The sequence below is a fragment of the Manis pentadactyla genome, chromosome 4 (assembly GCF_030020395.1).
Source record: "Manis pentadactyla isolate mManPen7 chromosome 4, mManPen7.hap1, whole genome shotgun sequence".
Taxonomy (NCBI): Eukaryota; Metazoa; Chordata; class Mammalia; order Pholidota; family Manidae; genus Manis; species Manis pentadactyla.
The window spans coordinates 49755533-50043890 of NC_080022.1; the positions used below are offsets into that span (position 1 = coordinate 49755533).

The following is a 288358-nucleotide window of genomic DNA, read 5'->3' on the forward strand; positions in this document are numbered from 1 at the left end:
GGAACCAGTCCTTTTTGATCTTCTTTTCTTTATACACACTCACTGCCCTATGGAACCTGTCCAGTCTCATGGTTTTAAATGCCATCTATATTTTGACACGTCAAGTTTTATCTCCAGCCCAGACCTCTCTCCTGAAGTCCAGACTCCAATTGCTTGCTCAGCATCTCCCCTTGGATGTCCAGTAGACATCTAAAAATTACTGTTTCCAAAACTCAACTGTTATTCCAATGAAACTTGCTCCATCCACAGCTTTTCTCATCTCATCTTCTAGCAACTTCTTCCAGTCTCTAAGGCAAAACCCTTATAGTCATTCTTGATACCCCTTCTTCTCTTATGCAACACCCAATCTGCCAAGAAATCCTTTTAGATCTGTTTTCAAAATCCGTCTGCAATCCGGATGGTGCTTGTTACTGCTGCCATCCCAGTCCAAAGCACGGAAATCTTTCCCCTGAAGTCTCACAACCATTTCCTAATAGGTCTTCCTATTTGCTTCCCTGCAGTATGTTCTCAATATAAGTGTTAAAGTGGTTCTTTCCAAACTTCAGTCAGATCATTTCATTCCATTGTTCAGAACACTCCAAGAGCTATGTCAGTCAGAGTAAAACTGAAAGTCTTAGAATGCCTCCTCAGTGCACTGTGACCCAGTCCTCCATTAATTCTCCATCCTGCCTACCATTCCCCCATCCCTGATTGCTCCTTGCTATTACTCCTTGCCAGACTCATCCTACCTCAGAGTCTTTACTCTATTCTTTCTGCCTGGAATTCTTTTCACTCCAATACCCACATGATTCAGTTCCTCACCTCTCTTAAGACTTTATGCAAATCTCACCTTCTCACTCAGGACCCCTTTAATCACTTTAATTAATACAATAGTTTTTCCACCCACTCCATGAAACTTGCGTGTCTGTTACAGTTTTGCTTTGATTTTTTTTCCATTTTAATCTTGAACTTCTAAGAAACTACCTAATTTACTTATTGATTTATTTAGGTGTTCATTATCTATTTCTCTTTGCTAGAATAATATCTTCATGAAGACACAGTTCTCTATTTTCTCACTGATGTACTCCAAACATTTACAAGAGTGCCTGGACTGCAATCAGTGGTTAGTAAGTATTTGTTAAACTAGTGCAGTTTAGAACTTTCCTCACTTGCACCATGTGCCCGTATCCTAGGTTTAACGCAATGAGAGCTCTGCATTCTCCCACCAGGACAGAGAAACTCCTGATATTGAAGAAATCCAGGACCTCAGAACAAAGGACTTCTGGACCAGGTGCCAGCCGAGAACATCAGAAAAGCCCTTCACCTTTCGGCCAGGAAGTATCAGTTCTCTTTCTACAACTCCAGGTTGTCACTGGAAGGTAATATAATGGCCAGTTAGCCTTTCCTTAGTTTGAGGGTTAGGTAAACCTACTCTTGCAAGTAATTGATACTCTTTTCCACTAACTGGAATAAAGTTAAGAACCCAACCAGATTAACAGTATAACCATGGAATGATTTGTAGATTGATGTCAACCTTTTTCCATTTAGCTTCATGCCCATGAAAACTGCTTAGCACAGCCACACTAGGTGGCCCCCCCAAAAATCCATCATAGTCACCTACTGTTTCCCTAAGGAATTCCTGAAAACTTACCTTCTATCTCTATGAACTTAATGTATGACTTTCACTGGTTCTTCTCCCCATATTGGTTATATTCGTAGTGCTTCTTTTTCAGATGCCCTTTGAGCATTGACCTTTTCCTCTTTGGGATAAAACTTCCTCTTTTATTTTCTTGGATAGCCTCAAATATTACCAAGAGGTATCACACCATCACTTAATCATACTGGTTGTCTGAAATCCTGCCTTGTCAGATTTGTTCCATATCCTACCCTTGCTGAATAAGAATAGGAATTTGACAGCCTAGAAGGAACATTCCCCTGGTTTCTGCTATCTTCTTTATCTGGCTCAATCCTGTTCCATATAGTCCCTCAGTGACTTGAATAATTATATGATAGCTTATTTGCAAAATCTGCAGGTGACAAACATCTGGTAGAAATAGCTAGTATTTTCAATGATAGATTCAAGAGCTCAAAATAACTCAGACAAGTTAATGAGTAGGCCAAAATGAATGAAGTGGCAATTCATACATTAGGCCAATATCCAACACATAGTAGGTACTCAATAAATATTTGTGGGATTAGTAAATGAATAAGTTGATCAATACAGACTCTTACTGAAGTTGTAAAAATCAATTCCACACATCCCAGAGATGAGCTAGAAGAAGAACAGCTTGTATGAAAATAGATTTATAAATTTGACAAATGCCATAAGGGTCAGTTTTGTGAGAAAACGAGGCCACTACTGGTGAGAGCACACCTAGAACTATTGTGTTGTTTTGTTGATGTTGACAAATTTGAATGATACCTGAAAAAAATAATTGTGATACTGAAAGGCTACATAGTGATTTTCTCATTCATTATGTAATCTTGGTGCCTACTCTATGAAAAGCCTTAGCCTAGTAATTAAGGACACAGGACATTTACATATGGAATTGCTGAAAAAACTGAATGTATTACTTATTATTTTGCCATTATTAGCTAATATTAATAGAGTGTTACAGCATTATTTTAATAATATATGAATAATAGAACATAACATTAATAGTATATTATTATCATAAATACAATAATATTATGATATAGCAATATAATCTTATATGACATATTGTTAAATGGAAGTATTTCACTTGACTCCATGTTATTGATTAATAGAAATAGCATTACATGCATAATAAACCTTTTTTTTTATAAACCAATCTTTCACAGACTAAAGTTCCAATCATTTATGCCAAAATGTAATTTCCAAAAGAGGAAGTACCCATTACCTCCATATGTGATATACAACTAAATGAAAACTTCAAAATATTTAAAAAATAATCTAAAACAGAATCCTTAGAAAATTTTGCAATTTTCCCCAATCATTCTAATTCTCTTGCTCATACCTTATTTGGTGTAAGTGTTTGGCATACATGTCTACTGAGTTTTTCTAAAGCATTCAGCATACTTTCATTATAACAAAAACTGTTCTTCCCTAATAATAGTTTATTACATTACATAGTATATACCCAAATTATATATCTATAGGAAGAACTCTAATTGGTATAAATGACTTGCCAACTAACACAAGTTATTATCTACAACCTTACAATTCACTGATTGGAGCAGAAATATGAGAGCACTAGAGTAGTGCTTACTGGGCACAAACCTGCTATAGACATTGAACTGCTGTAGGCATAGAATGCTTTACAGAGAGGAGGAGGAGCAGCATTTAATCTTACAAGTTGGTTAATCTAACCAATTGATTAAGTGAAAGCTGGTTAAGATCACTCAAATGAACACAAAAAAATTCATGTAGGTTCCAGAATTTTCTCTCTAGAAAATGCATCCAAACATTCCAGTCTCCTCCTTAGTCCTTTAATGGTCCCAATATTAAGCCAATTCCATGAACAGAATGATATTTGAGAGATGAAATTTAACTTATACCAGAATGATTCCCTTCAGTTTACTTTTTTATTGAATTCTGAATGGTTTATGTGAAAAAAAAAGTTAATTATTGAAATAATCATTTCCTGCCCCAAGGAGCATTGAGATTTGCCTCTGTCAGTGACTAGGGCACTGGCAAAGAAAAGTCACCTCAGGCCATTTATGGGGACTGAGTCTATTTCAGGCGCTGTCCCATCTTGAGTGGAGGCCTTTGAGTCCCTAGCTCAAAGCACCAGTGATTTCCCGGAGCTTCCTGTCCATGGTGAGCTCGGACCTCACACCCCGACCTCTCAGCTGCCTCAGCCTGAGCGGCAGATGTTCCTGGATGACAGGAGCTCACCTCTCTGGGTTTCCTTCTCCCAAGTCTGACCCTGTGATTCTTCACTGCATTGATGGCATTCCTATTTCATCAAGCAGATGTTGTTTAATATTTTATCCAGGAGAGTGTTGATTTGCAATGCTTATTCTTGTGTTATTGAAGTCATCCCACCCTTTATTCTTTGTAAAGAAGAATGAGGCCCCAGACTTGCAGCCAAAAGACCAAAGTACTATATTTGTTTCTATCACTTTCTAGATGTGTTAACTTGGGCAACTTTTTCATAGGCTCAGTTTCCTATAAATAAAAATAATTTTATCTCCCTGTGTTAATGAGTTTATGTCCAATCGACTGAGATGTTGCATAAAAAAGCATTGTAAGCTGCAAAGTACTAATTAATATATTAATATATCAATATTTGCTGTCAGGAGTGTGTGTGTGCCTCTGTGTGTGTGCTTTTGTCAACTGTTACCTAAGAATGGGAAATGGAAATTGGTTATTGTACAGTGTGCAAAATAATTTATTCTTTATTAATGTCAATTTTTTCATTCACACATTTCTTTGATTAGTATTTATTGCAAGCCTACTTTGTCCTGGGTCTGGTGCTTACCCCTGTTGATTCAGCAGTGACACAAAACAATGCTGGAGTCAATAAACTTCTAAAGGGCCTTCTGAAGGAAACTTAACTTGCAAGAACTCTTCAATGATCAGGATCCCTCCATCACATAGTCACACAGTCTCCTACCATTCTCAGCCCCCTGTTATAATTTAACTTCAAGGTACTCAGTATAACTTCAATTCATATCTTATATTATTTGTTAAATGTCTGCCTCTCCCAGTAGACTGCAGTGCTATGAGAACTACTACCATGTCCACATCACAGCCTATAAATTGTTATTAAAGATATGAAAGGAATGAATGAATGATTAGGGGATCTGATAGGGAATGGTAGGAGATAAAACTGGAAGGTAAATGGATCCCAGTTTGTGAGAGGCCTTGAAGGCCCTGCTAAGTTATTAGGCTTTGAGCTTCAAACAGTGAGGAATCACAGGAAACTGAGATCATAACATATAGAAAGGCAAGATGTAGGCGCTCAGCCCTGAATAGAAGAACAGCACATAACTCTATTTGGTTAGAAGACAGCATGATATTTCCTCAGGTCACTGACTCAGAGAAAGGCAAATAGAAGCACCTAGATTCTTCTTCCGGCACAGTTGGCTCCTTGATCTGGAGGGCTGCTTTGCATACACCTGACTTTATAAAACGCTCTTTAAGGGAAGCACAATAGCACTAATTGGGATGAAATCTCTGGGGAGAGTTCCATTTCATAAGCCAAAACTAAAAGGCAGGAGCACTGTAGCAAAGAAACGTGTTGATTGCGACTCTCTTGAGATTGTCAAGGACATTCCAGGATCATCAGTACAAATATGAATGTTGATTGTCGCAGTCTTATTGTGACATTAAATGGGGCCATAGAGAGAGAACCCACGGGAAGAGCTGGAGCATGTGAATAGAAGTCAATGACTCCCCTGCTTGGCTGACTCTCCCATTGCAGGATCTCAGAGGGTGGCGAGGTATTTGCTCATTCATCCAGTAAATGTTTCTGGAACACCTACAAGGTATCAAGATACTGCCTAAGCTATGCTCTAGGGATACCAGGTTGAAGATGTGGCCAGCATGGCCTAGAAGTTTGTGTTCTAGCTGGGGAGAATGACAAGTACCCGGCATTTAAATGAAGTGTAGTAAGCGCTCTGCTACTAATAAGAAAAGAATGTGAGTCCAGAATAGTGAACTCTAATGAGGCAGCAGGTTTAGGAAAGGTTCTGGGAGAAAGAAAATCTCAACACAGACATTAAGCATTAAGTCCAAATTAGCCTTGCCAGAGAAAACTGCATTGGTCACAATTTCTAGATGCAAAATCTGATGCTACAAAACTACAAAACAGAAACAAAAACTGTAGTAAACTGTAGTTTACTGTTATTGCTATTTTATTACTATTAGCAACAATACCAGTAATAATACCTAGCGTTTGTGAGCATGTCCTATGTGCCAGGCATTGTTTCAATCATATTTCATGTATGTTTAATTCTTCCAAGCACTCTCTGAAGTGGGCACTATTGTTATCATTATACAGATGAAGAAACTGATGTAGATAAAAGTTATATAGCTTGTATAAGACTCTACAACTAGTATTCAAAGTAGAGAGGATTTGGACTCAGGCTGTCTGGCCTTGAAGTTCTGTCATTGTTGCCTGTGTCAAAAAATAAGAGGTAATACCTGTGCCTTTCCTCCTGTCACAAGCTCCTGTGCCAATACTGATTGGCAGAGCCTCAATCCTATGCCTCTGTCTGAGGCACAAGGGGTTTGTAATGTAGTATATAATATTTCATCCCCTATGCAGTAGAACAGTCTGTCCCACATCGTATCTCAAAGTGGAGGATTCCCTGCTCTTACAAAGAGTCCTAACAGTAGAAAACAAAGAAAGTGATAAATATCAATACCAGAGTGAAAAATATTCAGACACAAGAAGGCATTTGCAAATGCATAGAAGAAATAGCATAGATGTCTGAAGGAACCATAGGTAGTTTCTATGAACAGCATTTAGAATATAAGTCTGGGTGAGTATGAGAGGAGGATGCAGATGCCACAGGCTCAGATCATGAATAGCCTCACACATCACTAAGATGGCACTGGATTTTATCTCTAGGTCAATGAAGGAAGGAATTTTAAGCAGAGAAGAAATGTAATCATATTTGCAATTAGAAATATTCCACTGGATGCAGAGTATGAAGGCAAGAAGAATACCACCATCATCCAAAGCATGACCATATTATAAAATGCATTGTGTCAAAAGAGGGACCTACTGAAGAGTGAAAGGAAGTGGCCCTATTTGTACCAGGAAACAGACATTTATGTTCTCCACACTTCAAATAATGAGGGGAGCGAAAGAAAAAGATTGAAAGAAGAAAAATGAATTATTTGCTGAATAATGACCTAGACCCTTCAACCAATGACCTAGACCCTTCAAATAAATTATCTCACTCACTATTCATAAGGGAGTGATTTTAGTTGTCTCTATTTATTTGTATAGGAAACAGGTTCATTGAGATGAAATCAGGTGTCCAGGATCTCAGTAGTAGGAAATCAAAACACTTAGGTTGCAATCCAGTCCTGTCAGACCCCAAAGCATCACCTCTATCCAATTCTCTTGCCCCCTTTCCTACCCCACATCCAAAAGAGTATTGGTGTTCTCCTATAAACTAGCATGGTGATTAAAATATGACTTTGGAGGCAGACAAGTCTATGTTTGAAGACTGGCTATATCCCTAACTATACAAGTGAGTTGAAATAGTTCCTTTTACCTGTCCAAGAATTAGTTTCTTCTTATTAAAATTCAAAAATTTTATTAAATAAAACACTGTACAAAGATCTTAGCAGCATGCTTGGTATACAAGTGTTCAAGAGATGGTAGGTGTTATTTTACTAATACTTGATATATGAATTGGAGCAAATTTAAAACATCAGTGACTGAAACAAGAAGGTGTTCCCTTAACTGAAAAGAAAAGTTGAGGCCAAGGTTATTTTAGTTTGGCTTGTTACTGGGAATTAAAGCAAAGCCAAATCATATAGTAGAAAGATCTTTTGGCCCAGTATGGCATGGGAGTGTCAGCCTGGGGGAAGCCAAAGAGGAGAATTAGATGGAAATTCATAAACACCACTTTATCCACAGAGCACTAAGCCAAGAGATCATGTCTAGAGGGTTAAGCTAATTTTTGGAGCTTTTCAAGAAATAGCTGAAAATATAATTCAAGAAAAAGAAAGAGGCTTTGGTGGTAAGAGGACAAGAGAAATGGGTACAAAAACTGGAATTTTTTTAGCCCAGGAGAGAAAGATATGAGAACCTACTCACCATTTATATTCTGTATGGGAAATGAAGTTCTAGACTTCCAAGAGCTGGTTTGTAGAGTTTATTATTTCAAAATAAATTCTTTTCTTAAGTAGATTCTGCCTGTTCTATTTTCCTATTTGTTGTGGGTCTACTCCTTTGTTCACTGATCATTTTCTGAGGAACTTCTATATGCCAGGTAGTAAGCTTGGCATTCTGGAGCAAAAAAGATGAATCAGAAACAGAGCTTGCTTGCCTTCATGCAACATGGCAGTCCAGTGATAGAAATGAAGTCTGCCCAGAACTATATGAAATTTAAAGCAAAATGTGCTAAGTGCCATAAAGGAAGAACAGGTAAATCAAAGAGAAATTTAAAAGGGAAAAGAGATTGAACAGGGAAGACTTACAATTGGCATTTAAGGTGGGACATCATGGGTAGGTGGTTAAAGATGAGTTGACTCCACAACCAAAAACACGGACTATATGTGGACCACAGTAACTCTTGGGATGGCTGTTCAAATAAAGGCCTTTATCTTTCTTTAATTAACATAAAAGAAGCAACCCCCTTTCCTGCCCTGCACCCAGGAGTGGCTGTTACTATTGTTAAAGGCAGTTTTGCAGTGACTGTTTGACGCCCTTTCCTTCTCTGTGAAATGTTTAATAGAAGACAGACAAGATCATTAGCAAACCACACACCATCGACAATGGCTTTCAAATGTTGTTATTCTATTCCAAATGCCACTTCCAGCTCCTGGTCAGCGCCGAGGGAAATTGATGGAGCCCTTCAAGCAAATGATCCAGAGTTTTCTCTGAGGTCTCTATCTGAGATCTGCCCAGTTGAGGTTGCCAATATAAGCACTTTCCTCTAAAATTCTTCAAATTCAGAAACTGGTTTAATAGCAGTGGGTCCTTATTGATGGTAAAAAAAATACTACCACTTTAAATTACTTTTTGCTTTCAAATTCATTATCTTTTTTTAAGTTGCAGAGCAATCCTAAAGGTTAGGAAGACAGGAACTATTATTATAATCATTGTAATGGATGAAGAAAATTGAAATCCAGAAAGCTTAGTAACTTGCCAGGAATCACAGTTAATATGGACATAAATAGGACATAACTTTCAGTTTTCAAAACCCCAGTCCTGTATTCCTCCGCACCACATCACCACATCACCAAGCCTTTCTGGCAAACAGATGGGACTATAATCTGAGGTATTTGCCCGATTACCTGCATCAATTGTTCACTGTATTAATGACAAACAACAAATAAGAAAGTCTGAGGTTTAGAAAAAAATTGAAAACCAGTGCTATTCTCAGTGTTTCTCCTTCCCTCTCTTCCCTGAGCAAGATGATTCCAGAATTAGAGGCTTTGATGGGAACTCTCCTGGCCATGCATTATTAGCTACCCATCCTTTAATTGTATTTGACCTTCTGGGCTTTATGAGAGATGCTACACCATTCATCAGATGTAAGTTGATGAGTAGGCTCTTTCAAATGACCAGAAATAAACACATACTAAATGCAATATTAGTACATTTTTTTGTTTATTTGGATCTTTCGTTTGTTTAAGAATATGCAGAGAACTTGGTTTTAATTGCTGCAGATCCCAGCCTCAGGTAGATAGAGCATTGCTCAAGATCTGGGAGACCATTCCCTTGACTAGCCTTTGTGGCTGCATCAGCAGTAAATGTCCACTATCTCTCTCTGATATCTGTCATTACCATGTCTCCTGTCACTCATTCTCCTGCAGCTACCTACAAATTCCCAGCTAGTCCTCTTCCTTGTTTACTCACAGTTTGGTACTCATGTCTCCCATCACCTCAAATTTCTAGTAACTCCCTTCTTCATTCACTATGCTTTCTGCCCTCCCTACTAATCACTGTCTCTCTATGTACCCTACTCAAGTTTGCTGAGCTCAAATATAATTGGTTCGTTGGTGATTAACATGCCTGTGGCCTGATCTGTTATGCTAGGCTGTCATCTGTCCTTGAGCCAGGCACCCATCCCTGGCTCTGTCAGCTACAAGCAATCTGCTAGAATCACATGGATCACTGTCCCATAAGAAGTAATGTTTCATAAACTCCTTTCCAATAAAATTAAAAGGAGGGTGGAGAATATCTGCATTATGAATACTATATTGAGGAAAATGGGTCAGGAGAGCGAAATACTGGAGAAATCCTAACACCTTGTAAACAATATCCACCTTCAAGGTGATTGGGCCTGATCCACTGTAGAACTGCCAAAGGAGCCATAAAAGACCATGACATAACAGAGAAATGAGAATAACAAGACAAAGCTAACAGTTTCATCAGAGGAGAGAAAAATGATACATTACCTATTCTTTGTATGAGTGGCATCGGTAAGTGAGAAGGACACAGGCTTTGGAAATAAATGCACATGGTTTATACTCCTGTCTGCACAGTTTCCTATTTGAGCAGCCTTAGGTAAGCTTTAATTAATTTATTTACCTTGGCATTGAGAATATAATACTTAATTTGTATGTCAGTTGGGAGGATAAATGAAATAGTATATGGCAAGTGTCTGGCATATAGTAAACACTCAGGAAATGGGATTTAATAGTCTACTTGTACCCCTCAACAGGGAGTGAAAGACTTCATTATTTACGCTCCTATCTCATACTTGGTAAGTACTTGATAAGGATGGAAATTCTTTTGATATTTATATTTGCTTGTGTAAGTAAATGGTTAATCATTTCGAATAATTTGCACAGTGAGTTTTTCAAGTGGGTGTATGTGTGAACACAGTGGAGTCTCTGAAGCTCCTTGGGGACAATAAAAATGTATGGAGAAAAATAATTCCTAAAGTACTTTTTATCTACTTTTTTTAAGAAAACTGTATTATATTTTCAATCCAAAAGTAATGTTTACACATTATGCAAATATGTTGAAAAAATGGAAGTGTAAAGAGTGAAGAAAGCAAATTACTCAAGAGTTCCTCTCACAAAAGAAAATATTGTTAGTGAGACAGATATTTCTTTATAGTTCTTCTACCCTCTGAGCATGCTTTAATATTTTGTTTTACATAACTACTATCTTACTAAATATACACTTCCTTATGCTGATTATTTGCCTTTAAAATAATGCCATATTTTCTGTGTCATGTAAGTTTTTCACATTGAATCATATTTAATATCTGTATAGTTCCCCTGTAAGTGGATGTGTGTTAATTTGATTCCATCTCTCTTTATAGACAACGGGCAGTTAGGATCTTTTCTTTTTTATTGTTTTATTTTTTTTTGGCTATAATAACTAATGCTATAATAAAAAAATAATAATTGCATATACCTTTTTCTACATCTTCAATTATTTCATGAGGCTAAATTATAGAATCAATATGTCTTCTTGGGGATTGAAAGCGTGCATTCCACCGTATCTGTGATAGCATTACATACTTTGATTTTTTGCTCATTTCAAACCTCATAAGTCTCCTTGTAAGGGTCCTGGGGTTCTGTGTAGCTTCAGTGATTCTTCTGCTTCTCTGAACATTCTACCCATTGCCATTTCTATCCAAAGAGGTCAAACAGAAAGAAAAAAATCTGCTCCTGCTTCTACATGGCAGCTCATGAGATATCTAAGGACAGTCATCATGTCCTGAGACTTCTTCTTAGCAATAAGAGTAAATGCCTCAAACTGTGACTATTTTTCAGGAAAATACAAGTTTATAACAAATGACCCTAAACTTTTTGAAGTAAAGTCTTTAATTCAAGCACTGGGATTCCTAGGGAAAAAAAAAATTCTATGTCCAGTGCTTTTCACTGCTGCCTATCTCATAGGTTCTCTGTGGAATAAATAACACTCTATTTCCTAGAGGAACACAGAACCCAAACTAAAGACTCTAAACAATAATAACAATAACAGTAGCAACCAAGATGATGATAATAGCTAACATTTGACTGCTTACTATGTGCATTGCTCTAAACCCTCAAATAATGTTACGACATTTATATACAAACTATACATAAATGGAGTTAAATCCATTTGTTTCAAAAGTGATTAAAGAGGGAAAGAAAAAAAGAAGAAGGAAATTCATATTCCTTAATCCCAGTTAGGTTGCTCTATGTATTTATTGCCTATATTGTCTATTGCTGCTGTAACAAATTACCACAAACTGAGTACTTAGAACAACATAAATTTATTACCTTACAGTTCTGGACGACATACTCCAGTATGGGTCTCAGTGGGCTAAAATCAAGGTGTGAACATGGCTGTATTCCATTCTGGAAGCTCTAGGGGAGAATCTGTGGCATTGTCTTTTTCATTTTATGGGGGCCACCTGTATTCCTTAGCTCTTGGCCTACTTTCTCTGTCTTCAAAGTCAGCAACCGCAGGTGTAGTCCTTCTCACTTTGCAGCTCTCTGACATTTCCTCCATTGTCCCATCTCTCTCTTTCTCTCTTATCACAGCTGGAAAATATTCTCCACTTTTAAGGACCTGTGATTAGATCAGGGCAAGTGGCTAACCTATGGAAATCTGCCCATCTTAAGGTTTGTAAAGCTCATCACATCTGAAAAGTCCCTTTTACCATGTAAATTTCCTAGAATTAGGAGATGAACATCTTCAGGGTTCCAGTGCCTGTGTATGAAAAGCAAATATGCAATTTCACTTATACTTCCCAGGAAACCCCCAGGCAAATGTATTTGTTATCTATTGTTACTTAACAAATTACCCTAAAATTAAGTGATTTCAAAGACTATCTTAGGGTCATGGGTCTGGCTGAGGTATAGCTGTGTCTTTTCTCTTTTTTTTTTTTTTTTTTTTTTATTTTTTTTTTTATTGAAGGGTAGTTGACACACAGTATTACATTACATTAGTTTCAGGTGTACAACACAGTGATTCAACATTTATATACATGATAATTCTAAGTACCAGCTATCACCATACCAAGTTGTTACAATATTTTGACTATATTCCTTATGCTATACATTACATCCCGGTTGCTTATTTATTTTACAATTGGAAGTGTGTACTTTTTCTTGGTTGTTGTTGTTAGGGCATCTCTCATTTTTATTGATCAAATGGTTGTTAACAACAATAAAATTCTGTATAGGGGAGTCAATGCTCAATGCACAATCATTAATCCACCCCAAGCCTAATTTTCGTCAGTCTCCAATCTTCTGAAGCATAACGAACAAGTTCTTACATGGAGAACAAATTCTTACATAGTGAATAAGTTACATGGTGAACAGTACAAGGGCAGTCATCACAGAAACTTTTGGTTTTGCTCATGCATTATGAACTATAAACAGTCAGTTCAAATATGAATACACATTTGATTTTTATACTTGATTTATATGTGGATACCACATTTCTCTCTTTATTATTTTTAATAAGATGCTGAAGTGGTAGGTAGATACAACATAAAGGTAGAAAACATAGTTTAGTGTTGTAGGAGAGCAAATGTATATGATCAGGTGTGTGCCTGTAGACTATGTGTTAATCCAAGCTAGACAAGGGCAATAAAACATCCACATATGCAGAAGATTTCTCTCAGAACAGGGGGGGTGAGGTTCTAAGCCTCACCTCTGTTGATCCCCAATTTCTCACCTGATGACCCCCCAGCGACTGTGCCTGTCTTAGGTTGTTCCTCCCTTGAGGAATCTTACCCGTCTCTGGCTAACCAGTCATCTTCCGGGGCCACACAGGGAAATGTTAAGTTGGTAAGTGAGAGAGAAGCCTTATTGTTTGAAATGGTTAGCTTTTTATTTCTTTGCATATTTATGCCCTGTGGCTTCTATGCCCAGCATTTGTCTTGAGGTATCTTTACCACTTGGAGGAGTTATGATACTCGGTAAATTTGATATGAGGCACGAATTCTATTTAAGAATTCGTTGTAATTAGGAAGGAAGAAGAAAAGCTATAGAAGTAGCAGGCGGGAGAAAACATGGGAAGATTGATTATTTCTTTGACATATCTTCTTGTAGAGTAACTTCAGCATGTATATATTTTAAGCTACTACTTAAATTGCGCACACACATTAACATAATAGGAGTATAGTTACATAACCAAAGCATACCTGTAATTACCAGCCATCTCCAGTGAAACCAAGAAAACCAGTTAGGCACCCTAGGCATTTGTGAAAACTTATCAATGATATGATGGTTATTATCTAACTGAATTTGAATAGTTTGAGAAAAATCAGACAAATTAAAACAACCCATTCCTGGGCACTGTTCACATCCCATATGTTCTTTTAACAGTAAATAGTCTGTAGTTGTAAGATTTTGGAGCGCTACAATTTGCACTTCTCCTAATTCTTGGTTGAGTTCCAACAGTATAGATCCAGTCAAATTTGTTGTTTTACTGTATGCACAGGCCAGCTTAGATATCTCCTTCATTCCCATGGCAAGTCCAGGAGCTGGTGGGATGAGTGCATCTACAGCTGTAGCAGTGCGTGGATCTTTGTTGGGGTTTTTTGATGATCATCTTCTGGCATGAGTCTTCCCGAGAGTGCTGATGTTGGAAGTTCTCTTTCATATCGTTTCTTAGTTCATTTTCGGGGTAGCCAAATTAGGCTTTGATCCTCTGTATAAACACAAACAGACCCTTTGCCTACACTTTTATATGTCCTTTATATTATTGTGTAGAACTCATTAGAGGTCACCACATAGGAACTGCATTTTTTTTTTTTTAATCATTAATCTACACTTACATGACGAATACTTACGAATACTTTGTTTACTAGGCTCTCCCCTATACCAGGTCCCCCCTATATACTCCTTTACAGTCACTGTCCATCAGCGTAGCAACCTGTTGTAGAATCACTACTTGTCTTCTCTGTGTTGTACAGCCCTCCCCTTTCTCCCACCCCGCTATGGATGCTAATCTTAATACCCCCCTACTTCTCCCCCCCTTATCCCTCCCTACCCACCCATCCTCCCCAGTCCCTTTCCCTTTGGTACCTGTTAGTCCATTCTTGAGTTCTGTGATTCTGCTGCTGTTTTGTTCCTTCAGTTTTTCCTTTGTTCTTATATTCCACAGATGAGTGAAATCATTTGGTATTTCTCTTTCTCTGCTTGGCTTGTTTCACTGAGCAAAATACCCTCCAGCTCCATCCATGTTGCTGCAAATGGTTGGATTTGCCCTTTTCTTATGGCTGAGTAGTATTCCATTGTGTATATGTACCACATCTTCTTTATCCATTCATCTATCGATGGACATTTAGGTTGCTTCCAATTCTTGGCTATTGTAAATAGTGCTGCGATAAACATAGGGGTGCACTGATCTTTCTCATACTTGATTGCTGCATTCTTAGGGTAAATTCCTAGGAGTGCAATTCCTGGGTCAAATGGTAAGTCTGTTTTGAGCATTTTGATGTACCTCCATACTGCTTTCCACAATGGTTGAACAAGTTTACATTCCCACCAGCAGTGTAGGAGGGTTCCCCTTTCTCCACAGCCTCGCCAACATTTGTTGTTGTTTGTCTTTTGGATGGCAGCCATCCTTACTGGTGTGAGGTGATACCTCATTGTAGTTTTAATTTGCATTTCTCTGATAATTAGCGATGTGGAGCATCTTTTCATGTGTCTGTTGGCCATCTGTATTTCTTTTTTGGAGAACCGTCTGTTCAGTTCCTTTGCCCATTTTTTAATTGGGTTATTTGTTTTTTGTTTGTTGAGGCGTGTGAGCTCTTTATATATTCTGGACGTCAAGCCTTTATCGGATGTGTCATTTTCAAAGATATTCTCCCATACTGTAGGGTTTCTTTTTGTTCTATTGATGGTGTCTTTTGCTGTACAGAAGCTTTTCAGCTTAATATAGTCCCACTTGTTCATTTTTGCTGTTGTTTTCCTTGCCCGGGGAGATATGTTCAAGAAGAGGTCACTCATGTTTATGTCTAAGAGGTTTGTGCCTATGTTTTCTTCCAAGAGTTTAATGGTTTCATGACTTACATTCAGGTCTTTGATCCATTTTGAGTTTACTTTTGTATATGGGGTTAGACGATGGTCCAGTTTCATTCTCCTACATGTAGCTGTCCAGTTTTGCCAGCACCATCTGTTGAAGAGACTGTCATTTCGCCATTGTATGTCCATGGCTCCTTTATCAAATATTAATTGACCATATATGTCTGAGTTAATGTCTGGATTCTCTAGTCTGTTCCATTGGTCTGTGGCTCTGTTCTTGTGCCAGTACCAAATTGTCTTGATTACTATGGCTTTATAATAGAGCTTGAAGTTGGGGAGTGAGATCCCCCCTACTTTATTCTTCTTTCTCAGGATTGCTTTGGCTATTCGGGGTCTTTGGTGGTTCCATATGAATTTTTGAATTATTTGATCCAGTTCATTGAAGAATGTTGCTGGTAGTCTCATAGGGATTGCATCAAATCTGTATATTGCTTTGGGCAGGATGGCCATTTTGACGATATTAATTCTTCCTAGCCATGAGCATGGGATGCGTTTCCATCTGTTAGTGTCCCCTTTAATTTCTTTTAAGAGTGACTTGTAGTTTTCAGAATATAAGTCTTTCACTTCTTTGGTTAGGTTTATTCCTAGGTATTTTATTTTTTTTGATGCAATTGTGAATGGAGTTGTTTTCCTGATTTCTCTTTCTGTTGGTTCATTGTTGGTATATAGGAAAGCCACAGATTTCTGTGTGTTGATTTTGTATCCTGCAACTTTGCTGTATTCCGATATCAGTTCTAGTAGTTCTGGGGTGGAGTCTTTAGGGTTTTTTATGTACAGTATCATGTCATCTGCAAATAGTGACAGTTTGACTTCTTCTTTGCCAATCTGGATTCCTTGTATTTTTTTGTTTTGTCTGATTGCCGTGGCTAGGACCTCTAGTACAATGTTAAATAACAGTGGGGAGAGTGGGCATCCCTGTCTAGTTCCCGATCTCAGCGGAAATGCTTTCAGCTTCTCGCTATTCAATATAATGTTGGCTGTGGGTTTTTCATAGATGGCCTTTATTATGTTGAGGTACTTGCCCTCTATTCCCATTTTGCTGAGAGTTTTTATCATGAATGGATGTTGAACTTTGTCAAATGCTTTTTCAGCATCTATGGAGATGATCATGTGGTTTCTGTCTTTCTTTTTGTTGATGTGGTGGATGATGTTGATGGACTTTCGAATGTTGTACCATCCTTGCATCCCTGGGATGAATCCCACTTGGTCATGGTGTACGATGGTTTTGATGTATTTTTGAATTCGGTTTGCTAAAATTTTGTTGAGTATTTTTGCGTCTACGTTCATCAGGGATATTGGTCTATAGTTTTCTTTTTTGGTGGTGTCTTTGCCTGGTTTTGGTATTAGGGTGATGTTAGCTTCATAGAATGAGTTTGGGAGTATCCCCTCCTCTTCTATTTCTTGGAAAACTTTAAGGAGAATGGGTATTATGTCTTCCCTGTATGTCTGATAAAATTCCGAGGTAAATCCATCTGGCCCGGGGGTTTTGTTCTTTGGTAGTTTTTTGATTACCGCTTCAATTTCGTTGCTGGTAATTGGTCTGTTTAGATTTTCTGTTTCTTTTTGGGTCAGTCTTGGAAGGTTGTATTTTTCTAGGAAGTTGTCCATTTCTCCTAGGTTTCCCAGCTTGTTAGCATATAGGTTTTCATAGTAGTCTCTAATAATTCTTTGTATTTCTGCGGGATCTGTTGTGATTTTTCCTTTCTCATTTCTGATACTGTTGATTTGTGTTGACTCTCTTTTCCTCTTAATAAGTCTGGCTAGAGGCTTATCTATTTTGTTTATTTTCTCGAAGAACCAGCTCTTGGTTTCATTGATTTTTGCTATTGTTTTATTCTTCTCAATTTTATTTATTTCTTCTCTGATCTTTATTATGTCCCTCCTTCTGCTGACCTTAGGCCTCATTTGTTCTTCTTTTTCCAATTTTGATAGTTGTGACATTAGACCGTTCATTTGGGATTGCTCTTCCTTTTTTAAATATGCTTGGAGTGCTATATACTTTCCTCTTAAGACTGCTTTTGCTGCGTCCCACAGAAGTTGGGGCTTAGTGTTGTTGTTGTCATTTGTTTCCATATATTGCTGGATCTCCATTTTGATTTGGTCATTGATCCATTGATTATTTAGGAGCGTGTTGTTTAGCCTCCATGTGTTTGTGAGCCTTTTTGCTTTCTTTGAACAGTTTATTTCTAGTTTAATGCCTTTGTGGTCTGAAAAGTTGGTTGGTAGGATTTCAATCTTTTGGAATTTACTGAGGCTCTTTTTGTGTCCTAGTATGTGGTCTATTCTGGAGAATGTTCCATGTGCACTTGAGAAGAACGTGTATCCTGTTGCTTTTGGATGTAGAGTTCTGTAGATGTCTATTAGGTCCATCTGTTCTAGTGTGTTGTTCAGTGCCTCTGTGTCCTTACTTATTTTCTGTCTGGTGGATCTGTCCTTTGGAGTGAGTGGTGTGTTGAAGTCTCCTAGAATGAATGCATTGCATTCTATTTCCTCCTTTAGTTCTGTTAATATTTGTTTCAGGTATGTTGGTGCTCCTGTATTGGGTGCATATATATTTATAATGGTTATATCCTCTTGATGGACTGAGCCCTTTATCATTATGTAATGTCCTTCTTTGTCTTTTTTTACTTTCTTTATTTTGAAGTCTGTTTTGTCTGATACCAGAATTGCAACACCTGCTTTCTTCTCTCTGTTGTTTGCTTGAAATATCTTTTTCCATCCCTTGACTTTAAGTCTGTGCGCGTCTTTGGGTTTGAGGTGAGTCTCTTGTAAGCAGCATATGGATGGATCTTGCTTTTTTATCCATTCTATTACTCTGTGTCTTTTGATTGGTGCATTCAGTCCATTTACATTTAGGGTGATTATTGAAAGGTATGAATTTATTGCCATTGCAGGCTTTAAGTTTGTGGTTACCAAAGGTTTAGGGTTAGCTTCTTTACTGTTTTACTGTCTAACTTAACTCGCTTGTTGAGCTATTATAAACACAATCTGATGATTCTTTATTTCTCTCCCTTCTTATTCCTCCTCCTCCCTTCTTCATATGTTGGGTGTTTTGTTGTGTGCTCTTTTTAGGAGTGCTCCCATCTAGAGCAGTCCCTGTAGGATGCCCTGTAGAGGTGGTTTGTGGGAGGCAAATTCCCTCAACTTTTGCTTGTCTGGGAATTGTTTAATCCCTCCTTCATATTTAAATGATATTCGTGCTGGATACAGTAGTCTTGGTTCGAGGCCCTTCTGTTTCATTGCATTAAGTATATCATGCCATTCTCTTCTGGCCTGTAGGGTTTCTGTTGAGAAGTCTGATGATAGCCTGATGGGTTTTCCTTTGTAGGTAACCTTTTTTTCTCTCTGGCTGCTTGTAATACTTTGTCCTTGTCTTTGATCTTTGCCATTTTAATTATTATGTGTCTTGGTGTTGCCCTCCTTGGATCCCTTGTCATGGGAGTTCTGTGTACCTCTGTGGTCTGAGAGGCCATTTCTTCCCCTAGTTTGGGGAAATTTTCAGCAATTATTTCTTCAAAGACATTTTCTATCCCCTTTTCTCTCTCTACTTCTTCTGGAATGCCTATGATTCTTAAATTATTTCTTTTATATTGATCACTCAGCTCTCTTAAAATTCTTTCATTCCTGGAGATCCTTTTATCTCTCTCTGCATCAGCTTCTCTGCGTTCCTGTTCTCTGTTTTCTAGTCCATTAATGGTCTCTTGCATCTCGTCCATTCTGTTTTGAAGTCCTTCCAGAGCTTGTTTTATTTCTGAATTCTCCTTCCTTAGTTCTTGCATATTTCTCTGCAAGTCCATCAGCATGGTTATGACTTTTGTTTTGAATTCTTTTTCAGGTAGACTGGCTAAATCTATCTCCCCAGATTCCTTCTCAGGGGAAGATGTAGCAGATGCCGAAGCTGTCTGGGTTAGTCTTGTCTGAATCATATTTTTTTGCCTTTTCATGTTGACAGGTGCTATTGACTGTCAGCTGGGAGGGCCAAAATTTTCACTTACTACTGGCCTTTCTTTACTGGGGCAACTGCGACCCCTAGTGGCTTGTGTTGGGTAATTGCGTGTAGAGTGGGTCTTTGTGTCTTGCCTGGCCGGAAGGGAGAAATTTCCCTTTCTGTGGGCGGAATTTGTCTCAGGCTGCTTCTCTGCTTTCGCAGCGCCCGGTGGGGTGATGGATGGGGGGGCTGCTTGACTGTTTGCCTCCGTGAGGGGTCTCAGAGCTGTTGCCCAGGGGGTTAGTGCACCCGGTTTTCCCTGTAATTTCCAGCTGCTGTACTGTGACCTGGGTTGTTTCCGTCAAGCTGTTAAGTCCCTGTCCCTTTAAGACTTTCAAAAAAGCCCCCGCTTTTCTTTGTCACAGGGGCATCAGCTTCAGCACCCGCTCTGAGGTCTACCCCCTGTTCTCCCAGTATCCAGGGCCCCCTGGGCATATACTGTGTCTGCGCTCTGGCCCGGATGGCTGGGGCTGGGTGTTCGGCAGTCCTGGGCTCCGTCTCCCTCCCGCTCTGCCTATTGTTCTCCCGCCGGGAGCTGGGGGGAGGGGCGCTCGCGTCCCGCAGGGCCGGGGCTTGTATCTTACCCCTTTCACCAGTCGCTGGGTTCTCGCTGGTGTAGCTGCAGTCTGGCCACTGTCCTGCGTCTTCTGGTCTCTCTTTTAGGGCTAGTTGTGTTTGTTGTATTTTCAAAAGTATATATGTTTTTGGGAGGAGATTCCCACTGTCCTACTCATGCCGCCATGTTGGCTCCGCCTCCTGTGTCTTTTCTTTCAGCATGTCTCACAAGGCTGTAATCAAGTCTTAGGCTGCAGTCTCATCTGAAGGTTCAGCTGGGGATGGATCTGTTGTCAAGCTCACAACATGTTTATCAGCAGGAATGAGTACCTCATAGACTTTTGTGACCTGTTCCACCTACCTGTTAGCCAGGTCCTGTCCATGAGGCTTTCTCCACAAGCAGATTTCTTCTTCAGAGTGAGTAAACAGGGAGAGTGAGAGAAAGCGTCAGCAATATGGAAGTCATAGTCCTTTATAACCTAATCTTAGGAGTGACAGCCCATCAATTTTGCCACATTCTGTAAATTAAAGACAAATCACTAAATCATGAGATCTAGCCCACATACAAAGAGAGAAGATTACATAGATCAAAGACTTGAATGCAAGTCATGAAACCATAAAACTCTTAGAAGAAAACATAGGCAAAACTCTCTTGAATATAAACATAAGCAACTTTTTTCTGAACATATCTCCTTGGGCAAGGGAAACAAAAACAAAAATAAACAAGTGAAACTATATCAAACTAAAAAGCTTCTGTACAGCAAAGGACACCATCAATAGAACAAAAAGGCATCCTACAATATGAGAGAATATATTCATAAATGACATATCTGATAAGGGGTTAACATCCAAAATATATAAAAAGCTCACATGCCTCAACACTCAAAAAAGCAAATAACCCAATGAAAGAATGGTCAAAGGATCTAAACAGACACTTCTCCAAGGAAGAAATTCAGATGGCCAGCAGTTAGTATGGCCAACATCGAAAAGACAAGCAACAACAAATGCTGGAGAGGATGTGGAGAAAGGGGAACCCTCCTACACTGCTAGTGGGAATGTAAATTAGTTCAACCATTGTGGAATTCAATATGGAGGTTCCTCAAAAAACTAAAAATAGAAATAACATTTAACCCAGGAATTCCACTCCTAAGAATTTACCCTAAGAGAACAGGATCCCAGATTCAAAAAGACTTATGCACCCTTATGTTTATTGCAGCACTATTTACAATAGCCAAGACATGGAAGCAACCTAAGTGTCCATCAGTAGATGAATGGATAAAGAAGATGTGGTACATATACACAATGGAATATTATTCAGCCAAAAGAAGAAAACATCCTACCATTTGCAACAACATGGATGGAACTAGAGGATATTATGCTCAGTGAAATAAGCCAGGCAGAGAAAGACAAGTACCAAATGATTTCGTTCATCTGTGGAGCATAAGAACAAAGAAAAACTGAAGAACAAAACAGCAGCAGACTCACAGAATCCAAGAATGGACTAGCTGTTACCAAAGGGAAAGGGGTTAGGGAGGGTGGGTGGGAAGGGAGGGATAAGAGGGTTAAGGGGTATTATGATTAGCACTCATAATATAGGTGGGGCACAGGGAAGGCAGTGTAGCACAGAGAAGACAAGTAGTGACTCTATAGCATCTTATTATGCTGATGGGCAGTGACTGTAATGGGGTATGTGGTGGGGACTTGATAATAGGGGGGACTCTAGTAACCACAATGTTGCTCATGTGAAACCTGAGCATAAGACTGGTATATTAATGATACCCTAATAAAAATAAAAATAAAAACAAATAGAACAATTAAAAATAAATATATATATGTACATATATATATATATACACACACATATATATGTAACATTAAAAAAAGAAAAGAGGAGATTACACAAGGGGGTGACTAACATGAAGAAGGGATCATTGGCAGCCATTTTAGAAGCAACCTAGCACAGTGTTTCGATCAGTTAGCTATTGCTGTGTAAGTCTGGGGAGAGGAAATCCTGGGGCAAAATACATCTAAAAACCTGAATCAGTCAAAGGTAGAAATAAAGTTTAAAATCCATTTATTACTTAAAAACTGCAGTCCAGGGCCCTCTCTCTTTCCTGCTCCTGCAGAAGCAAAACTGGCCCTTTCCCTCACCTCTCAGGTACAGATACGCCCTCTTTGCCCAGGTAATTACCCATTGATATGGAGGTGACCTTCTCTCCACCCCTGAGGAATGATGCAAATGCCCTAAAGCCATACTTCTGTCCACCCTTGAGTGCCTGTTGATATGCAGATATACTAAAGTCAGGCGAGATAGTCTGGAAATATTACAATTTTACCCACATGCTGCACAAGTCACCATAAAACTCAGTGGCTTAAAGTAAAAATATTCCTTCTAACTAACATATCTGTGGATCAACTGGGGCACAACTTAACATCTCTGATTCAAGCTGCAGTTTCCACTGGGCCTTATTCTTTCCTGTGGACTGGGTGTAAGTTGCTTCACTGGAACCAAAGATGAAGAGGCTGAAAAATCTTCAGAAAGTCCTTCTCTGGGGAATAGCAGAAGTGAAAGAGGAAAGAGAGCCATGTGATAACTCTTAAGATTATCACACTGCAAGTCCCCCTCCATATCCTATTGGCCAAAGTAAATCTTATAACTAAACTCAAAGCAAAAGAACAGGAAAATATATATCCCACTAGATTTTCCTTTTGTGGGTGCAACTGCAGTCATAAGGTAAAGGTCAAGGATACAGGAATAGTTGAAGAATTAGGACTAATATTCTGCCTCCCATAGCATTGTTACCCATATTTTACAGATATAGAAATTATGGTGCAGAGAAGCTAGCTGAAATGCCCAAGGTCACAGAACTCAAGCTCTAATTTGTCTGACTTCAAAATTCATTTTCCATTGTTTTATACCACAAGACCTCAAGATGTATTCTCTGAATCGTTTCTTTCCAAATAAAGGAGTTTACAAATTGGCATCTAAAAATTCCTTTTGCAAACAGTCATCAGAAATTCCATTTTGCATTTCTGCCTCCTGTTTCACTTTATTAGCCTAAATTTGTAACATGGGCAGGAGCATGGAGACAAAATTGGCTCTGAAAATGAGAAAATGGATTTTCTTGTTATGCCTCTGCATTACAAATGGTCCCAGTCCATGGCAATCATGACTGTACCTGGAACAGTGCACAGGCCCCATGAATAATCCATGTTCCTTACACATGCTCCTCCCTGCAGGGCTGACTCAGCGACTGCTCTCCTACTTTCTGCAAAGCAACAGCGGCATATAGGTCAGGTGAAGTGTGAGGATGCAGCAACACCCGGAACGTCTGGCTGGATCTGGGAGGCAGACAAGGGACTTAAAAATCTAATTAGAGTTTAAACAGACTGCAACACTTCTCTTAGAACAATCCATTCCCTTAAAGATTCAATCTAGACTCCTTTATGTGGTCCATAGGAGCTTTTATGATTTCACCACTGCCTATCAGACCAGACCCTTGTACTCCCATTGTCTGACCTTCAACTTAACCCCTTTTCCCACCCCCCAACCCTCCACACCAGCTATACCTAACTTCGTACTTTCCCCAAAGCAAACGTATTATCTGCAATCCTTTGCATTATTGGTCCCTTTTCCTAAAAAATTTTTACTCCCCTTTGTCCCTTATCTGAATTTAATTCCTCATTTGAGGACTAGCTCAGGGGTCACTTTTTGCAGAAAACCTTTCCTAACCTCACTCTCACTCTAGTGTCCTGCTCACTTGGGGTTAGATTATCTTTGAAACATTTTGCTCTTATAGTCTTTATCAATCTAAATTAGAATCACCTCTTTATTTGTTTTCAATCCCACAAACATTGAGCCCTTTAAAACTAACAGTCTTGGTTCTGAATTCACATTGTTCTTGGCACGGTGCCAAGCAGTCATTAAATGTTTGCAGAAGAAAAGATTGGAAAAGAAAGGAAAAGGGAAAATAGGAAAGGAAGGATGGAAAGAGGAAAGGAAGTAGGGAGGAAGAGAGAGAGGGAAGAGGGAAGGAAAAGGTAAAAAACTAAGATTGTGTAAGGGAAGATATTTCTTAAATTGCATATGGCAGCATAACTATAAGGAGCTGTATTCATTTTCACCAGGAAAATGCTGACACAGGGCTTACTGTTCTCAGGACAAGCCTGTGTTTCCTTAAAGCCTTTTACTCAGGCAGCTCAGACCCACTGAAGTCCTTTGTAAATTGAAGCAAGATAAGTTTTTAAAGAGTGGAACCTCTTAGCAAGTTCCTCAGTGTGCTCCAGTGTGATCAATAACCAATCCAGGTGACAAATTAATGTTAAATACAGTTTGAAGAAAGGCAAGAAAAAATGTAGTAGGAGAGAGCTAGAGAAAAGTCTCTGCAGAATTGTGTTCTCACAGAATGTGTAAGGACCCTGCTGGGATTCTGTGAGTAAGAGTCACAGGGGCTAAGATGGATTGTGGGTTGGCGTGGAGATGATCGGTAATCTGACAGGTGGGAGGACCCTCTGGAAATGGAGTTCTCTTTTCTGCTGTAGAAATTGGATTCCCAAATCAATCTGAATAAGAGTTTCCAGGTAATAGTTGCAAATGCCAGTTGCTGCTGTTTTCGCTTCAACGCCACAACTGACTATGATTGCTTGATGGTTTTGAAGCTGCCTTTACGCTCTAATAATTGCCTTTCCAAATTGCAGCTGAGGCATTACCATACCTGATAAGGCTCTTAATTGAAGTCTTAGTATAACTACTTGGAAAACACATCCTTGGAAAGAATAGTTTGAATAGAAGATAGATCAAATATATTCTGCAATTATTCTTCTCAGTCACTATGATAAATGCTTCTCCCTACCTTCCTGCCTTCCAAAAAAGTCAACAACTTTATGGTAGTAAGGCTTCAAAGAGTTGCTAAATCTCTAAAACCTTTGCTTTTCTTAAAAAAAATTTTTTTATTTTTTGCTGTGATATCACTTAGCATATAGCTGAAGAGAGTTGCAGTTGTTATGAACTAGGGTTGCCAAGTTCCTGACCCTTGCCCTGACTTTGAAACAGTATTTATATTTGAGTTGAAACAGCAGTGAACTTAAACCAGCTTACTAGCTGAAATCCTTTGAGCCTCAGGATTTTTCTTTCGTAAAAGAGGAGAAATAACTTCCTTTTACTGAACTGTTGTGAGAATCTAGTAAAATTTGGTGAATAAAAAGCAAAGCAAAAGCTAAGCTCTTCTGTAAAGTTGGGGAACTATGGATCAGAATTATAATTGTGGATTGGAATTAGTTGAATGGAGCCAGAAAACAGAGTGTATTAGTTTCTCCTGGCTGCCATAACAAAATACCATAGATTGTGTGGTTTATATAACAAAAATTTATTTTCTCACAGTTCTAAAGACTGGAAGTCCCAGAGTAAGTCCAGCAGGGTTTGAGTTCTGATGGAAGTTCTCTCCCTGTCATCTTTGTTCTCACATGGCCTTTCCTCCGAGTGCAGAAAGAGCGTTCTCTGGTGTCATCCGTCCTCTTCTTATAAGGACACCAGTCCTATCAGTTTAGGGCCCCATGCTTAGGACTTGATTTAACCTTTATCATCTCATCACAGACCTTCTCTCCAAATACAATTGCATTGAAGGTTAAGGCTTCAACATTCGGATTTGGGGGGCATGAGCCTTCAGCACATAACACACAGGTTACCAATAGACTCCTCTTCAAAAGTACCTTCTTTTACCATTTACAGAAATCAGACATGGTTTTGGGTTCCACTTATCATGTTTTACACTGGTTAAACATCAACCTCAAAGACATCTCACTGCAGAACTAATACCTGTCTCTTCCCTGTATCTTCTACAACTCTCCTCTCCACTAACACTTAGCTAATGGTTGCTTGTCTGTTTCTTTTAGGGGTGGAGGTTCCTCTAGGTCAGAAGCCATATGTTATTTTCCATTTTACATAGCCAAATTATTGAAGATTCTCAATATGATGTGGTGAGAACATGACTATTTCTAACTTTTTTTCCATTTACACCTTCAACTTCATTCTGATAAATCACCCTTTCCAGTTTCTTTACAACATCTTGGGAGATTTTCATTTCTAATCATTTTTCGTGACAATGTACAGTCTAAATCTTTATAATTTCAAAACTGATTTGGAACTCACCTCTTCTTTTCTCAACTAAACCTTGCATTGTGATCCTTACATACCAGAGTAGGAGGTCAGAGATGAAGCTGGGTAGCCTGGGCTGTGTAATCCATGCAGGGAATTGGCATAGCTCCATGTAGAATATGGAATGCTTAACAACAGGGAGCAAGATTCATACAGTCACTGTAAGACCCACTCTGCCTATGGTTGTCCAGGACACAGTATGCACAACCACTAAAGGGAGCCCTGAATACATACTCATCTCTTCCCTCTTCCAGGTTTAATTATTCTTGGGTTTGATAAGAACACAGAGAAAAATAGAGGAAGTAGGTGTCATCATATATAACTCATCACATTTGATAATAAATGTAAAGGGATCCCATCTATGATCTTACACTGATTTTGTCTGGTGCATCTTTCCACAAATAATAATAATAACAAGTATAATAAATAATAACTATAATTACAATGATGAAATGCTTCTTGAGTACTCACTACCAGACTTCACAAATTCTAAAATATGTTCCTTCATATTCCAATATTTTCTGAACTGCAGTGCAGTTTATAATCAATAATGTATCACAGTTTAATTGTAAGCATTTTTTTTCCAAGTGGTACATAAAAGAATGGTGAATGCAACAGCCGATGGCCTCTGAGAACTGAGGAAATGCAGAATGTGAAAGACACAGTTCTAAGCACTTTCCATGTACTAACTCATCTAATACTTGTAGTACCTATGAGATTAACTATGACTATAATCCCACTTTACTGGTGAAGAAACTGCGATAACAAGGCTAAGCAAGCTGCCCACACTCACAACTAATAGGTGGAGAACAGAGTGAACTTTATGTAGATGGGTACATTGTGGGCTCTTTTGGAGTGGCATTTGACTTCTTCCTCACCTCTTACACCTCTGAAGAACACCTCAGAAAGGGACAGCCATGTCTCCTTCAGCCACAGCAGTAGAACATTCCCCAGCTGTCCTCTCTAGGTGGATGTCTCCCTCCATGCTTGGTAGTCTCCTGGACACCTCCACCCTCTTGCCATCGCTCTCCTTTTGGGGCTCTTTGACATGGAGCCACGTGAGCTGCTACGATCTTCCTTTTCACTGTCCTTATGACTGGACAGCCATTGTTCTATTCCGTCTTTCCTTGGTTTCATAGTTCCCTTTGCTTCAACAAACACCCTATGTCCAGGAAATCCTGTAAAGAATAAAATAGCATTCTCTGTACCAAGTAAACCTCTCACTTCTCAGGTTCACTCATCAAACACCCTCAAAAACTTTCCACCAGTTTCCACAGATAACATCTAAATAAGGCTAAAGTTTTTTCAGCTTAATAAGTTCACTCATCCAGGGAGCACATTCCCCACATCTCGTAGCGTCTGCAAAATAGTTCCTTAGATTTCCTTCTCATTCTCACCTCCACTCCTAGCTTTCAGATGAATGGCTTCACCACTGGGAGGCACTCACCCTTCTCTGTATCTGCTGCCCCGGTACTCTGAACACAGCTCTGTTCTAAATTCACAGTTGTTTCTTTACCTGGCACCCCAAACCATGAGCTCTGGAAGGCAGGACCTGTGCATTATTCTTTAGGTTCCCAGTTTGTAGAACAGTGCCCACTACATGAAAACCACTTAGTAAGAGTTTTGTTGTTATTGCTGCTATTTTTAGTGAATAAATACCCCACACTGGATGCTGAATCCAACCAGCTACATAACCTTAAGGGATTCTCACATCTCGGAACCTCAGTTTTTCCCTCTGTAAAGAAGAGATAATAATAACAGCTGCTTCCCTGAGTGCACCATCATAATATCACTAATACAAACACAATGGATGCATTTTGTTCCTTTTCTTTACTGGCCCTTTTCAAATCAGCACTATTGATAACTACATCTTAAAACTCTCTGCTCTCTTCTTTTTTCTTTTTATATTTCCTATCTTATTTCATTTCATCACAGGTACAGAGTCACCCAAGCCAGAAACCTGAATGTGATCTTTGAGTCTACCCTCTCCCTTATCCACCACTTCCAATCAATTACTTCTCAATCAATTACCGACCTATCATACAATTAGACTTTTAAATATTTCCTTTATTTTCCCATTGACTCTAGCCTACTATAGGCCACCATCACCCCTTGGGTTATTACATCATCATATCAGCAAATAACTCGTCTCTCTACTTCTCGCTCTCACCTACTCCAATCCATTCTCTATGCCAGTGTCATAAATCTGACCATGTCATTCTGTCCCTGGAAATGCTTCATGGCTCCCTGCCCTTTATTAATGGCTGACATTCACTGAACACTTGCTACCTGACTAACAAACAACTGTGAGGTAGGTATTGTTATTATTCTCATTATGCAAATGAAGGATAACAACTCAGTAGGCTATCAGTATTTCAATTGATTTCAAGGTTCTTAATAGAAGTATATATCTCTATATGATATTGCCCCTACTTGACTTGAAAGTCTTGCCTTAAGTCTCATGTTTCAATAGTACCAAACTGCTTTCCTGCACATTCCATGCTCCAACTTGACTAAGAGTCTTTATTCATGCTGTTTGCATGACTGAAATTTACTTTCCAGGCAAGCCCTCTTCTCTTTTCCTAGCCTCTTCTGACCCCCAAGGGGATGAATTCTTCCTGCTCAGTTTCTGACATTCCCATTAAGTATATTTGTCATTGTATTTACTATGATAGATGACAGAGAGAGAGAGAGCTATATTGATATATATGTGAATTTGTATACCCCTTTTTCTCCCAACATAGAGATAATAATGACTATAAAACAGTACTAATAATATTGTACTGTTAATAATAATGTATCACTCAGGGAATGATGACACAACCTAAAAGTGTGCATGTGTTAATTCCTAATGAGGTTAACTTAAACCAATGATATCAAGGAAATCAGAGCAAGCCAAGAAAATAAAATATCTCTCTTTCTCATTTCTTCTGGAATATTCTGAGGCCTGGGATCTTTGTATAATCTGACTGGAAATGTTTCATGAGGCCAAGTGTACCAACTACTGAGAGATCTGGGACACATATTTGTGCCATTTACAAAGCAATGAATGGTGAATAACACATCACCTTGCCTTGCTTGCCTACTCCCAGAACATGGAATATGCATTGAGTCAAAAAACAATACATGACATTGTATCTACAACAGCTAGAGTACATAGGTCAAGTATGAAGAAGTGAAAGTAGGTATGGCTCCTCACATCCAGGGACCCACTTACAGAATTTTGCTTCCCATCCCAAATGTGTTCTTGGAGATGGGAAACACACCCACCAAGGAACTCAATAATGGAAAGTCACAAACACTGAGACTCTGACCCAGCTACTTTAGCCATATCCTCCCAGTGGCCGAATAAGCAAAGAAGGCAGTTACTACATGATGAGGGCAGCAGGGAAGAAAGACCATATACAGAACTTGAGAAATACACTGAAGGGTCTTTAAATATTTCCATGCCAAGTAATAATCATTGATGGGTAATGACAGCAGCCATAACCCAACAAGATCCCTTAAAGGTTAAGATCCCTTAACTGCCTAAGGGTTAAGGGATCATTCCTATCAGGGATGAAGGCCTGTTTATCCCACTAGGCAACTAATGGGACTAGCTGCGGCTGAACGATGAGGAAAATCTAGACTGATAGAGGATGGATCTGCATTTCTCAAGAACAATCCCTAGTGAGCACCTACCATGTACCAGAATTCTTCACATCTTTTAGCTCATTTAGTGCTCCAAATTGATACAGGATCATTACTATACATTTATAGATAATAAAAACTGAAACCGAGAGAGAGAATGGAATCTCAGAATGGACCTAACTTGTGTTAGAAAACAATGCGGAGTAAATTATTTAACGTATCTGAAACTTTTAAATGATGGTAATTAGCAGAAATGCCTTTCTTAAAGGATTATTGCCAGGGTGAAAAGCAAATTATGTTATAGATGCTATTTTCCATATATTGATGAGGAAATTCAGATTCAAAATATAACTTTTAATAGCGCTATGTAGCATCTGTCAATGTACTACAAATTGTATGGCACAACTGTTGAGTCAGTCTCTGAATCAACTGCCTGCACAATTTATACTACACCTTACTGTGGATATTTGGGCAAAGGCAAAGAAGAGTTTTCAGGTGTCCTAATTCCGGTCTGCTGTGTTCTCACAACACAATTTCAATGGCAGCTGGTAGGAATCAGTAATGAAAAGTATGTTTTCAAAGGCTTGCGTAACCTGTCGCTTTTCAAAGGAGGCCAGAGCGGATGAGAGCATCAGTGTGTTAATGTGAACACAAAGTTTTCCATATTAATAAGAAGCCCTGGCACTTGATAACCCTCCAAGGACTTTTATTTCTGTTGATGGATAGTATGTAAGGTTAATTATACATACTAGATAAAAGAGTAATGGTGTGTGTGCAAATGATGCTGACATGCCTTCATTCAAATCAAAAAGCATTTGTGTTGTTAAGAGTAAGGTCAAAGGAAGAACCCATAAGAGCAGTGAACAACAACACAATAACAACAACAAAAATTATTCACTTAGTAGGTGCAGGTCTCAGGCTAAGAACATAATGTAGAATTTTGTGTAAGAAGTGTAAGGGCAACCTTACACACATGCCCAGACTCTTGTACTTCTAAGCACCCTTACCTTCCCTAAGAATATTATGAATGGTTGAACATTTTTTGGACGAACATGCTCATTAAGCATGAAATGTAGAATGTGATATATACATAGTTGGGTCTTATGATGCCTCATCAAAGGACAGTGTTGAGAGGGGACTGGAATTCAAGAAATCCTGTAGGTTTCACTCGGTTTCACTGGCTCACATAGGTGCACAACTAGAATTCTAAAAAGTGAAGCAACATGAACAAACCCACAGAGATTAGATTTCCCAAAGGGGGTTCAGTCCCATTAGTCTAAGCATGGGAAATATGCTTGGAACTGTTGTTTTCGGTAAAATTGCAAGAGGACCTGGAATGCTTTGTGGGCATTTGTGAATATTTAGTAGGCTATGAGGATTAACTAAGATTCTTGACCAAATTGTATGATGTGAAATATACTTTAGAAACATTAATCTTGCCACAGTGTGTAGGGAGGATTGGAGTGAAATATGCAAATAAATAGGACAATCAGTTAAGAGATAAAAGTAGTATAGACTGTACTATAGTCCAGTACTATAATACAGTATAGATTCATTTATTCTATTCTCAGTTTTCACATAATGTTATGGAAACCTGGGTTTGCCTGATAAAAGACCTCCAAATAAAAAAGTAGGTAGCCTTCCCACTCTCAGAAGATCTCATGATAAAAGGAAAGGATAAAGAATTCTGGGTAACAACATTGTTGCATGACAGAAATTGCTGGATGTCATCCAATAAACATTTGCCCCCATCCTTTCATTGTAAAAGAATGAACCCTGAAATTATTTGAGATATTTAGCAATGAATCTAGCTTAAAGACTGAATTTTCTAGACTTCTTGCAGCTAAGTGTGGTTAATTTTAAAAGACCTGGATAATGAGAAGAAAGTACAAAGCAGAAAAGCTGCTAAAGGAAGCTAAGTTTCTAAAATATATTTCACATTATGCTATTTTATTTGTCAAGAATCTTAATTAATCCTCATAGCCTACTGAACTTCCACAAATGCCCATAGCCCTTTTTTCCTGCCTTGCTTCCTCTTTGCCACCAGCCTGGAATGCAGATGTGATATTGTTCCAACAGCCATCTTGGACAGTGAGGTAACCTTAAGAATGAAAGCAATGTGCTAACAGTAGTGAAGTAAAAAATAGGCTGAATGTTTTATATAAGAGACAACATCACCCTTGTTTAAGGTACCATTGTTTTGAATTTCCTGTTATGTACAACTGAATCTAATCTTAACTGATACTGCAACTTTGCAAAATAAACCTTGGGATCCTGGAATTTACATTCTACTCCCTTAAGATATTTACTAGGGGACAGTCCATGTTAGAGAATCCTAGACATAATATCTAGCCTAACCTCCCACCTCTTATGGGACTGCAGCTATGAAATCTACTCTGAACAACCTCCCTCAAGACATTGTTTTCAATTCTGTTTCCTAAAAATCTCAACAACATACCCCTTCCTTCCCATTCCTACCACCATTGCCTTAATTTGGTTCCTTATCTTTTCTGTGCTGAATTATTGCCACAACTTCCTAACTTGTTTCCCTGTCTAGTTTTGCCAACCCCTCACTCCACCCTGTTGCCTACTGTCTTAATCAGCTCCAGCTTCTATAACAAAATTCCATAGACCAGGTGGCTTAAAAACCAACAAACATTTATTTCTCACAATTCTAGAATCTGGAAAGTCCAACATCAAGGCCAGTAGACTCAGTGTCTGCTAAGACTGCTTCATATAATGAACCACTTCCATTCATAGATAGCACCTTTTTGCTGTCTCCTCACATGATGGAAGGGGAAAAGGATCTCTTCGTGCCTTTTAGACAAGGGCACTAATCCCATTTATAAAGGGTCCACCCTCATAGCCTAAGCACCTCCCAAAGGGCCCACCTCCTATTACCTTGGGGGTTAGAATTTCAACACATGAATTTGGGGAACACATACATTTTATCTATGGCACCTACCCATTTTTCCCACTGCCAACAAGGTGTCCTGTCTAAACCCAAGTCCAATCACATTTCTTTACTTGAAATCTTTTGAAGGCTCCAGATTGCCTGTCAGAGAATTTTTCTTCTTCAACCTTATCTCTCCCTAATCTATTCCACATACTCCATTTTCCATCTGCATCTCTCCTTAAGGTCCTGAATGTGTCACACCACTGCATACCTCTTTGTCTTTCCATAGGAACATTCTTCCATTCCCACCTACCTTACTTGCTCCTGTCCATATTTAAAGACTGTAGTGGGTATCTATGGCAACAGTTATCAAACATTTTGGTCTCAGAGTCAAAATCTACCCTGAAATATTATTGAGGACTGCAAAACCACTGGCTTATGTTAGTTATATCTATTAATATTTACCATTTAGAAGTTTTGGGAATAATTTTTAATATCAACATATTAATTCATTTACAAATAAGAATGAATGCTAACACATACATAATATTTTATGAAAAATGACTGTATTTTCAAAAAATGAATGAGAAGTATAGTATTGTTTTACATTTCCACAAAGTCCTCCAGAGTCTGGCTTAATGGAAGACTTTCCTGGCTTAAAAGATTTTTCATATCTGTGTCTGCATTCAATCTATTTTGATAAGTTGTGTTGGCTAAAGTATATTAAGAAAATCTGGAGAATTTAGAGGATATTATTCTCTGAATTTATGTAAAAACTCAGTAAGTAGAAACTGCTTTAAGGTTAGCTGAAGTGGAGAAGCTGAAACCATACTAATGAGCTTTTCATACACTTGGTCAATCTTGAAGGGATTTTTTTACGCATGGTCTTTGTAGCATGAAGACACGGGTATTTGAAAAATATTGGCTTAGCCACACTGATTTTCTAAATGTTGATACATAGACTCTACAATAACAAGAAATCAATTTTGTTACTATCACTACAGATGTCACCAGAAAAGTCATTGTTAGGAACTATCAAGTTCACAGTAATGAATACACATTTTCCAAAATTCTGATTTTTATCTAAAGGTTCAGATTTTGTCATTGGCAACAAATAATGTTAGTTGTTTTCTCTGGAGTAATAGACTTACTTTGTTTACAAATTTGCCCAATGCCCAAGTGTGAACATAGATTTTCAGTAAGCTACTCTGCCAAGTAAAAATTATATTCCATGAAAAAAAGCAGCTAGTTCAGCTCGCAACTCAAACAATTATGCAACTACTTTTCCTCAAGGCAGACTTTTTATTTCACTATGCAACACAATAATTTATGGCATAACTAACTTGGCACATAGATATTAAAAGGCATGTAAATGGGTTAATTGTTAATAAAATTATGGTTTTACTCTTTATTGAAGAGCATTCTAAATTAAATTGGCATTTTAAGCTGTGAGTGCAAGTTGCTAAAGAATACAATGACAAGCTTAGAGATTGGTGCCACTGTTTGGTTCCCATTAATTTATCAGCAAGTTTACCTACTATTGCTTTTGTAATATCAGTGCAGATGTCAACATAGTAAAAAAAAATGCAAATAATGTCTTAGGATTATTAAGAAAGTAATTTTGACTCCATGAAGCCCCTTAAAGGTCCTTGAGATCCTCAGGACCACATTTTAAGAACCACCCATCTATGAGATCAGTAGCCTGATTCTACTTCCCCTCTTTTCGGAGCTGCCTCTTTCAATTCCTGATAAAGCTCCTGTGGAAGCTTCCTCTTATTTAGTAACTCTTTCCCATAGCTACATCTGACTGGCCTAGAGTGAACCAATGAATTCCTTCCCCAGAAATTTTAGCATCAAAACTCTGGAATGTTGACAGTTCATTGAAAAAGCTTCTTTCCAATCTCCGAAGCTATAAGATGCAAAACTTTGGAAGTGTCAGTGATAATACTTCCTGCTAAAGACACCAAGAGACAGAGCCAGCCAGTCTACAGCAGCAGTAAAACAAGAGATGAAAGTCGAAGAGACATCTTATTAATGTTCAAATAAACGGATCCACTTTTTCCTTGGATCCTGCCATGTTGCTATCCTTGATTACTATAAAACCACCTGGTGTTTTTATAATAATAGCTGCTCTGAGATTAAATCATTTATATAGGCTTTCTGTCACTTACAATTAAAAGCATCTAGAAAAAACTCGGCTCAAGGGATGCTTCATCTGGGCAGGCTCCCTGACTCCAGCCTCCAGGCGGAATTGACAGCCCCCACCTTGGAACCAACATTACACCTAACGCTCATCTCTCTCACAGCAATCTCATCGCATTGTAATGCTTTCTCATTTGATGTTCCCCCTAATCTCATCGCATTGTAATGCTTTCTCATTTGATGTTCCCCCTAATCTCATCGCATTGTAATGCTTTCTCATTTGATGTTCCCCCTAATGTATTGCAAGTTCCTAGAAAGCAGTGAAAGTATAGGCCTTTTTACATTTTTTTAAACTCAAACGATAGCAAATTAAATGTATGAATTGAAGAGGGTGGGGAGAAAGGATGAAGAAAAAAAAACATTGACATAGATGTAAAAGCTTCTTCTATTCTTTCCTAATTCATTTTATCTTCCTGTGCCTCCATCTACCCACGTAAAAGTACCTGAGACCCTAGGCTCAGGCTGGATTAGGTGAGACATTTGAAATGCCTTCGCTAAGTAAAGTTTTCCTGAGTTAAGAAACCCCATTCTTCCTGACCTAGTTAGAAACACTAATGTTACAGAAACCATATCTTTAGGGACCATTATAAAGTTTATAAAACTTTGTACTTTGTAAATTAGAGGCATCCAAAAAGAACCCATCCATCTTCACCAATTTAATTTCTAAGTTACTCATAAAATTTGAAAATTAAGTCACCCACACCATTAGGTAAAACTCATCCAAATATAAATCTAATAACTCCTTGAAAATTCTTTTAATCTCCATGTCCTTGTCTGTAAAACAGAAAATATCTCATCCTATGGGGTCATATGTGACAGTGTTTGTTGAACAACGTGTTAACTGTGCCTAGCATGAGGTGAACTAAGCTTGCTATTTTACAAGTATTTTCTTCTCTCCTAGAAACAATATGCACTTTAGATGTCCTCTCAGGAAGTTCAGAATGAAATAATATTTATCAATAAGCACACCTAGGCTGAGACAAATCAGAGAATTGGCCTAAATTCTCATAGCTAATAACCATTGCCATCAACACAGCTTCCTAACTCCAAACTCTGCCCTTGCCACACCTGTGGTCTCCTCCATTCAGGCGAAGAATCTAAAGATTTTAGTTCAAATAAAAATAAAAGACAAGTATTTCATTCCATCTTTAGATATCTAAGCAAATGGATTTTGTAAAAAAAAAAAAACCTGGAAAAGAACTGAAAAATAATGGAGACCATTTAAATAATTACAATATGATTTAAAATAATGACAAGTCGGTTGGAAAGAAGAGGATGTGAAGTTCAGTCACTGCCCTGACACCAGCTTGGTGAGCTGGGCCAGTGAGTCAAGCCAAACATCCAGCAATTTCAACATGTGTAAAATGAAAGAATTTTTTTTCTTGTCCTGCAGCGAAAGAAAATAAACTCACTTTCCCAGCACCTACTCATGCACTTTATTAGCATTATCTTATTTAACCCTTATAACAACTCTTCTCCTCTGTCCAGTATTATCATCTCTTACCTTCTGACAAGGAATCTAGGATATACATTATTAATTTAATTTGCCCAAGTCACAGAATTAATACCTATGATTCCCACCAGCACAGATTCGTTCTGCATGCCTTTAATGGTGGTTGTGAAGTAGAATAAGGATAAGAGATGAGAATGAAGGTATCATGCTGTCCAGAATCTGGGTACTATGGGTGAGAGCAACAGAAGGATCCCAGGTCAAATTGGGAAACCCGAGTCTTAAGCTCTTACTAAATGCGATGCTGAGAACTCCACTTCACTTCTCTGAACCTCAGTTTGCTCACCAGTAAAATGAGGCCCACAGAATCACAGGCCTGGATACTTGCCTTACAGAACAGCTATGTGGCCCTAGCAAGATCACAATTGTAAAAATGCATTGTGCTCCATAGAGTGCTATACAAATGCATGTTATTACTATTATTATTACCATTATTATTGTACTGCGTTCTTTGGGCAAAGCATTTATGTTAAACTGACACAGCACATAATTGGAGTGCTCAAGTTAAATAAATGAAGTCAGCTGTCTGACTCCTTTAAGATAAGTGATGTTATTACAACATAATTGTATAACCCCATATAGCTTACAGCAGCAGAAGGATGTGTATTTCACATGCCCTCCTATAATTATATCCCCGTTATAATTTTGCAGTTAGTTGGGATGAGCTCTGGTCACGAAAACATGCCAGTTTTGTATGGGATTGAAGTCTGCCTAATTTTAGCAAATTGAGAGTCACACAAAAGAAAAGAGATAAATACTATGTTGTTATTTTTCATTAGAGAATTGCTATATTAAGAGGCAGAGATCCAGCTGTGTTTGTTTAAATAAAAGTGTGATTTGAATACCTCCTACAGCTAATGTTCCTGCCAATGAATAAAAGATAAAAATGCAGCTCTCCTCTCGTTGGCTGGGAGTCTCTGCCTTCTAGCTGACTTGGAGATTTATTGTTTCACATAAGGACGTTGAAAGCGTGGAGGGCAGACCACACGCAGGGGCCTTTTGTGTATTGTTTCAAGCCGTCCCACTAATAGATTTCTTCCACCAAAGCTCCCAGCGATTCAGCTGTGCTCAAATGCTCCACTTAACTGTGAAAAAAATAATAATAAAATAGTAATTATGCCTAAATGGCAAATGCAGCCCAGCTCGGTGCCACAAGAAAGTAAACAGGAACAAATACGATTCAGAGGAAGAAGCTATATTTGAGTGTCCTTATGATAATGGATTTAGACTCGTTTATTTTGTCCAAACAGAGCCTCTCTCATAACTCCATCTCTCTCCCTAGTACACCTCAAGAACTGGCAATATTCCCCTGAAATTCACTGCCCTGTAAGCTGGCCAACACAGGAGAAGGACAAGAGGTGTTACAATGCAGTGTAATTCCAAAACTTCTAGAACGATGCTCTAGGAGTCTGGCATACCAGGAAATGGACAGGGATAAAACCTCCACCCTCAGATCACAGGCTAATGGTGGATATAAAACACATACATATTCTCATTCTCCTAACCATTAAGCGTGACTTTCTAAAAATGCCCTTATCTGGATAGTACTTGCTTTTGACCACTCAATTCTTGCTCACTTTGTCCTTTAACATATCGGCACAAACATGCAGTAGTGAACTCATCTTTATGATTTAACTCCAAAATCAATTCCCAGAAGTCTCCCCACACACCCATGGAGGCTCATTAAGGGGTGAACACACCTCCCTACTGTGGCACTGATGCCTGTGCTAACCTCTCATGCTGATGCCCAACAGAGATGGCTGGACTGGAGAGACGTGCTTCCTGCATTCCCCATCATCTCCATTCCTGGGTGAGGGGAGTACATCTCCTACCACTCCACACCATCCCCCAGAATCCCAGCCATCATGAACAACTAGGACTGCTAGGAATGCACTTTTCAGATGTGTTGAGCTGCAGAGAATGACAGTTGTATTGAAATAGTCTGCTGACTTAACTGTTTCTCTGCCTTTGAGGAGGAAGTGTGTCTTTTCATCTTTATATCCTCAGGGCCCGTAACAGTGACTAGAACTTTATAGATGTTTAGTAAATGATAAATGGATGGATGAATGAATAAATATAATTTAGGAGAGAAGGTGATGGGTGACATACAAAAAGTGAAAACAAAATGCAATGAGAACCAAAATGAGGGACAGTTCATTTACAGCCAGAAAAAACTGGAGGAGCCTTATGGAGAAGGTGACTCATCTGAGATTTTAAAAAAGCTTGTGCATAGAACTGGGCATTTAGACAGAAAGAACAGCAAATGTGACTATTTAACAAACACACTGGAACCTACATTATCCAAAGAATGTAGTTACTTTAGAAAAAGAAAGTTTGAAAAGCTCCATACTGTTCCAATAATAACAAGTTTCTCAATATTCTAGGAACAGTCCTCAAGATCTGCCTACGTAGGCTCTGAAGAAAATCTATCTCAGATACCTTTGGGTTTTTTTAAAACCCCAATCTGGACTACCTACATTAATTTCCCACCTCACTGTTCCTTCAAAGGTTGAATATATATAATTGGCGTTCACTGTATGTGCTCAATATACTGAGTGATGTCAGTGAACTAACAAACTCAGAATTTCCACCACTGGGGACGATAAAAGTGTCACAGCACTTCATCAGAGTCACCAGTTCATGGTGAAGAAGGATTGTTTCATAGAAGAAAAAAAAAGGCACACCAATCATTGACTGTTTTACCCCATACATATTATACAACCTAGTTAAGCTTCAACTTCCTCTTTTACAAAATGACATTAACAGCAGTTGCTTTTTAAAGCTATTATTACTATCAAATGAGACAAATACTAGGTTAAATCATATGAAATTGCTATTTTGTAGGTGAAAGATCAGCAATTTCATGTGATTCAACCCAAGAGAATAGTGGTTACAATATAGTAAATTCTCAGTTTACATTAGAATAAATCTTTACTGTATGTGTATGACAAATCCTAATTTATCCCTTAGTTATATCATTTAATAGCAGTTAAGGAGCACATCACTTATTGTTCTAGTCACAGTTTCCTCATCTATAAATGGAATTGATGATACCTGCCTTGTAGGTACACTCTGAGAATAAAAGAAATTTACAATATCTGATACAAAAAAGCCCCTCAACAAATAGAAGCCTGTATGATTGCAAAAGACCAAGATCTATAAAAAGGCTACAGTTTTCCATAAAAGAATGATAGAGAAAAGTTTGTTCAAGAGCAGATTACAGCCATAAGCACTCTGCCTCATGCTGGAATATTCTTTATTGAAATCCTATGACCATGCATATAATTCTAAAGAACTGGTGTGTTGGAGCTGACTTAGTTAAGGCCAAGTATAGAACTGAGTGAGCACTTGGCAGAAGCCACGGACCCCTGAAGACTCTGGAATGCCAAGAAGTCTGATTTATACTACCTGAGTCCATTTAAATAACTACATGCCTGAAGTCCAAAAAATGTATTCAAACAGTAATTTTCATGATCAAATTAAAGCATTTTTTTCTAAGGATATGGCATGGGAACCAAAACTCGATGTCAAATACTCAGAGGGATCTGATTAGCAGCAAAAGTTTCTGACCTAGAAGAAGATAAAGAATGTATTCATTCATACCATCAGAAATAATAACAATAATAATAATTATTGTTATTATTATTGTCAAGAATAAAAATAAACTAAGTTATGACAACATGCAAAAAGTTCTGGGCAGACACTGTTTTTATCCTGAGGGTAATGCTAGTTGCCATCCAATAAAGAAATTACTTTGTTAAATTTTGGAATATGTGAGAAACAGTATGTAGGGATTGTAAGAGGATTCTGTTCACACTGTATAACAGGGGAATGTTTTATCCACATTCAGAAGATGTGCTTGGGGACTTCAATCTCTCACACCAAGTTTGGAGGGCACGTCTTAACATGGTGCTGAAAATAATTGCCAGCTCTCAAAAGGTTTCTTCACTTAAAATTTAAATCAGGGATGATGTGAGGTAGCCTTAAAGGAATTTCTTGGATATTGTCCTTTTTAAAAAGGGAATAAAAGAAAAGAAAAATAAAGACACACTAAAGTATACTATGAAGCATTCCAATAGAAAGAGGAAAGAGAGTTCTCTCTCAAACCAGGACCCAAAAGCCAGCTGGGCACGCATATTTGGCACCAGGTGACAAAAAAGAGTGAGGACCTGCACAGTCTTCGAGGCCATCTCTATCTGGGTTTGGGTGCCAGTTCTGCCATTCTAAGACCTTGTACAAATCCTTGAATCTCTCTAAGTTTTGGTTGCTTCATCATTAAGGAGGCTGATAATCTCTACCTCATGGGCCATAGGCACCACAGAACATCAGAAACAATCATTAGGCAAAAATGGAATCCAATGTGTACATTCAGGGGTGCTCAGTCCCTCATGGAAGATTTGAGCTGCAAGAGGACAAACACCAGGGCCCTTCATTAGGTGCTGGGTGCCCAGATCCCCTTCCAATGGAGTTTTATAGTGGGGGCCAAGAGGGACAGGGTGCTACATGAGTAGGCTGAGATTCTGAGGTGCAGAGTTGGCTGGGCCCTGAGGAGACTGAACTCTACCTCAGAATAATGACTGTTTGAAATACCCAGAGCCCTGGCCCAGCCCTGTGGAGGCTGTGGCCATGGATAGTCTAATCAGATCCAGACTGTTGTGTGATTGCTGCAGTACTGTAGGGAAATGATATGTTTTCTCCTATTGGATGTCTGAAACCAATTCAGCATGAGATTTTGGTCATTTGAGAAAAGTTAAGAAACAAATAGGATACAATAATGTTTCCTAAACTGTTCCCAGAACACATATTAGAGATGTTTTTATGGGTTCGGCAAAAAAAAAACGGGGGTGTTCTGTGGTCAGATAAGCCTGGAAAATGCTGCACTGTATCTACATCCATCTTGAATAATAATTCATATTAGTAAATCAAATGCTTTGAGACAGCTATAAAGCAATAAAAGATACATTTCATTTTGCTTAATCCCTGTGTTTGGTTGTTCGTTTTATTTTGTTTTCTTTTTAGAGTGAAATACCTATAAACGTCTCTCAATACACCAGTGTGCTTATAAGTTCAAGTTGGAAATTTCAGAGGCTAAGAAAAACAATAGTGTTGAACAACTGTTTGTACAGTTGTGTTCCAGGGACTTACTAATCCTTCCCTGCATGAAGATAACTCCTGTGAGGCATGCTTTCCTTCTTCATCAGATCTCAAAGGTCTGGAGGACTCAACTCAGTATTCAGGCTGAGAATTGTGGGACTCAAATAGAAATAGAAACTTTGAAACTGGTCATTTTCTTTCTTAGCAATAGGTCCCACTGCTATAGAAAACCATGCAATGTATTTTCACCTATGTGAAATTTTTCAATATGACCTAGACCACAGTTTTTTTCTGCCCACTGCCACACACAAAAAAAATATTTTATAAAACGTCTTGAGGAGGGATCACGGGAAGATGGCGGCATGAGTAGTTCAGTGGAAATCTCCTCCCCAAAACATATATATTTATGAAAATACAATAAATACAACTATTCCTAAAAGAGACACCAGTGGATGCAGTACAACAGCCAGGATATATCTACATCTGTGAGAACTCAACATCACACAAAGGGGGTAAGATACAAGCCACGGCCAGGCGGGACCCGAATGCTCCCCAACCCCAGAAACCGGCGGGAAGAAAGGAGTCGGAACGGGGAGGGAGTGAAAGCCCAGGACTGCTAAACAACCAGCTCTAGAAATCCGCACCCAGAGCGCAGACACAAGGTGCACAGGGTGCTGGATATTAGAGAAAGGGAAAAGCAAAATGTGTAGGCAGGTCCCTGCAACTGGCACCCCTGAGACAAAAGAAAAGTGAGTGCTTTCTGCAAGTTTTAAAGAGACAGGGAACCCACAGCTGGACAAAGTCGTCCCAGCACACTTAGCCAGCAGCTGGGAATTCCGGGGAACTTTAGGCACCCTAAACCCTGGGGTGGCAGCGCAGCTCTGAAGCCTCTCACAGCACTAAGCAGCCTGCCAGTTGTTCCTCCAACTGGCGCAGACCCCAACACACTGGCCCAGTAGTGGGAGAGTGGCAGTGCACGCTGGGGGCAGTGGCACCGGACAGGACCAGGAGCGGCTCGTGTGCGCTGGTGGCGCCAGAGGGGACCAGGAGTGGCTCGTGCGAACAGCGCGGGTGCAGCCCGCGTGCGCTAGCAGCAGTGATGCCAGAGGAGCCCAGGAGAGGTCCACGTGGGAGAGGTCAATGCGCACCTGCCGTGGTGCCAGAGGGAGCAACTGTGCTCCCAGCAGCTGACCAGAATCCCAGCCCAACGCACAGCGGCCTGGGCCAGACCCAAAGGTCGCTGCTGGCACACAGCTGCCCAGCAGGGGTGCCGCTATTGCGGAGGAGCGCACTTGGCGTGCCTGCCACTCCCCGCAGGGCTCCGCACTGCTCTGACAGAGACCCCGCCCACAGCAGCTTAGGGGATTAACCCGTTGGCTGCTCCATGAGTGTGGGTAAATGACACAGGCAGCAGAGAAGGGTAAGGCATCCAGCAAGCAGGAAAGGACTTTCTTCTCCCACCTGACACACCCACAACCTGCCTACAGCCACCACTATCACCATGAAAAGGCAAAAAATTTAGTTCAGTCCAAAATAGTTCAGACAACACCTAAGAGAGGATCTGCAGAGAAAGACCTAACCAGTCTCCCTGAAAAATAATTCAAAATAAAAATCATAAACATGCTGACAGAGCTGCAGAAAAATATATAAGAGCTAAGGGATGACATCCGGAGGGAGATTATAGAAGTGAAACAAACTCTGGAATGATTTATAAGCAGATTGGATAAGATGCAAGAGGCCATGGATGGAATAGAAACCAGAGAACAGGAACGCATAGAAGCTGATGCAGAGAGAGATAAAAGGATCTCCAGGAATGAAACAATATTAAGAGAACTGTGTGACCAATCCAAAAGGGACAATATCCGCATTATAGGGGTACCAGAAGAAGAAGAGAGAGGAAAAGAGATGGAAAGTATCTTGGAAGAAATAATTGCTGAGAACTTCCCCAAACTGGGGGAGGAAATAGTTGCTCAGACTACGGAAGCACACAGAACTCCCGAGAGAAGGGACCCAAAGAGGACAACACCAAGACACATAATAATTAAAATGGCAAAGATCAAGGACAAGGACAAAGTAGTAAAGGCAGCTAGAGAGAGAAAAAAGGTCACCTACAAAGGAAAACCCATTAGGCTATCATCAGACTTCTCAACAGAAACCTTACAGGCCAGAAGAGAATGGCATGATATATTTAATGCAATGAAACAGAAGGGCCTTGAACCAAGGATACTGTATCCAGCACGACTATCATTTAAATATGAAGGAGGGATTAAACAATTTCCAGACAAGAAAAAGTTGATGGAATTTGCCTCCCACAAACCACCTCTACAGGGTATTTTAGAGGGACTTCTCTAGATGGGAGCACTTCTAAAAAGAGCACAGAACAAAACACCCAACATATGAAGAATGGAGGAGGAGGAATAAGAAGGGAGAGAAATAATCATCAGACTGTGTTTATAATAGCTCAATAAGTGAGTTAAGTTAGACAGTAAGATACTAAAGAAGCTAACCTTGAACCTTTGGTAACCACGAATCTAAAGCCTGCAATGGCAATAAGTACATATTTTTCAATAATCACCCTAAATGTAAATGGACTGAATGCACCAATCAAAAGACACAGAGTAACAGAGTGGATAAAAAAGCAAGACCCATCTATATGCTGCTTATAAGAGACTCATCTCAAACCCAAAGACATGCACAGACTAAAAGTCAAGGGATGGAAAAAGATATTTCATGCAAACAACAGAGATAAAAGCAGGTGTTGCAATACTAGTATTAGACAAAATAGATTTCAAAACAAATAAAGTAACAAGAGATAAAGAAGGACACTACATAATGATAAAGGGCTCAGTCCAACAAGAGGTATAACCATTATAAACATATATGCACCCAATACAGGAGCACCGGTATATGTGAAACAAATACTAACAGAATTAAAGGAGGAAATAGAATGCAGTGCATTCATTTTGGGAGACTTTAACACACTGCTCACTCCAATCCACCAGACAGAAAGTAAGTAAGGACACAGAGGCACTGAACAACACACTAGAACAGATGGACCTAATAGACATCTACAGAACTCTACATCCAAAAGCAACAGGATACACGTTCTTCTCAAGTGCACATGGAACATTCTCCAGAATAGACCACATACTAGGCCACAAAAAGAGCCTCAGTAAATTCCAAAAGATTGAAATCCTACCAACCAACTTTTCAGACCACAAAGGTATAAAACTAAAAATAAATTGTACAAAAAAAGCAAAAAGGCTCACAAACACATGGAGGCGTAACAACATGCTCCTAAATAATCAATGGATCAACGACCAAATTAAAATGGAGATCCAGCAATATATGGAAACAAATGACAACAACACAAAGCCCCAATTTCTGTGGGACGCAGCAAAAGCAGTCTGAAGAGGAAAGTATGTAACAATCCCGGCATATTTAAAGAAGGAAGAACAAACCAAAATGAATAGTCTAATGTCACAATTATCGAAATTGGAAAAAGAAGAACAATTGAGGTCTAAGGTCAGCAGATGGAGGGACGTAATAAAGATCAGAGAAGAAACAAATAAAATTGAGAAGAATAAAACAATAGAAGAAATCAATGAAACCAAGAGCTGGTTCTTTGAGAAAATAAACAAAATAGATAAGCCTCTAGCCAGACTTACTAAGAGAAAAAGAGAGTCAACACACATCAACAGAATCAGAAACGAGAAAGGAAAAATTATGATGGACCCCCACAGAAATACAAAGAATAATTAGAGAATACTATGAAAACCTATATGCTGACAGGCTGGAAAACCTAGGAGAAATGGACAACTTCCTAGAAAAATACAGCCTTCCAAGGCTGACCCAGAAAGAAACAGAAAATCTAAACAGACCAATTATCAGCAAAGAAATTGAAGCAGTAATCAAAAAACTACCCAAGAACAAAACCCCCGGGCCAGATAGATTTACTTCGGAATTTTATCAGACATACAAAGAAGACATAATACCCATTCTCCTTAAAGTTTTCCAAAAAATAGAAGAGGAGGGAATACTCCCAAACTCATTCTATGAAGACAACATCACCGTAAAACCAAAACCAGGCAAAGACACCACCAAAAAAGAAAACTACAGACCAATATCCCTGATGAACGTAGATGCAAAAATACTCAACAAAATATTAGCAAACCGAATTCAAAAATACATCAAAAGGATCATACACCATGACCAAGTGGGATTCATTCCAGGGATGCAAGGATGGTACAACATTCAAAAATCCATCAACGTCATCCACCACATCAACAAAAAGAAGGACAAAAAGCCACATGATCATCTCCATAGATGCTGAAAAAGCATTGGACAAAATTCAACATCCATTCATGATAAAAACTCTCAACAAAATGGGCATAGAGGGCAAGTACCTCAACATAATAAAGGCCATATATGATAAACCCACAGCTAACATCATACTGAACAGCGAGAAGCTGAAAGCTTTTCCTCTGAGATCGGAATCAAGACAGGGATGTCCACTCTCCCCACTGTTATTCAACATAGTACTGGAGGTCCTAGCCATGGCAATCAGACAAAACAAAGAAATACAAGGAATCCAGATTGGTAAAGAAGAAGTCAAACTGTCGCTATTTGCAGATGACATGATATTGTACATAAAAAATCGTAAAGACTCCACTGCAAAACTACTAGAACTAATATTGGAATTCAGCAAAGTAGCAGGATACAAAATTAACACACAGAAATCTGTGGCTTTCCTATACACAAATAATGAATTAATAGAAAGAGAAATCAGGAAAACAATTCCATTCACAATAGCATCAAAAAGAATAAAATACCTAGGAATAAACCTAACCAAGGAAGTGAAAGACCTATACCCTGCAAACTACAAGACACTCCTAAGAGAAATTAAAGAGGACACTAACAAATGGAAACTCATCTTAAGCTCCTGGCTAGGAAGAATTAATATCGTCAAAATGGCCATCCTGCCCAAAGCAATATACAGATTCGATGCAATCCCTATCAAATTACCAATAGCATTCTTCAACGAACTGGAACAAATAGTTCTAAAATTCATATGGAACCACCAAAGACCCCGAATCGCCAAAACAATCCTTAGAAGGAAGAATAAAGTGGGGGGATCTCGCTTCCCAACTTCACGCTCTACTACAAAGCCACAGTAATCAAGACAATTTGGTACTGGCAAGAACAGAGCCACAGACCAGTGGAACAGAATAGAGACACCAAACATTAACCCAAACATATATGGCCAATTAATATATGATAAAGGAGCGATGGACATACAATGGGGAAATGACAGTCTCTTCAACAGATGGTGCTGGCAAAACTGGAAAGTTACATGTAAGAGAATGAAACTGGATCACTGTCTAACCCTATACACAAAAGTAAATTCGAAATGGATCAAAGACCTGAATGTAAGTCATGAAACCATAAAACTCTTAGAAAAGAACATAGGCAAAAATCTCATGGACATAAACATGAGTGACTTCTTCATGAACATATCTCCCCGGGCAAGGGAAACAAAAGCATTAATGAACAAGTGGGACTATATCAAACTTAAAAGCTTCTGTACAGCAAAGGACACCATCAATAGAACAAAAAGGTATCCTACAGTATGGGAGAATATATTCATAAATGACAGATTGGTAAAGGATTGACATCCAAAATATATAAAGAGCTCACACGCCTCAACAAACAAAAAGCAAATAATCTAATTAAAAATGGGCAGAGGAGCTGAATAGACAGTTCTCTAAAGAAGAAATTCAGATGGCCAACAGACACATGAAAAGATGCTCCACATTGCTTGTCATCAGAGAAATGCAAATTAAAACTACAATGAGGTATCACCTCACACCAGTAAGGATGGCTGCCATCATCAAAAAAACAAACAACAACAAATGTTGGTGAGGTTGTGGAGAAAGGGGAACCCTCCTACACTGCTGGTGGGAATGTAAATTAGTTCAACCATTGTGGAAAGCAGTATGGAGGTTCCTCAGAATGCTCAAAATAGAAATACCATTTGACCCAGGAATTCCACTTCTAGGAATTTTCCCTAAGAATGCAGCACTCCAGTTTGAAAAAGACAGATGCACCCCTATGTTTATCGCTGCACTATTTACAATAGCCAAGATATGGAAGCAACCTAAATGTCCATCAGTAGATGATTGGATAAAGAAGAGGTGGTACATATACACAATGGAATATTACTCAGCCATAAGAAAAAAACAGATCCTACCATTCGTAACAACATGGATGGAGCTAGAAGGTATTATGCTCAGTGAAATAAGCCAGGCGGAGAAAGACAAGTACCAAATGATTTCACTCATCTGTGGAGTATAAGAACAAAGGAAAACTGAAGGAACAATACAGCAGCAGAATCACAGAACCCAAGAATGGACTAACAGTTACCAAAGGGAAAGGGACTGGGGAGGATGGGTGGGAAGGGAGAGATAAGGGCGGGGAAAAAGAAAGGGAGCATTACGATTAGCATGTATAGTGGGTGGGGGGCACAGGGAGGGCTGTGCAACACAGAGAAGACAAGTAGTTATTTTACAGCATCTTACTACACTGATGGACGGTGACTGTGAAGGGGTATGTGGGGAGGGGACTTGGTGAAGGGGGGAGTTTAGTAAACATAATGTCCTTCATGTAATTGTAGGTTAATGAGACCAAAATAAAATTTTTTAAAAAAACTCTTCAGTTATTCAAGATCATCTAAAACCTGACCCATATTTCACATTGATTGAAAAACTGGGATTGATGGCTTGGGTATTTGTAGAAGTAAATATTCTTTGTTTAAGGACTTGGGTACTAAATTTTATCTTAATTTATTTTTGTGTATGTTTACTTTTAAAAATAACAGTCTAATATGCTTTTACTTTTTACTAACCTGCAAAACAAATTCCAATATATTGCACAGGTATTTTCTCTGTTAAACTCAGATATCCAGAGACATCAATTCTGTCTGATTCATTCAAATGCATTTTGCTTTGAATTACCTTTAAATGTCTCTTTCTTGACTGTATTTTTAATAATCAACTTTATTGAGGTATAATTTATATGTAATAAAATATATATCCATTTAAAAGTATACAGCTTAATATGTTTTGATAAATGCAATCACCCAGGTAAGCATAATAACAATGAAGAAATAGAATATTTATTTGCAACCCTCAAGAAAAGCTCCCTTGTTCTTCTTTATGTTCAATCCCAATCAACCCTTTGTCTTAGGCAACCACTGATCTGCTTTCTGTTACTATAGATTAATTTGAATTTTCTAGAATTTTGTATGAATGGAATTATACAGTATATGCACTTTTGTGTCTGGCTTCTGTCATTCAATATAATGTTTCTGAGATTCACTCATGTCATGTATTTAAAAGCATTTCATCCTTTTTAATTGCTGAGTACTGCTCCTTATGTGGCTGTATCACAAAATTATTTATCCAATTCCCCAAGGATGAACATTTAAACTGTTTTCAGCTTAATTACCAATAAAGCTGCTGTGAACACTCCCTTACACAGCTTGTGGAGACATATGTTTTCCTTTTTCATTTCTTTGGGGTAAATAACTAGGAGCAGATTATGTTGTATTATATGCACAATTTTATAAGAAATGACCAAGTTGTTTTCCAAAGTGGTTGTGCCATTTTATGTTCTCCTCAGCAACATGTTAGATATTCAGTTGTTCCAAATCCTTACCAACATTTGATCTTGTAGTCTTTTTAATTGTAGTCATTCTAATGCAGAGGCAGTGGTATTTCATTTTGGTTTTAAATTGCATTTTCCAAATAATTAATGATGTTGAGAATCTTTTCATGTGCTTATTGGCAATTCATATATCTTCTTCGATGAAGTAAATGTTTAAATCAGTTGCCTGTTTTTAATTGGGTTGTCTTCCTTCCTATTATTAAGCTGTAGAAATTTGTTACATATTGTAAATACCAGTCCTTGAACAGATACATATATATTAAATTTGTTTTCCCTATTTGTGGCTTGCTTTTTCATTTTCTCAACAGTCTTCAAAGAACAGTTGTTTTTAATTTTGATGATGTATGATTCATCTCTTTTCATGGTTTTAAATTTGGGGAGTCTTTAGTTAAGAAATCTTTCCCTACCTCAAATTTGCAAATATTTTTCTCCTGTGCTTACCTCTAGATGTTCTAAGTTTTAGCTATTACATGTAGTTCTATGATCTACTTTGAGTCAATTTTTTGTGTGGTATCAATTAAGAGTTTTTTTTCTGTCTGGATTTCTAGTTCCTCCAACACAATTTTCAAAACTGACCATCTTTCCCCACTGATTGCTTTAGAATTTTTGGTGAAGATTATTTGACATATAACATAGGTCTATTTCTTGACCATCTATTCTGTTTCATTGATGTATTTGTCCTATTTAAACCAGTACCACCCTGTCTACATTATTGTAAGTCTTGAAATAAGGAGAGTAAGTCCTCCAGTGTGAATCATTTTCAAAATTGTTGGTCTAACTGCAGAAATCAGACATTTTTCCAAAGAAGACATATAGATGGTCAACAAGTACATGAAAAGATGCTCAACATCACTAATTATCAAGGAAATGCAAATCAAAACCTCAATAAGATACACTTCACACCAATTAAAATGACTATTATCAAAAAGATGAGAAACTGTAAGCGTTGAGTAGGATGTAAGAAAAGGGAACCCTGTGCACTGCTGGTAGAAATATAAATTGGTGCAGCCGTTATGGAAAACAGTTTGGTGTTTCCTCAAAAATTAAACATAGAGCTACTATATGATCCAACAATTCTACTTCTGGGTATTTAAAATGAAAATTCAAAAATATATATACACCTCCATGTTCATTGCAGCATTATTCACAATAGCCAAGACATGGAAGCAACTTAAGTGTCCATCAATAGATGATTGGTTAAAAAAAAAAAAAGTGACCTATATATACAATGGAATATTAGTCAGCCATAAAAAGATGGAAATCTTGCCATTTGCAACAACAAGGATAGAACACGAGGACATCATGCCAAATGAAATGAAATGAAACCCAAACAGAGAAAAATATAGCATGATCTCACTTATATGTGGAATCTAAAAATAAAACAAAAATGAACTCATAGAGAACAGATTGGTGGTAACCAGAGGCTCTTGGGGGTGAGGGATGGACAAAATGGGTAAAGATGGTAGAAAGGTACAAACTTCCAGTTATAAAATAGATGTCATGGGGATAAAGAGTACCCAGCATGGTGACTATAGTTAATAGTACTGTACTGTATACTTGAAAGTTGCTAAGATAGTAAATTTTAAAAATTCTCATCACAAGAAAAGAAATTGTAACTATGTATGGTGATGTATATTAATTAGACTTATTGGTGAACATTTCATAATATATACAGATATCAAATTACTATATTGTACACCTGAAACTAGTATAGCATTATATGTCAATCATGTCTCAATAAAAGGATAAGAAAATAAAAGGAATGGAATTAAAAAAAGAACCTAAAGAGATTAAACACCATAAAAACTTTATGTTTCTAATATGGCAGCTGTTTGATGTATATTTTTCTGATTGATTTATTAATTAATAGTGGTATAAGAGTGTATGAATTGCAGCTTTTATTAACACACCTGAAATGTATCCTTTTCACTTGAAACTGAAAGCTTCTAGGAAAATTCCATTTCCTCAGTTGATATCCAAAGGGAAGATGAAAAATTAGACGTCCACCATTTGGATATAAGGATGTGTTAGAACATAAAAGGTTATAAACAGCAACATGTCAGGAAATGCGGTCAAGGCAAGCCCTCTGAGCATGAACTCCTTGATCTAGAAACAGTGTTCAGTGAAACAGAGTAACTAGAAGATATAGTGAGATGATCTGTTGACTGAAAACATCTTCAGATATCAGACAACGCTGCGTTTAAATCCCAAATATCCTATTTAGAAGATATGGCAATTTGGACAAATTGGTTAATCTCTCTAAACCTCAGTGTGTCTTTATTGGCAACATGGCTATGGTAGGGCCTCCCTTTCAATTTTTTTGTAAGGATTAATAAGATAAATGAAATAATATATGTGAAAGAGTCTGAGAGATAAGAGAAGTTCACTATATGTTTGTTTCAAAAACACGTATACTTACAAGAAAAGAATGTTATCTAACAGGAAACAGTAACAGAAGCCAAAGGCAACACAAGCCAAAGCTGAGAAATCTAAGAGATGCCAAATCAGAAGCTCGGATGCCAAGATTAGGAAGCAGGGGTGAAAGTCAGGTAGCACCGAGCTAGTCTGCCGGAGCAGCATTTGCTAAACATGGGTTAATGAAGACAGTATGTCTGGAGAGGGTGAGGAGTGGAGTCTACAGTGAATTCCAGTCTAGATCGCCTCTAAGGAGCCTTCCAACACTTGTATTTTAGGATTCCATGCTTTTCCTTGGAAAGTTTTCTCTACCAGCTCCCATTTCTGGCTTAGGAGGCAGCAAGGCAGAGCTGTCCTCTCTTGGGTTCTAGCAAACCCTCCTTTGACACCTCAGCACTGTGCCTTTGGGCAAAGTCTTCCAGTGGGCATTTGCCACTCTTTCTAATTACCTGTCACCTAAATTGGTTCCTCATGTTTGGAGTACTTTCTATCTTATCAGCCTCAGTTAGAGCATAGCCTAATTCTCAGCATAGAAACCAAAGACACTGGATGCTTGTTTTTATAGCCTCCTCAGCAGACAGAGATTGAGCATTTGAATCTGCCAATCAGCAGCATCCACCATGGGTTTGAGATTAAAGGTTTGTAATGGGCAGTAAGGCCATGGAGAATCCTCTGGTAGAGGTCACCATTGCAAAATACCATCCCAGCTCTAATGTTGGTCTCCCATCCCTCTAAATCACTACTTCTGTGCTGGTAGCAGCAACATTTTCCTTTATGAACCAGTTTCCTGGAGCTGATTTTGGGTAGTGTTCTTGGTGGGTATCCTCTGAACCCAATTTTCCAATCAACCTGACAATTGTCTTAATAAAATTCTTTTTCCTAAATCAGACAAAGTCTGTTTCTTTGTCTTGCAAATCAGAACTGTTACTAACACGTTGTTGTTTAGCATGTTGCCTCATCTATCAAATGCAAACAATAGCAGTGTCTGCTAATACGAAGCTGTGATGATTCACTAAAGGAGGCATACAAAAAGCTTAAAGGAGTTCCTGAAATACAGATTTTTCTTAGCAAATGTTAGCCATTAGTAGTTAGTATTTTATGCTTTACAGGGAAATGTTGCCAACCCTGTGCTATTGAAAGTTCACAACAACATCCAAGGACGATACTCAATTTACTAATTTGGGAACTAGGTCCATTAACATTAAGCATACAGAATGAACAAAACTAGATGTACTATGAAGATCACTAGGCAAACTACCAGTAAGATGGCTTATGAAACAATTGGAATGGATGAGATCAGTACAAAAAAAGGGTATGAGAAGAGGCTCCAAGGTCTCGTGAACTCTAATTTTAAAGGTCAAGTAGAGATGAGATGTTTGCAAGCAATACTAAAAAGAAAAGAATAAAGGGGTAGGAAGAAAATTAAGATTGGTCAAAAAGCCAAAATAAAATCATATTTCAAGAAACGAGGGGTCAATTATTCTCCTGCTTCAAATTCTGGTCCATCTTTCTGCTGAAAGAGGAGGAAATATGCAGGACTGGAAGTGGGAAGAGGGTGGGAGGAATACAAATGGGATGACTTGGTAAAGGAGGAAAATAGGGCTGTGCTGACACAGGAATGACCAGAGCATCTTATTTAGAAGTTTCTATTAGGGTATCAACATAGAGTGCTGGGGAGGACCTAGCAAAGTCAGGTGGAGCCTGGACCAGGTGTACACAAGCGGTACATTGTCCTGCAATCTCATGGGAAGGCACAGCTACAGGAATCTCCAGGCAGCTTGTTAGGCTTGAAGTCAGAATAAGACTTATTCAGAATCCTGGTTACCAAGCCTTTCATAATATGAGACTGGTTTTTTTATTGTTGTTTTGTTTGATCAAGAACAATATCCAAAATAAAAAATGAGACTTCAAAAGAGATGTTTGATCACTAGCCAAGCAGGCTGAGTTAAGCCAGGGCTTGCATATGGTATGGACCTGGAGAAAAAAAAAAAAAGGAGGAACTGAATATAAAAAAAAAAAATCAAATAGCAAAAAACCAGTTGTAGATTCAGGACCAAGAAACAGTTAAGTTCGGTGAGAGCCAAAGCGGAATGAGCGCTCATGGCTGAGTCTCCCGTTAGACACCCACCGGAAGGAGATCATGGAAACAGAGGCGCAAGGAGAATGAGACGCCCCATGTGCTCACAAAGACTGGGCTCCTGAGGCTGTAGGAGAGCGCCAGGGTCCTCAGCTGAGGAGGCTGAACGAGGGGAGGGAGGCGAAAAAGAAGGAAGTAGGACAAGGGTGAGTGAAATAAGAAAGGAGAGCACGGAGAGTGAGAACTTGAAGAAGATTTGTGGGGGAGAAGGAAGGAAACACGAAGGGGGAGAAAAGAAGTAGGTGGAAGTGAGGGAGGAAATGAGAAAATGAAGGTGAGAAGATCATTTCTGTTAAAGCAGGAAGAAAGGACTGAATTATTGGGAGAGAGAGGGTGCAAGAGAGAATGTGTGAAAAGTAAGTAAAATGTAACTCAGTTATCTGAGATCACCCGTAACACCAGAGGAAGAAAATCACACCAGGTTGTAACTGCCATAGTAGTACTGCATTTATAAACAGGTATCTTTTGGCAGGTGGAGTAAAAAGGCCTCCATAAGACACACGATTCTGGGCTTCAATCCATTCACTGTGTGAATTAATTGACTCTATTTGAACTCTACTGTTTTCAGTCAGAGAATTCACTATGAACATGTTGTACATCTCTCAAATAGCAAATAGCAAATGCACTGCAGCCAGATTCTGAAACGGAGCCAGAAATTGTTCATTAATCAGACAGGGGTTTCTCCAATTAGGAAAAACAACCAAGAGATAAATAAATAAAATAAACAGCTAAACCCTTTGAAACATCTTCCCCATTTCTCCTTCCTTGGGGAAGCAGAGGCCCCACTGGAAACAAGCACTTGTACTCATGAGGGGGAAGGTGTGTATGACACCTGGTTCCAAGGCAATGTTTGTTCCTAAAACCTCCTTTCTAATGTTTTCCAGCTTAATCAAAATCATCATTTCCCAACAGATTCACAAATTCAGTTTTTTTTTCTGTTACAGCATGAGAAGTATTACATTTTAATCTTTTACTTCATATAAAAAGTTTCATTGAGCTGACAGGCCCAGGGAGTGTATGTTTTAGTTAATTCCTGAAGTTATTACATTGTAAAAGGTTAAAGCACATAGTGTTCTAGCCAGGGTTTCTAGGAGCTAGCAAAAGATAATTACTTTCAATCTCTTAAACAAACTAATTAGATTATTAGATAGCCAGATAGTTAGATTGCCAGATAGATAGATAGATAGATAGATAGATAGATAGATAGATAGATAGATGATAGATAATAGATAGATAGATGATAGCTAGCTAGCTAATATATACAGATAGATATAGATTGACAAATAGATATAGAGTGATAGATAATACATAGATAGATAGCTAATATATACAGATATAGATTGATAGATATAGAGTGATAGATAATAGATGATAGATAGATAGATAGATAGATAGATAGATAGATGGATAGATAGATAGATAGATAGATAGATAGATAGATAGATAGATAGATAGATAGATTATAGATAGAAAACAAGGTTCACAGACTCCTATGAGAGGCTGACTAGCATATTGGGCTGTGAAAAAGGGACAGCCAAAGCAAACAATGGGTTTGATCTGGTCTACCTGCCAGGTGATACTGGAGCTATAATCAATCTGTCCCATCAAAGTTCTCTCTGTTTTATTTTCTTAAATTCACGATCTCATTTCTTCATCTCCCTTCCATGACCTATCCTTGTGCTAAGTAACAAAGCACAGAGTGACAGCTGTCAGAAAATAGTAATGCTTAGAAGATACCCTAAGGGTAAGGCTCTATAGTCATGGCAGGAAAGAGTTGCAAACAGGCACTGGTTAAGCCTGCATTGCAATTCCAGATACTCTCCCATCACTAGTCCAAAAGAAGATTATTTGGAAAATCACACACAAGGACTCAGATGTCAGCCTTCTTCTAGATACAGACTGGTAACCAAAGTAAGAGTTCCAAGGAAATATTAGCTCACGGGACAAATTATGGGACAATGATATCAGTAGATAAACTTAGTTGATAAAGCAGTGGCAGGTTTTAAGAAGATTGACTCCCAATTTTGAAAGACATTATATTGTGGGTAAAGTGATGTCAAACAGCATTGCAAGCTACAGAGAAATTGTTCATGACAGTAGAATCAATTGATGAGGCAGACTTCACTTCTTCAGTCTCTTCATTGTTGTCTTCATTGTTGTCACCACCACTTCAACCTTCTGCAATAAGCACTCTGATCAGTCGGCTGCCATCAACATTGGGATGTGAAAAAGCCACAGCCAAAGCAAACAATGGGTTTGGTCTGATCCAGCCGCCAGTGATACTGGAAGTAGCAACAGAATAAATGAAACAAACAGAACAATTTTTTGGAGTATAATTAAATATTTTCAGTGAGAAAGGGAAGCATAATGGAAAACAAATCAGAAATAAACAAGGGTAAAAATAATCCCTTGAATTTATTGGGTAAAAGAAATTTATTGCTGTAATAAAGAACCCAGTGGAGAAGTTGAATAATAGAATATAGAATCAAGAGTGATTTATTTGGCCAAATGATAAAAAAAAAATCATCCCAGAAGATATTAAGAAATTTCAAATAAAAAGAAATAAAAAGTTAAGAGATACAAGAGAGAGATGTAGAGGTGTCAGTATTTAATGGTAGTCAATACAGAGTGAGAGAAATTAAATAAATGAAAAACACTTGAAGAACAATGACTGATAATTTGCCCCCCCAAAAATTCTGCAACACTTCAGAAGAAAAGGAATCATAGAGTTCAACACAGAACAGACATTTAAATGCCTACACATACTTAAAAGAACATCCAAAATACCCAGTTCTCAAAGAGAAAAATAAATTAATTCCAGAGAGTTTAAGGAATTCAAATAAAGTGGGAGAAGAATCAAACTGATATGAAAACTTTCAACACCTACAGGGAGTATAAAAAGAAAATGATGTAATATTTTTATTTTGAAGGAAAATAACTTAAAACAAAGTTTGTATCTATCTGACTTATTGTTCATATATAAGGATTAATATCACCCAACTTCTGAACTGGTGTAAGAAAATACAAACTTAATAAAGGGAATTAATAATAAAGAAGAGGAAGTAGGAAGAATAGGAAAGAGTGAAAGAAAGAAAAAGAGAAAGAAAGAAAGGAAAAAAAAGAAAGAAAATATACCTATTGGGAAATATAAATAATATGGTAGAAATGAACCTTGACATTATTTATAATAAAAATAGCATAAACTAATTCAAAGATATTCTCCAGTTTTTTTAAATCTAGTAATATGCTGAATAAAAGATAGATTTAAACTAAAGAGAAACAAAGTTAAAAATAAACAGATGGAAATTTATCCCAAGAACAAAATGCTTGAGCATCAAATTTAATATGAGACAAAACAGAATTTAAAACAAAAAGAAAAATTGATGTAAAGCAATGTTATAGAGTAGGAATATATGTCAATCATAAACACATCTGCACCTAATAACAGCCTCAGACTATAAAAATCAACTCACATGACACAAGTTGTAAATGTTAATGTCTTTATAACAGAAACTAAAAATATAAGCAAAAATGTAAACACTACAGACTATCTGAACCACATGATTAACACTGAACAAATATAGAAAGAAAGTTCCAGACTGATTAATTGAAGATTATATATTTTTTTCAAGTACGCTTGGAACATTCATAGAATTCAGACAAACTGAAAGCTCAGTAAGAAACAGAGTCAAAATGGTGAAAACTATGTTTTCCAATACTATACTAGCATAAATAAATTACAAAAGGATAACTTTTATATCCCATATATGTAATAATTTAAATACTACTACTAAGTAGTAATCTATGGGTTAAAATTAAGTCAGAAAGAAATTATTAAAATTGTATCTGAAAGACAATAAAAGAACTATACAACAAAATTTATGAGATAAAATTATAGCAGTACACGTATACCCTAGAGACATTATAGGTTTGGTTTCAGACCACTGCAATAAAACAAATATCACAATAAAGTAAATCAAATGAATTTTTTGGTCTCCAAAAAATTGTGCATCTAAAAGTTATATTTATATTATACTGTAGTCTATTAAGTGTGCAATAGAGTCATGTCTAAAAATAATGTAATATAATACCCTAATTTAAAAATGCTTTATTGCCAAAAAATACTAACCATCATCTGAACTTTCAATGAGTCAGTCTTTTTGCTTACCTCAATGTTGATAGCAGCCGACTGATGAGAGTGCTTACTGCAGAAGGTTGAAGTGGTGGTGACAATTTCTTAAGACAACAATGAAGTCATCAATTGACTCTACTTTCATGAACAATTTCTCTCTAGCTTGCAATGCTGTTTGATATCATTTTACCCACAGTAGAACTTCTTTCAGAATTGGGAGTCAGTTCTCTTAAAACCCGCCACTGCTTTATCAACTAAGTTTATGTAATATTCTAAATCTCTTATCATTTCAATCATCTTCACAGTACCTTCACCAGTAGATTTCATCTCAACTGACCACTTTCTTTGCTCATCCATAAGAAGCAACTCTTCATCCATTAAAATTTTACCATGAGATTGCAGGAATTCAAATATAATAACAAAAGTTTGAAATATTGTGAGAATTACCAAAATGTGACACAGATACAATGAATGAGCAAATGCTGTTGGAAAAATGGACCAACAGACTTGATAAATTCAGAGTTGCCAAGAACCTTTAATTTGTAAAAATAACAATATCTGTGATGACAATAAAGTGAAGCGCATTAAAATGAGGTATGCCTTATTTAAAGGAAAATTTTGGCTGTGAATACATTTATTTAAAAATAAGGAAGATTGAAATAAAATGAAATAAGCTATAAAAAGTAAAACCCAATATCAAAACAAAAAACAAAAATAATTTTTTTTAAAAGTGGGCAAAGGACTTGAATAGACATTTCTCTAAAGAAGGCATGCAAACAGTTGACAGGTATATGAAAAGATACTCAACATCAGTGATCATCAGGGAAATGCAAATCAAACTCACCTCACAATGGTTAGGGTGGTCATTATGAAAAGAGAAAGAGATAAAGAGAAAAAATAACAAGTATTGGTAAGGATGTAATAAAAATGAAACTTTTGCACACTGTTGATGGGAATGTAAAATGTTGCAGTTACCGTGAAAAACAGTATGGAATTTTCTCAAAAACTAAAAATGGAACTTCCATATGATCCAGCAATCCCACTTTGCTATTTTTATCCAAAGAATTGAAAACAAGACCTTGAAGAGATATTTGCACTTCCATGTTCATGACAGCACAATTCACAATAGCCAAAAGTTGGAAACAATGTAGATGTCCATCAGGGATGAATGGATAAGAAAAAAATAATATAAATATACAATGAAATATTATTAAACCTTAAAAAATAAGGAAATTCTGTCATATGCTATAACATGGATGAACCTCTTAAACATTTATGTTAAGTGAAAAAAGCCAGTCACAAAAGGACAAGTACTACATGAAACCACTTATATGAGGTATACAGTAGTCAGACTCAAAGAAGCACTAAGTAAAATGGTGGTTGCCAATGGCTGGAGAGGAAGGAAAAAGGGAGTCCCTGCTTCCCAAGGGTATAGACTTTCAGTCATGCAAGATCCAACAGTTCTAAAGATTTTCTCTACAACAATGTGCATATAGTTAACAATACTGTACTGTACACCTAAAAATGTGTTGAGAGTAGACATCAGTTTTTTTTATCACAATACCACTATGCATTTGTCAAAATCCATAGACCTTAACAGCAATGAAAGCAAACTAAATATATTCATTGATTTATAAATATATTCATTTAAAGCACAAACAATATGTACATTTTCAAGGGTTTACAAGCACTTACTTTACACAAGACATCAATTTTATGCTATATACACATTCATCTTTTCACCCATCAAATAATCATGCACAAATGAAGCTGAGACACAGAGAGGTTAAACATTCAGCTTTCCTAAGGTCACACTGACAGGTGAGGAGTTGAACCCAGATTCCAATGCCTGCCTTCTTAAACAGTGTACTCTACTGCTTTTTGTGTGGCAGATGACTTAGAAGGGGCATATACCAAATATATCATTTGTATAGCACTCATGGAGACGGAAGAAATAGTAGAGGTAGGGAAAAAGCATTAAGGGGAAAATGCTAAAATATAGCAAAACAAACAGGGCACCTACAAAGACTGATGATGAGAGAAACCAGACTGAAAAGGAAGACTAACTTAAATCGGTGCGTCTGATGTTTTTTAAAAAAGTGCTGACATTAATCAGAAAATTCTGATTACTCTTCAATCTTAGATAATCAAACATTTTAAATGCATGGTTTTTACTACATCAGCATCTTTGGTAGATGAAATGACTATCCCAACAGATTCACAAGTACCTGCTGAGAAAATCTGAAGGACAACTCCCAGATCCCTTAAGCCTAGAGAACCTACTCATCACTTACTTGGACTCTAGCACCAAACCACATGTCTCTGGTTTATGCTTGAATTTAGGATGGGAACTTCTCCCACTGAAGATCACTGTACTGTCTAGTATCTAGCTGCTACCCTGCACCTAACACACATCTACTTCCCAAACCCTTTTTCTCCCATTCCACTGTGCTCCTCAGTTCTGACATATAAGTCCAATGACATGCATTTGGCCTTGTAAATACTAACCAGTATCTAGCCATCCACCTGTCCATGCATTTAGTCAATAGACACTGAGTCCTTACTATATGCCATGCACTGTGCTAGGCACCAGTGATCTTGGGAAAAGTTGAACACTAATCCCAACAACAAGAAGCTCACAGTTCAAGAATGAAGAACAACATACAAATAAATGAGTGCAATAAAATGAAGCCTAACTCACTGGATTATCACTGGAGTTAAATGAAATAACATACATAAACAACAAGCTTATGAAAAATGCTGTGGCTAGTCTTGAACAGCTGCATCAACTTGCATGGAGCCTCTCCTAAATATGCATCAATTTAATTATGGGCTATTTATTCATTTAGTAATGTCAGGTGCTGTAAAAGTTGTTGGGCAGAATCAGCTAACTGAACACCCAAAAGCTATATTCCTATTTCCAAAGAATTGGAACAGTTTTCATTGAGAAGTGGTTGCATGATCAGGGATCATATCTCTTATCTTCTTTTGCTTCTAGATGAGTCCATGTGGATTTGTTAGAGTAACTGTAGCCACTGTAGCAAAGAGAGTCCAACATATCAGTGATATAACATGATAAAAGTTTATTCTGACTCGCCTGCATAAAATGAAAGTAATCATGGTGAGTAAACTGGGAAGCATTCCAAATAGTCATCAGAAACCAACAAAATGTAAGAAGTACATATGAACCCAAGTGGTGAAGCAGCCTTTCTCTCCCTCTCCTTCCCTTTCTTCCTGGTGGAAGGCCCTGGAGGATAACTGAGCAAAAAGCAGAACTGGCAAGTTTTGATTGCCAAATCACCACATGGAAGAATGACTCTCTATAAACAGGAATGCTGGTTTTTAAAAATGTGATCAAAAAAGCAATCTCCTAAGTTCATCCACTAACATACTGGCATTTGTTGCAACAGTTAGAATTGCGCTAATTAATAAAATGCTATAATTCGTTATAAAAACTCTAAAAATAAAACTCAATAAATGACTTAGCGTCTTGCATGGCATAGAGCTAGAGTTCAATAAATTCTATATTCTTATCTATTTTCAATTTCTTTAATGTCTTTTTTGAGAATGTGTGATTCTCTTGCTAATTAAATGATTCACACACATTTTCTTTCCTCTCTAAGGCCCTCAGGATGTGGCTGTGGCCCTGCTGCTGCTCATACTAATGTGCAAAAGAACAAATGTATCAGGTTCACTTTTAGTGTTAGAAAGAAAAAAAAACTGAGACTTTCTTTACAGCACTTTTTCCCACTTACCTATTCATTTTTCAGGCCTCTCATTCTCCAATCTTTTCTGTGGTATGAAAAGATATCCTTCTTTTGAATCCCAACAATTTAATTTAATCTATGCAACAAAAGTTTCTTTAAATAAATATGAATATTTACCATTACTAAAGGCATGAATTATCGAAACTTTTGAGAACAAATCTACTATGATTTGGAGCCTCCATAAAGGTAAAAAAGGCCAAATGTCACCTGTTTTAATCTTCTAGTGCTGCCATAACAAAACACCACAGACTGGACAGCTTCAACAACATAAATGTATCTTCTCACAGTTCTTGAGGGTGGAAATCCAAGATCAAGGTGCTGGTGGGGTTGGTTTCTCCTGAGGCCTGTCTCCTTGGCTTGCAAATGGCTGCCTTCTCATGGTGTCCTCACACGGCCTTTTCTCTATGCATTCTACTGGTGTCTTTACCTCTTCTCAGGACACCAGTCCTCAATGGATTAGCACTCCACCCTCATGATCTCATTTAACCTTACTTACCTACCTGCAGGCCCTATCTACAAACATAGTTACATTTGGGGTTAGAGCTTCAAAATATCAATAGATGGAGAGACACAATTCAGTCTATAACATCCTTCTCAGAGGTAAAATATTTTCAGTCCCAAGGAATGCCACACAACTTAATGTAAAACCTGTAGCTCTGCTACAAAATTAAAGGTGATTGTTAGAGAGTGATGTCATCAAAATGGTGAAATAGGAGTGTTCCACCATCTTACCCACAATAAGCACTTATTTGACAATCACCCAAGAATAAGAATGACTTTGTAGAGGCCTGGTAGCCTGGCAAGAAATTTTAGCACACTACTTGAGGGGAAAATATGATATTGGACAGGATTAGAGGAACAGTTTCACTGTATCTGTGTCACCCCCTCCCCCAAAGTAGCATTGTTTAGTTCCAAGAGGGACCCCCCTAGGCCCATGATTTCTCCCACAAAGGCAAGTGAATTTGACTTCTCTAGATGTACAGGATGCTACCAAAAACATTCACTTTCTTCTTGCCACTTCCAGAAAACTGAGGTGTGCTGCACAACTGGGGAGCATGGAGTGGCTGGGAGAACAATAGTCAGGCCTCTCAGAGGACATCAAAGGGATATATATCCTACTAACTATATCACAGACTCCATAAAGAAGCCTGCTCATGAACCAGTGGGTCACCTCACACTTGGATTCCCCCAACTAACCCATGGGTAACCCCAATTCTCTGTGTGCTTCACCTATACACATCCTACCCCATCATTGGCTTTTTGTGCATGTCCTTGAGGACAAGAGAGCAAGCCTTTGCAAACAGCTACTGAGAAGGCACAAAAAGTCAGCCAATTCTGCACAAACAAGCATTCAGCACTGCCTGAGGGAAAGAAAACAGGAAACTGTCAGCACCTGACCTGACTCTACAGGATAAAAAGAAGGCATACAATTGAAAGAATTCCCCCAGAAGAGGGAACAAGAAGAATGGAGCAGGTATATTGAAAGGTCTGAGGAAGCCCCAGAATCCCTAATAGGGCTAATGGAAGACATTTCTCTCCTGATACCAGTCAATAAAGACTGGAGGAGGTGACTGCTTCTTCAAATGCAAAGACTAAGGGAAAATGAAAAATCAAGAAAACATGATATATCAAAGCAACATAACTTTCCAGTAACCAACCTCAAAGAAATGGAGGTCTTCAATTTCCTGATTAAGAATTTAAACTGTTATTTAAGGAAGCTCAGTGGGCTCAGGAAACAATGACAATTCAACAAAATCAGGAAAACAATCCATATACAAAATGAGGTTTAGAAGAGAAGTAGAAATCATAAGAAAAGAATAAAACAGAAATTCTGGAGTTGAAGAATACCATGAATGGAATGAAAATAATGCAATAGAGAGCATCAGCATCAGATCAAGTACAACAAAGAATCTATGAGGTAGAAGACAGTTCATTTGAAATTATCCTGTCAGAAGAGAAGAAAAAAGAATGAAAATGAGTGAAGAGAACTTATAGGAACTATAAGATAACTTGAAAAGAAATAATCTGTGCATCTGGGGAGTCTCAGAAGAAAGGGGGAAAAGGGTAACAAAGGAAAGAAATGGGGAAGGATTCAGAAAGTTTATATAACTAATGGATGAAAACTTCACAAATCTAGGAAGAGATTTGACATCCAAATTCATGAAACTCATAGACCCCCAAACAAATTCAACCTAAAGAGATCTTCTTCAATACATATTATAATAAAACTGCCTAAAATCAAAGACAAAACAATAATTTTAAAAGCAGCAAGAGAAAAACAATCCTTATAACAAATGCCACTTAAGGCCAATTTCTCAGCAGAAACATTGCAAGCAATGAGATAGTAGCATGATATATTCAAAGTACTGAAAGAAAAAAAAAACTGCCAAATAAGAGTACTTTACCCAGAAAAGTTGTCCTTCAGACATTAAGGAGAGATGAAGAGTTTTCAAGACAAACAAAAGCTGAGGAAATTTATTAATACTAAACATATGCCTTACATAAAATGATGAAAGAAGTTCTTCAAGCTAAAATGAAAGAATGCTGATTAGTAACATGAAAAGTATATTTCATATATTTATATGAAATATAAAATGCACTAGAAAAGGTAAGTAGTCAAATTCAGAATACTCTTGTACAATAATATTGTAGTGGGTTAATTACTTAACTACAGTATAAAGATTGAGAGAACTGTTAAAAATAACTATAGCTACAATAACTTGTTAATGGATGCACACTATAAAAAGAAGTAAATTGTAACATTAAAACCATAAAATGCAAAGGGAGGAGTAAAAGGATAGTTTTGTATGTGACTGAAGTTAAGTTGTCATCAGCTTAAAACAGACTGCTATAACTATAAGATATTTTATGAAAGCTTCCTGGTAACTACAAAGCAAAAACTTAGAGTAGATACCCAAAAGAAAAAACGGAGAAATCAAAGCATACCACTAAAGAAAATCTTCAATTCACAAAGGAAGACAGCAGGAGAGAAAGAAAGCAATAAGGGACCACTAAACATCCATAAAACAATTAAGAAGATGGCTAGTAACTCCTTACCTGTTAATAATTACTTTAAATCTAAATGGATTAAATTCTCTAATAAAAACACATAGAGTGACTAAATGGATAAAAAAATCAAGATCCAACTATATGTTGCCTACAGAAGGCTCACTTCAGCTTTAAAACACTAATAAACCAAAGTTAAGGGATGTAAAAAGATATTCCAAGAAAATGGAAAAAAAACATAGAGCAGATGTACTTATTTTTATATCACATAAAGAGAGTTTATAAAAAACGAAACTATTAAAAGGGAAAAAGAAGGTCATTATATGATGGTAAAGAGGTCAATTCATCAATATAATACAACAATTGTAAATAATATACATCTAACTATATTAAGTAAATACTAACATATCTTCACTGGTGAATCCTAGCAAACATTTAAATAAGAATTTCTGCCAATCCTTCTCAAGCTCTTCCAAAAAAATTGATGAAAACACTCCAAAACTCATTTTATAAGGCCAACATTATCTTGATATCAAAGCCAGAAGATGAAACTATGAGAAAATAAAACTCCAGACCCATATCCCTGATGAATATGGATGTAAAAATTTTCAACAATTACTAGCAAACAATTCAACAGCATATAAAAAGGATCATATGTTATCACCATATGGGATGTCTCCCAGGATGCAAGGATGGTTCAACATATGCAAATCAATACATGTAATATACCACATTATAGAATGATAGATTAAAAACATATGATTATCTAAATAAATTAAGAAAAGCATTTGACAAAATTAAACCTCCTTTAATCATAAAAAACAAATCTCAATAAATTGTTTATAGAAGGAACATACTTCAACATAATAAAGGCCATATATGACAAGCCCACAGTCAATGTCATACTCAACAGTGAAAGGTTGAAAATTTGTCCTCTAAGATCAAGAAAAAGACAAATGTTCCCACTTTCACCACTTCTATTCAACACAGATCTAGAAGTTGTGGCCAGAGCAATTAAACAGGAAAAAGAAACAAAAGGCATACAAACTGGAAAGGAAGAAGTAAAATAGTATATATTTACAGATGATATGATCTTATATATAGAAAATCCCTTAAATAATACTATGAACCAATAAACTAATTCAGTGAAGTTTCAGGATATGAAATAAATATACAAAATCAGTTGTGTTTCTATACACTACAATGACCTATCTGAGAAAGATATAAAGAAAATTCCCGTTTAGAATTTTACCAAAACAATCAAATACTTAGGAATAATTAAACCAAAGAGGCAAAATGTTGACCCTTCAACAATGTGAGGGTAGGGTCAATCTCCTAAACATTCAAATTTACATGGTAATTTTTGACTCTTCTAAAACTTAACTACTAATAGCCTACTGTTGACTGGAAGACTTACTGATAACATAAATAGTCAATTAACACATATTTTGAATGTTATATTTAATACATATTGTGTTCTTATAATAAAGTAGAGGAAAGAAAATTTTTTTTTTAAATTATTACAAATCTCCAAAAATCTCCAAAAATGTTCATTTTTGTCTAAGGTCTGCTTATAAATGGACCTCTGCAGTTCAAACTCATGTTGTTCAAGGGTCATCTGTACACTGAAAACTATGTGATAAAATTAAATTTTAAAAGACACAAATAAACAGAAAGATTTCCCATGTACACACATCAGAACAACTAATATTGTTAAATTGCCATGCTATCCAAAGCCATTTACATATTCAATGTAATCCCTATCAAATTCCACTGGCAATTTTCACCCAACTAGAACATGTAATCCTACAATTCATATGTAATAACCAAAGACCCCAAAAACCTAAAGTAATCCCAAGAAAAAACAAAATTGGAGGCATCACTCTCTGAATTTGAAACTATAGTACAAATCGATAGCAATCAAAACAGTGTGGTACTAGCATAAAAACAGACACACAGACCAATGGAACAGAATAGAGAGCAACTAACTAGGTCCTTGCATCTATGATCAACTAATATTTTAAAAGGGAACCAATGAGGAAAGGATAGTGTCTTCAATAAATGGGTGCTGGGAAAATTGGATATCCACATGTGAAAGAATGAATTGGACCCTTATTTTCCATCATACACAAACATTAACTCAAAATGGATTAAAGGCTTAAAGGTAAGACCTGAAACTAAAAGTCCTGGAAGACTATATAGGAAAAAAGCTCCCTGACAATGGTCTTGGCAATGAATTCTTTGGATATGACACCAAGAACACAAGCTACAGAAGCAAAGATAAGCAAATGGGACTACATAATACCAAAAACCTTCTGCACAATAAAAGAAACAATCAGCAAAATGGAATGACAACCTACAGAGTGGGGGAAACTATCTGCAAAACATATATCTGAAAAACAGTTAATATACAAAGTATATAAGGATCTCATTCAACTCAATAACAAAATTGATTTTAAAATGGGCAGAGGACCTGAACAGACATTTTTCCAAAGAAGACATACAAATGACCAGCAGGTAAACAGGTAAATGAAAAAATTCTCAACATCAGTAATCATCAGGGATATGCAAGTCAAAATCACAATGAGAAATCACCTCAGCCCTGCTAAAAATGCTTTAATCAAAAAGATAAGTGTTCATGAGGATGTGGAGACACTATAGATTGGAATGTTAATTGGTACAGCCTCTATGGAAAACATTAAAAAATTAAAACTGGGACTGCCATATGATCCAACAATTCCATTTCTGGGTATATATATATATCCAAAGATAATGACATCACTATCTCAAAGAGATACCGCACACCCATGTTCGTTGTAGCGTATTCACAATAGTCAAGGTATGGAAGCAACCTTGGCATCTATCAATGGATAAGTGGATAAAGAAAATGTTGTACATATATACGATGGAATTAAGCCTTAAAAAGGAAAGAAATCCTACATTTTAAACATGGATGGACCTTGAGGGCAAACAAAATAAGACAGAGGAAGACAAATGCTGTATGTTATCACTTACATGTGGAATCCAAAAAAGCCAAACTTAAAGAAACAAAACATAGAATGGTGGCTTCCCAGGACTAGATAGTTGAGAAAATGAGATTTGGTCACAGAGCACAAACTTCCAGTTTTAAGATGAATAAATTGTGGGGTCTAATGTACAGCATGGTGACTGTAATTAACCACACTATATTATACACTTCAAAGTTGCTTAGAAAGTAGATCTTAATTTTTCTCACCACATACACCAAAAAATGGTAAGTATGTGAGGTAATAGATGTGTTAACTAATCTTATTGTGGTAATTATTTAACAAAACATGTGTGTATGAGATAAACGTATTATACATCTTAAATTAATGCAGTGTTATATATCAACTATTTATTAATACAGCTGAGGAAAAACACAAAGGTAATTGTTGAAGAAGTTTGTTCCTTCTCCTCCTGCTGAATTATGAAACATCTGGGATTCTCTTATAAGATTTATTCCTTAATTTATCCAATGGCATAAAACAGAAGATAAGCTAATTTATTGATGACAAAAGCATCATATTAGAGTTTGACTGCATTTGAATGCTGACTCTGGTACCTGTCAGCTGTATGACCTTGGACCAGCTATTCAAAGTTTTAGAACACTGAATAATGTTTTGAAATAGGAAAAAAAAAATGCATTCTATATAGGGTTAGTTGAAGTATTTGGAAAAAATACATTTGCAAATCATATGGTATATTAGTTTCCTACTGATGCTATTATCACAAACTTTATGGTTTAAAACAACATACACTTACTCTGTTATAATTCTGGATGTGAAAATCAGATGAGTATTACAGGGCTAAAACCAAGGTATTGGCAGTATTTCTTCCTGTGAAGGCTACAGGGGGTGATCCATTCTTTGCTTATGCCAGGTTCTAGAGGATATCAACATTCCTTTGCACCTTCTCTCTTTTCTTACTTCCTGTCTCCCTCTTATAAGAATCCTTATAATCACACTGTGCCCACCCATATAATCTAGGATATCTCCCCATTTGGAGGTCCTTAGCTTCAAAATATCTGCAATATTTTGCCATATAAGGTAAGATATTCACAAGTTTCAGGAATTAGGACATGGACATCTATGAGACATTACTTAGCCTACCGTGACTTATTATAAATCTGAGTACACATCTGTTGGTTTTGCCTGCACACTATCTCCTTCACTTTCTAAATGGCAATGTGGTGGGTTGGGTTATGGTTACCAGTTTCTCCTCCTGTGATGATGATAGATTTCTGTATCCATACCCTTTGCCACATGTCTGAAATAGAGGGAGGATATTCTTCTGTCTATTGATGTTTGACTTGGCAGTGTGATTTGCTTTTGTCCATAGAATATTTGGCCAAAAGATATGATGTGAACAGAGGCTTTAAATACTCTGGTGTGGCTTGGCTTTTGTCTTGAGAAGAGGATGCTCTGGGTAATTCCTGGTCCTAGAGGAAAAGACATGTGGAACAGACTTAATACTGAATACTGAAGTAGAGCAGCCCTAGCCAAATTGTTAGTAAAAATAAAACATTTGATGTGGTAAGCCCCTGAGATTTTGATGACATCTTTTATTCAACACTGTTGCATCAACAGCTGATTAATTAAATCCCTTAGATTAGATTCCCTAGAAGCAGACCCTGAATAAAGGACACTGTCAAAAGAATGAAAAAGTAAACCACAGTCTGGGAAAGAACATTTGCAGAAGACATGTATGATAAAGGACCATTATCCAGAATATACAAAGAACCCATAAAAACTCTCAACAGTAAGTAAACAAACAACCTAATGAACAAATAGTCCAAAGATCTTAACACCTTAGCAAAGAACATTAGCAAATGGCAAGTAAGCACCTGTAAAGGTGTTCCCCATAATATGTTATCAGAGAAGGGCAAATTAAAACAATGAGCTATCACTACACACCTAATATTAGAATGTCCAAAATCCAAAACATTGACAACACTATTTAGGAGGACTCATTCATTGCTGGTGAGAATACAAAACGGTATAGCTACTTTGAGAAACAGTTTGGTGGTTTCTACAAAACTCAACATACTCTTGCCATATGATCCAGTAATCACACTCCTTAGTATTTGCGCAAAGGATTTGAAAACTTCCATTCACACCAAAACCAGCACATGGATGTTTATAACAGCTTCATTCATATTTTCCAAAACATGGATTTGGAAAAACATCCTTCAGTAGGTGAATAGATAAATAAACTGTGGCACATCCAGACAATGGGACATTATTCAGTGTTAAAAAGACATGAGCTATCAAGCCATGAAAACACATGGAGGAAACTTAAGTACATATTATTACTATGAAAGAAGCCAATCTGAAAAGGCTACATTTTGGTATAATTTAAATAATATGACTGTCTAGAAAAATCAAAACTGTAGAGCCAATAAAAAGATGAGTGGTTGACAGGAGTTAGTTGGGAGGGAAGGATAAATAGGCAACGCCCAGGGGATTTTTATGGCAGTGAAACATTACTTTATGTAACACTATAATGGTAGATACATGTCATAAATTTGTCCAAACCCACAGAATGTACAACCCGAAGAGGAACCCTAATTAAGCTATGGACTCTAGTTGATAGTGCTGTATCAGTGTAGATTCATCAGCTATAAACAGACGTAGCACTCTGGTGGGGGATGCTGGTAATGGGGAAAGCTGTGCATGTATGGGAGCAGCAAACATATCAGACTATTCTAATGAACAAAATCTTTCTATATCAGAAATTATGATTTCTTAGACTTGCATTTTCCTCACCTGTGTATGCAAGGGTGAGTAATAGCAATATCTCTCCTCCAAACTGGTATAACTCCCAGGTTACCCCAGGTTACCAGAGGGAAAGGGTAAGTGCATTTACTGGCATTATGTACTAAGCAGGATGCTCAGTTTTATACAGATATTATATATATATATTAACTCAATAATCAAAAGCACTTTATGAAGGAATATTAGTGTCCTTGTTTAGCAAATGAGAAAACAAATGAGGCTCAAAAACATTCAATAACTTGTTCAAGATAAATTACCCAAAGGAAAAAGAGTACTACTGCAGGAAGTGCATAGACATTTGGGGGTGAAAGGGACTAAAATCCTGTCAATTAGCAGCTCTGAGTTTGGGCCAGTAACTTAACAGCTTTGTAGGGACTGATTGAAATAACATCTCTAAAGCCTGGCTCATGGTATATACTTATTAAATAGTGGTCCCACATTCTCCTAGACAGAAATGGGACTGTGATTTGACCCCCTTGGGTCTTCAAAATCCATGCTCTTTGCCCTTCCTCTCTGCCGGAGAGAGTTGCCAGGTGCATTTTGTGCAGTGCAGAGCTGGGAAGGGGTTATTATCCACTAAGCAACCTTAAAAATGGAGTATTTAAGTATTGATTTGCTTACATTTAATATGACTTCCTGAAAAACCTCTTGTCTACTAAAGATTCAGTTGAAATTATTAGCCTATAGGCATTTATGGATACCTGACATATACAGCTCTAATAAAAGCAGATTAACCCCTTTCTTTCATATTTTACCCTGCATCAGGTACTGAACACTAAGTCTGATGTGATAGATCTCTTTTGTGGTGTTAATCATAACAACTGTACCAAATGACTTTTTTTTGTACATGTGATAACATCATAATGGAAAACTAAATCAATAGCATATTTCTCTATAATCTAATTATATGCCTTGCATTTCTAAACTAGTTTTAATGAAACACAATAAGTGAAAGTGTGGAAACTAGAAGAGGCTAAAAAAAATTTCTTATCACTTGCAAATAATGCTGCCAGTGACAGGAATAGAAGTAGGAACTATGCCACTTCATGTGAACAATGCCTTCTTATTGCAATTGTACAATAAAGAGACAAAAAAGGGGAAGATTATGCAAACAAATCATCATTTTCAGAAACAAACATCTTTATAGAATAAGCCTAAGCTACAGCAATTCAAAAATGGATAAGGAGCATCAGAGACTGCAAAACTCATCTACACACAAACCTCACCTGTGTATCATAGTTAGGTCACCACTTATAAACACACTAACAACTTTATAAGAATTTAAATAGCTTCTTACCTTACTTAGAAGAATAACTCATGCCCATTATAGAGAATCCAGAAAATATTGAAATATACAAAGAAAAAATACATTAACTCCAAATCCCACATTCAGAGATAACACGGTTAACATTTTGCTCTATTTCCTTTGTCTTTTTCCTATGCATATGTTACATATTTAAAATGATGCAATAATTTGGTAAAATGCACAGTTAGATAGATCAAAATAATAAAGTAGATAACCCACAAACAGATCCTAATATAAAAATATATTAATTTTATAGGTACTATGTTAGTTTCCTAGGGTGTCATAACAAAGCACCCTGGACTAGATGGCCTAAACAGCAGAAATTTGTTGACACAGTTCTGGAGGGTAGGAGTCTGAAGTCAAAGTGATCAAGGTTGGATTCTTCTAAAGCCTCTCTCCTTGGCTTGTGGATGGCCATCTTCTGTCTGTGTCATCACATGACTTTTCCTCTATATGCATACATATCTTTCCGCACTTTCTCTTCTTATAAAGAAAGTAGTCATATTGGTTCAGGGTCCATTCTAAAGACTTCGTTTTAACTTCCTTACCTCTTTTAAGACTTTATCTCCAAATACAGTCACACTCTGAGGTACCAGGATTTAGGACTTCAACATATGAATCTAATCTTGCAGGGACACAATTCAGCCTGTAACAAGTGCTAAGTGGGCCAACACAAATACCCCATAAACCCAATAAGATGACAGTATATGTTCTATGTCCTGTAGCAAATACTGGAGACAAAGATTAGTAAACCAGAGACCCTATCCGGAAGAAGCATAAGTTAATGGGCAAGAAAAGACTATTTAGTAAATGTCATTGGGGAATTATATTAATACCCAGGGAAAAATATGTAAAGGCTCACCTTCTACCATATGCCAAAATAAATCACATACTAAGTAAAATGATAAATGTTAAGAAGAGGAAGAGAAAGAAGGCTTAAGAGAAGGTAAAGGAGGAAGGGGAGAGGGAGGTATGGGAAGAGTGGAAAAGAAAGAAAAAGTAGAAAATGGAAATGAGTTTTATCTATCTTACCTTTGAATGGGGTAGGTATTTTGTTTTTAATCCATTCATTTGTTTAATAAATATTGGGTGACCATCTACCACTTGCCAAGTGTTCAGCTAGACACAGAAATGAACCAGGTTTTTGATATTTATGCACAATGGAAGGAGGTCCCCAGATAGTTTATAATGTAAATACAAGTTCACATTTCGTTATTGGCTACATCTCCCTATACCAATGTCACAAGCTGTATACAGTCAATATGCTCCTGCATAAGTTGTTTTCAAGACATTTTTGTAAATCAGATCTGATTAGTAAGACACAAAGAGAGCCAGCTGTTTAAAGGAGCCCTAGAGGGAACCCTGTGGTAACAAAGAAGCATCCTATGTAAAGGGAGGGGCTCGGCCTCGGTTCCAGCACTGTGTCAATCCCAACTGTCACACCTGTGTCCTGGCTTGCAGGTTATGCCTGAGCGCTCATCTGTGTTCACACTGTCTGTCCTTCTGCCTTGGATTACAAACCCCTGGAGGTTGGCCCACCACATCTGTTCCCTTCACTGTGTTCAATGTCTCAACGAAGCATTTACAAAGAGATCCCAAGAAATGCTTTTAGAGGTTGCAAATGGATGCAGAAATAGATCAAAGCAGGCATACACTGAGGAGATACCCTATGTCCTCCTTCTAAATGGTAGGGTCCTACATCATATGCATGGCACCACATTGCCCAGCTGTGGGATCAGACACCCAGGATCCCTTAGTCCTAGTCAGGGTCCCAGCAACAGAGGGGAGTAATTATTTGAGGATATGACAAAAGAAAGTATGAGGCTGGGGACTCCTTGACACCCCCCAGAAAGCTCTGTCTGAGCTGTATGTGGTTGCTGACCACCCAGTACCTGTGAAGAAGGAAGGCTTCTCTGTAAGCTTCCAGGTAGCGCAGAGAGACAGTGGTATTCTCCCCAGGGGGAGCTCTCTCACGTCAGGAGCACATTGCATGGCAGCTTGCTCCCAGAATCTAGTCATCAACTCAGAAGAAATGAATAAATCCCTACCTTTTATCTTGGATTCAGAGAATTACTTCAGCCAAAAGTTGTTTTTCTAATAAGTAGTTTTATAGTTCTATTGTCAATAAATGAGTAGTTAAATTTCTGGCTGACAATTGCTCAATTCAATCCAAATGTAGTAACCCTGAAATTATTTAAACAAAATATTCATAAATGAAAATATGTCCCCAGAAATATACCAATATGTGAGTTTTCCCTAAGGAAAAAAATATATTTCTCTGGTATGATTAAATCATTTTGATTAGTTGACTAATTTTCAATTTAGTGATATTTCCCATCTTTATTTCTATCTTACTAAAATGATTTTCATGAATAGCCACTGTTTTCCATGCACGTTTTATAATAAGGATTTCATTCATCTTTCTTTTTCCCATATCACACTGAATGATAATAGCTTTTGCTATAGTAAGTTTCCTTTGGGGCCATTATCCCCACAAAGTCTAATTTCTCAACTGAACATAGCATTTCTAAGTTAAATTTTGTATAAGTGATTACATTCACTTATCAATATTTTGGCAATTTTTTGACCATATCTAGTTTTAGCTTTTGATGGTTTTGTTAGATCCAAAAGCTAGTTCCTCAGTTGATTTTTGCATTTTTCAGTTTTACACATTTTTCACCTGTAACACATTGAACTATGTAAAGTTTTAGCCATTGCCAATTTTTTGCTATTTTGATTATTTCTATCAATAATACTGCATGTGAATCAAATGTAAAATAACATTTTTATTCATTTATAAAGGCAAATAGGAAACAGGTCAAAATATTTGTGAATTCACTATAACGTGGTGAAAACTTCCTGCTTCATACAAATAAAAGCATCCTTGGAAAAGGTAGCACCATTTATATTTGGAATATGGAAAAGATGATCCATGTCTCATGCTTTCCTGAGAGATGGAAGTGGAGGTTTTCCCTTTCCCAGCTGCCTGGCAGCCGAGGTCTGGGTACATCACCCAGTCTCCATCTGCCTCTTTCCCCTTCTTAAGGCTTTGACTCTACAGCTGGTGAAATAAAGTGGCTGTAATGGGAGACCTGTTTCAGCAGCACTGCCGTGGCACTCAGATGAATCCTGGAATGATGGTGAGGGCCTTGAATGCCATGATGAGAGGTTTGCACTTTATTCTGTAGGTATTGGGAGACATGGAGAGCTCTATTTGGGGAGTCACATGCTCAGATCTGAGATTTAGAAGGGCGAAAGTTTGGAGACAGACCTCTGCTGGGCTGACTCTGCCCCACATCTTCCCAATCCCAGACTCTGGGTACCAACGCTGCTATGCTGGTACTTTATGACATGACCCTTGCCAGTCTTTGCATCTGCCCAGTGATCTCACTCTGCTCCACTGGGCCCCTCTTTGTTCTCCAAACAGGTCGCTCCATACCTTCCTGCCTATGTATGTTTTCTCCCCATGATCCAAGAAACTCCTGACTCCTATTCTCTACCTGACAGGCTCCTACACACAATTATTTCAATATGAAATAAATATTAATAATGCTAAATATTTATGGATAATAATCTTTACGCCATTCACTATTAATCTCGCCAAATAACAAATCCAGCTCCAGAAAGGTTGACTGACATGTTCAAGATTGCCCAATTAGTGACTAGTGAGTCTGAATTAAACTCAGTTTGCCTTTAGAGCCTAAGTATGTTCTTAACCCACAGCATATTGTCCCACCAGCAAACATTAAAATGTGCCATTTACTTTCACACATACTCTCTTACCTAATCCTCATGGCTGCATAGTGAGGTAGGTATTATTATTTTACTGCAGAGAAAACTGACTTCTGGTGAATTTAACTAATTTCCCCATAGCTGGTTCTTATCTACCTACAAAAACATTATACTTCCTTGTAAGTACGGGGCACATAGATTGTTGTTGACACATCCTGGCTCCTTCTCTTCCAGCTGTTCTTGCTACTTCTGCCAGGCCTGATCCAGACCACACTGGTTACCCAAAGGTGAATGCAGTCTGACCACACCTCCATCCAAAGCCAGCCAGTGCACATTCCTACTGAGAATCCAGCTTGCCTGTTGCACTGGAGGAGTTAGTGATTTGTTGTATTTTTTCACCCAGATCCTCTTTCAAATGAAACTGTCCAGCCTTCAGCCTCTGCTGCCTAGGCGACTGTTGTGTATTGCACCATTATACTCTTTGACTACAGTTGGTGGGCCTAAAGACAGACAGACAGACATTCTTTCTCAGGAGGCTGGAAAAGGAATGCCAAGAGGATGCACTGAGTCAGCGTTTGGAATTGCAGCTCAAAGGTAGAGTCAGGATCAGAACCATCACAGCGAGCCAGGAGCGAGGCAGAGACAAAGCAGACACCGAGAAGCCCAGGTGGTAGCAAAGGGAGAAGGCAGCGGGTACACTCACAGGCAAGAGAGCGTTCCGGGAGAGTCGGAAAGGCCACGAGGCCCGCACCAGGGAACTGAGCACGTCGCGAGAGCCGCCTGGGTTCCCGACTCCTCCGTTTCCAGCCGAGTGTGCCCCTAAAGCACACGTGCTTCCTCGGGTGATGTGGGTGATACTCTGTATCTTACCACCCAAAGAACTGAACTGAAAAAACACAAGTAGCCACTCCATCTTGAGGGCTTCTTATAAAAGAACTCTGGGTCTCCAAACCCAAGAGCAAGATAAGAAAAGTCAAATCATGAGCTGCGAAGGCTTGAGGACTTAAGCTAAGGCCCGCACCCCAGCCGCCAGCCTGCACACGCCTCCGTCCCATGCCCCTCCAGCCCCTCCTCAGGTCCCCCCACCAGCTCTCAAGAGTCCACTTAGGTTGCTTTGAGCTCAGGATGGCTGGACTGTGAGAAATCTGCCTTCTGCCTAGACTCCTCTTATTCATCTGATCAGACCTCCCTAGTCCCTCAAGTTCTGTGGATCAGGAATGATTTTTTTGCTCTTGTTCATTCACTGCTGTTAACATACAACCCAGATTTGACCCCCTCTTATCTCTGGGCTTTTTATCCCTGCTTTCAGAGTGAGCTACTGGAAGGAAACATGTTTTGATTTCTTTTTCCTTCCTGATGATATTTCAAGTCCATTTCATCCAGCAACCACACATACCACCATTACTAATGCGATTTAAAAGGTGAAGGCCTGGGTTCTGGCAGCTTTGCCAAACCTCTACATTTATTTCCAAACAATGTCTTTCAAAGACCCCTGTAGTCATGAAAAGACAAGGATGTGAGTCCATGTGGACCCAGCTCCTCTGATAAAGGGCTCCGTGCACACTTTGAAAGAAGAGGCCTCCTGTGGCTGTGACATTAGCCATGTCCCACATCTCTGTTTCTGGCTCGATGAGGGCTCACTGGAAAACAAGAGCAAAGGGAAATGATGACTTAGGGAAACTGCCTCATTTCTCTCTTGCCGTTTGTCCCTCACTGCTCACTCGGCAATGTACAAACGTCCATGTGTGCACACGCTTCCCTCTGGAATACAACCCGAGCACAGGCCAGGTGGGTCAATGGTACGTTGTCTCCCTTGCCAGCTGGGATCTTCAGCCCGGAGGTCCTGCGGGTTCCCGCTCCAGTTCTGGTGGTTAGTATTTTTAAAGACTGGATGCCTCCCTGGAGAAGGCAATATAGAAATTCCCTTGTGCCTTTTTGGGAGTGAATATCAGAGCTTTCCCTCATTAATAAGAGGAATAAATATTTGGAATAGAGGGTGAGTGATGAGGAAAGGCAGAGAGGAAGAGAGAAAATGAGTTCATTAATACCAAAGGCTGTATTTTCTGATTTTTCTTTACAAACAAATGACTTTCATAATTTGAAGAAAAATAGATAAATATTATTAAAACTGTTCAACCCATTATCTCCATAAGTATATTCATTTTTGTCAGGAAGCTCAAATATCCAAATTTAAGTAGGCTAGTGTACTCTTGGCCTGACATGAGGTTTTATGTCTTAGGCTGGGTTCTCTAGAGAACAGAGCCTGTATGTGGGCAGCCTGTACCCCTTCTGCCCTAACAGTGAGCCAGCCTTGTGAGTCACAGTGAATCCCAGGGCCCCATGGGGTTTCCTGCCTCAGTGATAGGGAAGCTCCAGAATGGGAGCCATTGTGGTGACATGAGGGACTGGAAACAGGCAGAGCACCACGACAGCTCGGCTCTGCCACAAGGGCGGCCACAGGACACAAGATCAAAGCCTCCTTACTTGAATGCATAATACAGTTGTTGTTTGGTGATCTCCCTAGAGGGCCATCAGTAGGATCAAGCAGAAAACTACGGCCAAGGAAATAGGGGGCAGTGCACAAACTGGATGCGGCAGAACTCCCTATAAACATCAAATAACTTTTAAAACTTAAACAGCAGCTTTCTCAACTATTGGTTTTGTGAGGTTTAAATCAATTAGTTAGCATAGGAGAGGCTGTTACAGTAGGAGAAAAGCCCCAAGATCTCAGTTGCTCCAGCATAATAAAACATTACTTTTGCGGGGGAGCTTTTCAGGAACATTATGTTTACTAGACTCCCCCCTTCACCAAGTCCCCCCCACATACCCCATTAGTCACTGTCCATCAGCGTAGTAAGATGCTGTAAAGTCAGTACTTGTCTTCTCTCTGTTGGTTATGTCTCAGCCCAGGGTCAGTTGGAGTCCTTCTCCATCTCGGAGTGACACCATCTGGGGTAGAGGCCTCCAAGGTCACCACAGAAGGGCAGGAAAGAGTTGGAGGCTGGTGCAGGATGATTTTAAGCACCAGCCTTGAAAGCTGCTTCTATCACTCAGCCCACATTTCATTGGCCAGAACGCAGCTCAGGACCCAATCTACCTGCAATGGAGACTGGCAAGTGTCATCTGTCTGTGGGTGAATGCAAAGGCATTTCCATGGTAAGCACATAGTATTATCTCTGCCACTTTAATCTTCCTCGACCTCAGTTTGACCTGTACAATGGAGGTAATGGTTTTCTCTCCCTCTCTCAGTTTATTGTGAGTATTAAATGAGGTGGTATTAGTAAAATCATCAAGTTCAGATAACAGGTGTTCAAACAGTGGTGGTGAAAATGGCGACAAAGGTGGTTGCATTGGTAATAACTCTTGTCCTTATCATAGTAGATACAATTACTAGTGATATATTATTATTAGGATTTAGTGACCATGTTTTGCTCAATCTATGTCAGAATCTTGGATTTGAAGAGTCTTTTTTTCTCTCTTTAGTCCCTTTCAACGTTAACAACTTTCTGAGGTCAGTGTTCTTCAAGCTCAATTTACCTTTAGGAGAAACATCCACTACCCACAATGTCTGGTAATGTGCAGTTTCTTCTTTCCCTCCGGGTTTTATTGCTTTGTACTTTCCACCCTCCTACTCCCTCAGTTGGGAACGATCTATAGCTATCACCTGACCCAGCCCTGGGTAGCTTTGGATATGTGGCCATAAGCTAGAGCCAACCAGTAGCAGAGAAATTAATCAGAGCAGCAGGAGTTGGTCTTTCTCCAAAATGGAGCCAGTTTTCCAAATTACCATGTCATTTATGTAGTCAACACACACTTACTGGGCATCTTCTGTGTGTCAAGCTCCTGCTGAGCTCTGGAGATATAGAGATGAACAGGGCCCAGAGTTTTAAGACAGGATCTCATGAAGCATAGCATAAACAAACAAGTAATAGCCAAGGAAAGTAAATCTCCTTGTAGAGAACAGATTTGGGGGCTTCAAAGAAGGGATCGATCATTGTCAGGTAGATGTCTGAGTTATGGATCAAGGAAGTCTGTCTGAATTTATGTAGGAAAGGGGGCTGGCAGAATATGATGGCCTTGAATCCCAACTAACCATCTTTGAATGCAGGGTTAGGCTCTAACCCTAGAGAACTAAGACCCTCTGTCAGTCAGGTAGGCAGTCCACAGATGGTGAGAGTGAGTCAGGGAGGCAACAGCCCAGGATTCGTGGAGGCAGCCAGGATACCATATTCATCTCAGACTTACCTAAACTTGGGTTGAGAAGTAACATGCTTTACTCTATCTACCTCATTCATTGCAATAAATGGTCCTTTAATGTCCTAATATATTGGGTGGGCTGAGTCGTTAGTTCTTATGCCTGGAAATGGGGGATGCAAGTTAGAACATGGAATATTCTTTTGGTCCCACAAGTCTGGCCTTCTTTACCAGTTCCACCCTTCAGAGACAGAAGGTTCCGGGTGGAGTAGAATGTTTTTCAGTTGCCAGACTGCCTTATCTCTTAACAGTGGTGTCACACTGAACCCAAAACCAAGCATTTCTACAGTCCTCCTGGCCCCGTAACTTATTCCGGAGGCAGCACATTGTCATAGGAAAACACTGGCACCTACTTCAGTTAGGAATTATTTTCCTTCAATGAAAGAAGTTCAGAGGTTGAAGTCCAAGGCTGGTGGCCTTTCTATGTGTTTACTGGTAGATTAGACTCCCGTAATCATTCTTCTCTGCTATTCTAAGCTGCCATTCTAAGTAGAGTATAGCAAATAGTTTAGCATGATGGAATGGTGGATGTAAGCTGCCTGTCACTGCATAATAATTTCATTTCATTTTACTCCTGAAATTTCAGTAGAGACCAATTTTTCCATTCTCCCTAAAAATGCATAGCCTCTGTATGAAAATAAAACAGAAAAAAGTTTATTCCTTAATATAAGGTGATTTTAAAAGATCATTAATGCCTCACAAAATGTATTTTTCAATGGCACCAGAAAGAAGAGAAGGTCATTTGGGAGTGAAAGCCCTGGTGTCATAACATGCTTGGGCTACTATAATAAAATAGCAAAGACTGAGTGGCTTATAAACAATAGAAACTTATTTTTAACAGTTCTGGAGGCTAGAAATTCCAAGATCAAGGTGCTAGTAGATTCAATGTCTGGTGAGGACCTGCTTCTACTTGTGTTCTCACATGGACGAGAGGCAAGGGAGCTCTCTGCTGCGTTTTATAGGGTCATTAATGTCATTTGTAAGGGCTCTACCCTCATAACCTTCTCACCTCCCAAAGGCCCATCTCTTACTATTATCACATCAGGGGTTAGGTTTCAACATGTGAATTTGTGGGAAACATAAACATTCAGTATAAAGTAACTGGAAAAAGTAGGTGTCTTAGAAAAGAGAGGATTTTTACTGGTACAAAGAAGAAAAAGGCCTCTGTTAACTTCAGTCCAAGGGATTTACTGCAAGGATGCAAGGGAATGTTAGATTGCTGGAACACCACCTCATTCCTACCCATGGAATCACTTGTCTTTTAGAGCCTTAAAGATTGGAATAATATGGCAAGCCTCAACATTTATGACATGATCTATATCTAGACATCTGCTTCTCTTTATACATCTCTTAATTCCACACGCACAAAGATGAGTGCTGGGTTAATGTTGTTAACACAACACAACAGTGTTGAGGCAATGCTAGCCACTGTGACAATCTCTAGACTGTATAAAGGCACAAAGACAATAAAAGTCTGCCCCTCAACTATAGGCCAAAACAGATCATCCTGACTGGTGATAGCTTTATTCTTAGCAAGGGCCCAGGGGTCCAGGTTTCTACCATCTTGTGGCTCTACTATCTTCAGGTGTGGCTTCCAAAATCACTGTGATTGTCTTCCACAAGCCAGTGGTAGGAAGAAAGAGCATGGAATATACGCCATGGAAAGTTGTAAGAAAGGGGCAAGTTAGTGGCATTGATTATTTCTTCTCACATTCTATTGGTTGGAACTCCATCAAATAGCAATTTAGCAGCAAATGAGACTAGGAAATGTAGCCTGGCTCATGCCCATGAGGAAGAGGAAAGGGACTTGGTGAGAGTTACTCTGTCTCTACCATTAGTGCCTGCTCTGTTCTAGGTGCTCAGCTATGCACTGGAAAGACAGCCGTCAGCACCAAAGGCATGGCCTCCCCTCAGGTAGGCAAAAGTGCAGAGTGTAATATAGATCTTCACAATTACAAACACATGCACACATATTTAAAAAATACTGTTGCAAATATCATCACATAGAGTACAAGGAGCAAAATTAATAAATATTATGACAGATTACAGGGGGTGAAAAAGTATAGGAATAAGTAGAAATTAAACAAGAGGAACAGCTTTGTGTGTGTGTGTGCGTGTGTGTGTGTGTGTGTGTGTGTGTGTGTGTGTGTGTGTGTGTCTGCGCGTGCACAAGTGATATTTAAGGAAAGCATTCCAGGGTGCGGGAATAATGACAGGAGATGCCATGGGTTCCATTTGCTCACTTAGCAAGTTGTGTGCCCACTATCTGCCATGTGTTCTGCCAGTTTCCATAGAAGTTTCTAAAATGGAGTATGCAAAATCCTGCTGTCTATTGCCACTGCCTTAAAGAACTTATTTTTTTATATTGAAGTATAATTGATATATAATATTATACTGGCTCCAAGTATGCAACATAGTGATCCCTTGGGAACAAGACTTCATAATAATCTCACATATTTAGTCTGATTTCAAGTGTGGAAGAGGGCCTTTATGTCACCGAGTAAGTTTCCCCCTTCCATTGATTAAGCAAACTGTGGAGCCCACTGCCAGGATATTAGTGCCATCCCTTTAACTCAAAGACCCAGATTCACTGTACTGTAGTATAGGCTGAAAATGTTAATATTTGCCATACTTACAGCCGCTTTTTAAGGAAATCACTCCAAAGAGATTATCATGTATGATATTCCTGTGGCAGCCATGGTGCTGTGCTGCTATCCATCCCAGATGACTAGGATCAAGGCCTGAGCATGAATACAGCTTCTAAGCTAAGGGTGAACAAGACTGTCCAATTTTTTACTGTTTATAGTAATGGTAAGTTTAATGATAGTAGTAGTAATATTACATAGTAAGAATCTGGTGTCACACTTACCCAATCAGATTCCCTCTCTTCACATGATAAAATATAGATTTTTATCTCTTTTAGAATAAAATTCAGACACTGTTTAGTGCTTATTTAAAAATAAATAAAAAGTTTATACATAGCAAGAACTCCTGTGTTGTGCTGGATGGGAAAGAACTTTCACCAGAAAGAGAGAGAGAGAGCTGACCTGCTCTGGGCATAAAGCAACAGGAAACTTGGGGTTGCAGTCTACTGGAACATGTCTGTAAGTCTGTAAGCAGGACCTGAACGCCAACCAGCAAGCGAGGCTTCCCCTGTGGGCAGGGAGGCTGGCAGTTTTTGAGACCTCTAGTAAGCCAGTGTCTATCTTAGGCTGGTTCTTGTTCTGTGCTATGATCCCTGTAGTCATCTTTAAATGTTTAGTAAAAGTCTATTATATCTAGCTGCCTTCTGTCACCAATGCTTTGGAGAATGAAGAAGAAACTGTCAATGAATGGGGCAGTGTGGAGCAGCAGCTGGGGCAGCCAGCAGAGGCCAAGTGTGAGCTGGTTGATCAAGAAGCCAAAATGTACAGCAAGAGGCTATGAGAGATCAGAAGGAACTATGTCATGAATTCCCTTAGATATTCAGGGCATCACTGGGCTGCCTACTGTAAACAGAAGAAGGGCTCCAAGCCACTTTATCTGGTCAGTACATTAAAAATGGCCTGCAGAAGCCGAAAGCACATGGAACCACTGGGGTGAGCTGCACAGGCTTCCAGTCCGATCCTGCCAGCATCAAGTGTTCGTGTTTTAGGATGGTTGGGAGATACTGATGGCTTGGTCTGGTGATAACACTTAAGTTCTTTGAGCAACTAACTAATCAGACAGAAATACATTGCTTCTTCTCTCCTTCTCTTCTTCTAGTTTCCAAATGTGAAGCTGTTGGTTGATTGTAGGTTGTTCTTCTCTTTCCATAAGGAAATGAAAAGTTACATCTTGAGACACAGCCATAAAGCTCTTTTATAATTACCATGAAAACTATCAATTTTATAGACAATCCAACTGATAGCATATGGTCCAGTAGTGTTTGGTGGTTTCTTTCTTGTTACTCTTTCTTGTCTTTTGGGTATTTTTTTTCTTTTTGTTCTCTGAAACTAGCACAATTTGGAGTGATATTTTAATTTATTATTATGAAAGGGACAGCAAGTGGTTTTTAATGGTTACGGAATAGTGACTTGCAACCTCGTCCCAGCTGCTGTCATCACCGTGCCGCAAGCAGACTTGCAACGTCTTGTCTCCGGCACACATCGGTGCTCTCGCCTGCTGCCTCCCTCCCTCCCAGTGGACAGGCCACCACCTGCTGCTGGCACAGTGCCCACCCTTCGGGGAACAAATGTTCTCTTGCTGCTGGGTGATAGGACAGGACAGATGCTGGGTTTCAAGGGGACCAGGGAAAGGGGCCCTCAGGCCGGCTGCCCCTACTCGTCTACCCACCTGCCTTCCTTGCATAGCAGGGAGCCCCGGAACCAGGGCAGCAGGAGAAGGGACTCTTTGGTCAGACTGTGGTCTAGATTGTTCTGTCTCCTTTTCCCTTCTGGTCTTCCTGAAGGCCACAGTGGGCACTTATTTATTCAAGGCACAAGCATTTACTGCTTCTCTGTTTCACGCCAGGAAATGTGCTAAATGCTGAGAATATAGACTTGAATACCTTGATCCAAGACCTTCAGAAGGTCATGGTTTAACGAGGTAGTCAAGACACGCCAACCGATAAATTATCATACAACACTGAGAACATAACAACAGAGTTACAAACTGAATGCAGAGAAGCATTAAAGTATCACAAAGGCAGGAAATATGTGGGTGTTAGAGACTGTTAGATCCAGGGAAATCCCAGTTTGCCCATTCCTGCCCATTTGCCTTTGGACAATTCATTTAAGGTCTTTAAGCTCATGATTCAACAGTGAAGGGTTATGTGAGATCATGCAGTGAAGCACCTCAACATGGCACGCAGTAAACACTCAACAAATCTGTTGAGTGGCCATTGTTACCCAGTGCAATTTGTACCCAAATGCCTCTCCCAAAGATGTAGGGTCCAGCCACTGCACCCACACAGGAGCTCTGGAAGCTGAAAAAGGATGGGGGAATGTGGTCAGCAAGTGGACTTCAAAGCTTAGAGCCAAAGAAGACCCGGAACAGCCATGCCCAAGAACAGAACTGGAGTATAATTCCAAGTGACAGTTCCACCTAGACTATCAGGCAGGAGGGGCCAGTCAGAGAACAGAAGAAACTAAACCCAGGAAAACTGGAGGTATCAGGCAAAAACCATTCAGAAAAGAGAACAATGTGCAGAGGTGAATATCTGGACCTCTGGTTTTTTGAAAAGGTGGGAAAAACTTTTCAGAGGAGGTAACATTTGATCTGAGTCTTAAAGGATGAGTAGAAGCTTGACAGGAAGAGAAGCTAGAGAAGTGACGTCCTTGAAGGAGAAACAGCAGAGACAAAGGCATAGTGATGCCCAGGGGGAAAGAACTAGACTATCACAGACCTGGAACTTTGAGTGTGTAGAATAAAGTAGAAGATGAGGCTAGAAACAGGGCAGAAGAGGATTCACGGGGACCTTGAGTGCTGGGCTAGGGACCTCGTCTGCCCATGGTGGAAGCATATCAGAATCTCCCTTTGAGATCTTAGAAAATGCCAATGCTCAGGCCAGGCTGCCAGCGGTTCCAGGTTAACTGATCTTGAGTAAGGCCTGGTCATGGTTTTTTTTTTTAATGTCCCCAGGTGATTCTGATGTGCATCCAGGGCCATGAAACACTGCTAGAGGCAATCAGAAGTCAGTGGAGACCCTCCCTGTGTGCCCAGAATGTTGGGAATCTGTGAAAAGAGATTCATTTAATGTTAACAAACATTATTAACACTGTCTTGGTGCCTGATCTTGTGCTAGGCTTTTAAATAGGAAATGAGTAAGTCAGGGCCCACTTCTCCATGTTGAGCTCTTCAGAGTTAATGAATCTTGTTCACCATCACTGTCTTACCCTGCCTGGGCATAGAAGGGGAATATGGTTGCAGTCCTTTAGGGGAAGCAGTGCACATAATCAACTCAGTCACTGCAGGGCCTACCCTGAGGCCTGGCGCTGGGCCGCAGTGGAGAAAATGAATTGAGCAATCTTTCATAGAACAAAATCAATAGCATCTGAACAGCCAGCCACACCAGGAGTTGGAGCTGGTAGAGGAGGGGAGAGGTGAGGGGGCGGGGAGAGAGGGTCTGTGGGAGAAGCAAGGTCACTGCCCTGGAGAGGAGGGGGAAATGCAGGTACGTGTAGGGAGAAAGGAGGGGAGGGTCAAAGGGAGGGGTTGGTGGTTGAGGAGGTAGTTCCTGAGAGAATTTGGACAAAACGACTGTGTTCCTTTTGTCTTAAGCTCCCTCCACTGCTCAGGACCCTGAGTGTAGAAGTAGGTCGTGTGAGGTGTGAGGGAGAAACTCACACTTAGCAGGTTCCTGTCCCTGTGCTGGGTGTTTTGCATACATTAATATAATGTAATCCTCACTAGTCACTAATTTTACAAATGAGAAAACAGCATCCTAAAAGTCAGTAGGCTACCAAGTTGTGTGATACACCATTTTATTCCCTTATAGGCTTAAAAGAGAAATGTATGGGGCAGTCAATTTGTGGAAGCGAAGGCACTTCAGAAACAATTATTTTCCACCCACAGAGCATATGTACCACTTGTACAAGGTTCAGAGTAGGAAGGGATCTCCCGGATCATCTGGTGTGGATATGAGTAGCCCCAGAATCAGGGACTACATTGGCCCCCATGCCTTCCCATAAGACCTTCCATCTACTTGGAAAAAAACATTCATGTTACATGAGGCAGAGGAAATAGAAAGGGAGAGTCTACCATACAACCACAGAGAAAATTCTCTTAGAACCTTCAGGCACAATATCCTCCCAAGGGAGGCCCACAGGAGGGACTGCAAGGCCTGCAGAGTGGGGAATGAACTCACAGCAAGGCCCTGCAGAGTGAGGAATGAGCTCACTGCATCCCACTGAGGTGAGAAAGTCCTTCTGCTGGGCAGCAGTCCTGCTAGAACTCACCCTGTGCTGTTAACCGCATGATCATGTGCTGTTAAACTCTGGTGTTGGCTTTGGACATATACCCAACTAGACTAGCTCTGGCAAAGAATTATTGGCAGGGTTATCTCACATAGGTGGAAGTGTTCAACCAAACTTCAGGAATGTGTGTTTGTAGTTGTCTCTTGGAGCAACTGGAATCAGGGACGTGAACTATAAGGACTTCTCTCTTCCCTTCCCCACCTACCTGGTTTTACACTGTTGGTTTCCTTGTCTATCACTGCAGACTGCCTTCTGCTACAAAGTGAAGAACATGACCAGCAGCTCCTGAGCCTCATATTGCACAGATTCTACCTCCAGAGAAGTATACAACTCAAAAAGTCCCAGAGGAGGCTTCAATGATGGATTCTATCCAGTTCAGCTTGCAGTCATACCTATTCTTGTACCAGGCAGCCATGTCTACCAGAGCAAGGTTATCTTCAATAATACAGCAATCTCAACTGTATCCTTATGAATGGCAGGGGAGGGATACTACCAGAAGAAGAGCAATTAGGGTCTTACACTGCATCCCACCAATAGAAAGAAGACCCTACAACAACAACGGAGAAAGGGAAAGATGAAAGGAAGATTCTCAACACATATTATTCATATGCAAAAGAACATGCAACCCAGAGAGATGAGTAAGACCCAGCCCTACTCCTCCGCCTGCTCACAATACCAACGTGGCAGATCATCGTGTCCCTTCTTTACCAGGCACACAATGAGAGTACATTCCCAGCCCACCTGTGGTCAGTAATGGTCATGTGATTGCATTAGGACCAATGGAAGGTGGTGTGAGTCATTTTCCAACTTGTTCCATAAAAACATTTATCCATGCAGTCTGCCATGTGCTTTTCCCATTCCAGCTGAATGCAGTGGAGCTGACCTCCAGGTAACCTGGAGGTGTGTGTTTAAGACTAGAACCACAAATGGCTCTTTGAATCACTGCTCAGAACATACCCACCAAACACAAGCATGCAAGTTGGACTTTTAGATTACCAGGAAAAAAAAATTTATATTGTTAAGCATTGAGACCTAGAAGTTTATTTATTATAGCCATCTTCCTTCATTTATATATAGTTAGGAAACTTTGAATTAGCTGGACTTTACTACTTTGGGTCCCATTCTGTGGCAAACTTATTGGACAACTTGGAGAAAATCACTCTACCTCTTTGTCTCCCCATCAGTTACATCTACACTGCAGGGTTTTTCATTAATGAATAGAAGTAATGTGTGTGAACAGTGTGAATACTAAATCCTCTTCAATTTCAGGATGGAATATTACAGACTTGTCTCTATTGCCATGTCTCAAATATGCCAAGATTTAGTCTTAGTGGCTTAGAAAGCTTTCACATTTCTCAGTGAAAGTCTCCTATTTAATAAGGAAGGAAATATAGGTTATAAAAATACAATTTTCCCAAAGAACTCAATAAAGTTACTTTCACTTTGATGTTTTAAATAAGTGGCACTTAAACATTTTTTATTTCCTGAATTAGCTTTAGATGACAAATAGCTTGTTCACCATTGATATTATGAAGCTTCATTTATATCTTGAAGAAATCAAAAGGCTGAATTCGATGTTTCAAACAAGACAGCTTTGCCCTTGGTAACTGGCAGCTCTGAGCCTTGAGGCTGAGCCTCTGCCTCCACGTTAGCATGCCTCCCCATCCTTGTGATTCCCCACTAGGCATGACTAGTCCACCCCTGCCACCATGTAGGCTCACACGAAGCTGTGGGTAAGAGCTCGGTCTCATTTGATCTTCCCTTCATCCTCACAGGAAGGCTTTGCATAAAGACACACACCCTGTTACATCAATGGTTTTCAAACTGTGCTCCTATGAGCTCCCCAGGAGCCTCTCTGTTTTTGAGCTTTGGGGAGAGTTTCTCCACTGCTAATCTATCCAAAAATAGCACTGACTTCATCTTTTCCACACTGAGCTTCTGGATAACCTTTTCTCTGACCAATGAATTTCCAGTAAAATAAAAAGTTGAAAGCCACTAAACCGAAAAACTAAACTTTGGGGTCATAATATGAGGGTAAACAAAGGAGGCAAGAGCTTCATTTTCTAATGCCAAATCTGAGACTAAATTTATGACTTTAGACAAGTCTTTTTCCCTTCAATTTCCTTGTCTCTAAAATGGAAAGTTTCACGTTAGAGTTTGCTCTTCCTATTTCGTTTTAGAAGATCCGTGGGGAGAGGTGGCTCAAGGTGTGTACTCAGCATTGGAGGTGGGGGCAAGGAAGGTGGGTGGGGGGACCAACTATGAAAGGAGAAAAACTCCAGAGAGAGATTCTAAGATTATTAAAAATACTCATTGAGCTACAGCTATGTGCAAGCTCTGTGCAAAGCAATGAGAATGTCACATTGAACCAAACGGATGTGGTGCTTATGGGGCCAGATCTTAACAGTGATGAATATCAGCACAGTGAGCAAGGGAACTGTTGGAGAGAAAGGGGAGGGCACCAGAAAAACAAAAGATACTTTGTGCATTTGGTGTTCCCCCAAATGCCATCATCGTCTTCCTCACAGAGTCCTAAATCCCTCTCTCACCCTTTCAGCCATTCTGAATTGGTGGGGGAGGCTAGAAAGAGCCTAGTCCTTTCTTTAATCTTTTATACACTCACTCATCTGTCATTTGCGTAGTGTACACACTGAGAACCTCCTACATCCAACATACTATGCCGGGTACTGAGGACCCAGAGATTAATTAAATGTGGTCTAACCCTCAGGGTGCTCGTGGGCCCATGGGAGGTGTGAAGCATCACGTGCACTATCTGAGGAGCTGTTATGAGGGGGCACGCAGATCATGGGGGAGGAATCGTGGGTGGTCCTTCACTCCTCAGGCCAGTCCCAGATTCCTTCTTCCCCACTCCGCACCTCTTCTGTGCCTTTTGGATGCACCCCTTCATGCTGATTCAACAAGATCAGGCACCAACATCCGCAGTGAGAAAATAATGAGGGCACCAGAAGGTCAGTGCAAATAGAAGGCAGTTATGTTGCTTCATGATTTAAAGTACTAAATGGTACATTTATTTCCATTAACTGCAATGGGCTGGTGTTCTCATGAGTGATAACAGTGGGATTTTCATGACATCACTTTGATGTATCGAGTTATAGAACTTACTAGGTTTCCTGAGTTTTGAATGTTTCTGAAACATTGAGGAATAAAAGATATTCTGTACTTTATTTCCCTAGCTCTCCCTCACCTGATCATTTTAGTTATAGACAAAGTCCTTATTTTTCAATCATTCAGTTGAGAAATACTCACTGAGCCCTAGTCCATGACAGACACTGCTTTTCACAGACTTATAACTGAAAGAGAAATGACCCCTCATCTCAAAGACCTAACAGCCTCATGGGGACAACAATCAAGATGGTTAAATTCAATATGATTGGTGCTACATGAGCAGTGAGGCCAGTGCACACAGGGAGTGTAAGAGGGGGACACACCACAGCCAGGATGGTCTATAAAGGATTCCCAGAAGAGAAAATCCACCGGAGTCAGGGGTGAAGAATCATAGCTGGGCAAGTAGATGATTGCAAAAGGGTGTCCGGGCAGGGGAGAGTGTGTCTCCTGAAGATACTGGCCCAGTGAAGTGCCCAGAGCAAAGGTGCTCAGACTGCTCAGGAACTCAGCATGCTACGTGTACCTTCCACAGAGGTTCCAAACCAGAGAGATTTTTATTCTCATTTTTGAGATTTTGTTCTCATTTTTGTCTTTTCTTCTACTTTGAGGCACGACTGTGATGTTTAAATAAGAAAACAAAGTAGATGATGTGTTTCCTACAACACCTGACCCCTGTAAATTCTCATAAACTTGGAGGGATGAGAGGATGCATATGGGTGCGTGAGCGTGTGGATCAGAGAGGGTCCCTGACCACCATGTCTTTGCAGGACTGGAGGCTTACTTTATCTAATACAATGAACTGTCTATCCCCAATTTGTTCCCACAGATCCACCCCCAGCCTGCTGTCACCAACTCCCATGCCCTGGGAGCCTGACTTACATGGGCTCCATCAAAGAGCTCTCTCCATGACTTCCGTTTGTGTTGAGCAATAGAGGGAGTCCGTAGGTCGGAGATGGAAGAGTCAGCTCCAGCTTTCCCCTGTGCAGTGCCTCAGGCATCCTGGGCAGAAGGTCACAGCTCCTGCCAAGTGGCCCTCTCCATACCATTTTCTATATCTCTAGATTCTGTTGACTGCTCCCTCCTTTTATCCCTCACACAAGGGTAAAAATAGCAAGCTGTTAAAAGCCCCAGGACACTGCCTTATCCTTGTGGCTCCTACACCTTAGCCACACCTTTATAAATGAATCCTTTGCTCAGTTCTTCTCTGATCACCCAGTTTGCATATGCCATTTACTTCTTTCTGGGACTGACAGACATATATTCTGTAAGTTCAGTAAAGGGACTGCAGGAAATATATGGATATGGGAATTCATTAAAGGTGAGAAGGAAATGAATGTTTTGTTAGGGACACACTGAGACACTGAACCAGCTGAGAGCTGAAAGAGATGGGAAGGCTTTTATCCCCCATTTCTCACTCCCCACAAAGCTGAGCAAATTGAAAGCAGTGTCCAAATTTTATTCATCTTTTATTCTGTGCCACCAACATCTAGCTTAGAAACTGAGATTTAGAATTATCAGTGGAAGGAAAACATGAAGGAGATAGGAAAAACTAAATGATATATCTATATTCAATGCTCTCTCCATGCTCACGCACATATATACACTCATGTCACAATTAGGACCAATTTTTTAGAATTTCAAGAAACCTTCATTTAGTCATTCCAATCTTGATTAAAATAACACACCTCTGGAGGACTACAGGAAAAAATTCTCTTCTTCACATGATAGGATCAGGACCCAAAAGTGCAATACCTGAGATGGTACAGAAACTCTGCCATTGAATGAAGGGCGTTGTTGAGCCCTAACTGATAGGGAAGGCTTTCTTGAACTAATTCAAAACCTGCCTCTCTGCACCTTCATCTCTCTCTGAAAAGAAGCAAACATTCTCCTGACATATATTGCAGACTGTTTCAGGGTCTTGAGAGAACTGCTTCTTATAAACTCCCTATTAGAAGAGTAGTTCATGGCCAGCGAGGTGTGATTTGGAGAGGTCCGGGATCATGTGTCTGAGAGGACCTTCTCTGTGTCCCAGTCCCATCTCTCACCACAGAAGGCATCTCCAGATGGAATCACAGTTATGGGTGGGAGACTTGTGCTCCAGGGGTCCTCTCTGAAGTGGAAATAGCTCATTGTAAGTGTCTTTAAGGGAGTGTCTGTGTCTCCTGCATGTTTTATATTGTGATCAGCGTTAGAAATACAGTGCTAGGAGCCAAGAGAGCTGTCAGATGAGGCAGAATCTCACAGAATGAGGAGGTATCCTAGGAGCCATGAATGAGGAGGGAGCCCAGCACTGGGAGCAGCATGTGTAAAAGCACAGAGGAGGGATAGTCCAGTCCACTCAAATAGAAGTTGACAAGACTGTAGAGGGCCTGTGGAGAGAGCTGGGCTATGGGATGCAGAGAAAGCAAGAAACAGCTTTGCTACCTTCCAGCTATGACCTTGGGGAAGTCACTTACCCTCTCTGTGAAATGAGGAAGTGGGAGGGCTACATCATTTCTAAAGGACTCCCTTTTCCATAAATCAACGATTCTAAAAATGCCTCACATTCTGTAGCTCTTCACAGTTCATAAAGTACATTACCTCATTTCATTCCTCAGCACTGAAGGCAAACTTGGCAGGATTCAGAGTTGACCTTACTCTTTTCTGATGACTTTTCAACTGGAATGTAAAACTCAGGGCATCCCCAAATTCTCCCCTCTGAACCTCCTTGCACACCACATACAACACACACACTCACACTCACACACACACACACACACACACACACACACACACACAGTTTCTCAAGAACAACATAATAATTCTTCTTAAAGGAGCTCTCACATTTAAACCTCAGGAAGCAGTCTGCTGCACCAACCCCAAACCCAATTAAAATGCTGAAGAGTAAGGGTCACTTTCAGTGCCTGGAGAGTAGATAAGTCATATCTGTGCCCTAGAAACCCTTAGTGATTTGGAGATTTAGCTAATACACCTGACCATGGGGTCAGAATCCAGGATATCAAGAGAGGCATTTCTAATGGGAATATATTAGGAGACTGGGGCTAGGGAGCACTTAACTTCCTCTATCTAGAATTTAAAATTGTGTAATTGATCCAAAAGGGCCTTAAATAATTGAGGGAATGCTAGTAATGGGAAATGCTATGCAGTTGGTTTTCATCCAGACTGTAACACTGCCCGGCTGGGTGACCTAGAACAAGTTAGCAATCTTCTTTGAGGTCCACTTTCTCATTTACAAAATTAGGGGTTAGGCTAAAGACCAACAAGATGCCATTCAGCTCATTTCTTCATTCACTCAAGGCATGTTGATTGAGCATCTACCCTGTGTCAGACATTGTGAAAGGTACTGGAATAAAACAAAAAATATTAATTAAAATTAAATGTGAGACAGAGAGAGAAATATTCCATGCCCTCAGGAGCTCACATTTTGATTATGGAGATAGATGTGCAAACAAATAAGTACAAATGAAGAATCATTGTGCCATGATAACCCTCTACACAGGGGAAGCACAAGGAAAGGAATTCTTCCTGGTGGAAGAGTCAGGGAGTCTTCAGTGAGAGGATGCTTAATACTGAATCTGAAGGCGAATGAGGCAGAGAGGGGCTTTCCATGAGCAACGAGCAGAGCAAAGAAGACAGGCCCAGGGAAACAGTTAGTTTGTAATGCACAAGTACATGAAGTGACGAGGAGAGTGTGGCTGCTGGAGATGCGGGCAGGCGCCAGACTACCCAGAGCCAAGGTAGCCTGGGTAAGATAATGAGGAGTCCCTCGAAGTTGTAGACAAGGAGAAGCACGTCCAGCTCTGCATTCAGTAGGCGTCACTCTGCTTGCCACAGGGAGAACAAACGGGAGGGGCACAAGCCTGGAGGCAGGGGCTCGCTGAGAAAGCGGAGATCGCTGCATTATTCCAGAGGATTTAGTCTGAACGACGCAGCCTCTGTGGAGATGGAGAGGAATGTGTGAATTGAAATGGCCTTTCAGCAAATGCTACGTGTGATGTAGTTATTTAACAAATATTTATGTAACATTTACTATATACCAAGCACTGTTTTGAGGACTTAGAAATATTAACATATTTAATCATCACACCAAACCTATTAAGTTAGAACAACTATCATCCTTATATTATGGATAAGGTAAATATGACACAGAGAGGTTAAGTCACGTATCCATGGTCCCACAACTAGTGAATGCATAATTTTCCACTTGAGCCTGTGTTCTTAACTACTAATACTAAAACCACCAATACTATGCGGCCAAGAGTGACTCCCAAGAGTGATCTGGCTTGTTGGCTACTGGATGGTTAGTCATGCCATTTACTTGCTGAGAAGAGGAAGAACAAATGTTGGGAGAAAGGACCAAGTTTGTTCGGGAGCATGTTAATCAAGGTACCTGAAATATGGTGGAAAAGCCCAGCAAGGATCTGGGCAAGTGTGGAGGGCAGACAAGAGAGTTCCAGGCTGGAGGTCTAGATCTGAAAGTCATCTGTGTACAGATGGCAACGGCCACCAAGTGGGTGGCCTGGACTGTCCACCACTGTCACCAGTGTGACACAAATGAAAGGGCAGCGTGGTGTTCTTCCCATTGCAGAAATGGTCCTGATTGCTTGTCAAGAACTGTTCATTGTTTCCTGTGGAATGTTGGTTTTTCTGCTACTTGTGAACTGTCTAAGGGCATGGCTATTTCACCCATTAGCTATATTTCAGTATTCCAAAGCACACAAAAATAATAAGCAATTGAGTTACTGACAGGAAATAGGACTTTGATAGAGAACCTATAATAAGAAATTGAGGCAGATGAAACCTCTAGCAAAACGTGATTTCATAAAGTCCTCCCTAGTAACCCTGTTCTTTAATATTTAAAATCTCCATGTAGTAATGGGTACAAAACATCAGAACTATAAATTGGGCATGCCGGTTCTATATTTACATTTCTCTTATTAAAAATTTAGTGAAAATGAATAATTGAAGAATGACCAGAGCTTAAAGAATGTCACAACTACATGTTAAAGGCTGAACTGGGATCTACTGAATAATGACTTTATCTATTTAAAAATTAAGGTATTTTGTTTTCAGAGGACAAAAAATTCTGATCAAGATTTGTGGAAAGCAAAGGCAACACTCACTAACTACAGGCAAGTTACTTCATTTAAATGCACTTCAATTTACTCTTCAGATATAACAAATAAGTGTATTAAGTTTTTACTGTGTGTTAGGCATTGAGCTAACTAATGCCTTCCATCCATTGTGTCATGAAGATCTCACAACTTCCTGGCAAAGGCAAAATTATTGTCCTCATTTTAAGAATGATGAAACCACAGTTAGAGAGGGGAATTCACTTGCCCAAATTCATTCAGTGAATAAATGACAAAACTGAGGACTCCACCCCCATCCGAGTCCACATTTGCTTTGAGCAGTAATCAAAGTCTCTTAGACTCCAGAGCCCAGCCATTTCCCTGAAGCTCATACTGTATCTCTTGCTCTCCGGAAAGCCTGTCAAGTATTCAACTACCCAGTCCTGTCCACCTTCCCAGAACCATCTTGGTGCCCCCTGCCCCACCAGCTCCAGCCCTCCCAGACTCCTCTGTCTTCCCCAAGCTTGCTGTCCTGTGGGGCCGTGGGCTTCCCAGGTATAAGTCCTGCTTCCCCCACATCACTGTAAGCCTTTGTCAGTCTAGTCTTACCAGCTCCTTGCAATATGGGTCTCATTTGACTTGTTTAATAAATTATTGCCAAATTAACTGAGAAGTGCTTGTTCAGGGATCTCTAAAGGAGCCTACAATAAAAAGCACTCCTCCTGATGCTGAACACATTGAGAAGGAAGCAAAAGAGTAGCAGATGAAATTGGAAAGTTCTTTAGTGCCTATGCTAATAGGCTGGAGGATGTAAGCATGAGAACCAAGTGGCTTTCCCAGCACTGAAAACAGAATCCTGGCCACTGAGGCTCAGTCGCAGCACAGCCAGCCTGGGGAGGCATGCTCCCCTCGCACTCACAGCAGGCCTAAGCAGGACAGAAAGTCATCAGGGAGAGTGGCCCTGCTTCCTCCCAAGAGGAAAGAGAACAGCATGCCCAGCTATTCTCGCCCAGATTTTCATAAAGTCTTGGCACTCCCCTGAATGGAGCAATTCCATAAGAAAGAGAGATTAAGGGTATGGACAGGGCAAGGTGTAGGGAGAAGACTCTCATTATACAGATGAAGATTACTAAAACTAAATAACATTTTGAAGGTCACACATCAACTAAATGATAGAGTCAAGACTCAAATCTAATTTTTCTAACTCTACAGGCTCTTAATGATGATAGCATGTAATTAGCCATTCCTACTTTTGCCTACATGACAAATAATTCCAAGACATAGGACCTTTACTTATAATTCTCACATAGATAGCACTTTGATGCTCTTAAAATATGGCTTCCAGGAGCTGTTAGCCTTTTATTCCTGCCATCTACCAAAGAGATTATCAATGTAAATAGCAAACATATATGCATGCAGAAGAGACGTACAAAGTGAAGTGTGATGTACCTGAAGTCCAAAGGCTCAGGCTTAAAAACCAACTCAGACATGTACTGGACGTTATGACATGTTATTTTGAACAAATTACAAATTGCTTCCCAGATCTATTTTTTAAATGGGGTAATAAAGCATCCCATAGTGTTTTTATGAAGACTGAATTAGATGGTTGGCATAAAGTGGGCGACACAAAGTCTGGCATAGAGTAAATACACAATAAATTGTTACTAAGAGGGTGGCAAATGGTGAGTGAGAATAAAGGGAGGAAGGACATCCAAACTCTATCTTGGTGGTGTTTTATGGGCTGAGGGAAGAGAAGAAGTAAGGACAAGCAAGAAAATATAAATGTAAACTATTTGTACAAGCATTGAGACCATTGTAAAAGTGGGAACCCTGTATTATTGGCTGTCCCTCCAGTGGCTATTCTGAGTATGTATTCAGAGCAGGAATTCCATAAATGCATGTGAGACAAGACCAATCTTGCCATAACGTCATGCCAGAGCTGTGTGGTATTTATCAGACAACTTCTGTGCCCCTGAGACCCTCCTTGACTCTCCATGTGACCTAAATCATGGTACCTTTTTTCACCAGTGACCTCACAGAAGAACATAATCCCCTTTCCCATCACATTGCCTAGTGTAACAATTCTGCTCACAGGGAGCTGCCAAGGGCAGCAGTGGGCAGGATGCTTACATTTTCTGGACTTCAGTTTCCTCAACTCAAACCAGGAGTTTCCAATATCTATTCCTCAAGGACTGTGGTATGAATATAATAATCAGTGCATTTAAGCCACGTCTGGCACATTCACGGTCCTTCCTTACACACTTACTCACTCATTCCTCACGATAACCCTATAAGGTAGAGAATAGGGCCTGTGTAGAGGGACAAGCACTTACTGCTATAGCTGTTTGTCCCCATCCTTCCTACCAGCATAATCTGTTCTGTTATACTTGAGCTCAGCGTAATTCACAACATTTTTTCTGAGTTTGCAAACAACATAGATGTTTAAATACAGTCAACCCTTGAACAACACAGGTTTGAACTATGCAAGTCCACTCCTAAGTGGATTTTAAAAATAAATACATTAGAAAATGTTTTGGAGATTTGTGACAATTTGAAAAAAAACTTCTTTTCTGTAGCTTACTTTATTCCAAAAATATAACATATAATATATATAACATAAAAATATGTGTTAATCAACTATTTATGTCACCCATAAGGCTTCCAGTCATCAGTAGGTTATTAGTAGTTAATTTTTGGAGAAGTCAAAATCTGTAATTGGATTTTTGACTGCTCAGAGAATCAGCACCCTTAACCCCCATGTTGTTCAAGGGTCAACTGTATATATTTCCTAAATCTACTATATGGAACCACTTTATAAGTTTTATGGTGATACTATTTTTATTGCCTTTTTTTTCATTTGTCTCTCTGAGCAATACTGTGTGAAAACAGGGCAGCCACAGTGATCACTATTTTGCCGATGAATAAAACACTGCAGAGAGACTGTGGGTCCTGCTATAACTAGACGGCTAATTGCAAACCTGAGGCCAAACCCAGCTCTCCTGATGCTGAAGCCCAGGCTCGGTCTGTTCTTCCACATGACACTAATGGGAAAGGAGGTGGTAAGCGTGGCAGCACTCTCTAACGGGGCCATAGTGAAGGCCCCGCTCCAACACCACGACATCATTTAACTGACAAAAGCACACTGAGGACAGACAGCCTGAGATGAAATCTTCAGTGCCCTGCAGTGGTGGGAGGGAGCTGCCATTAGTCCCATGTTGTAGCCACAGCCCTTCCTCCTGCTAGAGAGAGCCTTCAACAGACGTTGCAGAGACGAAGGCCTCTACCACCCTGCTAAGCAGAACGTGAGCTCCCCCATCCTCATGTTGCCAGCTGCCCCACCAGGGTCTGCAGGGGAGGGTAAGAAGGAAGCTCTGACATCCCGTTTTAGCAGCTCTTTTGTCCCTTTCATAGATTGGCTCGCCACCTAAGATTTCCATTCAGAAAGTTTCTGCCACTCACAGTAAACAAGTAGTTTGAAAATCATTAATCGTGTCCATACTCTCAACTGATATTCAAATCTTCTTCATAGCATCTACAAGAACTTGTCCAAAGAACTTGACATCCCCACTACAGGAGCCCAGCTACTGCAGGAAGCAGTTCGTGTCTTCTTTGAATTTTAGGAATTTCTTCCTTGTATAAAACAGTGATCAATCCTTCCAAGAAGCTCATTGCCCTTTGGTCCCAAGTTAGGGTGATGTTCAAAATACTATAACATGCAGGGCTAATGCATCTGCATACTGGCTCTGGGCCAAGTCCATCACTGAGGCCATGCAGAATAGGTGTAAGTGCTTATGAACAGGAAGCTCTTTTAATAAGGTGCATGGGGCTGGTGAGAGGTGAGGCAGGGGAGAAAAGCCACCAATTCAAGACACTTCAAGATTGACTGGAATCCCCATGACATTCTCATTCCATGAGCATTCCTGGTTCTGAGCTGCTCTTTAGATTAAAGTTGACACACCAACAAAATATGAAAAAAAAAACATTTTGATCTCACTAATGTTGACATCATAAGCAGAAAGGGACCTTACCTGGTAGTGGTGAAAGAATATGACCATTTATTCATTCATTCAACCATTATCCACCCAACTCTTTTTATTGGCTACCTAATGTATGTAAGACTCTGTGCCAGATGCTAGAGATACAGAAGTGAATTAAATAGACATGTTTGCATCCTCTAAGAAATTTAAAGTCTACAGGAGTACATTTAGAGTATGACAAAATTACTTCTGAATCTTACCATCACAGACCATGGGGAAGTGAGTGAGCCTGAGTCGTTGTTCCCTTGTTTGTAAGATCCTAATGCCTGTCTCATAGGATCACTGCGGCATTTAGAAGCACTAACAAACTTAGAGTCTCTGGTGTTTAATAAATAGTCTTAAGTGTGGTTAGAGCACCCATTATAGTATCTAGCTTATATTAGGGTACCAAAGTACTGGTTTCCTTCTTTTGTATTTTATTAATCTTATTGAAGTTTCATAGCAAAGTCCTAAATCTTAGGTTACAAATGCATGAATGGGGTATGTGTGTGTGTGTGTGTGTGTGTGTGTGTGTGTGTGTGTGTGTGTGTGTGTGTGTGCATCCTTAGAACAACAGCATAGTTCATTATATAGAACAATTCCAATACTTGAAGATTCCTGCATGTCCCTTCCCAATTAATACCTACTACCCTTCTCCAGAGATAACCACTTTCTGACTATTATCACCATCCATTAGTTTTGTTTACTCTCGACCTCAAAATGGAATCATACAGTTTGCAGTATTTTAAGTCAGGCTTCTTCCACTCATCATGTCTAGAGATCCGTCCGTGTAATTGTGTGTAACAGTATTGTTACAATTGTGTGTTGTGTAGTTTTCCATCATATGAGCTTACCACGATATATGTATGTTTTCTACTGCCAATGGACGTTTGAGCTGTTTGGTTTCACTGTAATGAGTAAAGCTGCTGCATGAACACTTTTTTACATGTCTTTTGGTGGACATATATACTCATTTCTCTGGGATGTATAATAACTAAGAGGATCTTAAGATAAACGCGTGTTTATCAGTATATATTGCCAGTCAGTTTTCCAATGCTTTATACCAATTTACATTCCAACCATCAATGTATAAGAGGTCTACATTGTCACCAACACTTTATTAGCCACTATAGCCAATTTGATGGGTGTATACTGATATACTATCATGGTTTTCATTTGCATGTCACTGACAAGTAATGATGTTGGAGGCTTTTCAGATCTTTGTTGGTCATTTGTTTATTCTGCTTTATGAAATAACTGTTCAAGTGTTTGACTCACTTTTTTAGTTATGTTGTTTGTCTTTTTTGGTTTGGTTGACTTGGAGGAATTGTTCATTTATTCTGGATATAAGTTCTTTCTATGGCTATGCATTGCACACATCTAAGTATGTGATTTGCATATTCACTCTCTTAATGGGGTTTTTAATGAACAGAAATCCTTAATTTTAATGAAGTTCAATTTATCAATCTTTTCTATTATGATCCATGCTTTTTCTGGGTTGTTTTAGAAATATTTGACTGACCTTCCTTTGAGTTTTAAGTGAAGGGCTTATACATATATTTTTTAAGGCCTACCCCAATCTAGACTTTAAAAAAAAACTGACAGTAAACATTCTCACTAGCAAAAGAGATAGATGCTGATAAAAACAGTTATTCTATAAGCCCTTTTAACTGACTAGCTCATTCAGTCAACATATAGAAAAGTATGTGAGCACAATAATTAAAAGCAGGAATCTAGGATTTGCAATTTGAATTTAATGTCTAATTCTGATATTCCTAGAAGTTGAGTTCTGATATACACTAAATGGTAAATATCATCACTTAACTAGACCTGGATGATCACAGTGCTCTTTGGTGCACACGTTTTCTCTCTTCCAGGACGAGTGGCCACAGGTCCCTCAGCAGCTTCAAGTACATCCACCACATTGGTTACTCTTCTCCATGTATACTGAACATTTGAAATATCCATAAAATGAGTTGCTCAGAAGTGACGTCAACAGTGCAGATATGTTTGCTCCTTGATCAGTGTAAATTTGGCTCCCATTAAGATTTCTTCCTGTTTTCAGAAATATTACTCTATCAATTTATATTAAACCCAAATTTAATTAAAACTCCTAACCACTCTTTCTTAAACTTTAGTACATGCAAATCACCTGGCTGTTTGCTAGAAATCCAGATTTCTGAGTCTCACTCAGAATCCTAATTCAGTAGGGCAGGACACCTAATTCTAGGGTGGAGCTGAAGAATCTACATCTTTAACAATCTGCACCACCAATAATTCCAGGGTTGGTGATTTTAGGACTGTACTTTGAGAATGCTACTTTAAATCTTTTTCACAGATGCTTTAGATAAAATGTATCTCCTAATGGTGCTCATGTGTGATTTGAGGGTCCAAGTTCATTATTTTGTATTGATTCCTCTTAAGTTCACCAATGAATATTTATAGTATAGAAAAATAAATAAATAAGATCATAGGATTTGGAGATAAGATTTGTGCTCAAAATCTGGCTCTGGAAATATTGGCCTTGACCAGGTGAGTTAAGTCCCCGAGTTTCAATTTCCTCACCTGTAAAACAGGAGAATGAATTCTGCCTATGTTATTGCAACCATTTAGATGACCTCTGTGCTGCGGTGACACAGTGTGGGGCTTCCAGAAGGTGTCCCATATAATTAAGTCCCCTCCACACATTCCTCCATCATTCCAGCATATGGACATCTTTGGGGAAACTGATATTATCACCCAATTAATTAATTCTTTCCAGCCTCCTGTCATTTGAAGATTTTGTCAACATTTTACCTTGTGTCTTCCTCTCAGCCAGTGGTACCCAACCAGATGTGCATTTGAGAATCCTCTGAGAGCATTTTAAAAGTGCCAGATCCCTAGAATACAAATCACCCAGAGGCAAGCCTGAGGAAGAATCAGCTTAAAAAGCTCCCTAGATAATTTTGATATACACCCTGATTAAGAAAGCACTGATCTAAATAACTGATAATAATGTGGTGTACTGTTTCAAAAACCATATAATGTGCAGACCCTTTGACCCATAAATATTCACTCCTTGAAATAGACTCTGAGGAAATAATCATAGATGACTGCAAAGGTCTGTCTACAAAGATATTTAATACAGATTTCTCTATAAGTAGTAAAAAGAAGGAAAAAGGAGGAGAGGAAGAAGAATTGAGGTTGAAGGAGGAGAAGAAAGGAAAGGGAGTGATTGCCCAGCAGCAAGACACTGGTACCCAAAGACTACATGAAAATGTGATATTCCTTACTGCATAATACCATGCAGCTCTAAAATAGACTGCTACAGTATTTTAATGGTTACAAAAATGTAAGGAGTATGATCATATTTTTTGTTCTTTAAAATATAACTGTGAAACACACACAACAAACTTAGCAATAATTTTAACGGGGTGTTAGGATAACACTTATGTTATTCTATATTTTTTTAATGTTCCATAAAAAAGCATATCATTTTTATATCAAGCTCTACAAAATATGCTATTTTTCATTACAGGATTTAAACCAAAACTATGAATACCCTGCTAGAGACTCTCTCCAGGATAATATTCCTCCATTAAATAGAATCATGTGGCTACCACAGTTTAGTTCTGAGGAGAATATTTATTGAGGACAGTATTGTAAAAGGTTGTCTCATCGATGTTATTTCAGATGATCTTCAAAGCGGTTTCATGTGGTGTGTACTATTAGTACTCCCATTTACAGATGGAGAAAATGAGATTTAGCTAGCTCAAATAATTTGCCCAAGGTCAAAGGTAAAGGATGGGAAAAACTGGGTATAAGGTACATGAGATCTCTTTGTATTGTTTCTTAACTACACGTGAACGTACAACTCTCCCAAAATAAAAAGGTTAATTTTTTTTAAACAAATAATTGTCAGGGCAGGGATTCCATGTAACATGTGTGACTCCAGTGCCTGTACTTTCCAGTCACACCAGTAATAAACTGACCGCACTTTGCGGTCATCTCGCATCTCTTTCTCCACCTTGACCACTAAGATCCTCTGAGTGACTTTGTTGGAACTTTGCGAAAGCTCAACTCGTTGTCCTCTGTGGTGTGACTCTGCTTAAACCATTCGTGAAGGCCATTTACCAGGTCTGCTGAAGGCAGCAGAGGGGCAGCCTGCCGGTTTGGGTGCCAAGAAGGACCAGAGTAAAGTAGATAGGAGTCAACGGGCATTTTGCCTGACTAAGGACTCTGGGATTGGACCCTCAATAGATATGCAAATTGAATCCTGTGTAATTTGTGCTTTTCAATAACCTCAGCATGTGTTGGATGTGTACAAAAAGAACCACAAAATAAAATTGCAGACAAAGGGAGGAGTCAGAACATAGAAAGGGAAAGAATCGGTTTATTCCACGAGCCAAACAATGGGTCATAATAAATTCGCCAGCCATTAGCTCTTTGGTTGCTTGGAACAAAGAGACTGAAATGATATGGGGGAAAAAGAATCACAGTTAACTGTTAGGTGGCTGGCCTGCTTCCATTTGGCCAACGAGGCAGATCACAGGATGAGCCAGGGAGCTAGCTGCCTGGGGGCATCTGCCACCTCCATGGGGCAGCCCCCACTGGTTTGCAACCCAGCCGTGGCTCTTCCATATGTTCAGGTGCCACTGGGGCAATTTTTCCTTAGGAAAAACACGTAGAAAAAAGATCCAATTGTGTTTTAATCAGCCATCAGTTAATCCATAGTTACATGCTCCCCAAAGAATTACAAGACAGGGAGTGAAAGGAGAAATGCAGAGATAAAAAGTAAAAAACAGAGAGACGTGCAGAAATTGAAAGAGAAGCAGAGAAAGAGAAACTGACGGAGAAAGATGACGATGATAATCAGATCTACTATCGCCAGGTCCACTGCTCGCACCAGCAGGGCCATCATCATTTCTGAGCGTTAACTCTGGCCTCAAACCTAAGGGCAGCCTGCCCCCAGAACAGAGCCCTGGCAGCCCTCCACACACCTCCCGGGAGCCCTATGAACATCACTGTGAAATGGTTGTCTTGTTTGAGCATGTCTCAATCAGTAAACTACCCACCTTAGGTTTTAGTTATCTTTAATTTGTCCATCTTTCCAGTAGACTCCAAGGCCCTTCACATTAGGGTCCACAGTTCAGCTATGTAGCCAAAATGTCCAGCCTTGTGCCTGACCTTTATAGGTACTCAAATGTTTACAAAGTGAATGAGTAAATTTTGAGTGGATGGATAGATGGATGGATGGATGGATGGATCTCAGGCACTGTAATCCACACACTAGCCCAATGAGTTAGCTGTTATTAATCCCATTTTACAAATGAGGAAAGTAATGCTTAGGAAAACGCAAATCTATCTGACTCTTTACCCTCCGGAATGGCATCACTTAAAGAACTCATACATATCCTGAGAAAGAGAGGGAGACAAAGGGTGGGAGACCTTTGGGGAGCAAATGGATCGGGAAAGAGGAAGAGAATGTGAGGAAGAAGGAGAGAGAGAAGTCAGGGTGGAGAAAAAAATAGGGTCCTGCTTGATGCCCTCATAACAGAGGACAAGGCTTTGGCTTTGTTTGAAAAATGAGTAATAAAGTCTGGGGTGAGCATTAGCCAGAAATGGATGACATCATATTAGCATAGAATCAGGAGTTTAAGAGAACTCCTAAATCCTATTTGGCTCTGACAGCAGGTAGACTGGGGTTCAGGATTTGCAAAGTGCCCAAGGTCATTCCTGTTAGTCCTAATGCAAAGTGAAAGTCAACAGAGATTTGATAAATAAATAGAACTGCTTAGAGATTCTGGTGTCCACGTTAAAAAGAGGAAAGTCGTGAGGCAGTTTTGCTTGCAGGAGGCTGGAACAACTTTGCTCTTAAAAGACATAAGCCCCATGGACCCCAGGTGTCATAATTTTCAGAGTAATATGATTTTTGACAAATTCATTAAGCAATAAGACATGACAGACTGTAAATTGCTCCCCTGTTAATTTATGTCCACTATATTGTTAGGCATCCAGCCAAAGCTTGGTCCTCTCTGAAAGCAAAGATATAAATTGCCGTTATGTAACCACAATCTGGAATGCTTTGTGAGGATCCACAAATGATCAAATCCTAGAATTTTCAGCAGAGAATGAGGATTCAGTCCCTTACTTAGGCATAAATACCACTGAGTGCCAACTTTGGAACAGCCATCTCCCTCAAGGAGAGTTTATCAGAGTGTTGGGAATGCAAAAGGTTTGCTTTCTGTAAAGTGGCAAGCCCTTGAGTCAACCTGTGGAGCACAGAAAAAGGAGTGATCAGCTCCAGAGCAGCAGGGACCAGGGAAGGGTCCAGAGAAAACACATTCCTCAAATGGAAAAACATGGAAGTTGATTGCAGGAAAACCCACAGAGGCATGAAGGTATGTATGGTGTGCTCAAGGAGCTTAAATAATTTGATGCAACTGTAATAGTGTGCATGGAGGAGAATCATAAGCAGATCATATGGCAAGAACATAAGTTTTAGTCAAACTGAGAAGGCTTCAACTAAGGTCTAGGAGTTTATTCAACAGTCTCCTCTACATCTCCATCATCATTACTGAGTTCAGGCTGTTATTGTCACACTTGAAGATTGAAGACTTTCATCAAGAATAACTGTCTGGATGAAACATAAAGTTCCTAAGAGGGATATGAAACCTGATGCTGGTACACTGTTTAAACAACTAAGGCAACAAACAACAATAAAAAGAACAATGGCTAGCATATATTGATCACCATTGTCACAGTAACTTCTGGGGAGCGATTCTGCTCAGGCCAGAGCACTGGATTAAAACAACTTCTCAGGGGGCTACTATTAGTAGAAAGGTCTTCCAAGCCTATTTCCTCAATTGAGAAAACAAGTTCAGATCTCTTCCTTTCTCTCTAGCATCTAGGCAATGACAAGAGGAAGATTTGGGTTCTAGGCAACATAATCTCCATGCTCCTCGTCCTATTCCCTTATTCAGCAGAATACCTCCCACACAACCCTAGACTGAGTCAACAAATTCAACTCCATGGACTTGATTCTTTTTTAGGTTTCTTGTGAGCATATCTCAGGAAAGGAAAATAGAGGGAAAGAAAGATAGTTTCTTCAATAAATGGTATTGAGAAAGCTGGACAACTACAATCAAAAGAATGAAACTGGACCACTTTCTTGTTACACAAATAAACACAAAATGGGTTAAAGACTTAAATGTAAGACTTGAAACCATGGAACTCCTAGAAGAAATATAGCAATAGGGTCTTTGACATCAGTCTTAGAGACATTTTTGTGGAGGGTGTCTCTCCTGAGACAAGAGCAACAAAAACAGAAATAAATGGGACTACATCAGACAAAAGCTTTTGCACCGAGGAGGAACCCATCAACAAAACAAAAAGGCGACCTACTGAATGGGAGGAGATACTCACAAATAAAGTGTCTGATTAAAAGGTTTATATCCAAAATATATAAAGAACTCATACAACTCAACAACAACAACTGATTAAAAAATGGACAAAGGACCCAAACAGGCATTTTTCCAAAGAAGAAATATAGATGGCCAACAGGCACATGAAAAGAAGCTCCACTAATCATCAGGGAAATGCAAATCAAGGCCACTATGAGATACCACCTTATACCTTTCAGAATGGCTATTATCAAAAAAGACAAGAAATAACAAGTTTGGCAAGGATGTAGAGGAAAGGGAGGAGCCCTCCTACATTGTTGGTAGAAATGTAAATTGGTGCAGCCACTGTGGAAAACAGTATGGAGTCCCTTCAAAAAATTAAAAATAGAACTAATTACCATACAATCCAGCAATTCCACAAAAGCACTAATTTGAAGATGTATATAGAGATACAGAAATATATGGGTATATAGATATATCCCTATGTTCATTGCAGTATTATTTACAATAGCCAAGTTATGTAAGCAACCAAAGTGTCTATTGATAGATTAATAGATAAACAAAATATGATATATGTACATATATGTATATATGTATATATATATATATATATATGTACACACACACACACACACACACACACAATGGAGTATATTACTAAAAGGAATGGTATTTGTCTTTGCAATCTTGCCTTTGCAGCAACATGGGTAGATCTAGAGGGTATTATGCTTAGTGAAATAAATCAAAGATAAATACCATATGTTTTCACTTTTATGAAGAATCAAAAAACAAAACAAAAAAGAAAGAATCCTAGATACAGAGAACAAACTGGTGGTTGCCAGAAGGGAGTGGCGTTGGGGGTATGGACAAAATAGGTGAAGGAAATTAAGAGGTACCAAGTTCCAGTTATAAAATAAATAAGTCCCAGGGCTGTAATGTACAGCACAGAAAATATAATCAGTAATATTGTAATAGCTGCATATTGACAGATGGTAACTGGACCTATTAGGGTGAGCATTTTTGTAATGTATAAAAAATATCAAATCACTAGCTTGTACACCTGAAACTAATAGGATAATGTATGTCAATTATAATTCAATAAAAATTAAATTAAATTAAAATAAAGAGGAAGAAAGTGCAGGAACTAGTTTCTAACCTGTGGCAGTGGAATTGAGGGACTTGTCCTCTGAAAAGAATCAGGAGACCTTGGCTTTATTCCACCCTCTCACTAACCAGTGCTGTGGCCTTGAGCAAAGATGCACCACCTTGCTGGGCTGCTATAGGGAATAAAAGGAGATCATGTGTGTGAAAACTGCACAGAGAAGGCCCTCAAAAGGTGTATATGGCTGAATCTGTAGTCAGCTAGCATGGGTCTTGAGAAATAAACAACACTCACAGGGGAAATGTCCAATATGTTGGAGAAAGGCTGCAGACCCAAGGAACAAACCCAATGAAATCATCAGCATGATCTCTTGGCATTGCAGGGTAATTTTTAGTACTTTGTCCAGTCATTTTCAGGTCCCAGAGACCTTTCACTTATCAGTTCCCATTTTATACTGATACTGTTGGTGCAGTTGGCACACCTTATTAGTATTCCTCAACCTGCACACATAAGACAGGTCCCAGGAGGTGGAGGCAAGTTCTGTTTCATGTGAATCTAGCCATGTGTGAAATGCATGGGGTCCCTGGGGATTCCTGACATGATTTAGATGTTCTTTGGCTCCCCACTGCATGAGGGTTTATACAGAAAAGGTATCCTGTCATCTCACTAACTAATGGAAGCAGACGAAGGCACAGCCAAAAGAATGCTGGTCTTGGTCTCAGGAGGCCGGTGTGCAGAAGCTCAGCTCTGTCAACACCTTTGGCAAATTGACTTTTCTGAGCCTCAGTTTGCTTGTCCAAAGTGTAAATAATAGCACTTATTCTTTGAGATTATGACTCCAATGATGTAACTTAAGTGAGCACTTTATAAATTGTGAAGTGCCACCAACACTAGAGTTTTATAATGCTCATCAGTTATGGATGGTGATGGAATATATGAGCTTTGCTGCCAGTTGAATCTTTCAGTCCTCATGTCCCCATTACCCTTTGGCTGCTGTTTATATCATTCAGTGTCAACACAAGAGATATAATTCAGTTCCAGATGATTTAAATGGGAAGATTCTATTGAAGTCTCTACTTAGAAAGGTATGGGTAGAGTTAAGAGAATGAACAAGGGATAGTGAGGTACCAAGAAGCCAGCAATAGCTGGAAGCATTTACTGCCCCATAGCACATTTCCCCTGTGAGTGTTGTTTATTTCTCAAGATCCATGTTAGCTGACCACAGATTCAGCCATAAACACCTTTTGAGGGCCTTCTCTGTGCAGTTTTCACACACATAATCTCCTTTTCCCTATAGCAGCCCAGCAAGGTGGCGCGTCTTTGCTCAAGGCCACAGCATTGGTGAGTGAGAGGGTGGAATAAAACCAAGGTCTCCTGATTCTTTTCAGAGGACAAGTCCCTCAATTCCACTGCCAAGTAAAGGCTTCTCCCAGAGATCAGTGAGGACTGGAGCCCTGAAGGAGGAGACAGTATGCAGAGACATAGTTATTGCCACATATGGGACACAAGAGAGACTTCTCTCTCCTCCTGCCCACTAGTCTTCCTATGGCTGAACCCAATCCAAAGGTAACCAGCAAGGGGTCCCAAATGATGCCAAGTCACAGAATGAAACTCTCTAAGACCCAAGTCTGTAGACATCTGTTATTTCCTATATTCTACTCTTCATGGTGTTGGGTGCGTCATATCTAAGCAGCAGCCTGGCCCATGGTTATGAGCAGGACTCTGAGCCATATGCATCAGTATTCAAATCCTGGTTCTGTCACTTTCTAGGTAAATGCATTTAACCTCTCAGAACCTCAGTTTTCTCATCTATAAAAGAGACCTTATAAGAGTGTCAATTTCATGGATAGTTGAGAGTATTAAATTTAGTAACACTGGCCAAGCACACTCCAAGTTATCCTTTCTGATGTTGCTGTTTTATTTCTGTTGCTCCCCTCTTCCAGACCTCTGCACTGGAAACTCTTTACCATGGAAACCTCACTCTTTCACATCTTTAATCTGCTTTATTATTCTAACATTTTTTCTAACTGAAACCTGTTATCTCCTTGGTAGACTTTTCTAACCTATTTCTTTTTTATTTGACTTTTTTGGCAGCATTTATACTGGTGACCATTTCTTCCTGCTAGAGCAGCTCCTGCAACATTATCTCCTGGTTTTCATCTCCTGGATAGACTGTATCCAAAAGTGAATTTATTTTCTTTTCCACAAACATGCTCCTTTCTTCTTACCTTAATTAATGACACCCCCATCACTCAATTACTCAAACCTAGGGGGTCTCACCCCTTTCCACTCCTTTTATCCAATAAATCATGGAACTCCATACATTAAACCTCTGAAAGATCTCTAGAATCCATCTACCATTCTCCTTCCCTAAGAGCACTGTGTTTGTATGAGTCATCACCATCTCCTGGAGACTTTATTGCAACAACTTCCTAAGTGGTCTTATTGCCTCTTGTCTTTCTTTCTCTAACCACACTTCATACTATTGTCCCAAAGGTTATTCTACAAAAAATACCCTCCTGTCACCACCCTTATTAAAAACCCTTTAGTGATTCTCCATTACCCTCATTAGAAAACCCACTCTCATAATTGCTAACAAGACCCTCTCTGACCTAACTCCCGCCAATGACTGGATTCTCACGTAAAAACACTGCTTTCCCTCACTCAATCCCAGTCATTACAAATGACTTGCTAATTCCCCAGCACTCTTTCTCTCTGTTTGAGATGGTACACGTGCTGCCCAGAATCCTCCACACCCAATTTCACTGGACTAGTTCTCACTTATCCTCTCCATCTCAGTCTGAATGCCATTTTCTCTAGGAACCTTTCCTAACCCTGAAATTCTGATTTGGTTGGCCCTCCTAGGTGTGCCCCCAGAACCTTGAAGTGCTGACTCTACGATGGCGAGGAAAACATTGGTCTTTGTTCATTTTATTTAACCTTCACACCCAGTACCTGCCACTTTTGAACAAGGGAAGATTCAGCCTTGCTCCGTAGTCATCGTCTGACCTCCATTTTCCCATGAGCTCACTGCTGTGGCTCTCGAATTGTCTTCCAACTGAGATAAAATTGGGGAGAATGAAGCCTGTTCTTGATACTGAGCCAGTTAAGATCCAGGCACATCTCTATACCACACCACTTTAGAAGGCACATCAATCCACAAAGAACTGCAGGAACACTGCTTAAGTTCACAAAACACTAGAAAGTTCACCTGTGTGAAATGGAATGACACACACCTTCAAAGAGGGCTGCTAATAAGGCAAATGCAAAGCTGATTTTGACCAGAGATAAGCAGCAATAAACCCGTGCTGTCCTAAACATCCTAGAGCAGTTTCTCATCTTAGGAAAGCCCCTCAGGCTCTTTACTACTGGGTCCCCCTTCTAAGTGCAGAGTTTGCCACTGGTCCAAGTCATAAATGTCCATATTTTTGTCTGTTACACAACTCTACAGCCAAAAAGACCTGTTCTGAATGATTTGGAACATGCATTATAAAAAGATCATTCATTGTCCTTTGGTTTCCTCAGTTTTCACCTATTTCCCCCAGCTAAGCTTCCTTAGCTCATGGAAGTAATTCTACTAAATAAATTCTAGGTATACAATATGAACATAATCTTTTTAACAATGGAAAGCCTTGAGTTTCAGAGGTAAAGCTTAAGAAGCATATTTTCCAAACTAGAAACTATAAAATGGATACAAAACTGGATTACAGATTTCTATTCCACTGAGAACAGGTTATTAGTTTATCCCTAAAGCACACACATCAATTCACAGAGAGACCAACCCCTAATATAATCTGAAGAAAATGTGGCTATCTCGTTACTAATGATAAGTCATTAAAAGAAACCTCATTTTGTACTTCCAAATGCCAGATTCATTCCAATACACTACAGAAATCAGCATCATGATTCCTATACTCACTAAATTAACAACTGAACTGGCTTGTGATTTGTTTAACAATTTCAGATAGTATTAATCAATGATAATATTGGGAATAAGCACTGAAGGAATTAAGGGGGAACAGATCGCAAAACGTTTCCTGGAAAACTTGGGGAAGGTGAAGTAGAGAAAAAAGGAAGGGTGTCCCGAGCAGTAGAATGTCTATTAAGCCAATAGAGGTCTGAGTCAACATAGCATATTCCTGGGAAAGAACAGAAACAGAAGTTGAAGAGCAGTGGGAAATAAAGGTAAGTATATAGAAGTGGTCCACCTGTTGGAAAGAAAAAGGCAATAATAAAATTGACATCTAGCTCAATGCCCTGTTTTGAGAGCAAGCTAACTTTAATTGAATTTAATTTATTTTACTTAGTTTAATTTAATTTTACTCTTTGGAGTAAAAATATGCTGCATGGCTGCAGATAGTCTTCATAATGTTCAATACTGGAAACTAAGTAAAATGATTTTACTTAGCATGTACTGCTGCTTCCTACAGGCGCTCGTTGAAGTAAGTGCTTCTCAGGCAGTACCACACAATAACCCTGTGTGATGGGCTCAGACTTGCTTCCCTTGTTACAGTGAAGAAATTCAGGCCAGAGGGATTAAGACACATCCCCAAGCCACAGAGTAATTAATCATAGGCTCAGTACAGGTCTTTCTGATTCTAGAACCTGAGTCTATAACTTCCATACATTCCACCTCTTGTAACACTTCAAGGATCATGACGTTTGGTGGTTTGAGGGTGGCATCTTGTTTCTTACATGGTAACACTCAGCACCTCTCCCCTTGAGGATTCTTAACTCAGGAAGCTGTGTATACAAAGAAAAGTTGTAGAAAAGAAACCAAGTAAGTGATTGACCAATTCATATTTCTCTAATAAGATGGGGTGAAGTACATGGCTGAGGCTGGTAGGTGTAAGGAGGGCTTCCCACTTCTGACTGTATCTAAAATGGCCACATGTGCAAAACAGAGCTCACCTGATATATTCACCAAGATGCTGAGAGAGAGGACAGACAGCCTAACAGTTTGGACCAGGCCCTGCAAGGGTGTAATGGCTACACGATGGCAGAAAATGCAAAGTAGAGACTGAGCCTTTGGATATATTCGATCAGAACATTTTCTCCCATACTGATTGTGGGTAAAATTGCAGTATTTCCAGAAATTCTCTCTCCTGGCTTTAGTGCATCTCCACACAATAAGTATTTTCAAGGGGTGGAAAGAAGTAGTCCATCTCCATATCAACAAGTAATTATGAGGGTGAGCAAGGGCTTATCTGGACTAGAGAGGTTGGATGGGAGCCTCTTTTTCTGCAGCCGGGTCACAAGAGACTTGGGAGAGCAGAAGTGGGAAAGTGCTTGTAAGAAATAAACGGGTTTCTCCCACTTTATTTCTCCCTTTGACTGATTTTGGTTTCAAAGGTATTTTGCCCTGGGATATTCCCCCTGTGGTTACACTGATGTAGAGAGATCTTGGAAGAAGGGGAGAGATGGTCTGAGATATTATTTTCTCTTCAGGCAAGAGCAAAAACATGGGAGAGGAATAAAAGGATCAGTACCATTATTAGAGTTTAGTTACACCACTTAGACACAACCCTCCCCCCATTCCAGCATTTCCCCTAAGTCCAAATCCAAATTTTAGATGATTAAGAAAGAAGAAAAAAAAATCACACATATCACATGTCTGATTCTTACCACATTATAAATTGTTTTTTTTTAAATACCAATTTTTAAGTATTTCAGTGATTTTAGTCATTGACATCAATTCAACTCTTAGGAAGAAACTATTATTCATATGGAAAAGATAATTTCTTCATAGTCTTTAAGAATGTCCTTTTCAGAGCTGCTGCTGCATACAGTCTATGTGAACGGTAGCCCTTGGGTTATTCAGGGCATGACCTGCACGTTCTCTATAGAAACATTTCTCTGCCTATTCACACCTTACTACCTCAGTCCCCACACAATTACTGAGTCAATGGACCAGACTGATATATTATCCATTGGTTCATTGTTTAAGCTTTTTAACTGAGATATAATTGACATATAACATTGTATAAGTTTAGGGTGTACAATGTATTGATTTGGTACATTTACATATTATAATATGATCACCACCATAGCATTAGCTAACACCTTTATCACATCAAATAATTATTTTCCTTTTTGTGGAGAGAACAACTAAGATCTAGTCTCTTAGCAACATTAAAGTTCATAATACAGTATGGTTGACTATAATCACTATGCTGCACTTAGATCTCCAGAACTTATTTATCTACTATTGCAGTTTGTATACTTAAACATCTCCCCAAACTCCACCCACCTCAGCCCTGGTAACCACCATTCTTATTTTATCAGTTTGGCTTTTTGAGATTCTATATGTATGTGATATCAAAGTACTTGTCTTTCTCTGACTTAACACCTTCAAGTTCCATCCATCCATGTTGTTTATTTTGTAAATAAATATTGAACATATACTATGTGTAAGCCCAGTGCTAGGTTCCAGTGATACATCAGTGAACAAGACACATTTGCTGCCATCATAACCTCCCAGGTTAGTGGGGTAGAGACAACCATACCTTACAATTCAACGTGATAAGTGATTTGACATAGAAAAGCATATCAAGCATTTTGGGGTCCTCTGAATAACAGCACCTGCTTCCTCTGGTTGCTGAGAGGAGCAGATGAATTAATACCTACTTATAGTACCTGGCACAAGTCTTCTAATGCATGAATTCATTCACACCTCACTCACATCAATCGTACGAGACAAATACTTCTATTAAGCACATTTTACAGATGAGAAAGCTAAGGCACAGAGCAGATAAGCAATTGAACACAGATTCTTCACGATAGTACTTGACTCTGAACTCAGTGGTCAGATTCCAAAGCCCACAAGAATCAATCACTGTCCAACCCTACCTGTTCAGGGACAAACTCATAAGGAGCTGGAGGAACAAAGAAAAAGGGATGTAGTCCAGTCTGAGTCTTAGGGAATGGTACACATTTCCCGTCTGGGTCACATAATTTTAGTCTCTATTCATGCTGAAGTGAATACTCAGCTCTGGCCTCCAGCAGGTCCCCCAAAAGCAGAGCTGTGCATCAAACCAGACACAGGAGATTTTGTACAGCCTGTCATATTATTAGCCAGTTGGGCCTTGGGAAACTGACAAAGCAGCAGATGTTAAGAATGTTACATGGAGTATAAATATCATAATGATGTGCAGTTGTCAAAAGCATCTCCTTTCCTAGTTAAAAAGAAGAGCATTTCACATGGGAAATTTCTTATAAATCCAAGGTTTCAGCCAAGGGGAAGAAGAGAGAATAAACATGAGAAGCTCAAGGAAAGGTACACGAATCAGAGGATGAATGTTTAGTCTGTGTCTAATAGACTGCAAAGAACATGTGCAATATGGGAAGATTCTGGGAAGAATTGTGGAGGCCAGGCAAGCTCTCTCTAGAGGCGTGCAGGTTACATGTTTAGGAGGCATCCTCTGGCCCTCTCTGAGCTTGCTTACCCTCTGGTTTCCCAAGTGGGATGGCACATGAAAGTAGCAGGAAGGACCCGCTATCTAGTAAGCACCTACTAAGTGTCAGGTGCTACCCCATGTCCTTTACATTTACCATTTAATCCTCAGAATAACATTACAAGAGAAATATTTTTATCTCCTTGCAATTGAGCAAATGAGTCTCAAAAATATGCCCAGTCACGCTTTTTAAGTTATGTCATCAGAATTTGATTCACACCTGACTGGCACTGAAGCCCTTCCAACCCTTTCTGCTTCCCTAAGAATTTCTAAGACTCTTTCATCAGACATCACACAACCTTTAGGTTGGCAGTCCCAATATTCATGATGGCAGGAACTATCATTTAATCCAAACTACCTTTAAAGTACCTAAAATACAATGGATGGGCAAGAAAAAATATACAGGTCTATATATTCGTTAAAACTTGCATAAAGTATTTTCAGAAGGCCACACAGAAAAACTAGTAACACTGGGTACATCTGAGGAGTCATTCTTTAATAGGCTTTATTTTTTAGAGCAGCTTTGGGTTTATACCAAAATTGAGAGAAGGTACAGATATTTCCCATATACCTCCTGCCCCCAAACATTCACAATCTCCCCCACTGTTAACCCACACCAGAGTGGTGCATACATTAACAACCAGTGAACCCACACTGACACATCACTATGATCCCAAGTCCACAGTTTACATTAGAGTTCAGTCTTCGTGGTGTACATTCTAAGGGGTTCAGCAAATGTATAATATCGTGTATCCACTGTTATAGCATCATACAGAATAATTTCATTGCCCTAAAGATCTTCCATGCTCTGTCTAGTCCCTCCTTCACACCTAACTGGAAATCACAGATTTCTTCACTATCGCCACAGTTTTGCCTTGCCCATAATGTCATATAGTTGGAATCATATAGCATGTAGCCTTCTCAGATTTCCCTTTCCTACTGGGTAGTTGCATTTAAGGTTTCTCCATGTATTTTCATGGCTTGATAGCTCATTTCTTTTACAAATAATATCCCATTGTCTGGATGCACCACAGATTATTTAATAATTTACCTGCTGAAGGACATCTTTGTTCCTTCAAGTTTTGGCAATTATGAATAAAGCTTCTATAAACATCTGGGTGAAGGTTTTTGTATGGGTGTAAGTTTTTAACTGCTTTGGGTGCGTACCAAGGAACATGACTGCTGGATCATATGGGAAGAGTATGTTTATTTTTGTAACAGCCAAACTGTTTTTTAAGGTCAATGCACTGTTGTAAAAGAAATCAAGCCATGAAAATACATGGAGAAATCTTAAACGCATTTCCACCCCCCAGCAATGAATGAATTTCTGTTGTTCCACATCTTCTTTGGGATTTGGTGCTGTCAGTGTTACTGATTTTGGCCATTCTAATAGATGCACAGTCAATAAACATTTTTCAGTAAAAAAATCTTAGAAATCCTAAATTAAAATGAAATAAAGTTCCAAATCACTAAGAAAGTAGAATTATAAAATCTGTTATTTACATTATCATTTATAGGAGACTGGGCTGAAAGGGAGATTCTTCACAATCAAGCTCTAACCTATCACTGTCGAGTTACCATGACACTCCTCTGGGCAAACTGTCCTGTCTGCTCCAGACAGGCAACCCACTTAGTGTGTATGTGTCCTAGGGGTGTGGGGGCGATAGGAATGTCCTTTGGAATCTTAGTCTAAGGTCCCTCTCATTGCTACATTTTATTTTTTTCTAGGTACTGTGTTCCGCTCCCCATATTTGTTATGCCAATATAGCCATATCTCTGTTGTTACTATAATTAATTGCTATGGGGCCTGCTGCCATTATCAGAAGGAAAAACAGTATATCCACATTGAACATGCCCCTACTTATAAGCCTTCCATATATTAAAACATAGTAAAGCTACAATAATTTAGACTGGCATACATATGGGTAGAACAATGCCAAATTATGAAATAAACTCAAATGCATAGAGGAATTTAGTATATCATATGTGACATTCCAGTTTTGAGAAAACTGGCTAAGTGCATAAACAATTAGTGTGATAGGTACAATTTGGAAAAAAAATTGAATCCCTATAACTTACACACAAAGGAAGTCTAAAAGTACTGAAATTTTAATAATTTAAAAGGAAACTATAAAAGACTAGAAGAAAAATATATGATTTATTTTAATAACCTAGGAGTAGGGAAGCCTTTTCAAAGAACAACACAAAACTGTAATTTAAACAAATTGATGAGTTTGACCACAAAACAACAAAATATTTATGGCTGACTAAAAAAATAGAAGACATGAAATATTTGAGAAAAGATATTTGCAACTCATGCCACATCAAGGGGTAATTTTCCTTAGATGTAAAGGGTATACAAAAAGCAATAAGAGAAAATATCATTAATCCCATTGGAAATAGACAAATTATACGTGCATAGTTTTCAGAAGAATGTAAATGGGTCTTTAAGAAATGATGTTCAATCTCACTCTTAATGAGAAAATATACCAAGATGCCACTTCTCTCTTAAAAATTGGCAATGGTGCATAGTCCAAAAACACACTGAGATGGTAAGGAAACACGCCCTCTTCGATGTTGTTGGAATTGTTCATCGCTACAAACATTACAGAAGAACAGATTGGAAGCACCTTTGAAAATAACTAGGTACATCCCTGTCACCCAGCAATTTCACTTCATTCAATGAACAGATACACCTACATATGTGTTTATTTTATGGCAACCTCTGTCTACATCAGGATAGAGTGGCTTCATAAGCCTGGTGCATTCTCACAGTGGAATACCATGTCATAACAAGTGAGGCTGAGAAAATTCTTTATGTCCTTTATGAGATAAAATATTAATTTTTTTATATAAGAGAGTATACAATCTTGAGTGAAACAGAAAGAGAATACCACATACTATGTATTTCCATTCAGATGTCTTCAGAGACCAGGGGAAACTAATAGATGAAGATAAAAGTGAGAATAGCAGTGATCTCAGGGGAAGACACACAAGAGAAATGTTGAAATGCTAGAAATACAGATCTTGATTTGGAATGTGACTACATTGGTGTATATTGGAAGAGAAATGTATCACACCGTACACAACATTTCTGCACTTTTACTGTATGTTTCATCTTATTTTTGAAAAGTATAAGCAAGATATAGAACAGTATGAATAAAAATCTATTTTGCACAAAATCAATAAGAGGAAAAATATACAGGTCTATATATTTGTTTAAACTTGCATAAAGTATTTTCAGGAGCCACACAGAAAAACTAGTAACACTGGGTACATCTGAGGAGTGATTCTGGGTGACAAAGGGCAGAAGTGAAAGGGATCCCTCACTACATACCTTATGTTACTTTTGCATTTTAAGCCATGGGAATGAATATATTACCTTATCACAACACACACTGAATTAAAATTTCAAAAACACACCACCTAGAATCATTCAAGACCCCTGGGGCTTACTCAGCCCTACTTGGAAATGCCAGACTGAGAGAAAACTGGAGGGTCTAAAGCCAGCCCTCTGCTGACATGGCCTCTCATACCACATGGAGTCACTACTGAAGGCTGGGCTTGTGAGATATGACAGACATGAGTCTACCACCAGCTCCCCCTTCCCTCTCTTGAGGCAGAAGTCATCACAATTGCTTAGACCCTTAGGTTGAGTAAGGTCATATGCCTAGATGCCCTATTTTATTCATTCATTTAAAAATACTTACAAATGCCCAGTAGGTGTCCACTAGAACTGTATATTCTAGGCAAAAAGTACATAGTAGCTCATATTTCTAATTGAGGAAGACAGAAAACAAACAGATGAAGGAAAAATAAAACAGAGAGAGACAATGTCAGGTGGTGATTGATACCTGCAAAGAAGGAAAACGAAACAAGGCACAGAGATAAAGTATCAAGGTGGAGGGCAGTGAGGGAGAGTCCGGCCTATTCTAAAGGGGTGGCTTGCAGGAGACCTTCCTAGAGAGGTTGTGTCTGAGATCTGAATGCACTAAGGAGACAAGCAGTGTGACTATCTGGAGATAAGAGAATTCAAGGCCAAGAGAAAAGTAAATGGAAAAGCCCTGCCATCACAGTGTGCCTGTCACGGCTGAGAGACTTCAAGGGCCAGGGTGGCTGGAGCAGAGGGAACCAAATAGAGAATAGTAGAAACAAGGAACAAGAGCTCTGGCAGGGCCAGGGCAAAGCGGCCTGGGAGGCCATGCAAAAACTTAGACTTTTACTCTGAGCAAGGTAGGGAACCAGCAGAGGATTTTGAACAGAGAGAATTGAGAAATTATTTGTATTAATTACTAGTAATGGAGATGTCAGGATGGCTATAAAAGTCTGGGTTTTAGGAAAGAGAGGCTGGATATATAAATCTGGGAGGAATTGAGTTCTCTTTGCTCCAAGTAAGTTACTCTTTGTGGTCATTGTGTTATTTGGAGTCCTTCCTTGCCAGCACACCTTGATCAGGTCCACCCCTGTCTACCTGGTCAGGTGTCCTACCTTCACATTATGCAAAGCAGATGTTTGGGTACCTTCTCTTTTATCTTAGCAGGCAAACTGATCTACCCCCGCCTGAAGATTCCATATGTAAAAGGAACTAAGGAATACAGCTTTCAGGAAGTCACACACATGTGCCCACATTCACTCAAGTCCAGTTATGGTCCTCTCTTAGGACCCTAGATGAGTACTCACCTTAATTTTTACATTTTCTTAATCAGAAGGGACTGCTTATATTAACCTCCTCCGAACTTAAAAGGGCTGCTCTGTCAACCCACACATGGCTGCACAGACAGTGTAATATCACTAAGCATTTTTAGTTATGCCTTACTAAGACTTTCAAGACATTTCTACAACCATTCACTACCTTTTGTAGATTTCTTAAGCACTTTCCCATCTTTGTCTATTCCTTTCCCACTTACATCTGAATTACCCATCTGGTCCTGTTTAAAAATATATGCCATCCAATCTTTAAGACCCTAAAATCAAGGAAAGTCTTCTAGCTTACAAGTTGAATGATCATGATAAATTCACTTCATTTTTGTAAGCATCAGTCTCTGTACTTTGTAATTAATTCCTATGTCTAAAAACAGAGGAATTTACATTTTTGCTTATAGTTTATATTGCTTTCAACTTAAACTGATGATGATGAAGATGATATTTTGGGGTGATGCTCTGCTGAACTAGAGGCTGTCCATGCTCTTTGCAGGGCAAGAAGGAAAAAGTTGGCGAGTGAAGGTGGGAAGTGTGGAAAGAACTCCCAGCATGCAGGGAGAAGAACGAACATGTGTATTATTGTTATTATTATTATTATTAGGCTGAATTGGACATTAATTAATAAACTGTATGACCTTGGGAAAACTTACCTAACCCCTCTGAGATACTGATCACTAATCCATGAAATGTAGACAATAATAGTTCCATTCATGAGATTGCCACAAGGAGTATTTAAATGAGGTGAAGCTAAGCCTTAGCGCTGTGTCTGATATCTCCATAACACAAAGCACTTCATAAACTTAGGTTATAGTATCTTTATCCCATCAGGGAAGAAGGTCAGCCAGAGCAGGGCAGATGGAGGATCCAGAGAGGAACCGAGCACCATACGAGGGCAAATCAGGTATTCAAACACAGAGGCCAAGAGAATTCTCAGTGTTCAGAAATGAAGCAGAAGAAGGAAGGTGTAACCGAGATTCACATTTGAAATAGCAATATTTCATCCAGGTCAAACTAGAACAAGCATGTCTTGAGGTTATTTGTACCAGGGAGATGGTAGAACATACTGGTCAAAAGGTTGGATTTTGTACAAAGACAGGCATGTTTTTAATCCTGACTCTGAAACATAGTGGCTATGAAACCCCTGTTCCTCAAACACCAATTCCTCATCCACAAGGGAAAAGATTAAAGTGGTAGAATTTGGTCTCTGAAGCCCTACCCTAGACCCCAATAACATCATCCTCACTGTAGCATCAGGAGAGGTGTCTTGAGAGGCAGAGTACCATGGAGAGAAGTTCTGAGTCCCCGGAGACAGACCCAGCTTGAATTCTAGCTTAGATATTTATTACGTGACTTTAGATAAGTTTCTGAATCTTTCAGAGCCTGAGTTTCCCCAGCTACTACTTGGAGATAAGAATAATTTCTAATTGAGATAAAGTAAGCAAAACACTACTACAATGACTGGCACATAGTGTATGCTCAAAAAATGGTGATCATTGTTTATGGTTGCTCGTTACCAGGCATGTTGAGGACACAATATGGACAAGACAGACTTTATACTATTCAACATGATACCTTTCAGCTATTTAAAGACAGGGGCAATGTTCCTCCACCCCGTACCCACCCCAGTCTTTTCTCCAGTTTCTCAGCTATTCTCCTCATGACAAGATTTCCCTACACGATTCTCTTCTTCCTGGCTTTTCACTAGATGAAATCTGTTTTATCAATGCCTCTTCAAAATATGACACCCACAGGGAGATGGTATTTAGCCATGATGTGATCAACCTGGGACATCATGGGATAGAATTTGGCTTTGGCTTTAACCCTATAGTTCAGCTGATCAGGCCAACAATTTTACTGTTTTTTGTTTTTTGTTTTTTTATTCCGGCAACAGTCACATGGGAGACTAATGTTGCTGTTGAACTCACTGATACAGCACATAGCCTGGGGAAGCATTCAGTTGTTTTAAGCAAGCTTAAAAGTAAAGAGGCAAAGATCCTGTATGAGGATCCAAACTAGAATCAGGGAGAAGCTGAATCCACTACACTTCCTTATTCTTGAAGCAGTCAGGATCACTCTAACATAGCACCACAAAGAAGATGGGTATTTCATTTTTTGGTTGATGGGACGGAGGGGGCAAGAGGGGCAGAGGCAGTGTGTGCATTAACATGGCCAAAAACAGAAAAACTTAATCAAAAAGAAATAGGCTTGGAGTATATTTTCAAGCAGACTCCTTTATTATTAATTCCAAATATCTTTTTTGAACTCCTAAATCCTCCTAGGGAAATAGCATAGAATGAGAACAGATTTATACCCTCCCACTGGAGCAGAGTCTCACCAATGCTTCCAACTGACCAAAGGGCCAGAAAAAAGCAGCAGCTTCAAGACAGTCAACAGGTAGTTACTTGAACCACAGAATTTAAACCATCTCTTTAAATAAGAAAAAAAAAATAAGATTCCTAAAATATAATTCATAGTCTCTGAACATTCACAAGGACATTTTCTACTCTTTGATTTATGTGCCTAGGCCTGAGTGTCAGAGGCCTGAGAAACCACAGCTGGATTAAAGAGATGAGCTTAGCATGAAAGTCGTGTTTTGTTTTATGAAAGAAGCTCAAGCATCAGGGTTTGAATGGCTCGGCACCTCTTTAATCAAACCAGGGCTGCTCAGTCTGGGGCTTTGTAAGCGAGCTAATTAGTAATGTGCCAGAGACTTACCTGGTTAATCAAATGATTAATCACTCAGTAGACTTCATTCCTCTTGTTTCCTAGCTGTCTTTGGCTCTTCTATTTGGTTTTTTTGTACTTTTTTTTTTGTAAATTAGCATTTTAATAGCTGGCAGTCACCATTCAGGGTAAAAAATGGCATTGTCCCATTTTAACCACTTTCTGTGCAAATAAAATTGAAGACAGAGGAAATTCTTTTCCAGGACTAAGAAATGAACAGTCCTCAACTATGGTTTAACCAAGAAATGTTAAGCCATCTCTGAAGAAATAGGGTGATTGGGTAGAAAAAGATTTGAAGCCCTATAGAGGGTTGAACCTTCCTTCACATGCACAGTCCTGGCTGCGGAAAGGGTTCTGAAAAACCACATGACTGTAAATCAGCTGACTAAATTTCCATGTTTCTTCCTTTATTTATTTAACGTTTAGTTATTTTTTTAATATTTAAAGTCCCTCTTAGACAAATAAGAAGGTTGGCTATTTTGGCAAACTTTAATATGGAGAATAAAAATTCACATTTCATGGATTTGTTCATCAGTTGATTAACTTTAAGTTCACCTTTAAGCCTTCCATGCTTTGGAACAAGGCATATTAAAAAAGAATGAATATACACAAAGAAATAAAAGGCATCCAGATTGGCAAGGAAGAAGTTAAACGGTCCCTGTTTGCAGAAGACATGATATTGTATATAAAAAACCCTAAAGAATCCACTCCAAAACTACTAGATCTAATATCTGAACTCAGCAAAGTTGCAGGATACAAAATTAGTACACAGAAATTTGTGGCATTCCTATACACTAACAATGAACTAGCAGAGAGAGAAATCAGCAAAACAATTCCATTCACAGTTATATCAAAAAGAATAAAATACCTAGAAATAAACCTAACCAAGGAACTGAAAGACCTATACCCTGAAAACTACAAGACACTCTTAAGTGAAATTAAAGAAGATACCAATAAATGGAAACTCATCCCATGCTCATGGATAGGAAGAATTAATATTGTCCAAATGACCATCCTGCCTAAAGCAATCTACAGATTCAGTGCAATTCCTATCAAAATACCAACAGCATTCTTCAATGAACTAGAGAAAATCTTTCTAAAATTCATCTGGAACCACAAAAGACCTCGAATAGCCAAAGCAATTCTGAGAAGGAAGAATAAAGTGGGGGGGACCTCGCTCCCCAACTTCAGGCTCTACTATAAAGCCACAGTAATCAAGACAATTTAGTTCTGGCATAAGAACAGACCCATAGACCAATGGAACATACTAGAGAGCCCTGATATAAACCCAACCATATATGGTCAATTAATATACGATAAAGGAGCCATAGATATACAATGGGGAAATGACAGCCTCTTCAACAGCTGGTGTTGGCAAAACTGGACAGCTACATGCAAGAGAATGAAACTGGATTATTGTTTAACCCCATACACAAAATTAAACTGGAAATGGATTAAAGACTTGAATGTAAGTCATGAAACCATAAAACTCTTAGAAGACAACATAGGCAAACATCTCCTGAATATAAGCATGAGCAACTGCTTCCTGAACACATCTCCTTGAGAAAGGAAAACAAAAGCAAAAATGAACTCATGGGACTAAATCAAACTAAAAAGTTTCTGTACAGCAAAGGACATCATCAACAGAACAAAAAGGCATCCTACAGTATGGGAGAATATATTTGTAAATGACATATCCGACAAGGGATTAACATCCAAAATATATAAAGAACTTACACACCTCAACACCCAAAAGGCAAATAACCCAATTAACAAATGGGAAGAGGATATGAAGAGACAGTTCTCCAAAGAAGAAATTCAGATGGCCAAAAGACACATGAAAAGATGCTCCACATTGCTAATCATTAGGGGAATGCAAATTAAAACCACAATGAGATATCACCTCACACCAGTGAGGATGGCCAGCATCAAAAAGACAGAGAACAACAAATGCTGGCGAGGATGCAGAGAAAGGGGAACCCTCCTACACTGCTGGTAGGAATGTAAGCTAGTTCAACCATTGTGGAAAGCAATATGGAGGTTTCTCAGAAAAACTAAAATAGAAATACCATTTGACCTGGGAACCCCACTCCTTGGAATTTACCCAAAGAATACAACTTCTCAGATTCAAAAAGACATATGCACCCCTTTGTTTATCGCAGCACTTTTTACAATAGCCAAGATATGGAAGTAACCTAAGTGTCCATCAGTAGATGAATGGATAAAGAAGAGGTGGTACATATACACAATGGAATACTATTCAGCCATAAGAAAGAAACAAATCCTACCATTTGCAACAACATGGATGGAGCTGGAGGACATTAGGCTCAGTGAAATAAGCCAGGTGGAGAACGACAAATGCCAAATGATTTCCCTCATTTGTGGAGTATAACAATGAAGCAAAACTGAAGGAACAAAATAGCAGCAGACTCAAAGACTCTAAGAATGAACTAGTGGTTACCAAAGGGGAGGGGTGTGGGAAGGATGATGGGGAGGGAGAAGGGGATTGAGGGGTATTATGTTTAGTACACATGGTATGGGGGATCACGGGGAGAACAGTGTAGCACAGAGAAGGGACATAATGGATCTGCGGCATCTTACTACACTGATAGACAGTGACTGCATTGGGGTATGGGTGGAGACTTGATAATACAGGTAAATGTAGCAACCACATTGTTTTTTCATGTGAAACCTTCATAAGAGTGTATATCAATCATACCTTAATAAATAAATAAATACCTCACTTTCAAAAAAAAGAATGACTATATCCCCTTAACTGAAATTTTGCAGCTCTGATTGTTTTCCAGATCAATGACGTTCTTAATGTTCAGTTATGTAAACTGCTAAAGAGCTCAATTATCTTTTAAAAAGATAATATTATAATGGTTCAATTTCAATTCAATATATTCAAATACTCATCAGTCATAAAACATGTAAATAGCTAGAACTCTAATAAACTCATCAGTTAACAGCAATTCCATCATTATGTCACTATAATCACCCATGGCAACCCACCTTCCCACTCTGTCCTTAGGATCCATCAGCCTGTCATTCATAGCTCTGTGGATCTTCACCATGCCCCAAAGAAAAGCATTCTCTGATGACCTGAATGGCATTTCAGGTGGATGACCACATATAACAATTATAAACTTGTTTACAATAATTCCCTGTGTTTGCACTCCCATATAAATTTTCTTCCACTAACACACACATAAAATTCCTATGCATAGTACAGAAAAGGTAATCAAATAAATGTTTTGCTTTTCTAAAGGTCAGTGTAGGTGAATCCTGAAGGCAGGTGTGAATGAAGCAAAGGGTCAGATAGGCCTCTATCCTGTAAGGCTGGTAATTATTACCCCTTCTAGAAATAGCAATATTTCTATGTGAAAATTTTCAAACTACATGATTTATCACCTCTTCAATGACCACAATGTTTGGCCGTAGTGAACCATGAGCTCTGATGGGCAAGGGTCAAGCAATTTAGGGGTGGTGTATGAGTAATGTGATGGGGCAAGGGTCAAGTGAGAGATAAGGATTGGTAAATATTACTATATGCACTAAAAAGCAAACAGAATTTTTAAGCAAGGTAGTATTCTTATTAATTTAAATCAATAAACATGGGAGGAGTGAGAGCCCAACTGGAGGGATCAGATTTCATTCACTGTGTTTTTTATTAACTATTGTCCCAGAATTGTCACATCTCCCAGAAGTCTATAATAAAGGCAGAGATTAGTTCTTGAGACAAAAGCTTTGATTATTAAGAAGATTCATAAAATGAAGAATTCTTCAACAAATGCCTTTAAGTTAAAGGCTCCTTTGATAATTGGAAAACTGAGTCATCAAAAGAGAATTGAAGATGGAAACATCAAGACTAAGTTTTCACCTTGTTTCCTGGGCAGTTAGCTCATTCAAATAGAGGACATAGGGGAGAAAATACTGCCACTTCCTGAACTGGGCGTACCCTCAGGCTGGAAACAGCCCTAGAAATATTGAGAATTACGTCAAGTTATTAGTTTTCCCTCTTTCAATTTTGCCCATCTCCAATCAGTTGCCTACCGGCCTCCAAATGTATCTTTCTAAGACACAATCTGATCTCAGTGTTCACGATGAATCTGAGCTGCCTTAGACATGTTATGAGGCTGTCCATGATTTTCCCCTGCTGCCCTCCTCAGCCTTGTCCCCATCATTCCTCCACCCACACTTTCTGCTCCTGGATCACATTTACCTCAATAAACAAATATTCTGTAGCATTTTGTTCACATGGGACTAACACTAACCACCTTCAAGACTTCTTCAAGTAATTTCTGGATCAACAGACAGATCCCACTCCTGAGCAAGTCCACTCATGCAAAGTTCTACACCTGGACACGAGGCACCGCCATGCTCAGGACCTAGACCAAGGGTGGCTGTTCTTCTTCTGCTCTGCTAGGCCTCACTTTCAATGATTTCAGTGTGCTAATGCTTCAGTACAATTTTATGGTCAAAGGGAGGAGAATATTTCTACTCTTTTTGTGTAAATCCCCAAGAATGAGCAGAGGGGCTGGGAGAGGGGATTATTAAATTGTATGTTTTACCCCCACGATTGCAGAGATTAAACAAAGTAGTTATTTCTTTTTTTGTATGTGGTGACACTGTGCTCCCAAGACCCAGCCTTCAAAAGAGCCTTTGGCAAGACGGCAAGCTAGGAGGCAAACTCAGACGGCAGACACCGCACTGTACTCAGAGCTCTCTCTCTCTGGTCCCTGAACGTAAAGCTTGTTACTCAATGAAGATCTTCAAGTGGGATTCCTTCTCATCAGAGGGTCAGTGTGTTCTTGGGACTCTCGTATCCCCTCCCTAAAGCCTGATGTCACTCAACCGGTTCTCCAGACATGCTGAGATGTGCCTGTCTGGATCCCACAAGTGGAAACATCATGATTTCTTTCACAGGAGGCTTCTCGATATCCCCAAAATAGAGTTCCATCAGGCATGGGTCTGCAGTTTTCCAGACACATTCAGACACGCCTGGATCTGTGAGCAGGCACCGCCAGTGCTCAAGCTGAGACCCAGCTACACCTTAATTTATGGGTTGGTAGGAGAAAAAAGTATCTGTGGAAAAGAAGGTATTTGAGCCATATTTTAAAGGAAGAGGAGGATTTATGCAAACACTGCAGCAAATGATTCATGAAGAAGCATGACAGAGAAAACAGACCCATTATAGAGGCCAAATATCAAAATAATCTGTTTTAATCAAATTTTGTTCCAGATTTCCAGTGAAGGACATACTGACATTCTATGAGATCATACTGAATCACAGTAACAACTCCATAAATATTGTTGACTGAATGAATGAATGACTAAATTGTTTCGTTTTCTTTAAACCGATTAAATTTGGCTCTGAGTTCCTACTTGGTAGGGGCAAGCAGGATTCAATTTCAGTCACTTTTGAGGGGGGATTTCCTTCCTTTCCTAAAAATAATCAGCAAAGATTATAGGGTATCCACAAAATGAGGGTGACTGCATGGTGTTCACATCCTTACAGTTATATCCATTCTGTAAGAGATACTACTGGACAAGCACTCCTCCACCATCTAGCAGGTGATGGTGCTCCAGGTGGGCTCAGAGATGCTCCGCTCCCCCAGTAGTCCTCCCACTGGACACAGACCCAGCCACAGAGCCAGCGCCTGCTCCAGAAGGCTCCACGTCCCTCTCACAGACATCTCCCCAGATATGGTGCTTTGTACACATAAGTCACGGATCTCGGTCACTCATCCTAAATCCTAACTAACCCTGTCTCCATCAGAGAAAAGGAAATCCAGCCCTCCACTTCTGAATTAACCCTTTCTGTTTCTTGAACCCCAGCACCAACTTCTCTCCATGAGTTTATAAGCCCAAAAAGAGTCATGATTGTCTTTTTTGCAGGTGCTTCAGGGTTTTCAACCCTGATGCATAAAAACTATTAACAATCCCTTAGACAAAGAACCCAAACTCACAACACACAGGTTTGGCTCTTATGCTAAGGGAGGGGAAAATAGCTCTTGTTCTTTCATGTCTGGCTAGTAGCCAGAGCAAAACCCAAAATAATGTTAGGTAGTATTTTACGCCTGCCATCACACTAATTCCTATGATACTGTGGATAATAGTGTCTTAGAAAGAACTCTGAATCCAGAATCAGAAGATGCCACCATTCTGGACTCACTTTAGCTCATCGTGGCTCTATTTTCTCTCGTGTAAAAGTTGTCCCATTGACCCCTCAAAACCATCCTGGAGCTCAGATGAGAAAGGAATTTTATAAACACTGAGGACCAGACAAAAAGTGCTTGCTAGTGTGGACCGTGCCAAGAGTCAGCAGAAACCTGGATGAACTGGGCCTGCTCCCCTGTGACTCTGAAAAGAAGTCCTCAGAGCTGCAGTGACCCATTGGCCTCAGAACAGGTGCCTCTTCTCCTCATGGGTTAGTTCTGTTGTACTCCTGGAGGGAGAATGGGGCCTAGTGGCAACCCACAAGAAATGCCAGGCAGAATTGTGATCCAGGGTCCATTGCAGGTCAGGAAAGCAGATCTATCACCTGTGCAATGTTTGCTGTGGGGCTTGAGACCTGAAAGAGCTCTTTGTTCAGCCACCAGGTGAGTTGCAAGAGGAAGGTGCTTCTCCAGCCACTGCCACCAAACCTGCACAAAGCATTCATTCAGCCCTGTCCTGGCTGTGCCCTCTGGGGCTGCCTCTGACTTATTGGGTTGCCTGTATAGAGATCATTTCCCTGTCTATGCCCCCCACCCCGACTGCTGACCCTGCTACTACACAATGCCACTCAGAGGGCATGGGTAGAATATTACATTCCATAGAGAAAAGGCAATGCTCAGGCTGAAAAGACCAGGCTGCGGTAGAGGACACTCCCCTTCCAGCACAGAGCTCGCTGTGTCCCTGCAGACAATAGGCCTCTGTGCAGCCCCATCTCCTGATGCAAGGACTGCTTACATGTTTTCATCTTTGGAAACTTCAAACTGCTCAGTCTCCAGGAACGGCTGTACAAGGAAGTATCTGCCTAGGAGGGAAGGGGAGAAGAAGAGGTGAGATGTGTTCCTTCAAAATGATCTCCTAGCCAGGTTTATTTATTCCTGTGGGCAGTGCTGATCTTTGCCAATTCATTCCTTCATGCATTCAAACAGTCATATCTATAGGTCATCTACTATGTACTAGGTACCTTGTAAAGCTCTCTTACTAGAGATGCCTAGCTCTAGAGGGAAAAATTAAGTCAGACTGCCCTGCTCTTGAGCAGAAGGTGTCCAAGTGTCTGAAAAAGCATTTCATGAGTTGATATTGTGTTGGGCGTCCTATCTTCTACTCCATGCAGCACTTGATGTCTGATCTTCATTCTCTCCTGCTTCCTGAATCCCTTTTGATATAGCATCATGTGAGAATAAAAGTTAACATGTTGGGTTTCCCAGGCTCCGTCTTACTGGTGGGAATGCAAAATGACATTGCAGAGGACAATTTGACAGAATAAAACAAAACCACATATGTATTTACCCTTCCATCCAGCAATATCACTTCAAGGAATTTACCCACATATATGCCTCTAATAATTTATATTTATTTCAATATTTCAATTTCAATATAAAGGAAGTCATATCCAGGTGTTGATATTTTCAAAAGATGAACTTCAGCTAATGGATAGATGTCACTGGGAGAAGGATTTGGGTTCACTGTAACATGTGAATATTCTTTTCCACAGATTTCTAAAGATGAAGAGAACTTCTTCAGATAACAGCTCTACAGTGATTACGTTTTATTCATACAGAAATTGAGGCTTCAGGTGAAACCATATTTATATAAAAGGCTACTCAATGCAGCATCATTTTGATTTGCAAAAACATTGGAAACTACCTACATGTTCATGCCTAGGAGGCTGGTTGAATAAACCACAGCCTGGCCCACTAGAGCACCAGGCTGCTGTAAAAATGAACGAGGGTCACCAGACACTGACATGGAGTGATTCCCAGGAACTACTGTTAAGTGAAAAAAAAAGAGAATGTAAAACAATGTATAAATATGCTACTTTGTGTAAGATAAAAGGAGAATAAGAAAACATACAAATCTGTGCCTATCTTTACCACCAGAAGAGGCTAAACCAGAAAACAATTAAGTTGGTTTTCTACAAGAGTGAGGAAACAGGGAGCAGGCAAGGTAAGAAGTAACACTCCCTGGGTATAGCTTCTTACACAGTTTTGACTTTTGGGTCCTATAATAGTGATAAAAAATGCTGTGAAGGGTATTACTGGGTCAGTTGACAAAGTTGGAATAAGGATAGTACATTATATCAAAGTATTATACCAGTGTTTACTGAAGTGGATACCACATTGTGATTATGTAAGAGAATACCATTGTTCCTAGCAAACAGACACGGTAATATTTAGGGTAAAGGCTTACTCTCAAGTGTTTCAGAAAAAAATGTGTGTGTGTGTGTCTGATACAGAAAGAGAGAGGAAATGATTAAGCAAATGGAGCAGAATGTTAATAGGAGAATCTGCGTAAAGGGTGCATGGCTCCTCTTTTGTGCTATTCTTATTCTTGTGACTATTCTTTATATTGAAATTGAAATAAATTTTTAAACATTGGGTTGGTTTTCCAGTGATTACATTTTAGAAGAGAAAGGATTACCTGACTGCCTCAGACAAGGCGCTGCAGCAGCGGGCAGCACTCCTGAATGCTGCGGCCCCTTGGCCCACCCATGTGCTCTCCGTCAAGTCATTCTCTTAGGATCCTGACAGCTGAGGATGCATGCCAGGTGTACTCTTCATTGCACCAGGCAGAGGACAAAGGTAAAGGAAGTTAAAGAGTGTCCTTCATCAGGAGAGGAGGGCTTAGAACTTTAGTCATCTTAGGTCATTTGAACTGAGAATAGTTACCACATTATGCACTAGGATTATGCCAAAAACGTTATGCATACTGTCTTATTTAGTCCTCACACCAATGTAGAGAAGGGAACAATAATGCCTTTCAGAAGGAAGCTGAGATATGGGGGTTTAACCTGTGAGGCAGGGCCGTCACTGGAATTCTGATGGTCTTGCCCCAAAAGCCTGTGCTGTTTAACCTATACGATGTAGTACTTACCCTCAAGGGAGAGAAATCAGGCCTACCTAGCAGCTCTTAATCACTCTCCAGGTCTTGGTTCAGATGCTACACTCTCTACAAAGCCTTCACTGAACCTCACGGAGGCACTGATGCTGTTTTTCCCATTCTCCCATCTCACTTGTTATACACCACCCAAAAAACCTGATATCTCGTGGTAATGATATTTTTGCATTTCCGTTTTACCATCTGGACCTTGACTCCTTGGAATAGCAACTATCTTTTCTTCTTTAGCATCCTAGCACCTATCACAGGGCCTGGTCCATGATAGATATTCTTTAAATGCTTTCAGTTTTGTTGAGTACCTATGGAGCCTTTAAAACAGCTCTACAGTACTCACATTTTATTCACACAGAAATTGAGGCTTTAACTTGAGCCCTGAGTCAACACCTGGATACAATTTCCTGCAAAAGCTAGTGTGACCTTAAACCTCACTAGGAGAAGAATCATATGTAGAGAGAGAAAACGGATGATCTAATAATTTACTGCAGCAATCAGGCTGAACCCAGAGACATAACTGACTTCTATATTCACATGGAGGTGGATGCATCAAACTGGATGGAGCCTGAAAGTGGGACAAGAGTAGAGGACGTTCAAAGCCAGTGCTATGCAAGTGAAGACAAAAGGGACTGGGGTTAATGACAACTCATTAATGACAACTCAACTGGGCTGTTGTCAAACACCTCAGTGCACTCAACTTTTGTAGTTGAGCACCAAAAGATGAATTTCAGCTAATGGGTAGATGTCACTGGGAGAAGAATTTGGGTTCACTATAACATGTGAATATTCTTTTCCACAGATTTCTAAAGATGAAGAGAACTTCAGATAACAGTGAATTCTGTCACTAGAAATTAGAATGCAGACAGTGACTGAAGACCATATGTTAGGAATGTTTTAGAGGGCATCTGAGTACTAATAATGAAAAGAGTGAGCTCAATAAGTGTTTTCTGTATGCTCCAGTGTAAGGACATCACAGACCGACAGCAAAATGGGCAAAATGAATGACAAAATAGTAAGTTTTCCACAAAGCTGAATTAATTAGATTCTCTTTATTATAAAACTATTGCTTTTTGGTGTTGAAATTTCCCTTTTTTTAATGAAATGAGGATGATAGAAGATGGCTTTTATAGTGCCTTGACATCGCAAAAAAAAAAAAAGCAGTTTGACAAATCTGTGTTGGTTGCCAAAAAAATGCCTTTTGGAATTATAGTGACCTCTGAAATTCGAAATTCTATCAGCTAATGGGCCAGACAACCTCTGAGGTTCCTTCCACCCCCGAGAGTGAATGGTTCTAACATCTCATAGACTCTGAACCCTGAATGTTACCAACCAGGTCCAGCAAAAATTCACTGGCTTCATTCAGCCTGGTTCAGGTACTAACTAGTGAAGTGACTTAGAGCAAGTCTTTGAACCTTGGGTTTTTTTCATCAATATAGCAAGGATAAAAATAATATCCTCCACTACAGGATCACAGGCTTTGGAGCCCAAAGTCATACCTAGGGTGTTTGGTTCATAACAGAAATAGCCACAGTGCTTTGCATTTCTTTCACCAAGAGTGAAATCTACTTCATCCTTTTCTCTGGATTGGCCTTGTGTTCCTTTGGCCCAAAGGTTATAAAAGAAGCAATATTTTGAGTCTGGATCTCAAGTGTCTGCTCATATTTGCTCTTGGACTTGGACTGCTCCCTGTCTGCTGCATGAACAAGCCCAGGCTGGTCTGCTAGTTGGCAAGGCCTGGTCACTCTCACTGCTTCAGTCAGCAACTGATCAACAGCCAGAGAGGCTGCTGGAGAGGACATTCAAGATGAGTCAGTCCTCCATCTGGCCACAGATGCAAAAGCAAGCCCAGCTGATATCAGCCAAGGCTGACCCAGAGCATCAAAAACATCCTATTGATTCTTAGACTCATAAGAAGTTGGAAAAGTTATTTGAAGCCACCACATTTCAGGGTGGTTTGTTATTCAGCAAAAGTTAACTGATACATTTTTTCTCCAGAATTAATAGTTTCTAGCTAAGTAAACCTGAGCAAGTTATTTACAGAGCTTTAGCTTCAATATTCTCATCTATAAAATAATGAACAATTCCTACTTCATAAGTTTGTTGTGAGACCAAAGTGATATAAGTCAATCAACATCGTATGCCATGTTACATGGCACACAATGCCCAGTACATATTAGATACTCAATCAGTGGTAGTTGGAAGTATCAGAACTAGGAGCTGTATAATAATGATGGTTTACAGAGCACTATACTTTCCACCCTACGCTTCACATGGGTACCAGGCCCAAGAAGCTGCAGAGGTTATTTGCTTGAAATACCATTCATCCTGTGACTGATCAGATATTTTAAGCAAAACTTACTCAGCTAGGGTTCAGTTGATTTTTATTTATATTCCTGACTCACTGTCTGAACTATTTAGTAATACAAGGTGGGTACTAGGGTAAGCCAAAATACAGAATTTTTGCCCACTGTTCAGAAAGTCGATGGTGTAACTATTCCCAGAGTCAAAGAACATTTCATGGCGAGGAGGGTGGGCATGGGCACAGCTAACTCAATTTGAAGGGTCTCTGGGCACCAGGCATTCTCACAAGAGCTTTACATATATTATTCACAACAATTTTGAGTCAAGATTTTTGCCCCCATATACTGGTAAGGAAATTGGGTCCAAAGTTGTTTAGTGGTTCTACCATGATCACATGGCCAGTGAGAGACAGATCCAGCATTGCATCAGGTCAGTTGATTCTTTCTATAAAGACTTGCTATCTGTCTTTAAGATCATCTGAGAAATCTCACAGGGGCCCCTCATCACCCACATCTACTGCCTTTCTCCTCCGCCAGGCCCACACTGTGTCTGGCATCTCCCACTTGTACACTTACAGTAGCCCTTGTCTCGCTGCCTCTAGGCTCACCCTCTGATGACAGCCTGCTTTCTGGCAGAATGACTTCCATGACATGCAAATCTGATCATATCAAATCTCTGCCTTTCAAAATTATACTGTCTTTCCTTCTCCTACCTAAGATTAAACATTTTCTATATGATGTACACAACTCCATCTACCTCATCAGCTGTAGATTCCAACTCTCCTCCTTGCAGGCTATACTAAGCTATTTCTGTTCCCACAGCCCTTCATGCTTTTCCTTGCTGCCACACCTTTGTGCATTCTGTCTTCTCTGCACTAGAGGGCTTGCCTTCCTGACCTGCTCTAACTTGATCTTCAAGTCTCCCTTCAAATGCAAAATCTTTTGTAAAGTCTTCCCTGAGGCCCTTAAACACACTAACCATCTTATCCCATTATCACTCCTCTCACCCAAAGAATTGCTCACACTGTAGTGTAATTGTTGTCCTGTCTTCACCATTAAAATCACAAACCAGTCATCATAGAAAACTTTTTAATTTTGTATTTGTACCATGCTAATAAAAACGGTTATTACAGTGGCCCCTGCCATTTAGTTTAGCAGGCAAATAAAAGACAGAAACCAAGTTAGATGTCACTAATGACTTATCAGACTTTGAACCAGTCAGCATATCTGAGCTGTAGGGGAATATGTCTCTGATAAGCACCTCATTCTTAGATACAATAAAGAATGCTCAAAGCAAGCAGCTATTTCTGAGCTGAGGAAACACTGGGCTAAGAAGGAAGGGAGAGAGATGACAAGCAAAACCTTAATGGAATAAGTAGCAAAATCTGCAGAAAGGCTTAGAAACATAATTTACTTCAATTTTCAGAGGAGCCAAGGACAGAATGCATTTTCCTTGTGAGTAAGAAAGAGGAAATTTGGTGAGAAACAAGATCTTCCCAGAGCAGGTGCTTAAGAAATTAAATCTTACAGAAATGGACCAAGGCCAGAATTATGATCTACATAGTAAAGAAAGAAGAGGGATTTGGCTGGGCCAAAAGGAGAAAGGGATTGGAGACAGGCAAGGTGACAGGGAAACGGCTGTGAGCAAAGGGTTTGTCCTTCCAGACCTCAGGCAGGATTCTAAGAAACACCTAAACCCTGGAGACACAGGCCATTCTCAAGTGACTCTGCAAAGAAACAGCAGCATTCTGTGGTCTGGACCACAGAATTGTTAGGACATAGAGATGAGAATCTTCTCAAACACATTAAAAACTCAAAAACCACACCTATGAGCCTTTTGTGAAAAAGGGACCTGATTACAAAATACAGCAAATCATCCATGCTTCAAAGTAAACAAACTCTTTAATAGCAAAGCTGTGGCAAAAAGGCTGCTGGTGAGCACTGGGTGGATTTGCATATTGAATTAAGTTTAAACAACTGTGAGAATTACAGCTGCAAATTACAATATTAATATTCTGAATTCCAATGATGTACAATCATTTCACTAAGAAAAAAATGGGACGTGTGAGGAGGGGTTGTGGAGACATAGATTATCTCATGTTCTCATATTTCAAAAAAGGCACTATAGATACTGCCCAGTTTGAAACATGTAATTCAAAAGCAATTTATCTCCTCCCCTTAATTTTTTCAGAATGTTTTTCTTAACTTTGAAGGAATCTTTTAAGAATGAATATCTCTTATTAAGAAACACTCAAGTTCAGCAATTCCACCTGTTTTTCTCTTCCATTTGATTCAAGCAAAAATATAGTTTGTAAAGAGTATATGCATATAATGATCCCATTTTTATGAACTTATTTGCTTTATCTCTTTGTTTGCAAAGAGAAGTGTATAAAATAATACTCTCTAAAATGCATAACACTAATACATAGGTGGGTGAAAGAATTGAGGGTGCGATTTTACTTTCTCCCACAAACTTTTCAATATTTTTCAATGTTCATTCTTATTTACAAAAATCATAAAGATTCCATTCTTTTTAAAAAAGATACAAGGTCTTAAAATTAATTTTGGCTTCCATGCTCCCTCTGATTGGTGTGTAGTTGCCTGGACTGCTGGGTTTTGAGCTGTGTCAAGGCTGAACAGAAAACAATACTCTGATTGGTAAATCTGCCATGGTGCCCAAGAAGATGTGATACCACATGGGTTATATATATAACCAGCATTCCTACAGCCCAGTACATAGAAGAGTAACACTTTGTGTATAACAATGAAGTCAAATACAGACAGATGTTTAAAGCAGTCACTCAAAGTTGACTAAGCAATCTTAACACATGCTAGATAGCTTACATGTAGCTAGAAAGTACAATTTGTAGGCAACCATAAAAAGAGGCAAATGATAATTACATTACACTAGTCTCTCTAGTTAATGCATATTTGAAGTTTCCAATAATATAAAATATTTTTAAAAAACAGGAAACTGGAGTAGAATTCATGGAGAAGCCTCTGTCATTCTAAAAATAAGTGGTATTCATCTACCGACACATAAACTATGTGAAAAAATTCATTCTTCTCATTGAGAGATGCTTTTCCAATGAAATTCTAATTTTATGTTTAATAAATATCAACATTTATAATATATGTAGATTATTTTGATCAAAAGAGAACTAAGAATAATTAGAGTGATGATTCAATCCAGAAAAGGAAATATTAAACCAATATCAGGCTCTTGATATTTTTTAAAATTATATTTCAAAGGGGGGAAAAAATTAAGGAGAGTGCTTTTAAATAATGTCATCATGTCTTTGCCCTGCAAATGCTTATGAACTGAGGTGTACCCAGTTGTGTGCTGGCTGTTGGGGTCATAAACATGATTGAAACACAGCTGCCATCTAGGAAGGGAAACATGAGGCAGGGCATCAAAGAAAGACTGTTACTTAGGTGAAAGGAAAACCAGGAGAGGGTGGGCACTCAGAAGCCACAGCAGGAGGGCATTTGAAAAAGTGACTGGTAGTTCTACGGCTGAAAGGAAAAAGTGGCGGGAAAATGGAGAATGCTGTTGGGAGGTCACCGGGTGGTTCAGTAGAGCAGTAAGCAAAAGTCTTTGTTCTCCAGTAATCTGTGGTTGACTTGCAAAGGGCTATGATTATATTAGACTTATGTATGCACATCCCACAGAGTAAGGGACACTTAATAGCAGGGGACGTGTCGGGTAGGGAGGGGGCTTGCTAAACTTGATCTCTAAGCTTGATCAAGAAAATCAAATGTACAAGGCAGATGCTGGAGGGCTCGCCAAAGAATGGGGCCAGAGAAAAGAGCTGGCTCAGTGGACAATACCAGCTGTAAGGACACTCCAATGAATTTGCCTGGACAGAATTTCCTGGTATCCAGGATGAAAAGAGGCTTGAGGGCTGCCTAGCAACACTGTGTTTATGCAACAGTCCTGAAGACTTGGAGGCAATAAGAAAAGAAAAGAAAAACCCATTTCTGAATAGAGGGTGCCAGAGAGTTAGAGCAGCGCCAATGATGGGGAGTCCAGCTTGGAGGCAGGCCTGCCAAGGCCGGGCGGGGCCATGTGATACCCCAGTTCCACAGACTGTGCACTGACATGGGAGACGGGCCTGGTGGGTCCCAGATTTCCCCAGCTTCCCCCACTAATCAGAGCCCTCCTTGGTTCCTCCATTGTTTTCACAGCTGTTCAGCTGCTCCTGTTCAGTGAGGGGACAGACAGGCCAATTCCGAGTTACGGAGCAGAGAATAATATTCAGGCCAAGATAGAATGTATGAAATAGGAGTTTTTTTGGTGGGGTGGGAATGGGGTTGGCAGGGAGATGGAAAGATGCACAACACTTAACTCTTTTACTGGCTGATCAAATGTGAGTGCCCATGACCAAGAGAGAAGAGACAGTACTCAAAATTAAAATTGTTCTGTAGTTCTAAAATATCTGAAGGACTGGGTTTTTCCAACTTAAGATAATATTTGTCCATAAAAATAACTTTGGAAATGGTAGCCATTTGTCCAGGCCAGATCACAAAAGCCTATTTAATTCTCAACTTACTCAGTTATAGTCACCAACCTGGGAGATGAGTAGCTAGATCAAGGGAGCAGAAAGAAGAAAGAAACTTGATAGTCTAAAAGAAAAGTGTAATTTAAAGATCGCTCACTATGAACTCAGTACAAAAGAAAATATGTCAGTAAGTTCACAGCGCTCTCTAAATCTATGAAGTAGGATAGTTACCTCATTTTACACATGAGGAAACTGAGGTTTGAAGCAGTTAGTAACTTGCACAAAGTTATATAACTATCAAGAGATAAGGCCATGATAGTAAAAGAGACCATGTGAATCACAAATCAAGACTCTTAATCACTGTTACATTGTTTCCTTTAACACCCCTGTATTAGTTTCCTACAGCTGCAGTAACAAGTTACCACAAAGTCAGTGGCTTAAAACAACACAAATTACAGTCTGAAGGTCATAAGTCCTAAATCAGTTTAACTGAACCCAAATCAGCTTGTGACAGGTCCGCATTCCTTCTGGAGGGTCTCAGGTCTCCTGACATTCCTTGGCTCATGGCCCTTCCTCAGTCTTCAAAGCCAGCAGGATAGCATCTTCTCTCTACTCTGTTTTTTGTCTTTACATCAGCGTTTTCTGTGACTACTTTTAAACCTCACCCAATAACAGAGGATAATCTGCCCATTTCGAGGTCCTTAATCACATCTGGAAAGTCCTTTTTGCCATGTAAGGTGACTTATTCACGGGTTATAGGAATTAGGATGTGAATATCTTTGGAATCCATTGCATAGCCTGCCACAACACCTAATAATGTATGCATTCTTTAACCAGTGAGCTCGCCATGCAGGGTTACATGTACCTGCTTATGTTCTGCTGCCAACCACGCTGAGAGTTTTGAGAAAAATACTCTGCTCTTCTCATCTTTAAATCTGTAATTCCTAACCGACACAAGTAAGCTCTCATAAGTGTTTGTGTGTTTGACAAATGAATGATGAAATCAATAAAATGAATAGATTTAAATGTGGTGACACTTTGAGTTAATTTATTTAATAACCATGTCATTTGTAACAAAAATAAAAAAAATAGAATTGAACACATGCTGAGCATCAGAAGCCACCAGAAAGTGTACTGAACTATCTGTCCTTATAAGTCATGCTATTTTCAGCCTTCTTCCTTCCCTCATTCTATTCCTCTGCCTGGAATGTCCTTCCTAACTTTCTTTGCCTGGTTACTTCCTACTCATCCTTTCAGACTTAGATCAGGGGTCCCAGAAAGCCTTCTCTGATGCACTCACTCTCTCTCCCTTTCTCTATCACACACACACACACACACACACACACACACACACACACACACACACACATACACTCTGGTGTGCTGGAGGCAGCGGCAATGAGTTTGCTAGAGCTGATTTTGCACATTTCTTCTCAACTCTTCATTTTGTGACTTCATGCTGAGAGCCATGGGAGCAGTACTTACACTACAGAAATTGGCACTCACATCGGGGCTTTTCTTTCTAGAGAGTGATTAATCAACATCTGTACCAGCACACACACACATCCTGCATAAGCTTAGTCATCACTTTCTGACTGGGTACCCATAGCACTCCCTGCTTACTTCTGTTATACTCCTTTCCCATCTTTTTATATCTCTCGGTTATATGCTGATTGCTTTTGTAAGTACCACCACCACATGTCAGTGGAGAGGTGGAGCTGGGGATGGTTTGGGGACCTTCAAGGTGCCAGACAACCGTTTGATAATACCATGGTCCTTCCAATAGTTGAACCTGGGTCAGCAGTTCGGGGACTGATCCTCTCATTCATTTCGGGTCAATACTCAATCCCACACAAGACCATCTTCCGTCCTGTGTCTTCCATTAAGTGGCATCAGGGGCTGCTATGAAAGGAAAGGAGCATGGCCTGCTCATCCCTGACCATATGTGCTCATGCTTTTGTGCTTTTTATTTCTCCTCCCTGCCTCACGGACTAGCTCACATGGCAGCAGTAGGGGTGGTGGGGGTGGAGTAGGGAGCTATCTGCTTCCCAGGAGACTGTGAGGAGCACATTCACGAGTCCCAGGCCTTTCTCTTTCCTCTCCCACCGCTTTTCTCCTCGAGGCCTGAGATAGGCGAGCACTAACTGCACAGACCTGGCCTGATGCAGGGGCCTCCCAAGACACTCAGGGACATCTTCAATCTGACTGCAGCACACAGCTTGGTACCAGCAGAAGTCTCTGACAAACTTGCAGACCACCCACTTCCTTACACTCATCATTCCTAACTGAAGGCCTGAACAAGGATGTGAGGTTTCCCACTGCTGTTTGAGAACCCACAATAACAGGCAGGATGATCTTTGCCTCTTTGCAATATTCTGCACCACTTAGGTCTCCAAACTCCAGGACCCGGGGGATATGTCTTAAATCCAGCAAACGTTCATCTGGAGAATGAGCTATCACTTTTCCTTTCTTGAGAATCTCCAATAATTTAATTAGAGTGGGAAAACGAGAACAACTTCCATTAAGTTCTTTCTCCAAAATAACTTCTCCACACATACACACACACACGGATTTATTTGATCAGACAAGGGGCAGTGGTTAAGGAGCTAGGGGATGTTGTCATATAACTTCTTTGGAATGCCATGCTATGCAAAACCTATGTGGCCAAGGCTGAGCATTGAAGCAGGTGTTTCCCTGACTTTAGAATGTGAGATAACTTTTTGTTGCCAGCTATGAGCTTTCTCCACATTAGTTTCATTCCCTGTTACACTTCTGTGTGTACCAAACACTATGACAAGCATTTTATGGGAATTATGTCTCAAAAATAATTAGACCTATATTACAGATAGGGACACTGAATTTGGTTAAACCATTTGCTCAACATCACACAGCTAATAAGTTCTGAAGTAAATCCAAACACACATTGATTTAATTAAGAATGCTGAGTTCTTTATCACTACCCTCGCTCCCCATCTGAAACCTGCCCCCATCTATGGGCCCACCTTTGCCTTCCCATAAGTACCTCTCAGTTGGCTTATATTAAGTATCTTTTTAGATATATGTTGCTTCCTGGAAGGCAAGCTCATTAGCCCTTTTTATTATAAGGGTTTTTATTGCTTGTCCCTGCCAAGAAGCAGATAAAGGGTCACCAAAATAGCAAACGTGGAAGTTTTAAGTTTTAAGACATTTCACCAAGCTCCTACAGGGCTTACCCTGGTTAATGTAAGAACAGTGGCCACCTCATAGAGATCTTCCCAAGGGAAAGGTCTCTGTTTCTAGGATGCCAGAAATTAGGTGACTCACACCAACCTCCAAGATGGTTCTGGGCCCCCATAGAACAAAGACAGATATCTTTGGCAAACGTTCTGCTGGTCTTAACAATGAAGAGCACTGGAGTTTACTGGATTTTCAACTGGAATCCATGGTCCTACAGCTTCCAATCTATGATCCCGATAACCCCTCTGAAGGTCACACCATTATTAACTCCCCCCCAGCTATCTGCACTGAGGCACATGGGACAGTTCCAGAATCTTTTTCCCCACTCAGGCATCAGACCTGAACCCTAAACACCCATTTCCAGGTTCCTTTAACCAAGCCCCATCCTGACCCATGATGCCTTTGGAGGTAGAATCTCACCCCCTCAGTGACAGGAATCCCCAGACAATCTTACCTCACCAACCAGAGAGAAAAGCAATCCCAAAAGAAGAAAAGCAAGGGCCTGTGACCTTTCTCCCCTCTCATGCATGAGAAACCCCAACCACCCAGAATCTGAGCAAAGTTTCCAAAAAGAAATCAATGGAAAGAAAGATAATCATTACAACCAATTTTTTGTTTTGACCAAATCATCTGCTCCCAACCACCAGTGCCAAGACTGCTTAATGCTTTAGGGACTGTGAGCTCAGGGCCTGGGACCTGCATACATAAAATATATAGAGATGTAGATTTGTCTCCCAAACTGCAAATCAAAATGAATTAATGTTGAATTAGGTACTTACATAAACGTAACATTTTGTGGGCTACAAGACTACAATTCAACTCATACGGTTATTTATAATTATACGAAATAGAGGATGTGGCTGCATTTCAACATGTTTGAAATGATCTTGGGTGGAGCTTCCAAAAGAAAGACTATGTAGAATGATACAGCAATCCTGCCCAGCTCTGTGGCCCGGGGTGTGACCTTGGCCAAGGTGGAGTCAGTTCATTTCCTCTTCAGGAGTATTAAAACAGAAGGGGAGAAGGCCATGCCTTCACCTCAATTAGGAGTTGCAGGGCATCCCATCACTTACCGGATGCTGCTTCTCACTGCTCCCCCTGCAGAGCCTGCCCCATGCTCTCTGCCTTGTGGGCTGATCCTGCTGTCTCCCTCTCCTCTAATCTCCATCTCTGGGACTCCTATCCACTGCAGGAATTCCAGGTGAAGGAGATTGCAAACCTCATGTATTTCAAGTGAGTAACCTCATCTCAGATACCTCCGGAAAGGGGAACACCCAATTCAAGGAGCCAAATCATGGGCAAATACTGAAAGCCCACAAATAATAATAACAACACATGAGGAATATACTGCTCACTATCTGCCACGCACTATTCTAAATACTGACTCTATTATTATGCCTATTTTTCAGGTGAGAAAACTGCATTGCTTCTAGTAAATCTCACCTCCCAGAAAGATTTGAAGAAAAGCCCTTGAAGGCTTACTGTGGCCTTAGAGGACACACCTGTGGATTCCCATTTCCTGGGTTTAAATTCCTGCTCCCCACCTCCCAGCAGTGGTACCACAGACAAAATACTTTCTCTGTGTCTCATTCTCCTCAACTATAAAGTGGGAATATAGTGATATCTAACTGTAAGGCTGCCAGGAACATTAAATGAATCAATACTTTGTGGAAGGGGCTTAGCCCTTTGGCTGATAGATTATAACTATCCACACACTAAGCAAAAACTAAACATGTCAAAGTCAAATGCCCAAAACTGTACTTAGTACTTTACATACAATATCTCATTTAATCCTCCAAACAGAGCTTTGAGGGAAGCAAAAATATTGCAAACAAGTAAGCTTGGATTTAAAGAAGATTGGAAAATCACCTAAGCATATGGCTTGTAAAACATGGGGCTGGAATTGGAGCCCAGGTTTCTTTCAGAAAGAACATAATTGCTCAGCCAGAGCTCCAGCACAATGTTGACACAGAAAGCACTCACTCATCTGGTGTTTGTTGATTGAATAAATGATTCTTAATTACTAGATTAAAACACAGTTTGATGGTATTCCTAAATTTGATTTTTATATTTGATTCCTAAATTGATGATTCAAGAGTTACATTTTAAAATCTTAAGTCTGTGACCAAAGGTTTCATGCTAATTGGTTATCATTTATGACACAAATAAGCAAAGATAAAAAGCTTGCTATGTGCAAAGAACTGAGCTAAGTAAGTGTCTGGGTTTTTTTTCCCATCAAACTTACTGGAGCCAAGGGGTTGGGGAGGGAAGGAAAATAAATGTGCAAGTGATATAACATTATTTCCAGGACTATAATCTATGAAACAGACTGCATTTACAGTATTTGTTTGAAATAATCCTATAGTAAGTTATACCCCAGGGACTAGTCACTGAAACTAACCCGTCAGAAATAACCACGGCCAGGAATGAGACTCCTGATACAATCTGTGTATTTATAGGAGGCTTCACTTCAAAAAGGTAGCTGCAACCCTGGATCCCAAGACCTTTATTTGAACTCTTGGCTGCAGCATAATTGACAGAGAGAATTAAAGGGGATATGAAGACCTGGGACTGAACTTTTTCAATAGTCTCAGCTTAGCTCACATTGCTTACGATATTAGAGGCTGCCATGATGATATTAAATGATGCCGCACTGACAGAGATTAACAGAGTATGCAATTAGATTTAAATGCTGTAATTGGAACATGCTGTTAAGTGCCTACCATCAGTCCTGGGTCTCCCCTTATACCAAGCAAGTCTCTCCTTGGGTTGCTCTGTAAATTTAACACTGTCCTCACCAGCCACAAATCCTCCACCATTTATGCATGGAGACATGATGCATTATGCAGTATGAAGTTGTCATGTATTGTGCCACACACTTCTATGCTACTTTATGGTTTCAAAATGCTTTCAAATCTAATTAAATCTTTCAAGTTTGCAACAGCCCAAGAAGAAAGGAGGACGGATATTGTAGAGATGTGGTCAATGATTGAAACAGGTGAAAAGATCCACCCAGGACCTACTAGGCTGTTCGGTGATGAATCATGAGTCTGAGCTAGATCTTGTGACCCCAAATTCTGTGCACTTTCCCTTATGCCACGTTGCCTCCATGGGTTGTAATTTCACATTGTCTGCTGAACATTCTTCTCTCAGGAGGTGAAGCTCCACAGGTCCACAACAGGACAAGCTACTGTATTTTGATATCTCTTACAGTCATGCCCATATGCCTCCACCAACAATATGACCTTTATTAATCAGTGACAATACCATAAGATGAGGTCAATCCATCACCATATGCTTGTGGAATATCTACTATGTGTCAAGACATTGATAAGCACCATATAAGAAATTTAAAAGAGGATCTTAAAATCTCATTGACTGCTTCTGTGGGATGCAGTTTGCCCACATGGAAAATATAAAAATCTTTTAAAGTTAACATTTGCCAAGATAATGATTATGTGCTAGGCCTATTTGAGATACTCTCTATACACTAATTCTTGGATTCTTAGAAGTTGGTTTTCAAACTGCCCCTGTGGTACCAGAATTTCAGAATGGTACTCTAGAGATCACTGAGAAGTGGAGAGGGTTCGTTGGATGGGTCTCTGGGTTGGCTTTCCAAACTTCACCCCTTTTTCCCCCTAAAAAAATCCCTTAAAAAGTAAGGTCTGTTCATTCACATATTTTGTAGGAGCTGGGTTTCAAAAAAATTTAATGTATTATACACATTTCAAAACTCATACAGTAGAAAAACATATCAAATGGAAATATTTCTCCTATTCAAATCCCCCACATACCCCAGTACACTTTTCTCCAAAAGAAAAAGAACAGAAAAAGTTGTCACTATCATTAGATCATTGTGTGTCCTTTCAGAGATAGTTTTAAGGAGTGTAGTAGCAAATATAAGCATTTATACTTCTTTTGTATTTTCTTTTCATACCACACATGCTGTTCTACATCCTGACATTTTCATTTAAGAATGCAACTTGGGGATTTTTCCATATTGATTCCTAAAGGCCGCATATCAGCTGCATAATTCCATTTAACTAGTCTTCTTTTATGAATACTTTGTTGTTTCTAGTCCTTTGCTGTGACTAATAACATTGCATATGTCATTTTTCATATGAGCAAATACAGCCATAGTATAATTTCCTAGAAGTGGAATTGTAGGTTCAAAGGATAGATGTATTTGTAATTTTGTTTGATATTGTTCAAACTGTACCAGTTTACCTCCCACTGTGAGAGTGTTTCCACACAAACTTGGCAACATGGGGTATTGTCAAAACTGAATTTTTGACAATTTGTTGGGTAAAAATGGTATATGAGCATAATTTTAATTTTCATATCCCTTAGTATGCAAAAAGTTAAGTGACTCTTCCTTTTATAAGTCTTTAGTTTTGGATTTTCCTTTTCTATGATCTGTTTATGCATGTCTTTTGCTCATTTTTCTAGTGGGCCGATGATCTTTTCTCTATTGATTTGTAAGAGCTATTTATAAATTAAAGGGATGACCCCTTTGAGGTAAACTACTGCTATTTTGTCTAGGGTCATTTGTCTTTTGACTCTGCTTATAGCATTTTTTGCATACAGATTTTTTTAATGTGTAAATGAGATTTATCAATCCCTTTCTCTCTGCTTTTGTATTTTGTATAATAATTGAAAATATTTTTTCCCATTCCCAGGTAATAAAATAATTCTTACATATTATCTTCTACTACTTTTATAATTTTATTTTTTACTTTTAAATCTTTGATCCATTTGGAATTTATCTTAAAGTACAGTGTGAATATGAACCCAAGTATTTTCCAAATGGTTACCTAGTTATTACTGTATGGACTGGTCTGTTTCCTCTCCCCTCCACTCCACACACACACACACACACACACACACACACACACACACTGATTCGAGTTGCTAACTTTTTTCCATGTATATTTGAATTTAGACTTTCTGTTCTTTTCAAGCCAATACCTCACTGATTTATTAGTATTCTGATATGCTATAATATTTTCAAGAACAGAGGCTCCATCATTGCTCCTCTTTTTCTGTGTTTTCTGGCTATTCTTTTTTATGGTTTTTTTCCATAAGAGCTTTTTAGAGATCTTTTCCTATTTTTATTAAAATTCAATTTGTAAGTTAATAGGGGAGAAAACTGTGTCTTTATAAGATCGAGTCTCCCTATCCATGAACTTTTGTTTATGCCTTTCTATTTGTTCAGCTTGTCTTTTGTGGAATTTCAGAAGCATGTGTGTGTGTGTGTGTGTGTGTGTGTGTGTTATACATGTAGACAAGTGTGTGACTGCATTTATACATCTATATCATGTATTATATATGCATATATAATTTGTATATACAGAAGATATATGTGATATTATATTATTCAATTACCTTTCATTATCTCTGGGAAGGATCACAGAAATTTCTTCATTCAATCTATTAGTATGAAAAATTGTATTAATATATGCCTGTATATTGATTCATCCTTATAATCCTGAAATAACTCTTCTTCCTCAGAGTGTAGTATTCTTTAATATGCTGCTGGATTCTGCTAGCTAATGTTTTATTTGGAATTTTTGCATCCTGATTACAAGAATATTTTAAAGCATTAAAACGTTGACTAGATCTTTAAGATCCCTTCAAGTTCTAATATCCATTAAGTAAAATCCAAGAAATAGTATAAGAACAATTAAATGTCACACACACAATTTGGTATTGACTATAAGACAAAAAAGGAATTAAAAGAATTCTTTTACCCTCTCTGTGTTTACTACACTGTCCAGCACAAAAATGGTACACAAGAAATGTTTCTTTAAAAAGTAAATACATCAATAAATATCATTGAACATCAGAAGGCATATAACAATGCACTTACAACAATGACTTAAGAGTTCCCAGAGATGAATGTGAGGGGCTGGAAAGAGCACAGAATTTAGGCTCAAGGGTCCTACAATCCCAGCTCTGCAACCCTGCTAGATGAAATATCTTAGACTCAATACTTAGTTTCCCCACCAGTAAAATGGAGAGAATTACATATAGCATGCAGTTTCTGGTGAACATTAAAGGAAATATTCTATGAAATTAGCGAGCATATTGCTTGGTGAGCAGCAGATTTTCCAAAAAAAATAATTGCTCCCTTCCCCACTCTTTCATCTCCCTCTCTTATTAAGAACATACAATGTGGTACAGAGAATAAAGCAAGAAAACCAAGCATACCAGGGAAGAAAAAAGCCTTGTGTAATGTAGGAGCATTGAGTTTAAAATCAGACAGAACTAGGTTCTAACCCCATGTTGGTCACTGTCTAAATGTGTGACCATGGGCATGCTATCGAAATCATTAAGGTTCTTTGTCTATAAAATAGGAACAATAATACTTACCATTTCACATAGTTGATATGAAGACTGAGACAATATGTATGAAGGACCTGTTACAAAGCAGCAGGGAACCCCCCCCTCGTGTCCTTGCTCCCTCCTAAGAATGACACATCTGACAGTTGATGCAGAGATTACCTGCTGGCTGCCAAGAATTCTCTTCACTCAGACTCCCTCCTGCAGGGTGGAAAATTCCAGCTGTCTGATGAGGAGACATGACAACAACAGGAAGCCCTGTCCCACTCTGCTTTCTTCCCTGACTTCCAATCCTAGATCTAGATTCCTTATTATAGTACTTAATTATATATACTGTCATATATGCTTATCCAACTTCCTGGCATGATATGTTCAATGCACTAAAACACCTGGTTCTTGCTGTTCTTTTATCTCTCAAGTCGTATCTCACTGGATTTAACCCAAAGTCAGCAAGCAACTAAATGCTGTAACCCATGTAACTGTAGGGTTGGAAGGTTATAGAAAGGAGTGACACATAGGTCCTCTTGACTACAGTTGACTAACCTGTTTGAAAAACTCCATCAAGTGATTCTACTTACCACTAGAGCCCATCTCACTGAAATACTCCCTCCCACCCCAGGGCCTTTGCATGACTTTCCTTTGTCCTTGGAACACTTCCCCACTCTTCTCCTCATCCTTTTTAATCCTTCTCCTGTGATACTTAAAAATCTCAGATCGCTTGCTTCCTCTTCTAGGAAGCCTCCCCTGACCTCCCAGGCCAGATCAGTATCCCCCCTACAATATATCATTATAATTCCCTGCACTCTTCCTTTACTGCATTTATCACAGTTAGTACTTTTTCTTATTTGTGATCATTTGAAAAATAGACATCTTTCTCACCCACTAGTCTATAAAATCCATATGGCCAGAAGCAAGTCTATTTTTGCACATCATATTATCACTAGCATCTGACCCTCAACCTGGTCCATAGATGGTTTTTAATAGAAGTTTGTTGAATTAATTAGTCAATAGATTAACCACTGCTCAGTGCTTCCCCATAAGGCTGTATTTTCACACTCCTGTATTATTGGATACCCACGTAAGCTCAGTCATGAAGTAAGGTCCAACCCCCTCTCCCCCTTTCCACACTTGACCTTGATGGTAGCCAGCTTGCCAGTAAGCATGTCCCATTCAATTCACTCCTCGGAAGGAGCCTCTCTTTCCCTTTTCTTCCAGGCAAGCATCCCACTGAATCCCACTCTCACCCTCCCCAGGTGTGCACCCCAGACCCCCCACCTCCACACACACACATACGGACAGTTCACTCACAAAGAGCAGGCTTTATATGTGGTTTCTGTATAACGAAAACATTTTCTCCACATTTAAGGGTAACGTGTATCAGACAGCAATAAATCCTAGAGTTCAGTGCAAGGCTTAGGCTAGCCCGCTGTCGGAACCATTCTCCACCCTTCCGCTGCTCCACATCACAGAAGGGCTCACTGCCCTAGCCTGCAACTCCCAGGAGGGGTCCTGATGAGACTAGAGGGCAAAGGAAGGGGGAAGCCAGAGCACCACCCACCTCCTCCCTATGCTCAAGAGCCACATCATTTCCAGAGCTACAGATCCCACTGGAAGGCCAGCTGTGGCCACACTTTCTCTGGTGACATCCACCCCTGGGCTGCAGAAAGCCTCACCTGCCCTGGATCCCAAAACTATGGGCATAGAAGCTTCTTGCTGCTGCTGATCTTTGGGTTGCCTGACCCCCCTTACAGTCCCTGCCCTCATGGCTGGAATTTAGCTGCAAGATCTAGCTTATGATTTCTCTATCCCCTTGTAACCAATTCCCTACATGAAATTCCCTCCAAGTGGTTTTTATTTTCCTAGTTGGACTGGTAAAATTGAAGATCACAACAGAAAGCTACATCAGCTTTTCTGTATATTGCCATTTCATGTTGTGATTATATATATGCGCCTGCCATTCCCATCTTAGGTCAGAGGCACCATGTGTTATGCATTCCCCGCCTTACACACCAACTCCCACAGCACCTTCCATATATTAAAGCTTCCATAAATATTTGTTGAATGAATGAATGAGCTGAACCTTGGGAGCTATAACACCTTCAGTGTTTAAAGCTTCTATGTATATCATGAAGTTGTTATACATTAATTAGGATCAGTTGATAAGCACCTTCCTCAACAACATACAGATCTGCAAGTAATGTAATTAATTCAAAATTACATAAGCAATCAAGGTGTGCTTACTTTTCCATCAATCAAGTCATAATTACTTAGTCGTGAGAAAGCTCAGAAGGGGTTGGTACAGCCTTCAATGGGGCTTACCTAAACTATAACAGCTCAGGAATCAGCAGAGCATTGTTGAAAGCACTAGATAATTAAGGCTGCTTAAACATTAGGCATGAAAGAAAGGTCTATTCCTTTCTATACACTATTATAATTTTAAGAGAATTTCCTTGAAGAAACGACCAGATCTTCTATTTGAATGCAATTTCACACACACACACACACACACACACACACACACACACTCCACAACCACTAATAACAATAACAAAAAATAGAACAGTAGTTAGATAGGTAGATAAACTGTAGGTATGTACAGTGAGATAAGAGGGGGAAGTGAATTTAACAGTGCCATAGCTCAGCTGATGATCCTTTGCAAAGCAGGACTGAGAGGAGGACGTATGCACAGGTAATTTGTTCAGAGGTTGGTAGGGTGTTCAATCCACACGTGAAGTCCTAACTCCCAGTACCTCAGACTGTGGCTGTAGTTGGAGATGGTACCTTTAAAGTGGTATACAGTTTATGAGGTCATATGGGTGGGCCCTAATCCAGTATGACTTTGCACTTACCAGAAGAGGGAATTAGGACACAGGCTCATGGGGAAGGCCATGCGAAGACTCAGGGAGAAGATGGCTGTCTTGCCAATGGGTTTCAGCCCCCGGCAAGTTTGTTATGGACTCAATGTGACCAAAGAAAATGACAGCAAAACGTTCTTGGGGTGAAAGGGTTATACCCAACTTTATTTCCAGGTGGCAGGTCAGTCACTAAAATCCTGTTCATTCAGAGCAAGTCTGCGTGCAGCAAGCCAGTCTCTGCCTCTGGGCCCCTCTGTCCTCACAGACATCCTCTGGGCCTCTTTGCCTGCACAGCCATCCCACACAGCCACCATCCTCTGGGTCTCTGTCCTCAGCGCTGCCACCACTCCAGCCTCTGCTCTGCTCTCCTGCAGCCTTGCAGCCCTGCCACCGTGTCATGCCCAGAGCACTGGGCATAGCTCTTTTATAGAGTCAACAGCCATGTATTGCCCACAGGTGTGCAGTGAGCTAGTCAACCAGGGCCAGGTGAGAATCCTGGCCACAGGAACTCTCATTTTATCCACAATGGCCATCCACAAGCCAAGGAGAAAGGCCTTCGCCAAACAACCCTGCTGACTCCTGGATCCTGGGTTTTCAGCCTCCATGACTGTGAGAAATAAGCCACCCAGTATGGTATTTCTCATCACAACCCTAGAAAACTAATACACAGGTACTCCTAGAGAGCAGGAGTGAAGTTCAGGAGTAGATGAGGGAATGTGGACAGAGCGATACATACTCCCAATTCCAGCATCCATTCCTTGTATTACATGATCTCAGATGTCCTTATCATTATACACTCATTAAACATTTACTGAAATGTCAGTTAAGTACTAGGCACTATGCCTGGTTTTACAGATAGAGGAGAATTAAAAGACAGTCTCTGCCCTCATGCTGGGATTTAGCTACAAGATTCAGTATCTAATTCTGTAGGCTCTGCCCTGAAAGCACTAATGGTAGCAGCATGCCTCTCACATCAGGCCTTGCAGGATTCACTGGCTCCCAGAACTCTCCCGCCTCATCCACAGCCTGATTGTTTGGACCCCCTTCCAGAATTCTCTAGCATCCCATGTATTCAAATTTCTTTAGCGTTATTTTTCTAGGATCTTCATGAGTATTGTTTAAAAAATCTAAATAATTTTTTACCTTAAATAGTGATGTTTCCCATATTGGTACGTTTGAACAGCATCACATAGCAGCTGAAGTTCCTTCCATTTTCACTTTTCAGTGTTGAGTCTTTGTGACTTTATGTACTTCAATACTGGGTCTAACTTTTAGGCCAAATCTCTAACCAGAAATAATGACTCCAAAGTGAGCAGGAGAGTAGGCAATATTACACCAGTCATTTCTGAAATTATCACAGTTAAGAATGCTCTATACCCCTCAGAAAAGACCACTGCCACCAGGCGTGCTAAAACCAGAAAGGAAGGATTCTATATGTCTTGGCTTAGCCCAGTCCCATGTTTTACTGATGAAAAAATGTGGGCAGTGTAGCATTGTAGAAAGAGCCTGGACTTAAGGTCACATAGATCTGTGTTCAAATACCTACTCAGTCACTAATTCCTGTGTGGCCTCAACCAAGTCACATCAGCTTTCTGAGCAAAGGTGCTTCATCTATAAAACAGAACCAATACCGAACCCATAGAGTTTCTGTCATCTTTGTATTGAGGTGTTTCCTCCCCAGGCCATGTTAACCAAAATGGTGATCCCATCCCTCCAACACTCCCTGTCTCCCTTCCCTGCTTCTGTTTTTCTCCTCAGCCCTTAACACCATATGACATCCCACATATTTCCCCATCCTTCTCTCTCTTTTCCCTTGTGTGTGGCCACCAATGGAGTACAAACTCCAAAAGGGCAAGGATTCTTGACTGTTTATGTATCGCTCTACTCTCAGTACACAGTGGGAGCTCCATAAGTATTCGTTGAATGAAGCAGTGAATGAATGAATGGGTGAATGAATGCACGAATGAATAAAACATTTAAAGGTACTCTTTTAACGTTAGTTGAACAAAGCAGAGAGCCACAGTGTAGCTCCAACAGCTGGCAGAATGATACTAATACCAAATACAGACTCTACCAACAAGCTGTGGCTTGTCCCTGTGGAGAACACTAAGATTTGGCTGAGACTTAACCGCAAAGTGCCTTTTTAACCACAGCATGAATTTTTCTGGGTGAGTATCTTCTCCCTGGCATCCTAAATTTATCACAAGTACCCAGCTGGCTGGCAGGCAGCCCTACTTAATACCAACCTCTGACCCCTGAAGAGTGGTTTCCTTTTCTCAAAGCATTTCCAGATATACATTCTATTAAAGCTCTGTAATCTTCACAGTGAAAAGCTCTTCCCACCATTTCTACCTTGTGTGTTAGTAAGGAAACGAAGCTTACAGCAGAGCATGTCTCAAAGAGAAATGAGTTTAGCAAAGGAGAAGAAATGTGCAGTAACAGAATGGGAGTAAAGCCAAAAAATAATGTTTGTTCCTATTAATATTACCTTACTTTTATTCTGTACACAGGTTGCACAGAGACAGTGTCATGGGGAAAGAAAGGGATACTTTCTATCCATGCACACTGGCTAACTGAAGGCTGGCAGTCACTGGGGTCACAGAAGGTATGGGTAAGTAGTCCTAATGGCCCAACAGGAGTTGAACAAGTGTTTCTCCAGTGAATAGATGAATGGACAAAGGTATGAAATATTTATTTGTTTCCATTCGTAGATATTTATTAAGCACCTCCATTGTGCCAGATTCTGTTGTAGGCACCAGGCTTATAAAGATGGATGAGACACATAGAGGGGCTTAGGCTACACCAGTGACAATCAAACATTTCTTAGCCCTCTAATCCTCCTTCAAAAGAACAGAAGCCCAATATGCAAAGCAGTTCAAAGTGGAGCTGCTCCAAATTGAAACAGGCTGTGTGTGGAGGCAGAGGGAGGTGAACGGAGGAAGGAGCCTTCACTCCTGGGGGTGTCCGAGGAAGCTCCATGGCTCCCCAGAGCGTGCTTGGAAGCATTGACCTGGATGACCACTCAGACCTCTAGGACATAGATGCCAGGGTGCTGGGGGTTACACATCAAGCCCATTATTGGAGGGAAGGGCTCTGAGGGGTCAAAGATGCAGTGTGAAGGTTTAGAACTCAGAGTGTCCTCCCAAGAGAATGTTGTTATAGGGTTCCTTGGAAACCAAGAGTTTGTGAGGCCAAGACAAGACTTTGGGCAGGAGACTGTCATGGACATCAGTCATTTTGTTGGCTACTCAGCATGGATCTTATTGGAGGATAAATTGGCATCTTCTTATAGAGGCAGAAATTCTAGATACTTGCTTTCAAAGGCTCATTTGTATCTAAGGCACAGGTATGAACCAGCACCTATGGACATAAGCAGTAGATATGTCTCTTATCTTCCTTTCTCTTCCCTCCCTTCCTTTCCCTGCCCTGGTCTCCTCTCCTTTCTTCACCTCTCTTAGTGGCATTTCAGCATCTGAGGATAGAAGGGCAGGTTCTGACAGAGTCAAGCAGTGTTGGACTCACATAGCACATTCCTTATTAGACCAGTCCCACTGAAAGTTTCACCCCAAGCCTGCTCTGCAGCCTCGAACATTCTGTTAGCACAGGCAACCAAACAGGAGAGGAGGCCCAGGGGGAGACTAGGAGGCAGGCCCACTTCTCCTCAGAAGCTCACCTCAGGTCAAACCAGAAAACCATCCAAAATAATGTGGCAAAAGGAAAAGTCTAAAGAGTTCACAGTAGCATCAGGAAGATCCTGAATTCTCTCTCCTTCAATAGACAGCTTAAGAAAATAAAATGATTTCCTACCCTTGAGAAACTGCATTTGTATTTTGGGAAACATCAGCCAAAAACAGTGGCTTCTTCCTGCCCAGAACTTTGGGTGATCTAAGGGTCAGATGTTCTGAGAAGCTGATTTTCATTTGGGGAACTCCTTAAAGAGGAATCCAGGTGGCCTTCAGCCTCATTGCCAAGTTGTTGACAAAGCACCAGAGTTGCTGCTATTTCCTGGACACCAATTCACATTGCTTGAACAGGATTTCATTGCACTGAACTTGATATTCCCTCCAAAAGTGTTAATCCAGTCTCATCTACTTCTGTTGGTCAGAACTGACTTGGCAGCTGTACTTGAAGAGGTCCAGAGAGAATAAAATGTTCCCCTGTGTTAATTAAACAAATGTTGACCAGGAAACAAAGTCCTAGTTAGGACATTAGGAGCTGGGAAATGGGGGTACTTTGCTGAACTTACCAATTTCTAGTTTTGTGAAGTTGGTGTTTCCCATCAGTGAAACAGGGGAAATAGACTTCATGGGATTTTGTGGAGATTAAATGTATTTTTATTTAATATAAGTTAGCATATATATATCATAAATACATCACTCAATGAAGTTTTACCGCTATTGTTATTTCTTTTGTTGTTGTTACCATAGAGTCAGAAGCAAGCATGGCCAGAGGTTCTGCAGAAGCATGTGGGGGAAATAAAGGAAGCTGAGGTGAAGGGGAAGAAAGAGCCCTTTGGAGCCAGGGGGTTCTGCTTCCCACAAGCCATGTCATTGTGGACAATCTATTTCAACTTTCTAAAATGCCATTTTCCTTTCTTTAGCATAGATAAAATTGTGGGGTTAAACGATACGATGGATATAAAAGCCCTGAATACAGTGTTTAGTTCATGGTATGAACTCAATCATTGTTATCGTCCTTCCATGTTCCCCTCTTATTAAAGAAAGGGGAAGATTTCTCACTTACAAAGAAGTAAACCAAGAATCAGTAAATACAGTCAGCCATCCAAATGAGTCCACCACCTAATTTTATAAATAAAGGTTTATTGGAATACAGCCATGTCCACATGTTTACTATTGCATATGAGTGCTTTAGTTGCTACAGAGGCTGTATGGCCCACAAAGCCTAAAATATTTAATATCTGGCCCTTCACAGAAAAAGTTTGCTGAACCCTGATCTAAGCTATCCAAGTACAAATGTTCACAGCTTTGGGTCAGGTCCTATTGTCATATATGATCTGGCCTTGCCCATTTGTATATTCGGTCCCTCTGTCCTCTTTTTGATCATTCTGCAAGCCATTGATTAACTCAAGGAAGACAAGAGATCCAGATCTTCCTGATGCAGGATCATCTAGTTTTCTCTAGAGTCGACTGCAACACAAGATCTTTTTGTCCTTTTTATTGTCATATTGTTATGGTGCTCATTTGATGAGTCCCTGCACAGAAGCTCTTACAACTCTGTGTAAAATGCAATGGACCAGCTTTATAACTTCTATTACAACAAGAACAATTAATAGTCCCTTTAAGATGGTTAGACCCAGGAATTCCAATTGCCCAATCCAGGCAAAGAGAAACAAATCCCATAGACTGTGAGGACTGACAAAACTGAGAAGTCACTTTTTCTTCAGGGTGAAGTATAGCCTGCTTTACCTTTACTGTTCCATTGATCTAAAGGAGCAAAGACTATTCACAATGACATATGTACCACCATGACTGGAAAAATCTAGAGCAATGCAATTGTCCATTACTAATCACGCCAACAAGTTGAGACCAATCTGTACTCTACCTAGGGCAAGAATGATACCATTAATAACTTCTAGAGTTAATAGTATCTTTCTTAGACTTTTCTATTTGTATGATTCTCACCTTTGGAAATGTTACTTGTATTGTTCACATAAATAATGAATAACTCATTTCCCCAAGTCAAAAGCCTGTATAATCAAGAGTGGGCTCCATCTAGAACTCACATCAGAGTTGAAATTTCCAGCTTTGATGATTTATAGATTTAGGGTCCCTGTGTATTGATAAGTCTCAGAATACTACTCCTAATGGGCATGAGATACTAGTTTAAGGCAAAGAAATCCAGGATGTCCTGGCCTCAGGTACATAGTAGCGGTACATGGACATTCAGGGAAAAAAGTTGTTCATGACATAAGGTCATAACCAAGGCCTTACTTTAGCTGGATTACATATTTGTATATTTATTAGTCTCTCCTAATTGCAAGTATGTGACTGTGTTAATGTTGTAGAATTCAAAATCATATTATCCAAATTCTGATATATTACAGTAAATTGTAATAATTTACTCTTTTTCTAGGAAAGAGGGACACTAGTAAAACCATCCATTGATTTATTTAAAGACATTTGTCCGTGTAGGTGGAAAAGGAAATGTAATCACCTGCAATTCCTTATGGTCTTGTTGGAAGAGACCACAATTGCTCTAAGATTTTTATCATGGCAGTCTGGTGATTGATGGCATATCCATAATTATTTAGGGTAGGAGGCAGAGCTTTGTTTGGGGTAATTGAAAAATGGTGTTTGAGTATGTGCTGACCTAACAATTATCATAAAGAGTAATGAAAAGAGAAAAGGAGCCATTTTAAGTGGATATTAATCAAGACTCTATAGAAAATGAGAAGGTAAGTGATAATAAGCAATTAGATAAAAAACAAAACAGGAAATATACATAAATATTGGTCCAACATCTTAGGTGGTACCTGTCCATTGTCTAAGGCCATTAGATTTTCTGAAAGTCTTCCATCAGATGTCTACTTCCAAAGATCAGCTGTTTCTAGAGGGTCCATGAAAATCCTTTTGGAGGTTTTTGGGTAGCCTTCCAATGGTGTGGAATTCTGTGTTGTTTCTTTAGTTGTGCAACTAAAGGATTAATGACCTGGAGTTTCAGCACTGTACTTACTGTTTAAGTATGTTCTGATGAAGCTCAAGAGAAGTTTTTCTGCTGTCTCTCTTCCAGTAGATGAAATATCCTAGTTAAAAATCATTGTTTAGGTAGATGTGGGAAGGAGGCTTTAAACTACTGGTGAAATAACTGGGGATAACACATGAGCCCCTTGTACCACTTTGCCACATCTTCATGCAACAGGGCAGAGACTAATATCAGAGGTGAAATCCCTAAATGCATGGGCCTTCCACTTGCTGTTCCTAAGATGATTGATGTGTCCTCACGGGAATAGACTGAATGACTCCAAGGGCTAGCAGCATTACCTTTGGCCAAGATTTACTGAAAGTTGTTATAATTATGCTAATTATCTACTTAAGGATTATTAATCTAAGGATGTCATTGCTTATTTAATCTTTCCAGAAGATTCATATGCTAAGGCAATATAGTTTTGAGTTTTTGATAACACCTGTCAGAGTCTTTTATTAAATAATGATTCACATAAAGTGTGTGATAATTGAGTTAGGTATTACCAAAAATCAAGGAATTACAATTTTGTTGATGTCCCTGAGAACTTGAAAAGCCAGTATCTTCATCTATTTAGCTGCCTTACTGGAAAGACAGAAATGTTACAATACTTAGTTCAGGCTATCAGAAGGCCTTTGGATAAAAGACTTCAACTATAGGTTTGAGTCCTTCCTTTGCTCTGGGTTCAAGGGATGTTGGGGAAGTTTGGGTAACAGTTTGGTAAGATCTATCTGAACTTTAATAGGCTCTGTACCAATTAGTTTTCCTGTGTCAGTTAAATTTTTAATTCATAGACTGTCAAAATCTTTATCTGGGATATGCATCAATTATAATGGAGAGGATAAAGATATACCCAAAGCAAATAAACATGATAATGGAGACCTCTGGAACCTCAAGAAATTGTCTCTCTGGTGTGTATTTCCTATTACAATTTCACTTGCAAAGTAAACTTGTTTTTACTTCTTCTTGCCAAATTTTCAAGGATAGTACCACAGAGCAGAAAGGAATGTTTTTGAGTTGAGGGTCCAAGAGTTTTACTTAAAGGCTAGGAGATAGGGAACCTGTGAGTTATTTGAAATACCTTGTACCTGTGTTGTGTTTACTCCAAGGAAGAGGTTGATCAAAGGTGACAGAGTTTAATGTAGAAAGAGCAGCATGCATATCTGCCTGATATGCATCATAGTTGCTGATGTTGGCTTTATATTTATAGTTAATTTGCCTTTCATGTTTAAGACCAAGGCAGAATATTAGGTAGTTTTTCATTCCTTGGAGCCCTTTCATGGATCTGAACTGAGGAACTTTGCTTTGTCTTGGTTTGTTCTTTTTTTTTTTGAATTTTTATCTTTTTATTGAAGTATAGTTGATATACAGTATTATATTAGGCTCAGGTGTACAGCAGTGATTAACAGTTATATACATTACAAAATGCTCACCATAACATATATAGTTAAAAAATATGGAAGATTTCATGAATTTGTATGTCATCCTTGTACAGGGGCCATACTAATCTTCTCTGTATTGTTTGTCTTGTTTTTTCTTTTCTAAGATGGAATGCTATTTTTCCCATTGTTCCTTTTCCTTCTGTTTACAATTTCTATAGGCATCACTGTTGATAGGGTGATCTGTTTGATCTGCAGGATCATACATTTATTTGGGGTCCTGTCACACTTTTGTTCTTGAGCCCTTTCAAAACGCCCTACCAGGTGTTACAGTTCAGGACTATTTCTCATTCTAATTTCTGTTTTCTTATAGGTCTCCAATGAAAGGGCTGCTCTATGTTAGGGCCTTCTTTAACTCACATATATTATCAGAAGTTACTTCATAGTCTATTCCAAAATCTCCTATATTGTCATCTTTTCTCTGTTTGTATGATTAAATAATGATCCAATCAATATTAGTGGAAATGTTTAAGGTATGACTTCTAGGAGACTATACCCTACTTCCCAGGCATTTCTTTACCCTCAGGTTTATTGTTGATAAAAGATCTTATAGGCCTCTTTCTGGGTCAGTAAAATTCCTTTGCCAACAAGGATTTAGCTCCTAAGGTTCCAACCAACAAGTGTTAAAGCTAATATAAGTCAGGTAGCCCTGGACTGTATGTACTCAAAACAATTTTAAATTCCTCCACAAATAATTGCTAGCCATGTCTGGGTTTAGAGAAATCCTTAACTATAGTTGTTCATTCAGATTGGGTTCATAGCTCTAGTTCGACTGTAGCCTGCAAGTCTGGCTCATTGGCAGGATGGGTAGTTAGAGGTAATTGACAGTTTGAGGTCTTTGAGATAATCCTTGGAAAAAGGTAGGGCACCTTGTTCAGATGAAGATATGAGAAGAGTCAACAGTGGTTCAGAAGAAGATAGATATGAACCATAAAGAGAAGGAGAGCTGGACATATGGGGGCAACTGGAAGACAAGGAAGGGGATGGCTTGTTAGGGAAAATGAGTATAATATACTGTTACTTAGGTTTGTCAAATTACTCATTATCCTTGTCCAAAACATTTTTTAATAAATAAATTCTTTCAATCAGAATTTTCTTTGAAGGCCTTGGGATTCCAATCAAACAAACAAAATGCTCCCCATTGGGCCTAAGACATCTTAATTCCTTTTATTTTCCAAAGCATCTCTAAAATGAACAATTTTATTCAAGTTCATCCTTCCCTAGATTGGCCACTGAAAGCCCCAATCATCCTGTGTAAGTTATGCCATTTAGAGAAATAAGTGAAAAGAAGTGGAATTGTAATGAGAATATATAAGATATGAGTTTCTTCAGAGACTTGGAGAGGACTTATACTTAAACACCCCCAGGAGGGCTGGCAATAGCCAGTCAAAAGTGATGCTTATGCACTTTGTGTCTCAGGACCCCAATAGGAGAGTCGGCTGGCTCCAAATGCAGACAGTACCACTCAGGAGGAAGCAAAACAGAGCAAACTGTCTGGATCAAAGCTAAGCTCTTAGGACAAAGTCTGGATGAAAGCAGAACCTTATCCAGTTTCATTAATGACCCACAGCGAAGTTTGCATGGATCCTGCTCTGGTGAGAACAGCAAATTCACCAGTATCTGAGGGTAGCTCCAACAACAGGACTTCCAGGGCCTCTGCAAAAACACAAAAGAGAACAAAAGGGATGAAAAGGACTGGCCTGATTCCACAAAGGATGCTGAACAAATAGGAACTAGTAACAAAAGCAGGTGGCTAACCTAAGAATAGATAGCCAGGAAACTGAACAAGAGTAGAGAGTTTAGACCTGGTCCTCCCTTGCCACTGGGTGTTGACTCTGTGAGCTGTGAGCAGTGAGGCACAAGGGGCCTCTGTGGCTGCCACACCTGGTCAAGGGCTGTGATCCATGGTGACAGGCAGTATAGACCATATCTCAGTGGCACCCCCAGAACAACTGTGGAAATAAACAAAGACTATCAAAATGAGAACAGACCGAGGCTATTTATTCAGAGCTTGTGATAGCAAGGAGTTAGTATCCATCATTTACATTTGGTAAAGACTCAAAGCCAGGCAGGATGGTAGGAAGTCTTTTTAGCCAGACAAAAGACAAAGCTTCAGGTGTGCTTTAATTGGAGGCTGTTGGCCTGGGGAAGCTGGAGTCAGGCTAAATAGAAGGAAGGCATTTTGTGTGATCAGTTTGGGGAACATATTTTGCTTTCTCTGGTTGGCTCTGAGCTGGAAGTGGGGCACTGAGTCGGGAAGCTGGCGGTCGTTGACCAAGTCCTGGGCAGATTGCTGCAGACATGCGGTTCACCTTCCCAGGCTGCTTGCTGCAGAACTTGTCGGTCAGAGTCCTGTTGTCACATGCGTCTTGGCCATTGTCTGTTTATATATTCAGTTTCCTTGTGTTTTAAATTTTCTATTTCATTTTCCTCAAATTGTCCCTGCTCTTTGTGTTTATAATTGTAAAAGCTTGGCACAATCTAATATCTGACGCTTGGGGATTATTTGTGGCTGTTTAATTTGTGCCATCTAATCCCCTAATATTGGCCATTTAGAATTGCTGGGTATCAGTTCCAAGTGGAAAGGGGGATGTGGACACATATTCTGTGGGCTCTTAAGCAGGCTGGCTCCAAATTAAGTAAATTCAAACCCAGGACATACTGGGCCTCCAGCAACACAAGCCAGTGGCGGGGGAAAGGAAGATAGAAATTAACTGTATGGGTCTAGGGAATATAAATGATAGTAATAGCTAGTGTTTTCAAGTCACTGAATCTTCACAACACCTTTATCTCCATTTTACAGATGAGGAAACTGAAACAGAGAGGTTATTTACCCCTTTATACACAACTAGTAAGTGACAAAGAAGATCCAAGTCCAGGCTGGCCATGCTCTTCAGCACCATGTTTTTGCCAACTTACCTATGGAAACTATGCCTGAGAGCAGCCAGAGCTGAACCCTGTAGTGATTAAGACAACTGAATGTGGAGTCATCCAGATTGGAGTTCAAATCCCAGTTCTAGCACATACTGGTGGTGTGACCTTTAACAAGTTCATTAACCTGTTTGAACCCTGAGCTCCTCATCTGAAAAATGGGGAGAATATACCCAGAACCAGGTGATCTATCAAGTCTTCCAAGCAGCTATATATGCTGCATCAAAACATCATTGAAAATGAAATCAAGTAGGATGAAATAGTATTTTCCAGAACTTCTTCCACAAAGAGTAAAACACGTGGCTAGAAGAAATATTTCAATCAATTGCTCATAGGGAGAGGGCAGTATTAAGTAACAATAACTACTTGTTAAACTACCTTCTAAGGACAAGGGTGTCTGGTTAATGTAGGACTTTGTTTGGGCAGAGTACTTAACGAAATTTTAGGCCAGAGCTTAATTGTTCTGTGAAATAGAGGAATGGCTGGCATGGCCGACAGGAATCCCCTTTGTCTACTCCTGCATACCAGACTCAGTCTCTCTGTAAGTGCTAGAGATTGAAGGATGTTCTATTTGAAAGAACACAGTTATTCAGCTGTCGCAGTGCCGTGTGCCTTGTTCTGGCTCAGCTAAGTTTTAACTAATAGAAGCATTATAAAGATTAAGTGATATTAGGTGGAAGCACGCAATTGCCAATATTTAAGTGCTTTGACCTGCAAAAATGGTAACCTGATGTGGTTCAACCTAATATAAAGTATTGAGACTATTTTAACATAGGACCTTGCCAAAGGAAGTTCCTTGGCAAATGGTAACTAGTCTTATTATTGATTGCCAAAAAGAGGCATGCTTCTGGCAGGCAGCCTTTAAGGCCCAATCTAATGGATGGGGGATTCAGTGTTTTCCACAGTAATACAGGTCTGGTGCAAGTTTGAAGGAAAGGAGTAATAAGGTCAGAGCACTTCACCTGCCTTGGAGATGCACAGTGCATGTTCATCTAATGACCTCTTGGCAAACATTTGTTCAAGGTTAACAGATGCACATAAAGGGTCCTAAAAATCTTACAAAGAAAGCATGTTTATTTTTATTGAACCCTGCATTTCTCAAGTATTTTATAACATAACTTTTTCTTCATTAAATACTTAACATCTGTGGAACCCAACTTTTGAGAAGATGCTTTAGGAAATGCTTCCCTGGATTAAAAATTTCTTATATAAAAATTCTGTGCACTTTGCTCAACTTTGTACAATTACCTCAACTTTGTATCCACTGTACTTAACACATGTCTGGCATAGAGTTGAATTTAATAAAGGTCTTTTGAACTGAATCTGTAAAATTAAGAATATCAACTAATAATTCCTCACATCCCTTTCCGCTTTCAACATCTATGGCTGTGTGATGCATAGACATGCCTAAGATTATACTAGATGTAACCATTACCAGCGTCAAGGAGACAATGATTAATAAGGATAAATCTTGTTTATCTTTAATGTAAATAAATTTTTGCCTTTTACAAAGGATTAAAAGGGATTTCTGAGTAAAATAAGGAAGGTCAAAGAGAGCTTCCTGGGGAGGTAAGCTTTGGAGGCATCAGAGTAAGGATTGAATGGAAGAAGGAACTAGAATAATGAGCCTGAAGACAGAAAAGGGAAGACAGATGTATTAATTAAGATCATTATGCATGCATGCTTGTCTGTATTTTTAATGCTCCTTAAATTCTTTGAGATTCCTCCTATCAAGTGGTGGTGTCTGTGTCACCATTCCTTGATTGCTTCTACCAATAGAGTAAGTCAGAAGTGATACTATGTGACCTCAGAGTCTTAGTCATAAATAGTCATGCCACTTCACCTGGTTATCTTTGAATATTGCTTCTTCTTGGAAACGCTCTCTTAAAACCCAGGCACCATGCTCTGAGAAGCCTCAGCTACATGGAGAGGCCACACAGTGATTCTCTAAGCAACAGTTTCAGTCTTGGAGTCATCCCAACCCAGGTGCCACAGTGTGTGTGAAGGAGCCATCCATCTTAGTAATAGGACCTTTGGTCCCATTGGTAGTCCCAGCATTTGAGGTATTTGGGTCACCCCAGCTCTTCAGGTCTTCTCAGCTGACACTTTAGACATTGTGGAGCAGACAGACACCATCCCCATGGTACCTTGTGTGAATGCCTGACTCACAGAATCCATGACATAATCTGTAGTGGTTGCTTTATGTCACTAAGTTTGGAGGCAGTTTGTCATACAATAATAGATCACTGGAACAATCATGATGGCTTCAAGTGAGAAACCCCAAACATGTTAGTATAAGTGAAAAAGAGAATCAGTTGGTTCATGAAACTGGGAAGAGCAGAACTGAAGTTGGCCTCAAGGACAATAGTCCAGAAACTTATGTTGTCATTGGAAAACTCTCCACTTGTTGCCTCTGCTTTTCCCCAATATAGGCAGGAAAGCAAACTTGTCTGTCCCCAAATCCACATGCATTTAAACTGAAGACATTGGCCTGGTTGGTCACTGTGCACATTCTTGGGTTAATGACTATGGTTAAGTGACTGGGGGGCTATGAATGGCCTCAGTCAGGGGCCAGTTCCTCTGGCCAAGGGCAGCATCTATGATAAGCAGCCTCCACCACAACATATCACAAGAGCTAGAGAAATTTTTCCCCATATAAGTGGCTATTCTGGAGAGACAAAGCAATTTGCAACAATTACAGCAGTTTAAAATATTATTCCTGGGGTACTTCAGCAGAATAGCTTCATTTGTCCACAGATGTGGTATAGTGTGGGATGAGAGGATTTCCTTATCTGAAAACGGACAAAAATCTTAAGCCCCCAGAAGACTTGGAGAAGTGTGCTTTGCTAACACCTGCCAAATATTTTTTAGTGACTATGTAGTGCGTACTTTCACACTGGCATTTCACTGAACCTACAACCACCCTAGAAAGCAGGTAATGCTAATCCCCTGTTATGAGTAAAGAAAACTGAACTTGATTAGAATCACTTGTCCAAGGTCATATGTTTTTAAGGTTCAGAAGCAACATACAGAGCCTGGTCTTCAGTCTTCTAGTCCACACCACCATATCCAATTCACATTAAGAACACCGAAAACCCTAGAAAGGGAGTTATGCACCCAAGCTAAGAGAAAAAAAAATACCTTAAAATGTGTACATAAATCTAACAAGAAGTATCCTGAAGTCCTCCTAGTTGTTTGGACAGAAATAAGGCAATAGTGAGTTAGGTTTTGAGACAGGCAGAGACATTAACCACAACCTGAGGGACTTGTTTTCTCCATTGTCTAAGTGCCCTTGGACCCCAGACAAACCCCATATTTCTTGGAAACGTGTATTCCTCTGAGATCCAGGGAAGGCGTGTGGTCCAGTAAATGCAATTAGCAGTCTTCCCACGTGTTTCCTTGTGTGTTGTCTCCCAGAGTACAACCATCAGAAAGCTCACATTCTCAAAACATACTTTTCTGAATGACCAGAGTCGCCAGGAAATTTTAAGTGAGTCTGAGGTGTCTATCTAAGAGAGTCTTTGGCATATGAAAATACTTATTGAGGATCTCCTATGAATATGACTCTAGGCACAGAGGTATATGGGAACGATAGGGTGGGGAGGACAGAGAAACAGAGAGACCATGTAAGATATAGGAGACTCCAGCAAGTTATTTAACCTCACTACAGTGTAGGATGAATAATCATATGATAATGATAAACAAATTTGTATACCTAGCCTGGCCATTCTTGTAGCTCCAGCCCTTTATATCCAAGTGCCTACTCAAATCTGCTCTCAGATGTCTCACAGGGGCCCCCGAAAGAACATGACCAAAACAGAATTTATAACTGTCTCCCTCAGCTCTGTACCCTCTCTGGTATCTCTAGCTTTGTAAAAAGTCCCCAGGAATTCCATCCCACATGCCCATCAAATTGAGACTCTTAAACGTTAATTTAGAAAACACATCAAAAACACCACCTTCTCAGTTCTGTGAACTCCAAACCAAAGAAAGCTTTATGCCCTTTTAGCCACCAACAGCAATAGGTGTGGGAGCCAGTATTTACTTTCACTTGCTCCTGGAACTTGACTGCCTGACCTCCCAGCAAACAGGTCTCTGTGACTTTGTCTGGGTCTCTGCAGGACTTACTGCAATGGTAAGACCAACAAAGAACCTGATTTTGAGGGACAACACCCACTGCAGAAGAGAACAGGCCCATGAGGCCATGGCTCAGAACTTCTTATTCTTTCTCTGCAGGGCAATGGTTATCCAGACTGACCCCTTGAATTTAGTTCAAGTTCCTTGGAATCTTTGACTCAATCACAGTAGTGACTTAGTTGAGAGGAAAGACTGCACAGCAATAAACGGGATTGCAATGTGAAAATGTTTAATCTGCACTTCCAAAAGGAATAGAATTAATCATAAAGGATCAGTAGATAGTGCCCTTGAATATCTCTCTCACTAGAATGTGAGCTCCTTGAGGCCAGGAACAATGTTTAAACCATGTCTGTTGTCCTCACAGTGCTAACACTGTCAGCTCTGAAATGTATGAGTCGGGCCACGACACTACTAAATTTTCCATTTCTTTTGCTTCCATTACAAAACCAGAGAAACTTACTGAACTAAGAGTTTGGGGTTTCAGTACATGATTTTCAGTAATTAGGTTTCCACGTGTACCTTTTATTAATAGCTCATTAGAGTTGATTTCAGTAGATAGTTCACCAAGGTTGCAATGAATGAGTTAGGGGTCAGTTGTCTTTTAGCAGCCATTTTGTGAGTAAGGAATTTAAATCTTAAAAAGCAATATGGCATATGGTCCATCTGGGCTGAAAGAGTGCCTTTATTCTTCGGGTGAATACGCCAGCATGAGTATGAAAGGAAAAAGGGGAGCAGTGAGCTGGATTGCATGGAAACCATTCTTTTCCTGTTGGTGCTGCTGTTCCTAACATGTGGCATATGTGTGGCAGGATTGAAGCCACAAAAAGAGGGATGGTGGCTGCAGAGGCAGCAATTAGAATTGAATTGCAGGAGGGGATGTCTCTTGCATGGTACTGGAATCAATTTGGTCTTGCTCTCTCTTGTTTCCAGGGCTGAGGCACCTGTTTTTTATTTGACTTTTCATAGCTATCCCACAGCCTCACATACCACACAGGAGAAGTACAGGCATAGCAGGTCTGTGGGTTGACTTCTTCTTTTTTTTAAGTAAAATCCAAATAAATAGGAAATAGATGTTCGAGGGAAATCATAAAAGGCATGACCGTCTGAGACATTTACTCTCTTCGCAGATAGTAGAATCCTACTCTGGAAAAGTCTCCGGGATTTGAAGTGCTATAGGGTGAAGGCAAAATCATATTAATAGGGGCCTTTTGTTTGTATCCTCTGTCCAGACTACTGGGATTTCTTTCAGGAACTGCACCTGTGTCTATTATTATGCAAGGGGCATCAGCTAAATAGATCGTGTTGGCTTATTCCCACTCTGCAATTCCATTCTTTAACCACTTTCTGTTTTCTTTAACTCACATCTCATACTGTTCTGACCTAGGGTGTTCTAGTCAATAACTTTTAACTTTTTTAACTTTCCATGTTTGCATCCTATCTTCACTCACAATTCCACTTACTCTGTGTCTTCATAGTCTAGAAGCCAGGCTGCTCTTAACATGGATTGCTCTGCTTTTCTCCGCCAGCTACCTTGCTTCTGGCTGCCCTGGATAGCTGATTCACACTCCTTAGCCCTGGATATCTGCCACTGTGGAAAAGACACCTATTCTCATCTTTTCACATAGGTAAGGCCTGGACACACCCGTGACCTCTTGAAGCTGTGTTCTGATAACACCGCACCAAAATGTTTGAAGGCAAGAAAAATCCATGGAAAATAAATTAAAATAAAAGGAAATATATGGAAAAGTCCATAAAAATGGTTAAGGATACATCAAGAGTTAAAAATTCATCCAATAGTTTTCTAAAATTACCAATACCTCGCAGAAAACAGACATGGCATATTCACGACTACTCTATTCACCAAATATTTACATCAACTAACTTAAATAACTTGGAGCCTCTCTCATCCTCCAGAAGGCGAAAAGCATTTCCTTCTCTGTACAAAGGAAGACAAGGTAACATGAGAACCTGAGTAAACAATTATCCCTAGAAGCTACGTGAGTACAACAATCCTCCAGAAGCACTGCAGGGTTGTTTTGGCTTCATTAGAGTTGTATCTAACTGTCCTACAAATTAATCGAGGAAGGTAATGAAAGCCTGAATGGATGAGGGGAGGGAGGTGGCAGAGGAAGGCCTGCTGGGAAATCACCCACCTCTGGAATTACCATGGATTTGCCTTCCAAAACAAGAAACATGTACTTATGAATTCAATTCCACTCACAAACTGTGACAGAACCTTCCTTATATCAAACACTCCAATCAAGCAGAAGTCAAAGTACAGCCCTGACCTCAATGAGCTGAGAAGCTCATTGCTGAGCAAATCATTTTAACATAAAATGAGAAGCACCAGATGCTAGAGCACCACTGCATGGGCACCTAACCCAACCTGAATGCCCAGTGGTTTCCTGAAGATACATCTGAACTGAGCCTTGGAGGCTGAGTAAGAATTATTAGGTGGGCCGGAAACTACTCAAATGATTTTCATTCGTCTCTCGTTATTTTGTAATAGCCCAATCCAGGGCACACATTCTGTCTTTAGTAATGAGTTTCCAATTTGGACACTTTAGTAATGAGTTTACAATCTGGTCATAGAGAAAAGACTTCTACGTATACACAGAACAGTTACAGGCACTGATACAAAATTATAAATACAGGCTACACATTATGGTTCCAACAGTAGGAGTTCTGGTTTAGTGTTGAGAAGGGAGAAGCAGGAACTGAAAAAGTTGAAGAAAATTATCATTATCAGTAAGAATGTCTCTGAGCATCACAGAGTTAGAACCAGACCCCTAAAAAACTACTGAATCTAACCCCCTTAGAGGAAACTGAGGCAGCAGATGATGAATTTCCTTGTCCAAGTTCACATGACCAGGAACTGGTAAAGTAAGACTGAGAGCTCCTTAAAGTGCACTCAGTTATTTCCAATGCTTAGAATATAGTTAGTACTTAGTAAATATTTATCGCATTAATTTATTACATTAATTAACACATTTCTCTGTAGGATAATTTTAGTCAGTCCTAAAGCACTGATTTCCAAAGAGGCAACTGAAGATAAAGATACCACAATAGTTCAGATTTCAGAGGCCAAATAAAACAGTCCATACCCAATGGCATGATGTGGTCAAGAACTATATTCTTGGATACAGTGAACTTCATCTCAACAAAATTTTTTCAAATACCTACTGTGTGCCAAGCATTTTATTAATCTCTGAGTCACAAAGGTGAATAAATCAATCCCTCACATGAGGACTTTACTTCCTAGAAAAGGAGACAGTACATCCATGCATGATGCTTTACCAATTTCACAGAAGGAAACCTGAAATGTTAAGGGACAAAGTGAGGACAATTTGATTCTAACTTAGGTGGATCTGTGAAGGCTTTATGGAAATGAGAACAATTAATCTTGGCCATGAATTATCACTCAGTCTTCAGCAGGAGACAGGGACATCCTAGGCAAAGGACCCAAAATGAGAAATCAGATAGAAACAAGACAGTATTGTTCATGTCTCAATATTGGTTGAGAGGTCTGGTGCAGTAAACATAAGAGTGCCTCCTGTAAAGAGAGGTGGGCCAAAGACTTGGCTGGACTGGGAAGGGTGTTTAGCCTGAGCTCCTAAAAGCAAAGATATGGAAACATCAGTGTCCATCAATAGATGAATGGATAAAAAAGATGTGATGTATACATGCAATAGAATATTATTCAGCCAAAAAAAGAAAGAAATCCTGCCATTTGTGACAACATGGATGTATCGAGAGGATATTATGCTAAGTGAAATAAGCCAGGCAGGGAAAGACAAATACCATATGATTTCACTTATTTGTGGAATCTAAAAACAAAATAAAACAAAACAAAATGAAGAAAACAGCAGTAGACTCACAGACACTGAGAAGTGACTGGTGGTTACCATGGGGGAGAGGCTGGGGTGGGGAGGGTATGGCAATAAAGAGGCACAAAAATTAATTGTTGGTCATGGAGATAGTAGTACATCATGGATAACACAATGATTCTCATAATATCTTCCTATGTTGACAGATACTAACTGTACTAGTTGGGTGAGGATTTAATAATGTATGTAACTGCTGAATCACTATGTTGCTTACTGAAACTAATATAATATTGGATATCAACTCTACTTCACTTTAAAAATATATATAAACAAATTAATTTTTTTTTAAAGGCTAGGTAATCAGAGGAAGAAGGTAAATCAAGTAGAACTCAGGTCACATGGCAGACAATGTTGGGGCCTCACCTGTACCCCTCATTATGCACCATTTCTGAACAAGCCTCTTCGTCTTCCACAAACAATGATTAATGGTAGATAAACACCCCTCCTCACTTACCTCAGGTAGGGAAACCGTAGGCATGTGCTGTCTAGCAGGATTAGGCTCTAGCTGCCCATATGCTTAAATTGCTTAATGATTCCTATCAGCTTCCATCGTTACCCGTCTTGCTTCTCTGTTCCCTTGCTGAGGTTTCCTAGGATCATCCCCAAAATGTATTATTTACATCTCACTTAGTCTTAAGATCTGCTTCTGAAGGGAAGCCAAACTAAGACGTTATCAGGAAATTATCATTAATGACAAACTAAGTCATTATCAGGAAAGTAAAACCAATGGTTTGCTTTGAAGCTCAGGGAAATGTGATATAGAGGAAACAAGGGAGAAAGGCCAGCAAGCAAGAGAGCGAAAGAAGGTGCGAGACGTAGGTCTGGTAGGTAGGGGCCCCGCAGGGTAAGAGGTTCCGAATTAAGGCCGTGAAAGTGAGAGTGTGATATATTCCAGTTACTTGATTCAAGTGTAAGCCTAATGTATCGGTGGGCACTTAATCATTTTGATTTCTGGACCTTTTTGAGAAACTGATGAAAGCTTTTGACTTTCTATCCAGAAAAAAAGAAAGTATATAGAAACAATTCTGCTTAGAACTTCAAGGGATCCTAAACCCCAGATTAAGAATCCCTGATTAAAGGCTGTCTGTGGGGCTGGAGTCTGAGGGCCTTAATGGCTTGGATGGTGCTTCAGCATCTATTCTATAGGCAATGGGGAGGCAGCAAAGGTTTTTACTATCAGAGTTCTCTAGTGGTTATAGTTTTCTATTCTAAATGGAACTTAAGAAATCTGGATGTTTTTAACAGATTGAAAAAGAGGTTGGGGAAAAAGTGCATAGATAATTGAGCTCCTTCTTGGCCAAAAACGTTTTACACCAGATGCATTGTAGGGTTTCAAAGGCTGTTGACTGCAGAATCCAGATGCACCTCAACAGATGCCATGAGGAGACACTTCCACAGCCAAATGTTTTGACCTCAAAAATTCCTGGAGTTAGATTGGCACTGGATGGAGCTGGAAACAAATTCAGGAAAACACAACTGTCTATATGACCACATAATAAATCTGGGCTGAAAAGGTCCCTCTTACAGAGTGGACAGAGGAGCAGGGGGAAAGGGAAGGAGAAGAGAGAGCAGGGAGGCTGGGAACAAAATGATCCATTTGGAGGGATTCTTTAAGAACTGGGAGGGCAACACAGAGAAAATGAAGAAAAGGACCTATCAGAATTACAACTGTGGGAAATAGAGGCTAATTTGAGAAGTGAGAAAGGTATGGGAAAGAAAAAAAATGATAATAACTGAACTTGAAGGATCTGAAATACTAATAAGGAGAAAGAAAAAGTATATGATTTTTTCTCTTTCTATAGATGAATTTAAGGAATGGCTATCATTTTTTGAGTAAGTACTATATTGGAAAATTACATTAACATCACTATATACAACAATCTTACAAGTAAGGCAGTATCTCCATGCTGCAGGTGGGTAAACTGAGACCTAAAAGAAACTTGCACAAGGCCATTAAGTGCCCAGTGGTAGAACCAGGCTTGTCTGACTTGGAACCACACAGACTAGTTCCTGTGCCCTCATCCCAGAGCACAGATTTGTAGACCAAACACAACTGAAGTGCAGGCAAATTACATGGCCTAGGCACCGGAACAAAAACGAAGAATTATCCTGCCTAGATGGGCATGGACCAAGCTAATGGGGCAGGAAGTCGCTGTGGCCGGTCACTGTAATCACCCACACAATGACCTCTGAACCTTCACTCTCCAAGCCACCTTGACTGGCACAGTCCCACTGCTCAGTCAGGGCAGGACCTGTGGGAAAATAGGAGCTTAGTATGCTAGAGGTAGAAGGGCCTCGGACTGGGTCATCCAGAGAGATGTCTTCAAGTTTCTAGAGTGGCCTGTCATATGGCAGAAAGAGTATGGATGCTGAACCCAGTGATGAAGCTACAAAGTCTGCTTGGCCACCCAGTACTTCAAGAACCCACTGCTCTTCTCGCAGCCTCAGTTTCTTCACTGGTAAAAATCAAACCACCTGTTTTTCTAGATTAATGTGATGATATACAGAAGAATAGATACGTACATCTAGAACAGTGCCTGACACAGCCAGCTCCCCAAAACTAGCCATTTTGCATTCCAACATCCTTTCTTTATCCTCCTTTTCCATTTGCATCCCCTCCTTTTTATGTTCCCTTCAAACCTACCACCAAGGCCCTTAGCCCCCTAGTTATTGCTCTTTCCCTCATTTCAGCTCAATGCACATGTATTTGGTATCTAGTATAATAGTAAAATGAATCTGCTTGGACCTGTGTAATTTGGAAAGCTTCCACATCTGATGCAGTGGCTATCTTTACCATGGACCTAGGATATGAGAAAACAGTAATCATTACCCCTCTGCTACCTCTGTTAGAAAGAAGCTCAGTGAGTAGGTGTGATATGCCCAGTCACACTGCAAGTACACTGCGGCACATGAGGGTTGCACTGCCTTAAAGGAACAGAGCCCAGAAACACATAGGTGAGACTCAGTCTACTCCAGCTGCTGTAACAAAATACCACAGACTGGGTGGCCTCAACAACAGGGATTTAGTTTGCACTGCTCTGGAGCTGGGAAGTCTAAGGGCACAGTACTGGCTGGTATGGCTTCTAGAGAGGGCCACTAGTGTCCTCACATGGTGGACAGAAAAAGAGGGCTCTCTGATATCTCTTCTTATAAGGACATCTATCCTACCAGATCGGTACTCCACCTTTACAACCTCATTTAACTTTACCCTATCTCCAAATATAGTCGCATTAGGGTTCAGGGCTTCAACATCTGAGACTGGGTGGGGGGGAGACACACATTTAGTCCATAACAGCTGCCTGCCTTAGACAAGTTACTTGTCTTTTGGGGCCCCTCTTCGTCATCTTAAAAAAAAAGCAGTTTGGGATAGCTGTAGCCAATACCCTTTTCTGCTCTAACATTCAAGGATTCTACTTTAACTCCAAGTGAGGATTATGCAGCAGAAACTTTTATTCGCCCACATACAGTGTGTCCTCAAGCTTTGATTGCAAGCTGCCTCACAAGTGAGAGTGTCATATTTCCACTTACACTGGGTTTCCCTGACAGAGTTCTCATTCGCTCAGTCAACAAACATTTCATGAGTACCTGCTGTGCATTGACTACCATACTAGGTGCTGAGTATATAACTTTAAACAAGAAAAACATGCCTATCTTCCAGGGTAGAGACAGAAAGGAAAATGACAGTTTAAAGGTGTCAGTTAGAATGCTGTTGGCTGCAAATAATAAAAATATAAACCCCAATTTAAAACATGAATTTACACCTCAGGAGGTTTTATTATCTCACAAAATAAGAAGTTCAAGGTAGGTGCTATGATTTGAATGTTTGTGTTCCCCCCAAATTCAGGTGTTGAAATCCTATCCCTCAAAGATGATGGTATTAGGGCATGGGGGCTTTGGGTGTTCATAAGCCATGAGGGTGGAGCCCTCATGAATGGGGTTAGTGCCTTATAAAAGAGGCTCCCAAGAGACCTTATCTCCTTCCACCACATGAGGACGCAGTGAGAAGCAGGCAATGGGCGCTCAACAAACGTGACTGTGCTGGCGCCTTGATCTTGGACTTCCCAGCTTCTAGAACTGAACAATACATTTTGGTTGTTCACAAGCTACCCAGTCTGTGGTAATATGTTAGAGCAGCCTGAACAGACTAAGACAGTAGAACTCTTTAAAGAATGGTTTACACAATGGTTCAATACTGTTGCAAAAACTCAGCTTCTTTCCATTCCCAGCACATTAGTATTGCCACGTGCCAGCTCTTTATATAGACACAACATTTAGTTCTAAGAATCCACATGTAAAGTGACATCAAGCAGCCGAGGAAACAGGGAAACAGCTTCTTGTATGTCTCTTTGTCAATGAAAACCTTTTCCCAGAAGCCCCTAGGAGACCTCGTCTCAGCCATTGGCCATTACAGTGTAATATGCCCATCCAAAACCAAAGCCTGGCAAGAGGGATAGAGCTGCCATGTATAGACGGTCATCATTTTCTCCTGCTCTGTGGTGGGTTGTTTCCCCTGAGTCACACGGGAAAGAAGTGGGCAGCTGAACAAATCATTCTTGCAACAAGGCGAAGGGGAGCGGCTATTGGCTAGGCACCCACCAGCTCACAATTCACTGCTTTAAGGGATTTAAGAGAAGTAATCCTGAGAAGATAAGGAAGCAAACAGGACAGACTCCTAAGGCAGCCTGCGTGAGAGTGTGCTGAAAACAGAAAGCCATAATATTTAAAAGCTAGACTTTGAGATGGGGCTTGAGGCAAAACCAGAAATACGACTGCTTTGGGGTGAAGCAGTGATATTTAGGGACTCTCATGTGCCTCTGGCCTCACCTGACTCCAGCAAGATATTGCCAGCCCCTTGCAGCAGTGCCTAAACCAGGGTTCAGGGCCAGCTGGGAGACAAGCTACCCTGAGGGTACTTGGGGCCCAAAAGGGACACAAAGGTCAACTCTCTAATGATGACACCAAAAGGATTTAATGTGCTGTGATTCAAGACATATGGGTTTTGTAGTCAGACAACCTTGAGTTAAAGCCAAGCTCTGCTATTTATTAGGAAATATATAAAAACTCTTTGGATCTCAGTTTCCTCATCTGTAAAATGGGAGTACCAAATTGGTGAGGATTAGAAATAAAGTGTGTAAAGCAGTAGCAAAGTGGCACTTGGCAGCCAGTAAATGGTAGCTATTATTGTCACTAGAAGACGTTGCAAGTGGAAATGGATCAGAGGTGAACTGGATGAGAGGGATGAACAAACCCTATGGCATGGAGATTCAAACAGAGCTCAAAATTTTAAATTCAATACTCTTTTCATAGTTCTTCAAAGTCAGCAAGATCCCTTCCTCACCAGTTGTCTTATTGGATCTTCACAATCAAGATATTAGGGCTCGCCCATTTTACAGATCAAAACACTGAAATTCACTGAGGCTTAGACTATGACATAGTTTGTTCATCTCTGATACTATGGCAGAAAAAAATAGCTAGGAATTCATTTTCTCAGGGAACTCAGGTGTCAAGAGAGACTTGTCTGCAAGTTAAACAATCAGGCACAGTGGGACTCTAAGACTAATCGATTGCTGCTGAGTCACTAGCTCTAAGACTCTCCTTAAAGGTCTCCTGTGGAAAGCAGGGTTTCTTCAACTTTATCAGGCATCAGAATCTCCTGGAGGGCTATTAAACCACAGATTGCTACACAGGACCCCCAGTGTCTGGCATGAGTCAGAAAATTTGCATTTCTAACAAATTTCCTGATAATGTTAATGCTTTGGGACACACCTTGAGACCACTAGCACAGAGAATGGACCCCAGAATTCAGATCAGGGCTCTCAAATTTAAATGTGAATAAGAATTACCTGGGCAGCCTATTGAATACACAATCCTTGTCTCCCCACATGGTGCAGGTTCAGATGCCTAGAGGTGACAGTGATGCAGGAGTCCTGTTGGAGAAAACAGGTGTCCTATTACAGAAGTTATTTGGCCAACTCTATCAAGATCTTTTTGACATGCACCCCTAATTATGTATGTTTATTTACATTTAAATTAGTTATGTATACTACCATACTAATAATACATTATCCTATTTACTATTGAAAAAAGACTAATTTTTTTAAATTTCAAAAAATATGCATAAATGTTCAGCTTTCTTCCCACACCCCAATGGAGCACCCTGAACCCCACTTCAGGAACCGCTGAACTAAGTGCTGTTCAAAGTGTACCACAAACTGGCAGCATTAGCTTCACCTGGTATCATGTTAAATGTACAAGTTCACAGTCAAACCCCAGACCCACTAAATCAGAATCTCTAGGTTTGGGACAATCTTCATTTTAACAAGCTGTGAATGTGATTCTATGGACAATAAACCTTGAGGACCACTGATGGCTAAATACACAGATGAGGTAGAGTAGTTTGGGCTCTACAATGAAGACTCATGGGACAGAAGCACAATCATAAGACGCAGCTCAGCTGCAGCAAGTTCTTGAATCTGAGATCCTGGAATTCCCTGCTGGAATTAACGTTTTTTAATAAACAAGTTTGAGCCAATAATGATTACATTATTATCCAGAAATCTAGTGTTATAATGATGCTGTTGTCTTGACATGACACTGTCAAAGAAAATTATTGATTTCTATGAAATTCAAGAAAATCTACCTGGCCAGGGGAACCAGCCCTCCCAGTTTGTCCAGGGCCAAGGGTATTCCCAAGTTGCAAGACTTCCTGTGTTTAAACTAGGGAACTCCTGGGAAAATCAAGATGAGGTCACCTCTCCTGGACTCCATTATGACAGTACTTGTTATCTTTAAGAAATCAACTTCTTTTTGCTACTCCTGGCAACTACACAGTGTCTGCTCAGGGTGGGTGTGGGTAGGGCAAAAGAGTTCTAGATTTGAGAGCTGGTTCTGGCTGTCACATAAGTTCAAATGTGACATGCAGCAAGTCAGTTAATCGATGAACCTCTGTTCATCGTCTGCAAAATGAGAACCAAAATCGCAGCCTCCCACACCTCACAGAACTATTGTCAAGGCCAAGAGACTTAATATTATGAAGGCACTTTTCTCGTTAAGTAGTCCAGGACTAAAGGATGGTCACTTGACATCATCGAAAGAGCACAGGCTTTTGGACAGGCGGATCCTAGTTTCAACCCTGGCACTACAATCAGGCACCTCATTTTCTCTCTTGGAGATGATTACCATCTGTAAAATGGGGATTCAAATTACCATTTTCATAGAAGGTCGAGAAGATTCAAGACAATGAGGGTCGCTAAGTGCCTGGCATATTTGGAGCTCCAAAGTATTAGTTGTCTTGTCATGATTATAAGACATTCACATACTTTATAATCGTTTTTTGCAGTCAATGCCATGAATAGCATCATTATCGTTACTTTGCTGAGTGAAAAGCCACAGTAACACTCCTCCCTGCTCCCAGGGCTGCTTCGACGTGGAGGGGTGGGAAAGGAGGCTACTTGCACTTGGGGTACCGAGCCCAGAAAGCTGTCCAGGTCCCATCCACGGAGGAGTGGAGTGAGATCCCGGCATGGGGAGGCCTGAGGCTGAAATTCACAGTGACCTCTGCCTCTGAGACTGCCAGGCCTAATTTCGGCACCTATTTAGTCATTCCTTCAGTAAATCAAACCAGTGTGAGTAGATTTCTTTTCTAAATCATCTTTAAAAATTTTTGAAAAGAAAAATGTACAAGCCTCACCTGTCCTCACAGGTGAAAAAAGGTGCCTTTACTTGAATGTCTCTTCTCATGTGGGGATTTTCATGTAACATTTCATTTCTAAAGGATTTCGTCTGTTCACCAAGCATTGACTGAGCCAGATATCTGGTGTTTTGAGCATATGCTTTGTGTCAGGCTTGGCACATAGTCGTTATGAATAGTTTCTGCTTGGCAAGAAGTTCACAGATACAAATAAACAGAGTTACAATCCATGGTGGAAAAAACTTTAACAGAGGTAAGTCTGAGGGATGGTGATGGCAAAAAGAAGGTTTAAAAACCCCACGTAGGGCAGTGCTGGAAATGGGCCACACTCTGTAAATTAAGCAGGATTGAAGGAAATTATACCCTATATTCATTGTCTTCACCCTGGCATATAGCCTCTTACAGGGACCCTGAGAGTAAATTTTGACCAGTGGGATCTGAGCATAAGTGATGTGTGTAAGTGGTACTTTAATAGGGAAAGGCACGTTCACCCCTTCTCCTCTACCCCTTCCTTCTGGGTTGAATCCAGGCATAGCAGTGAGCAATCTTGGACCATGTGGTTGAGAACATCACCTAGAAATGTGAGAGCAACAGGAGAGAAGAGACCTGGGTCCTTTCTTCATATGATCATAAAGCAAAGTCACCCTAGCAGCAGAACATGTATATTACAGACAGTTCAATATCTATCTCACACACAACTCTATTATCTCGGGTCTCTGTTACATGTTGCCATGTTATATGCTTTTACACCTGCCAGTAGTGCAAGTTATTTGTCTGGATGGATTCTTTATATTTCAATTGGCAAATACTTCAAACAGAAGAGACCTCCAAACACTACCTGTTATGGAATGATGAATTATAATCAGAAGCCCAGTGAGCACTTCTGTGAGTCCTCCAACAGCTTGAATGCCACTCTGAGGTCATAGCAGCCTGAAATCTATGAAGTCTCTATCTAGGGAGGTCAGTGTTGGACTCTTCCTGGATCCCAGCTTCTGCTGCTCTTTTCCCCTCCCAGCAGGAGCTACTTGAGCCTCACATTCAAACCCCAGAACTTCTGAGACAGGAGAGCTTGAGGAGCCCCAGAGCCACACTTCTTAGGTCTCAGCGTCAATTCCCTGTTGCCCAGAGTTTGCATAGGATGTTTTCTTCCTGTTCTAATGCTGGTTTTCTATCTCAGATAGAGTTCCTGAAATCCTGTTTCAAGTTCTGAAGTCTATACCATGAACACCCAGGGCAAGAGACTCTGTTGATTTATATTTCTGTCCCCAGCAAGCATAGGTCCTAGCATAGCACACATGCTTGTTAAATATTAAAAGGATAGAGTAAGTGAATGGAAGATATTTTATATTCCACCATCACCCTCTTAGGAGCTTTTCTTATTTTCCAAGCCTCTACTCCAGAGACTAGAGGACTGTCACAGAATCCAATTGACTGGTCTGCACTCTCTGGGCATCCTTCTGCAACTCAGCTAGACTCCCAGGCATGGCGTATCTGACTTCCAACTCTTAGAATATCCCACTTTCTTGCACTGAGTTTCATGTGCAGTCTTGTCTACCTTCCCATCTAGGCAAGAGATGACTACTGATTTGCCCAGGATGGGGTTCAAAAACTCAAGGCTGGGAATGAGCCAGGTGGCTGACACCATAGAGGTCAGAGAAAAGGAGAATCAGGAGCTCTATCTGGAGTAAGAGTGGGCCTTGAATAAAAGTAGAATCAAAAATACTAAGCTTAAGACAGTGATCAGAGATCACACATGACCTCTGCACTGTAGAGTCTGCTCCAAGAAAATAGGCAGGACAGAGTTAGAGGACCCAGAAGACAGAGACTAGAAAGGTGAAGGGCAATAAATCTTTGATAAGGTGTCTCCAGAAACTTATGGCTGGGAGAGCTGGGAAGGACTGAGATAAATCAGAATCAGACAGGCCTGGCTGCCTGCTCAGACCATATTACACAGCCCTATTCTTTGGTGGTCCTAAACATCTGTCCTGAAAAACCTTCCCTCACATGTCAGTCCAGGCCCTCCAAAATGCAGATGACAAGATGAAATTAGAAATGCAAGTGATATAATTCACAATCACAATATAGGTAGGCACAGGGAAGGCAGTACAGCATGGAGAAGACAATTAATAACTATAACATCATGCTGATAGACAATGACCGCAGTAGAGGGGATGAGGACTTGATAATATGGGTGAATGTTGAAATCACTGTGTTGTTTATGTGAAACCATCATAAGATTGTATATCAATGATACTTTAATAAAAAAATTTTAAAAAAGGAAGTGTGGGGCCCCCAAAAAAAGAAAGAAAGAAAGAAATGCAAGTGATTATTGAGGACAATGCCTGTAAAGGATAAAGGGAGGAGGAGAAGCAGTAGGCATTGCTGCCATGCAGATCTGATACCTATGAAAGAGGAGGGGAGACAGCAGGTGTGGGCAGAAGCCTTGACCATAGTTCAACTCTGAGAAAGTCTCCACCAGCCACTCAGGAGCTTCATTGCTCACAGAGGAATTGTGTGTCATGCAGAAATAGAACACTTCTTTCCTCACATACACACACCATAGTTTTCTTTATAGTTCCCAAACTGACCTAGAGAAAATCCAGGCTGGAAGGTGCCTTGGAGATAATCTAGGCAACATTGTTCAAAAGAATGCTCTGGAATGATGGATGTCTCCCATATCTGTCCTGTCCAATGTGGTAGCTGTTAACCACCTGTAGCCATTGACCACTTGAAACGTGACTAGTGTGACTGAAGAACTGAATTTTTAATTTAATTAATTTAAATGTAAATTTAGGCAATCATATGTGGCTACCATATTACAAAGCACCACAGCACAGACCCAGAGTTCAATTTTTTTAAGTGCAGAAGTGGAAGCAAAATGGAGCATGTCCAGAAACACATAAGAAGTGACTAGTGGACCCTAGACTTGAAGCCAGCTTTTAAGTACAGCCTTCTCTAAACCAGCCACTTCTGAGTTAGGCTATTTAGAGACCTGGACCTTTATTTACAAGTTGTTTCACGTATTTAAGGGGTTACAGATTCCAATCTTCCCTCAAGTACTTAGCAGCTAATTTCGTGCCAAGAGATGTCTGTGTGTTTATGACCAACTCCTTGTCCTTCATCCTTGCTCTTGTCTATGTATTTCGGCATGGCTCCTCTGATATCTGCTGCTTAAGACGTTTTCTGCTGTCCTTCACTTCCAAACTCAGGTGCTCTTCTACTATTGTTCAGACCCCTACCGCCTGCCCCAGAGTGGACCCAAGAGTGCTGCTGCTGGGATTTCAAAATGCCTCTGCCCGGCCATGACTGCGGCCTTCGTGTTAATCCAGCTAAAGCTCCTGCCAAGCCTAGGGTCTCGAATCCCCTCTTGGCCTTTTCCTCCATCCTGATCTAATCCCACTCCATCACCTGCAGCCCAGATGGGGAGACCACAAATCCTCAGGAATGCATTCCTAGCAGAGGACATGTGATTGCTCCAAGGCTTACCATTCATTCCAAGACCTGGAATCTGGCCGCCTCAAAGAGCATACACTTCCTTTGGGCCCAAGAGGGGAGAGCACTTTCCCTGCATCATCTGAAACTCAGAGGCCTTCACTGTAGCCAGACATCTCAAACAAAAAAGGACTTTTAGAGCTTCCCCCAATCATTCCCATCCTCTTCAGCCTGAATCCTGCTTCTTTGTTGAATAAAATTACCATCACTCGTGAACCTTAACAGGCATTCTTCTCAAGTGCTATCCCTCCTCCTTCACCTTGGACTGCTGCAGCTGCAAACACTCACTGCATCCAGCCCTCTCGGTTCTTTCTTTTCCACAACAGCATTTTCTGTCATCTTAACGCTTACTTCTCTTAATCTAAAAATGGGAGACAAAACTGGTAAGCAAAGCAATCAGGCAATAGAAAATGGAAAGGTTAAGTTAGAGAAGTTTAGGGCTTTGCTTCAAACTGGAAAGTTAGCACCCTTTAACACAGAGCTTATATGTTGTGGGTTGTGCAGATGCGATGCTGGGCTGACTCCCCATGGTTTACTATCCACATTAACCCCAGTAATGTGACAAGCGACCATATTTAATAATATGATATAATATGGTAACTTCTATTTATTTATGCCTGTGGTGCACCAGGGACTGCACTAGAATGCAGCTCTGTTTTGGAAAGCTCCATAATATATGAACATTCATCACAGGCGGCTTTTTATTTCGAGTGTAATTTTGTGTCTTTTGGACACTGGTGTGACATGACAGGAGGACTTCTGATGGGAAAAAGAACATTATATATGGAACATCCATATAATTAATGATTCAAGCCAGGACTGTTTCAGTTGGAGGTGAAAAAGAATGTTTTTAATACTTATGCAGGGATAAGGAAGTAAGCAAAGTTCATTCCTGGCAAACCAATGTGTGGTCACCAAGTCCCTGTTAAAGCCTTTGTCCCTCCTATCTTGCAGAAGTTGGGGAGCTGTGGAAGAGTGACTGACTGACACAGCCAGCCACCACTGAAGTGCTGATGACGGATTCTGGCCATGGACAAGCACCCTGAGGCCACTGCTAAAGACACCAGGATGCAAGGGGATGAAAGGAAGCCAAGCCAAGGTCCTTGGGAAAACCTCGATATGAAAGCTACCTCTGGAGGGGCCACAGGACAGAGCCACATGAGCTGGGACCTTAGGAAATCATTCAGAGAAGTCTAGTCAAATGGAAGGTCATGGAAGTATGAATCTTGAGGCACGGCTTCAGTCACCCCCTGGCCTGTAAGGGCAGGTATGGATGACTTTAAGAGCCACCAGAAATCTCCTGGCTGCCTAGATGCCACTGCTAATGTTTCCCAGAGGCGTTTGCTTCTAGAATGAGGCAACCTGCATTATAAATAGACCAGGCATCTAGAAAAAAATGTCCTTAACCTTTACTGGTGCACAGAGGGTCCCAAAGGTTACACATCATTTATCTGGGAATGTAGAAGGTAAATAGTCATAGCAAATGTGAGACTATTTTTATTTTTCTACTTTCTCTGAATAAGTCTCTAGAGATTCTGTTGGTGTTAATATATATGGCTCTACTTTGAAGGCAGGTGACCAGGAGCATTCTAAATTATATAAGTAAATAAATAATACTAATATGTCTTCAACACACTGGATTTCTGTCTCAGGTTGCCTGCCCATGTGAGGGAAATAGAATTCTTTTTAAACACTTAAATACTGACTTCAGACAGTTATTTATAACAGAACATATGACCCTCACATACCAAGCTCAATTCCCATGGATGTTTGCACTCTGGTCCAGTGTTTTATTAGATATTTAAGAAGAGAGACCACTATAAAAAAAATAGAGCTATATCCTTACATAACATTTAGGTTGTAAAAAGTGAGCAAGCTGAGGCCCAGAGACGTAGCTAACACTACAGAGATCATTGCTATCAGAGTGGGGATTAAAGTTTAGTTCTTCTGACTTACACATAGCTCAGTATAGATTTACTGGCAATTTGGCGTGGTGTAGTCAGGCATGAGACTGTAATGTCAATTACACTCAAGTTTCTATCTTAGTTTGGCTTTTTCTAACTCTTGATCCTCAAATAAGGTCCTCTATAAGACTATCCTAATATCTATTTGCTCATGTTCATAATGTGGTTATCAAGAAGCAAATGAGATTATACTGATAAATTGCCAAGTACCTTGCCTGGTATTCAGTAAGTTTCCATATAGCAAGCTCCCTTTCCCTTTTCTCTGGCTGAGACACCTCACTGATTGTTAGGGTCAATTTAAATAATGAAAATTTCCTCCATCCACTGTCCATTGATAGGAGAGTATACACTAGTAATTTTCAAACTCTCTTGACTTAAGAATCACCTGATTAAGAGAATGAGAAGACAAGTCACAAACTGGGAGAAAATATTTGTACAAGACACATCTGATAAAGGACTGATAAAAAATACACAAAGAACACTTAAAACTCAACAGTAAGAAAACAAACAACTAATTCCGCTCCCATAAATTTACCTGAAGAGAACAAAATCCCTGATTCAAAAAGATATATGCACCCCTATGTTTATTGACACAATATTTACAATAGCTAAGATATGGAAGCAACCAAAGCCTCCATCAATAGATGAATGGATAAAGAAGATGTGGTACATAAATACAATGGAGTACTAGTCAGCCATAAAAAAGAAAGAAATCTTGTCATTTGCAACAACATGGGTGGACCTAGAGGGTATTATGCTTAGTGAAATAAGCCAGCTAGAGAAAGACAAATACCATATGATTCCACCTATTTGTGGGATATGAAAACAAAACAAAACAAAATGAACAAAACATCAGTAGACTCACAAACACTGAGAAGTGACTGGTGGCTACCATGGTGGAGAGGTTAGGGTGGGTGGGTGGGGAAAGTAATGGGGATAAAGGGGTACAAAATTCTCAATCATAATATAAGTTGGTCACAGGAATGTTAGTACAGCATGGAGAATATAGCCAGTGATTCTGTAACATCTTTCTGTGTTGACAGATAGTAACCTCACTAGTAGGGGTAAGAATTTAATAATGTGGGTAACTGGTGAGCCACTGTGTTGTATACTTGAAATCAATATAAGATTGTATTTCAACTATATTTCAATTAAAAAAAAGAAAACCTAATTAAAAAATGGACTAAAGACCTAACAGACACTTCAGCAAAGAAGATGTACAGATGGCAAATAAGTCTATGAAAAGGTGTTCCACATCACATCTCAAAAAAATGCTGTTAAAATAATAATAAGATACCACTACACACCCATAAGAATGGCCAAAACCTACAATACTGACAACAACAAATGCTGAATGAGGATGTGGAGCAACAGGAACTCTCATTCATTGCTGGTGGAAATGCAAAATGGCACAGCCACTTTAGAAAGCAGTTTGGCAGTTTCTTACAAAACTGAGTATACTTTTACCATACAATCCAGCAGTCCTGTTCCTGGATATTTATCCAAAGGAGTTGAAACTTATGTCCACACAAAAACCTGCACATGAATCTTTATAGTGGCTTTATTCATAACTGCCAAAACTTGATTTGGCAAGATGTCCTTCAGTAGAGGAATGAATAAATTGTGGAACAATAATGGAATATTATTCAGCATTAAAAAGAAGTTAGCTCTCAAGTTCACAAGTTCATTAAAAAAGACATAGAAGAAAGTGCATATGACTAAGTGAAAGAAGCCAATCTGAAAAGGACACATACTATATGATTCCACCTATATGACATTCTGAAAGAGAAAACAATGAAGACAGTAAAAAGATTAGTGGTTGCCAGGGGTTGAGAAGGTGGGGAGGGACAAACAGATGAAGCACAGAGGATTGTAAGTCAGTGAAAATACTCTGACTGATATCATAAGATGGATGTATATCATTATGCATTTGTTCAAACCCACAGAATGTAACAACACCAAGAGTGAGCCATAATGTAAGTTAAGAACTTTGGGTGATAATTACATGTCGATGTAGGTTCATCAGTTGTAACAAATGTGCCACTTTGGTGGGGATGATGATGGGGGAGACTATGAGTGTGGGGAGCAGGAGGTATATGGGAAATCTCCAAACCTTCCTTTCAATTTTATTATAAACCTAAAACTGCTGAAAAAAAAAATAGTCTTAATGAAAAAAAAAAAATCACCTGATGCATTTGTTAGAAATGCAGATTCACCAGGACTGGTGTGAAGCCCAGAATCTGTACTTTAATATACATTCCCTCCACACTTCCACTCTCACCCACCCTTCCAAGGCTCAGACTGGTGGTTACCATGGTGGAGAGGTTGGGGTGGTTTGGGTGGGGAAAGTAATGGGGATAAAGGGGTACAAAATTCTTTTCTTTTTTTTAACTGAAGTAGAGACCAAGTTGGAAAAACTCAAAGAGAAATCAGTTTGAGGCACTATCCCAATAGTTCCTAAACTTTTCTCAGCCTCACATTAACATATGAAGGAAATTCAAACTACAATTTAGGAGTCTCTCACACCAAGAGACACTATTTCAGTGAGTGTGGTCTGACATCTGCATTTTAATAAGTTCACTGGTGATTTGGACTATTAACCAGGTTTGAGAACCATTGTTTTATCTATGCTGCAGGATTGTGGTCCCACCCACTCTGATTTCAATAGCTAATTTGTATGAAATCATTCAAAGCCACCCTACACTAGACTTATTTTCCTACAAGAGTGGAAGAAAAGAATTTTTCCATCATTCTAATCAGAGGCTTTCGTGTGTAAGGCATTACTCACAGGTGTTCACAATGGCTTTGCTTTCCACAGCCAGTTGGGACTGGGGGATGGAGTTCATGTTTCTTTGTTTGTTTGTTTTTACATAAATACAATGCATAGGTGAAAGCAAGATCTTAAAAGCAAATATGTTAATTTCATCATAAGGTTCCCAGCTTGAAACTTGGTTTTTAGAGATGGTAAAGGATAATGGAATGGACAATCTTTAAATAAGCAAAATTGCTATTGTGTCCATTTCACACCTAGACCATTAAATGTAGTTCACCCTCCCAGATACCAAGTTAAAGTAGCTCCATGAAGGCCAACAAAAACTCTAATGTCAACTACACATAAATGTATGATAACACCACACATATTCTGAACCTACTGGTCTTCATTGGTCTCTACTGTTCTCCCAATCTCAGAACCATATTCCAGTTTCCAAGTATACAGAGACTTCTTTTACTTGTTACACCAATTTCCTGCTCAAATCTAGCCTAAACGTGCTAAACTGCCAAGAATTTCATCTCTAAGTGAGAAACTTCTTCCTGCAGCACCAGGCCTACCAACCAGGTCAGTGCCAGGCCTTCAGGCTGAAAGTCATTTACACAATTTAATGGCATTCCAGTAAAACACATAGGTCACAAAAGCTTCTGCTGTGCAAGATAACCAACAGTGTTTACATTTAAGTTCATCATCACTGCACACATACTAGATTAGACCCTTAAACTCCCACTGCTGGAAACAATCAAATGCATCTTTCCACATTTAAATATTAAATTGTTCAGAAACTTTCAGATTTTATTGAAGAAAAATCCCAAAATCTTGACTTTAACTCTGCTTGCAGGAGTACCTGGAGAAATAGGGGGGGAAATCCATTCGCTGAGGATCCCAAAACCTGGAAATTTCTGTCTCTCTAACACAGTCTTAGTCAATTTTCTGGGTTCTCCACTAAAGAAAGATGACCATTTCCAAGGACAATTTAATTTTATTCAGACTATCAGCCTTCATAGTATATGTTTTATGGTTTTCTATGAATATTTACATATACTCAATGATCTCCATCTACTAGAAAATAGATCGCCCAAGGGTCCTATGACTGGATGTCATTTACTTGAAGGAAGCTTTTTGATTAGGTCATTTTTTGGAATTTCTGAAAGAAATAATTATAAATAATTTGTTATTAAACATTCATGACATGCCTCCTACAATAGATATGATATTAATCCAGTGTATTTCTCATTTTCCCCTTTAAATTGCTTTGCTCTGAGAATCACATTCTCTGACAGCCTTTCTACAATTAAGGCTAAGCAAGAAAGATGAACCCAGGAATCTGCAAAACCATGGATCTTTTGTCAACTTGAAGCTGACTCTCTTGAATCTTTATAGCAGGCCCTTAGTCTTAAAAGTCAGGATTTGTAAGAAGAAATTTAGAAATATTCTCAATTATAATAGTCACCTTTACACATAATAAAATCCAGGCTGACTTAGACCATAGGATATACCATTTGTTCATTTTTAAGACAACACCTTTTTTTGGTTGCTTATTTTATTACAGGCACTCTTCCAGATGTATTAACTCCTTTCAACCTTATAATCACCTCCATTTGATTTATACAACAATGTTCCCACAAGCTTCTAAAACATAGTCTGGTATATAGTAGGCACTTAAAAGTGAATTAATGACTTTATTAGGTATATACCATTACCTACATTTTGAAGATAAAGAAACAAAGGCACAGAGTAGCTAAGTATCTCTTCCAGATTTTATAGTCAAGAGTGAGAACCAGGATTCAGGATAAGGAAATACTCCCATAAACTATAAGTGAGTTGCTCAGTTATTAGAAGCAAATCACTTTAGGTTCTCTGATTTCAATCCCATGCTTAAAAGGACTGGTAGGCAAATACAAATAAAGTATATGTCAGGTGCCATATCTATATAGATAGATATAGATGTAAGTATATGTATGTGTATTTATACATATAAATAATTTGTAAATACACATACATATGTATTTACACATATCTATATGCTGTATATGTGTATACACAGAAATATAACATTTGACACATAATTATATCACTAGAGTCCATGAATGCCTTTCTTTCAGACCTGTCCAAAAAAAAGCAAAATTGTAGGTGTAAAAAGTGCTTAGAAAGATGTGAAACATACTCATGCAAGGTGCTGTAAAAATAATAATGATGAACATTTATCACAGTATTGCCTGGGGCCAGCCCCATAGGTCTGGGTCTGTCATCTTCACTCCTGATATCTACTGCCAGCTGCTTCCTGTCCTGGGTTTTGAATGATAGCCAAGTTCCTCTGGCATCTGTCAAATGAACTCTATCAGTGCCCACCCAAATTCTATCCCTCCTACTCCATCACCAGTTGGTTGGAAAGAAAAAACACCCGTTTATTATGAATTTTCTGTTTCAGGTACTATACTATTTATTCATTGATTTAATTATCAGAAATTTATTGAGCACCTACCATGTGTCAGACACAGTGTCAAACAACTGGGAGATTCCTGAGAATAGCAAGACGAAAGTGGCCTCTGTTCTCAGTCTCATAATGTGCTTTACACACATTATCTCATTCAGTCCCAAGAGTAACTCCTTAGATGGATCCTCTCATTACTATCCCCATATTGCAGATAAGAAAATGAGACTAGGCAGGGTTAAGTAACTTGTGAAGTTCACACAGGCATATGATAAGGTTGGATTTAAATATGCGGTTGACTCTAATGCCTATGTGAAATTTCTCCTTTTCGCCAATTTTATCCTTTCTTCCTACTTTTACTGTAGTCTAGCATACTATCCTCAGTTCTTACTATTCCAAATTCCTGGAAAGTCTTGCTGGAAGCACACAACAAGAAGTAAGCACAAGTCAGAACAGAATGTGCCTGACCCCAACCACTTTAATTCTCAGTCCTGCGCAAGGGGAGCAGCCTCCTGACTCATCTCACCTCCTTGGCCAAGAACAATGAAGACATACAACAGAGAAAATACTTCAGTGCCCTGAGTTTCTCGAGACAGAGACAGGCCAGTGGACAAATAACTGTCTCCTAGATAGTCTTCAAAATTCACATATTTTCTATAGTTCCTAAGGGTGCAAAATTCCATCAATCTTCAACTTATTAAAGATATCTACTAAGTAAGATACTAAAGATTACAAAATTTATTAGTCATAAATAAAATTAATGTATTACTAAAGTCTCCCCAGAATCTGGATTCCATTTTCTACTAAGTAGATGGTGAATTTCTACTAAGAATTTTGACTTTCTCAAAATGTTTCCTATGTTGCACAGTTCCTGTTGTATCTCAAGAAGATCCATAGGGTGGAAACTTAGTTATTGTATCACCAGTATTGCTTTGTGTTGATCATGGTTTTATTTCTTCCATTCTTTCTTTGTAATGACCATTCACTATGATATTAGCAGAAATATTTTATTTATTATGCATTATTTGATTAACCATGAAATATGTAAATGATGGATATTTTATCTAATGGTCTAATACTATACTTTGGCATGCAAAAATTATGGTTCAAAATGAGTTATCCATACTCTGTTGATAAAGCAGATGAATATGTTACAATTTTTTTGATGTATGATAACGGTTGATGTTGTCTGTGAATTTCAGGCATTCAAAATTTGACACAATAGGGTTCTGCTGTCAGCATGGCTAAAGAAGCTCCAACTGAATCAGCCATCCTGCAGATAACTATATGTTCTGGACTAAATATGAAGAAACAACTATCTGAAGTAAAAAAAAAAAAATGCAGAGAGATTCTGGAAAGAAAAGAACAGCAGGGTGAGTTTCACTCTTCTATTTTATTAACCCTGAGGGCAGGCCCCAGTTGGCACCACTAAATAACTAAAACTCCAGTAGAAACCCTGCTCTTTTTGTCTTGCAAACTAGGAAACAACATTCACTGTAACCTAGCAGCTGTAAAATGTGCATGGGGGTCTCAAAAAGGAGAGAATCAGAGTAGGAAACCCCAAAATATTTGTATAAACTCTGCCCAAATCTCTGACTAACCTCTGAGTCATGCATGTGTACATGGAGCAGATTATTAGAACCTAAAATAAGAATAACTGAACTGAAATTTTAAAAGATACCAAAGGGACAGATATTTCAGTTTGAGCCCAATAAATTTAACATTCTATCAGAACAAAAAATGAGCACTCTTCAGAGGAATAATCAGCACAACATAGCACTAACAATGTCCAAGATACAATCCAAAATCACTCAACATACAAAGAAACAGGAAAATGTGATCCATACTTAAGAGAAAACATAATCAGAAGAAGCCACCCCAAGATGACCCAGAATTTAGAATTAGAAGGAAAGAATATTAAAGTTATTATAACTATGCCCAGTGATGTAAAAGAAAATATGGTCCGTCCCAATGCATGAAAAGTATAAAATCTCAGAAAATTAATAGAAAAAAGAAACAAAAGAAAATCCTAGAACTGAAAATACATTATCTGAAATTTTTTAACTTACAGTATGGATTTAATAGAGCAGAGAATATAGCAGAGTCAGCCAACTAGAAGATAGATAGAAAATACCTAATCTGAAAAAGAAAGAGATAAAAGACAGAAAAAAATAAAGCCTTGAGAACCTATAGGACAATATCAAATTGCCTAACTTATATATTATTTGAGTTTCAGAAGGAGACAAAAGGAGCCGAAAAAAAGATTCGGAAATATAATAACTAAAATTTCCCAACTTTATGAAAGACATAAATTTACAGATTCAAGAAGCTCAGTGAACTCCAAGCAGAATAATATGAAGAAAATCATACCTATGCATATCATAAACTGCCAATAACCAAAGATGAGATCGTCTTGAAAGCAATCAAAGAAAAAGGACACATGTATACTTGAGAGGAGTGATTCAGATGATTCCTGATTTCTCATCCATCATCGTGGAGGCCAGACAAGGTACCAACATTCTCATAATGTTAAAAGAGACTGTCAACCCAAAATCTTAACCTTGCAAAATATCCTTTAAGAATGAAGATGAAATAAAGACATTTTTAGATAAAAGGAAGCCAAAAGAATCTGTCACCTGTTAAGAAGTCTCAAAAAAGTTCTTTAGACCAAAGGCAAGCAATAATATAGAAACTCAGAATCTTCAGGGCAGTGAAGATTGTTGGAAGTGTTAAATTCCTGCTTAAATATAAAAGACTCTTTTCCTTTTAATTTCTTTTTATATGATGGTTTAAAGCAAAAAATTATATTATCTTGTGGGAATTATAAAATATGTATGAAAACCACAGCCTATTGGCTAGCAAGCAGTAGGGGAAATGGATCTACATAGTTGTAATGTTTTTACATTTTGTGTGAAGTGGTAAAATATTAATATTAAAAGTAAGGAGTATATTTTAATTCCTAGAGCAACCACTAAAAATATATTGCAAAGAGAAGGGGTATAACTAAAAAGCCAGGAGAAACATTAAAACTTAACTCTGAAAGGATAGACACATAATCCATAAGAAAATAAGAAAAGGGGAACAAAGTATCAGAGAGAACAAACAAAAAATAACAAAGCGTAAAATAATTGTGGAGTTATTTTGAGATCATTGGGCATTGCTCTTGAATATTAAAGAATACATACAAGTTCATATTTTTTACTAGAAATTGAAATAACTCAGGTTATTAGCATTAAAATCTTAGAGAGTTGAGAAGTGGGAATATATATAGTAAGTGGTCCACAGCAAAGACATTAATAGTCATCACTCTAAAGATGCTCATAAGCTCCTTACATATCAGCCTCCAGCATAATTTTCAGTCTTACACTATTTCTCCAACTTTGTCTCCCATTCTGCTTACCGCTGTTAACCCATACTCCATCCTTTGCCCATGATGTTCCTCCCATTTCCTGGGATACCCTTATCTCTTCACCTTTTAATGTTCTTGGTCTTTAATGTCTCCTAACAATTGCCTTCTTATTTCCTCCACTTCATTTTACACACAGCAGCCAGACCAACATTGTTTAAAAAAAAACAGAATGATTCATTCAACAATTATTTATTGAGTTAATACTATGTGCAATGCTTTAGTGATCGGTGTGTCTGGTACACAATAATGAACAAAACAGGGTTTGCCTTTTGTCATAAAAGCAAAGCAATAGGAAATCATTAAAGGTATTTGAGCAGGAAAGTAACATAAGATGTGAATTTATAAAAGCCTCCTATGTAAAGAACAGAGTGGAGAAGGACAAGGGTGAATGAAGTGGACAGGACTGTCATTGTGATTCAGGAGAGAGGTAACAATTACTTGGACACGACTAACAACTAAAACGGGGTGTTTCTGTGAAATTAATGGATCTGAAAACACTTCAGAAGAAAACTGACAGGACTTGGTGATGAGTTGGTTATAAGGAGTGAAGGGTAGAGGTTTCACAGATGATTCCTAGGCTCTTTTGTGAGCAGCCAGTGAAGAGGATGCCGCTTGTTAAGCCAGGAAATACCGGCAAAGGTAAAGATTATGAGTTCATTTGGGGATATTTTGAGTTTGAGTGATGCCAAAGTATCAAATTGGAGATGTAAAGTAGATAGTTTATGTTTTATTCAATGTAGTGTCCAGTTCCCAATTCATTGTAAGTTTCAAATTAAAAGCTTAATATATATTTGTTAACTGACTAATTTGAGATCAGAGGAAAGGAACAATGATTTATTAAACATTGACTCTGCCAGAAATTCTGACAGACATTTTACCTGCATCATCTCATTTAATCTCACAGTACCAGTTCAATGCTAATATAATGGTTCCGATTCCACAGGTTTGAGAACAGGTTCAGGAAGATTAACAAAACAAAGAAATTGTAGAATCAAGATTAAAACTCAGTTCTGCCTCTTTACAATCCCTTGAGAAGTCTTTATTCTTGGCCCCCCTCCTGCCTGCCACCACATAACATGGAATTTATGGAAAATAAAACCGCTTCTTCCTCTGTATCTTAGAAAATCTCTCCCTCCTTTTTCTGGATACTCATTTCTTTTCTCCCATTCAGGCATGGATACTTGAGAACAGGATCTGGCAATTTCTCCTTTGCTTCTACTCAAAATTAAGAGAAGTAGTCTTCTGCCTTCTTTACCAGTATTTTACTGTGGAAAAATAAAAATAGAAAAATAGGAAATGCTCACAGTGCTACAAGATTGGGGATACACTCATTTCATGGGCATATTCTTCAAAAATTTTCAAGGAAGCTGAAATCTAATTTAATCAATTACGTGATTATACTAAATTACTTAACCACATCAAAGCATCAGTAGCCTCACACTCTGGGAAGGGACATTGTAAAATGGTTTTCAAATACATAATGAAGTCTCTCAGGTACTTGAGACAGGGACGCCCATCTCTGAATATAAAGCTTCCCTTACACTTCGGAGATCAAAACAACAGAGCCATTATTTAAGAGGCTGGGTGAAATACCAGAGCCATTTCTTATTAGCTTCAGTCATTAAAGAGAATTTAGTAGCTGGCTATTTATGCATTTTTTTTTCCTTCCTTTAAAAAAAGAGGCAATCTTAATGGAATGAAAGGACAGAAGATTTTGAAGATCAAGATTATGGGTAAATTTCCTGCTAATGACATTGTTTTCTGCTTTCAGAGAAGAAAACCCAAACCAGTTTTCCATTTCACTATCCATTTCACAGAACATTTTAAGAAAGTAAAAAGAGATGTTCAGCATATTGGCCTTCACCAAGAGTGAGGAAGATTACTACACCACCACCACCATTACTGTAAGTACTAGTGAGAAACACCCGTATGTGAACCTATCCTCTGGAACATCAAATGCATTTTCCCATCACAACAATATTGTGAACAAAAGTTGTATGCCTGCCAGGACCCTCGGGAGCCAAGCCGAGCCTGACGGTGATGGCAGCGCTTCAGCACCGAAGCGAGGCCCGAGGGATCTCAGAAACACTGCTCAGCTACCTTTCTCTCCTGGCAACAACTGTTTTTGAAAGCTGTATGATAGTGAGAATTCAGACTTTGTGCAAAGAAAAGCATATCTGAGACGGCAAAATAGCTTTATATTTAATAGCATGGACAGTAGGACCCGATTAATTAGGTCTGACTCCTGCCTCCAATCACCGCATAGCTCTGAACACTAGACAAGGTAGTTCCTTTATTCCATCCTCAGTTCCCACATCTGCCCAATAGGAATTAACACAGCACAGTAGTCTTAGTATTGTTGTTATTAAATAAATTATTACATCAAAATGCATAAACCAGTTCCAGGTATGTAGTAAGCACCTAACAGCTGTTATTGGCGCTTTGTTGCATATTATATGTCATTCAACCCTTGATATGACCCCCATGATAAATACATTTAGCATCCGTTTTGTAGGCGAAGAATCTGAAACCAAGAGAAGTACAGAATCCACTCAGGGTAATACAGTTATAAAAGATAATCTTTAAAACATAGAGCTAGATTTCTAATCCAGTTCTGATTTCCAAATTCCAGACTCTGGAATATTTGACCCTGATGCATTGTCTATGAAGACGTGGGGCTCTTGAGAACCCGTCTCTTCCCACACCACCCGACAGCCTCCACTACTTCCTCAGCCACTGTGTCCACAGTAAGAAGACAAGACCAGTGACAGTTTATACTCTCGCTCCCTCTCCAAGGCACACAGGAGAGGGAGTTTTTCTCCATCTCCCTGCCTAGCATGGGCCAAACTTCCATGGATTTTTTACCTTTGTACATTTTGACCTTTGTAAATAGGGTTTTTAGAGGTCAAGGAATGCCTATGTCTTGAGTTTCCATTGTAGGTTTCAAATAAATCCAAGAGTGCAAGTTTTATGAAAATGCCACAGGCCTATGGAAGTACTCATCTCAGCTTTGGAAATCTTTATGGAAACAATTGAGTAAGTGAAGGTGACCAACATTCCCTGTAACACAGGGAAGGCTGGGACCCAAAAGGAAGCTACCTGTGCAGACATTTCCCAAAAAACAACTGAGAAAGAACTAAGAAAGTCAACAGATGGTGCTGGCAAAACTGGACAGCTACATGTAGGAGAATGAAACTGGACCATTGTCTAACCCCATATACAAAAGTAAACTCAAAATGGATCAAAGACCTGAATGTAAGTCATGAAACCATTAAACTCTTGGAAGAAAACATAGGCAAAAACCTCTTAGACATAAACATGAGTGACCTCTTCTTGAACATATCTCCCCAGGCAAGGAAAACAACAGCAAAAATGAGTAAGTGGGACTATATTAAGCTGAAAAGCTTCTGTACAGCAAAAGGCACCATCAATAGAACAAAAAGGAACCCTACAGCATGGGAGAATATATTTGAAAATGACAGATCCAATAAAGGCTTGACGTCCAAAATATATAAAGAGCTCACACGCCTCAACAAACAAAAAACAAATAACCCAATTAAAAAATGGGCAGAGGAGCTGAACAGACAGTTCTCCAAAAAAGAAATACAGATGGCCAACAGACACATGAAAAGATGTTCCACATCGCTAATTATCAGAGAAATGCAAATTAAAACTACAATGAGGTATCACCTCACACCAGTAAGGATGGCTGCCATCCAAAAGACAAACAACAACAAATGTTGGCGAGGCTGTGGAGAAAGGGGAACCCTCCTACACTGCTGGTGGGAATGTAAATTAGTTCAACCATTGTGGAAAGCAGTATGGAGGTACATCAAAATGCTCAAAACAGACTTACCATTTGACCCAGGAATTGCACTCCTAGGAATTTACCCTAAGAATGCAGCAATCAAGTTTGAGAAAGACCAATGCACCCCTATGTTTATCGCAGCACTATTTACAATAGCCAAGAATTGGAATCAACCTAAATGTCCATCAATAGATGAATGAATAAAGAAGATGTGGTACATATACACAATGGAATACTACTCAGCCATAAGAAAAGGGCAAATCCTACCATTTGCAGCAACATGGATGGAGCTGGAGGGTATTATGCTCAGTGAAACAAGCCAAGCGGAGAAAGAGAAATACCAAATGATTTCACTCATCTGTGGAATATAAGTACAAAGGAAAAACTGAAGGACCGAAACAGCAGCAGAATCACAGAACTCAAGAATGGACTAACAGGTACCAAAGGGAAAGGGACTGGGGAGGATGGGTGGGTAGGGAGGGATAAGGGGAGGGGAGAAGAAGGGGGGTATTAAGATTAGCATGCATGGGGGGTGGGAGAAAGGGGAGGGCTGTATAACACAGAGAAGGCAAGTAGTGATTCTACAACATTTTGCTATGCTGATGGACAGTGACTGTAAAGGGGTTTATAGGGGGGACCTGGTATAGGGGAGAGCCTAGTAAACATAATATTCATCATGTAAGTGTAGATTAATGATACAAAAAAACAAAAAGGCAGTTCCTGTGTGGTGACCTCCAATGAGTTCTACACAAGGGTATGAAGGGCATATAAAAGTGTAGGCAAAGGGCCTGTTTGTGTTTATACAGAGGATCAAAGCCTAATTTGGCTACCCCGAAAATCAACTAAGATACCATATGAAAAAGAACTTCCAACATCTGCACTCTCTGGAAGACTCATGCCAGAAGATGATCATCAAAAAACCCCAACAAAGATCCACGCACTGCTACAGCTGTAGATGCACTATCCCACCAGTTCCTGGACTTGCCATGGGAATGAAGAAGGAGATATCTAAGCTGGCCTATGCATACAGTAAAGAAACAAATTTGACTGGATCTATACTGTTGGAACTCAACCAAGAATTAGGAGAAGTGTAAATTGTAGCACTCCAAAATCTTACAACTACAGACTATTTACTGTGAAGAGAACATATGGGATGTGAACAGTCCCCAGGAATGGGTTGTTTTAATTTGTCTGATTTCTCTCAGACTGTTCAAGTTCAGTTGGACAATATCCACCATATCATAGATAAGTTTTCACAAATGCCTAAGGTGCCTAACTGGTTTTCTTGGTTTCACTGGAGATGGCTGGTAATTACAGGTATGCTTTGGTTATGTAACTATACTCCTATTATGTTAATGTGTGTGTGCAATTTAATTAGTAGTTTAAAACCTATACATGCTGAAGTTACTCTACAAGAAGATATGTCAAAGAAATAATCAATCTTCCCATGTTTTCTTCCGCCTGCTACTTCTATAGCTTTTCTTCTTCCTTCCTAATTACAACCCTTAAATAGAATTCGTGCCTTATATCAAATTTACCGGGTATCATAATTCTTCCAAGTGGTAAAGATACCTCAAGACAAATGCTGGGCACAGAAGCCACAGGGCATAAATATGCAAAGAAGTAAAAAGCTAACCTTTTCAAACAATAAGGCTTCTCTCTCACTGACCAACTTTACGTTTCCCTGTATGGCTCCGGAAGATGACTGGTTAGCCAGAGACGGGTCAGAATTCTCAAGGGAGGAACAACCTAAGTCAGGTACAGTTGCAGGGGAGTCATCAGGTGAGAAATTGGGGATCAACAGAGGTGAGGCTTAGAACCTCACCCCCCCTGTGCTGAGAAATCTTCTGCATCCGTGGATGTTTTATTGCCCTTGTCTAGCTTGGATTAACACATAGTCTATAGGCACACACCTGATCATCTACATTTGCTCTCTTACAACACTAAACTATGCTTTCTACCTTTATCTTGTATCTACCTACCACTTCAGCATTTTATTAAAAATAATAATAATAAAGAGAGAAATGTGGTATCCACATATAAATCAAGTATAAAAATCAAATGAGTATTCATATTTGAACTGACTGTTTATAGTTCATAATGCATGAGCAACACCGAAAGTTTCTGTGATGACTGCCCTTGTACTGTTCACTATGTAACTTATTCATTATGTAAGAATTTGTTCTCCAAGTAAGAACTTGTTTGTTATGCTTCAGAAGATTGTAGACTGATGAAAATTAGGCTTGGGGTGGATTAATGATTGTGCATTGAGCATTGACTCCCCTATACAGAATTTTGTTGTTAACAACCATTTGATCAATAAATATGAGAGATGCCCTCACGAAAAAAAGAAAAGAACTGAGAAAGTGTTCTCTTCACTTGCATGACACAGCTTGATTTCATTTCACTCTCATTCAGAGATGGATGCAGAAGAAAATGGAGCAGAGACAGACATAAGGAACAAAAATCCTTCAAGGCTGGGAAAACGGGTCTGGTGGCAACAGGTTTCCTTGAGAGAAGTTGGGAAAGGAAGGATCTGCCTTCATATTATCCTGATTTCTGTGAGCCTTCCATAGCATTCAAAACACTCCTTGATTATCTTGCAAATGTATTTTTGATTATTTGGAATGTACCTTTAAGGAATTATAGAATCCCCAAACCGGAAAGGGAGCACTTCCACTGTGTCAGGCATTGTGCTCTCACCATAAATCCTCCCAGCAACCCTGTAATTATTGTCCTCACATTACAGATGAGCCCCAGAGCGGGTCATGGAGCCAGGATGTGACGCACTGGTTCCCCTGTCAGCTCAACCCACCTGCAGGGCTCCTGCTCACTCACAGCTCACTGACATCCTTTGAAGTCATCTTGCCTTCGTTGCCCTGTGGCGTTCCCTGGATGTCATCCCCAGAGCAGGTTTTTCAGTTTTTGTTTATATACTGCTACAAAAGGAATTGCACTACCTTTTTTTCTAATGTCAAAATACACATTACATAACATTTACCATTTTAACCATTTTAAAACATACAGTTTAGTGGCATTTGGTACATTCACAAGGTTGTACAACCATTAACACAATCTAGTTGCAAATAATTGTCATTCCCTCAAAAGAAAACCCCACAACCATTAAGCAGTCACTCTCTATTCCCCTTCCCCACAGCTACCAACCAGCTTTCTGTCTCCATGATCTGTCTATTCTGCACAATTCATATAAATGGAATCCTACAATATGGGACTTTTGTGTCTGACCCTTTTCACTCAGTATATTTCCAAGGTTCACCAATGTGGCAGCACATATCAGTACTTCATTCCTTTTTATGGCTGAATAATATGCAAATGCGTGGCTATACCACATCTTACCTAGTTGTTGGTCAGTTGATGGCCATGTGTGTTATTTCTACTTCTTAGCTATTTTGAAGAGCAGTGCTGTGCATATTCTTATACACAGTTTTTGAACATCTGTATTTCAATTATATACATAATTATTATATATGTATATATAATAATTATATATTTTATATATAGCAATTATATATTACATATATAATTATTATTATATATAATAACATATATATACATATGTATGTATTATTTTATATATATATGTGTGTGTGTGTGTGTATATATATATATATATATATATATATATATATATATATATAGTAGCAATTCTACTCCTAGGTATACACACATACCTAGAAGTAGAATTGCTGGTTCATATAGTAATTCTCTTCAACTTAGTGAGGAACCACTAGACTGTCTTGCATAGTGGCTACACCATTTTACATTCCCACCAGCAGTGTATGAAGGTTCCAGTTTCTCCACATCCTCAACACTTTCTATTTTCTGTTATTTTTAATTATAGCCATCCTGATGGGTGTGAAGTGGTAACTTATGCTTTTGGTTTGCATTTCCCCAATAATTAATAACATTGAGCATCTTTTCATGTGCTTGGTGGCCATTTATATGTCTTCTTGGATAAATGTCTATTCAAGTCATTTGCCCACTTTTTGACAAGGCTGTTTATCTGTTTGTTGTTGAGTTGTAAGAATTCTTTATATCTTATGGATACTGGACCCTTGTCAGGCAAGTGATTTCCAAATATTTTTTCCCATTCTGTCTTTTCAATCTTTTGATGGTGTCTGATATGATAGTTTGTAATTTTGCTAAAGTTCTATTTATCTATTTTTTGTTGTTGTTGATTGTGCTCTTGGAATGATTTCTAAGAAGCCATTGCCAAAGCCAAAGTCATGATTACCCCAGATTTCCTCTAATAATTTTGTAATTTTAGCTCTTATATTTAGGTCTTTGATACATTTTGAGTTAATTTTTGTATATGATATAAGGTAAGGGTCAAATTTCTTTCACATATGGATATCCAGTTGTTTGCACTATTTGTTGAAAAGACTATTTTCTCCCCATTAAAAGGTCATAACAACCTTGTCAAACATCAATTGACCATATGTATATGGGTTTACATCTGGACTCTTAATTCTATTCCATTGATATATATGTCTATCCTTACATCTTTACCACACTGTTTTAATTACTATAACACAACTTTTTACATCAGCCTATTCAGCCTTCAGATACCCCCACTCCCTGTTTAAAAATTCTTCCTTATCTCTCACTGAAATATACTTCCTACAATTATTATCTCCAGCTTATAGATAAGGAAACTGTGATATTACAAGGTTAAGTGACTAACCTATTCACAGTTAAGTAGCAAGTGGAAAGTCCAGAATGCAAACCCAGACAGTTCAACACTACAGCTCACACTCCTGACCTTCAAAGCAGCTGAGCTAAGCTTCCCTGAGTGCCTCTGGATCAAGCGCTGTGCCAAAGGTGAGAAGTACAAAGGGAAATAGGCTGCTGTTGCTGCATTCATGCAGCTCACGGGTTAGCAGAAAAGGCACAGAGCAATATGAAATTTCCTGTGGAGAGTGTTGTAAGGCAAGAAGACCAAAGATAGATGTTCTCCCTGGGAAAGCAGAAGACTTCACTTTACTAAGTTCACAAGAACCTGGACCTTTGCCTCTCATCACTCTGCACACCCCACCCATCTAATCTAAACCCTGTCCATGGTATCAGCATCAGTGCTGATACAAACACCCCAGTCTCTGAACACAGACGCAGACTCTCTGGACCACTGACACTCTCCTGAACTTCACACGACCCTCCTTGACCTAGAATATTGAGATGGATCATTCTCCAATATGGAAGCTGTCCTCACACATAGGTGCTCATATTCCCAAAATTATTTCCCGACCTGTTTCCCATTGTACCAGAATTCTCTTCTGAAGACAAATTTTCTTCCATTGGTAAAGGTGTTTACTCTTCTAAATATCAGATACCTGCGTCACTCAAGGGGTGAACAAGCAGAGAACAGCATTTCCTGAGGACCTATCATGTGCCAGGCATTTTATACAGACCACCTCATTTTATCCCCCCGACCAACACAGTGGGGTGTGCACTGTTAGCCCCATTTTACATATGAGGAAACTAAGACTCAGGGTTTAGAGAATGAAGTGGCAGAATTAATATCTAAACTTAGAACCGACTTATCTCCATGCAGGAATCCCGCTGATAGCTTCCCTGAACAGGTAACATTCAGTTTATGCTCAACCACTGTCTGGGACTAAGAGCTCATAACCCGCATTTGACCCAACCCATCACGGAACTTTTCTGATTGTTAGGAAGCATTTGCTTCTAACAATGAAAGCATTCCGGAAATGAAACGGGCTGCTCCAGGGAGCAGTGATCTCCCCCTCTCAGGACTTGCCTAGCTGCCAAAAGTCCTTTGGTTTGCTTTAAATGGAGATTCTCAGTACCTACTTAGCCGACCCATTCCCGCATGCAACACACCAAAGATGACAGTCAACCACCAGAGCCCATGTGAGGCCCTAAATCAGTCCCTAAAGGCAGGAAGGACAGAACCAGTAAAAAAAAAAAATAGTCATGTTTATTTTGCCACTTTTCCCAAAGGCAAGGGCATTCCAGGCAGTGGAGAATTAAACTATAAAGAAATATTTGACAGTGTTTCCTTAATCATGGTCTCTATCTGCTGATCCAGCCAAAAGCAAGAGGGCAGAGGTGATCTTTGCTATGCCACAGTGAATAATGCAATCATATTTTTGATACCAAACTACATTTAATGGCCATATAAATCCTGCCTGCCTCCATACCACACCTCATTATCTCACAGGAAATGTACAACTTCTGGAAAGTCGAATGTGCTCAGATGTGTGCCTGGGAAGCTGGAATGGAGACAAAGCTGAGAGTCAGACGTTTGCTGCAGCAGCCATCCAGTCCCCTGCGGGCACATAAAGAGCCTCACCCAGGTATCCTGGGTACTAACTTGCTGTGGGACATTTGGCAAAACATTCTGCCTCTCTGGGACTCAGTTTTTCATCTTGAAACTGGGAGTAAGGGGTATCATTACTCCCATTTTGCAGATGAGGAAAGTCAGATATAGAGAAGTCAGAAATTTGTTCAAGGTCAAAATCAAATATCTCATCCAAGGGAACCTGAACATCAAACCCAACTCTGTCTGTGCTGCCTCATGAATGAAAGAGCTCTCACCTGGGACACTGCGGTACTTCGCTGGAACTACCGGATTCAAAGACCTTTAACAATGGATTCCACACTTTGGACCATCTTACTGTCAACATGCTGAACTGCCCAGATTCCCCAGAGCAGGGGAAATGTGTGAAATAAGCACACTTATAAATGTGCAAGCTTGATTTCAGGGAGTGAGGTGGGGAGTAGAAGAAAAAGCTGGTACAGAAAAGGGGACCGAGTGCTTTCTCAGTCTCTCTGGGAGGCAAGAGAGTATGCCACTCTGCCTGATTTCAGAAGGAAAAGGGGGCACATCGGGTCACTTCTGCCCTGTCTCCAGCTACGCGAATTGAAAAGCTGAGTCCAGGTCCAATGCATTGTTCTTGAGGCAGTGAACAGAATCCCTCTTTGTTCCCCAGTGAAACTTATCTCCAGAGAGCTGCACTGCTTCCTGTGAGATGCAGCCCTGCAGACGTGCCAGGGAGACCCACCCGATTCTGCTGCCTGTGCTCAAAGGGCAAGAATGAGCACTCTGTAGTGCTGGGCTGAAAATGACACTCACTCCTCTGATCCCCACTGGGGTTACCAAGTGGGCAAAACTTCCTGCTTAGGGGAGAGGCTGTGGGCAGTGGATGTGGGTAGGACTTTGTTTTGTTCCTTTGTGAATTTATTTAGCTACTTATAGAGCTAAAGGAGAAAGCAAGGGAGCAGAGTGTGGCACAAGGTTTTAAAACAATATTCCATGAAACTATTGCACAGGTTGGAGACCCCAAGGCCCGGGGGTAGAGGATAGAGTGGGTGGGAGCAGCAGGCCCAGCTACAGAACCTTCTATCTGCTTCCTTATCGCCTGCCAACACCACCAGTAACAATCAGAGAAGTTCTACTTCTAACAATTTGATGTAGTGGGTAGGATAACATTTTATTTCAACAAAAATTTTTATAGATAAAAAAGTTTTGAAAACCACAGTTCCTGTAGAAAGCTCTATAAGATAAGAATCCACCCTGAATTCCAGTCTCAATTCTGCTAAAATATAGCTCTGTGGTTTTGAGTAGTTCATTTCAACTATGGTCTCAGTCTCTTCATCTGTAGAATGGGGACGTTCTAACAGCATACATCCCCTAAGAATGAGTATACTACTATATTTATTATATTCACCAGACTGACTCCAACTGAGTGTGTCCTTTATGTCTAGTCACACTGATAAATATTTGTTAACACACATTTTGGGTCAGGCATTGTCTTAGCTCTGGGGAGGTAGGTAAAAATGGAAAAACAGAATCCCTGCCAGAAAGGCATCCATAGTCTGAGCTATAGACAGGAATTGATTGAATCATTACAATAAAAGATGAGATATGCTATTTTCATGAAAGACATAATAATTTCAAACTGTGAATTCTGGAAGAGTTTTTTAAGGGAATTGCTGAACTGACTAGAATCAAATTTGCCTAAGAGAGACCTTAAATAAATAGTCTTTTCAAATACAGGCACAAAAAAAATAAGAAGGCAAATAGGCCACCATGATATTGAAATAACAGCTAGCACAGGAGGGACCCTAGATGAAAATAATTCAGCAGCCAGGATAGGTACTGTTCACATCAGCCATTAGATGGTTAACTCTGCAGAAGTTTTTCAGAAGGGGAAGGGCTGTACTAGAGAGGAAAGTAAACACTTCCCAGCTGCTCCCCTACACTCCTGCCATCCCTAAGTTAGGGTTCATAGGCTGATCCTTTGCAATGCACAAAACACAGCTCCTGCACATCATGAGGCACTTCATGAGTTGAAATGACAGCCCAGGATTCAAACGAAATTGTTTGTTAAAAGACCACTTGAAGCAGACACATGTGGACTTCAGCCCAGCCCTACCACCAACTGGTTGTATGGTTTGGGGCCATTGGCTTAACTTTTATAATCCTGTCTTTCCTTATTTGTAAAATGAAATAATAATCCTTCCTTTACAGTATTTCTGTGTCACCCTGGTCTGCAGTTTCCTCAGCCATGAAATCCAAGGATTATACTAGATGCTCTCTGAGGCCCTATAAGTCTCCGACATTGCTCCTTGGAATTGGAAGTTCTTCAGTCCAGACTGAACTTTCAGCACAAGAAAGATAGTGGGAAAACGATTAAATTCCCTGGTATACTTTATGTCAAAGGAGGAACTGGGTACAACAAAACAGGCACAGATTTCTCCCAGTGGAAATCAGAGAAGGAAATTTTTACTCAACATAGGGTAAGTATCTCTTTCTGGCATTCCCATTTGTGGGCCCAGAATTAAATGGTATCACAGACTGTGCATAGTCCTCAGAAAGCCACTGATGGTGCTATTAAAATTGATGGGCTATTTAAGCAGTGCTCCTATAAGGGACATTAATTTTTCTCCAGTGGGAAACATGAGCAATACTAAATTTATGTATAGACAATCAAAAAAAGAGGAAATGACTACACAGTTGGAAAAAAATAAAAGGCGAGTATCAACATTTTTGAATTGTGTGTGCATGTTAATAACTATTGATGGCATAAGCTAGAAATGAGTTTATACTGGATTGTTCTGCTGTCAGTTTAGTTATACTGGGAACTTGGTTTCCCAGGATTCCCTTCTGTGTATGATTCTGAGTTACAGTGAGCCAAAAGAGGAACTTGTGTAAGATTTGAGTGACAGAAGTGCAATGGTAACCATAACTGTCTAAAGGCTTATGTTTGGCAGGAACAGACAGACACAGCCTCCCCAGTGGTTTCCAGCTTGTCTTCACTCTTCTACTACACGTCTTGCCCTTCTCCCATACCACAGGCTCTGTTGAATAGCAGCAGCCCCAGGCTCACCACCAAATACTTGACAGCAGACCCACAAGGACAGTAGAACAACTTCCCATCATCTTTATTCACCATGAGCTGCTCCCTCACTGCCCCACTTCAGCATCTGAATATGCTTGACTTGCCAGATACCCATGCAAGCTATAACTTGCCCATCTGTATCAATCATTCAAAAAGATTGGTTAGTGATGTATTTCTCTGACACTTCAGCCCTTCTTTTAGGACCTCACATCATCATCTCCTTCCACAATGTGTCAGGTCTAATTCTCTTACTCAATCCCTTATCCAAATACTCACAAGAGCTCTGCTTCCCTGACTACCACCTGACAGATACAGAAAAGTTCACACAGGAGTCAAAAGCCGCCATAGCATAAGACCTAAAATATGTGGTATTGCCTTTGATCCTGGGCAGTGAGCAGAGGTTGGAAAGGCAATTAGAACACTGTTTGTAGAGGCTAAAAGAGCAGTGAGTAAATTGTTATTAGAGGCCAGATAAGGAGCAATCCATATTATGTAGTGGTGAAATAACTGGCAAATCCTTCACATGGGGTAATTTGGAAGATAGAAAATGTACCCAGTAAACTTTTGGATCTGCCTAAAAACATTTCCAAGCAGAATGTTGAAAGTGTCAACCAGTATATTTTATCTACATACAATAAGTTGCAGGAAGAACAATATGAGCTAAAAAGACACTTAACCAGTTTTCAAGCAGAATTATTTTTTTAATGACATATGCAAATCAGATGGCTATGAGCAAATACTTATGTGTGTGTGTTATACATATGCAACTTAAGATTTGCTGAGTTAGAAAATAAAATTAGTATACATTCCCTAGTCTTTACAGCCAGCAAAAGCTTTCAAAATAGGAATCAGCCTCAGAGTAAAGATTGAATTAAACATATGGCTATAAGATGCTTTATTAAGGCCTCAGAAAAATTTAAATCAGTGACTAACAGGTCTTCTCAGTAAGCAAAACAGAGTTAAAAATTTTAAGGGTATTGCTCATAACAGTCTGACTTGCAGTGTAAGGTAAAGAGAAGTATTTTTCAAAAAGATTTATTGATAGGGCTTTTGGACATGAACAGAACCCCAGTAAAATTCACAGGAACTCACAGACATTTTAATAAACTTGTACTAACTGAAGCACTACCAAACTGGACCAAAGTGAATAGAAACCATTCAAACTGAAAAGAGTCCTTTGGGTCCTAAACTTCCTTTAGGCAGACAGTAGGCTGATAGTATAATTAGCTGCAAACACAGGCCAGCTCTTATCAAGAAAAGAAAGTGCTCAGGAAGCTCTATCAAAACAGAAGAGTCAAGAGCAAAGGAGAGCTGTGGGCCAGAGAAGCACACTCAGTAACAGAACTGAACATAGTTAATGCACATGCCCTATCTAGGGAGCTCTGATAACAAGCCTCACTAGATTTCAGGTTTCTGTGGATCAGCGACCATTATTGACCTTCCAGTCCTCCCCCTTTTGAATGTGTCTTCGCAGTTATACTTTCCCTATCTCAACATTCTATGCTACATACGTGAGAGATGGACACCTTGTCTTTTAATTAATAGTTCTCTGAATCAAAAGCAGCCACCCCTCAAGGAGCTGCATTAGAGGAAATTCATCTCCATCTAGATCTGAGGCAGATAGTGAGATAATGACTTCAAGCCTTCACTATAATGGGATAAGGTTTTGAGGTTTCTCATCCCGTAAGGAGAAGATGAATGTATTTTGTATGTGGGAAGAATGTAAATAAATGTGACCAGAGGATATACTGTGGGGTGGAGGTGGAGGGTATAAAAATAACAACAGTCTTTGAAGTTCCCACAGTCAAGGCAGAGAGCCTACGTCCCCACCTCTCATGTGGGACGGCCATGCTTGTGACTTGCTTTGACAATAGGAAGCAAAGGAAGTGATACTGTGTGATGTCTTTGTGCTTCTGCTCTCACCCTTGTGCTTGTACTACTTCTATTCTTATTCTCTTAGAACACTACCCCCTTTACCAACATCCCAGCCTAACCTCCTTGATGATGAAATGCCACATGGTAAGAGAGACCATGCAAGAAGTGAAAGTCAACCCAACTGTTGCAGCAATTTCAGTTGAATTCCAGTTGAGTTCCAGATACATAAATGAGCACACCTAGACCAGCAACTCCCTAGAAAACAAACCAACCAACTTCAAATTCATGACTGAGCCTAGTCATCGCATGGATGAGCCCAGTCCACAGAATCATGAATAAGTAAATGGCTTATTTTGTAGATGACTTGCTGTGCATCAGTGGAAAGCTGGAATGATTGCAGGGGAATAAAACCTTAGAGATGGCCATCTGGAATTGATTATTTGGAGTATAGGGACTAGAGTGAGGCAAGTTATCTAAGATGCAAATGTTAAGAAGGTACTCACTGTCAACTGCTTCTTTAAATTTTGCACCCTATGCCTCTCTCTCCCCTAACCCATGGCCCAGGTTCTCCCACTTTAGTTAAAGGACATTAATGACCCAACATACCAGTGTAAAAGGGACAATGCTCATCCACAGCACAAAGTGGAAAAATCATTTCCTAAATTACCATCTGTAATACCTGGAATCAAGTGCGTATAGAAGAGAAGTCCTTGGGTGACCAACTAGCCACCACCAGAGAACATTTTAGTAGAAATAAGGAGTTGGTAGATTGTTCTTAGCAGTGATGGAGAACTTGGGGAGAAAATGATGAGGTTGGGGCTTTAAATTCCTTGTTCAAATTTGATTAAAGAACCAGAAAGTTTCAATGACTACAGTAAAAGAATCCATTATCTCTTGTAGCCACAGGTCAAGATTTCAGAAAACCAAACCAAAAACCTAATCCCAAATGTAGCTGAATTACAACACAGGGATGTATCAGAAGCTCATAAGGTCTTATATTAAAGTTAAGTTATTGAATGGGAAGGAGTAAGACTCTTGAAATAGGGATGACGCACATGAGCAGAATCCAGTGAAGCTGAAGACCTTGAGCTTCAATTCTTCTGAGCACCTTTTGCCATAGAAGCAATTCTACCTCCCTAAAAAGGATGGTGAAGGGACTGAAGAGCATCAAAGAACATGGTTCGAAATAGGATTGCTTTTTCTAGGAAAGAACACACAAGCAGAAACATGAGATTTAACTCTAATTTCATGAAAGGCTAGCTGTTAGAGACATAGATTTGTTTCACCTAGCCTAAAGGAGCCGACCACGAATCAGTTAGTAGACATTGCATATGTATACTACTGTTTTTCCATGTCGATATTCCTTCCTGACATTTCTTGACAAAACATTATCCTTTTCAAATTCTAAATGCCAAGCGAACCTGTCAAGAAATCAAGAAAATGGGAACGAGTACTGTACTTTACCTCCAAGAATTAAAGTTAAATCACCACCATAAAGCTGTTATGGTTCAAAGGAAGTGACAGGTATCAAGGTGAAAGCAAGAGCAGAAACATGTCAGCATTTCTGGGAACCAGGAAATGAGCATGTAGGAAAGGAGTGGTCATGACCTAACAATCAGTTTGCTTATAGCTGAGAATGTGTTACAAGTGTTTGTGACCTTGTTTTCTGCTAGTGGTGAATGAGTCTTGAAAATAAAATAATTATTGATTTTATGCACTTAGTATGTAAACTTTATAAAACCTGATTGGTACACCAAAAAAAAAGAAGATAATTCTGGAAGCAAAATAAGTTCCTAAATTGAGAATTTTGACATGTGATTTTGTGTAATGCTGTTAATCTTGCTAGGAGAGCTGAATGTTATGTTAGTTGAATTATCCAGTGTTTGAATTATTTGAATTTTTGCTGGTGTTTTCCAGGGTTTGAATGTTCAGTTTAGACTTTGTTCTTTGCAAATACTATTACAACTCTTATTTATTAAAAAGCTTTTCAGATATGTAATAATGAATAAAGAATATGATACTGTTGGAAATAATCCAAGATTCACTTAAGAATTCGAGGGTTTCTGAGAACTCCTGGAATTTCCAATTGGGTGCTCCCTAGTCCTAAAAATTAGTATCAGTTGGGAATTTGGAAACACTATTGCAGATAGATTTTGACTCACATTAAGAGGTAATTAATTAACAATTTTTCTATAGGAAGAAGGAAAGATGACTGGTTAAGCAGCAAGCCTCTCACCATTTAGAGGTGTTCTAGTGAAGTGTGGTGATCAAGGAATTTAACCACACAACGAGTAGCTGAACAAAATGCTTCCCCAGGCCTAATGATGAGAGCTTTCAATCCACTTTCAGTGTAGTTGGTAGCTATGTGAACCCATCTATGTATTGGCTAGGATTTTTATCAGCTGCAAGGGAACTAACCCCAATTCAAGCTGTCTTAAGCATGAAAAGGATTTATTGTTTCAAGGAGGAAAAACAGCTAGTGACAGAATTTTCAGGCTTATCTAAATCTAGGGCTCAAGAGATGCTATAGTCATCTGTGTCACCATTTATTAACTTCACTTTCTTTGGAGTTGTCTTAAATCTCAGTCATAAACTCCATATGCAGAGGCAAAAAAATATGGCCTTAAAAATCCATCCCAACAGAATAAGTATACATTGGTTGGTGGGAATGTAAACTGGTACAGACACCATGGAAAACAATATGGAGGTTCTTCAAGAAATTTAAAATAGAACTACCATATGATCCAGCAATCCCACCTCTGGGTATGTATCCAAAGGAAACGAAACCATTTTCTCAAAGAGATAGCTCTACTCTTCTCTTCACTAAAGCATTATTCATAATAGTCAACATAAGGAAGCAATTTAAGTGTCTGTCAATGAATCGTGGATTAACAAAATACAATATATATATGTGTGTATATGTATACATAGTATATATAGATATATAGGATATGTTATATATACTTAATATATTAAATATTTTATATTTATGTATATAAAATATATATATCCTCTATATGTATATATTTATAATAGAATGTTATCCAGCCCTAAAAAAGAAGGAAATCCTATCATTTGTGACAGCATGGATGAATATGTAGAAAGCATTATATTAAGTGAAATAATCCTTACAGAGAAAGACAAATACTTCATTGTATCACTTATCCATGGAATTTTTTTTTAAGCCAAATTCACAGAAACAGAGTATAGAGCAGTATCTTCCAGGGACTGGGAGGTGGGGAAAATAGGGAGAGGTTAATAAGAGGGTATAATCTTTCAGTTATAGGATAAATAAGTTCTGAGGATCTGATGTATAACATGGTGACTATATTGATAACACTATATTGTATAATTAAAATTTTCTGAGAGAGTAAAACTCAAATGTTTTCACCAAAAAAATAAGGGGAAGGCAAATATATGAGGTGATGGATGTGTTCATTAACTCCATGGGGGGAATCTTTTCATAATGCATGCATGTATCAAATCATCATGTCACTCTACAGAACTTACAATTTTACTTGTCAATTATACCTCAAGAAAGCTTAAAAAAGGAAACATTTCCTAAATAAAAAATTTTTGTCTTAACAGTTTAGTATCTCCACTTACACAGACACCCTCCATTTGCCCCTTCACACTCACTGTCTGCCCTTACCCACCCTGCCCTGTACACTGGAAGGCTGTCTTTCATGGACTACATCAAAAGATCCCAGTGTCCTACAGCTTTTGGCTGGATTTTGCCAATGGTAAACCACGGCAGGAGGGAAGAAAGAGAATAGGGCAAGGTACTGGCTCAGCTGATTCCCTCCCTAAAGGTCCCCTTGGCTCGTTTGTGTCCCATGACCAAAGCGATCTATTCTACCTGGCTCTCTCTCTCGAGTATTCACAGCCACAGCTCTTCCATTCTTACTAGCCTCGGGATACTGGAGTATCTCTTGTAGTACTCTCCTTTAAAAGTTCCTTTGTAAATAGACCTTCCTTGAATCATCTAATTTGAATGTGTCATCTCTCTCCTGTTGGAACACTCATTTATCCATCAGTGGTAGAAGAAATTCTCTTTCTCAATATTTCTAGCAAAAGTCTTAGAACTTATGCTCATTGGCTTCCATGTCATAGTTTTAGCCATATGATCAGCAGTAACTATGGCCAGAGAAATGCAGCGTTTTGATTAGCCAGACCGGGTTCGTGTATCTGTCTCCGGGAGCAGGGTCAGTCCTACTAGAACCACATGGACTGAGCATTTGGGAGAGAGAGCTCCCCAGAAGAAAATCTGAATAGGCGTGCATTTTAAAGCAAAACCATCTGATATTTACAAGACCAGGCAAGCCACAAATGTTTGTAGTCTCAGCTCACCTATAAGATGGTAATGATACATTATCTAAATTAGGTAAATGCACCAGACTGTCCTTTAAGATCTCTTGTACCTTTAAAATCGATCAATCTAACTCCAATAATGCACAGTGGTAGAACCAAACAAATCCAGTTTTGTTCCCTGCTCTGCTACCAGATGTCTATATGGCCATGGACAAGTGAGCTACCTGTTACAGGCTTCTATTTCTTAATCTGTAAAATGAGAAGGTTGGGCTAAATGATCTCTTGGGTATAGTCTAGATTTTTTAAAAATCTCTATGAATCTCTGATTATCTCAGAAATTCCAAGTTCTGTTAGGGTTCTTGGCTTGCAAACATCACAAACAAACTCAATGTAACATAAGGCTGAGCCTATTTAAAAAAAAGGAATATATGGAAAGATATGAAAAGACATAGAGTCTAAGGAAAACATTAAGAACAAAACTTTGGAACATCAGAAACCATAGCTTCTTTGGAAAACCAAGCAGTAGGATGGTGTCTTCAGGTACTGCCTATACAATGAATTAGCTCCATTTTTCATCCCTCCATAAATCTACTAAGTGTTCGAATTCCCAGGAGTAAGATTGGAATTGGATTAATGTGAGCTGCCTTCTCATCTCTGGTCAGGGGTAGTAGAGCACCATTTTCATGTTCCTCCAAGGGAATACACTGTAGGAGAACAGTTTCCTAAAGGTAGAAAGAGTAGTACACAGGCAAAAACTATCAATACCCTTTATGCAAGCCAACAATAGCATCAGAAGCTGGGTGCAATGTTGCTTTGCTCAGACTTCAAATCTAGTTTTGTGTAAATTCCCTTTAAAGTTTTCTTGGAATTTCAATGTTGTCCCAGTCCCAGAATCTTAAAAACAAGAGAGAGAAAAAGAACAACAGGCTCAACCTCCAAAATTCAAATGCATTGGTCAGGTCACCAAAAAAATCTAGAGATTGAAGTGACAATTTTAAAATGAGATATACTACAACACAGAGAATATAACCAATAATATTGCAATATCTTGGTATGGTAAAAGGGGCAACACTGTGTGACCATTTAGTAATATATATAATTATTGAGTCACCACGTTTGCATTTAAAACCAGTATAATATTGTACATCAACTACCTTCCAATAAAAAAAAAGATTTTAAAAAATAAATTAAAATAAAATGAGGTTTACTTCTCCGGAACATTGTAAAGCAAAGACCAATGACTCAGATTTGTTTTCATGAGACTTTTGTTATTTCAGCCATGGGCAAGTGCTCATAAAATGAGATATTACTTGAATATATGAATGTAAATTCAATAACTCTGGCAGAACTGGTGAATAATTTATAAGTGTACAAAATGAACTAAACCCTTCTTCAGCCACTGTCACTGTGTATAAAGACTTCAATATCACTACTGAAAATTGTGTACCAGTATACTTGGAACTGTTGTAAGGTTTTAGGGTGGAATGAAATTTCCATGAATTAGCAACTTGTTGGCATCTTTAGGGAGAATTTAAATATTTAGTGTTGAAATGGACATGTTACAGGGGTCTGCAATATGCATTAGTGGCGCAACACAAACCGTTTGTGCAGGTACCTTATATTTATAGTTCTGTGTTTGCATGAATAAGGACCTATTTACCTTGCATTCTTAAACATTTGCAAATATTGTATTTTTTATTTTAGGCAAAGGTTTTATTTTTCTGAATGTGCTTAACCTGCACAATTTAGTTAAAGTGTTTCATAATAAATTAAAATGATTTTAACATAAAACAGTGGAAAAAACTTTATAAGGAACTACTATTCTATTACTCTTTAGACCCCAGCTCTGAAAGTTGTAGGTACTTTGCTAGCAGACAGGCCCTACAGAGGCCTCACAGGGCCAGCACACAAGGTTCTAAACAAATGAGTTATGAAGAGAAGAAGGAATGAATATCAAAATGTGTCGCATGAGTTTTGGTATATAGTTAAGATTCTTTTTCCAAGTAAGGGAACATAAAGAAATGCTTAGAAGATGTCAAAAGAGATCTAGAAACAAGAGGCATTTTTCCAAGCTATGGTCCATTCCAGGCCCCCACCAGGGCAATGATTTTCACTTAAGCTATTTGTCCTTCTAATAAACATTGTGCCTGACCTGACATCTTCTCACCATGGCATGGGAGTGGAATAAGGACGGTAAACTAGAAAACCCTGACAATGTGAGATCCATCTTCTATAGCCTGGACTCTTTGTCTTCACTCTAAAGATGCCACAAATGTAAAGAGAAAAGACAGAGATGAAGTAGAGTTTGAGTTCCTTCAGTTCTTCACTGTCCACCTTCCCTAAGGAAAGCATAGTCAGCACCAGCAAACATTCCCTACCTGCTGTGGGTAAACACCACTTGCGGTGGGATGTAAAGATGGATAAAGTACTGCTCCTGGTCTCCCGGGAATATGAGGTAAGGTGAGAGGAAATTGCAGAAGAAGCAGTCACTGGGGCAATAATGAAAGGCTCTGCAGGGTAAGTCATTAGCTGGATGATGAAGGTGGAGATGACTTACAAAACAAGGCAGAATTGTGCAATCGATGAGAACCAGTCATCGATTTAGGAATGGGTATGGACGCTGTACACAGGTAGATAAGTGTGACTCATGAAACAGGAGCAGGGAAGTAATTGGAAATCAAATCCTGCACTTTTCCTTTAAGCCAATTGTTACCAAACTCGGCTACTCAGTAAAATAATCTGAGGAGCTTAAAAAAAAAAAAAACAGGCAATATATAGATTCCATCCCTGGAGATTCTGACTTAATTGGTCTGGAGTGAGGCCCAAACGAGTGAGGCCTTGTTTGTTTGTTTTCATCTTTTTTTTTTTCTTTTTTTAAGCTCACTAGGTGATTCTAATGTATAGTCAGAACTGAAAACCACTGTTCAGGTCATCAGGATCCACCAGGATCATGCAACAGGCATTACTTAGAAGAGGGCTTTCAATGTGCCTAAATGTTTACGACCCAAGTCCCAAATCATTGGTTGTAATGTACATAATGTTTTGTAAACCTTAAACCAATGTCGTTAAGTTCCTCATGTTGTAGTCTTCTCCTGGAAGGCTGAGCAATGCGCTTATTGCCAATGGAAGGAAAGGACAGGACACCACCTCAAACAGTGGTTATCTTTGAAAAAATGTGGTGCTCAGATCCCATGATTCAGGTAGCTTGACTCAGCGGCTAGAGGTGGAGATAAAGCATGTGTGTTTTCCAAGTTCTCCTGGCCACCTTAATACTCAGTTCTACTCCTAGAACAAAGAAGACACTCAATTTCTAACCCTCATCCCAACCAGACTAATTAGGTGAGTGGGCCAGGCTGAGTACTTTGTAAACAACTCTGGTAACTTCGAAGAGCAGCCATGGTTGTTTGTCAGATAAAACAGCAATTTAATCATTTTTTATGTCGTGGCCCGCATAGAAACTGACTATTTGTAAGGCACACTGGAATAAATTGGAGATTTAGGGGCTTGTTATATGGAAATACAGGGCTTAGTTTTAGAAAACACCTCTTCATTATTGGATAATTGTTATACAAATTCGGAAATATTATAAATAAATATAAATTAAGAATACATAGAACACTCAAAATTAAATTCATAAATTATAATGTGAGATTGGAGTTTGCATTTATAACTAAATCCTCATTATCAGGTGTTTCATGCTTGAAATAATTACATGCATTCTTGATCAAGATTTTTAAACTAACAATCTCTTTAAATTCTTAATAATCACTAAGAAGAAGAAATTTTATCTTTTCGAAGTAAGTGATAAAAAATCCAAACTATTTTTAGAACTGTTCAAAAAAGTGCCAAAGTTGAAATCACAAAGATTCTGAGAGCTCTCATTTATTTTGACAAAAGTAATGCTGAAATTTATTTTGAAAATGTGAATTGATATGAATGCCTAACTTTCTCTAAGCCAGTATTTTAAACAGTGGTGAAACTCTGCATGGGCTGGCATGATTAGATTCGTCTTTCTACAACTTGCCTGACCAAAGGACAAGAATCATGAGAACAAAAGGATCAGATGCTTCACAACCTGAAGATGCCATGCCAGGAACCTCAGCCCAGTCTCCTGCCCCCATCCACCTTCCTTGAACTGAGCACTCTGCTTCTAGAGGACTCCTCACACAGCTCCACAGTCACGATCAGCGGGCTGCTGGAGTACATCTTCATGCTGCAATACACATGCTCATCCATACTCCACGTGCCACAGTGGCCTAGAAAGCGTTGGTTATCATACTATAACCTATTCAGGCCAGGACCAAACATTGTGGTTTCAGACCAAGAGTACTACAGACCCATGTACTATGTGTCTAAATACCTGAAATTCATGATTGATCCAGCTAGTAAAGTATTAAGTAAAATGTATTCTATATCCCTACCTTGACAAATATATTTTAATAGACACAGAAATCTAAAAATACATGTAGAGCTATGGTTTTATGTGACTGGAAATAAGCAAGATATCAAAGATAACAGAATTTAATTGTTATTGTGTATGTCTGGGTGTTCTACTGATCAGTGATCCATGTTTGTTAAGTACTAAAGTAAAAGTATACATAATTTATAAGTTGCTACACCCTGATTCCACAAAGTTTATTTTCCTTTCCTTATTTTGGCAAAATCTTTAGTTATACTAGTATAATTAAGATTGACACATAAAGTTTTGTTTCTTCAATAGTAATGGCAAATTATACAGTCATTCCTAAGTCACTACACTTCCCAGATAATTTATGTTAAATTTCAATTTAGAGAAACTTCACTCTTTAGAGCAGTAGCAATTGGAATTGTCATTACAGCAATACTTCAAAATATTTGTAAATTTTAGATGTAATATTCAAACATTATAATGGGATTGCATATGATAAAATATCAAAGAAAACTTTACAACCTATATTAATTTCACTGCATAAATTATCATTTGTACTACTATTTTCACCACTTTTAAAACACTGTCTACAGCCGTATAGTGAAGAATGAATGTCATACTTTATATGTATTACTTTTTAGACCAATCAATAAACATATTGAGTGGGCCAGGCTGAGTACTTTGTAAACAACTCTGTTTCAAAGTGGTAAATTGGTGCAGCCACTTTGGAAAAACTGTATGGAGGCTATGCAAAAAATTAAAAATAGAATTATCATATGATCAAGCAATTTCACTTCTGGGTATATATCTGAAGGAAATGAAACCAGTATGCCAAAGAGATATCTGCACCCCCATGTTCACTGCAGCATTTTTTACAATAGCCAAGAATGGAAGCAACCTAAGTGTCCATCAATGGATACATGGATGAAGAAGATCTGGTGTATATAAATACGAGACACTAGTCAACCATAAAAAGGAAGGAAATCCTGCCATTTGTGACAACACAGATGGACATTACAGGCATATGTGAAGCAAAATAAGTTACAGAAATACAAATAGTGCATGATCTGAATTATATGAGAAATCTAAAAAGGCCAAACTCATAGAAACAGAGAATGTCTTGGTGGTTGACAGAGATGAGGGGTCAGGGGTGGACAAAATTGGTGAACATCAAAAGATACCAACTTCTAGCTATAAAATAGGTAAGTTGTGAAGATATAATGTATAGGATGATAAGTATAGTTAATAATACTTTATTATATATTTAAAAGTTGCTAAAAGGGTAGATTTTAAAAGTTATTACCACAAATAAAAAAAATTTTTAACTATGTGAAGTTATGGATGTTAATTAAACTTATTGGGGTATTCATTTTAATATATTCAATATGTCTCAATATATACATATATCAAATCATTATGTTATATACCTTAAACTTATACAATGTTATATGTCAATTAAATATCAATAAATGAAAAAATATTCCCCACATTCTGAATTGGAGACTATCTTAGATATTGGTAATGTACGTCACAAGACTTTAAAGCATTTTTTGAAGACATAGAGCAAGAGACCTAAAGTTTTTCCTTGAGGTCTGGAAGGTGTTAGTCATGAATGCAGATGTATAGAGTTTAAGGTGTGTGTCAACCCTTAACAATAGATCCTGAGCAACAGTGGCACCCATGTGTTCTTGAACAAATCTTTTGTGTTGTGACATGCATAGCCCTCCAATGCAAAGCCCAGAGAGGGGGTCCCTATGGCTTGGGTCTACAGGTGGTACCAAATCTACTCATGAAACCTCAGAGCTCACTGACTGGACAATACTGAGGGAAAGGGCACTTTGGTGGAAAGTTTAAAGAAATAAGAAGGGGACCAGAGGTAGGGGAATCAGGAGGTGGGAGGCATGTATCTTTGTACATATGAGTATAGTGTGAGTAAGCTTTCATTTCTCATTATTTAAGAGATATGAAAAAGTGACATGAGCAAGATACAGAATAGGAAGCCCCAGCATCACTCTTTGACTTAAAAACAACACATATGATCCAATAAGCCTCTATGAGAACTCCCTAAATCAGTTAGGAAGTTGCAATATGCCAGGCAATCTCAAAGCCAAGAACAACTACATTAAAATGGGTAAGAAAAATCATTTCATTTCAAGCACATCAACCCCTTCCCCAAGCTGGCACAGTTTGTAGTCAAGAGGAAAAGCCCAATTCAAGTATCCTCTACTGGGAAGGAAAAAGAAGAGTGAAATGTATGTCCAATGTTCTAGCTTTTCCAAGGTCTGCCTGAAGAAATGGTTTCTCTCATGCCTGGCTCAAAGTGCTTATGGAACTGGCATATTTTGGATACCTGACGACCACAGAGAACAAGAGTTCAGTGACTTGTGGCAGTACTAGAGAACTTGTAATACCACAGACAGACACCAGAGGAACCAAAAAACTACAAGCTCCTGAAAAAAGTAGCAAACCTCTCAAATTGGGGAATTACATGCACAAGCCAGAGAAAATGCAACCCCAGAAAATCCCAGTGGCTATTTTGTAAAAATAGAAGGAAACAACCCTATAAAGAAGATCCCAAATAGCCAAAATAATCTTGAGAAAGTATAACAAAGCTGGAGTCTTCATATTTTCTGACTTTAAGACATATTACAAAAATATAGTAATCGAAACAGTATGGTACTGGTATAAGGAGAGACTAAGGAGAGACATAAAGACCAATGGAACAGATCAGAAAGCCAGAAATAAACCCAGGAATATGGAGCCAAATGATCTTCAACAAAGGCACCAAAACTACACAATGGGGAAAAGACAGTCTCTACAACAAATTGCATTGGTATAAATGGACATCTACATGCAAAAGCATGAAATTGGACCCTTACGTTACACCACATATGAAAATCCACTCAAAATGGTGTAAAGGCTTAAATGTAAGACCTAAAACTGTAAAACTCCTAAAAGGAAACATAGGGGAAAACTTCATGACACAGGTCTTGGCAATGATTTCTTAGACATGACAACAAAGCCAGGCAATAAAAGTAAAAATAGACAAGTGAGACTATACCAAATTAAAAGGCTTCTTGCACAGCAAAGAAAGCAATCAACAGAGTGAAAAGGCAACCTACAGAATAGGGGAAAATATTTGCAAGCTATATTTCTTACAAGAAGTTAATATCCAAAATATATTCGACTATGTCGTACATCTCAATAACAAACAGAAAGAAACAAGCAATCTGATTGAAAAATGAGCAAAGGAGTTAAACAGACAGACATACAAATGGCCAACAGCTGTATGAAAAGATACTCAACATCACTAATCATCAGAGAAATGCAAACCAAACCACAATGAGATATCACCTCACACTTGTTAGGATGGGCATTATAAAAAACAAACAACAAACAAACAAAAAAACCACAAAGCTGGTAGGAATATAAAGTGATATAGCTGCTATGGAAAATAGAATGGAGTTGCCTCAAAAAGTTAAAAATAGGAATAACATATGGTCTAGCAACCCCACTTCTGGGTATTTAGTCAAAAGAATTGAAATCAGGATCTTGAAGAGATGTTTGCACCCCCATGTTCACTGCAGCAATATACTCATAACACTGAGAGGTGGAAACAACCTAAATGTCCATCAACAAATGAATGAATAAATGAAATGTAAAATACACATACAAATAAATATCACTCAACCTTAGAAAAGAAGGAAATCCTGTCATATGCTATAATATGGTTGCATGTTCAGGCCATCAGGCTAAGTAAAACAAGCCTGTCACAGAAAGATAAATACTGCATGATTCCACATGTGAGGTTTCTAAAGTAGTCAGACTCTTAGAAACAGAAAGTAGGATGATGGTTACCAGGGTTAAGGGAAATGGGGAATTATTCAATGAGTATAGAGTTTCAGTCATGCAAGATGAACAATGTCTAGAGATCTGCTGTACAACAACATGCATGTAATTAACAATACAGCACTGTACACTTAAAAAAGTGTTAAGAATATAGATTTCATATTATATGTATTTTACCACAATAAAAAAAACATTTTAAGTGATATGAACAGCAGCTACACTCTAAAAGCAGTTAATGATTTAGACATAGACAATCTAAGTTGTCCAGTCCAGTGCTTTTGAAACTTTAACACTGGAATCATTCTTCACTTACAGTTTTTCAGTAAACTCAGTAAGAAAACTATAAAAGTAGAACTGTTTGTGTTCAGGGGGGCTGGAGAGAGATTTCAGACAGTGTGCACTGTCACTGAGACCTCTCTCTCTCTCTCTCTCTCTCTTTCTCTCTCTCTCTCTCTCTCTTTCTCTCTCTCTCTCTCTCTCTCTCTCTCTCTCGGAGCCCAGTCCCCAGGAGCCCCTGATGTTATCTAGCTCCCCTCACTGCGTAGAGGAAACTGAGGTCCCAGGAGGAAAAAGGTCTCCCTCAAGAGTATGCAGTGAGTTAGTGGCATAGCCCTGGCTAAAATTCACATGTCCTGGCTCCCAGCTTGGTGCTCTTCACATTCTCATTAAACTTCTCATCGCTAACCTGGGAAATATCCAGCTAATCAAAGAGGCAACACGGATGAAGGTTCAAGCAATGGGCTGTGGAAGGACAGGGTATTTTTAAGACTAATCACCAGTCAACACAGATTTCCATATTTAATAGTTTTTAAATGCCTACTTGTTTCCATTATAGAAATAATATCCATTCATCAAAGGAACTTTTGAAATCACAGAGAAGCAGAAAAAGGAGAAACATTTATAAGCCCACCAATTATATACACAACCGTTAACACTTGAATGTGTTTTCTTTCTGTCTTTTAATGAATAGATTGTTGAGTTTTCACTGAACTGTGCTCATTCTATGCTCAATTTTGTATCTGCTTTACTCACAACATTATAACATAAGCATTTTCTATTTGTAAACAACATTTTCTTTCATGGCTACATAATACGCTTTTAAGTAACTGTGCCATGCAGAACGCTTTTTAAAATTTTTTCGCTATTTCAAATAATGCTAAAATGAACACGTATCTGTGTACATAACGGTTGATCCACACTCATGGTAGCGTGCCAAGGTAGAAGTATAGCATTAAAGAATTTGAAGATTTTTAACTTTCTTGATACATAGTTCCACAGCACTTATATATTTTATTATTTATGCACAATTACATAAATTGATTTCAAATTTTAGAAAGTATAGATAAATAATAAAATATTCATCATTATTCCCTCAATCCAGAGGCAGACAACTACTGAATATTGCAGCATATTCCTTCCTTTCCCATCTTTTTGAAAACACATATGTATATATAGACTTTTTCCAAAATACATGCATATGCACACATTATTACCAAACTCAGACCAGTCGTGTGGGTTTGGCTTACCATAGAAGAGTTTGTAAGCATATTCCCATGTCAACAAGTAACACCTAAAAACCAAACAGATCTTATTTATTAATCACAACACTTTATCCTAGTCTCACAGCCAAACTCACTCCCTTTTGCCTGCTGCCAGCACAGCCATACCTATACCCTATCCCCAAGGAACAGATTCCATGCAGGACCACCCCTCATAGGACCAAATCAGGGAGCAACTTGGTTGTGGGTCTCACGAGAAGCTCTGAGAAAGTGACCCTGGAATGGATTTAGGCAGTTGCAATGGCATTTTCCTACATGGGCGCTTCTGTAGACCTTGGAGTGATGCTCCCATGTGCCAGCCACCAGGAACAGCTCTGTATCCTGATACTGAGGTTGCTGCTTGTCATCAGAAGATGTTTCCAAAAGCACAGTGGTTAAGATAGAAACTGGCATCAGACCATTCCAAGGTCAAGTCATAATCTAACTCCTAGTGGCTGTGTGGCTTGGATTAGCTTCCTTAACTTCTCTAAGTCTTAGTCTCCTCATCTGAGGCTTAGTTGATGACACTAGTTGCTACCTCATAGCAGCTGAAACAAAGATCATCTGAGGCGATGCATGTGAGTACTCAGCAGCATGTCATAGCAGGCGCTCGGTCAATCTGAGCTGTAATTATCATCTTATTTGAGGAGTTCTGGCAACAGCTTGTCTCTGCTCCCTCACAGCTTTCTCTTCTCACTCACAAATATGACTTTATCTTTCCCCATTTATCTATTAACAGAAAATTGCTTTTCTAACTGATAATTCCCAAAGCAGTCATTCTGGCAATGAGCATGGCAGTTCACAACGTTATCATATTTATCTTATCACAAATGTTATTAATAGCTCAAAATGGCTGAAACTGTCATTAACTATTTTTAATAAATAATTTTATTTCAGCATTTACTATTCCCAAGAGCTTTCTAAGACAGAATCTCCTTCAATCTTCACAAGCCCATGAAGTATTAGTACCATTTTTCGAGTGAGAAAACTGACCCACAGACAGTTTAAGAAATTTGCAGAAGATCACACCACCAGAAGTTGAAGACTCAGGATCTGAATCCAAGCCTGCTGGACCCCAAGCCCTAAGCCCCATCCACTAGGTCAGGGGTCAGCAGACATTTTTCTGTTAAGGGCCAGTTCGTAAATATTTAGGCTTTTCAGGCCATACAGTCTCCATCATGGCTACTGTGCTCTACCTCTGTAGTGTGAACGCAGCCATAAGAACATGTGAACAAAGGAGCATGCCCACGTCTAATAAAACTTTATTACAGATACTGAAATTTGAATTTCTTATCACTTTTTATGTGTCAGAATATATTATTCTTCCTTTCATTTTTTTACCAAATATTTAAAAGCTAAAAACTGTTTTAGCATATGGGCCATATAAAAACAGATGGTGGGCTGCAGATCCATGTACAGAGAGCATTGTGATGGTCAGTAACGTGTAACTCTCCAGGCACATGCGAATATTTTCAGGTTACCAGGTGCTCCCTCAGCCCTTGCTGGGTTACTCTTTGGACTACAGAACTCCTGTCACCATCCCCCTTCTCAAAATCTGCCTTTATCTGTCATATGCTTTGTCATACTTCAGGCCAGACTTTGCTGTTATTTGTGGCTGGAAATACAACCAGCCCAGCCCTACCACCACCCCGTCCTAAGTTGGGTGCCCTTTTCCTGTTGTCCCTCAGCACCCTATAGGTTTGCATCATGGTGTCCATCACACTGCAGTAAAAAAAGCTTACATATCTGCTCTGAGGACAAGTGCCATGAAAGCAGGTTTCTGTCTTGATCATCAAAGCTGCTTAGTAACTGGCACAGTGTTAGGCATATAAGAGGAGCTCAATAAATGTTGGAAGGAAGGACCAGAGGGAGAGAAGAAGTGGGCAAGGAGCAGGAGACAAATGAAAGAAGCTCTCAGCTGTGCATACAGGTTCTGAATGGGATATGGAAGGATGAGAGAGTAGAGGAGGGGCCTATGCCAAACCATTCAGAGAGAAGTGGAAAGGAAATGTCCCACAGTGGATGTGGAAATCCTATTTCTGCTTCTCATGAGGGGCAGTCCATGATCCCCTATAAATGTGGTTACCTACTTGTGTTGTGACAGTGGAAAGCAAAGCAGAAACAAGTCTCTCGGATTTGTCCTATCAGGTCCAAGGACAGGGTACCAGCTTAGAGATTTGGGGTGCCCTGTGAATTTCCAATTCATTCACATCATGTTTTCTGCCAGTGGAATGTAGATGTGGCAACAGCTTGAAAATCAAGATGACTTCTAAATATATTATATCTTTATACATTTTTTAGATGTTATAGCAAATAACAGAATCCAACTGAAAAAAGAAAAGAAAAAGAAATTAAGATCCAGAGGTGAAAAACGGGAGTAGATTCCTAAAAGCCTTCTTTCGGCTCCAAACAAATTTGCTTTTTTTAAGAGATTATGGGAGCTTAGATTTGTTCTCCAAAGCTCTCCTTTGAAGCAAAAGGCTTAATCATCCCACACCATTAATCCTTCCGATTTAGGTGTTTCTTTTTCTTTTTTTCCTCTTCTTGATCAGGTGCTGTATGGGATTCTTTGAGATGATAATACAGGGACTAAGAAACTCCAACTTTTCACTCCACTGCTGCCTTTGCTGCCCCCTCCTCTCCCCCAAGTCCTCTTCTCCCTTGGTGGAATGCACCAGGGAGAGGCTGGCAAATGCTCCTTCCAAGAGACTCTTTGGAGGTTCAAACAGAAATCTGACTGCGTGGGTCTAAAGTTACATTCCAGATGTCTCTTTAGTTCACTCCCCAAATGCTGGTATGTGCCGGTGAAGATGTCTGCCCATGGGCAGCTGGAGAAAAAGCCAAGAAATGGCCAAGGGGGTCCTCATGGCCCTGGTTTCCTCTCCCCGCCCCTGTTGTTTCTCAGTGAGAAGGGTGCTCCTGGATATACCAGGTAGATTCTGCTCGATAGGGCACGAAGCTTCTCCCAGCTGTTTGGGAAATGAATAGAGCTCTGCACTGGGGTGCCTGAATTCCAGGCCCAAGTGTGCCCCTAATTTGGCAGGTGTCCTCACATAAGCCATTTGATTTCTCTGAGGTCAGATGAACCTGTAGTACACCGTGCAGATGCCTTTCAGCTACCGGGAACATTTGAGCCTCCAGCTCTCAGCTGATAACCCTTCTGGATTTTTGTCTTTGGCTGAAAGACCTGTATACCCCAAAATCTCTTATTCTCTGAGATGGCCCACATCAATGACTGGTCAGTTCTTGTGAGGGTACCAAGGCCCCGGCCTCCTTGACAATTTGGCCTCCTGCAAGACCGTCCCAGCTCTTGGTTCCCTGTGGGACTAGCCAGGCCTTCCTTGGCACTGTGTGAATCTCTAACTTCTTCTACCCAATCCTCTTTTCTTTTTTTTCTCACTTCTTTGCAGGAGTTGATCCTGACACTCACCCCAGTAAAATTCTTACAAACAAATCTCCACAAGTCTCACACAAGTCTCAAAGGTCGCTTTCAGGGAATGTACCTGGGGCACTGGTCCTTCGCTTTCCTGCCGATCCAGTAAGGGGCTCTGCTAGACACCTCCATGTCTGTGAGCGTGAGTACAGCACACTGACCCAGCTGCCAGGCGGACGATCCAGTTGGCAGAGACAGCAGCAGGGTCTCATGTGCATCAGAATCCAAGTGAATTACAAATTCAGAGCATAGCTCTTCGAACATATGAAACAGTTGTACAGCGGCAAACAGACACACTGAATCTTAGGGTACCTGGCCTCTACCTTGCTGGGTGATTCCAAGTAATTCTCTCCTCATTTTTTTAATCTACAAAATAAGGGGCATTGTTGTATTTCTTCCCTCTCCTCGGTTTACATGAATTTATGCGATCTCTGTTTTGAAAGGGAAGAAAGGATTCATTTTTGGAAAAACCAGTCTCTCCTTCACTATGCCAGAAAGCACACATGAGGTGCCTAATCATCATGACTTGGGGTGATGCCTTCCTGTGGTCTGAGGTTGGCTGACATGCATGGGGATCCAGCAGCCAAGGCAGCCCCCTGGACTCAGTGCCACTCATCCACAAAGGAGAAACCTGCTGCAAGGGCACGCAACAGTTTATAAGGATCCTGAGTATTCAGGGACGAACTAGAGGGAGATCGAAACCAACTTACATCTAGCACCTGCAAGTTCCTTCACTGGCTTTTGTCATTTTATGTATGTTAGTTCATTTAATTCTCACAATACTCCCTGCAAGTCCGCCATTGGCATCTCCGTTTTACAGATGAAGCCTACAGAGGGCATGTACCAATCCAGAGTCATGCATGGAGCACATGGAAGAACCAGGACTGGAACCCCCCCACCGTGGGTCCACTGCACCTGAGGCTTTGTCTGCTCCCTGAAGGGAGGGCCCTGTCTTTCCTATTTGTATCCTGAGCACCTAGCATGGTGGCAAGCACCCGTTACTAAATGTCTGTTTATAACATGAAGACCTCCTGTCTTCTGCTATTTTTATTGCACTATCACACAATCAGCCTGGCCACTTCATCTCCAAATTTTTCTTAAAATGATCAATCTTGAGACAAACAGATCAATCCCAAATGACAAATATGTAGCTTATTACAGTCCCTCAACTTACATGGTGACACTAGTCATTTGGCCCCTTTGGGATTCAAGAGCTGGCCAACCAGTCAGCATTGCCCATTGCGTGAGATTGGTTTACTGCAACCAGCCCAGCAAGGGCTCCCACTGATTATTCCTAAAAACTCATCATGCATCTGAAAGTCATTGCATTTTAAGACGGTTTAAATACATCCATCTTGTCATTTTTAGCCATGCCCACAAAAAGCATCCTAAAGATATTTGATCATTCAATTAGACTAAACGAGGCCAATGTATACACTGCTGCCTCAGAGGTTATCATGCTTAATAAAACATACTTTATAAACCCCATGAAGGCAGTAACTAAATTTACAAGCAGCCTTCCACACAACTTCAGCAAAAGCTGTCTGAATGTCGTATGTGTGTGTGCATGTGAGTGTGTGTTTTGTATGTGCATACGTGTGTTTGTGTGTGTGTGTGTGTGTGTGCTTTAAGGTCCTGTTCCATAAGGATTATAGCTCCCCTGCTGTTTGGAAAAGATAATTTCACTTGTAACACTAATAACTTGAGCAGGGGAGAAGCTGGTCTGGTGAATGGAATGCACTTCACTGCACATGTTGGCTCAGCTAGAAATCGGGAACAGATGGTGCTTGCGGCTGGTTTCCCACTCGAGCCCGCTCTCTGGCAGCCTGTGGTCTTCAGTGGGCTGCTGCTGGCCGTCTGTGCCTTGAACATAGTAGGACAGTGGCAAAAGAAATCAAATCTTTTTCAATGAGCAGCAAGTTATAATGAAATTTGACAGATCTGACATTCTATACCCAACATCTAGCTAGAATATATTAACCTTTTAGTTTTCCTAAACGTCTTGCATAGAAGTTGTGAATATACTTATTAGAGGACTGCGTTGTGTGCATTTTTTTTCTTTCTTTCCTTTTTAACAGGGGGCAGAGAGTTGAGTCCAATCTTGGGTAGCAGCTGGTTAAGAGAAAATGCAGAGAAAGTAAAAGTCAAAGAATTTCTAAGTGGAAATAAGGCACAAGGGCTGCTGCTAAGAAGAAAACTAATTCTTTGCAGGGCATGGTAGGTGAATTGCTGCTGAAAAAAATTACCAATATTTTTCTCAACAACAACAAAAACAACAAAATACATATATATATATATATACACACACACACACACACACACACACACACACACACATATCTGGAATCATAAATCTGTGCATATCATTAAAATGGATGGGGCTGTCTGGATCCCCTGGTATTTTCTTCAATTTTGCCCTTTTCAGCTTTGTAGCGTTTGCTTCTGCCATACAGTGAGAAAACCGTGCCAGATGACTTGGGACACTGTTTTTCTTCTCACCCCACTCATGCATAATAGTTATGTGTACCTGTGCAGAAGACTTTGCTACTTCCATTAGAAGGGATAAATCTCCCACCAAAGACCTTAGCATTTTTCTGGGCTTCGGAGCAACTAGATGTCTATCATTTTACATAGATTCTTCCTCTTATCCCAAAGCTTTTGTGTGAATACACACTCCTTTTCAGGGTTAGACAGTGATGTCCTAAACCCCACTTTAAGATTTTCCACCTGATCAAGGTTTAGAGAAAAGACCTAGGTATTAATAGTAGGTTATCCTTCCTCAATACAGGTTGAACTTCTCTAGAACTTCAGCAACAGTGTACATTTCTAATTTTATGATTTCCAAGTGTTTGGAGACTTAAGGTGATACATATTCATGAAGCCCAGCATCCAACATCCAACTCTACAAAAGAAATTTTTAAAAACCTTCTGAGAGTTTTTAAAACTCTGGAAAAGCATGGGCTTTCGCCAAATAGACATAAGTTGAATCTTTGCTCTTCTTTCTTAATATGTGTTCTTAGGCAAGACTCTTACCTTTTGACCCTGCCTATAAATTGAAAATAATAATATCAACCTCCTAAGTTTATTGTGAAGGTTTAATGACATATCATACCTGGAAGTACCTTAAAACGTGCCTGCTGAATCCTGTTATTTCCCTCCTTTGATGGTTTAGGATGTAACACCAGAGTGCTGAATCTCTAGAGTCATAATTCCTAGGCTTGAATCCTTCCATCTCTAAATCCAGGATCTATCTAAAATAAATAAATAAATAAGATCTTAGAATAGTACCTGGCTAAGAGCACACACTCAACGCATTAGCTGTTATTATATATTGCATTCAAAATCAAGTTGCTCTTCTAGAGTTTGAAATTTCCAGCCCCTAGAAACAAAGCTTGAAAAGGAGGAAAAATAATGTAGTGGCCTACCTTGCAAAAGTTGATTATATGGGTGAATGAATGAATGAATGGTATATGCACCTTAAAGATAAATAATATTGTTGTTGATCTATGTGAAGTACCAGTGAATGATACTGATAAGGAAGGCAACAGGAATTCAGAGGTGTTAGGATTCACTGTGGACTGGAGTCTGGAAGAGGGGAATTAATTTGGGAAGACAGATGATGTACTAGAAGGGGCAATAGTTTGAGCCAAGGTAAAAGAAAAGGCTGTGTAAATAAAGAAAGAATGTAATCAAATTTCATTTACTATCTTTAACTGTATTTCCCTCACCATTTAGGGAGCCCCTGCTGTTTGCTCAGCACTGAGTTTGACCTCAAAGCTACTAAGACAAGGAAGACACAGCCCTTACTCTCAACAGTCTCAAGGTGCAGGAGGGAAGGCCGACTAGAAGGCCTATTCCAGGAGAGGGTGCTAAGAGCTAGGGTGGAGCAAGGCACAGGTTATTATGGAAGAACAGAGGGAAGACCTAACCCAGCCTCCCAGGTTAGGACCAAAAGGGGAAGAAAGGATGTTTCCCTCAACAGAGGAGTAATAACAAAGCATCAATAACAAAAAAAACAACTTGGAACACTCATTACATAGCAGAAACTAAAGACTGTATGCCTAGTTTTGCTACTAACAAACTCTATCCATATCTGTATATTCAAACATGTATTTACGTATTTGTGTGTGTGTGTGTGTGTGTGTATGTATATTAAGTACACATTTTATAAAATTTTCCTGATTAGGACATAGGGAATCAGAGAGGGTAAATAACCTGGGAATGATCTCACAGTAACCAACCAGGCCGGGACAAGGGCAATTGGACTTCAGAAACAATGTTCTCAACCGCTCTAGTATCCAGCCTCTGAAAAGCATTAATATTCCATTTCATGCTGCCTTTTTGCAACATATGACAAAAACCCAAACTTTTCCTTGGTATCGCACACCTGTTGGCAGCAGTCTTCAGGCATGTCCAAGCACACTGTGGCAGAGACACAGCTGGGACCCTCCCGTCCTCTCAGCAATCCTGGGTTCTTCACATTAAACAAAGTGGGGAGCTGATTAGGGGAGCGTTGGCCACAGCAGCCACAAAGAGGCTAGCAGGTGACTTGCTCTTGGCTGGAGGCTTCATACTCTGAGAAAACAATTCCCTTTCCCGCATCACTGGCCGTCTTCCTCATACCAAGCCCAGCAGTTTAAACCATCATTTGGCTTCATAGTTAAAGGGATTCCCACTTCTTATAAAACATGTTCAAAGGAAGCAAGAAAGTCTGAATCCGGATGGGCTTAGTTTTTGATGAGAGTGCTGTCTATGCCTCATATTCATTCACGTGCAGTGGGAATAAGGATTCAAATGACAAGAGTTAAATTCAAAACATGTAGCCGTTTTCTGTTCTTTTTTTTTTTCTGACTGAAAGCAAACCATTTAGATGTTTGTTTCCAAAAAGGCATCTGTCAGCAATCAAAGGGGAAGAATGCATAAAGCAAATGCAATTGTTTGGAGTAGCATTTCCTGGATCATGTTAAATGCTTGAATTGCTCCCCATTATGCTCACCAAATAATTTTATTTCCCACAATAATTGCAATATTTAACATGTTTTATTTAATCTTGTTTTAAGGCTATTAACAACAGGCCACATTGTGAAAAGACTGATTGCTATATGGGAAAGGGCAGCTTCCACCAGCCTCTTAGAGAACAATGATAAAGTTAAATGCACCTAATTGTTCTGGGTTTAAAACACTATTATCCAATAATACTTCTCATTTCTTTGTTCAAAACTCCTGTAAAAATCTTCCTGGATATTCCATCATTTGCAGAGTGAAATCTGGACTCTAGTTTTCCTTATGCCCCATTCATTCATAAATAATGGACTGCATAGGGTGTTCTGAGGCTCAGAAACGCACCGGCTCAGATAGGAGACACCTCCCACTTCAAGAGGCTGCTACGGGGCAACCTCAGAAATTGTCAAGCTGTGGGCCCAGGGGTCCAAATGTCCGTGGGCCTTTACACCCTGGGAGAAATGCTGAGGAGACTGCAGCAAGGAAATTTTTTTTCTGTGTCCTTGTCAGAGGCAAGTAGGAAAGGATGAAATGAAATCAGAGGTTGATTCAAAGACAAAAATGCTGCTTCATTTCTTTTTCCCTTTTCCCTTTTGCCTCTTACTTATTTCTGACTTACACTATTGTACCTTGTAGATAGGATTTCCAGTTTGCTCCCCTTTCCTTCTCTAAATGGTAAACCAAGGAATAACTAGGCTATTTTCATGATGCTGCAGTTGCACAAGGCAACAAACGTTTTGGCTGGAAGTTCAGGGAAAGATCCCGACGGAAGGTCCATCGCTTATGGACACTGAAGGTAACAACGTTTCCTGTGCTCCTGCATGCTCCTTTTCCAAAAAGAGAGCTCATGCCAGAGTAACAAAGAGCACAAAGATGCTGCTATGATACTACCACCTACCCCACTATTATTGGAAGAAATCCTGTTACAATGCATGATGAGAAAGAAAAAAATGTTTTCTTTATCGTATTTGTAATTTGTTCTGTAGAAGCAGTCTGCATCATGCTTTACGTTATAAAACACTTCAGAGGCAACTGTGTAAAATTTTCTTGACTGAAATCATTTTTGTCAAAACAACTATTTACCTGATGCTAAGGGGTTAAAGTAACCCCTACAAAGGAAGAGGTCAGAAATAGGAAAGCAGAAGCCACCAGATTTAACCTCTTTAGGACTTAAAAGTTGTCCCGAAGAAGTTCAACTAAATACTACTCAGTCGAAATGTGATTAGAAAAAAAATCGGCTGGATAGTTGGGCCGTACATGTACAACTTTTTAATGATCGCAATTCAACCACCCCGAAAAAGGCCATAGAAAGGTTCTCCCGCGCTCTAGAGTACCTGCATGGAAGGCTGTGTGTAGGGAACTGTAATGTCCCTTGCTAAGTTCTTGGGGATCAAGGAATCACTTACATTCAGAATAAAAATGAGGATGTATTTGGTACACTGCTCTTACAAAAGTATTTCTGCAGTTCCTAATTTCACATGATTTGAAAGAATAACATATAACAAATACAGAGCATTCTCTCTACTTCTTCTTCCCTCTTACTCCTGAAGTAAAATGACTTGAAATTCAGCAGTTGCCTGGACTTCTTCTCACTTAGAAAAAAAAAATCATTTTTACAGCCGTTCTTATTGGTAGGTCCATGCTGTGGTTTGTTTTTTCCTGCTAAACAGAGTACGTGTGGTTTAAAACCCCTGTGAGGAAGATGGCTTGGTTATAGTAAGGAAATCAGATGTGATTTTCCCTGAATAAGGAAGCATTCATGTCAAGTTTAGCCTTAATTGTGTTAAACTGAATTGGTAATGACTGATCACTTTATTTACAGACTGGAAAAGCCCAGAATTAATTTTAAAAAAAGAAAGAAAGAAAAAGAAAAGGACACCAAAAAATAGAGAAAACTCCTAGCCTAGCCTAGGTTAGAACTTGTGAAATATCAGTAATACATTTCCTCACATAAAAACACATCTAAATATAATGTCAGCCGAACCAAAAATCAAGGAATGTGAGTGCTGTCATCTCACGTTTATGTTCTCCCACAACCAAATTTAACTAACGAATTAATTTTTAAAAAATAAGGCAAGGAAGGAGAAATATTTCTTCCCAGAATTTTTTTTTTTTAACTTCTTGGAAAACCTGTTCAGCTGTTCCCAGATTTGGTTGTAGACTGTTCGCTTTGCTTCCAGCAAGATGTGTAAGACAGGAAAAGTGAACTAAACATTTTTTTTTAATGCACAGCTCACGTTCTTGAGCAAAGTGGCTGTGAAAAACAGATACTGAATCAGACTTAAAGTCGAAGGAGGGGGGTAGGAAAAAAAAAAGCCCAAAACATCGCATGATAGTCTCTAAGCAGTTCCATCTGTCAAGCAGAAATTTTAGGCTAATAGCCTGTGGCGATCTCCCTCCGCAGTCCACTACCTGCCTTTGTCCTATTAAATCTCTTTATTCTCCTTAAAAAAAAAAAAAGAGGGGGGATTGGTTGTTGGAAGGAAAGGCAAAACCTTGCAGACCAAAATCATCTGAGTGATGAAGCCCTAATTTTAACCGCCTCTCTTTGATGTGTAGCAGTGGGCTCTTGTTTTTGAACAAGGAGAGAGAAGACAGTGCTAGGAGCAGACGACTTCTCATCTCCACTTCACCTTGCCACCGGGTCTGTGAGAGATTGGTTCATTGTCAAGGAGATTTTTTTTTTTACCCATGATTCCATATGGTATGGACCGGACTACATGTTGCCCCACATGCCACTGCAAATGTTTTCTCAATTAGGTGTCTTATCTCCCGTGAGTTAGCATCAGATGAAGCTTGCTGACAGCGTAATGGCAGGGAAAGCTTCCGACGGCTCCATCAAATGGCAGCTCTGCTACGACATCTCGGCCAGAACTTGGTGGATGGTGAGTTGGCAGCCGGGGCTGCTTTTTTTTTTTTTTTTTTTTTTTCCCTTTTCTACTTTCCCTCCCTCTTTGACAAAATGTCCCAGACCTCACATTCATCAAATTCACATTTGATTTTTTTCACACTCTTCAGTGAGGCGGCCTCACACTGCTTCCTCTTGCCATCCTCTCTGCCACTCTGCGACTTGAGTTCCCAGAAATGCTTGCCCTGGTTTCCCATGGGGCAGGGTTTGGGAGTTGTTGTGGGTTTTTTTTTCTGTTTTGTTTTGTTTTGTTTTTATTTTTTTTACAGAATATCAGAAGTTTTAAGGTGGAGGTGGGTATTTTAGCCAAGCTGGTCTTGGGGTAACAAAATGAAGCATTTGTCCTGGCCTTCAGGTTTTGCTCTCTGTCTCTCTAGCTTCACATCCCCTTTACTTTTGTTTTTAGGAGCTATGGGGTACATGGCTTTTCCTTGGCTGTGTATTTCTGAGGACCTGTGTTGGGCACTGGGGAGAAGCAAGCCCTGGGTGAATTCTGGTCCTGTCCCATTAACTGGACTGCCTGAAGTCACCTTTGAGAGAAGTCTGGGTCACCACTCCATTTCCATTCGGGGACCCATAGCTCTGATCTAACTTTTCCCCATTTCTTTATGTCAGAGCAGGACTCTAGTCACTTAGGAAGTCTAGCTCTGAGTGAAAAAGACCCACACACCCTATCTTTTAGTTATTCTGCACACAAATAAAGTTTTAATAAAGTTCTACCATGCGGCCGCAGAATGAGTTAACTCACATGTCATGGTCAACCAGGCCAGACAACCTTTGACACCGTGGATCTATAAGAGGTAGAGTGAGTTGGGAGGATGCACAATAGCTTATTGTCACGGGAGAGGCAAGTCCTGTGAGGAAGAGAGTCCTCAAATCATTACTGCCCTCGTTAGGGTGGTGTCCGTTAAGGATTAATTCGTTAGCAGTGCATTTTTAGTTTTCCGTAATTATTATTCTTGCGGCAAGCGTGAATTCTTCCAGGGAATGAAAAAAATGTTTGCTGCCGGGACAATGAATGTATTATCCGTTCCTAACTGGACCGTGAACTTCAGCTCATTTCACATAGATATCAGTTTAAGAAAAAAAGAGAGAGAGAGGGTAGTGTTGAAGGGGGAGGCTGGCGAATGGAATTACAAGACGGGACATGGTCGGTTTCATTGTGCGATCGGCGGAAAGAGTTCTCCTTTTCCCTCCTTGGACCAATGGTGGTATCATTTTGGCAAGTTTTAGGAATTCTGAGGACTGAGAGGCTATTAAAAGTGAACTACCGCAGGATTCTATTCGGCTGCTTCTTGAGATGCAGTGTGTCCATCCTAAGGACTCTTGAGTTAAGGTGGTTGTGGGTATGTGTGTATATGTGTGTTTTAACTTGCAATTTCTTAACTAGACATTAGAAACTTGATCAGTGATTTCAGGACAATGTTACTTGCTGCTTTTGGTTAATTAAATTAGCAGTAGACTATCCACTTAGATCCTGAACTTTTACTCAGGGCATTTATTTTCCCATTAGAGTTTCTGCCAGCAAGAACAAGGTTTACTTGTATGTTATGATGTTGCCTATTGCTCTGCCTTATGCAGCTTGTTAAACACTAGAAATGAATATAATGACTGGTTTAGCTATTATTTTCTAAGCTAAGTTGTAAGCTTTAAAAAAAACTGCACTGATGTCATATTCTGGGTGACATTCTACTTCCTTACATTTCAAGAGTTCGTAGATTTTATAGACTGTTACTTTTTATGGCAAATTGTGTCATCTTTTTTTTTCTTGCAAAGATCACCAAATGCTCCTCTTTTTTTAACTTGGAAAACTGTCATTTATTTTTTGTAAAGTTTACTTGGAAGTTGCTTTTCATTTAAAATTATTTTACAGATGTTTTACCGCCGGGAAGATAAAATATAAAGTGGTGGAAATATTTAGCAATGCAGTTGACTAAAAATAAACATTGCTGTAAGCTCACAGGCTGCTGTTTAGGCTGTATACTACAGGAAGTTTCTCTCAACTTCATTGCTTCTAGATCTTTGCTTTGTAAAGGGGTGAGAAATCACAGTGCTCTTTAAAGAAGTTATAGAAGTTACCATCGAGAAAACAAAATTGATTTTTTTATTTCCTTCAAAGGTGACGGCATACCACAGCATTTTAGATCTGCCAGATTCAAATGATTTGAATGTAAATGTCCTATTATTGATGGGAAACTGAGGCCTTTGATGAAAAGGGAAAGGATTAATTAAAATAAGACAAATTTCACATTTTCCCTTTGCTCTTCTCTTTCCTTGAATAGCATTTGCTTGCTCTCCGTCCATACCCCTGCCCCACTACCCCAAACACTTTTCTTCAACTAAAAAGAAAACTTACACACTCCCCTGGCTGATAGGCTTCTTTAACCAAAGGACAGTACAAGATCAGAGTTTCACACTAAAGGCAAATAAAGCTTTAAAATTACCTCATGCGTCATCTGGCTGCACAGACTCCGGGCTGCATAGTGAGAACCTCCGGCTTGGTCCTGCCAGCATACAAAGGCAACTCAGTGAATGCCCCCTCCGCCCATGGAGGCTCGGCCTCAGCTGCCAGCACCGGGATATGCAATTTTGCTTTTTAATGAATCGTAAACAATTTGTATGGCAAATGAGTTTGTTTGTTTTAGTTTGGGGGCATATGTTGGACCAGGTTGTAGACAGCCATTACCTACTCCAAAATTGTAGGTGAGAATGGATAGAGCCCCAGATCGTTTTTATTTTTGCAAATAATAAAGACCCACTACAATGAAACTGGTTAATAAAAGACTGAAACTAACAACCTCTCTCCTCTTTCCCCTCTTTCCCTCTCTATCCCCACCCCCTCTCATAAAGCATCCAGCTTACAGTAGGATTTCAACTGCACTTTTTGATAACTAACTGGAGTCAGTAGATTAAATTAAGTGTTTTTTTTAAGTATAAAATTCAGCTTTGTCTTTAAAAGGCTACTTTTGTTTAACAGTTGTTTTCAAATGTGAAATATTCCAAAGGGCCTTCTCTATTTTCTATCATTTTTTTTGGTTGAAGTTGTCATCTTGAAAGTCATAGGATATAAGCAATGTTAAACACACTTTTGATATCAAAATGGAGTGGGAAAGGGACTTGATATCCCAAAGTCAAATGAGAACTTTCATTCCAACCTAAGGAGTTGTAAACAACTTAGGAGCTACCAAGCAGCCAGGGCACGAGCATGTACATTTTAACAGTAATTACCTTTGGCGCTGCCACTTATGAGAAATCTTTTGATATCTGAGCCACTTCTCTAATGCTTTAATCATGCAAATCAAGAAATAGATATTACATATCAACTTAATCTAGCTATCTTGTGACATCTCTATTTGAAACCTTTAGGCATATAAAACTAAAGAAACCCCTTGTGAAATTTTCCTCCACCCCAAATGAAAGGGAAGCACCCTGGATGCATGTATATGCTTCAAAATATAATTCTGTCTGGTGGAATTATCTCCATTCCACCCACATGGCATTAAAATGAAGGCAAAATAAACATTCTCCTCTTCTTAATGACAAGATTTACTGATGACAAGATATTATGGGACTATTTTTATGTGAATTACAAAGTACACTGTTTTGCTTCTGTGATCTAATTTTAAAAGTTCATAATGACTATGAACTGAAGGCTATTAAATCATCCTGCCAGCACCACCCCCCCTCACTCCATGCTAGTTTCCCAAACACTTATTTTGGAAGCATTCACTTTGGAAATTGCCATATAATTTTTCAATCAAGAAATACCCATCACTTAATCTAAATATTTACAACTCCAACTTTGCATATCAGGAAAATACTTGGGCAGGAAGGATATGCTATGGCTTATAATGTAAATGCTTTTTTTTTTTAGTCCACACTGTACATGAATTAACAAGGTATTTTTGTGAAATACCGTCTTACTGTGTTCAACTATTCAAAAAAACTCTCAACTCTAACCTGCTCCCCAAATGATTGACAGCCCTAACTGCTGCAGACAAAAAACTAGGAACTCATATTTCATGCAAACCTTTTGTTGTTATTTGCTTGGATTCACATCTTAAGTTGTATTTACCATTTCAATTTTTAAGATGTTCATTCTCAACTGAAAAGCTTTTGTTAATGATTATCTTGAATATTCCATTGAAGACATTGACTAATGAAGATTTTTATATGCATTTGCACTAGCTCTTTCATGAGAATGATTAAAATAACACAAAAATCACTACAGAAGCTATAAATGAAAAGAATCAAAATAAAGGGATTCAGTAAATAACAAATCATGTCACATTGTTAGCATTCAGTATATTCCCAAAAGAAAGTCCCCATGATAAACATATTTATACATATTCTATTTTAAACTTTTGCACACTCTACCTGTGCTTTTTAGATGCACAATTGTCTTATTTATATCCACCATTAAAAATATGCATGACTATAAGAATTTCTAAGAATATGCATTAACTTCAAAGGTTTCCGTACATTTCAAATATCATTTTCTCACAGTATTAAAAACTATCAATTGCAAGCAAAATCTGAATGAAACAATGTTTTTTTTTTCCCATATACATTAAGCAATTGTCCTTATCATTTTCTTTTGGGTTAGGCTATTCAACATCTTTTAAATTACTATTTACTATACTTACGGAGAAGCAAATACATTAAACTATGTTACTACTTTCTTTCTTTAAATCAAATTATGTTTCAAATGTACTTCATTCAGAAATGTGATTGGTTACTTAAGCTAGCCTATGTACTTCTATTATCTTTTTAAAAATCTTGATTTCCTGTTATTATGCTCATATTTCTCCTGTGAACTTTAGACAGTAAAATAAATGCCTGTCCTTACTTATTTTCTAGTTGATTTTCCTTCACCTGCCCTGAATATTGTCAGGAATGTTTCTGATTTAAAACCCAAAGAATCAGGGGCTGATTAGAAGACAGGAAATTGGAGGATTAAACTGTCTGGTTGAACTTCCTTTACTTATCAGCATTCAGTAACTCATGCTGGATTACAAACTCAACAGGACAATTTTTATAATGTCTTTTTCCTTCTGGATGTTTACATATACACAGTGCATGTGTGGGAGTGTGTGTGTGTATACATGTGCATACTATGTGTCTGTGTGTGCATTCATGAGTATGAAGAGAAAATAACCAGCAGCTGGTAGTTATAAGTGGATGCTTTTAAGTGGGATAGTTTTAAACCAAAGGGGCTTATACTATGGGCATGAAAGGTCACTCAAAGACTGTAATCCCAGGATATTCTTGAAACTTTCTTATTGAAACAGTTCTGTGAAACCAAGCAAACAAGAAAATACTATAAGGGAGAAGGCAAGATGGAGTGTTCTGGAAAAGAGAAATAAATGGTGATAGCCTTTACACAGTCCATCCCTCCTCAGCTCTGCTTGGATGGAAATACTCATGTTATTGAGTGACTAAAGATGCCCCATAAGGCGTGAGAGAGTAAATCCAAGAGATTTCCAATGCCATTTTGAGATCCCCTTGGCACCAACTGAGAAAGGAGTCTTTCTTATTGTGACAGCAGGTTTGAATGTTCCAGGTGAGCACATATTGCAAAATGCGTGCTTGGCAAGGAATGAAACAGTAAATCAGGACAAGAGGGTAAGAATTCATCTCATACCATTCGATTACTTGAAACTGAAAATAAATAGTAAAAACAAACCACTGTCCTAGAGTTTTACCACATCATATGTATTTGCAGAGCCGTGTTCTGGAAACCATGCTGAGAATTATTTTTCCTGACCTCAATCTGCTCACCTATCTTGCCCTCAATCAGTTTTTGTTGATTTGGCTTAAGAGAGCTCTACAATAATGTGTAACAGTTTTCCTGCTTCTAACTGAAATGGTGAGTTCTACTGAGAAAGTGAGAAGATAAGGAAAAGTGGAGTGTGATCTGGCAAAGAGTTGGTTAGACTCTAGAGTGAGCTACTAGATCTGGGAGTTAAAATTCAGGAGCTCATTCTGGTAGTCTGTTATTCACCAAACACGTGTGAGGCCCTCTGAAGTCCAGAGGACAGAGCAGCAGCTGCTGCTTCTGCCAGGCCTGCCATTAGTCAAGTTTTAAAGGCTCTGGGAAGCCAACCTCTCTGTACGTAACTGAGTATTTCATCCTAACAGCTAACACTGATCGAGCACAAACTATCTGCTAGAATCTGTCCTAGGTCCTTTATGTATTTTTTTTTTTTTCACTTAGTCCTCACCATAAACCTATGAAGCAAGCATCATTGTCCCACTTTACTCCAAGGGAACCAAGGCTTAGAAAAGGTAACATATTGCCCACAGGCGTGCACATACCTAGAATGAGCTGCTTAGACTGCAGTGTCCACTGGCTTAATCTTGGCCAAATTTGCTGGTTCTTTTAGCTCTAGAATTTAATGATACTCAGAACTTCACAGGATTAGGATTTTCCCATTCATACAATGGTATTGTGAGGGCACAAGTCTGTTTGCTAAGAAAACAGAGACAGAAAAAATCACACTGGATCAAAGCAAGATAGGACACCGGTGTTATGACACCCAATCTTTGCTCTGAAAGAGTTGTGCAAAACAAATTATTATTATGCAACAGAAATGTTTTGTATTATCACTGAGTGAAGAAACTCATGAGAGACATGACAGAGTCTGGTGCAAAGAATGTCCCTAGCAGTATTAAAATACACCTTTACATCAGAAGATGGATGGTTAAGGGAAACCCAGAGTGCTTAAGTTCTTGCTGAATATTAGGGACATTTCTTTCCTGTAAGTAATTTAATCTTTATCTACAAATATTTCACTTGTAGTTTTTAATGGAACATACCATTTTTAAAAGGTCATCCTTTCTAAGAAAGGTTCCTGGTCTCTCTCTCTCTCTCTCTCTCTCTCTCTCTCTCTCTCTCTCTCTCTCTCTCTCTCTCTCTCCCTCTACCTCTCTCTCTCTCTCTCAGCAGAAATGTCCATATTATTGCTATTTAATATTTTTCACCATTGTAAGAATTACTAACTAAAGGTTTCTTCCAACATAGTGTTCTGTAAGAGAAGACACAATGCAGGATATATATTGCCTAATGGCAACGATCTTAATATGCTCACTACAAGTAAACATCTATTTTCCAGACAACTGCTGACTATAAACAGTAGGTCTCAGCCAGAGCTCTTTAATGGTGCCACATGTTGGGCAGATTTTTTATTCCTCATAATCCAAGTTCCTTTTGTGATCCTTGATGCACACACACTATTGTCCCACTGACTGTTTTGAAATGAATGGTAATTGGGAATAATGACCAGGTCAGAGGTAGGGATGCATAATCCCAGACAGAGCAGCCCTCCACAGTGTCATGTGTATGGGGGAGGCACAGGGTAGAGCTGGCACTTGTAAGCTGAATCAGACACTCAATAAATGTGGCCTCAGCAGATACCACATTATGAGCACTATCTTCCCCCATGACCTAGGGGCAGACAAAGTGTGGGCCCATCTTGAAAATGGGAACACTCCCTTCCCAGGAGGGTCCCACCTGCTTTCCCACCCTCAGATATTCCGCATCTACCATCTCCCTCCCAGATGTATGACTTTTAGTTCTGCTAATGAAATGATTTAGCAGCTGCACTGGATCAGCTCTCTTCAAATGTTGAAAAGATAAACACTGTGGGCTAAATAATTGATTTCATCTATTCATTTAAGAATTGATTTAAATCATCACCAATTGTTTTGTTGTGTTTTACTTTAAGAGAAATACAACCTTAATTCTCATTTTTGGAAACGTGAGAAACAACGTGATAGTAGGTGCTACAATCTGTACTCCCTCCTAGTCAATAGAAGGGAACCCTTGAGCACTTGTATATTGTCCAACTCTGGGGTCCAAGTGTCTACAATATTATTGGTAGAAGTGCATAAGACAGGAAAAAATGCAAAGAAATGAAGGGAAAAGATTACTGTAGGAGGAGCTGATGCAATTTCTCAACTGAGAAGTCAAGAAATAGCACAGCTTAGCACAAGGGGCCACATACACAGTGTGTTCAGACCAGGCAGGTCAGCCAAGTGTGAGACAATGAGGATATAAAAACATCTAGTGGGGAGTGGTGGGGCCTCTGATGAACTGGAGAGTGATACCTATTTACCACTGAACAACGGTGAAAACAAAACTGTAGTAACCAAACAAAACACATCTGCTACCCAGGGCCTAAAGCTAGTGAGCATATAGCATGGATCAGAAGATATAGCGGGATTCCAGCATCAAACTGTTCCATTCCCCAAAAACCAAGGCACTTAAATGCAACTACCCCGGGAACGGGGCCACGTCGACCCAAACCACAGAGGCATCGCTGCAGGTTCATCCGTCCACGTCTGAGCCTTTCCTCCCGGCAGGCTTTTGTGGGTGGGAGAAGGGAGGTGGAGGACCTGCTATCTAAAAAGGGAAAGGGGCCCTCAAGGGGAAAGACAGCAGCAGAAAGGGGTGCTGGGAGATCCTGGGGGACGTGGCGAGGACGCGGAGAAGGGGGCTTGGTGGAGGCAGAGACCTGCCTTGCTGAGCCTCAGCTGCCCACCGCAGTCCCCCTCCTCTAGCTCCAGATTTCTCAAAGGGGCTTTGGCATCCATAGGGTCTCGTGGGCTTTGAGTTCCACAAAGGGATTCTACACTAGCACACAGGCTGGTGTTCATGCCCATTTTCTTCAGCCTGCGAATTTTACCCTCCTGCCAGGCCCAGGCCTTCTCTGTGAAGCCTTCCCAGGTCCCCACTTCTGGCCCCACAGCCCTTTACTCATAGTAATCCAACACTGGTTCGATTACATTGTGCTTTTTCTGTTTACTCTCCAACCCCACTATGGTGCTTGCTCCTTAAGAATAAAGTCAAGGTTTTACACTTCTTTACATCTCCAGTGTCTAGCCTGGCAACTACCCCAAAAAAAAGTGGTTTTGTGCAGCTCAGCAGGAGAAGTGGGAGCATGAGAGCAATTAGGGTCTGTGGGTCATCCCTGATCTGCTTCCCCTGAGCGTGAGCTTCCAGGCTCCGGAGATCAGTCAGCAAACTGCTGCCCTGCCATGTATTTGTGAGGTTTTTGACCACCGCGTGTCGACCATTCGCTGTGTGTGGGCACCGGCCCCACCAAGCGCTCTGCACACCGGTGAGCTAATCCTCAAAACACCCCTGGGGGCCCAACATACATCATTATCTCCCCTCCACCGATGAGGAAACCAAGCAAAGGTGCAGAGGCCAGTCAGTAGTTTGAGAAGCTCTAAAGCTGTGTTTTCGCTCCCACACTGTAACGACACCAGCATGCCTGGCTCTGTCACACTTGGACCCAGGCTCCGAAAAAGACTATGACAATTAAGTGCAGGCAAAGTTTCACCCCATTTTACTAGAGCCCCAGAGCCTAAACTTCCCCCAAAGTCTAAATCATCACGAAGCCTGCATCCAGAACAAGGTCCTCTCCTGATCTTTCTACTAAATACCCACGGTGGTTAACCACAGTGCATGACATTGTTTAATTAAGAGCAAGTAACCCTCCCAGCCCCACCCAGAAAGGATTACAGGAGATTTTCATTGTTTTTCTTTCTGCTCTAATGTACTTTTTTTTCATTTTGCTACAATGAACATATATTATTTATTTATAAAAATGGTATTCAACAAAATCATCACTGAAGATATTATCAGTCATGTTCTCATTGATCTCAGGAAATAGCAGTTGCACGAGCTGCAAACACACATGGATGTCGTGAGGGCTTGAGCTTTGACAATGAGCATATTTTCAAAGCTGAGTGATGGCCATTTCCTTCATTAAATTCTGCCCTTAGCTGCTGGTTTTAACCCTCCCCTCCCTACAATGGCCCATGCAGGTTCTTCCCAGTGCCCAATGCAACAAAGCCATCAAAAACACAAAGTTCACATTCAGGCAGACTTGAGCGAGTCCTGCTGTGTGACCATGGACAGTAACTGGAAACATTCTGAATGGGTCTCATGAAATGTGCATATTGAAGTATAATCCTCATAGTGCTACTGTGAAAATTAAATGAAACAATGCACATTGCAAAAGCCAGAAACCTGGGAGGCACTCTAACACCTTCCCCTTGTTTACTCCCCATAACTAATTCAAAATAAATGCTGTGGAAATCATTTCCTAAAGAATTCCTAAATCCATTAACCTTTTGCCATCTCTACCACCCTCCCCCAGTCCTAGCTACCATCTTGTCCAGTCCTCATTTCCGCAGTAGCCCCCTAACTGGTCTCATTGCATCCATCTTCAACCCCTGCAATTTATGCTTCACACATAAGGCTAAAGGATCTTCTCAAACACAAGTAATCTATCATTTCAATGGATTACTCTTTCTCTTAGATAAAGAGAAAATCCTTAATGAGGCCTGCATATTGTGCCTCTTTCAGCCCATCTGGGGACATTCTTCTCCCTAAACATACTCAAGTTAGTTAACCTTAGTTTTAGTTTCTCAACATCCCCAAAATCTCAGATCCCACATACGTTCTTCTCCTTTCCCTAGAACACATTCCTCTCTTGTAGTTAACACTTCCCTACCCACCATTCTTAATAAAAAGTGGCTTTGTCAGAAGCTTTCCCTGTCCCCAGACTAGGTCAGAGAACCCTACTGACAGACTTTCAGAGCACTCCGGACTTTCCTGCAGGGTGCTTAGTTAGCCCTGTTTATAGCTGCAAACGTGTGTGATTATTTGATTACTTTCTGTTTCTTCCTAAAGACCATAATCTCCACGAAAAGAATGTTTTGCTCATCTGTGTTTTCCTGCATCCAGAACAGTGCCTGGCACATAGTAGGTGGTAAGGTAATACTTACTAATTCAATGAGCAAATGGACAGTACAGTGCCTGCCATAGAAAACAAGGAGGTAGTGGTCATTATTATCATAATTAATATTTTCTACATACAGAAAGGTATTTATAAGTGGGTGATATCTCCTTTATATGTCCTTTAAAGGAAACTCATTTCTCCCTAGTAAAAGAATTAGAAAAGTAGAGACTTAAATTAAGAGCTGAGACCCTCAACCTGGGTTTGAATTCTCCTCCATCATGTACTTGGCCATATGATTTCACATCTTTGACTGTTGAGGATTCAATGAGCTAATGCCATTGATGTGATTAGCATGGTGCTTGGAATACAGTAAATATTCAGCAAATAGTTTACTATTACTGTCACTCTTCTAATCCTAAATCTTCCTCTATTAATCTCTATGGCCTTTTAATCCCCCTAATCCTCTGGTTGTCAGGTTCATCATCTTTAAAATAATACTGTCATCCTCACTGGTTTACAGGGCCATTTTGAGAATCAAATAAGTCAGCAGGTGGAAAAGCTTATCTGAGAATTATGAAGTGTAGTAGTTGTGTAAGCCATCATCAGTGACAATGCTAAGAAACCCAGGCTCTCAAGAAACATATCCAACCAAAACTTGCATGGCTTTTTCTCTATCTCCTCTTCAGGGTGGACCTTACGGAGAGAATCAGAGTGTGGTTCAACACACGTACTCAACAGTGGCTTCAAGTAGTTAATAATTGGAGGTACCTGCATGAGTGTGTAAATGAGAGGAAATTAGTATAGTTTAGTCAGAAATTCTACTGTAGTTGAAGTTAATAATATTTACCAATGTTAATATTCTTAGTCTTGATAAATGTACCGTGATGTTAGCATTAGGCAAAGCTGAGTTATGGGTATGTTGGGAGCTCTGTAGTATCTCTGTAACTCTTTATAAGCCTACAATTATTTTTAAATAAGTTTTAAAAGTTAAAAAATGCAAGCCACTGCATACTGGAAACTACAAAATATCACTGAAAAATTAAACGATACAAAAATATATGGGCCAATATGGCGTGTTCATAAAAAGAAAAACAACAACAGACATTCTAGGATGAGAGTGTCTATATGAAATCCTTCCTCAGTAACTTCCATTCAGTATGACCCCCAGGCAGATTCCCTGATCTGTTCATCTGTAAAGTGAGACAAATCATGGTGCCTCAAAAGACCGTAATTGCTTCTGTTGTCATCGTCGTCGTCATCTTTATCACTTTAGCTGTTACTTTTTAGAAGATCAATATTGAGGGGCCTAGGAAGCTATATAGCAAGTCAGTTAAGGAATATTTTAGAGATTCATTCCTCCAAGATGGTATATTTGGATTTCAGATCAGAGAAATTGCTCATCTAATGTGTTGGTTTAACTTGCCCTGTCACCTCAGTTTGGGCAAGGGCCATGTGGCTGAGACACCTTCTAGAAACAATTTATCAAAGAACATCCCACTAACAAGAGCCTCATTCCATGCCTTGTAAGTCACACATTTAGTGACATAATTTCATCCAAGCAAATGTACTCCTTTCTCAAGATATAAATTCCACTTCCTGAGATAATTAGTCAGAGGTCTGTAGGAGAATTCTTGTGTCATTTAAATTCATGCTGAATTATATGTATGTTTTCTACATATATCTTGGAATTGTCATATGTTCAACTCAGCTTGACAGCCTTTACTGAACAGTTTTCTTGGAATATCAGTGACCTCTCACACCCATGGGAGATAGAACCATAGCCCAGGTACAACTAACTCATGAGTTTATCTGTTATTGCAGGCCAGATGAAAAATAATAACAGTACCTCCTTATTCAAGAAAACTGTTAAGAAACTAAAAGAGTATATTCAATAATAATATTAAAAATATTAATGATAAATAATATGCATTGAGCACACCCATGTGCCAGGCCCCTTATCAATACTTTACTTGCCTTTTATTACTTTGTTCCCACAAAACCCTATGAAATATTTCAATTTTATATATCAGAAGCTGAGATGTTAAGTAATTTACTTAAAGTTGGTTCAAAAAGCCAGTAAGTGACTGATTCAAGATTTGAACTCTGGTCCAAAACGCCTAACTATACTGACTAATATTAAGTGTTGTTATATTAAGGTTCGAGGTTTAAAATTTACATTAGTTATTAATCATATTATTATTTTTCGACATGGAAAATTACAACCACAAAGCTGTCATTGGGATCCAGGGCTCAAAGTTACATCACTAAAACCTTCTGGAAAGTGTAATAATTAAGTCCCTTTAGGCACCTTCTCAGTGCTGAGTCAATGGAAAGATTGGAAACCTTTGGTTCAAAAGGGCTTCTAATTAAGAGTCCCTAAGGCAATCCTTTCCAATGTTCCAAAACTTAAGTTACCAAAGAAGACAAGACTTCTTAAAAATACTGACAATTCAAAGTACTAAGAATTGACCCACTGACAATTCATTCTGATAGGAAATTCCACTAACTATATGTCCATGATATTGAAGAGAAATGTACAATTGGTGGCCCAGGACTGCTATGCTCCAAAAATAAAATAAAAGGTCCACAGTCACATGGCAATAGAAAGGATGATCTTTCATCACTTCCACACTGTGTTTCTACTAATTTAAAAACACAAATTCTCCAACACGTAGAAATCACCATTCCTCTTCTGCCACTAATATTTCTATACTCATTCAGATAAAGCAACTAACCACAAAACAATTGAGTAGTGGTGGGAGGGAAGCTGGTGGTGACACTGTGCATCCACTGAAGTGCAGTCCCACGAGTAAAACCCAAAAGGCAGGGAGAAGAAATAAAGTCACGGTGTCCTTACATGCTGGGAATTGTAGTTTTATGCACTCTATCTACTCTGATAATAGGGAGTCAGACATTGGGATAAGAGAAAATTCTTATCTCAGACTATCAGAATAGCAAGAAGATGCTACTGACACTGGAAATCAGGCCAGGACATCAATCTAATATATAAATACAGATCTGGGAAGAGGATTTTACCAGAACCCAATGGGAGAGCAAGGGGGGACCAGGAGCAATCTACATACCTTCCATGAAAGAAAAACAAATCCACATAGTTGTCTCCGCCACTTGAAGATGAGTAAAAAAAAAAAGAACATAGAAAAATAGAAACCATTAAATGCTGCTAAAGAAGAGTAAATAGAGACTCAGAGGAAGACAACACCTGAAAATCCTAAAGTATAGAGACAGTAAGAAAAATTTCTGTTCTCTGAAACAAGAGTAGAAAGTTTTTAGAAAGAAATATATGATGAAATAAAAACCAGAAGATAAATTGTAAATGAGATTGACAAAATAAGGTTGTAATTCAAGACAAGTAGCAGTATGAAATCTGCCCCAGAGCAGAAGTGGCACTGAAAATCTATGCAGTGACTTTCAAGTCATAGTTTCCATCACTTTGCTAGAGACACACAGATTATATGAACTGTAAAGCTCATGGGACAGAGAATGACACCTATCCTAGAAACTGAAGATCCAATTCAAGGATTACAAAGGTGTTTCCCAAGGAAACGAAACAGTTGAACAAAAGTGATCAAAGACATGACAGGAAAAAAATAACAACTTTCTGAACTACAGGGGGAAGAAAAGAAAAGGGAATATGCATAAGACATCCATTAACTGAGCCAAGTTTACTCTTTTCCAAGCAAAGATCACTGAGAGATCCACAGGAAGCTCAGCCCACTGTTCAGAAAAGAGAGACAAGGTTATCTACATAACTGGAGAGGAAAGAAGTAAAAATTCACAAAATGCCTTATCTCGCATAGAAGAGATCCTAAAATTCTATGTAATTGTTGACTCTGATAATTAGAAAAATAAAAACCAAAGTCTGGCCTTTGGAAATTGAAAGTTAAGTTGAAAAGAGGATATACACCTTCTCAATTACTAAGGAAACAAACAATAAACACAACATTCCATATATGCAAATCCCCAAGCAGAAGAAATAGCAAAAAATCAAAAAGAAAATAAATTGCATGAAACAGAATGACAGATGTTACACAACAAAGCCGTATATATGACGGTAAATATAAGCAGTTAAATCCCATTATCAGGAAACAAATATACTCAGACTAGAGTAAAAAAGTTAAATCCAAGTATCTGCTGCCTCCAAGAGACATGCCTAAAACAAAAGCGTTCACATTAAAAATAAAAGTAAGGGCAAAAAGTCATTAAATAGAATAAAATTAAAAATAGGAGAGACTATTAATTTCTGGCAAAGTAGGTTTCAAGGCCAAAGTAATTAAATAGGGAAACATAGCTTGCTTACATTACTTATGTTTATAAACTGAGTAATAGCAACTGAAGCTAATGTAGTGATAATCCCTTTATGCAGCAATTAACCTAATACCAAATGATATAAAGCAAAAATGGTTAGAAAACTGAGGAGAAACTGACAAGCACTTAGTTTGTATATGTAATCAAAACGTAGATTTGTCCATGGTTTCTAGTTCAATTAGACAAGCCAGAAATAATGATATGGGGAATTTAAATACATATAATTAATAATATTAAGGCTACTAGATAGTGTTGACCTGTACAAACACAGAATATGCCATCTTTAAAAGCATTCATAAAACCTCTATGAAAATATATTATGTCATGCAAGTCATGGACGCATGAACACACACATCAATAAATTTCAAAAATGGAAATCCCACAAGCTTTCTCTTCTGGCCACATGCAACAAAGCTAAAAAATCTTAACAAGGAATAGTTAATGTCATAGTCAACAGAAAAACAAGTATTCCCATTAAAATTAGTAACAATGTAAGTATACCCAGAATTATTATTATTGTTTAATGTTGTCTTGGAAATTCTGACCAACTCATAAGCTATGGAACAGAAATATAAAGTATAATTAATGAAGGAAGACAAAAGTGTTGTTATTTTCAGATGACCTGATCAAATGCTTAGAAAATCCAAAGACTAAATGAAAAACAATTGAAATTTATAAGAAAGATTACTGAAGTAATGGCCACAGACTAATTGTATACAACAATGACCAGTAAAAGACATAACGGAAAATGACTCCATTCCCAACAGTAACACAAACGAAATCATAAAACACCTAGAAATAACCCCAACAAGTAGTATGCACAACCTAAAGGAGTTAACTATAAATCATTACTAAGAAGATATTAATAAGTATATCCCCAGTGTGGGGCTATCACACGCTATGTCCTAAACATTGCAAATAAAAGTTTTCTCCCAGATTAATATATAGGCTCCAGGCTATTCATGTCAAAACCTTAAGGTATTTCAGTAATTTGTTTTTGTTTTATTGCTTTGATCATTGTATTGCTGGGGCTTGTTAGAATTTAAATATCAGAAAATAAACTGTTTTACTTCAAAATTCTACATAAACATAAGGAATGAAGATTACAATCCTCTTCTTTAGAATAATATACTATTATACCAAGTGTCAAGAATAACATTATAGCCAAATAAAATGTACTAGGTTTCTAACATAGAAGAGGCTTTGCTCACCAGGAGTAGGGCCCCCTGGGAGGCATAAGAAGAAACTAAGTCCTCAGAGCAAGCCCAGGTCATAGCCAACCTTCTCAGGACCTACTGGCTTCTTTGGTATTTGGATTATATTCATTGGAATTTAATTTTCTTTATTTTATGGATGACTTCATTGAGATGCAAAGAGATTTAGTAACTTACCAAATGTACACAGATAATGAATAAGAGGTACAGATGGATTTCCCTCAAGCTGGAGAAGCTGCAGGCCCTGCTAACTCAACAGCTGTTGCCCACTCTGAAGAGCCCCTGGGGGCCTCTGCAGCCACACCTCCCACTGAACGTGAGCTCAGCACTGGAACACTGACTTCACAGACCACCTTCCCCAGAGTCCAAGCTAGGTTTCAGATCAGGTTAGCCCTGCAGCTGGAGCTGGATTAGGTCAGGATCTGGGAGGGCTCAGGTTCGGATCTCACGTGGTTCTAGGCTTGGCTCTTGAGTAAGTATGAGAATGGGAAAGAGTTAAAAGAAAGTTCAGTGTGCAGAACACTTCCCAGAATAAGTGACAATTAGTGCTGAATTTTGAAGGTTGATCAAGTTATGTGATTTGCCTTGGTGGTAGAGGCCATGACTCAAAGGAAAAGCAACACGCCAAACTCCAGATAATGCAAACAGATTGGTGTCTTGAAGGGGCCTTTGTTCAGTGTGGCCAGCATGAGGCATGTTCGGGGCATGACAGGCCTGCGAGAAGCATGTTCATGGCATGGGAAGATGTTCTGTAAGTGCTGAGGAATCATGCCAAAATTTTAAACAGGACAGTGATATGATGAGAGTCACATTTTTAACAGTTGCCCTGGTAGCTGTGTGGAATTGGATGGGAAGGAACTGAGACATGTGGGCACAGAGGCCAGCTGAGCATGCCACATACCCTCTCTGACAGGCCTAATGTCCAGGTACATTTCCCACTCACTCCTCTGCACAGCCACACCAGCCTCCTTGCTGTTCTGCCATCAGACAATAACACACACTGCCTCAGGGCCTTTGCACTTGCCTTTACCGCTGCCTGGAATGTTTTTCTTCCAGATATCCAGAGTGTGTGTGTTCCCTTAATTTTTTGAGGTGCCTGTTCAGATGTCACCTGACAGGTGCCTTCCCTGACCATTCTGGCTAGATCACTTACTATATATACACGTCCCTTATTCCTTACCAGTTTTATTTTTCTCCCTTGTGTTTTTCACCATTCATTTAGTGTCTGTCTATCCCTACTAAAATAGAAGCTTTGGGAAGTCAGGAGCATATGTTTCCTTCATTGCTAGATCTCCTATATCTAGAAAAGTGCCTGGCACATAGTAGATGCTTAATAAATACTTGGAGAATAAATGAATTTACTGAATGATTATAATATGCCAGGTACCTTCTAGTTGGAGACATGAACAAGAGAACAGAACATTACAGTTCAGTGCAGTAACTGGCATGATAGAGGTTTGCATGGGATGATAAAAAGAAATAAGAAACCGGGTCTGGGGACTATCAGAGAACACTTTAAGAAGTGGATCTGAGCTGAGTCTTAAAGCACAAATAGAAATCCACCAGACAGCAGTGGGAACAGGTCAGAGAAGTAAACAGAACCTGTAGAAGCATCAAGATGAAATAAGAGTGGAAAGAGAATCCAGTGTGATCCATCCAATACAATTAGAGCAAGAGTTGAAGGGCTTAGTAAGAGGTGAGCTGGTGGGGTAGGTGGAGGGTAGAGAACGCCAAGGAAATGCTTCTTTTTCAATTGGTATTCATGAGTAGTGTAGTTTATCTTGTAAGTTTCTGTGCTCTATCCACTTGTATTACTCAAAGTCTTTAAATCAACCAACCAATTATAGGGTCTCTAAGGAAGCTGCTGTGAAAAAGAAATGAAGAGTTGAGTTTTTTTAAGTGAACATCCCTTCCCACCCACCTGTCCCACCCAGAATGTATTAGCTTTGAAAGTTCAACCCATAAAATGTTGACTTTTATAAAAAGAAAGGCACACTCTATTCTTGGAAAAGGTTCAGTCTGGAGAATTTTAGTATTATTTATAGACCTTTTGCCTTTCCTGAGCCAAATTGTTCCCTTTGATTAATCCTCTAGGTACTTCTCAATATCTACAAAAACATCTCAGTCCACCAGTATTTTGGGAGAAGAGTTGGTCTACTTGATTTTATTTTCTAGTTAGCTAAGAGTTAACCCAAAGACTCTTTGGGCTTCCATTCTGGAAACTAAGATTCCTTGTAAAATATAATAACATACATTTCTGCCTCAATAGGGCATTAAGCTGAATCTTCATTTAATGCCTGGGGATTTGCAGAGCTCACAGTCACTATTCTGAGCATAAGTTTATGACTTTAGCCTCAGAGGCAGGAGGACTTTGATTTATTGAGCACTATACTATGTGCCAGTCACTGACCTGAAATTTTCAAACATACTGACCGACACACTTTTTTAAATGTAGGCATTGTTATCCCCATTCTCCAGACAAAGAACTGAGGCTTCAAAGAGTGAATAAATTGCCCCATGTCACAAAACTCCCCCAAGTGTAGTCCCAAACCCCATGGTCTTTCCTTTGAACCTAAACTGGTGGAGAAAAACCCTGTAGAAGTGGTTCTAAAATAGGGCATCATCAGCACATGTGGGAGCTGAGGATTTCCCTCAACACGTGCTCATGGCCCCAGATTAAGAAGAGGATGGGGGGGCGGTGGCAAGAAGATAGGCTTTGAAACATCTTCCTAGTTAACTTTGATATACCATGTAACATTTTTGAGAAAAACACTGATTTCAATTTTTGTTCTTATGGTTGCTTATTCTTCTATTACAATAATCAAAAAGCAAGGGGAAAATGCACATTTCCACTTAATTTAGTTCAGAATAGTCAGGTGTTATTTTGCTCCTGAATGAATTCTCTTTGTACAACAGGTTCTGGGGATTAAATGGAGGCTGCAATGAGCTAACTTGAAATAAGATTCACAAATAGGAATCCAAGCTCACACAGTCTCTGTACAAACTTATAAGATTTGCACTCTCTCATCTACTCAGACTGCTGGTACAATTCCTCCCTGCCCCGCTATGCTGTATTTTACATGCTGTGGTACAGTAGCAGACGTAGCAGTCATTCGTTTTTTCCTTCCTTCATTTATTCATATGTCGTATGTGGTGCGTTTTGATATTAGTGACTCAGATCTCCTTATCACCGCATCATTCTCCTTCCTAAACACTTTTTTGTTCCTCTCCTTTACCATCGTCCACATGGACTTGACACTTGTGCCACACCTTCCCTATGGATCAGAGTTCTGAGGAGTTTAAGGTGCCCAAAACTTCCCCTCCTGAAAATAGGGGCAGTTACTCTATTTGACCTATTTGCCTGCCTACCTCTTTCCCTTTGAGTCCATGACAGAGAAAACTAAATAAGATGCCATTTTATCTTACTCACATTATTTTCTCAATCATCACACATAGGTGGGACAGGCCATCACTCACTATAGTCTGAGGTGCAGACTCTAAATCCTTTCTACTGAAAACTATCAGGTGGCTAAAATGCCACCTGTGGGGAGCATGTCCCTCACCATATGAGTGACTTTGTTCTCTGAATCATCAGCCTTCTTTCTTGGGTCTCAGTGGAGTCCCAGGGTTGACTGAGCAAATGTAGTGCTTAGGTTGGCTCACTCACCCCCACGCATCCACTGGGGCAGGAGAGAGAATACCACCAGAAATAGGGAGAAGCAATTGGAAAACAGAGGTAGAGGCTCCAAAACCACCCATTTCACTTCTCAAAGACCCACCCACTGATTCTCTAATCTTACCTCTAAAGCACCTTTAATATCACAGCATATTGTTCCTGTCCCCCAGCCCCTGGTAGCATAGATAACCAGGTACATGGACAACCAGCCAGACTTTTTTTGAAATTATATTCTGCAAAACACTAATTCCTTATTACCTGGAGAACAAAAAAAAAATGTGGTTCAGTGAGTTAGGAGTATGTGTGACTAGTCGGAGTTAAGCCTTTCTGTTGACTACTGAATTTCATAGTGTCTTGAATATACTATTTTGTTTTGTGATTCTCCAAGAACAATTTTATAGGCGACATTTCTCAGTCTTGCTGTGTGACCTTGGGCAAGTTACTTTAGATGAGGCTCCAAAATTAGGTTAGATTAGATCACCTTGGTGGTACCTTCTCTCTTCCATCCCTAAGAATCTGTGACATCTTTCAGTGAAACAAAGGTTTCTCCTAGAAATATTACCCATCACTTTTCACCATTATCTAACAAAATCCTTTCCAGCCCCCGGTGTTACCATGGCACATCAGGTCAGGATAGAAACTGTCTAATGGCAAAGCTTCAGAGAGAAACTTTATAATCACTTCCACCCAGCTTAGGGCAGGAGTGGGGGACTGCTTGGGACCATTATCAATTGTAATAACTATACAAACTGCAGCTCTTTTTGTTCCTTTCCATCCTTACCGCTTTAGCGTTGATCTTTATCTGAAATTACAAACGTTTTTTTCTATGACAATTTGCTTCTACCCAGCACATCTGGTATCTGGCCAGAAACTGTAAATTGATGCTCCCCACTCTAGTGTCTGACTTGGGAAGAGGAATGGGGGATGGGGAGGAGCATGGGAACGGTGGCTTCAGAGACAGACGCTGCTGAGACATTTAAAATGCACGCTCCCCTAATAGGAAACAGAGCAGACTGTGCTAGAGAGAAAGGGAATAAGAGAAGCAGCTCACCGTGCATGGGGGGCTGGGGGGTAGGGAGTGCCCAGCTACCGAAGGCTCAGGACCCAGCAGGCAGGCCTGGAAGGATGGAATAGGAGTGGGATTGCCTGATAAGATAACAATAGAAAAACCATGCGATAAAGCGAGTCTGGCCTGAAGCAGCTAGTCTAGAAGGCAGGCAAGGAATCACCTGACAGGGACATGAAAGGGTGACAGAAGCCAGGCGACCAGAGAGCTCGATATGACAGGAGGGGCTGTGAGGTGCAGGGTGGCATGGAGGGATCTGATAGGAGCTCTGTTACCTTGCCAGCTTCCAATCAGGATGTACATCTTTTACTTAAGGGGAAACCACTGAGGCATTCAGCCCACCAAGCTAGTGCCTGGTTGGCTAAGATGTATTTAACCTTACAGGTGGACAGATTTTCCAGAAGGAATTTGGCATGGAAAAACTGCTATTTGTATCAAGGTGCTATTACAAAGAAAGAAATCAGAAAGCATTCTAGCCCCCACAATAGAATCTTAAGCAATTAACTGAAAGTTTTCCATTCATTCATTGAGTTATTCAACATGAACTTACAGAAACCCTATTATGTTCTAAGTTGGAGTGAAAAGGCCACGTACTGAGGACACAATGACAAACAAGACACAGGCTCTGGTCTTAAGGAATTTTTAGCCATATCCCCAGGACTGGACAAAATTTCTGCCTTGCCTCCTCCTCGGGTTTATTGTGAGGATATTTGTGGCTGTCATGGATATGTGAAAGCAGTGCTATAAAATGTTGAAAACAATACAAACAGGAAGAGATTAGTATCATTACCCATGTGATTTCAAATCCTAATACTTTAGGTCTAAAGTAAACAAAACTCAGTTCTTTGCTCTGGATTCTTAAATTCTCTTGATTCTGAAACAATCATGCTAGGTACCACTTACCAAGAAAGGAGTTAATTTACCTCTTCAAAAAAGCATTAGGCATCTGATTCCAAAGTCCTGTATTAACGCCCACATTACAACCTGGGAGGAACTAGCCTAAGGTCATGTCCTTTAAGTCAACCTGGAACAAAAGGTATTTCTCTGTCTGCTTGGAAATCATGGTAAGAGTCAAAGGCACTGGTGAAAGGGGGCCAGCTCTTCAGTTAGGTACTTTAAGCTCAGCACCCCCAGACCCACTCAGATTCAAAAGATGTTCAGAGCAGAGATTGGGAACCCTCAGCCCTGTGTGCCAGATGGTAGTACCTACCAACAGTCTCAGGAAACACCACACCCTGGGACCGTGCATCTGCCACTCACTTCCCCATCCCTGGCAGCTTGCCAAGGGGCCATCAGCACCCTCACCAGGCACACTTTTATGGTGATGGTGGGCGCAGGTAATTTGTTAAAGTATCGTGAAAGACTATGCCAGTCCCAACTTTACAGTCATTTTACACATCCAGCCCACTACCCACTGACCTGGAGGATCTTTTTTTTTTAATTAAAAACTCATAACATAAAAATGGAAAAGTGGTAAAATACACATAAGATAAACATTGTCTTAACCTTTTTTGAGTTACAATTTAGTGGCACAAACTACATTCACGCTGTGGTGCAACCATCACCAATAACCATCTCCAAAACTCTTTCATCAAAAACTTCACTCCCATTAAGCAATAACTCCCCATTCCTCCTGCCCCAAGTGCCTAGGAACCACCGTTCTATTTTCTGTCTTTATGAATTTGACTTTTCTAGGGACCTCATATAAATGGAATCATACAATGTTTTTCCTTTTGTTTCTTGTTTATTTCACCTAACATAATGTTGTCAAGGTTTATCCATGTTGTAACCTATGTCAGAATTTCCTTTCTTTTCAAGGCTGAATAATATTCTAAATGTATATACTACATTTATGTATCCATTTATCTGTCAGTGGACCTCTGGATTGTTTGCACCTTTTGAATACTGTGAATAATGCTGTTGGGAACATGGGTACAGAAATAGCTATTCAAGACCCTGCTTTCAGTTCTTTTGGTTGTACCTAGAAGTGGAAATGCTGGATCATATGGTATTTCTATTTTTAATTTCTTGATGAACCACTATACTGACTTCCACAGTGGTTATATCATTTTACATTCCCACAAGTAATGCACAGGAGTTCCAATTTCTCCACATCCTCGCCTACATCTGTTATTTTCTGTTTTTTTGTGTTTTTATATTTTTTGATAATAGGACAGGTCTATCTTTCATGATACTTTAACAAATGATATGAAGTAGTATCTTGGTGTGGTTTGATATGCCTTTTTCTAATGATTCATGAAGGTCAGCATCTTTCTTGTGCTTATTGGTATAGATTTTGAATCAGGAGTTTGCCTCCTCTCCAGAATTTCCTTCACTCCACTGCTACCTTTTCTAAATGAGCAGAAAGTCTCTTTTGAGTTCTTCCTCTAGCTTCTAATAGCATGCCTTTCCCAGATGTCACCATGTTCCACTATTCCTAGACTTCACCATAGTTTACCAGGCTGATACCATTACATTTGTGTGCCATGAGCATACACAGATTAGAGGGCACTGGAAGGCTGGCTTGATGCCTGGGAAAACTAGCCATTATTTTAAAAGCTACCACCAATAATCCATTGACAGGTCAATGTGTTTTTCAGAAAACTTAAAGTCATTCCATTTGTTCATTCATTCAATAGTTTTATTAAATATGTACTTATGACCAGCACTGTCCTAACTACTGAACAGACAAAGGCAGTAATGATAGAGTCTGTTAGGACTTGGCAAAAGTTTGATGAGATGAGATCAATCCAGAGGAACAAAAGCAACGTAGGACTGTCTTGTGTTGTGCATAATTATCCAGCCCAGCAGTTCTTCATAAAAGATTGTACAAGTAACTCTTCTATTTGCTACCTCATTCTTATCCTATTTTAATTAGGACATAGTAATCCATATAAATAATATTTTGTCTTGGGCAGTGCAAGCAATAAGTAAGAGCATGGTCTCTGGAGACAAACAGATCTAGCATCCGAAAGCATTTCCTGTGTGACCTTGAGAAAATTACTTAAAACTCACTTAGCCTCTGTTTTCTCAGAATTTTTACGTGGTATGAGTTTATAAAGTGCTTAGCACAGTTCCTCGTACATAATAAACCCTTAAAAGTGTTAGCCACTATTATTATTAGATAAATCTATCCCCTACTCCTTTGTTTTAAGGCATTTCTGTCTTAGTTTTGTTTTTATTTTTGGCAGGAGAAAGGAGGGAGCTCTGATTCATGCGGGGGTTTTTCCTACTGTTATATGTAATCTTCCTGAAAATAAAAAGCCAAGGACTTCTGAAAGCCCATCCAGTGTCTCTATGTATTTCATATCATGCTGGATCTCATCGGGAATATAAGAATAGCCTCCTGTAGACATACATTTTTATAAATGTGACTTCAGTAAAACGAGCATTTCTCCCTTACACACATGGACCTGAGAAGCAAAACTGTTTTTATAATTCTAAAAACTTTCTTTCCCCGAGAATCCATTGTATCAAATTCAGAAAGGATGTCGCTTACACAAGACCAGTTGTAACAAATTGAAGCTCTACTTCAGAGGACATGAACCTGGCAGGAAGTTAATGATTCTCAAGGAAATCCGCAGGCTGGGCTGAGCTGGCTGACTTTAGATCTGTGTCTTCACTGGGAAGCCTGCTCCCTGGAGCCTCTGTGTGGGCGCCAACGTGACCCAGGTTCTTCAAGGAGGCATACTTGGGTTAAAATGTAACAGCTGAGAACTTTAACTAGAACTTTGTCCTGGATAACTCTGCTGCAAAACACACCTATCTGTGCTCGATTTAGTGTTAGGGCTGCTTGGGAAAGCTGTCCAAGTCGACTTTCCCACCCACAGCACAGGAATTTGGATGATGGGGGGAGCTAGTTGTCAGTTTCAATTCTAAACTGTCCAAGTTTTACTCTTGGTAGTAAATATGTCCAATTCAGAAACTCCCTTCCCTGGGTTGGGACTTTTATTGTTAGTATTCCAAGCTCTAGCCAAAAGAGATACACAGAAGAAAGCTTGAACTCATTACTCTTAACCTCCACTGTTATATTTGGCAGTTCCAAGGATGAGAAAAAGTCAGTGGAAGGAGTCAAATCCTTTTACAATGCCATCACTGAACCTTCAGCATTTTGAGTGCTACAATTCACTTGTATTGACATTAAAATAAAAATTTTAGAAGAAAGACAGGGGGGAACACACACACCCTCCCATAAAGGATGCCAGCGCCTTGAGTTTAATCAACCAGAAGTCGGCAACACTAAGTGTCTTCATTTGTAAAGTGGTCATAATAATACTCACCACCTGCTTCCCAGGGCTGGTATATGGGTTTGTGTTCTTTTCTGAGAGGGGACTGAGAATCTTGAGTGAAAGGTGTGATGCACAGTATTATAATTCCCACCACAGGGTAACATATGGAGAGGGAAAGAAAGTGTATAGATACGTATGTTTCTGTTTAAACTCTGTGTGCAATGCTGACTTTTATCTTATTTTGCCTTAAAGCTAAACTGCATGGGTCACATTTAGAGCATATGTTGTTATCATTCGCCTTTTTTAGCTCAAGAAAATTGAGTGAATAACGGGTATTGTTTTGCTATTGCCGTGGTTAAAGGGGTTGCGTGTTTCAAAATCTCTGACTCAACACACAAAATAACAGGTTCTCTTATTGTTATGCTGAAGATGAGGGACTCCAGGATGTGTTTCTCCTTCGTTTTATCAACCACGGATATTGTAGATCTGATTGTGAATATTTTGACACTGGCGAAGTCACTTTAAAGTGAAAAATTATTTTCACCCTCCTTTATAGAAAGAGTGGACCATGAAATCACTGGTTACCCATATGCCTCTCAATCACAGCCTCTTAATTGGTCTAATATGCTTTTCACTTTTTGCTTTTTTCCTATAATGAGCTTTTATGTTAGTGATCTTATATTTTAAAGCCTTACTGAGAACCCGTTAAGCATGCTATGGAAGAACCCATTCTTCTGCAGAAGGCCTTTCTCAATGTGATTTTAATTAGAAACCAGGTGGTACAAACCAAAAAGGTTGATGGTGTTCCGTGGATGTAAGATGTGAAATGGGTTTAAGTAACACTGTATTAGTCATGAGGCAGAAATGGAGTAATGTTGACATGACTTGAAAGTAGCATTGTTGAGTAAATGAATATGTGAGAAGCACTTGCTAAACTAAATGAGTTCTGCAGTTGTAGGCACATTTGTGTAATCCTGTTTATTGATGCCTGAAACAATTTGCAAAATAGAAACAAATCCACAAAGAAGAAATATGTTTGGAATTATTTGTTTATATGACAATTTAAAAAAAACACACACACAGGAATCCAACTGCCACATTTCATACAGTAAATATACCATATGTGGAAGCTTCCCCTCCGAAACGCAACCTTTACCGTCTGACGCAGAACAATAAGGAGCAAACCTATGTCTTGTACTTGCTCTCTTTCTGTTTTAAACATGAGAGTTCATTTTGTAAATTCTTTTTGGCCAAACAGAATATCAGGATATCTACACTATTGTCTTTTGTGTTTAGAAGCTGAAGTAATAGCTGATTTCTCTTGATGCAATATGAATAAAAGTGGTGACTCTGATAGAAAATATATACATCTGCTCATTTTCCTGAAAAAAAATCTGTGTACCTTTAAGGAAATACATGAAACTTACAATGGGCCAGGCACTGTTCTGTAAGTACTTTACAAATATTGATTCACTTAGACTTCATAAACAGTCCGTGATTACTATGATCATTCCCAGTTCACAGATGAGGAGATTGAGGCCCAGAGAAGTTCAGTAACTTGCTCAAAGTCACACAGCCAGTAAGTGAGGGAATCAGGATCCAAAAACAGGCAGTCTAGCTCTAGCACTCATGCTTTAACTACTGCACTGCTGCATCTCCAGAGTAAAGCCTCCATGGGTTAGGGATTACAAAAAAAAAATTCTGATTCCTGGTTTAATTAGCCATCTAGACACCAGCATTTTCTGGGGGGCAGCCCAGTCTACCTCCAGGCCTGCTGGCTGTGCCTGGACCAGAGGGGCTTCCCCTCTCATACCCATTTCTCTCGGCCTCTACTTTTTGTGTGAGAACACTTGCTGCTGTGTGCCTTGCTTAAGAAGTACAAGTAATCTTAACCCTGCCAGCCACCATCCCAGACTGGATCTCCTCTCCAGATTTGAGGTTAATCAACTGCAAATTCCATTAGCTTCATACAGGGTGAAAATAAAGAACAGACGGCTTCACATGGGAGCCTGAGGTCAGGTGTGGCTCCTCCAGGCTGGCCTGCAGTTAGCTGCTTTATCCCCGCCTCTGCAGAGCGGTGCCTTCCACAGAGAGACACATCAAAGCAGACTGTCCCAGAAATACCTCTGCCGCTGGAAAAGTTCTCAGAGTGTATACCCACACGTACACTGCATGCCTCCTTTTTTTCTAGAAAGACATAGAATGTGAAACTCCCATTCATTATATTTAGGCTGCTGTGAGAACGTTTCCTAGGTGCACTCAGGTATGCTGTTGCGGTGGGTACGTAACACTGACAACCGATTTCTCTACCCACCAGACAAGATAGCCAAGAGTTAGGTTCAGAAAGGTTGCCGTGACTTTGAGGTGGTCCTTACTTGAGGCTTGAGGCTTCTTTTCATAAGTCCTGATGTAGAAGGCCTTTTCCAAAGATTGCTGATGTTTTTCAAAGAAGAACAAAAGTCAACTTGCGAGGACATATTCAAATACAAGCTGTTAGTTTCTCATTAATCTAAGTTGACCAAACAAAAGCTTAGCTGGTGGAATGAAAGAAGTATTATATAGCGGTGTTGAGTAAATTGGCAACTTCCTTTAAAATGCACAGTTCTATTGATCTCCTTGCGGGAAGCTTCCCCACGATCAGGTGAGAGTTCAACTTCCGTTTGACTTTTTAAGCACCGTATGGTTATTGTCTACATGCTTCTTGCTTTCCCTGAATCCCTACCCCACACCATTGGCTGGGTTACCGTTTTGTTTTTACATTTTTCCCTTGTTGAATTGCTCATCTCTTCCTACCCCAGATTAAGGAAAATATTGTCACTGTTAAAACAAGAAGAAAAACGCAGTAAGCCCATTGCTGGGAGTTTATGAGCTAACCAACCCTGATCACAAATGGCCCCTTTCTAATCATAGTTTGTGGTGGAATGAAAGATGCAATTGTCTGGAAGGGATGAATATGGGATCCATGCTGGCTTGGGGGTCAAAGGGCATCACACGCAAAGGTCCCTTTCTCTCTGGCACAGTTCCCTTTGTGTAGCATAGCTTGGCAGCTATCTCCTTGCACGTCGGCTACCTGCCAGTGCAGCTGGTGCCGTGTCTGGTGCAGACAACAAAGCGTCACTCAGCAACCAGCAGCTCTGCACGGGGCCGCTTTTCTCAGATGACAAAGAAAGATGGGCTATACATTCTACCGTCGCTGCCTGTTCAAAGGACTCTTAAATTGCATTACTACAAGTTATTGTGAATTATGTAGTAGACACTGGAGCTGTAGGACCTTCCGGGCAGGACGGTTTGGCTATATGCTGGGGGAGCAAGGGGGCGAGGTGGGGGAGGGGTGGTTGTTGAGGGAAGGGGTGGCCTGGAACGAAGCGGTGGTGGGAGAAACAACTCACCCGCCGCATAAAACCGGAGCAGCAGGAACAGGGTACACCCTGGCTTGTGACGATCGGCCCTGAAGGCTAGTAACGTAGCTGATGAAGAAGAAATCAATCAGCTGGAAGAATCTGTGATACAGGCAGTTTGGAAATTGTCCTGCCTACCCTCCATTCAGAAAGCCGCATCGGAGGTTTCCAGCGTTTTCATTTAAGAATAATTTTAAGCAATTTATCACTTGGCTGTAATGTGTTCACTCTGGGCTGAAATCAATTAAGTCCTGTAATATGGAGATAAGGCCTGTTTGAATCTTGAGGAAAGAGGACAAGAGGTTGCCTATTGTCAAGTAGCCAGAAAATTTAAATTAGGTGGTATGTTTACCCCATTTGGCCATCTGGGGTAGAAATACTGGCCCCATTGGTGTTACCCATGTTTTTTCAAAGGTGGATTCTTTGAGATATTTAAAACACAAGGGTCCAGTTCCATCTCTGTTTTAGAAATCAAATCAATATATCCATGTGTCCCAAACTAGGAAAAGTCTCTCAACTGTTTCCATGGAATTCCTTTGTGCCATTTTGAGTCAGCATTTGTTTTCGGTCTCACTGTCCTTCTGATGGTTCCTGAGGCAGTGACTGAGGTTTTCAGATCTGGTAATTCATCTGCTTGCCCCTCCCCAAAGAATAAAAACACACAGAGTTTCCAAAAGGGTTGAGAGTGGGGCTTTAGCAGTCTTCTTTGGTTTATTTTGAGTTTTTGGCCATTGAAATGAAATGATGCTGCTCTCGAAACGTCTGGCAACTTTTTCATGATGTGTACCAAACTCTAGCAGGGAGAGGATCCCAATTTGATGTAATTTCATTGCCACAACACAGCAGCCCTGCTTTTCCCTCCTCCTCTTCCCCCATGCTTTTCCACCCCCCTCCCTGCCCCCGCACCCCAGCCCCCTCCTGCCAATCCTCTTCAGATTAAAAGAAAATCCAAGGGAAACAGAACACAATGGGGGCAGATGAAAGTCCACAGTCTTTAGTTTCTATCTTTCCTTCTTGTGTCTAATTTTCCGCTTCTTAGTTGTTCTGATCTCAGCTATTTGCAATAGTTATATATAATTTAACATTATACAAAAGTATTGTCATATCAAACATAGTGAAATGGATTCCAAAAACACCATCTGGTATTTGGGAATGCACTGTGAGTTGGGAACGTGAGAAGAGATATTCTTTGCCACTTTGCTTGGGACCCAGCCATTAGCAGTGTAATTGCCAAGAAAAGGTGACAGGCTCCAGGCTGAAAACAAGTGGGTTCCTCCCCCTCTCTCGCCTATTAACTCTTGTGAGTCCTAAACCATATTAAAAAGGATTCTGAGGACAGAGCAATTTAGAACAAAAAAAAAAAAGAAAGAAAGAAAGAAAGAAAGAAAAGAACTGTGGAATCTGATGAATAATAGAGAAAAATACCCACTGTGTTGTTGTTATTTTGTTGTGTGAAGAAAGTAGAATAAGGGGAAATAAAATGAATCAGATACAGGAGGGTGGGGACTGGGGATCAGGTTAATTGCACTTTAATGTTATGGGATTTTTTTCAATGGATTTGCTTGATGAGAGTTTTAGTCCAAAGCTTGTTTCAAAATCCTCATTAGTTCCCTTTCTAATCCACCTAAAATTATGAAGACCTAGATTGTGAAGGTCGTCTGTGATGATTCAAACCTAGATAATGTCATGGAGATTGGCACCCACTTCTCTATATGAAAAAGAAAAATTAATACCTTGAACAGTCTTCTGTAACTACAGTTTTGGGGGCAGCCATGTGAGAGAAACAAAGAAATTCAGACTGTACACTTTTATAGACCTGTACTTTGTTTAAACAATTTGAGATGAGAACAGTTAAAAACAAATAAATCCTGTGTGACAAGGGAAAGGAGTTATCCTACTGGACAGAAATTAGAGAGAAGACTTCTTAACAGGAGATAAAAATAAGGGAACAGCAGGGAAAAAAAATAAAACACTTAAACCTCTCATAGTCATGTTCAATCTGGCATTCACAACCTGGGTCTGTGTCTGTTTCCAACTACAAAAATAGTTTACAAGGGTCACAGTCATTTTTTGCCACGCAGTGTGTCAGAAGTTGGGCCGTGCGACCCAGAACTGCCATTCCATTACACAGAATAAAATGATATCTGGTGGGTGGACCCAGCACTTGCCAAAGAAGACACAGTGAAAGCTAACCCTCTCAGTCTAGCTCCTGTTTTTAAATATTTATATCTCTGGCAGCCTTTTTTGGGGTAGAGGAAACTGAAAGCTCTTTTGCTATCTGTCATTTCACCCAGGCAGAGGAGAGAGTCTCACGACTTGATTTTCTTCAAGTTTGGCACAGGGAACAGGAGATAGCATTTCTTCAGGGCGGTGAATTTCTCTTTGTGGAAAAACCAGCCTGGACCAAGGATTTTTACAAGAACCAACAGCCACTTTCCATACCCGCCCGGGGCAGGGCCAAGTGCCCATTAGCGCTGCTGGTCCAGCTCAGCCTGCCTTGCACTGAGCCAGTGCTGACTTTGGTCAGGGCCTAGCAGGGAGCCTAGAGGGAAGCCGGCATGGACCTGGGGTGGTGGGAGGTGTGTGGTACTAGAAACCAGGCAACCTGACCTCTATCATTAATCCCTTTGTGATCATAAGGTTTCCTCCCCCATGCCCACACCCTTATTCCCCTCTTCAAGGAATCAGTCACCAATGTCAATGGACTGCTGCTTCCTTCTCCGTCATACATCATCACTTCTGCCATCTCTTTAGTTCAGGACCTGAAATACTCCATAAACCTTCTAACAGTGTGGGCCAGTCTTGCAGGGGTCACAGCAGTAAGAGAATGGTCTTTAGAATCAGACCTGCATCTTAATCATGATTCTGCCACTTACTGTGTAACTATAGGCTAGATACATGGCATCTGCCCCAGAATAGTATTTCTGTATATTTCTAACAGGAATGCTGTATGGAATATTGAGAATTTGCAAAGGATCTAAGATACTACCAGTCACCAAGTGAACATTCAGTATACCAAGGTTATTGTTAATCAATAAATGCATATGGTTCCATCTGAAAACCTTAATACATCCCTTGTTTGTACCAAGTGTTGTGTCAAGTGCCAGGGATACAGAGACAGAAAAGGCAGAGAACCCACCCTCAGGGAGTTCTCCATAGGGAGAGACTGCTTCATCAAACAGGAAACAGCTTTAACTTCGTCCTCTATTCACATGTCTTTTAATTTCCAATACATATAAGATATTTCTACAGCATCTTTGGGCAATAACAATGACCAGAATCATAATAATGGTGACCATCTACTCAGCCTTTGCTGTGTACCAGGCCCTTTATGTATATTAAATGATTTCATTATTTATTTATATACTATTAACCATGATTACAAAAGGAAAACTGGGGAGTTGGAAAAACTAAGTAATAATCAACTTAGGAATACACAGCTGATAATATGTAAAAATCAAGAAAAGTAAGAATAATTTCCTTTTGTTTTCTTTGTAGGAGGGGTAACCTTGTTTCAAGATTCTAGGATTCCAGTGCTGACAGTGATTATCTTATAAGTTGTTTCAGACAGAGGCAGAATGAACTATAGGAAATATACAAATTATGCTTTCACTAAATATTTTTGCAGCATACATTATAGGCTTTGACTGTTTGGATAAACACAGAAATGATTCAGTACAAATTCTTCTCTTGAAAAGAACAAAATCCATAAAAGTACAGAAGGCTTGTTTATAAGTAACCGTGGCACACAGTAGGAGAGTGATATGTGTATTTCACTGGGGAGATGGCATATATGAACTCCATTGCAGCCAGCTAAGATTGGTACGTAAGAAACCATCAGGAGGGATTTGAGTACAGGTGATAATGAACGTGCAGAAATGATGAGGAAAGGTGTTCCAGGTGGAGAGAAACATACGAGCAGAGGCCCAGAGGTATGAATGAGTCAGATGCGTGTTAATAAGAGTTCAAGGAAATAGACCCAGGAAAAGCTTTTGAGGACATGAACTTGAATAGTCAAGACTGAGAAGAGAGAATAGATGTCAGAAGAAGTGGTACCTTGCCAAATTTTATGTGCAAATTTGTTGCTTAATAAATATTCCTTGATGAGGACAACATATGCTGTTACTTAATAAATATTCCTGACGGGGAAGACATGTGCTGAGCTGATGAAAAAGAAAATAATAATAATCACCCAGGGCTCAGTTTTTCAATTGGCTCCCACAAAACCATTCATTCATTTAAGCATCCAAGGATTTATTAAACAAATACTCTGTACCAGCTTAGGTACTGAAAACACAAAGATGAGCAAGATAGTGTTTGTTCCTTTGAGGCATTCACAATCCAGGGGCAGAGAGAGCATGTAAAGTAGTAATTCTAAAATGTGTCATGGGACAGTGCCACTTTATAAAGCAAGAGCCCTGGGGGCCTAAAGAGGAAGTGCTTAACCTTGCCTGGGGCAGTGAGAGAAAGCTTCACAGAAAAGGTAAGATTAGGGTTCAGGCTTGAAATCCTTCAAGTAAAAGCATTTTATGAATCTGAAAAGCACTATAAAAACGTTACCTGTCATTTTCTTACTCTTTTTCGCAACTATGACTTCAAGGTCAATCCAGCCCAAAAGGCAATGAGGACTTTATTTTTAGAACTGGAAGAACATCCTACAGATCACTGGCTTTCAGAATGAATGCTTGTATGTATACGTGTGTGTATATGTGCATGAATATATTGCTATTGTACTGACAAAGGGTTGTTTCATAATTTCAAGTTGATAACATGTACTTCTATAAGTTCCACATAAATAGTTATGAGTTTTCTCAGGTTAACTCCAACATTTGATTTTGGAATGATGGATGACATTTGTAATCATAACCTCAATATTGTCCTTATTTGGGTATTTTGTTTGGAAGACATGGCCTTATGAAAATCCTGAGTCCACTGATAAGTAGTGGAAGTGGTAACATTTGTGGGCTTTTTGTTTGTTTTTTGTTAACAGCTTGACTTGAAATCTCAAGACACTCTTCATTTAATCTGGACAGCAGAGCGAGACATTTCAGTTCCAGAGTTGAACCAGTAAGAACACTTACAATGGTTCTCTATATTCTTTGACATAAATATGAAAATCAGACATGAGAAGCCCCAAACTTACATGAGCATTTCCTATGATACAATTCACAGAGATAAGCATGTCTCAAGTTCGCAAGTTTCTGAATCAAAATGGTACAGTTTGATGAAACGATTAGCCAGAGCAACTGGTTGATATATTTACCTGGCATTTACTTGGGGTTCCTGTGACTCATTCATACAATTTTAGGTTAAAAGTCTGAATTCCAGAAAGACAATTGCAGAGCTACAATACTCATTTAATCAATAACGCATTTAAAAGAAATTAGAATATAGGTACAGACATGTATTTTATTTTTTTTAACATCAAGAGTAGTGTGTGGACAGTGGAGTTATTGCCCATTTGTGTTTTATTTGTCTTTTTGTGGATTAAAATTTGGATTTTTTAAATAAAAGTAAATATATCTCCAGAGATTGTTGAAGTTTTCTTCTGAGCTCATACAAAAAATTGGGAACCTAGCAGCTCAAATAATTATGTTGGTGGTTCCCAATGTAAATATAATATACATACACACAGACTTAAGTATATTCATGGATATTTATTTCAATTTTCAAAATAGTTAAAAAGACATTACAAAATGAAATTTGCATCTAACACAGCTACAACAAAATAGCTTAGTCCCAAAAAACAGTTACTTTCCCAGTTGATTACATGCAAGGTAATTTAAGGAGGTACACAAACTTTTTTATGTTAGCAATGAAGTGCTTATTAAATGTGTGTTAAAGTGGACTTTTCCACTTTCTATCATGATACACATTTTATTTTACTACTAAATGATTTATAAGATTAAGGGAACTGGGTTAATTTAACGATAGCACAGGTGGATATGGAAAAAGTATAAGGATAACCAATAAATGACTCAAGTTTCACAAATGCTAATCTGATACAAGCCCCTTGCCAGTTCAAGTGAAAAACTGAAGGTCCGAACAGTATTCTCTGATGGCAGATGAGGACTTGGCCCTTTTAGCCTCATTCCCTATCCAGAAAGACTATCTTTTTCAGGCTGCAAGAGCAAGATCTGCATGCTTAGGCCCCAGCTCTAATTGCTTTGTCATGTAACATATGTGGCAGACCAAAAAGACTGTAAGTCCTAATTGACAATTAAAGAGAAGCCAAGGCCAAATGTCCTTAAGTACAACTTCTTAGGACTTCCCTGAGCACATCTGGACATTTTCAGTGGCCAAAAAGGGAAAACATGATTCAAACAGGCTTAAAATACAAATTAATATGAATGTTATATACATAAATAAAATAAATATACAAATAAAATATAAATTATAAAAGCCTCTTATGATTGAAAAATTCAAAGATAACATTGCCTTCAGTCATGGCTTGATCCAGCAGCTCACACTCACCCAGTTTCTCGACTCTGCCTTCCTTGGAATCCTAAGGCAGAAATCTTCCTGAATGGCTTCCTCATTCATATCTAACAAAAAAGAGTCCCAGAATTACCAAGAAAAAAACAAGTCACTCTGTATTGGATTCATGTAGCTCCTTTGACCCATCCTTAAACCAAAACTATCATCCTATGAGAGAAGACACTGCCTGAATTAACCCAGTCATGTGCTCCACACCTAGAGTGGAACCCAGATCCCTGAGACCTCTAATAGGCTATTCAAAGCTGCTGGGATTGGAGACAGGCAAAAACAAAGGCTGGTAAGGCAGCCACAAATATCCTCTGTAGTGAATTAAGAGTAATACTGGTACTATAACGGAAAGTCTTTAGAGTTGATCTGGGAAAGATTTTGGATACTTCCAAGGATATGTCACATCCTTCAGAGGTATTTATGAAGTGTCCGCATGCAAGGGGGAAAAAGTGGTGTACCTCCAGTACCTCAGGCATGCATGCATGGCCAGTGTCCACAAGGATTTCTGTGGGAATGTCTCCTTGTTTAATACCACTTTGGTAGTATATTTCCCACTACATTCCAGGCTGGGCCATTACCCTACTTTAGAATTTCCTTAGTAGTGGCTTTTTTAAATGGCAGGGTAGTGGTATAAAGATAATCCAATAGTGCTATCTGGAAGTCCAAAAAAAAGAAAAAAAATAGAAAAAGAAAACCATAGTTTTGGTATTTGAAGTTGAGGTTTGAGGCAGAGGGAAGCTAAATGGCTCTGAGAGGCAAAAAGCTGCTTTCTAACAAAGATGTTGGCTCCCCTCCTGGTTTTCCTATTTTTTAAGGCTTCCCACAAGCACATACTCCCCACCAGCCATAAAAAAGAAACTTAACCTCAAGCATAAAACTTCCACAGTTCAAACTTTTTATCCGTGGAAGTGAAGCTGCATCTTAACAGTAGTCAAAAGGATGTAGTTCCCACATCGGTGTATTTCATCCAGTTCCAGGCCTAAGGATGCTTTAGGAAAGTACTGGATCTTTTCTCTGAAGCCTCTTGAAAACATAACACAGCAGTGGCTGGTTTTGAACTTTATAACTGGAAGACTGAGAATTCTATTCAACTAAAATGCATTGAACAGGGGCCATTCACTTAAATTATCTCATCTAACCCTCACATCAAGCCGGGAAGGTATATGTTTACCCCATTTCACAGAAAAATAAACAGAGGCCCAAAGAAACGAAATGAATCGTTCCCTATTATTCTAACAGTACACTGTTGCGTGACCTTGAGCCAGTCCCTGCTTTCTCAGAATTCTGGCTCCTCTGTGAAATGAGGCCCTCGGCCCTAGAAACGCCTTCCCAGCTGCGTCCAGTCACTCAGGCCTCAGACTGTTTGTGTTGAGCTCTCCTCTTCCAGTCCGTGAGGTCCAAATCCTGGGCAGATGTCTCTCACCATATGCTGGGGGTGATTTAACAAGGCCAAATGGGCAGCCCCGCGGTTAGAGGCACTCTCCATTACGTGCCCACTGCTTGCGGCCGCCTGCCCCGCTGGCCGGGCCTGCCTGTTCCTTCTCTGAGGCAGCAGCCTGCAACTGCAGACGCCAGCAGCTGAAGATATTCTTAAAGCTGCAGCATCTGGCTCCTTGGCAGCCTCCACCCGCTGGTGGGCCGGGTGTTTTGGAGTTGCCTCTGGGCACGTCACATGGTTTGGCATCTGATCCATTGTCTACACTGCCTTTTAGAGCAAAGCTTTTATTGTCGGCTGGGATGGGGTGGGGGTGGGAAGGTACCCCTGAAACCTACTTTTGATTTTGACCTGAGTCTCCCCTCTCGGTGACATCAGTATGTTTCTGGATCTTTCGTGGTGTTTTCTTTTTTCCTTAAAAAAAAAAGTGATGAAAGAAGGAAAGAAAGAACATTTCCCCTCTGCCAGAATGGGTTTGAATAAAAAGCTGCTCAGTAGCTGTGCAGCTGCCCAAAGCTTGCCCATCGTGTCCACACTCTGACTAGCTCAGAACATGGCTTTCCTGGCATTCAAACTGCCTCGGCTTGACTGTTCTTCAAATGTCTCCTCAGGGAGGTAGGGATTTTTTTTATTTTCATTTTATTTTTCCTGTTTTTGCCAGACCCTGAAGCTTCCTGTCTACATCCAAATAGCCATCCAAAATAAAAGAAGGCAGGGGATGGAAATGAGAGTGACACTTAATTCTCCTTGGCAAGCTGTATTAAGTTCTTCCTTTTTCTTAGAAAGATGCATTTTAGGGCACACCCCATCCCCAGCCTGGGAACTCAGGCTTGGGGACTTGGCCCTGTTTCAGAACACCAGTTTGAAGATGACTTTGAGTGAAGATTTCAGGCCTCGTGACAAGAAAATTATCTTCTTTGGGGCAACAGGCTCCTGTGTCACGGGGCTAGGCAAGGCACCAGCCTGCCTCTCCCCAGTGACTTGGCAAGAGTGCCGAATGTGGTCTTCCCTCCAGCCAGCAGGCACAGGCAGCCACTGCTACCTGGGCGAAGGGATGCCAGTGGGCAGGAATGACCACGGGGGGCTCAGCTGGGCCGGCCGGAGGGTTGTTTTAAGTAACTGGCATTTAATGGGCATGCCTGCCTCCTTGCCTCATTCTGCTACATCGATGCAAGACCCAAGAAAGCATCATGCCCACCAGAGCAGGGGTCTGAAACTGAAGTGGAGAGTTGAGTGGCGGAGGCAGGAGGGCTGCACTGCCTCCACGTATGCTCAGCAAGAAGATAGCAGTGTTCTTATCTGATGAGTAAGAAGGACAATCGCTAACACTCTGTGCTGCGCTAGGTGCTGGTTACATGTGAGGCTGGTTAATCCTCACCACCACCCCATGGAGTAGATATTATCATCCTCTCTTTGCTGATGAGAGAATGGGGCACTGAGATGGCTTGTAATGTACCCAAGACCGACTAGCTGATGTGCAGGAGAACAAGGATCTAAAGCCAAATTTGCTGGCTCCAGAAGCCATCTTCTTGACTACAAAATATTTGTAAGAATGAAGACTGACTTAGGTTGTGTGACTCCACATTGAAGACCAAGCTCAACTATGAGCGTTGGTTCTTTTTGGTCAGCCTTATTTGGAATGAAAAGGGATTTATCAAAGTATTCAAAGTAGGAAAATATTGATTCAAAATATACAAACATTCCTACATTTTCACTACACTTAAGGAAGCCTACCTTCCTTCTTGCCTCTGGTGGCCAGAGGGCCTGGCCTCAAACTAGCCAGCAGGAAGGAGCTGGCTACAGATGGAAGGTGTTTGAGCAGGAAGAGCACCCCCACATTTCAAAATTTTGAGTAGCCACAGAAAAGCCCAGTAAAGCATTAATTCATTCATTCATTCAAAGAATATTGAGTACCTTGCCTCATTCTGCTACATCGATGCAAGACCCAAGAAAGCATTATGGCCACCACAGCAGGGGTCTGAACCTGAAGTGGAGAGCTGAGTTGTTCCGAGTGCAGCAGATAGAGCAGTTAGGGAGGGGTTAAGGGAGTACTAAGTGAGGGAAGGGTTAGATTTTAAATGGGTGGTCAGGAAAGCTGAGTCTGGGAAGTTGACATTCGAGTAAGGTGCTAGGGGAGGTGAGTGATAAACCATATGGGTGTCTGGGACACAGGAGGGAAGACCAGTGTAAAGCGTGAGATGCAGCATGCTTGAAGTAAGCACACTCAAGGGTCATGGGGAAGCCCTCCTGGCGAGGACAGAATGCAGGGTGGGAGGGGTAGGAATAATAAGAGAGGAGATCAGCATGGTGTGGAGAGATTGTAAACAGGATCTCATTAATAAGCTTCACCGAACGAAACATTCCCAGTATACCTGAGTAAGGGAACAAAACACAAATGATAGCATTCTCCAAGAGCTAAGGAATTCCCAAGCCTAAAGGTCACAGAAGAATGTGGTTGAGCCCTACTTTGGCTTGGCTTGGCCCTCCAAGCCTGGAGGTGTGCTTTTGTGAAATAAGATTAGACCACAGGAATTGAGGCTTTTACTGAATGGGATAACAAACTTGCCAACCTTACAGGAATGCCAAAGGCTATGCTCATAAGAAGGAAGTTGGGGCTCCTGTATGATCTGACACCCAAAACAATGTCTCTGTTGCCTACTGCAGTGACTAGAATCCCACCATTAAATGTCTAGCTCTTTGGATTCTGAAGACAATAAATGGAGGTGAAAAGACACCAGAGGTAAATTCCAAAATGCTGTCAAATATTGGAATATGAATCATCCTCTCTTAACTTTGTTCTCTCAGTTCTAATGTCTCCTTTCCAGCATCTTGTAACCTCACACCCTTGGAAATGGCCACTGATATTATTATACTTGCTTTCCTAAAGTGGTCAGAGCTACTGAGCCCAAAACTCCCATCTTCAAAGCTTTTAGGAAGGTGACAAGGGTCTCCTCTATGCTTTATGGATGTTGGCTCATGCTAAATGTGGAACAGTCCCACAAACCCAAGAACAGGTGCACTTTACTGAGTGTTACATTGGGGTGGTAAGCCCCTCTCTGTCATTCACCAGCCATGTGACCTCTCTGGTCCTGTCCTCTTATCCATGCAGTAAGAGTCATAACCTCTGCCTCATACAGACGGGATGAAGTATAGATTAAATGTCTATAAAATACCTAGCATGGAGCAAAGCAGAGAGAAAGGACAGAACTCAAGTGCTAGTACTTGTGTCCTATTCATAAGAGGAAGGTGCTGGCTGAGTCATTCATTCAGCAAGTAGTTCATGACACCTTCTATGTGATAGCTGCTACACTAGCACCCACAAGCCTCAATATTTGACTTCTTGGGGAAAATAATATAAAGGATGGAAGTCTGAGAGGCTCCATGAGGGGTCTAAAAGGGCCTGCTTGGTCAGGCCCATCATTCCTCAAACCAGGGTGAATTTCAAGCCTCTCTAGGGTAAATTTTTGCCTGGTGTTGCTTTTCTTCCTAGTTTTCATTTATTGCTTTATTGCTATGGTTGTAGCAAGTATTTTAAATCAGTTATAAAATTATGACATCACTTTATAAATGAAAAGTCCACAGTATTTCTTCTTGATGACCACTGTATAGTAGACAAATATGCATTATTCTATTAACACCCTCTCTCATTAATGCCCACTGGGCCCCACCCGGGACTCTCCATGAGCTGTAGGGTCCCAGAGCTCATTAAAGGACTACAAAGTGTCCCTATCATTAGTGTGACTGACCATTTATATAACATGTCAGGCATGCCAAGTGTTCTCTGATGACTTTTTATAACTTCCTGGTCTGAACATGAATTTTTTTATTTACAACCATTTTGCTAGTATAAAATTGTGCTTTGGGGTAGACAGCTTCATGATAGCAGCTCTAACCAGCCATTTTAATGTCCTCCCTGGAAGAAGATATTTATTTGGTATTTTATTTACTTAGTTACTTACTTGCATATTTAGTATCCTTTCCAAAATATCTTGCAGGAAACATTGGTTCCATAGAGGTTCATCAAAAAGAGTTTCACGGTCAGGCAAGTTCACTAAAGTGAAATAGGTGATGTATAAATTCTCAGAAGCATTTTAGCTTGCAGTATCTCCTAACATTATAAAACGAGTATGTTGAACAGAGGACCTCATGGAGAATGTTCCTGAAAGCAACTGTGGGTGTTTAATTTCCAACAATCCCTAAAAAGTTTTTTGGTGGGGGTAGTACTAGTCATTCTCCTGAGGTTGAAAACTCAGGCAATCCTGTGACTTTTCTGACAATACTCGGACAATAATAACTCAACTTTGAGAAGAGAATCTATCAATCAGTACTTCAAGTTTCTCGGCTGGCTCCTAAAGAAGGGTGGTATACCTTCACAAAGTGCGTGTACCTGGTTTTGTGCTTCTCTCTCTCTCCATCTCTACCCTAAGCTTGCTTATTTTTACTTCTGGAACTAAAGGAGGGTTTCCGAAAGTTCTTCCTTGATTGGTATTTTCATAAGATGGCTCTGAGATCTCTGGGCCTGGCAGGGGGTAGAAGATGCTTTGTTTTGCATGTGCACTTTCCATGGGGCCTCAGAGGGTCTCCTGCTAGGCCCCCAGCTGCCTCTCCCTTGATCTGATTCTCATCAGTTAGAGCCACTGAGGTGCATCATTGATATGCTTACTCTGACATCAGAGTAAGGCTACCCTTTAGAGCTGGAGCCCTTTTTCAAGGGTCCGGCAGGAAGCAGATGGAAAACTAAGATGGAGATATGGAAGAAAGTTTGGTGAAGGGACTGTTTACAATGGAGTGGGCCAGGTAGGGTGAGACTAACAAGAGATGAGAAGTGATCTGAAATCAGCAGAGGCAGAGAGCTATTACCGCCCCTCACCTACAGGGACATGTGGAGGGAAACCTGCAGGAGATGACCACCTAAGAAGGGACTGTGGCCTTCCATGACACAACTTTCTGCCAGCCCACCACCCAGCAGGGAAGCAGCCCAGGGAATGCATAGCCCGACCTCTCCCCTCATATTCTCCAATCTCTGCTGGTTCCTCCTACTGGCCAAACCCAACCAGAAGTCAAAGGGAAAGGGTGCCCCATCAAAGGAGCTTGTAGAACTCAGCCTCCTGGACACAGGACTGAGTGCACTTTCCATTACAGGTGTTATTACAGGTGTCACCAGGACCCACCAGTACAGAAGGGTGCAGAACAGATTTAGAGGGGCAAACACAATATCCATTCATGACCTCAAGATGTTCTTAGCAGGTTCTGCCATAGACTGGCCCCTCAGGACTAACGTTCTTCTTCAACTGCATTATCTCATCATCAGCCTGTCCCAGCTGTTCCAGACATCCCTCCACTGCCCCAACCACATGCTATTCAGTTGGAATGCTCTTTCTTCACTCTCCACTTAGCAAAATATTTTTTACTCTTTATGGTTCAGTTTAAGCATCACTTACTCAAGGACTCTTCCATTTTTAAAAACCTGTCCTTCTTTTCCACATTGCTTTGTGCCTTTGGGATTCATGCTTTTCCATTGCAGTCATTTCTCTCTTCCCCTCTGGACACAAGTTTCATGAGGGCAGGGGCTTGGTCCAGGGAAAAGGGCTGCTTTCTCCTGGAGTCTGACACCTAGCAGGAGCTCAGGAAGAGGTCGCCAAGTGATCCACTTCCCCTCTCTGGGCCTCAGTTTCCTCACTTAAAAATGAGGGACTTACTATGGATGATGTGAAAGACCCCTTTGAGTTCTCAAATTATCTGAAATGTAAATGCTATTCCCATAGGCAAGACCTTCTTGACTCCTCTGTCAAGAAACTTCTTCCAAGTTTATACATTAACCAGAGAATACAGTAGGGGGAGAAGGTTAGGAAATCTCAGATTACTTACGAGAGGCAAGAAATAGCATTACAGTGGATGTATACAGTTTCGCAAGGAAATGAGCAATCTCTTCTTTGATGGACTATGTGAAAGCTAAACTGGAAGGAATAATTAGATTAAATGGTGATGTAAACTGGAAAGGAAGCGTTACTTCCTGCACTGCACCAAATGCCTTACAGGTGTGAGCAGGACCCACCCGCTCAGTGATTAGGGTGTTTTAACTGTCTCCACTTAACTATGTGCAAATGATTGAAAACGGGAGTTTCATTGGGGCCCCTGGCACCAGAACATTTTGGTGAAATGAGCTTTGTTCTCAGTAACCAGGGGTAAAATAAAAACAGGATTCATGGTAAATGATGTTGTAAAGGCCTCTTTCTTACCCCACATGGCCCAGGGCTCTGCTAGTCTGTACCCCAGGAGCCTTGTGACCCCAAAGAAGTACATTCCCAAGAGATGTCCTGAGCGTGGAGCTGGGATGCAGATCTCTGATTTGAGAGCCAGCCAAGTTTTGCTGAGACCTTGCCACTCCACTATGCAATCTTGGAAAAGCCGAAGAACCATCTGATATGCAAAGGGAACATCATGACATTTCTGATATACAGAGAAAGTTTCGGTATACAACGGAAGCACCATAAAATAATGAAAAAAAATTCAACTTCAAAGCCAGGCAAACTTGCCTTCCAGCTCAGCGTTGGCCATTTGCAGTATGGGTGGCCTTAGGCAAGCTCCTTGTCCTCTCTGAGCCTCTCACCTTGTGTGAAAGCTTGAGTATAATAGGACCCATCTTATAGGTCTGCGTCAAAAGTGACTTGGTAGGTTCTCTATAACATGTTTGCAATAACAATGCTCTAACAGACGGGCAGGTTGGCCCTCCTGTATCCAAAAACCAGTCTTTTACTTCATTCCTTCATTCATTCATTTAGCAAATTTGTACTGAAAGCCTACTATGTGCCTGGCCATATTACATAGTAGTTACCAAGGAAGCTATGGCCCCTACCCTTGTGAACCTTACCATGTAGGTGAGGTAGGGGGGCAAAAACTTCAAATAAACAAACAAATCTATGAAAGTAAATGCATAGTCCTATGACAGCAGTTAATGCTTGAGTGTTATTTAGATGACAGAACTCAAGGAAAGCTGCTCTAAGAAAATGACATTTAAGCCAAGACTTAAAGAATGAGTTGGGATTCCACAGGTGGAGTGTGGACAGAAGATCACTCCGGATTGGGAAGAGCATGCATGAAGGGTCAGAGGTGGGAAGAGACTTGGGAATGAGAGAAGGCCAGGATGGCTAGCATTTTGATAACAAGGGGAAGAAAGGTGCACACTGAGGCTGGAGACATGAGCAGAAAGACCAGCTCAAGTGGATTTAATCCTGCATGTGGAGGAAAACCTTGCCCCATACTCCTTTCATGGGCCAGAATCCCTGTCTGGGTCCCTGGCTCCATGATTACCCAGGCAACCTGGAAGAGCAGACAATTCCTGGTCTGGATCAGAGAACACCTGAGTCCCAATGTGATTTGTTACGTCATCTTTAGCACATAGGTTCATTTCTTGATGCCTCAGTTTTCCTCTGCCCAAACAAGATTTATTTGGGCAAAACCATCTGATCTAAAATTCTCAGATTTCAATTTCTTGCCAACTTGCCTGAGTTATCATAAACATTGGGACCATCACTTCCATTGAATAAAGAGAAGAGAGCACCCACTCTGTTCAACCCTGTCCCACTGCCATCCCCAGAAAGTCTCAGAAGTGCATAGGAAGGAGGAGGAAACACCAGGGCCCTACAGAGGATGTGCTATCAGTGAGGTAAACCACTGTCAGGGACAGAATGATAGTGTTCGGGGCTCCTGCCAGCCTTTGGGAAGGAGAGAGGAACATTCAGCTCCCCAGAAGCAGAGCCTGCAATGTGATTCCCCAGGACCCGAGCCTCTCTGAGGACACCTGGAACAAAGGGGCCCTTAGATTTTCCTCTTCGGTCTGCTCTGTTCTGTAATCACTTTAGCTTCCAGTCTACCAGTCCTTAGATTAGCCAAACCTCTAACAATTCTGGCTGGGTGGGCACAGGCTAAGTCAAGTGGAAAGTTAAGGCAATTATCCAGATGAGTCAAATCTTGCAGAAGGAGAAACAGTAGTGAATACGGGGCTTGGCCCAGCTTGGCTTCCTGTAAGTATAAGCCATACCACATCACTACTCAGCTCTCCGTGTCACTAGACTGGGTGGTCACATTATTCCAAGGGACCCTGATGTCCAACTGGAATCTGAAACAAATGAGTATCATTCCCCCAGCAAGGCTTCATAGGGAGTTACAATGTACTGAAGATCCTAAGCAAACCCTGCAGCAACACAGTCCTGATTGGCCTCTAGCTCTGAGAATCAGAAGCTTTTAAGTTAGTTAAGCAAAAAAGGCCAAAGAGCAAGCAGGGATTAGTGAACTATAACACAGTTAACCTAACTACAGTACAATTCTAATTGTCAAGGGATTTAGAGAAAGAACAGCCGGTAGGGCTGGGGTTGAGGAGGGCGATTTGCAGAGGCAGCTGGGCTTAAAGAGAAAGATTCCAGCACAGAGAATGGAAGAGGATAACCCCAATCATGAATTAGGTAAACAGAAGCAAGGAAGTAAGAAAGAACATAGAGAATTTGGGAGAGAGCAAAGACTTACTACTAAAAAAGTGCTGAGAGTTTAAAAAGTCAAAACTGAATCAAATTTAAGGACCCAGCCATCAGTGGCACCTTGACAAAGGTACTCTGTTGTGGGTTGAATTGTGTTCCCCCAAATTGTATGTTGAAGTCCTAACCCCCAGTGCCTCTGAATGTGACATTATATGGGAAGACCTTTACAGATGCAATTAAGTTAAGATGAGGTCCTTCGGATGGCCACTAATCCAACCTGACAGGTGTCCTTGTAAGAAGAGGAAAATGCCATACAGAGACACACAGGGCGAACCCTTGTGAAGACAGAGACAGAGACTGGAGGGGTAGAGCTGCAAACCAAAGAATGCCAAGGATGGTACCAGAAGGGAGGAAGCATCCAGGAGGGATTCTCCTCTGCAGGTGGTAGAGGAAGCATGGCCCTGCCAACACCTTTATCTTGGACTTACATCCTCCAGAACTGTGAGACAATGAATTTCTGTTGTTTTAATCCATCCAGTTTGGGGTTTTGTTACAGCAGCCCTAAGACACTAATACATACTCATGGACATTTGTTTAGTCTCAGTGAAGGTGCAAGCATCTGTCAGAGAGATAATGTGAAGGAATATGAAGTGACACCTTAAAAAGTGCTTTGCATTCCACAGAGGGAATTCCATTGCCAGATAAGGGGACTGTATTCCCACATCCTGGGAGAATACTGGGTAGAAAGGAGGTAGCAACTGACAGTGAGAAATAATGGAGGAGAGAGTTTGGTTACTGTGTGAAAGTATAAACTTTGGAATCAAACATGCCAAAAATGCATCCCATTTTGCCTTTTACAGCCTGTGAAACCTTATTCAGGTTATTTCCCACTCTGGGCCTTTATCTTCTCAGCTATAAAATGGACATGATAATTGAACTTAGCTCATAAAGGCAAAGAAATAGGGCACACAACGTCCTTAGCACAGAGTCTGCCTCCCCTCACCTGGTCCCAGGCTTTATGCTGGTGGCATCCCAGACCCACATGTTTCTTCCCCAAGCTGTGCCCTTGTCCCTATGACCTACATAGGCTTCAGTCCCAGCAAAAAACACCTCCATCCATCTCCTATTACCAGAATTCTTTTCAACCACAGGGCCCCCTCCTGTCCCCTTCACCACTCCAGCCCTCACGACATCTCCATACTCTGAAACCCTGTAACACATAACTGTCTTTGCTACCATGAGACACCAGAAATCATCCTGCCTGTCTTCAATATGCTCTGCCTTCCACCCCAGGTTGTTACCCCCATGAAGTCCAAAGAAAGGAAATTGGCATTCTTCAAGTCCCACTCTAAGCCAGACCTTACATGGAGCACTTTGCATTCTTTATCATTTAACTTGATTTCACTTAATTCCATCTTCCTATCAGCTCTCTAATATGCCTCTAACCTTTGTCTCCTCTTGCTGTAATAACACCTGCCATGTAGTAGGTGTTCAGTAAAAGCTCTTTTACTAGTGCTTCAATCAGGTCAATATGAGACAAGAGCCAATGAACAGAAAGAGGACATTTTTTGTGTCCAGAGAACTGTTTGATACAGGAGCCAGCAAAAAGGGAAGGTGGATCTTCTTTTGAAAGTTGCTTGGGAGCCCAGAATTTTCACTTGAGACATGAGCTCCTGCCTAGTATACCTTGACTTTACCTTCAGCACTGCCTACCCCTGTCAAGCTAACCATCAAGAGAATATTATTGGTCACCTCTCCCCAGCACAGCCTCACCACAGGGCAGCGTATTAGGCCGTCAGACCTTATTCATGCTCAGTGCAGTGCCGTCTGGTGTAACTGGGGCCCAAGCTCTGTGCTAATTGCTCCATCTGTGCTAACTGTTCTCCCTGAGCACTGATGAGGGCTGCTCCCTCCTCATCCTTAATGGTCGTCTAAAGAATGGCTCAGGTTTCTGACACCTGCTGGGAGGGAAGCTAAGCACCTGCAGCCGAGGATCCTCACCCTTGCAGAGATCAAGCAAAGAGTGGCAGAGACCTACTCTTCCCAATCTCATTCTTAAAATGGGCACTTAGAAAATAGTTATTAATTCTGTGTCTTCTGATAGATTTACTTGACAAACATGTGTCAAGTAAAAGCTACTATAAGGCAGGCATTGTTCAGGTCCTGGGCCCATAGCAGTGAGCCAAACCGAAGAAAATCTCTGCCTTGTGGAGCTTATATTCTAGCAGGAAGAGATAAGCAGTAATTTGGAAAAAGTAAATTTCATTGAATATGTATTAGTTTGCTAGGGCTGCCAGGACAAAGTACCACACGTTGGGTGGCTTAGGCAACAGAAATGTGTTTCTCCTGTCGAGGCTAGAAGTTGAGATCAAGGTGCTGGCCATGCTGGTTCCTCCTGAGGGCTGTGAGGGAAAGACTGGTCCCAGGCCCTCCCCGTGGCTCACAGACAGCCGCCATCCGTGTCTCCTCAGCTCCTCTTTCCTCCGTGTGCATCTCTACATATACTTTTTATATTTTCCCTTTTTGTAAGGAAACCAGTCATATTGGGTCAGACCCATCCTAATGACTTCATTTTAACCTGATTACAATCCTGGGAAGACCCCCTCTCCAAATCAGGTCATATTCTAAGGTAGTGGGGGCTAGGACTCCAACATACGAATTGGTGGGGAGCTGTGGGGGGGATATCATTCAACCAATAACAATGCTAGAATAGCATTCTAACTTAATTTGAATTACAACTAAGTTATATAACTAATGAACATTACAACTGAGTAAAAAGTGTTACGGAAATAATTAAGCCGGTGAGAGAGAAGCACCAGAACATGAGGCAGCACTATTAAACAGTGTGGTCGGGAAAGAACATTCTAGGCAGAAGGAAAAGCCATAGCAAAGGCCCTAAGGCAGGAGCAGGACTGAAATATTCTAGGAAAGCGGAGAGACTAAAAGCAGGGCAAACGGAGGGAAGAGTGTAGGAGATGAAGTCAGGAGAGTGTGGAGGAGGTAAATCACGTACATAAGCCCCAGTAAAAAACGAAGGCCCGGGGATGGTCTTGGGCAGCACATAGTCTGGTTTGGATGTATTGTGAAGAATTGTTCTCCTGGCAGTTTTGTGGTATTGGGGTAAAGAAATTGATCCTCATAGTAGCATTTCATTTCTGCGGCTTCACAGAGCTTGCCCCAGCTTTCACTGCACTGAGCCTTTGGCCCAAGACCTTGTACTCCAGGCACTACAGTACAGAATTTTTATGAGGCTGCATCTTCCTGTGTTCCACAGACCCATTTCCTCAGATTTCTTGGATCATCACAGGCCTTCTGCTGCACATACCAAATTGCCCACAACAGACCAGAGCGTTCTCCCGTTTCCACGTGATGATAGCATGGGTGCAAGGAGGAGCAAGCATCTGAGCAAGAACCAGAGATGATAAATGCCTTGAGAATTGCCTTCTTAAGAAACTGAAGCCTGTAAAAGCTTTTATTCACTATACAATAAGAGGTGGAAATAGTTCCATTCCCAGACATGGCCAAGTGGTGTGTTGGTAGAAGGAGCAATGTTTGCTTCAGAGAGCCATCACCCACGCCCAGGGTGAGTCTGAGAATTCTCTCATTTCTTTCTCCTGACTCACCTGGGTGACTTGGACTCCAAGATAAACAAGGAAGTGTTTATCTTAAGAGTTGCTAACATCTATTGAGCACCTACCATGCACCAGGCATGTTATAAACATTTGCACATTTAATTTTCACAGATATTACTAGTTCCATTTAATGATGTGGAAGCTGAGCCTCAGAGTAGTTATTTCTGCCAAAAATCTTGCACAAGGAAGCTAATAAGTGGTGGAGCTGTGGTTTGAATCCAGTTTGTGACTTTCAAAGCCTGTTTTCTCCCCTAATATGTCTTGATTCAGTCCAGAAACCCAATTTGCAGAGCCAAAGTCTCTATTTGATACTTTCTCTCATTTAATATGCATGTGAAAAGTTTCCTGTATGTTCCCTCTCTCTCTGATTAAAAAGCTTATGTCACTGTGAAATCCCAATCTTTCAATATTAAAACAGTATCCTACTCTTCAGTGTTCATCTCCTCTATGAAATCTTTCCTGGTAGTTCCTTTCCCTCACCAAAAGCTAGATGTATTCTCTCTTGAAACACTAGTAAAATAAACATGAGTTTTGGAGTCAAATGGACCTGTAGTCATAGCGGAACTTTGTGACTTTGAACAAGTTATTTACTTCCCCTGAATCTCACCTCCTCATGAATACAATAGGAATTAAAATTCCTACTTTACAACGTTTTCATAAGGATTGAAAGAAACGTGTGAAAAGTGGCTGGCCTTAGTTGTAGCTTACTGAATGAAAATGCCTTCTCCTGCTCTGTTAGGACCCTCAGAACACTGCGTTGTGGAATAACTATTTGTGGCTTGCATTCAAAGGTATGGTTTCTTTCCCATTTTTCAGCTCCCACTGTAATAGATCATAGTTGGCACTCTAGAAATGTTTATGGAGTGAGTTTAAGTTGCAAGTTACTAAACTTTCCTAAAAGGAGGCTTACTAAAGAGGAAGGAAGGAAAGAAGAAAAGAGGGAAGGAGGAAGATCCATAAAGGTAAGGGGTGGAAGGAAGAGGAGCCCACAGATGGAGGCCCACGCAGCCAAGGAGGCTGAGGAATCACAAGGGCAAATTGACCTGTTTTCCAGAGTTGTGGAGAACTAGCCCCATCAGGAGCTGCACCCTTTGTTATCCACATATATCAAGCACACAAATAAGTGTACTTTTTAATGGCTAACAAGTGGCAAAAGATGGGAAATTTAGACAAAGCATTCCTCCATGTGTTAAACCCATGAGTATCATGAAGTCCCATTCTGCCTCCTTCGCCCACCTCCCTGTGAAAGCCCCAAATGGGCAGGTGATGGCGCATGCCAGCCGGCGGCAGGTCCCCGCTCCTCCTGTGGGTGAAGGAAGGCCTAGCCGCAGGAGAGCTGGAGAGCTCTGCTTCCTCATCTGCTGAGAGCAAGTGGCGGAGAAGAAATGGAGGCCACTGCTCCCACTACTTCTATTTCTAAGTCAATTAGGACATGCTGGTTTCCCTAACAGGATTATCTCTGTCCTTCCCCGGAGCCTTTCCATTAATGAAGTGATCAATGACGGCTCTGTCACTCACACATTGGGCTCCTCCGTAACACAGAAATCATTCAGGAGCCTGAAGAGCCAAATAAAGAGTCAGTAATTCTGATTTTTAAAGTCATCTTTATGGCCTTTTTGCTTCCTCCAAAAAAAGTGTTTTAACACTAATGGAAAGACCTCTTTTTTCTGTGTATGCATTATTCCAGTAGTTTATTACTAGGCTCAGGTGTGAGGCATTATGGTTCATTTCTAGCTACACCAGGCAGGAAGAGAGAGGAAATAAGGATATACTTTATTCATGGGGTGACCAAGAGTGTTTCCCAGCCTCCACCCTAACCCATCAGACACTTGGAAATAAAGGATGATATAAACTAGAAAACCCATAATTTGTGGGGAAAATTTAATCATATGTAAGCAGAAATCGAGACATATATCTACAAAAATATTAGTAGAGAATATTGGAAATCCCCCAATGCCTTCACTATAGTCAGTGATCTTCCTAAACCCCAAATAGGATTTGCTTCATGACCTGCTTAAAACTTGTCAATAGCTTCTCCTTGCTGTGAGGACAAAGCCCTAACTCCTTAAATAGGCTACAAGACCTTGCGGTCTCTCATCCCTGGGCACTTTCCTGGCCTCATTTCTGGTAACTCTCCTAAATCTGTCTCCACTGTGCCCCACACACCCACACACATGCACACAAACACACACATATACATGCATGTGCAAACACATACCCAATACCCACCTGCATACACACACACACTTGCACATACACGCAAAAACACAGACATACAAACATGTATGTACACGTGCACATACAAGCACATACACACACGTGCACAGACATGCATACATCTGGACATGTATATGCATACACAAGCACTAGCTCATAAACAAATACACACTAAAACACAGAGACACAACACAAACTCCTGTACACACTTTTCCTCTACTCTTATTGATCTTTCAGGCCCCAAGCAGATGTCACTTCTTCTGGGAAGCCCTCCTAGAAATGTAGCTCGTATCTCTTTCCTCTGATTCCCATGACTTTGTACTTCCCTATCTTAACCCTTCTACACTATTTTGTGATTGCTTATTTACCTGCCTAATTCCCCTAACTAAAGGACAGAATAAGGACTGTGTAAGGACTGTCCACCACTATAGCCCTGGGATCTAGGACAGGGCCTCACTTAATAAATACTTGTCAAATTAAACTGAATTGAAGAGACTGAATTTAATATGACCTGGACACTCTTAGGCAGGCCTCGCATATAGTAGGTATACAATAAACATTTGCCATATTGAACTGCATTAAACTGAATATGATTCAGATAATCTCAGGAAAGCAAAACAGATTAATTGTATTTCAGGAAACTAATAGCTAGTTAATAGTATCAAATAACATTTGAGTGTGTGATGGAAGATGGTGTTCACCAAGGGGCAGGGGTCATAGTGGAAGAGGGGGGAAAAAGCCCTGAAGGGAAAAACCAGCTGTGCTTCTGCTCTGCTGCAGAGAAAGTCAGTGAGTAACCACGGACTCCAGCCAGCTGCTGGAGAGGGGTGCTCTGCTGTGCACAGAGGATTCATCAGGCCTTACCATCCCTCAAGATACTTGGCCTCCTTTGCTCAGATCCACTCTTCACCAAATATCCCATAGAATTTCCCTGCAGATTTCCCACAGGGAGATCATGTTCTGACCCAAGTCTTCCTATCCCTTGGGCAGCTTTGTTTTTTGCTGAAAATGAATAAACTGGCCCTGCTCACGCACTGCTTTCTCAAAGCCAGGCTAATGGGAATCTGTCCTGAAATCCTACTCCATTCTGAGTCTAAGACCAAAAATCATGTTTTCTAAATTTACAGAAGTGCCTAGCCTGAGCCATCAAGGGGGCTCCCAGGAGACGCTGCTGTCTCATTTCTTCTAAATACAAACTAAGACCCTCATAACTCAGTGCATGCAGGAGCTGACAACACTGATTCTGCTCCAGGAGGTGGCTCTTCTGGAGCAAGCAGACAGTGGAGGCACCCCCTAAATCCAGGCAAGGGCAGGCAGGCGGGCACTCAGGGGAGTCCATGGGGCGGAGATAGAGTCTTTGGTGATGGGAGCCTGGCAGCTGGGCAAGGGTATCAGGCAGACTAAAGTTGCATCAAGCAAGAGTTTGGGGCAAGACTCTATTTGTGGGCAAATGGAGGAAGGATTCTGGACAATTCCTAAAATAGGCTTCCACTTACTGGGCACTGGCTATGTCCCAAGCAATGTCCTTGGTGTCTTTAAAAGCATTATCTAGTTTAAGCTTCCAACAACCCTATAACCTGGTACCAATGGCACCCCAATTTACAATGAAAAAACCACTACAGATGTGCTATTGAGGTTGTCAATATATTAGCATGAATGATGTTCAATTGCCAATATTTGGCTGTTGTTTATCTGCAAGAAAAGAAAAAAAACAGCAATCTCATGTGCTTCAACCTGACAGTTGCTATTTCCATTAGGGTTGGCCCAGCAACCTCCACAGCACTGAACACGTTGGTGGGAGTGAAAAGAGAAGACAGAAGTGAAATAGAGGAGGATATGCTATGATATGAGACAACCAGCAAGGATGTGGGAGAATGATGGCCTCGGTGTGGACAAGTTCCAAAACTGCTGTTGTCAAGGCCCCAGCAAGTAATTGTGGGGCTTCTGGCTGAGGGGTCTGGTCCCACAGATAGGCCAGGTGTTGTTTACCAGTCAAGTCACAAGAGAAGTCACAGACTGCCCCCTTTCCCAACACCCAGAGGCCCAACAGCAGCTCACGTCTCTGTCAGCCCTTGCTGAACCTCTTTCTGTGAGCAGAAATCAGATCACATGTTGCCTGAAGTCAGATATGTGACCAGACTCAGTGCACTGTGCAAGATTTCACCAGTGATGAAAATAACTTTCTCCTGCTGCATTTAACATCTGGTGTCACAGATTTTTGCTGAAAGCCATAAAATCACTAACTTGCAGAGAAAACCTCATTGTTGAAAAATACATTTATGGAGGGTGGGTGGCAGCCAGAGCCTGGCTGTGTTTTGGGGCTGCCTCAATGTGAACGCCCACCCTTTGTCTACTCAGAGGATGATGAATTTCACAAGGCCTCAGGAGGAAACTGGGGCAGGAGAAAGATAAATCCGGGCTAGTGAGTCTGTCTCCACTAGCGAGTAGCTGAGGGACTTGGGGCTGCTTCCTTAACCTCTCTGAATTTCCCTTTCCTTATCTGCAAAACAAAAACAAAAACAAAAAACAACTGAGGATAAAAATAGCCCCCTGACAGGGTTACTTGTGTAAATTCAGTCAAATAACATATGTGACAGTGCCTGGCACAAGAGTAAATGCTAGCTTCTTTTATTTTCCCTTTTCTTTTTTTGCTCTCTGACATTTCCCTTCAGACCCAAGTCTGCCTGCACACTGTGGCATTTGTCAGACTTGTCCATGTAACAAGCCCGCCAGAAGATGCAGCTGGCTGGGCCCCCCAGGCTTGGCCTGCGGTGATGGCACTGATGTTTTAGTCTGTCTTCCGGTGAACTGGAAGGTCTCTGGGGAATGGGACTGTGCTGGTCACCAGCACCAGGCACAGAGTAGACACTCAGGGACTTGCTCTGTGGCATCAAGGAGCAGCTGGCAGGGAGGAGGTGGAGCCATGGTGTGTGGTGTGACCTGGCACTTAGTTAGCAAGTCCCTGCTCTGTATAGGTGCAGCATTAGGCCTGGAGATACAGGGATTAAGTGACAAATGGGTGAGCTCCAGGGGACCCCCAGTTTATCTGATAAATGGGGGTTGGAACAGGAGGGACTGCTCTCTATAACTTTGGAGATTTTGTAGACAGGGAACTAGGGCTGTTGCCAGGCCAGCCACATTTGGGACCTGCTTGTCCATTCTTGTGCCTTTGAAATTCCCATTAAGTCCACTTTTCCTTACGTCTAAATGCTGTGGGCACTACGTGTAGAGGGAGCAATATGATGTGTTTGACCCTTCCCCTGCTGCTCCCCAGACCATGGCCTTGACTTTGAACCTACCCCAATTTGTATTTGCTCAGAACACATTCAATCTCCCAAGTCCTCAGTCTCCCCCTGACCCCCTCCCTCCCTCACTTCCTCCTGCCCCCCACCCCTCCACCCTTGCAAACACTTCTGCCTCTGAGTGTGTGCGCACTGTCTCCCAGGCACTCTGTGTTTCTGTCCCTCTCTGTTTCTCTCTTGCCCTGCCTCTGCCTCCCCATCTCCCTGTGGATATCTCTGTGGGTGTCCCCCTCCTTCCCCCTCCTTCTTCCCCTCCCATCCCCCTCCCAGCTTCTCCCTACCTGAGCCACTGCCCCAGCTGTCTGGGGTCCCACACAGCCCAGCTACTCTGCACATATTTTTAACTCTCCCTTATTATCTTTGCCGTCGCCATTTTTGGCTGCAGGCCACAGCAAACAGAATGTGAGAAAGCAAAAACTAATGAGCTTCTTCAAGAGAGGATAGGGAGCTTCTGTTATTTCATTTAGTCCTCAGAGTTTAACTCCTGGCACTTCCGTCACATCTCCAAATGGTAAGTGAAGGTTGTTACTTTTCAATTTGGTTGGGCTGTGTAGCACATTTCATCAATTAAAATGCACCCTTGGTGCAAAATCACAACAGGGCCGGCAGGGAGGGTGCTAGTGTGTGAGGTTTTGCTTTTTTTTTGTTTTTCTTTTTTCAAAGTTACTTTTCTTACATGCAGTCGAGATCTGTTCAAGGCACCCTTATGCTCCAAACAACAAAACCATGCATGGAAAGCAACATGTGTGCAATCTGTGGCAATGCAGTGCCCTGATTGGCTGAGGACCCTACAGGACCTGGTGAGACTGGCCCCAGGGTCAAGCCCAGGCCTCTGACTCTGCTAACTGGCTTCCCAATCTAGGGAGTGACCTGGGCAGGTCATAGGAGGAATTCTCAGAATTCACAGAGGAGGAAATGAATGAGTTTCAACAACTTCCCTGATATTCACTCATTCAACAGGTACTTACAGAACATTTACTGCATGGCAGGTCATGCCAGGTGCTATGCTGGCCTCAGTATTTGGAAATGTTAGATCCAAAGGCCTCAACCTTTCTCTCCATCCTTCCCTGCCAAATAGGGGACTATATATCTGAGTCACCATGGAAGCTTATCCCCTCAACCTTCCATTCTTTCTATCTATAAAATTGCTTAAAGGGAGAACTAAGCATGTACTTTTAAAAAATTTGTTGTTGTTTCCTGATTTTAAGACTAAGATTAATTACAACAAAATGTTCAGTGCAGACCAAAACAAAAAACAAATGTAATTCAATAGCCATCCTTCTTCCCAAAGAGCATTGCTATTTTCAAAGGAAGATTATTTTTAATATCAAAAGAAACCAGCAGGCCTACTAACAGAGGGCTGAGCACCAAAGAGAAAAACCTAAATTTAGTTTAACATGATTAATTGAGCACCTGCTTTACACCAGGTGCCATGATAGAGTCACAAAATTAGTAAAGTAGGGTCTTGCTTTTCCAGAGCTTGGGAAACACTGACCTACTAGCCATTTTTACCCAATTTGGGGGGTTATTAACAACATCCTTCTCTACTCTTACCACTGCCAAAGTCATTATGATTGCTGTACATAGAGTCATTACTGGTCTGGCCAATGCCCAGGTCACTAACCTCACCTTCCACCCACCCATACGTCAGCCTTCTCAGATTGCTGGAAGTACCCTCAAACATATGTGTGCTTTTGATTGCTCCTGCACTTTTATGCTCATCTAGCTTTTCTATGCAGCCAGCTCCTACCCATCTGTCCTGCTGATGGGTTTCAGCCCCAGGCAGTTCACTATGGATTCAGTGAGACCGAGGAATGATGATGGAACATTCTTGGGGTGAAAGGGTTTATTACCCAGCTTGTTCTCCCAGCAATACATCGAGCACTAGAATTACATCTGCTTCCAACAGTCTGCAGGTCTGTAATCCTCCTTCATCTCCCACTCTGCACAGAGCACTGGGCAGCTCTTTACAGAGTGACTCAGTCAATAATAGCTTATTGC

The 288358-nt window shown here is 39.9% G+C and overlaps 1 long non-coding RNA gene and 1 other non-coding gene across 2 annotated transcripts; both read right to left on the reverse strand.

Annotated features, from left to right (window-relative positions):
• Positions 1 to 22079: 22079 nt before the first annotated feature.
• LOC118925444 (uncharacterized) lies at positions 22080 to 234957 on the reverse strand. The gene is made up of 6 exons (XR_005030055.2): positions 234593 to 234957; positions 129408 to 129474; positions 100913 to 101034; positions 27216 to 27515; positions 26376 to 26602; positions 22080 to 23525 (listed from the first exon to the last, which is right to left on the reverse strand). It is a non-coding gene; the product is annotated as an uncharacterized LOC118925444 (long non-coding RNA).
• Positions 158929 to 159031, reverse strand: LOC118925487 (U6 spliceosomal RNA). Its single transcript, XR_005030079.1, has one exon. It is a non-coding gene; the product is annotated as a U6 spliceosomal RNA (small nuclear RNA).
• Positions 234958 to 288358: the final 53401 nt, after the last annotated feature.